Source organism: Acomys minous, assembly GCF_964271855.1.
Source record: "Acomys minous genome assembly, chromosome: 2".
Taxonomy (NCBI): Eukaryota; Metazoa; Chordata; class Mammalia; order Rodentia; family Muridae; genus Acomys; species Acomys minous.
In genome coordinates this window covers 133,334,694-133,587,869 of record NC_140484.1, presented here as the reverse complement: position 1 = coordinate 133,587,869, position 253,176 = coordinate 133,334,694, and the positions used below count along the sequence as shown (strand labels likewise).

The following is a 253,176-nucleotide window of genomic DNA, read 5'->3' as shown; positions in this document are numbered from 1 at the left end:
CAAAGAAAAGCAAATCCAACAGAAAGCTGGTCATGGTGGCACACGCCTTTAACCAAGCACTTGGGGAAGCAGAGGCAGGTGGATCTCTGTGAGTTCTGAGGCCAGCCTGGTCTACAAAGTGAGTCTAGGACAGCCAAGGCTATACAGAGAAATCCTATCTTGAAAAACAAAAAACAAAACAAAAGAAAGGAAAGAGGGAAGCAAGGAAGAAAGAAAAGGAAGGAAGGAAGGAAGGAAGGAAGAAAAAGTTAAACAGGAATCCGAATCTACAACAGTTGCCTCAACTTAAGGCCCCCTGGATATGGGAAGTCAGGCAAAGGTCACACCAAGAGTCTCACTGTGTCCCTCTCAGAGGCCCCTCTGGTTCTACAGTGGTGATGAGTTTCCTTCTCAGAGTCCATCCAGCTTTGAGATGAAAGAAAAAAACCAACAGGCAGGAGAGAAGTTGTATGAGCTGTGAGAAGGGGGCTACTGTCACAGGAACCCCAAGAGTTAGTGCCTACCCTGACAGAAGAAATCCTAGACAGCCTTCTACTGGATACTCCCCGACCACCCAGCATGAGCACAGAGCCCGGGGGGTGGGGGTGGGGGGAGGACATCTTGGAGTCAGTGGCTGGATCCAGTGCCTCAAACAGGAAACTTGAGGGCTTCTGGAAGGCTACATCGATCCAACTATCAATCAAACTGAGTTCCTGCAAGCGTCAGGACCTTGTCAGCAGGGTCCCAGCACACCGGGGTGTGGTGGTCATCCAGCCTCTGGGATCCTTCTTGAGGTGGGAGCATTGGTTGTGTTAGGGTCATCCTGGCTGCACTTCTTACTGGCTGTTCTCTTAGCTCAAGGCAGTTCCCAAAGGCGGCTGAGGCAGGAGAGCCACTGTGATGTCCTTCCTTGACTGGATAGGCTTCTCTGTCCTCAGACCCTGGGGATGCCTTGGGCAGCAGAAGCCTACAAAGCCCACAATGGCAGACCCCACCCCCCACCCCCAGAAGTCAGGACACAGAAACTAGAGGGTGGTCTGGGAATGACGGGCTAGGAGGCCTGCTAGGAGTGAAGGTCCCAGTCCAGGAAAGTGGCTTGGGCAAGGGAGCCAGGCTGTCTGGGTCAGGACCTCCATATTCTGTGCTAGGCTCTAAAACGGTTTACTTGGCCTCAGTCTGTCCAGACTGCTTTGCCTCTAAGATTGTAGACTGATGAGATTTGCATTATTACAACCGAGTGAGTTGCTGAGCAGGGAGTACTGAGCTCGGACCACAGTGAGTTCTCAAGTGCACATTGGAAGATGACACATTATTCCCCCTCCCTTCATCCTCAGTTCCAAGAAGAACTGCCAATGGCCCAGTTGTGCAGCCTTTGGAAGGCTTCCTTTGGTGGCGTTACCTCCTTATGCTCACCCAGGGCCTGCCAGCAGGGCACGGGGAGACTGGCCCTACCTACTCCTTGGGGCACAGAGGTACTGAGCAGAGACGCTGTATCTCAGGCTGAAGGACAGTGTGGGTAGGCTTCGGCTGTGAAAATGAGGTTCTAGGTCAAGGCCATAAATCTAGTCCCTGAGCTGGGTGTGGTGATACACGCCTTTAATCCCAGCACTTGGGAGGCAGAGGCAGGCGGATCTCTATGAGTTTGAGGCCAGCCTGGTCTACAAAGCGAGTCCAGGACAGCCAAGACTAACACAGAGAAACCCTGTCTAAAAAGGAAAAAAAAATCTAGTCCCTGGAACAGCCCTACAGTAGAATAGGCTCAGCTGTTGTGGGACGTTGTTGCCTGGGGGGACTCTTCCTGCCCCAAGTCTGTGGAGTCCTGGGTCAGTGGGCATCGCCATGTCTTCCCTGGAGGAGGCTGCCTCCTTCAGCACCTTCTAAATTTAGGGCTGGGTTCTGTGACTCATTCCTGAATCTGCTTGGCTCCCTCCTCCAGGAGTGTGCTCCTATGGTATTTTTATCCTCCACTGTCTCAGAATGAAGAATACAGGCCCCAGATCCCGCAGGCTTAGCCCCAGGCTAAGAAGGGTTCCCTGCTCCCACTTGCCCAAGCTGCTCTGGACACCTCCCTGACTAGAACCTATGCTCCTGCCTCGCTTCTGTCTTCCCAGGTTCCTCTTCCCCAACCGCAGTCGCTGATCTGGCTGTGTGGCCATCTTGGAGGCTCGCTCCCAGGAAAGATGGGATGGAACCAAGTCCAGCCGCATCCCATCTGGCTTCTACACAGAGCCCACACCTGAAGGAAGCAGACCTGCTTCTTCACCAGACGCCCTCCCGCTGGCCTTCCTGCACTTTTCTTCCCTGCCTCTCAATAGGGAGTTTGAACCACATCATTACTTATAAAGCCTTGGACCAAAGTTAAAATTACCACTGGGCCAGGCCTCCACCCACCTTCAAGCAGGGTGGGCCAAGGATGTAGTTTCTAATGTCTAGTGGGTCTTGTCTGTCATTTAGGACCTCCTCTGGCCCTAGTACCTCCTCCATTTAAGGAAAACACGAACCAAGAATCTAGACTTTGGTCCTGTAGGGAGAAAGAGCCCTGCATGGTCCCCACACTTAGAAGGAGCGAGAAGGAGGCCAGGGTCTGGTTCCAGTATGGTCTAAGCTATAATGTGCAACCTGGGATAAGAATCCCCTTAACTCGGGCTGGAGAGATGGCTCAGTGGTTAAGAGCACTGCCTGTTGTTCCAAAGGTCCTGAGTTCAATTCCCAGCACCCACATGGCAGCTCACAACCGTCTGTAATTCCAAGATTTGACACCCTCACACCAATGCACATAAATTAAAACTTAAAAAAAAAAAAAGAGTCCCCTTAACTCTAGGCCTCAAGATGTGTGGAGAGCATGTGCATGCACTGGGGCCAACATCTCTTTTCCTGGGAGCAGAAGAGGGCATGAGAGCCCAACTCCCCATTTTAGAAATGTTGGCATCCCAGAAAGTTTGGAGGAGATAGACAAGCACGGGGCCGCTGGCCGCTGGCTGGCTGGCTGGAGGAGAAAACCGTCTGTAGCTTGCCGCAACCTGCCTTCCTCAGAAGCAGGGGTAATCAGCGTTTTTTACTCACCGCACGCCAGGTTCCAACTCATTTAATGTATAGGTAACTGCCCAGGCATCCCTGGATAATGCTCGCCACCTCCACCTCAGAGGCAGCTGGAAACATTAAGCGAGGGGCAGTGACTGACTAAGCCAGGGTCACAGCACGGACACAGTGAGACCTGCTGGAAACCCAGGACTGACTGACTGCAACCCTGGCTTCCATTGGTTCTAAGAAAGCTCCTCTGAGAGCACGCAGCATACCCTCCAAAATTGTTTGATGGCGATGTTTGGTCACTGCCTCGTAACAGAAAGGACCGGGTCCTCGTCCAACTCTGTCCCAACTCACTTGTGGCCTTAAGTGAGTCTCTTTCGAAGGCTGATGTGGTGGCGGCACAGGCCTACACAGCACTCTGGAGGCTGAGGGAGGGAGAATTACTTCAGGTCTGAAGCCAGTCTGGGCTACATAATACACTGTCTCAAAAAAAAAAAAAAAAAGAGACCCGGGGGCAGTGGGGGCACACACTGGGGAGGCAGAGGCAGGTGAATCTCTGCATTTGAGGCCAGCCTGGTCTACAGGGTGAGTTCCTGGACAGCCAGGGCTGCACAGAGAAACCCTGCCTCAAAAAACAAAAAACAACAACAACAACAAAAAAAAAAAAAAAGGAAAGAAAGAAATCCAAACAAATGGGAAACACACACACACAAACACACGTGCGTGTGCCTGTGCGCAGAGGGGGTTGGGGGTATAATCTCCAGCCCCTTCGGCTCACCTATCATATCCCAGATATGTGATATCTGGAATACCAAGGGCTCAAACTTGCTGTGTAGCTGAGGACTTGTAGACCTGGGACTTCCGACGGGGAGTATTGGGATTACAAAACGCGTGCCACCATATTCAGCTTATGCAGTGCTGGGGGTTGAAGCCAGGGCTTTGTATACGTTGGGAAGTGTTCTACCAACTGAGCTGCGTCCCCAGCCTTCCATTTCCTTCTTTAGCTTTAGTTTCTTGCTGAGAAACAGAAACAGTAAGTGGAGGCCGAGGGTTAGACACTTAGAAATGGTACACATCCTAGATTGCTATTTTTGTATCTACCTTCCCTGATCTGCCCAGGGAGCCTCATAAGCAACTAGACCTCAGCGACTCCCAGCCTTTCGCCTCATCTGTCTACCCTCAGAGCCTTAGCGCTCCAGAAACAGATGCGCAGAGCCTCCGGCTACAAGGCACAGAGACTTAGAAACGCGCACCGCCCTAGTGGACAGCTGCTTGATCCCGTGTGTGGCATGGTTCAGTGTGCATCCTTCCCTTATCATCATGCAGGCCAGCTCCACTACCACTTCCGGTTGCTGCTGGCCCCAACCAAAGAGGTTAGAGCACCAGGACACCCTGCCGCGGACCGTCCCAGTCAGGTATAGGTCCTTAGGAAGGAGAGTTCTCGAAGCGTCGGTGGGCAAAGATAGGCAAGTGACACTCAGATTCCAACACTACCTCTGTTTGTCACTCACCTATCTTTGCCCACCGACGCTTCGAGAATTCTCTTTCCCAAGGACCTATACCCGACTGAGACGGTCTGAAGCAACACCCCAGGCTCAGGAGTCAGGGCCTTTCCATTCCTTTCCATTCAGAGTCTGTTTCCTTTAGTGGTGCCCTTCATCGGCCACAGCTGGGGTGCTGTCTTGAGAAGCAGGGTTTGTACGGCTCCAGAGGGACCAGTGGTCCTCAACCTTCCTAATGCCGCAACCCCGTTAATACAGTTCCTCATATTCTGTCTCGTATTAGAGTGGTGACTCCCACCAAACACTTATTTCAGTGCTACTTCGTAACTGTCATTTGGAAGTTACATATCATAAAGTAAATATCTGATGTTCGACCCACCTCCCTATTCCCCCCCCAGGGTCGCGACCCACATGTTGAGAACCAAATGATCTGCCCTCCTCATGTCTTCTAGGATGCTCGGCTCCTCTGCTTCCTGAGATTATTGCTCAACTCAGCAGAGCAGGGGCCTTCCTCATCAGGCCTAGCTGGGTTAGGAGCAGAACAGTAACCCCCTACAGCCACCCTCAGGCCTTTCTGGAACAGGTGGACTTGCTAAACCTACACCCAACAAAGGCACTAGTCTTTGGGGTGTGAAAAAGGTCCCAGGCCTAAAAGGCAGAAAGGCTAGACTCTAGCCCTTGCTCACATAGTGACCTGGGCTAGCCCCGGGCCTGTTAGGTGTCCTCAGGTTTGCAATTTGCAGAAAGAGGAAATGGGTCTTTCCGTCTGCAATCACCTGACTAATAATCTTCTGCCTTTACAGACTACTTGGGAGTTTCATTTTCATCCTTGGATTTCATGTGATCCTCCCAAAAGCCTGATTCCATTTATAAAGGAGAAAGCTTAGGTTCCCTAGGAAGCAATTTACCCGTTAAAAAGCATGTCAAAAGTGGAGGCTGGGCTATAGTTCTGGAATCTGCCTCTGGTCCTTTATGTTTTTTGTAAAGTTTGTATGAGGATCTAGGCAATGAGAGGGTTGTGCTTTGCAAACAATAAAAGAGCCCCAGAAGGGTGAGTGAAGAGTTCCGTTATCTTTGCTCAGGCACCTCCGCGCGTCCAACGTGAGGCCCTCCCATCGCGCAGGCGCCTTCCGATGTTTACCGAAGCCCGCAGCTACGCGTGCGCTTTTGGTCCAGCCCGCTATAGACTACCAGTGGGCCTGCAGCCCCCTAGTGGTTACGGCAGCTCTGCTACCGCGGTTCCTTGGGGTTTCCCGCGAGTCTAGGCGTCTTCATAACCGAGGAGAACGGAGAGATGGCTTCACTGCCCTGTGAAGCCTCCGGCGCCGATTCTACCATTTACCGGGAGCGGCAGGGCTGTGCTTCGCCCTAGTTAAAACTACATTTCCCGAAAGCCGGAGAGTGGGGTCGCAGAAGGGCATGTTGGGAGTTGGAGTTGGAGACAGTGGCGGTCTTGTACTGGAGGGGCAAGGCTGTGATGCAGTGGAGCCTGAGTTCTAACCAGGACTAATTACACAGTAGCTAGCTTGTATCTTAGAAAGAATGCTAAATTGTCCGCACCTGCCACTGCGCTGGTCCGCACTCAGATCACCATTGCCTTGGACTCTTATCCTACTGCTGTCAAACCCAAAGTGTGTGTGTCCCAAAGTGTGTGTGTGTGTCCCATGTACCGTGATTACAGATCTAGGCCAGCATGTCCAGCTTAAGAAGAGCTATGTGGGCCTGGTGAGATGGCTTAGACGTTAAGAGCACTGGCTACTACTCTAGAAGTCCTGAGTTCAATTCGCACAACCACATGGTGGCTCATAACCATCTACAATGCAATCTTCTGCCCTCTTCTGGCTTGCAGGTGTACATGCAGGCAGAGCACTATATACATGGTAATAAATTAATTTAAAAAAAAGAGGAAGGCCAGGCTTGGTGGCGCACGCCTTTAATCCCAGCACTCGGGAGGCAGAGGCAGATGGATCCCTGTGAATTTGGGGCCAGCCTGGTCTACAAAGTGAGTCCAGGATAGCCAAGGCTACACAGAGAAACCCTGTCTCGGAAGAAAGAAGAGGAAGAAGAGGAGGAGGAGTTCGAACTCACAGCGATCCACTCGCCTCCCGAGTGCTGGGATCAAAGGCTTGCGCCACCGCGCCCGGCCACCATGCCCGGCCACCATGCCTGGCCACCACGCCCCGTAGAAGAAGAGCTTTGTACAATGTTGAAAATGTTCTTTGCCTGCAGAGTCTAATACCGTTGCCACTAATGAGTGGCTACTTGACACATGGCTAAATGCCATGAAAGAATTAAAAATTGTAGGCGCCCTTGGTGTCTTAAACCTGTAACCCCAGCTCCTGGGTGTTGGAGATGAGAAGGGCATGAGTCTGAGGGCTCCATGGTGCAACCTCGGTGGCAAAATGTTTGCCTAGCAGACATAAGGCCCTGGATTTGATATCTAGCATGTCCTGAATAAATGCCTCTTTTTTTTTTTTTTGGTTTTTGAGACAGGGTCTCTCTGTGTAGCCTTGACTGTCCTGGAACTCACTCTGTAGAACAGGCTGGCCCCAAACTTAGAGATCCACCTGCCTCTGCCTCCCAGTGCAGGGACTGATTACAGGAGTGAGCTGCCACTACCAACAGGCATGAATGTCATTTTTAATGTCATTAGTTTTAACTAATGCAAATGGATACTTTGTAGCTAGGGCTACTTTATTGGACAGTTCTATACATTAAACCTATTGCAGTGTTCAGTGGTCTCACCTTGCCTTGTGAGGCTCACGCTTCCGTTTCTTTCTGTCTACTCACTTCCTTCTTCCTCCACTGTTTGTCCCTTGCAACCTAAAAATTAGTTTGGATTGTAAAAATCTTCCCCACTGTTTATTAGGCCTGAATAACAGGCACAGAGAAAGCCAGCTGTAAAATTAACAGGAAATAATGTTTTCCCAAAGACATACTGCAGCTATAAAAATGTTATAAATGACCTCCTGCTTTGAGTAACAATTTATTTCTCACCAACCCAGCAGGCTTGTTTTTGAAATGGCAGGCTCTCGGGAACTTTGCCATTGGAAATGAGATGAATAAAGCTGAGAGTCTTGAGCCGGGCATGGTGGTGCATGTCTTTAATCCCAGCACTCAGGAGGCAGAGACAGATGGATCGCTGTGAGTTTGAAGTTTGAGGCCAGCCTGGTCTACAAGTGAGCCCAGGACAGCCAGAGCTACACAGAGAAACCCTGTCTCAAAAAACCATAAAACCAAACCAAAACAAAAAAACAGACAAAAAACCCAGAGAGTCTTGCTCTGGGGCATCTGACCTGCTGAGTGGACTCAGGTTCAGAGACCCAGGCAAAGGACTTCTGGGCGCATTACATCTGTGCGTCTCAACATTCCTTTAATATAATTCTTGATGTTGTGGTGACCCCTAGACTCAAAATTAGTTTCATTGCTACTTCATAACTATAATTTTGTTACTGTTATGAAATTTAATGTAAATATCTCTGTTTTCTGATGGTCTTAGGTGTCCCCTGTGAAAATCTTGAAACTCCTAAAAGGGTCATGACCCACAGGTTGAGAATCTTAATCTTTTTCTTTTCTTTTTTTGGTTTTTCAAAACAGGGTTTCTCTGTGTAGCCTTGGCTGTCCTGGAACTCTTTTTGTAGCCTTGAACTCACAGAGATCCACCTGCCTCTGCCTGAGTCCTGGGATTACAGGCGTTTGCCACCACACCTGTCTATCTTAATCTTATTGTTTCCAAGGAAGCAAGTTTCCGGCAGTGGAGCTTGATGAGCCTTTCAAACTCTGTTGTTTAAATCTCACCTGACCACCAGACTCAGTTGGCTGGGTCCAGGAGAGGTGACAGCTTAATGGGCTATTCAGTCAAAAGCATGGGATGTGCTGTCCACTGGGCTTTGAACCAAATTTCCAGAAAGGGGGAAAAAAAGCCACAACTATGTTAAACATTTTAACAAGATGGCTGACTGATAAAAACTTAAATTATCATGGATAGCTGGAATGCTGCAGGTCTGGAGCTAAATTACACTATCTTTAACCCTCTAAATAGTCATTTATTGCCCACTTTTGCATTTGACCTGACGTCCTTGTGGCTATCAGGTATCTTTGGAATATGTAAACATGGGTCTAGCCTTCACCAACTCATAGGCTAAGATTTGTCATCAGATAGCCTGAGGCCTATAGCAAGTATTTCCCTGCTTTGCTGTAACCTGCCCACCTGATGTTGCTACTAATATATATGAAGTGTCTTGGTTTGCCACTTTGTTCTGTCACTATAAAAATTTCATACCATGCCGGGCGTGGTGGCCACACCTTTAATCCCAGCACTCGGGAGGCAGAGGCAGGCGGATTGCTATGAGTTTGAGGCCACCCTGGTCTACAAAGTGAGTCCAGGACAGACAACGCTACACAGAGAAACTCTGTCTCGAAAAAAAATTGTTTTCATGCCGTTACTACTTTGGAGCGTGGCATTTGGGGCAGTCTTATCTGTGCTTTCTGGGTCACTTCACTGATACTTGGCTCCAAAATAAAGTGTTGGCACTGTGCTGATGGTGGGCATCATGCTGATGTGCACCACAGTAGGCATGTGCAGTGTGCTGCAGACACCCACCAGCCACTTTCTGGTGTTTCTGGCAGAGCCACTGCCGCAGCCCACTCCGTTATGCAACTGCTCCCTGGGTCCTGAGCTCTTAAAGGGGCCCATTGCTGTCATCTGGGTCTGTGATTTCAGCTTCAGATTATCTTATCCCTGGGGCAGAGAAGTGAAGAAAAGAGAACTAGCAAAGCCTGTGATGAAAACTCCGTGTCTCGACATGTCTCTTCTCAAGTGTGGTCCCCATGAGCTAGAGCTATATGATGTACTTTGGTTTCTTTGGGTATGTCCCACCTACAGTATTGATGCTAACATCAGGACCTTTCTAATGGCCCCATAGGCAGCTTCAGCACATTGAACTAATGAGAGTGCAAGGGCCACCTTCCAGGTGAAGACCCACAGGGCCAAGTCATTGGGGGTGACTGTGGGGGTTGGTGAAGGCTAGACCCACTTTTATACATTCCAAAGAGGACTTTACCTGATAGTCACAAGGACGTCAAGTCAAATGCAAAGGTGGGCAATAGATGACTATTTAGAGGGTTGAAGATAGTTCAAAATAATTTAGTTCTAGACCTGCAACATTCCAGCCATCCATGATAATTAAGTGTTTGATTAGTCAGTCAGAGCTGGGCCTGGTGGCACATGCCTGTAATCCCAGCACTCGGAAGGCAGAGGCAGGTGGATCGCTGTGAGTTCAAGGCTAGCCTAGTCTACAAAATGAGCCCAGGACAGCCAAGGCTACACAGAGAAATCCTGACTCAAAAAACAAAAAACCAAACAAACAAACAAAAAAAATCAGCTTGTCAGAATGGTTAGCATAGTTCTGTGCTAGTTACTAGTGAATGCTATCAGCTTTATCCAGCTGCCCTTCGTCCCCTCTCAGCCAGTACAGGCAAAGGACAAATGATGTAGGTAGGCAACGAACATGGCCATTCTCTGGTCACATGCCAGCTCAACTGTCAATCCCACTGTTTATGCCTGCTTGGATGGAGACTGCCACTGTACCTTTTACAAAATCACCTATAGGCATATCCCAGACGGGTGTCAGCAATAGGAATGGCCAGCTGGGCAAGATGAGACACAGCCTTCTCTCAGCTGTGGGCCCCTCCAGGAGACGGCACAAGACCACAGTAAACAAAAAGACATGGGATGCATGGCTGGTACCCGCCATGGTTCCATCAGCTACTTTTCCTGTTGCTGAGATTAAACACCCCCAAACAGCAGCAAAGAGGAGAAAGTGTTTATTTTGACTCACGCTGTGAGGATGTAGTCCAGGACCGCAGGGAAGTTATGCAGGGAGGATGTGAGGCTGGGGTGATGGGGCCACAGCCAAGAAAGTAGAGACTGATGAGCGCCTGTGCCCAGTTTACCTTCTTTGTACTCAGTCTGTGACCCCAGCCCATGGAAAAGTACTGCTCACGTTAGGGGGGGCTCTTCCCACATCACTTAACCTAATCTAAAATATTTGTTTATTTATTAAGTATATGATGTACATCAGATCACATTATAGATGGTTGTGAGCCACTACGTGGTTGCTGGGAATTGAACTCAGGACCTCTGGAAGCGCAGTTGGTGCTCTTAACCGCTGAGCCATCTCTCCAGCCCCCACTTAACCTAATCTAGATCATCTCTCACAAACACACCCAGAGACTTGTTCTCATGGTGGTTTAAAATCCCATCAAAGTTAGCAGTCAGGATGAATGTCCTAGACAGCCTACGTCATGGAGCTTGTGGCTCTGTTTGCACGTCCCTGGAGATGCACGTAGCAAGCTGATAGGTATGTGTGATTAGAAGGCTCCAAGGGCTGCACAGTATTTTAATGGTTCGGCGTAGCTTTTCTCACTGTAGGAAGGATGACAGACTGAATGGATTTTGAAAGACTGTTTTTGTTGTTTTTTTAAGAGTTTGCGCCCGGTGGTGGTGGCACATGCCTTTAATCCCAGCACTAGGGAGGCAGAGGCAGAGGCAGGTAGATCACTGTGAGTTCCGGGGCCAGCCTGGTGTACAAAGTGAGTCCAGGACAGCCAAGGCTACACAGAGAAACCCTGTCTTGAAAAACCAAAAGGGGGGAGGAGTTTTCATTTGTTACAGTAGAAAATGAAAGTATTTTACTGTGGAACACTATAAGTTGTTGTTGTTGTTGTTGTTGTTATTATTATTATTATTATTATTAGTTGTTGTTGTTGTTGTTGCTGCTGCTGTTGTTTTGAGACAAGGTTTCTCTGTATATCCTTGACTGTCTTGGGCTCGCTTTGTAGACCAGGCTGGCCTCAAACTCACACTGATCCACTTACCTCTGCCTTCCGAGTGCTGGGATTAAAGGCTAGCGGGGAACCTTGAATCTAGGCCCTCATTCAGGCTTAGCAAGAACCCTACCCCTAGCTACTGCCATCTCTGGCCTGCAGTGGTGATTTTTTATGTCATCAAACCCGATCACTTGCTTTTTCCAGGGCTTAAAGGTTCTCCCCCTCCCACCCCCCGTGGTTAATGTTCTTGGTTGATCTCTCATAAACCCCACTCAACTGTCACCATCAAGTGACAGTGGGGCTCCTTTATCCTTCAGGCATCTCTTCGGTTAGACTGCTTGTGCCTGGTGCCTGTCGTTGTACAGCCCAGGGGTGGTGGCAGGGTCTCCGCTTCCAGCAACTCAAGTGCATCCTGCTTTCTATAGCAAGAAGCATCCTCGGCATCTGACACTAGTCCAGGCGCGGCAAGGTTAAGGAACGCGACCCTGAGGCCCCGCCCCGGACGCGCCCACAGGCGTCAGGGAGGCTGCGATCCCTGCTCCTTACCGGGAGGGGGAAACGCGCTCCTTTGAAATAGAAGTTTTTGGCCCCGACTTGAGGCGTCCAGCTATACCCCACAAACGGTTTGGTACCGCCCGGGGATTCCCCGCCGCTGCCGCCCTGACGTCACGGAGTCCCCGGGAGGCCCCGCCCTGCCTGCTCGGGCCACCGGGTCTCGGCGGCCATGGCGGGACCCGGCGCCCCCTGTGGTTCCTGCCCGCCCGCCGCCGTCTGGAAGCGCCACATCGTGCGGCAGCTGCGGCATCGGGACCGCACGCAAAAGGCGCTCTTCCTGGAGCTAGTGCCGGCTTGTGAGTGCGCCCCCGGGGGGCCTAGGGATGACAGCCTTTGAGGCTATCCGGCTGACCACTCCGGGAGAGGGCGGCCGCCCGGTCTCGATCCCGCGGCCTTGCACCTGGAACCTGTTACGCCCCTCTCCAGACAAGCAGGGTCCTGCGCAGCCCAGGCGCTGCTTAGCCCTCAGGGCTCAGCTCTGCCTCCCTTGAGCATCCTAGATACAAGCTTTGTCTCTTAGTGCCGGTTTTGCCCACGACTCCTTTCAGGCGGTCCCCAGGGTAGGGCCTGGTCAGCCAGTTTGGTCCACAGCGTCCAATTAAGGAGGGCAGGCATGGCCAGAGCAGCCATGGTGGCCGAAAGGATGGAGTGAAACCCTGGTAGGTTCTGCTACGGATAGGTTATACTGGCCTTGGTTCGTGGAGCACCTCCGTGCTTAGAGGATCATACATCGAAGGTGCCCCGGGCTTCCTCGGGGTGCTTGTAGCGCCAGCGGAAGTTAAGCTGTCACACTTTTTTTTTTCTGGGTAGTTTGATCTGGAGGGGGTGTGGCAGTTCAAGTGGAGATACACCAGCGTGCATCTGTATTTTCTGCCTTTTGGTCAACCATGACTATATTTGGGGCCGAAAGTCTAACCACAGTCCCTACTGTTTCCTCATCTGGTACTAATTTTGATGCATCCACAAAATCAAACTTGTTTTTCCTTGCAACTTTCTAGGGGATGGCCCTCTCTTGGGGTTGTAAACCTCCAGGCAGCCTTAATTCTCCAACTGCTCTGATGGGCAGTGGGACGGATCAGTTGAGGGAGGGGCCGCCCCCAAGAGCTCTAGGGGAGCTGCAGGTCTGCGGACTTAGAGCTGTGGTCTAAGACCACCCAGGTCTGTGGTCTTGAGTAATTCAAGTCTTTAACTTCAGATTTCTCACTGGAAAAATGAGGCATATTGTGACCTTGTATGCCGGGGGTTGGATGGAGTGAGGGGAGTGGTGGTGGCCTTGCAATGTCTTGGGATCTGGGGTAGAGTTTGGAGAGTTAGGCAGGGGCCCAGGAACCTCAGTTATGGTAGACAGTGAGGGTTAGGGTTACGATGAGGATCTAGGCCTGAGATTATCAGATCCAGTCTGCTGATACTGTTAAAAAAAAAAAAAGCGGAAATGACTAGAAAGGGGTGTGCATGAGGTGGGGGTCTAAGGTCAAACCACCTAACTTGGGAAAATTTGTTAGATAATTGCTCAAGGACTTTCAATATTGACCTGGGGGAAGCTGCTAGGTGGAAGTGAGAATTACTTCATTGTAAACTTGGAGGCCTTGAAGGGGAAGTGACTTGCTGGAGGCCACAGGCAGGTGGCTTTGTTTGTTTCACCATTATTCTTAGATCCAGACTTTGCCTCCTTCAAAGGTGACTTGATCCTAGGCTCCTTGCTTTCTTTCTGTCCCCTTTCAAGTGTTACCCAGCCATGTCTGTCCCCAGCAGTGGTGCTCTTTCTGTTGGTGTGTCCTGCGTGGGTCTGTGGGCCAATGCTGTGGAGAGGCTTGTCAGACACAGATATCCCCTAGGAAGGGGCAGAGCCAGGGCCTCCTGGGCTCCTGCAGCCATCCCAGCCTGAGCTAACTTGTAGGTCAGGGCTCTGCTGGCTAGTGACTGCCTCTGCCACAGGCTTGCCCTCTTGCATCCCCCAGATAACCGTGTCCTAGAGAAGGCTGAACTGCTAGCCAAGTTCTCAGAAAAGTCGAAGTCAGAGCCAAAGGATGTCACCTGCACCCCGCATCAGGACTCCCGGTAAGTTTGGCTGGGAGGGATCATAGTGGGCTGCTCGCCTGCCTCTTGGCCGCTCATTAGCCTGTAGCTGTTGGTGATGTGAGAGGGGGCAGTAGGCAGCCCCTTGAGTCCTCACCAAGCTGGCTGTTTGGTGAGACACCTCCCCCCCCCCCCACTCCTTGCGCATTTGCTTCCTGTCCAGTCCCTGCTCCTGTTTCCCCTTCTGAGTCTCTTCTCTCTCCTTGTTCCTTACCTGGTTGGTAGCTATAGAAAGGGCCTTGTTATCTATTTCAAAGAGCAGGGAACAAGTTGACACAGAACCAGTAAGAGGATGAGCCTAGGTAGGCTGCAAATGACCTTGAGCTCCTGATTTTCCTGTCTCCACCTCTCAGGGATTACAGGTGTGTGCCGCCACACCACACCTGGCTCTCTCTTATGTGTTTATGTGCAACATTGTACGTGCATCTGTGGAGGCCAGAGGTTGACATCACGCGTCTTCCTTTATTATGTTTCACCTTATTTTTATTTATTTATTTATTTTTTGAGACGGGGTCCTGTACTGAACCTGTAGCTGGCTGACTGAACTTCCTCAGCTCTGGCAAAGCAGCGTGCCAGGTTCTTTACTGTCGGTGCTGGGGCCCCAAACTCTTGTGTGGCAAGCAGTGTACCGAGTGAGCCATCCTTCCAACCCTGAGCTATTTTGTTTTGTTTTTCCAGACAGGGTTTCTCTGTGTAACAGCTCTGGCTGTCCTGGAACTCTCTCTGCAGTCCAGGCTGGCCTTGAACTCACGGAGATCCGCCTGCCTCTGCCTCCCAAGTGCTGGGACTAAAGGCGTGTACCGCCACCACCACCCAGCTCCCCCCGAACTATTTTTAACAGGGTCTCATTATATAGCCCAGGCTGGCTTTGATCTCAGAACACTGTTGTAGCCTCCTGAGTTCTGGGAAAGCAAGCAGGTGCCGTTGTGGAGGCAGCTGCTTCTTGAGGAAGAGTGTCCCTGGCAGGGGTCCAAGGTCTGGAGCCTCCTAGAGCAGAGGGGTCATGGAAATGGCTCCTCAAGCTCTTTATGGGGGCACTCTTAGGGTGTACTTTGGGCACTGGGGTGAGAAGAGGGGCCATGAATTGTTCTTATTGGTTGTCAGGGAGGAGTTCTCAGGGCCTGCCCCTGAACAAGGGTCATCACCAGCCTCTCTGAGGGTGAAGTGGCAGGAGGAGGAGAAGGGGCTGCAGCTGGTCTGTGGTGAGGTAAGCAGGGTTGGGGTCTGAGAACGGTGGGGCAGAGAGAGATGCCAGGAGCCAGGCAGTGAATGGTCCCGTATTTGCCATGTTATGTCAGTCAGTCCTCCACAACTCCATAGTTACAGAGGCCTCTACTGGGAGATGTGGACCCTGGACTCCAGCCTTTACCCACACAAACCCGCTTTCTCTGATTATTCTTTCAATATCTATTTATTGGCAATCCAAGAAACAGGGAGTTTGGCTATAAACAAGACCTGGCCCTGTGGGTTTCCATGGTGACTGTGATGAGCCAGTAGTCACAGGTCATTATACCTTCTCACCTGCCCAGCACAAGGTGGGAGTGGGCTCTGAAGATGTTCAAGAGCCTCTCTCCAGAGTGCTGTGTGGTGTGATACTATCACGAGTAGATTTGTATAACCGTTGTGATACTGCAGTGTTTGTTTACACGCTTTCTTTCTTGCCACCCCTTTTTAGTCATACCCCAACACCTCTAATTCCTGGCAACCACTAACCTGTTTCTACTACCTCTGTCTATCATTTGAACTTTGAAAGCAGAGGACAGGTGAGGGGAGTGGGGATGGCAACTGGCTTTCTCAGTGTTGAGAATGACAAATGGGCTGGAGTGGCGGCGGCGGCACTTCTGATCCTAGCACTTGAGAGGCAGAGGCAGGTGGATGTCTGTGAGTTCAAAGCTAGTGTGGTTTACAGAGTGAGTTCCAGGATAGCCAAGGCTACAAGAAGGATCCCTGTCTTGAAAACATCAGGGGGGGTGGTGGAGGAGGAGATAAACAGCATGGTGACACACACCTGTAATCCCAACACTTAGGGAGGTGGGGCTGGGGATCTCTGTGAGGGCAGCCTAGTCTACAAAGCAAGTCCAGGACAAGCAAGGCTACACAGAGAAACCCTGTCTCGAAAAAACAAACAAAAACAAAGAAAAAAACAAAAAGAAAGAAAAATGATAAATGTTCTAATTAGGTTATGGAGGAATGGGCACTCCACCCTGCCTGTGGAGGGTCCCTTTCCAGGCCTCTCACACGGGGAATTGTGTCAAGGTAGATGAACAGCCCTAGCTTGCTTCTCAGACCCTGGGAAGAAAGAATTAGGAACAAGTTAATAAGAAGAGTCCCAGCTGCCATCATTTCCCGAGCCACAGGTGTTTATCCTGACCGTCTCACACTTGTGCGTTCAGCTTTGCCCTGGGATCTGTGCCCACTGATGGGGCTGCATCCCTGTAGCCGGCTCAGTTCTTAGCTCTCAGCTGAAGGAATCATGAGCTATTTTCACCCCACAGCTCCGGGACTGAGTTGGGGCCAGTGCTCTTGTTTGTTTTGTTTGTTGGTTTTTCAAGACAGGGTTTCTCTGTGTAGCCTTGGCTGTCCTGGACTTGCTTTGTAGACCAGGCTGACCTCGAACTCACAGCGATCCACCTGCCTCTGCCTCCCGAGTGCTGGGATTAAAGGTGTGCGCCACACAAGGCAAGGGCTCGTGTGTGCTTCTCCTCTGAGGGTTGCCTGGGTAAGGCCCGTGGTGGGGGATGGGCTAGGAAGCCAGATGTTGAGAGATGGGAAACAGAACTCACATCCCTTGCACCCCTAAGTACTTTACATGGAGCAAAGTGTAGTTAGGTGGCCTGGGTTCAAGTAATCAGCTCTGCCACTTAGCTGGGTAACTTTGGGTAAGTCACTTAACCGTTGTCGGAAACCTCATGTGTAAGATGAAAATGGTAGTGCTTCCTTTTGGTGTTACGGAGACTGAGTGTGTGTAGAGTTCTTTGGACAAATACAAGGCTGAGCTTATAGTCTGCCATTATTTTAAGTTCCTGATAATTATGGGTTACCTTGTGATTAGGAAAGCACTCGCCTGGCATTTTACAGATAAGGAAATGGAGCAGATTCCTCTTGCTGCAGGTTAAATATCTACCCGCAGGGTTATTGAGAAAACAAAGGACCCCGCTGGGACTGACATTTAGGGGTCAGACTCCAGAGCCCTGGAAGTTGCAGGGCATCCCAGGGCAGAGGGATGGGGGCTGGCTAGGTCCACCCTGCAAAGGCGCCCATGCCACCTGTCCTCCCCAGATGGCCTACCAGGTTGTGAAGAAGAGCGCAGCCCTAGACACCCTGCAGTCACAGCTGGAGGAGCGGCAGGGCCGGTGAGATGAGGGTTGGGAGTGGTCTCTGCCCTAGGCTAAGGGATCGGTAGGGCCCCTGGAGCTTCCCAAGGTCCCCAAGCGTTCCCTAGACCTGTGGTTGGGGGTTAGAGGACCCACGAAGCCACCTCCTGATGCCTCTGCTCTGTAGGCTGGAAGCCCTGCAGGCCTGCGTGGTGCAGCTACAGGAGGCGCGGGTGCAGCAGTCCCGGCAGCTGGAGGAACGGCAAGCAGAGAACGCGGCGCAAAGAGAAGCCTACGAGGCGCTGCTGGAGCAAGCTGTGCACCAGGAGGCGGCACTGCGCAGGCTCCAGGAGGAGGCACGCGACTTGCTGGAGCGGCTTGTTCAGCGTAAAGCGCGCGCCGCGGCAGAGCGCAATCTGCGTAATGAGAGCAGAGAGAGGTGAAGGCTCTGGGCCGCCCCCTTCGGCAGTAGGCCACGCCCCTTGAGGGAGGGGGAGGCAATCTGTACTCAGCTTGGTGACAGTGACAGGAGCGGAAGCATGGGGTGGGGGAGGAGAGTGGGGGAGGTCAAGGCCTCCTGCTGATCTGAAGGGTCCTGCTTAAGCTGGGATGCCCCAAAATACCTCCTTTAGCCTTTAGGATGATTTTCTCTCTGCCAGGGCCAACCAAGCTCGGGTGTCCCAGGAGCTGAAGAAAGCAGCTAAGCGGACTGTGAGCATCAGCGAGTAAGAATTGGGAGGGGACAGGGATGACTCTAGTATTGGGGAGCTGCCCTAGGATGTATTCACGACCCACAGTCTACTCGCACCCCACTCCTGCTGGTCTGCAAATGGCTACAGGAACCCCTGGGTGCCTATGTGCACAAGTCAGGCCACTGGATCCGTGTAGAGATATGCGTGATCAGGAAATCCATGCCGTGGCAAGGGAGGGGTGGCCTTCTTCTTTGGTCTTCCTGAGCTGCTTTTCTCTCTCAGGATCCCGAACACTCTAGAAGGTGGGACCAAGGAGGAGACTGTGACTCTAGCTCCTGCTACTAAGCCCGAGTTCCTGGAGAGCGAGGCTTGTGAAAAATGGAAGAGGTCATTCAGGTGAGCATTCGGGTACTTTGACCTGAGCTGGCTCGCCACCCAGGAGGCTGCCCAAGTTTTCTTCCAGGATCAGGGGCAGCTTTTGGAGAGGCCTGTGTACAGCCCAGTACTGGTATAACTGCCGGTGCCTGGAGACAGTGTTATCTCTTTCTCTACTTCGGAGAAGCAGGGCTCTTGAGGGTGAGCTATAAGGCTTAGAAAAGGGTGTCACTGAGAAGGAAATAGTCAAGACCCTGGAATGCTCGGGTGTCCTAGGCTTCTGTGTGTGTAAGCACAGGAGGGTACGTATGTGTCCATACAGGGACGCGAGCACACATGCAAGGTTAGTGAGCATACCCGAGTGTGAGCCCGTGCCAAGGTGTGTTAAGACTTGAGGTCAGATGGGAGCTTGAATCTTTCTTTGGGTGCCCCCATCTCAGTATGTGGTCAAGGGTGACCTTGAACTCCTGCTCCTTCTGCCTTTATCTCCCAATAGCTGGGATTATAGGCACGGGCCAGCATACCTGGCTTCCACTACATCTTGACTGTCCTGCCATAGGGCTGTCACTCTTTCCCCATTTGGGGGCCTGAAGGCTCATTTCCAGAAGTCTTTCCTTCAGGCACCTGTGCCCCTGGGACAATGAATGAACAGGAGCATCGTGAAACGCTGGTTTCCTAAATTCTTGGCAACTCTAATGAGTGTAGATATCCCAGCGTTAACACTTTCTTAGGTGTTTTGGGGGCTGCTTAGCAAGCTGGGTCACGCCTCCCCCCTTCGTCTCAGCCTTGTGCTATCTCTGCCTGGGAGCACCATTCTATTCCTTAGCCCTTTGTTGGTGAGCACTTCAGCAATGAGACTGTACTATCTCGGCGGAGTCTTGGGGAAGCGCTCATTTCCAAAGTTTTCCCTCCCTCTCCCCTCCTGGGTTAGCCTATGTCATACCCACCCCTAGTCTTCAAGGAGTCAAGATCTAGTTCCTGCTATGAGTGAGCCTGCGCCTCTTTAAAGGTCTGCAGCAAAACAGAGGGACCAGTGACCGCTTTGGCACAACCACAAGCCAGGCTCTCAGTAATGTCTCTCCATTCTGCCCCAGGTCTGCCTCGGCCACCTCTCTGAATCTGTCCCGCTGTGTGGATGTGGTGAAGGGGCTGCTGGAGTAAGTGTGTGTGTGTACATGTGTGAAGGGATTGGCACGCCCTGTAAGGCTTCCTGAGCCTAGCCTTGGTCTGCCCATCCGTTGGTGCCTGTCTGCATGTGCGTCTTGTTGAGCTCCACAGGCAGGATCTGGGTGGATAGCTCATGACCAATACCTGATAACTGTTTTTCAGATGCATAATGCACTGTCTCTATTTGGGGTCCTCATAGGGGACAAAGTGCCAGCCTGAAGTTGGTCAAGAACTCCCAGTTGGGAAACTGAGGCTCAGAAATGTCTAAGATATGTTCAGAGTTTCTTAGCCTAGTAGTGGTAAAGCCATGACTGAAATCCCAGCCAGCCCTAATGTTTCTCTGTACCCCCCACCCCGTCTTGAGTCTGCTTGTCTCAGTGTACTGGGTTATGGACCTTGTTCACTGTACATTGGGTAACGTCCAGCCACCTGCCATGTCTGCTTCTTGTTGCTGCCTCAGGAGAGCTTAAGGTACCTTTGTTCTCAGAGTTTGCTAAATGCTTTTCTGTCCTCGCCCCTGTAGCTTCAAGAAGAGGAGAGGCCACTCAGTTGGGGGTGCACCTGAGCAGCGGTACCAAAGCATCCCTATATGTGTGTGTGCCCAAATTCCTACCCAGGCTTGGGATGTCTTGGTAAGGAAGGAGCTGGGCCACGTGCCTGGGGTACTGATAGGAATGTTTAGGGGGTAGGCCAAGTGGGGCAGGAAAGCAAGGCTGGAGGAGTTTGCCTGCAGCCTGTGGTGGGAGCCACCCAACATTGTACAGTGGAACACAGACTAGAGAGAGAGACAGGAGGCAGACACCCAACTTGGAGCATGGGGCAGCAGGGGTCTGGGCATAGCTGAGAAGACCTGCGGGGGTTAAGATTGAAACTCAAGTTTGCAAAGACCCTCAAGGGGAACTGCCAAGTCAGGAACAGGTGTGAAAACATCTGTGAATGCACACACAGGGACATGCATGGGGAAGACGTGGGGTGCCAGCTGTCCCCTCCCTTTTTATTTTTTAACAGGATGCCCATCTCTCTGAGGTCAATGCTGTTAGTTTTGGCCCCAACAGCAGCCTCCTGGCCACTGGAGGGGCTGACCGCCTTATCCACCTCTGGAATGTCGTGGGAGGTAAGAGTACCGTTCTGAAAGCCAACCCAGCACGTTCTCAGCTTGATCCTGAGTTGGCTGTCCTCTTAGACCTGTCCTCCGGCCTCCCTCGCTCAATTGATGCTGTGAACAGTGGCTAGAGAACTCCTGGGGAAGATGGGTACTGAGCCTGTTGCTCTGAAGGAGATGCTCTTTGGGTTCAGACCTGCAGACCAGGGAGGGCCAAGCCCAGATGGCTGCTCTTGGAGGAGGTAGTGACACCTGACCAATCCTGAAGGCATATAGAGCCAGGTCTTGGGCAAGTCCCTGGGTCTACCAAGACACCTTTTAGTCTTTAGATAGGGTTTCACTATGTAGCCCTTGCTGGCCTGGAACTCACTATATAGACCAGGCTGGCTTTAAACAGGAATCTGTGCCTTTGCCTCCCCAGTGCTGGTATTAACTGGGCTAATGCGCCTGGCACATCTCCATCCTATTGTAGCATCACTTGCACTACCAGAAATCAGTGAGGTGACCAACACCAACTATGCACCTGGTTTTAGGCCCTGTGCTCTCTGGAGAGGGGGACTCAACACCAACTCTTGAAGGCTTCCCAGAAATGGCTCTCCAGCTTGCCTGACTCGGCCTGCAGTATGGGCTAGGGCCAGTCCCTCCTCTCTGGTCTTCTCTAGCGTTGTGAACTACTTAGTTGCCCCTAGGGCTATTCTAGCAGTTAGAGGAGGTGCAGCCTACGTTCCAGACTCCAGGCCAGATCGGCCATTTTGTCTTCTACTTCCTGCTCTGTCTCACTTCCTGTTTTTGTTTTTGTGTTCTGAGATTTATTTACTTATTATGTATTATTCCTGCATGTGTATCTGCCCACCAGAAGAGGGCATCAGATCTCATTATAGATGGTTGCGAGCCATTATGTGGTTGCTGAGAATTGAACTCAGGACTTCTGGAAGAGCAGCCAGTGCTATTAACCTCTGAGCCATCTCTCCAACCCATTTCCTCTGTTTTGTAAGGCTAATAATCTCACTTCACTGTCTGTTCCCGTGTTCTGTCAGGTCGCCTGGAGGCTAACCAGACCCTTGAAGGAGCAGGTGGCAGCATCACCAGTGTGGATTTTGACCCCTCGGTAAGGAGACTTTGTCCCATGGCATCTATGTCACCTCAATCTCCTCATTGTGTGTGTCTTAGAAGCTGCCCCAGAGGAGCTGCACTCATTTCCCTGAGCCATGGTTCCCCTACTTGCCTCAGTGACTTGGAAGCTTGGAGGCAGCCTCTACCCTTGCTCTGGCCTGAGGGCCAAAGCTTCTGCCAAGCCCAGTGTGGCCCAGGACCTCTCCTCCTCCTCTCTCTCCTCTCTCCAGGGATCCCAGGTTTTGGCAGCTACTTACAACCAGGCTGCCCAGCTCTGGAAGTTGGGAGAGACGCAGTCCAAGGTGAGGCCTGGCTGGGGATGCTACCTTAGGGTTAAGGGTCATTCCTCAGGATTTGCAGAGTGGCTGCTTGTGGGGGGGGGGTATTGGGGGGGATGGGGGAGGCTTGGCTTAATCTGTGCTTTCTGTTTGGATAGGAGACATTGTCTGGACACAAGGACAAAGTAACAGCTGCCAAATTCAAGCTAACAAGGCACCAGGCAGTGACAGGGAGCCGAGACCGGACAGTGAAGGAGTGGGACCTGGGCCGCGCCTACTGTGAGGCCCAGTCCCACTTGCCCCAGGGACCTTACCTTGCTCTGTGGTGGTGGCTCTGGGATTCTTATCTATTTGGGCTCAAACCTCTAATGATTTCCCTCCTTTGTCACTCACTGCTGCTCGCTTCTGCTTTCTTGGTGACCCTGGTCTTTGGTAGGTGAATTAGAGGTATGGTGAACCCTGGGCTGAAGGCCTGTGCTCCAGTCTCGGAGGGAGACCGCCTTACTTAACCTTAAGAGTCTCCACATTTAGTGGCCCCTGATGACTCTCTGTGACTCCAGGATCTTCTCATTGGTCTGCAGGTTCCAGGACCATCAATGTACTTTCCTACTGTAATGACGTGGTGTGCGGGGACCACATCATCATCAGTGGCCACAATGACCAGAAGATCCGGTTCTGGGACAGCAGGTGATAGGCATGGGCTATGTATGGGTGGTGGAGGCCCCTGAGTTTTGTTCCTTTCTCTGGTTGTGGCACCTTGGGGAGGTGTGGCTGTGGCTTCTGCTGGGCATGGTCCTTAAGGGGTTCAGTGTGTCTGGGAAGCCACCTTCTTAGTGGCTCTCAGTCGGCACTGAACTCTTTCCCAGGTTTTATAAGCAACACAGACAAGTACCTTTTTCATATTACCACCATGTTTTAGTCAACAGCAGCAAAGGAATAGTTGCTTGTTACAGTAATAAGCCCAGCATTAGGCATGAGTGGTAGATAAAAGCAGGGCTAGAGCTTTGTAGGTCTCTGTAGCCTTTTGGAGATTGCTCCTTTGCTTAGGGTTGAACCTGGGGCTTTACGTCTGCTAGGAGAATGCGCCCAGCCCTTTTATATTCTTATTTAGAGACAGGATCTCAATGAAGCTTTCCAGGCTGGCCTTGAACTTACGATTCTCCGGCCTCGGCTGTGGTTACTGGCCCATGTCATGATAACTATCTCCATTACTCCCCAGTGACCCAGGTCTTCTAAAGGCTCCAATTCTCAAATCAGTCTCTCAATGGATAGAACTGGCTGTAGTGGGAAGGGACAGTAGTTTTGTCAGCCCCAGCCCCCGGGTACCTCTGGAATGTTAGCTGGGAAACTAGCCACATAGAGCCTTGTCAAAAGTGCCCTGAGAGGCCTCTTCCTCATCCCTGTCTATCCCTACCCCCTCAGGGGACCCCACTGCATCCAGGTCATCCCTGTACAGGGCCGGGTTACCTCCCTGAACCTCAGCCATGACCAGCTGCATCTGCTTAGCTGTTCCCGAGACAATACACTCAAGGTTATCGACCTGCGCATCAGCAATATCAGACAGGTGTTCAGGTACTGGCCTGGGTGGCACTCCCTGATAGTTCCTCTAGACTAGGACCCACTGAAGTGCTGGTCCCTTTTCACATCTGGAGGAGGACTGGCACACCAATAGGAGCTTGAGTTCTGACTCCATCCCTGTTCTGTCTTCAGGGCGGATGGCTTCAAGTGCAGTTCTGACTGGACCAAAGCTGTATTCAGGTGCGCCTGGGAGGGTATATCTGTGTAGTGTGTGTGTGTGTGTGTGTGTGTGTGTGTGTGTGTGTGTGTGTGTGTGTGTGTGTACTTCTGAACTTCTTTTCTTGTTCCACTGTGACCCGTACAGCCCTGACAGAAGCTATGCACTGGCAGGCTCCTCAAATGGAGCCCTGTACATCTGGGATGTGAACACTGGGAAACTGGAGAGCAGCCTAGAGGGACCCCACTGGTGAGCAGACTGCCATATGCATACCTTCCACATTCTGACATGTCCCCAGACACTCCACAGGCTTCTGGGTCCACAATCGCCATAGTCCTGGGAGCACATTTTATAGATGAGGAAATGGTCTTGGGCTTTTAGAGCTGCTTCTCAAACTGCCTGGGTTGGTTGGATATCCAGGGCTAGAGTCAGGCTGTCTGCCTGCTGCTGCTGCCGCCCTCCTGAGCTTTGTCTTCCCTTCCTTCAGCACTGCAGTGAATGCCGTGGCTTGGTGCTTCTCTGGGAACCATGTTGTGAGTGTGGACCAAGGCAGGAAGGTAGTGCTGTGGCACTAGGGGCACAATGGCTCTGTATGGGTTGGACTCTGTTCTGAAGCCAGAAGCCAGAAACAGCTTCTGTCTGCTCAGGACTCCAGAGCCAGGGTTGGGGTCTACTGTATATTCCATGTAAGGGCCAGGCAGGACCTGGCCCATTTGTTTAAAATCAAAGTGTGAGTTAGAAACTACAATTTAAAAAAATATATATATATATGTTCACTCTCCTCAGAGTGTTAAAAACTATATCTAAGCCGTGTCTTGCCTCTTTGAATTATTTGGGGGTACAGAAAGACTTGTCTTTTGTTTTTTATTTTGTTTTGTTTTTTGTTTTTTTCACATAGAGGTAGGGCCTTTTAGTGCAGCTTCTGCCTGGAGATGGGCTGTTCCAGTCTAACCATGGAACAGCATGAAGAAAGGTCCAAGCAGGGGCAGTAAAGAGCAGCTTTGGGCTTAGGGAGCAGTCCTGATGGAAAAGGTGAATAAATTACAGTGACATCAGAATACTTGGTAGTAGGCCTGCCTGGAGACCAGGACCACAGTCTGGCCCACAGCTCCATCTTCTGGGTGGTAGGTGGCCTCCTCCTCCACTAACTCCTTCCTTGTATATTACCTCCGCCCCTCGCAGCCACAGCACATCTCTGAGGCTGCTGTCTTTGGTGCTCCTCAAAAGGTGCCTTGTCTTGTTCTTGCAGAACCCTAGATTCCTTAGCTTTTTTTTTTTTTTTGGACAGGATCATGTTATGTAACTCTGGATAGTCAAGTGCACAAGTAATAGCTCAGAGTAGGCTCAGAACATGTGGAAATCTGGCTTCTGCTGCAGTGCTGGAATGGCAGGCATTTACTGCCTGCCCTCAGTACCCTAGGTGTCAGGTCAGCATGGTCACAAGTCCCCCTTCTGCCTTCGGAGAAGTTCAGCACTTTGGTGTCCTACATATGCTGTGCCTTCAATGTCCTTGCCTCTCCCAGTAGCAATACAGGTTGTCTTTTGGGAATCCTCTTATTGACAGCCTACCCTCACCTGCCAGGTTGGGTATGAGGCCTTGGTCCCCTACTTCCAGTTTGCCTCTCTTCTTAAAACTGAGGAGTAGGAACAGTACTCCCTGCGTCCAGGCCTGGCTCAGAAGCTACAGGAAATGCCTCCTGAGTGGTCATACTCTCTTGCTCAACAAGGTTCCAGGAACGGGACATTCCAGCAGTTCAAACTCTGCCCCTCAGCCTTGGCCCAGCCCCACGGCACAGCTCTCAGTGGCCACCAGGGGGCACTAGTTGCTTGGTCAGCAGAGGGGTTTGTTTTGTTTTTTCCTCCCTGGCCTTTCTTGTGGGAAAGACTAACAGGTCTCAGCCTTGCTCTGCTCTCTGCAGCCTTATTTGTTCCTCCCAAGCACTGTGAGAATTCATGTTCTACAAATAAAAGAAAGGAGATTTGAAGGTTGTCATTCAAGGTCACACAGCTACTACTAAGTGGTTCTGCATCATGCCCCAAAGCCTTTTATTTTGAAAGTGCCTCAAAGGGACTCATTTATGTAGCTGAGTATGACCTTGAAGATAGGATTCTCCTGCCTGTGTCCTTACCTCCCAAATGCTGCCGTTACAGATGTGTACCTCCACCCCACACAGTGCTGGGGACTGACTCCCAGGGCTATGTGTGGGTCTGGAAAGCAGTCTACCAACTACATCCTCAACCTACATCCTCTTTTTCTTACTACAAAATTATTTTATAAGCCGGGTGTGGTAGCGCACACCTTTAATTCCAGCACTTGGGAGGCAGAGGCAGGTGGATCTCTGTGAGTCTGAGGCCAGCCTGGTCTACAAAGAGTTCAAGGACAGCCAGGGCTACACAGAGAAACCTTGTCTAGAAATCCCAAAACGAAACAAAGCAAAAATAAAGTTATTTTACGTGTATGAGTATTTTGCCTGCATGTATGTTAAGGGCACTGTGTGTGTGCCTGGTGCCCACAGAGGACAGATCCTCTTATACTGAAGTTATAGATAGTTGTAAGCTAGCGTGTGGCTGCTAGGAACTGAACCCAAGTGCTCTTAACCTCTGAATCATACAACCACAACCTCAAGGGACAGAGGCTTCCAACTGGGCAGGGCTCCTCCACCAGGGGTACATGGAAGTGTGCCTAACTTACTGCATTTTGGACTCGGAGTTGAAGATTATCTCCGGAGGCACATGCGAAGACACCACAGTGAGTCCTGGGAGGCTGCTGCCAGCCACACCATGTGGGCCAACTCCCTCCAGAGGTTTTTGTCATACCTCAGGTAGTGGTAAATCCTATTTTAATGATCCAGAACAGTTACCCACTCCTGGGTACAGGGACCTGTCTGCCCTCTAGCTCTCCTAAGGGAGCTCATGTGATGAATCCGAGGAAGGAGAGATCCCTAGGGTCCCTAATAAAAATTGGAATGGCTTGAGCTTGCCTAGAGTCACAAAGCAACTATGAGAAAGGCACTTGGGCTTAGTTGGTAGGGTGCGTGCTTGGCATGCATGAAGCCAGGTTCAACCTCCTGTGCCACAAAAGACAGTATGCCTGGAATCTCAGCATGTAGATGGCAAGATTAAAAGCCCAACGTCATCATGAGTTGGAGGCCAGCCTGGGCTACACGAGACTGTTGGGGGAAAAAAAAGCCAAAACAAAAAATGTGTGAAGATTCTCTTTTGCAAAAAGTAGATTCAAGTTCAATGGAAGGCCTGGCCTGGTCTTGTGGAAACCAGTTTAGCAGCTGCTATTATTCCTATCTTACAAATCTTAGGGAAGTCACGGTGGCGGCTTCCAGGCTGTGTGTGTAGCGCTCCCCACCATGAGACTTCCCCTGGGGGATGATCTACAGATTCTGAGCTCCGCTGCCTGAACTGCCCAGGCTCAAGCCCTACTGGTCCTGACAACCGAGGGAGAAGAGATGAGTCCTGACGGAGGGATCCTACTTGCTCTTGAGTCTGTACCACAAAACGTGAGCTCTTCCAGTGCCCTGTAGGTGGCCTGCGGAGGAACCCTGGCATCAGGTGTAGGCCCACCTGTGAGATTCAGACATACCACGGGTACCATGTCTGCTGGAAGTACATCCACTAGTCACTATCTTTAGTTCCTATGGACATTATCTTATTTAGTCCTCCCGGATCTGGGGCAGTTTATATTAGCTTCTCACTCACAAGTTACAGATGAGGAAGTCAAGGGCTGAGACTCAGATCACGACAGGCAAATCCATGCATGGGTCTTCACCCAGTGTTTTCCCTGCCCCTGCTTGGCACGCATGCCTGTGGTCACTGCTCACAGGCTCCTATTATGCTTCAGGGTAACATTCCAAAAACACATTCCCTAAACAGCACTCTCAGGATTAGACATGAAGGATCCTATTTATTTTCTTGCCCACTGGTCCAAAGGAAAATAGTCCAGGAACAAGACACTCTTTGGTGTTCTCCTGGTTCTTGGCAGCTTGTGCTTTCAAAAAGCAAACCCAGTAAGAGTCTAGAGGAAACTAAACTGGTTAGGTCAAACTGCAGGATTTTAGGGAAAATGTCCAATCTCCTCCCTCCTGACCTAAATGTCTGTAATTTGGTTGTATTTCTGACACATATATATATACACCAATAAGCTAAATAAATGCAGAGATTCAGTGCAGCTACATACTGTCATAGGCCACTCAGAGAGAGCTGGGTAGTAATTAGAACCAAATCCTAAAGCTGTGGCTGGACTCCCTGAGCAGTGTGACTGGCACAGCCTGGGAGCAAGCGGCATCATAATACAGAGCATAATGGCTGCCTTGTCTCCGGGGATGAGTTCAGGGACCTGAATTCCCCCACCCCCACCCCTTTTGGTAATTCCAAGAAATCCATGAAATTCAAACACTGCAAGCTTTTATGTAATTTCCTCCTGTATCTAGAATAACTCAAGTGATCTGGGGGGGGGGGACTGGATAAGCCCATCAAAGTCACCTTCATTACACCCCACCCCCCACCCCCCGGCTGTCCTGGAACTTGCTCTGTAGTCCAGGTTGGCCTTGAACTCACAGAGATCCACCTGCCTCCACCTCCCAAGTGTAATGAATTAAAGGTCATTACATCATTTTTAAAGATGAGATAGATAGTGACAGCTGGGAGGGAAGGATGCCCCATTAGGTAGTGGCAGGGCTAAAGCCAGATAACAGCTTCCTGCACTGACTCTGACTTCTGGACCTGGGCTCGGAGAGGCAGGGGCAAGGTAGTGAATAGTGAGTCTATGGCTTGACAGCTTGGTCAGTTCCTGTGACAAACCAGTCAACATGGGATGACACTAGAGTGGGACACTAGCAGAAGGTAAAGGCCAGGCCTCCAAGTCTAGCGACAGACTTGAAAGTGAGCTGCTTTCACTGCAGAGAACCTGCCCTTACAGTCATTTCCAGGTTTACGGCACTTCAAACCCCATTCTTCCTGTGGCTACTGTGTGGCTAGGGGATGGGAAAGGCCTCTTGTCCTGAAGACCTTGAAGGCTGAGAGACGACAGTGCAGATGTATTTGTACGCTGCCCCGTGCTGCATTCTTTGTGTCCTTCCTGGATCTAGGCTTCTCCTCAGGCTGCAGGACACAGGATCAGTCTTCGTAGCTACCCCAAGGGGCTCAGCCAGGATTTAATGACCCATACCATGGTGTTGGTAGAAATGTAAACTGCTGCAATTCTTCTGGAGGCCAATTTGGCAAAAGTTTAACAAAAGTAAATATATACCCCTTCTGTTAAATTTTACATTTAGGAATTTGCCCAATATTTACATTGGAACAAATTTATAAGGAAATACAACGATGTTATCTTCAATTTCCTAGAAACAAGTGGCAGATACTACTTAAATGCCCTTCACTAAAGGAACGATTAAATTATTATATAGTCAAACAATTGAATATAATGCAGCCATCAAAGAAGAATGACAAGAAACAAACAAAAATGATAAAAATGTGGCTGGTGAGATGGCTCAGTGAGTAAAAGCTCTTACTGCACAAGCCTGGTCACCTGAGTTCAATCTCCAGAACCCACAGGCAAAAAAAAAAAAAAAAAAAAAAAATCCTGATCCCCAAATGTGTACGATGGCATACACATACATACTTGCACTTACATACATATCATATGCATACTTAAAAAGGTAATAACAAAAACAAAGATAGAAAATAAAAGGATGACATAAACCCCAGAGTATTAGATAGCATTGCCCTAAATAAGCAGAGCAAATACGTGCCCAGGATTAGCACTGCTCCAGGTACGTGCTGGGCTCTAGTTCTTGTTTGTGGTTGTTGAGAAGCCAGAGTCTCAGCCTGTAACCAGATCAGACAGGTCTCATTTTATAGTCCTGGCCTCAAATACACAACCTGTCTTTTCTTTCTTCTTGTTGGAATAGAATAGTATTAGGATCTGTGTTGCCTAGGTAGACTCACTTCCTGCTCTCTGAACATAAGTGTTTAAGCAGCCTTGCCCCACTCCACTCTCTCAAAGCCTGTTTAATCAACTTTTTTTTTTCTAAAGTCAGGACACTTGGAAAACTTAATTCCATTTTTTATTATTCAACATTTTATACATAATAAATACAAACTTTTTACAGCCACTGTAAAGAAAGCGCATCTGCACGGAGGCCCCTCTGAGCCCTGACCTGTGCACGTGCACGGTGACGCCGGGTTATTCGGCCTGGAGAGAAGGGTTATTTTTTTCTTTTTAAAAAGGAGGCATATTTTTACAACTTTGTTTCTTAAAATAAAATTAGCAGCTCTTCCGAAAAATATTTTAAAATATAACAAAAGAGTTCAAATAACTCTGAGGTTATGGGAAAACTCAAATCCAAGGACAATTTGGTTAGCTAAAGAGAGTACAAGACTGGGTGGCAGGAACTGCTCTATTATAAGCACTTTGAAGATCAGCAAATTTGAAAATCGTAAAAAACACCCATTTAATTTTTTTAAACTTAAGAATAAGTTTGATAAACATAAAAAGACCTCAAATAGATCAACAGATAAAGAAATGCAAAAAACCAAAAATCCAAATCCATGGAGAAGACTCATCAGAGTGTCACTGCTAAAGTGATCAAATGACTGAGAATCCCTTCAGTCTGACATCAGTCAAAAATCCCACGGGGACATGTGAACACTTAGAGAGTCTCAGGAGGGATGGAGATACCAAAACATCACACAACCTTCAATCTGTGGATTTCATTTCCTAACCAAGGTAAGGGAGAATTGGCAAACATCACTTTGTTCCCTGGGTCAAGAAGACCTACAAGTCCAGAGTGGGCAGCCCTTCTGGGCCCTGCTGCTGAAGCCAAAGGGAGCACCATGCAGCTCTTCCACGACCTGTAGGAGGTGCTGTTTGCTTGGTCTCACCCGTGCTGGTGTGCAGTCCTTCATCCTTTCCACAGAAAGAAGGTTTCCTCCGGGGCCCACAGGTTCTTCACCTCAGACAAATGTCAGGGCAGTGGGACCTGAAGCTGGTCTGCACCAGTCACAACCCAGATGTCAGGCTTGGGGATAAAATAATATAAGGGCCTTCCCAGTAGAGAAGCTGAGCAATATAGGCCTCTGTCCTCAATGTAGCCAGACACTTGGGTTCAAAGGATACTGGTCAGAGGGTATACGCTGTAAAAACCAAGAGGAAAAAATACCCAAAGACAAAAAGAACATTAAAGTGGCTCATTTCAGATGTGGAAGCTCCATTTTTGCTTCTTCCATAGCCTCTCTTCTATACTCTATGTGATGGGCAAGATGTGGCTTCAGCCCCTCCAGGTTAGCCCACTAATACTAAATGAATGGCATAAATATTAATACAAAGGACACTGTTATTTTAAATCTGTTAGTTGTGGAAGAGATGTGCATTAATGCATTGGCGCTAAGCTCAGGCAGTCCACTTTCTTCCCAGTAAGGTTGCATTTTCAGTATGGGAATGAACCTCGGGGAGGAGCCAGCCTCTCCTGGATCCCTCCTGCTTCCTTATACAGCTAACGTGATCTGATTAATTCTTAATCAGAAGAGCAAAATCCACTTGAAGAGAGATGAGATCTTTGCCACAGCCTCGTGGCCACAGTAATATACTGTACGAGTGCACATGATTGGTAATCTCGGTCTGTGCCCTGGATCTAGGCCTGGCCTTGAGTCTCATATAAAAATGGGCCTCCATAAGGCATGAGAGCTGCTCCCCTCTGCTTCTAGGACCCACTATGACTTGTGCTATGATAGGAGAGATGACATGGAAAATGACAACAAAAAAGGCACAATCAGGCCAACCAGTCACATAGAATCCTCCTCAGTTTTGCTCTGCTCAAGAGCCATCATCATGCAAAGGTGCCTAAAAACAAGACTGGCCAAACTCCAAGCCTGGCCGTGATTGTAGCAGTAACGGAAGGTAAACCCACTGTCACACCAGTGTGATCTCCACGTCCTCCATTTTCTCAGCTGGCCGGCGGTGGTTCTGTGTGGGTGGTGGGGGTGCTGCCCGAACCTGAGCAAGAGACAATTTCAGGATTGTCAGCTTCCTGATTCAGACTCTGTCACATGGAAAGCTCCAATGCTGCTCTTTATGGACACTGACACCTGAGGGCCCAGGAAATGCTCTCAGCATTCCGTGTGCTCCTTCCCCTGAACAGCAGGCCCCATTCTGCATGAAATGTCAGGTCAGATTGCTTGTTACCCTGGAAGTCCCAAGTTGCTGTAGTCCTAAAGCCCTTTTCCAAAGGAAAGGCCTGGGGGGGGGGGCAAAGATGACACAATACAGGGACTGGACCTGCTTCACCATGTCTCTGAGGAGAGCCACGGGGGCTGGAGAGGTGGGCTGGGGCAAGTAGAGAAAGGCCTTATTTGTTTTGTTTTGTTTTGTTTTTTTCTTCGAGACAGGGTCTCTCTGTGTTAGCCTGGGCTGTCCTGGACTCACTTTGTAGACCAGGCTGTCCTCGAACTCACAGCGATCCACCTGCCTCTGCCTCCTGAGTGCTGGGATTAAAGGCGTGCGCCATCACGCCTGGCGGGAAAGGCCTTATTAAGTTACCTTAGGAACCTTGGATAGGCAGGCACGGTGGGACATGCTTGTAATCCCAGCATGCAGGAAGCAGAGGTGGGAGGATTGGAGAAAGATGAGGCCAGCTTGGGCTATACTGTCAGATTTTTGTTTAAAAAACTAAACCAAACTCAAAAACATGGGGCTGGAAATGCAGCCCAGTGGTACAGTGCTTGCTTAGCAGGCTCAAGGCTCTGGGTTCAATCCCCAGCACTGAAAAAAGGGGTTAAATAAGAAAGAAAAGAAACAAGAAACTTCGGTTCCATTCTATAGGCAGAGGTTTTGGTTGGTTGTATGGAGTGTCCGATCTGGGTAGGAAAACATGACTCAACAGCTTGAGAAGAGACTGTAAGTGGGCAAAAGTACTTGGAAGAGGACTTAGGAGATGTTCTGGTCATTGAGATGAAGCAGATGCTAATCTGAATAGCGCAGAGGAGTGGGAGTTCTGAGAGTAAAACCAGCAAAACTGTCTTTGTGTTGAGGGGTAGGAGGCAGCAGGAATGATTCCAGGGCATAGGGGAGGGCGTGGCTTCCACTTACCTACACAGGCAAGATGGAGAGGGAACAAGTGCAGAAGGGAAGAGATTTAATTCCATTTTGCTGAGTTTGCAGGGTTTGGGAAATTTAAGCTGTGATCCCACAAATCTGAAGCTTACGAGAGAGATATAAACGTGGGAGTTGTTGGTATGGGAAGGGTTTTCACGGTGATGTGAGAAGATGAGATCGCCTGGGAAGACTAAGTTCGGCGGCTTCAACAGATGCAGCCGAGAGACAGAGGCATGAGGTGCATCTACAGATGGACAGGTGAGTCTGCTTTACTTCACTCCCCCTCACCTGCAGTCTTGCTACCACTATCTGCTCCAGCCTCCCGGTGGCTCCCCTCATGTGTTCTGCTTCCTTCCTCCCTCTCATCCCCCAGAAGAACTCTTTTGTTCTTCTGAGACAGGGTTTCTCTGTGTGACCTTGGCTGTCCTGGAACTCACTCTGTAGACCAGGCTAGCTGAGAACTCAAGAGATCTGTCTGCCTCTGCCTCCCAAGTGCTGGGATTAAAGGCGTGCAGCTTCCTTCCACACTCTTTTACTAAGCTGCTAGAGTAATTTTTTTTTTCTTTTGACACAAGGTCTTGTTATTATTATAGTCTAGGCTGGTTTTGAACTCATGGTTCTCCTACCTCAGCTTCTCAATTGTTAGAAATTACAGGCATGTGCACCTTGCTCGGCCAGTAGCAAGGTTTGCAAAATGTATAAGCAGCCAACATGCTGTCCTGTTCTTCACCTTACAAAGTCTTCCCATAACAATGAGAATTAAAATAGAGACCCATAACTCCAATACACATCTGCTGAATGTATGAAGTCAGTGGATCAAGGAATGAATTAAGGTATTAAATTTGGATAAAATAAAATTGCCTCATATCCTGTAGCTTACCAGTTTTCAGGCTAAGGCCTAGGAGTGGGTGGTAGGTAAGAGTGCAGTGAGAGCAGAGTGCAGGCTAACAAACTCACTGCACAGATAGCTACTTGTCAGAATATATCCTTCAAACATAAGTTCTCTGAGGTCATGAAGTATATCTTATTTCAAAGCCCTTCAAAAAAAAAAAAAACCAGAAAAACAGGTTCTTTTTAAAAAATGTACTGAAATGTGTATGAGTGTTTTGACTGCATGCATGTCTGTGTACCATGTGCCAGCAGCATCCCTGAAGGCCAAAACAGGGCCCTGGAGCCCTGGAGCTAGAGTTACAGATGGCTATGAGCAGTCATGGGGGTGCTGGGAATCGAACCCAGGTCCTCTGGAAGAGCAACCAGTGCTGAAAACAAAACTCAGGCCCTCTGCAATAGCAGCAAGTGCTCTTAATTGCTCAGCCATCCCTCCAACACCTTTTTTTTTTTTTTTAAGATAGGGTCTGGCCTAGATTATGCTAATACAGACCATACTAGCTCAGTACTCATAGAAACTCCTCTGCCTTTGCCTCCTGAGTGCTGGGGTTAAAGGCATGCACCACTACATCCAGCTCATTTTCTAGCCTTTCTTTCTTATAGTTCTTTTTACTTCCCCAAACCACTGCATGACATCAGTAATAAAAAAGGGATCACAGGGGAAAAAATGAATATCTCACTTTAAATTTGTAAGCACTATGTAATCTATAACCCTTCAAGATAGGAGACTTACAGGCCGTAGCTTGCCATATGAGGTGTCAGGGGTCTGCCTTGATGCCTGTGAGAATCCTGGTGATTCAGCATGAAGGCTGTTTTCTGAGGAAGAGAATCCAAGAGGTTGATGAATGAGCAGTTAAGATGTAGTGTAGATACGAGTTTGAGGGGCACATGCCCAGGACTCTTACCATTGGCTGAAGGAGACCGGGTGAAGAACTGGGAGCTCCTCTTATCTGGACTGGGATAAGGGCTGCTGGGAGGCTGGTCATACAGCGGCAGTGGAGGCAGGGATGTGTGCGGCTTGGGGGATGGAGAGATCTGCAGCACAGGAGGTAGGGTTACTAGGTGATCTCCTAGGAAGGAGAGCTTGGCTGCTTCACTGCTCAGCATGCCTTCCCTTTCTTAGGAGCTAAGTTATAGCTGATAACCGTCAGCCTCACAGAAGCAAATGGGCCTAAAATAAACCCCAAAGCTTCAGTGTTGTGTTGTATTTCATTATTCTACTGAGTCTATCTTAAACAGTTACCAAGTTAAGCCATTCACTGGGGTTTTCTATTAGGCAATTCAGTTGAAATTGTGAAGAATAAAATGGGGGACAAATCATTGGTTGAGTTCCTGACTTCCCTAGGTTTTTTACATGTCAGTGTAAGCAGTCACAATCACATGCTTTAACTGTCCCTCTGCCAGGCTTGCTGGAACAGAACTCCCAAGAGGACACATTAAACTGACACGTTCCTGTAAAACCACACTTGGCAGTGGTAGGGAAATTGAGCCCCCTAGAGCTCTGGTAGAGGCTGGAAGAGGCAGGGGTTCTCATGAGGTAGAAGGGCCAGGTTAGGCCATACTGCTGAAGTTAGACAGAGACTTACGCCCTCTCCCTAGCTTCTTTCTCTCCAGCAAAGCCACCTTTTAAATGATGAAATTTAGTATTTTAATGAATTCAGAGAAAACAGTGTGGAACGAGAATGAGGTGTAAGATGGTCATTTTCTAATAGGTCCTGACAAGCCTCTAGTTTTCCAAATGCAGTCATGCAGACACCTGGCTACTGAGTGAAACGAGGACGAGGCTTGTCTATTTTTCTCCTCTCATGTACCTGGATCTCTTTTGTCCACGGAGTGTCGCCATTCTCTGAGGCTGAGAGTTCTTCCACTAGCACCGATGGGAAAACGCCAATTCGCCCACCGAACTCCCCTTCCCAGAAGCCATCATCATCTTGGTTTTCTTTGTTCAAGATACGGATAATTGCTCCCTCAGGAAAGGACAACTCATCGTCTGTCTGGCCCTCATAATCGTAAAGTGCTTTCACAAAACAGACTGGAAGTGAGAGAAAGATAAGGTGGTAAGGAACAGTCAGATGTACTGCTTTTGTCCTAGATCTTGAGATAAGGTCTTCTCTGGAGCTGAGGCTGGTCTCAAACTTGCCAACAATCCTCCTGCTTCACACTCCCAGCTGTTAGGATAACAGGTGTGCACAACATGTCTAGCCAGATGGACTAATTTTACAACCACCCTTGTTCCATGACAACTAGCAAGCATCACACAAGAGAGGATAAGTTTTAAGTTTTTCCTCACTGAAAGTAATTATGCTTCTACTGAACAGGGCTAGTGCTGTCAAATATAGGAAGACAAAGGATGTAACGTGCTTTTAAACCTACTGAAGCCTCACTTCCAGGTTCTAGCTTAGGTTGAAACCATGACCAGATTGAGTATCTTATTTTAGTCTTTACCACTGGCATCTCCATTCAGGCTGCCTGAAACCAGCTCTGCTTCCGTGGAATTGCTGGACGTGTGTGACCGACTGTCCAAAGCAGCCAAAGACTGCAGCATGCTCAGTAGGCTGTTCGAGGTGGGAAACTGTAGGTACTTTTCTGGCACATAACCCACTTGGCCAACTTTATTTCGAGCCTGTGTAAAAGACAGGGTTGGGGACGACAGGTTTGTACATTCAACTTGGACAGAGCATACCAAGAACCAAAACAAATGCCTAAAACATCACAAGAAGGGGTGATATGAGCAAAGGAATATACCTTTACCCAGTCTTCCATATCTCCATCTTCAATCACTTCTAACACCTCATGTTCCTCAATGGTCAACTCATCTGGTTGAGAAGCCTGCAATGTAGGATGGCCATGGACAAAATCAAAAAGGTTAGATAAAGAGCAGATGTGAGCTGGTCATAACAAAAGCCAGGGATCAAAATATTGAAATGACTTTGAGAAACAAAATTTCAGTATTGTAAAACTATCATGATGAGGTGAAGTTTTACTTCAGAAAACTAAACAAAATAAAACTGCAACAGAAATTGGATCCTCAAGAGGTAATCAGGTTCAGTGAGCAGAGTGCCATGCTGGAGCAGAGGGCCTGGATGTTGGCTCCAGCTCGCTTATCTGCCACAAGTTTCTCAGCACAATGCCTCCATTTACTTCAAATGTCACTCCTGCCATTCTCTGAAGAATGGTGGTCAATGTGGCAAGTATAAGCACAGAACCAAGATGACCTGGGAGGCATAAGTAACAGAGAAGGCACTTGAATGGAAGTGCTACCAGAGGCTGTCATGGAAGTGCATGCAGTGGAAACGCGGACACTATGTACATGGATCGTGTGCGGCTTGAGCAGTGCTCAGGGCTCCTCTGCGACCACTGTAAAGTTGTGGCCGAAAGAAGAAAGTTATGAGCAAGCAAATGACTGAGGCTGGGTTTTGCTCCACCTTGAGTGTGGAGACTGGGCTGATCCACATGGATGCTTCTCCATTAGGTGTCGCAGCTTTACCGTCTCAGATGGCATCCGCCATCATGTCTGCTTTTGAGACACAGAGCCTGGAGGAAACTCAGATGCTCCATAAGGAACTCCACAGAGAGAGCGAGAGAGAGCAAGAGCGAGCGAGAGCGAGAGAGAGAGCGAGAGAGGGGGGGGGAGGGAGTAGAGGGGGGGAGGCAAGAGCGAGCCTGCCTCTACCAAGGCTGACAACATGTGACCCTCATCTTCTGGTTCTCTAGTAAAAAGCCTTCAAAGCTTTCCCCAAGTCCCACTATCACACAAAGCTTTCAAATATAAAATATCTCCAAATTATACAAATAAACAAAAAGAAGGTAATAAAGCAAGTCACTTTTTTTTGGATACAGGATCTCATGTAGCCCAAGCTGACCTCAAGTTTGCTATGTAGCAGAGGACCTTGAAGACCTTGAATTTCTGATCCTCTTGCATCCGCTTACTGAGTGCTAAATCAACTGGTACGCTGCACCACAACTGGTGGTGAAAGCTAGTCACTTCCTGAACCTATTTCCCATTGCATTAAAACTCAGATATGGATGATGTCATAGCTTTCTGACACAGAAACAGGACTGAAGATGAATGATGACTAAGAACACTCCAATGGGCTGGGCAGTGGTGGCGCACGCCTCTAATCCCAGCACTTGGGAGGCAGAGGCAGGAGGATCACTGTGAGTTTGAGGCCAGCCTGGTCTACAGAGTGAGTCCAGGACAGAGCCTACACAGAGAAACCCTGTCTCAAAAAACCAAAACCAGCCGGGCGGTGGTGGCGCACGCCTTTAATCTCAGCACTTGGGAGGCAGAGGCAGGCGGATCGCTGTGAGTTCGAGGCCAGCTGGGTCTACAAAGGCTACACAGAGAGACCCTGTCTCGAAAAACAAAACAAAACAAAAAAACCAAAACCAAACCAAACCAACCCCCCCCCCCAAAAAAAAAAGAAAGAAAGAACACTCCAATGATAGGTTATGAAGAAAACGTCTATTTATTTACACTTTATATTTTTTAAGTGGAATTTTTGTTTTGTTTTGTTACTCTGTTACTTCATTATTGTGTGTCAGGCAAGGTGACACAAGACTCAATTCCGGCTGAGACAAGAAGAAGAGTTCTAGGCTAGCCTGGGTTACAAAGCGACATCCTGTTTAAAAGGTACAAAAAACCAAAAACAATCCAACAAAGTCACTAGTAAATACACTAGCAAAAGGTGCCTTTGAGCAGCCGGGAACGCCTGTAATCCCAGCACTCTGGAGGCAGAGGCAGGAGGATCTCTGTGAGTTTGAGGCCAGCCGTTCTACAAAGTAAGTCCAGGAAAGCCAAGGCTGTACAGAGAAACCATGTCTTGAAAAACCAAAAAAAAAAAAAGTACTTTTGAAATGAAGTCATTTTTCTAAGTACATGCAAGACTTAGTATCAATACAGCTAGACTTGAGTGTGTGTGAAGCAAGGCAGGAGGGGACAAAACACCTTTATTATTTTTAATCTTTTGATGATTTTGAAACAGTTTCCCTCCTTCTAACTTTCTAGGGTTCTAGCTTTGGCTGTCCTGAAACTTACTCTGTACACCTGGCTGGCCTTGAACTCATACAGATCCACCTGCCTCTGCCTCCTGAGTGCTGGGTAAAAAGTGTGTGCTATCACCACAGGGCTCAGAACACCTTTAAACATGGACCTATATCTAGCTTTGCAGCAGTAGGCTGACAAAAGCAAGCACCAGAGAGATGGTGTGTAAGATCTGCAGGGAGAGGCCCTGTGGGCCTCTCAACACCTTGAGCCATAATAATTTTTCCTGTTCTCTGAACACACTGTGTTCTTCGTTCCTGTTTCTTCCCTTTGATCTCTGTCTGCTAGCCCTCCTCTGTCTTTCTAATGGGTAGGTTAAATTGCTCTAAATGTTAAGTCCAGCTTCAGTCTATTTCTTTCTTTCTTTTTTTTTTTTTTAGATTTATTTATTTATTATACAATGCTCTGCCTGCATGTGTGCCTGCCTGCCAGAAGAAGGCACCAGATCTCATTATAGATGGTTGTGGAGCCACTGTGTGGTTGCTGGGAACTGAACTCAGGACCTCTGGAAGAACGGACAGTGCTCTTAACCTCTAAGCCATCTCTCCAGCCCTTCGGTCTATTTCTATGGGCAAAAGCACGTAAGATGCCGTTGAAGAGCTGGAGAGATGACTTAGCTGTTAGAGCACTCGCTACACCCGCAGAGAGCCTGGGTTTAATTTCCAGCACTCCCAGGGCAGCTCACAACTGTTTGTAACTCCAGTTCCTGTGGACCTGACACCCTTTTCTGGCCTCTGTGGGCACCAGGCACAAACGTGGTACATAGACACACATGCAGGCAAAATATACATAAAAATATTTTTAAAAAGATGTCTTTGATGTTTAGGGTCCTTCCCACACTATCCCCAACTAGAATATAAGGTACATTAAGGGTAGAAGTTTTCTTTCTTTTTTTAAAAATCAATGTCACATTCCTACCTATCTCTAATCAATCTATCTATCTATCTATCTATCTATCTATCTATCTATCAAAACACTGCTGGTAGATAGAGTTCACCTATTTGTTAAGTGAATGGGACATTTGACAAGCTTTTCCTTATAGAGTTACTGAAGAGATTGTCATTTGTGGCACAGCTCATGTGTCCCCAGAACAGAAGCTACTTGCTTCTTTCCTTTTACTTCTGAGAGACCGCTGCACGTCTTGGACACTGACTTCCACGCATGGCACTGGTTAGTCGCTCATCCCTGTGGGTTTCCTTTTAGAATGACTTGAAGCAGGACTATGTTTCTTTATTCTCTTATTCCAACTATGGAGAGCAAGTAGTTAATAAATGGCTATTAAATTATTCAGCGAGTCAGAAATCCATTCCCACTTATCTCTAAATTTCTGTATTTTGTCTGCTTTAAGCCAGGCTTATTTACTATAGAAAGCTGAAGAGTGTGCACACAGGTTGTGGAGATACACATACAATTTGGTACTCTTCCTTTGTATTTGACATCAATAACAAGTTCTGTTTTTCTCCCTTCGATCTAGGGTCTCATTTTGTAGATCTGGTTGGCCTGGAACTCACAAATATCTGCTTGTCTGTGTCCACAGTGCTAGCATTAAAGGCATGTACCACACAGTTCTTTTTTTAAAAAAAGAAAAAATCTTAGGTTTTTGTTTGTTTGTTTTGAGACAGGGTTTCTCTGTGTAGCCTTGGCTGCGCTGGACCTGCTTTGTAGCCAAGGCTGGCCTCGGACAGAGATCTGCCAGCCTCTGCTGAAATTATAGGGATCAAGCACTGGCCCCTGTGCTGGGGATTTGAATCCAGAGCCTAGCTTGTTAGTGAAGTACTCTACTAACGAGCTTAACGGTTTCTGTTCATTCCCCCAAGACAGGGTTTCTCTGTGTAGCCTTGGCTATCCTAGACTTGCTTTGTAGACCAGGCTGGGCTGAACTCACAGAAATCCACCTGTATCTGCTTCCCTCAGTGTTGGGATTAAAGGAGCTCACCACCATGCCCAGCTTATAGTTTCTTTCTTCCTTCCTTCCTTCCCTGTCTTTTCTTTTCCTTCCTTGTTGTTGTTTTCAAGTTTAGCCTGAGCTAAACTTCTGATCCACAGACACATTTTTCTAGTGTGGTTTACCATAGGGAAATGCCTGGATCTATCAGCAGAAGGGAAGGGGAAGAGTGTGAGATGTCTGAAATCAGATGGGCACTCAGGACTCTCCTTTTAAGTATCACAAATCTTTTTTCTGGAACTCCCAAGTAAGTATAAAAATAAGAAGTAACAGCATCAGGAAATAATTTGGACTTTATACTTTGGAAGACCTTTCCAAGTATCTCAGAAGTTGATTCCACATTTTTACAAGATTATTAAAAGCAAGCTACATTGGTAAAAGCACTAACCCTTCTAGGAAAATGTTTACATTTAACAAACGGATGCCAAACTGAAAAAAGCCCACAACGACTGGTATTGAGTAGTAGATGTAAGCCAACTGTCAGCACACAGTGGTGGTGAGGTGTCCATGCACAGTAGCTGAAGACGCTCTCTACACTCTCCCCTTTGGTACTCTTCTACTGTGTCTTACTACATGGGGGTCAGATTTATTTGTTCATACCTTCCTTGTATCATTCATTTTCTCATTCTACAATCATTTACTGTGCCCAGGCACTGTCACATGTGCTGAACACACACACAGACAAAGCACACAGAGTTTCTGTTCTTGTGGATCTTCATCCAGACAAAGACATATGAAAATAGGTAAGATTCATTTTAGCTGGTTGTAAATGACCAACTGTGTGCTCTGTGATGTTATGGAGTGTACAACATATGCAGTGGTACTGTTAGATTACAATGGTAGTATTTGTCTGTAATCCCAGTCCTTGGGAGGTTGAGGCAAGAAGACTTCCACAAGGTATCACAGGCTACAGAGTGAGACTTATTTCAAAAAATAGAATTAGAATGGAGATGAAAATTTGTCACTGAATAATGTTGTAGCCATCTTGATACCATAGTGTAACACTCAATGCTCACATGCTTGTGGCAGTGACTGTATAAATAAACCCATGTGGCCAGTCATATAGAACTATAGCATATATTGTTATGCAGACTAAACAGCATAATAGGACATGGCAAAGGCTTACGAATCTACTGTACTATTTCTTTCTTTACTTATACTATTTGTTCATTTTTTGACACAGATTGGCCTGGAATTTTTGGTGTAGCCCAGGCTAGCATTATCTTCTGCTCTTCCTGATTCAAGCTCCTGAGTGTTGGGATTCTAGGCATATGTTGCTACATTCTGCTTAGTGATGTATTAGAATATAGACCTCCTACTCAAAATAAAATCTTTACGGGCTGAAGAGATGGCTCAGTGGTTAAGAGCAACATCTGCTCTTCTAGAGGTCCCGAGTTCAATTCCCAGCAACCACATGGTGGCTCACAACCATCTATGAGATCTGGTGCCCTCTTCTGGTGTGCAGGCAGAACACTATACAAAATACATAAATAAATCTTAAAAAAAAAAATCTTTACCATAGAGCTGACCCAGAAGGTACATACATGCAATTCCAACACTTGGGAGGTAGAGGCAGTAGGATTGGGAATTTAAGATGATCCACAGCTACAAGTGGGTTTGAGGCTAACCTGGGCTACATAAGACTCCACCACATACACATATACTATAAAGCAGCAGCCCTGCACTTCTCAAGCTTATTCTATCATTGATTGCATCACTGTCTCTTGTGCTGGGTTTAGTCTCATTTGCTTTGTTCATTATGGCCTGATGAGCAGTAGTAAACCATATAGAGCACACAATTCAATGAGCAGTGGGTTCTACTATCAGGCTATGGACACTCTGCTTGCATGCCACTGAAATAATTTAATGCTGCATTCTTGTTTTGTTTTGTTTTGATTTTTTCTAGACAGGGTTTCTCTGTGTAGCCTTGGCTATCCTGGACTGGCACTGTAGACCAGGCTGGCTTCAAACTCACAGGGATCTGCCTGCCTCTGCCTCCCGAGTGCAGTGTTGGGATTAAAGGTGTGTGTGCCACCACCACCCTGTGATTAATGCTGCATTCTTTTTTTTTTTTTGGTTTTTCGAGACAGAGTTTCTCTGTGTAGCCTTGGCTGTCCTGGACATGCTTTGTAGACCAGGCTGGCCTCGAACTCACAGCGACCTATCTACCTCTGCCTCCCGAGTGGAGTGTTGGGATTAAAGGTGTGCGCCACCACCGCCCAGCCTAATGCTGCATTCTTAAGAATGGATTACAACTGTTAAACAGTGACTGTCATAATAAATGAAAGAGGACAATGGGTCAGAGTAGGCTGACCTTAGGCGGTACATTTTTTCTTTTCTGAAGGAAGTTTAAATAATACTTATTTTATTTTATTTATGTGTATGGGTATAAGTGTAGTTGCCCTCAGAGGCCAGAGGTCTGGAGTTGGACCTCTGGTTGTGGCTGTCTTGCGCCCTATGCGGATGCTGGGAACTGAACTTGTGCCCTCTGAAAGGGAAAGAATAGCTTCTAACTTGCGCCCTATGTGGATGCTGGGAACTGAACTTGTGCCCTCTGTAAGGGAAAGAATAGCTTCTAACTGCTGAGTCATCTCTCCTGCAGGGAGAGAGGCAGGCAGCTGAGATTGAGGAGACAGAGCTCTAGGCAGAAGGAAGGACCAGTGCAAAGATGTTTAGGGTTAGGCACTGGATGCTCCTGGAGTTTGAACTGCAGCCACTCCCTACCATAGTGGATTTTTTTCTACAACTGCTCTATAAGACATTTCCCTCTAGTTTTAATTTTGAGGGGCATCCTAAAGGAGGGTCTTTGCCAAGCTGGGGTGTGAGCTCTAGCCACTGAGAATTTATTGGATGCCAGGTACTATGCTTAGTGCTTTGTTATGGAGTGTTACTTAGTGTTCCTAGTGAATACTGCTCCTATGATACAGGAAAACAAACAAATCAAGAATCCCTTAAAATCAACAAAACTCCTTAAAAAATACAAAACAGGCTCACAGAGACCAAGTGTACAGTTGAGTAGCTCAGAGCATCAGAGACAGGGGTTTAAGCAGAAAAGTCTGATGGCAGGGACCCAACATGTCACCACCACATCCTGATGCTATCAACAAAGGGCAGCTTTATGCTATTCAGCATAGTGTAAGCAGATGCAGTTTCATTTATTCTTAGAGCTGTCACAATTTACTATACAGATATATGGGGAGATACAAACCTTATAGGAATAAACAACTTTGCAGGTGAGTGGGTAATTTCTTAAGGTGCCAGAAGGGCTGGAGCTGCTGTCATCAAAAACATCCATATTATCTTCAAACTCTTCTCCTTCTTCTCTTTCGGCATCTGCATTAAGCTAGGAAAAATTAGAAGCCATTGGCTACTTTGCTTATTTCATGAAAATGGTAGAAAATAGAAAAAAAAAAAGGAAATCTGCTTCAAAATATTAATTTATCTATTCAACCACCTATTCAGATGACTATCCTCAATCCCATTTTACATATTATAAAAGACCAGAGTGAAATGCTGGGTCAGGTGTAGTGTACACGTCTTTAATCCCAGCACCCAGGAGGCAGAGGCAGGCAAATCTTTATGAATTTGAGGTCAGCCTGGTCTACACAGTTTCAGACCACTTGGGGCTACTTCGAGAGACTGTGTCTTTAAAAACAAGTAAACCATCAGGCTGGAAGGCTGGTGGTTCTGTAAAAGTACTTGGCATACAAACCTTGATGCTCTGAGTTCCAGCAGCAGATCCCATGGTGGAAGGAAAGAACTACCTCTCAAGGATTGTCCTCTGACCTCCACATGCACACCATGGTACCTTTGTGTGCACAACTGAGACACACAGGCACATTTGTGTGTGCACACACATATATACACACATGTATGAACAATAATAAAGTAATTCAAGCATTTGGGAAGAAGAGGCTAGAATTCACAGCTGTCTTTAGCTAGGTAGTGGGTTTTGAGCTAAATGAGACTCTGTCACAAACCTTTTCAAGTATATTTCAAGAAGTACTTTATCAGTATCCTTTCACTTTTTGCTGTTAAATTCTGGCTAACAAAGGCCTCTTAGCATTTTAAAATGCTAACATGAGGAAACATCAAAGATGCCACATGTTACCAATGATGTGGAGAAACAGCTATGGTAAGTGGAACGCAAATTCACACACTACTTTGAGAAAATACAGTGCCCAACACAGAGCTCAAACCATAACCAATAGCAGAGTTAAATATGATAAAGTGCTCTGTTACTGAAAGACATTACCAGAATCACAGTGAAGGGGCAGGCTGGAGATGGGCACAGTTTTTAAGAGTACTCTTGCAGAGTATGCAATCAGACTCGGGTTCCACTCTCCACACCCCCAAACCCATGGGTGGTGGTGGATATGCCTGAAATTTTAGCACTCAGGAGGCAGAAGCAAGAGAATCAGAAATTCAAGGTCATCTTTGGCCACATAGCAAGTCTGAAGCCTGCAGGAGCTACAAGAGACTCTGTTTCAAAACAAACAAGCAAACAAACAAACAAACAAACAAATCCCCCCACCCCACAATGAAGCCAGGCACAATGGATCATGTCTGTAATATCCACACTCAGGAGGCTGAGTCAGAACTGCTTTGAGTGTGATTCTAGTCGAGGCTACAAGGTAACACTTGGGAACACATGCCTGTAATCTCAGCACTTGGGTAGCAAAGGCAGGAAGATTATCTTTGACTATAGAGTGAGTTCAGGCCAGCCTGGGCTACCTGAACCCCTGTAACAACCAACCAACCAACCCCTCAATCACTCAAAACACAACCCATAAAACAATAAAAACCAGCCAACTAAAACCCACCACGATGAAATATCACTCCACATTCATTAATGTCTTTATCATCAAGAAAAGAAAAAAGACCGGGTGTTGCTGAGGATGTAGCAAAGCTGGAACCTTATATACTGGCAGTTGGACTGTAAACGGTACAGCTGCTGTGGAAAATAAGATGTTTCTTTAAGTTAAACACAGAAGTACAGAAAATTTCCCTGGGTATACACCTAAAAGTACCAGAAGCATAGACTAGAACAAATGTTTACAAACTAATGTTCACCGTAGCAGTATTACAATAGCCACAGTTCCACTAGTAGAGGAATAGGTAAATGAAACAATACACACAGATAATGGAATATTACTTAGTCTTAAAAAGGAAGGAATGTTGGCCTACACTTGCTACTATATGGATATATTTTGAAGACATTATGCTAAGTAAAGTAAGCCATTGCAAAAAGATAAATACCGCCTGGCGTAGTGGTGTACGCCTTTAATCCCAGCACTCTGGAGGCAGAGGCACACAGATTGCTGTGAGTCCGAGGCCAGCCTGGTCTACAAAGTGAGTCTCGGACAGTCAAGGCTACACAGAGAAACCCTGTCTTGAAAAACAAACAAAACAAAACCCCCAAAACAAAAGAACAAAAAGTAAATACCAACTCCATTTCTTTCTTTTTCTTCTTTTTTTGAATGTGCATTGATGTTTTGCCTAAATGTATGTGTGAGGGTGTCTATTCCTCTGGACAGTTGTGAACTGCCATGTGGATGCTAGGAATTGAACCTGGGTCCTCTGGAAGAACAGTCAGTGCTCTTAACCTCTAAGTCACTCTAAATCACCATCTGTTTCTAGGAAGTATAAAGAATAGCCAAAGTCACAGATATAAAGTTGCACAGCATTAGTTGGGACTGAAGGTGGCTCATGGGAGTTATTGTTTACTAGCTACAGAGTTTTAGAGGTTTCATTTGGTTGTTTATTTGAGACAGAGTCTCCTATGTATCCCAGACTGGTCTGAAATGTATGTATCTCAGGCTGGACTCAACTTGGAATTCTTCAGTTTTTCCTTTTTGAGTACTCAGATTACAGGTAAGGCCACCATATTAGAGTCTTCTCTCTCTCTCTCTCACAGTCAGTCTCCCTCTCTCTCTCTCTCTCTCTCTCTCTCTCTCTCTCTCTCTCTCTCCTCTGTCTTTCTTTTTTTTTCTGGTTTTTCAAAGAGACAGGGTTTCTTTGTATAGCCTTGGTTGTCCTGGACTCGCTCTGTAGACCAGGCTGGCCTCAAAGTGATCCATCTGCTTCTGCCTCCCTCAATGCTGGTATTATAGGCGTGTGGCATGCGTCTGGCTGCTGTTGCTGCTGCTACTGTTTCTTCCTTCCTTCCTCCTCCTCTTCTTCTTCCTGCTCATTCTTCTTTCTCCTTCTCCTTCACAATTTAAAGTATGTGTGTGTGTGTATGTGTGTACTTAAGTACTGGCCAGAGGCATCAGATTCCCTGAAGCTTGAGTTACAGGTAGATGCTAGCCACCTGTTGTGCTGCTGGGAACTGGGTCCTCTGCAGGAGCAGGACAAACATTCTTAACCACCAAGCCATCTTTCTAGCCTCTTAAACATATTTCATATATTCAGAAGACTTTTCTTTCATACTCTAGGGAAAGTTACAGGCATTTTACTGTATTACACAAAATACTCAAACATTTATAAAAACAGGGTAGAACAAGTTTCCAAAAATACATATGGAATGTTAACATGTACTGTGCTTTGGTACTGGGAATCAGTCCAGAGCACTTTCTCTTGCCAGCATGGGCTGATATAAACATTCCTTTGCCTTTTCTGTTTTTAGTTCATGTTTGATTCTCATGGAAAGAACTAGAAGGCTTTAGTGACAACAGGAGCCACTGTCAGATGCTTTGTGTGGCTCTAGTAGTTTTCTAAAGCATAGTATCTCTTTCTTTTCCCTCTTCACTGTTTTCATTTCTCTTGACCCAACATTTCTAAAATCCCACTCTTCTTTACTTTTTTATCTTAAGGACTACACTCTTAACCCTTCCTTCTTTAATCAAGACAGTTCTTCTTAGCCATACTTACATTTTTTTCTTCCTTAAATGTTGTAAATGCTTACCCCTCTGGCAAGGGCAGTAAGAACCGTGTGGGAGTTCTTTTAGTGGCTGTCTTCTGCTACTTGGCACCCTCAGCTTTGGGGTGCTCTCACAGATAGGAAGCAGTGACTGGCAGGCTGGATATAAATACTGAATATATCATGTACTTGCTGTATGTGACCGTGGGCAAGTCATATGGTTTCTAAACTTCAGTGACTTCACCTTTCTAATGAGGACAACTACTTTTTTTCCCAGAGCTATCATAAAGATTAAAGGAGGCAATGCATTTTAAACCCCTAACACTCACTTGGCAAATGGGGGGTACCTAGTATGTCATTACTTTTTGCTGGTTTTATGAGGCACAGAGAATCAGCTGAAGAATTTGTTGACACCCAACAGAGAGAAAATCAGGTACTTGTAGAAAACTGACTAGCAGACCCTCTGAACTCTACTCAGACAGAGAAGTAACTGTAGAGCAGAGGCCCTAGCTCCAAACACTGTCTAAGTAGATAATATATAAACAGTGTTTCAAAGCAGATGGAATACTAGGGATCAGATTTGAATCTCATGTCAGAAACAAATTAAAAAGCTGGTCGTCAAAAAACAAAACCAAAGAACAAAAACTGGTCATCGTGCTGGGTGGTGGTGGTGCATACCTTTAATCCCAGCACTTGGGAGGCAGAGGCAGGTGGATCACTGTGAGTTCAAGGCCAGCCTGGTCTACAAAGTAAGTCCAGGATAGTCAAGGATGTACAGAGAAACCCTGTCTTGAAAAACTAAACAAACAAACAAAACAAAAACAAACAAACAAAAAAAGGTCATGCGCCTGTAAGATGGCTCCATGGGTAAAGGTGCTTGCCACCAAGCTTGATGAACTCAGCTCCATCCCTGGGACCCTCATGGTAGGAGTGAACTGAGAACTCCAAAAGTTGTCCTTTGACCTCTATTTGATTAATATGGCATGCCCTACCCCCAATAAATAAATGTAATAACATAAAAAATATGATAAAACATATGAAAGTTTTCAAGACACAAGCAGCCAAGCAATGAAAGACAGCGGTGTCTGGGGAATGGAAAACAATTTATTCAACTTACTGTCAGAACAAGTTTCCGGGCAGAGGACAGTGTACCCCTCTTTGACTTGAGTGAAACAGGGAGTTCAGAAGGCCAAGGTGGCTAGAGTTCAGACTGCAGTAACAAGGAGAGCAGAAACAGATCCTGGGACATATGCAGAGGCCTCAAGTCCTCAGCTGAGTGGTGCTTAGTATATGTATATGAATAAAGTAGTGGAAGCTAGAAATAGAACCACCTAGAAGAGACAATTATCTCTAGAGCTCACACAGGGTTGGGAAATGACTTGCTTTCCCTAAGGCATAACACATCAGGTGGGGCTCATAAGAGTAGTGAGAATACGGAAGACACAAGCAGTGCCATCTACCAAATAGCTGCAACTGCATTAGCAGAACACAGCACTCAACAGCAGCAGAATACATACTCTTGTATATCGCATACTGGGTCGCAAAAGAAGTCTCAGTAATTTCAAAGAACAGAAGTATGTTACTCATCTACAGTGTCACTAAACTAGAAATCAAGAGCAGAAATGTATCTGGAAAGCCTCCCCAAAACTTGGAAACTCAACAACATACTTGTAACTAAGTAACCAGTCAGTGAAGACACTGAGAAGCAGCTAAAAAGTATCTTTAATTGAATAACACACTAGCCGAACCATGCAAAGAACCTAAAGGAATATGTAGCAGGAATATTAATCAAATGCCTCCACAAGAAAGGGGAAATGTCTAAAATCAATATCCCCAGCTTCTACCTGAAAAAAAAAAATCATAAAAGAGCAAATTAAAGCAGGGCATGGTGGCACAAGCCTTTAATCCCAGCACTGGGAAGGCAGAGGCAGGCATGGTTTACAAGTGAGTCCAGGACAGCCAAGGCTACACAGAGAAACTTTGTCTTGAAAAACTGAGCAGGGTATGGTGGCGCACACCTCTAATTCCAGTACCCGGGAGGTAAAGGCAGGTGGATCTTTGTGAGTTCCAGGTCAGCCTGGTCTACAAAGTGTGTCCAGGACAGCCAAAGCTACACAGAGAAACCCTATCTTGAAAAACCAAGAGAAAAGAAAGAAAGGAAGAAAGAAAGAAAGAAAGAAAGAAAGAAAGAAAGAAAGACCAAAAACTCAGGTAATTGATTTTATTCCCTGGGCTAGAGAGATGGTTCAGCAGTTAAGAGCATTGTCTGCTCTTCCAGAGGTCTTGAGTTTAATTCCCAGCAACCACATGGTGGCTCACAACCATTTGTAGTAAGATCTGGTGCCCTCTTCTGGCTTGCTGGCACACATGCAGGCAGAACACTGTATACATAATAAATAAATACATCTTCAAAAAATTTTTATTCTTTCTCAAGTCTCTGATGGGGCTGAAGACTAGATAGTTTAGTTTTACAATTAAGCTTAGTTGTTTAGGGGTTAAGATGTTTGTAGGTCTAGATAGATGTTTTAAGTTGATAATGATGAGATATGATAGATATTGATTTACATTCAGAATTTTAGACACACCAAGATGTTTTCTTCAAGGCTGCCAAATACAAATAGCCAAAACACTATGAATGTAACATTTATATAATTCCTAGTTCTTCCATGCTGCTTCTTGCTGTAGGTAGTTTACTGTACATATGTGTAATAATATAAGTGTATATGTAAAAAACTATTTAATAACAAAACATTTAAAAAGAGCAATCTAAATTCAAATTAAACAGGAGAAAGAAAATATGGAAATAATTAAAATATAAGCAAAATGAATAAAACAGGAAAATATGAAAAAAATTAAAAAAAACCAAAAGTATGTTCTTTGTGGACAGCCTCCGTTAGAACAAAATGATCAGGGGGAAAAAGAGGAGCAAAACCATACAGGAATAAGAGTGGTGACTGACATCCCTACAGATGCTCCAGATACTCAAAGAATAATCAAGAATATTATAAACAACTTTGTGCCAGTAACTTTGGTAGTTTGGATAGAATAGACAAAAATTTTTACAAGAACAATGAAAAACCTCAAACCTAATTATTAGTCTTTCAAGGCAAGAGTATCTATAAACCCAGCAGAGGGAGGAAGAACATTCAAGGTCACCATGTTTACATAGTGAGTTCTAGGCTTATCAGGGCTATAAATGGAGATCCTGTCTCAGAAAGTCAGCCTTTCCCCAGCACTTTTTAAACTTTAATTTTGAGACAGGGTTTCAGTAAGTTGCTCAACTTGGCCTTGAGCTCACTCACTAGCCCAGATCTTGCACTTGTGATCTACCTGCCTCCAACCCTGCAAGTAGCCGAATTACAGTCACCAGGATTGGTTTCTTAAAACACTAACTATGTAGCCTAGTCAAAGCACATGTTGGTAGTATTTATCTTACCCAAATCCAAGACTTAGAAAATTACAGTAATCATCCAGAACAACCCAAACATCCATCAGTGGGTAGAACAATAGCAAACAGCTACAGCTATATAATACAATTTTTCTCAGCAACAGAAATAAACTGTCAACATGCAGAAACAACATGTGTGAGCCTCAAAATCATCACATTGAGTTTTCAAAGTTCCACACAAAAGAGTAGATATGATTATCTTTATCTAAGTTCCAGAAAATAAACACTAACCCAAAGTGTCAGAAAGCAGATCAGTTGTTACCCAACGAACAGAAAATAAATATAATTACAAAGAGAATAAATGTGATTACAAAAGAGAATGAGGAAAGTTTGGGAGATGCTTCCACTGGTGTACACATATGCCAAGACATATCAGAATGTGTATGTTAAACACATGCAGTTGAAATGTATGTTTTCAACTTCAATAAAGCTGCTGAATTATCAATAAAGCTTGGGAATCTGAATGTCAATTGGTCACACGGTACATGAAGATTTAACACAACTACTAATGGCGCTGGAAATAAAACATGGGGGTGGTGGTGCACACCTTTAATCCCAGCACTTGGGAAGCAGAGGCAGGTGGATCTCTGTGAGTTTGAGGCCAGCCTGGTCTACAAAGAGCCAAAGTCACACAGAAAAACCCTGTCTTGGAAAAAAAAAAGCACCTAATGATGATTTTTTAAAAAATTACACAGTAATTAAAATGACAAAGATTAGAAGAAGATAGAAAAATCCCACAGAGTAAGGGCATGTGGTCTCAGGGCTGCAGAGGCAGACACCTGCAGATTCAAATGTCATTTCTCCTCACTCACAAGTTGTAAGGAGATAACAAAAAACCATTACATTTTTACAAATTCTCACTATACACAAAATAAAGTTGATAACAATGCAATATTATTTCATCTGTGGTGAGGTGGCATAGCATCCACTTTCCTTACTATTTTTTCAAGACTATGATAACAAACATTATCATTATCTCTCCCAGTATTGAGAAAAATAGAGTAAGCACATCACCACTTGTAACTATAGTGATTTTTGTTTTCTTTTTGAGACAGAGTTCTCTGTGTAGCCTTGGCTATCCTGGACTCACTTGTACACCAGGCTGGCTTTGAACTCACATCAATCCACATGTCTCTGCTTCCTAAGTGCTGGGATAAAAGGTATGCGCCACCATGCTCAGCAACTATAGTGATCTTTAAAACGACTTAAAAATATATATATTTATTATTATGCATACAGTGCTCTGTCTGCATGCACACGTGTAGGCCAGAAGAGGGCACCAGATCACAGTATAGATGGTTGTGAGTCACCATGTGGTTGCTGGGAATTGAATTCTCAACCTCTGGAAGAGCAGTCAGTACTCTTAATCTCTGAGCCATCTACCTCTCCAGCCGTAAAAGGACTTATTTTTATTATGTGTATGTGTGAGTGTGTGGGTATGGGGAGGAATATGCACATGAATACAAGTGCCCAGAGGTCAGAGGTGTCAGGTTCCCCCATAGCTGGGGTTACAGGCTATTCTAAGTCTGCTGATGTGGGTGCTGAGACTTGAACTCAGGTTCTCAGAAAGAGCAGTATGTGCTTTTAACTACTAAGCCATCTCCCCAGCCCCCTTCTTTAGTGATTTTGTGGCAAAACAGAACTCTTTTAAGTTTCAGTCTTTTGATCTTATTATAATTATGTATTTTTTGACCAATGCTCATGACCCTTGATTCCTAACCATCCCAACCTCAGGGAAACATTAACCGTCTACCTCTATGAGATCAGTATGTTTTGTGCACGGGCTCATGTGCGCGCTCTTAGTGTTCAGAGGACAACTTCAGGACTCAGTTTTCTCCTATCAAATGGATCCCAGGTATCAAAGCGCGGTGACCAAGCTTGGTGGCAGGCACCTTCCTCTGCATATATGCCTGTTGGTGGGATTAATAGTATACTATGGTTATGATGACGTCAAAGAACTGTAAGAATATGGCTTCTCTCAGTAATAGTAATACTGCTCTCAGTGGTGAAAATTTTTAGTCCCACCCTCTTTCTGGTCTTGGCTATTGGCAAGTGAGAGAAGATCTCTCAGTCTGTAGACATGAACTTAGATACAGTCAGCACCCAGCAGAGGGTCCCATGAGAAGGCTTCACTGAAGGCATGCTTTATGCAGTGAATTAACCTGATCTTACTAGAATATGAAACACTAACCTCACCAGACGTGTGGCTTTTAGAGCATGAGGCTTACTTCAATGAGAAAGACTGCTGCCTGTTTGAAAGTACTACAAATATGAAAGCAACTGAAGATATTTTCCTTTGCAAGGATATTCTTTAACAGTTTCTATTTGTTTCATTATAGAAATCCGTTCTTTTTTTTTTAATTTTTAAATTGGGATTAGCTCAAGCCCACAAACAGATTTTCATAACTCAAGAACAAATTCCATCAGACTGTAAGGACTGCAAGGCAGATTGAGGGTAAAGGTTAAGCAATTCATCTCCTTCCCTTTCAACCATATTATTCAGCAAAGTCTTCAAGATGAGTGGATCAGGATTCATTTCTATGCAATTCTGCAAATGTCAGATCCCTAGGGAGGCTGTACAACAAAGCAGACTGTCAGGCTGTCTTAGTGTAATTGTTGAGGAAAGTGGCTGAAAATAGGGAAGTCATACAGATAGTGTCTGTTATAATCAGAAAATCTAAAAAAAAAAAAAAGTAGACTAGAAAGAATAAACATAAACTCAATCTCAAGCAAGGGACTACAAATTCTGTTTCATCTCACTCTGGGAATCTGTATTACAGAAAACAGTTCTAAAATTGAAAAAAGAAATTCAATTGTTTCTCAGTATCCAAGGAGGATTAAATCCAGGGTCCCTTGTGGATACCAAATTCCATAGGTGCTCAGGTCCTTTATATAAAATGGTATAGTATTTAAATATAACCTGTGCATATCTAATAGACTTAAAATGCTATAGAAATAACTGCTGTGTTGTATACATGCTTAAGAGAAAAGCCTCTATTTTCAGTACAGATGCAATTTTTAAAAACCCAAAACTTTCAGACTTGTGATTGGTTGAATCCATGCACATAAAAAGCCAGGAATATGAATGACCAATTACATATGTGCTAATATGACATAAAATGACTATAGAGACTCTGAAAGGATGATTATGAAGACCATCTGGTGACAAGTAACATTAGACTAAAAATTATGCAAAATTAACCTTCTTTATTATGTTTAAATAATTTTAAAGGTTAGGTTATAAGCTGGGTATGAGTTTAAGTGAGAGAAGCCTGGAAAGTAAGAGAAGGGAGGGATGAGTGATTTAGTGGGCCATGCGGTCAGGCGGCAATCCATTCTCAGGTAGCTACATGCAGGCTCCAGTTACCCACCAACTAAGTATCTCCCCGTCCTCTTATTCCCAAACTGGGTCTGGTTATGTAGTCCTGGATGGCCTGTAACTCTCTATCTAGTGCAGGCTGAAAGCCAGCCTTGAACTCAGGAGTTCCACCTGCATCTGCCACCTGAGTGCTGGAATCAAAGGACGTGAACCATGCCCTGCAACTCTCTTTTTAAATGTGTCACCACATTCTGGGACTCTTTTCTTTGTTCCTCCCAATCCTATATTCTATATGACAGCACGAGACTTGAGGAAGAATAATCATGTAAATATGGTTCTTAAGACAAACAGAATGTGTAGTTTAATAACATTTATCTTCCATGAGACACTCTTCAGCTATATTAATGTTTATGCTAGTCATCATGTTCCCGAGATGACTAATGCTTTTGTTGGCATCTGGAAGATGGAATGAAATGGAAGAAAAATATTTGGTTGCCAGAATGTGTATTTCTGCTTCATGTTCCTTAGCCAGCTACCTGTCAGTTTGAAGGAATACAAAATTCTCTGAATTATTTCAATGTTACTTAAGAAAAAGGCTAAATAAATACTGGAGCCTAATTAAGCTGTTCTGTGACTTAAGGTTTCCTTTAGTAGCATAACTGGTTGATCGCCCATAAAATATAACCTCTAAGCTGAGAGAGGGAATACACAGGCCCTGTAAGGCTGGCTAAAGGCAGGAAAGGTGGGACACACAGGCCCTGTAAGGCTGGCTAAAGGCAGGAAAGGTGGGACAAGGTCCCATAGTACTGCTTCCCAGAGGCCAGCACTTCCCAATGAGCGGAGGTCTGAAAGTCTCTATGCACATCTCATTTACTTTCAGTAGATTGTTTTTCCTTATAATGTTTATCCTCACAGTCTTTTTAAATGTATAAATGTATTCCCATTAGAAAATCAAGAGTGCAGGGGCTGGAGAGATGGCTCAGAGGTTAAGAGCACTGTACGCTCTTCCAGAAGTCCTGAGTTCAACTCCCAGCAACTACATGGTGGCTCACGACCATCTATAATGAGATCTGATGCTATCTTATGACATGTAGGTATATACGCAGATAGAGCACTCATGTACATAAAATAAATAAATAAAAATTAAAAAAAAAAAGGAAAAAAAAAAAGAAAAAAAAAAAGAAGGAAAACCACAGTGCTATGTGAAAAATGTGACAAAACTTCCAGGAATGTTTCTAAAACTTTGGGTAATTTATGTAACAAGGATCCCTAACATCTGCAGGGCACAAACATTAAGAGGCACCATGAACAAAGTTAGCTTTCCATTCAGCCACTCAGTTCTTCCTTCTGTGAGTTTCTACTGTGTCCCGGGGTACTTTGCTGTGTGGAGCAGAGTCAGAAGACATGACCATTATATTCCAGAGAGGAAGACAGACAATAAACAAAACAAAGGCGAGAAACAAACACTAGTAAATTCCATTAAGAAACTAGCAGGTTGAGCTCTGACTTGAATGAAGAAAACAAGCTGTTATTATCTGTCAAACACTCTCTGCCCTGGATTCTTGTTCTGCCCCTGTTAAATGAATTCACATTTAGACTAAACCTGTGTGTGTGCTCAGGTGTGTGTGGAGGCCAGAGGTCAGCCTTGGATGCTATTCCTTAGGCACAATCCACCTTGTGGATGACGGGGTCTCTTTTGGCCAGGAACTTGCCAATTTGGCTGGTTACGCTGGCTGGCTAGTGGGCCCAGGGATCTTCTAGTCGCTATCTTCCCAGCACAGAAGGGCTGATGAGCACGTGTCACCAAGTCTGGCTATATTACACAGGTTGTGAAGCTTGGACTCAGTCCTCACGCTTGCATGGTAAACCCTTTACTGACATATTTTTCCAGCTCAGACCTACATTTCACAAGATAATTTTGCAACTTTCTAACTGTTCATTTCACTAGAGAAGACCTCTGAGAATTTCAGAAACACTAGGTTTTCTCTTTTACTTTCAGCTAAAATGTATATTTACCTTATAAATGGAATAATGAATTTGGGGGACAGACCCCAATAGTCCAATTATTGGAAAGGAATTCTTTACTGTATTAAAAAAACAAAAACACTAACACACTCGTTTCCCCCCCCCCCTCTTCTCTTTCCTGTATTAAGTTTAAATGAAGTGATTAGACTGAAGGAAACAGCCTCCCACTATTTTTATCTTAAATTTTTACCAAGCCCATGAAATCCCAGAAAAGAAACTGTACCGAGTGTAGAGTGCCATTACTGGTCACGGCTGGAGGGCAGGCCCACCGTTCATTTTCTAGTTCCTCCATCACTTGGTTCATGGCACTCTTCAGCCACGTATCTACAGAAACCCCGATCTGCTTCAGGAGGTCTAGCCGGGCCTCAGCTTTCAACTTAATTATCTAAGAAAACGGGAAAACAAATAAGGTTAGAAATCAAAGCAATTTTTCTTCACACTGATTAAATAATTTCTAGCTTATTGACTATCTTGATATTTATCAGCAATTGTTAAATATTAAGTTTTCATCTACAGAAAACAAAGAGAATATAATGTTTGGGTTGTTCTGGATGATTACTGTAATTTTGTAAGTCTTGGATTTGATTTGGGTAAGATAAATACTACCAACATGTGCTTTGACTAGGCTACATAGTTAATGTTTTAAGAAACCAATCCTGGTGACTGTAATTCGGCTACTTGCAGGGTTCAAGGCAGGTAGATCACAAGTGCAAGATCTGGGTAGTGAGTGAGCTCAAGGCCAAGTTCTGTTTTGTTTTATGTGCCATCAGTACTGTGGTCTCGTTGGAATACACGGTACAGCAGGTGTGGCTGGGTGTTTCAATGCAAGAGTATCTGTAAACCCAGCAGAGGGAGGAAGAACATTCAAGGTCACCATGTTTACATAGTGAGTTCTAGGCTTATCAGGGCTATAAATGGAGATCCTGTCTCAGAAAGTCAGCCTTTCCCCAGCACTTTTTAAACTTTAATTTTGAGACAGGGTTTCAGCAACCATGAAGAGATGAGAATACCACAAAGTCTTCCTTTAGCTGTTAAGAAGGATGGCCGAGAACATCTTCAAGTCCAGGGTCTTCAGTAGCCTTCTAAGCTAACCCTGGGGTTTCTCTTTTCCTTCCTAATCCATCTTTTATGGTCTGTGAACAACATAATCATATTAGCCTCTTGCTATGCTTAAAATGCTAGACTCTGGACTAGGACTACACTTAAAACAAAATACATTTATTTATTTATTTAGTATGTATGTGTGCCTGAGTACATGCATGTGGACCACACGAGTGGAGCATGAAGAAGTAAGAAGCATTCAATCACCTGGAACTAGGTACAGATGGTTGTGAGACAACGTGTGGCTTCTCTGCAAGAGAAGCAAGCACTCTTAGCCACTGAGCCATCTCCCCAGCTCCAACTCTGGACTTCTGAGTAATAGTCTGGGGTAATACAGCATTACACTTGGAAACAGTCTTTTCTGTTTTCCCATGGCCTCTACGCTTCCACGTCACATTCTCCATGCTTGGTTGGTGCCAGCCATTTACATGCAAGGCTTCATGCTTGATGATGCCTGCTTCTCTTTTTTTTTCTTAATATTTATTTTTATTTTATGTACATTGGTGTTTTGCCTGCCTGTATAAGAGAGTTAGATCTTCTGGAAAAGGAGTTACAGTTGTTAAGTTGCCATGTGGGTGCTGGGAACTGAACCTGGGTCCTCTGGAAGAGCAGTCAGTGCTCTTAACAGCTGAGTCATCTCTCCAGCCCCAATGTCTGCTTATGTTTTAAGGGTCAGTTTATCCTTCCTATGATTTTTCTAATGATTCTCCTTTCATGGGTAGTTAACCACACCCGTCTCTCTGTTCCTAAAACACTCTGTACAGATCCAGTCATAATTAAACACCTAGCTGTTCAGCTGTTCACTTATCTGACACAACTGCGCCTCCTTTAGCATTGGAACAGACATTCAAAGTTATTCTCCTAATATGTGTTTAGTAACCTCCTTCTTTGAATGAATTCCTACATAAAAGCACTTCTACTGTTCTTCCAAGAAGATATTTTTACATTGAACTTTAGTTGAAATTAATCTTGAAAGGCTTCCATTCAAAAGGATTAAGATTATAGACACATTTGGCTGTGGTAAAATGTATACAGCATAAAAAATTTCTATGGTAACTATTTTTCTTATGTTTTTAAAATTACAATATAATTACAACACCCTCCCTGCCTTCCTCCCTCCAATTCCTCCCATAGGTTCTTCCTTGCTCTTTTTGATAGCCATGGTGCCTTTTTTCATTAATTGTTATCACATGCATATACATATACACATATACTATTTTAAATGCACCATTTAATGGGTATTAAACATATTATCATTGCTGGGCAACAATTGTACCATCTACCTCCAGACCTATTTCATCACATACAACTAAAACTAGGGGCTAGAGAGCACTGGCTACTCTTCCAGAAGTCTGAGTTCAATTCTCAGCATGCACATGGCAGCTTACAACTTTCTATAATGGGAATTGATGCCCTCTTCTAGTGTGCAGATGTACATGTAGATAAAACATATCCATATACACAAGTGAATCTGTAAAAAAAAAATAAATTTAAAAATCCTAAAATTCTAAGCACTAAATATGTTTCTCATTCTCCCTGCCAGTCCTCACAACTACTATTTGACTTTCTGTCTCTTTGATTTAATTATTCTAGGTACAACTAAACAGTATTTGTCTGTGACTGTCATCTTCTGGTTACTGTTTGCATGGAATGTCTTCTTCTATTTATTTTTAATCTCTGTGTCTTTGGATTTAAAGTGTGTTTCCATAGACAGCATATGGTTGAGTCCTATATTTAAAAGATTTTATTTATTTTTAGTTTATATGTATGAATGTTTTGTCTGCACATGTTTGTGTACTATGTGTGCCTACTGCTCATGGACGTCAGAAGAGGGCACTGGATACCCTGGATCTGCAGTTACAGAGTTGGAAGCTACATGTTTGGGTTGCTGTGAACCCAATCCAGGTCCCTTGCAAGAGCAGCAAGTGCCCTTAACTCTAGGCCTTGTATCATTTTAAAAAAAGATATTCTGCTGGCTTGTCTTTTGGTTAGACATTTTTAATACACTTACATTTAAAGTCATTAGTTATACAGAAGGGTTACTTCTGTCATCTTGCTATTTGTTTTGTATATAGTGATAGCTTTTTACTTTTCCTGTCATGAAGAGCTGTTTTCGTTGTTTAGTTTTTTTTTTAAAGGCTCGTTTATTATGATTATGTGTGTGTGTCTTTGTGAGTTTATGTGCACCACATGCATGCAGGAGTCCCAAGAGGCCAAAGAGAACATCAGATTCCCTAGATCCAGAGTTTCAGGTGATTGTGAGCTCCCATGTGGGTGAGGTGGGAACCAGATCCAGTGCCCTGCAAGAGCAGTAAGCACTCGTAACTGCTGAGCCATTTCTCTATAGCAGTATGAGCTAGAAAATAGGAAAAACAGAGAAGCAGCTATTGTCAGTGTCTCTTAAGAGTTCAGTGATTTAGTCTACCCAAAAATTTCAATATGACAATCCTGTAACTGCTGCCCTAATAAAATATGCCCTCACATCTGTCAACTAATTTTAGCATGGCTATTTTTGATTATCCAATAAGTGGAAACTAAGTGAGAGCTCATTAGAAGACAATCTTACAGATATTTAAAACTAAGATAATGGATATGATATCATGGCTCTTTATTTTTAGAAAGAAAATTATCTTTGAGAATAAAGACATTGCTTGTGTCAGGAGAGGTAAGATATTCTGTTGTGGAAATCTCACTTCATATTTTAGTTTTAGACTAATAAATAGTGAGTTTGGCATACTAACATGAATACTAGGTCATGGAGACTATGTAACCTATTACTGCTACACTAAGGGTGAGGTGGGACAGTTTGGTGGAGTTAAGGTTCTAGACAGTGACACCATGGTGGAGTCTGGAAAGGGAAAATATGCAGACATACCTTCAAAAAAGTTTGAGACTTGTCTCAAAATAGTCGTTCCTGTTTCATTAATATTTCATCCACGGTGGATAAGCAACAAGAACAACCCTTTCACCATAAGCCAGTGTTTACTGCTCAGCAACGGCCCGCTAACAGCATCTGGCCAGCACCTCAGTGCTAAGGTTCTAGACCCTGGGTCTAAAGAAGAGTGAGCGTTTACCATACACTTTGCTCTCCTCTCTACGGAAGCTTGAGGGTCAGATTGTGCCAGGAATACGTGGAGGTGGGTACAGGGACAAATGGCAAGTCTACTCTGACTCAGATCACTTCCATGGGACCATGCTAAAAACATGCTTACACTCCCTGTGCTTGCCTACACTGCTTCTCCATACCTTAACTACTGAAGCATTTTCCTAAGACTTTTTTTTTTTTTTTTTTTTTTTGGTTTTTTGAGACAGAGTTTCTCTGTGTAGCCTTGGCTGTCCTGGACTTGCATTGTAGACCAGGCTGGCCTCGAACTCAAAGGGATCCACCTGCCTCTGCCTCCCGAGTGCTGAGATTAAAGGCGTGCGCCACCACCGCCCAGCCTTTCCTAAGACTTTTAAAGAGGTATTTGAAAGTCAGTAGTTTAGATGAACCTTCAACTAGTAGAATAATCCCTGATTTGGAAGCTCTGATAGATAGATGTTGGCCCAGAATCTATGTGTAACATTATGCATGTATATGTGCATGTGTTATATGGGTGTACACATGGAGGCCAGATGTCAGTGTTGGGTATATTCCTTGATTTATCTCTACATTACTGTATTATTACTGTTACTGTTGTTATTATTTATTTTTATTTTTATTTTTAAGGTAAGTTCTCACTCTGTTGCCCTGGCTACTCTGGTTCTCTGTACGGAGAGCAAGCTGGCCTTGAACTCAAAGAGATCTGCCTCCCGAGTGCTGGGTTTAAGGGTAAGTACTACCATGCACATAACACATTGTTACTACTGTTAGTTTTTGAGAAAAGGCCTCTCAGTGGCCCGAGAGCTCACTCATCTGGCTAGAATGACCAGGCAGTGGGCTCCAGGGAGCTACTTGTCTTCACCTCCCCAGTACTGGCACTACATGGGAACTAAGGATTGAGCTCAGGTCCTTTTGTTTCATGGCCAACATTTGACTGATCGGGCCACTCTTTTTCTAGTCCTCCCTGGAATTTTTACTTACAATGCTATATATTATGTTCTCTGAGGAATATATGTGGCCATCAAAAAGATATCATTTCCTAATCTCAAACTCAAGTCTCCTTCTTTCCTATCTTCATCTTTTGGCTCAAATCCTACCTGCTGGGTCTGCATGACATGCATCTGTGCTGCTTCCTTCACTGTGACTCACATACACTACTTGCTGGCTAAGTCACACCTCTGCCCTGACAGGCCCGCCTTCAGAGTTGCTCTGGTTCTGTGTGGCCTGTTTCTGGACAGTTGTACTTTACAGTATTCCACATCCTCGGCTTTATGCCTTCCTAACAAGAATATATCTGTCTGTCTGTCTGACTTTCTTATTCTTCTTCCTCTTCCTCTTCTTCTTCGTCTTTCTTCATTCCTCTTCAACATATGTGCAGGTCCTGTCTGACTTCCTCCTCCTCCTCCTCCTTTCTTCATTCCTCTTCAACATATGTGCAGGTCCTCAGTGAACTGGCTCTAATCACAATTAGTTTATCTCCTTTTCATACCAAATTTTCTGATATCTTGACACTATCATATCCAACTGCTAAAGCCCTATGTAAAACTACCACTTTACTGCTTCTCATGTCAACGTCCCTCTTGTAGGGAAGAGAGTGTTCATCATGACGTCTCTTTTGTGAGAGAGGTTTCATAGCTATACAAGCCTAAGAAGTTTCTACAACTCCAAAAAAGATTAAAATCCACAATTACATGTGTTTTTTGCTCCTTTTCTTCTTAGCCAAATCTTTGCTTATTCCCCTAGATCCAGGGTACCTTACCATATAAAGCTACTCTTAGCATCTGAACATACATTTGTCATTTCTCTACCATTAATTTGATTGACTTATTTAACACTCTGTGAAAACTTTAAAATTCACAGCTGCGTTGTGACATCCTTTTGCTATTTACTGTTTCATGACTGTGAGCTCTTCACAGTAAGTTCAGAGTTTTTGTTAAGTGCTACAGGTCACAAAATTACTATGTGGACACAAAGAGGGCTATTTGTCTTCAACTTAATACCTATGTAGAAACTTAATTTCAAAAGTGCATGTCACAACCGTGACACCATGCCTGGAACTGAGTGACACAAGCAATTGGCAGCTGTCCTACTGTCTTACCTCTGCTTTACGGATATTTTCTCTAGCTTCATCTATTTTCTGTTCCAGCTCTGCTCGGCTTTGTTCTGATACAGCAACTCCATGGCATTCTAGATCATTTAGAACCTACCAAAAGGAAAAAAAAAGATGACTGTTTTTGTTCTCATGTTCATTCTTTGAGCATCTGTATAATTCAGAGGCTTCAGTGGCTAAAGTCATGACTCATTTTTAAGCTTTTTATTTAATTAGTTTTAAAAATTGAAAGTTGCAAAACAAGAATAGCCCTTGTCTTAGCTTCCCCTAATGGCAACAACTTATAAAACCATGCAGTAACAACCATGTCATCCCTCCCCCCCAGTATTTCAAGATCTCTTAAACCACAGCAGCATGGAACCTTAGATTTACTACAGTTTTCTATGTGTACTGCAATATTGTGCATAGCACCAGAGTTGACCTGCTTTTCATAAGCTGGCGCCTTCTCATACTGGTGTTGCACAGTAAGGCTACAATTAAGTGAACTCTGGGGAACGTTAGCACGGTGCTACTGTGAGAGCTCATCTGATAAGAGATGGCTATGAAATGACTCATAGGTGAGTAGAGTTGACAGTGTGGATATGCTAGATAAAGTAGTTTACAACCCCACGTGGGACAGAACTGGACTTCATTATGCTACAGAATAGTGGGCATTTAAACACTCATTGTTTGCTTATCCATTTCCTTTTAATATTTCTCGACCTGGACCCAAGGCAACTGGAGCATGATGGAGAGTGACAGAGTAAGTAAGGGCACCTGCTGTATGGCATAAAACCAGGAAATTGATAGATGCAATCTATGTGCTTGATTTTCATTGCATAATTACACTGCACTTATAGCTTTTTAAAAAATTTATGGGTGTAGAGTTTTTGGATTTTTAAAAACAGGGTCTTATGAAGCTTAGGCTATTCTCAAGTTTACCAGGTGGGTGGCCTTGAATTCTGGTCTTCCATCTTCTAACTCTCTAGTTCTAGGATTACAGATTTGTATCACCACACCTACCTCACTGTGGAGTACTCCTGCAAAACAATTTTTACAAAGTGACAAAAGTTCTCACTGCTGCACAATGAATCCACCACATACTCTTTACACCAAGAGAGTACTAGAGAGTACTACCCTGTCAATTTGTACTTCTCCAAACTCATAAAAAGTTTTGTGGGCTGGGTGGTAGTGGTGCACACCTTTAACCCCAGCACTCGGGAAGCAGAGACAGGTAGACTATGTGAGTGTGAGGCTAGCCTGGTCTACAAAGGGAGTCCAGGACAGTCAAGGTTACACAGAGAAACCCTGTCTCAAAAAACAAACAAAAGAGCCAGGCGTGGTGGCATACACCTTTAATCCCAGCACTCTGGAGACAGAGGCAGGCAGACTGCTGTGAGTTCGAGGCCAGTCTGGTCTACAAAGTGAGTCTAGGACAGCCAGGGCAACACAGAGACCTGTTTTGAAAAACAAAGCAACAAAGCAACAACAACAACAACAACAACAACAACAGAAGTTTTGCTTGTGGAGAGGAAAAAAAGTGATATATCATTCCCCCAATGTTTCTACCAAACCTTGTCATGTGTGCAGAGACTGACCCCATTCTTTTAGGGACAGGCTCACAGTTTAACAGCACAGCACTTAGAGTACTGCTGCTGGGTCTGTCAAACTTCTCAACACTGCAAATAGCACTACATCAAGACCCTTGCGATATTTATTTGAGATGAAACATAAAAGTGAAAGATGCACATGTTGTTTGTTTGCTCACTGTTTTGCATTATTGGTGACCAAGCCTTGCTCACAGTAAGCAGGTGTTCTATTAGTGAGCTTTACCCTGCACTTCTGTATTTTAATATTAGTAGACATTGCCTAATTTATATATTCTATATATTTTAATACCAATCTTATATTTTAATTATATATCTGTATCAATTATATATCTATATTATTAACATATGATACATATATGCTATATTTAGTTCTTTAATAATTCTATATTTTAGTATTAGACATACTAAAAGACATACCCAAAAGGTTGTACCATATCTACCCTGTCCTATATCGTGATAACAGGGACACTGCCAAACTTTAACTTTATGCTGACACAGAATTTTGAAAAATTGATTTCATTTTTATGACTTTACAGTGTTTTCATTTGCTGATGTCCACATGTATTTCTATTTCACCACATATGTATATGTGTATAAACATGCATGCATGAGTGCACTTGCCCATGCAGTGGCTGTGTGGAGGCTAGAAGCTGACGCTGGTTGGAGACCAGCCTGGTCTCCATGTCTCAAAAAAAAAGCTTATGAGATTTTCAAAGTAGGTAACAGTTAAGAGCATAATTCTGACTATTGAGAAAGTACAGGTAAAGAATACATTAAGATTTTTCACATTAATAAAATTCAAGTCGTTGGAGCTGGAGAGATGCCTCAGTGATCAGGAGCATGGGCTGCTCTTCCAGAGAAGCCAGATTCAATTTCCAGCACCCACAACTGTCTAGTTCTAGTGGATCCATTACCCAATGCCTTCTGACTTACGTGTCAGGCACACACGTGGTACACAGGCCGAAAATAAATAAAAAATAAATAAAATTCAATTCCTTAACTCTACCTGAAATCTCATAGAAGGCTTCTGTGACAACCTCTCTCCCCTACTTCCCCTCCCCCAAAGAAACAGTCTAGACAGGAAGCCATCTCTCTAGGTTTTTCAAGACAGGGTTTCTCTGTAACAACTCTGGCTGTCCTGGACCCCCTTTGTAGACCAGAATGGCCTTGAATTCACAGCAATCCACCTGCCTCTACCTCCCGAGTGTGGGATTAAAGGCTTGCACCACCACACCTGGCTATTTTTTTTTTAAAGGGGCTAGTGTTCTGCCATTTTCCATTTTGGACACTGTGGGTTTTTTTTTCCCCTTCTTTTTTTTCTTTGGGGGACGTCTCAAGGGAGGGGAGCTAGACCTGGGAAGACTGAGAAATGAAATGTGATTAGGGAGCATTGGAAAATAAAGTCTATCTGAAATCTGACTTCAGTTGCGCACAGCCAACGTACTCTACCATACTTACTCGCTGCTGGTGAATGATATTTTTGTGCTCACGTGCCACACGTGTGGCCCATTTCCGAGCCTCCTTATTTAGACTGTGCTCCTCTGTGGTACCAGTTTCTGATTCTAGTTGTCGACTCTACAACACAAAAGAGAACAGAAAGAGAAGTACTGTTATCTCCACCATAACGTCTACCAATCTGTAGTTGGACCAGAGGGTCTTTTCCTTAATCAGCACTTGACAGTGCAAGGCATGCCCTACTACTGTGGGAAGCAAGGTCTCACATCACAGAAAGTCAGTGGTAGGTAGCCACACAGGGAGCCGTAGCCTTGGAGGCCACTAAAGATGAACCCCTCCCTATGATCTGATTTGGGCCCCACCTGCTTTTTCTCTGGTAACACTGGAAAGGTATCAGTTTTACCACTCCTTATCAGTGGTTCTCAACTTTCCCAATGCTGTGACACTTTAGTACAGCTTCCCCATGTTGTGGTGACCCCTAACCATAAAATTATTTTCATTGCTACTTCATAACTGATTTTGCTACCGTTATGAATCGTGATGAAAATACCTGTGTTTTCTGATGGTCTTAGGCAACCCCTGTGAAAAGGTCATTCAACCCCCACGGGGTGGAAACCCACAAGCTGAGAACCACTGTAGAGCTTCTTGATCAAAAGAATGGAGTATCTTGGGCCTGGGGCGGAGACAGGCATTCTGACCTACACCAAGGATCAGAACATCACACACATAATGTTTTCTCCCAATCACTTGGCCAGCAGTCCATGATCAAGAAAAGCTGATTCACCTGAAGAGGTGCTAAGACAGTGGAGGAATAATCCCCTTAATGAGGTAATATATTTATCTTTTCCAGAAACCCCACTCAGAGCAGCAGATTGGAAAACTTGCATCACATAATACTAGAAGCTCGCATGCACACACTGTAGTAAACATATAAAGACCAGGAGAAATTTGGAGGAACTGGTTCTCTCCTTCCATTATGTGGGCCCCAGGGATTGATCTCAGGTGGTCAGGCTTAATGACAAGTGCCTCTACCCATTAAGCCATCTCACTGCCCCATTTTGGGCTTTCTCAATCGTTCTCTGAACCCCTCACCCCCTATCCTGGACTTCCACCATGCAGCACCCTGTCTATCATGTGGCTGTGTGCTGACGTCCATTGTTGAACCTGCCTGCTTTCTTACCTTAACTTGAAAGGCATAGCCTTTTCACTTTCTATTTTGTTTTACTCCACTCTACAGCTGATATGGCTGCTTGCCTGCCTTGGTAGTTTTTTGTTTTGTTTTGTTTTGTTTTAATTTTACCAAACACTAATAAAATTGACCTTGAGATTCCTGAGTGTCTGTTTCTAAATTCTCCTTATATAGTCCTGGAGCTCACTATATAGGCCAGGCTGTTTCTAAATTTTTACACTGAGATTAATAACTCAAAAGAGAAAGCCACACATTTTCTAGTAACAAGAGCACAAGACTAGGAAGGCATCGCAGAACAACAGGTGATCACATGTCTGCCTTACACTGCCTGGGCAACATAGCAAGACCCAGACTCCCAAACAAACAAACACATGGAACAAGTGAAATACAATGACACAAACAAAATTGTGATCTTTTAAGAAAAAAAAATCTGGATCTTTATAGTTATAACATTCCAAGAATTTGTAGGTAGCATATGGTAGGCTTTCTATGAAAGACAAGTAAGTCCCTTTGAACGGTTAAAGAGAAGGGGACACCCCTTTAAACATTTGACAAACAACACTTAAGTTTCCAGAAAAATGACACCTGTCCTCTGAAAGTCAGCCTTTCCTTGTGATACTGTGCCTTCATGTACATAAGATAACATCTATTTACTTAACAAAAGGACTTGCCACAAATTCTCTTCTCACTATCTTCTTCATTTATGAGAACTGCTAAACGCAACAAAATTTCCACAAAGGAAAAATCCATCCCTCATGTTAAGAATTCTAAGCCAGGCAGTAGTGGCACACACCTTTAATCTCAGCATTCAGGAGGCAGAGGCAGGCAGATCTGAGCTGGCAGCCAGCCTAGTCTACACAGTGAGTTCCAGGGCAGCCAGGAATACACAAAGAAATCCTGTCTTTAAAAACAAAACAAAACAAAGCAAAGCAAAACAAAACAAAACAAAACAAGGGGCAGGAGAGATGGCTCAGTGGTTAAGAGCACTGTCTGCTCTTCCAAAGGAGCTGCGTTCAATTCCCAGCACCTACATGGCAGCTCACACCTGTTTGTAACTCCAGTACCAAGGGATCTGACACATTCATACTAATACACATAAAACAACAGCAAAACCAAAACAAACAAAAAGTAATTCTCAGGGCTGGAGAAATAGTTAGTACTTAAAGAATACAAACTGCTCTTGAAGAGGACTGTAGTTTGGTTTCCTGCACACACAGTGGGTGTCTCACAACTGCCTGTAACTCCACCTCCACAATATTCAACACTCTCTCCTGCCTCTCCAGAACATATACTCATATGCACATCACCACATGTAGAGACACAAAAATAGCAGGTAAATTTCCCCAACAATAGATTTGCCTTTTATATACATTAGGGCAATTTAAAAAAACAACCAAAGCTCTCATTTTATTTTTATTTTTTAATTTTTTTTTTAGTGACAGAGTTTCTCTGTGCAGCTTTGACTGTCCTGGACTCACTTTGTAGATGAGGCTGGCCTTGAATTCAAGAGCAATCCACTTACCTCTGCCTCCCTGAGTACTGGAATTAAAGGCATGTGTCACTACACATGGCTTATTTTTAAATTTTATATTATATGAATGTTTTGCCTTGAATGACTGTCTGCCATGTGAACTTTATTGGTGTGTGTGTGTAGTGCACATTTCATATCTTCCTAAGTAATTCTGCATTAAAAACTAATCTCAGTCTTTGTTGTACTTTATTCATCTTAGGATTCTTTTTTTTTTTTTTTTCATTCTGTCAAAACAGAATCTCACTATGTATAACTGGCTAACCTGAAACCTGAAACTGGATCAGGCTGGTTTTTAACTTAAGGTAATTCTCCTGCCTCTGCCTTCTGTGGTTTGGGATTATAGGTGTGGGTCAAGCTCCCTGACTTTAAAAAATGTTTGACTTGAAGGTATTGTCTAATAAATTGTAACATGAGGATATAAAGAATACTTTAGAAATCAAAAACTGTGTATGTATGGAAATATAGACAAGAGAGTCTCCTTTCAGAGTTGACACCAAGTCAGTTATTGAGCTACTAGACCAAAACCACCTTGCCATTGGCTGGTGTCATTTGTAACACATGATTGTTAGCACTACAATTCCCCAATTGATGGTAGTAATGAACAAAAAGAAATATGGCTTTAAAAGTTCATTTTAGCGTCTAGGGAGATAGCTCAATGGGTAAAGTGCTTGTCTTGCAAGCATTAGGACCTGAGGTCAAACACTAGAATTAGTCACAGGCACAATTGTAAATACATGCACAGGTGTACTAGAACACACACACACACACACACACACACACACACACACACACACACGCGCACATACACACACAGAGTCATAGCCACAAACACATGAATAAAACTCAGTTTGGTAAGTTCCTTTTGGTGTAGTATTCTAAACTTAACTCAACATAATATATTAAGATAACTTGAAAGAAATTCTATCAGTATGAAATAAGATAATTCAAACAACAAGGTTCAGTGCTGGAGAGATGGCTTAATCGATAAAAACATTGCTGCTCTTCTAAAAGACTATATTTTGATTCCCAGAACCCACATGGGGAAGCTGACAACGGAACCTTCAACTCCTGGCCCAGAGAATCCAACATTCTTTTTTGGGGTCACATATTCTCACAGGCCTCGAACTCAGAGATCCGCCTGCATCTGCCTCCTGAGTACTGGGATTAAAGGTGTGTGCCACCACACCTGGCTTCCATGGTGCAATTTGAAACAAATTATTATATGTGAAAAGATTCTCTTTTTAAAAAATCTTCAGCTGGAGAGGTGGCTCAGAGGTTAAGAGCACTGACTGCTCTTCCAGAGGTCCTGAGTTCAATTGCCAGCAACCACATGGTGGCTTACAACCATCTATAATGTGATCTGATGTCCTCTTCTGGCCTGCAGATGTATATACAGGCAGACAGAGCACTGTATACATAATACAAAATAGATTTTTTTTTAAAAATCTTATTTTCTGTGTATGGATGTTTTGCCTGTGCACCACGTGTGTGCCTGATGCCCACAGAGGCCAGAAGAGAACTGGATCCTCTGGAGCTGGAGTCACAGACTGTTAGCTATGTGGGTCCTGGGAATGTGAGTTCTCTGCAAGAGCAGCAAGTGTTCTTAATTGTTGTGCTATCTTTCCAAGACTTCAAAAAATTCTCTTTGTTTTTCATTTTCAGATAGTTTCTCTAGGTAGCTAAGGCTGGATTCAAACTCAATCCTATCTCAACCTCCCAAGTGCTGAGATTATACACATATGCCATCTTAGCAGAAAGAAAGTGTTTTGTTTTTGTTTTTAAATTTTACAATAGTATATGGAATTATTCAGAAGAGTTCCATTTTATCATAGCAGTAAAGTTGGAAATCCAAATAATGCTAAATGTATCTCACCTAAACCTAGATTAAATGTTAGTAGCTCCAAATTCCTAACTCAAATTATAAAATTAACAATAAATACTATCCTGTTTCTGCAATGGATTTTATATTTCTGTCTTATCTGAATAAATTCTCTAGTTCTCCATCTATTATTATATATAAAATACCCAACAAAAACCCTGGTTACAAAGTGGCTTTTTTCAATGTCTGTCTCATCATCACAGGCTACTTGTCATTTTAGGACTAGATCATTCACTTTTAAACTTTGTCAGCTCTAGCACTTGCTAATTGAGTGACTTTGAACAAACTTCCTCAACTTTAAAGCAAGTATTCAATATTGCATCTAAAATAGAGTTGTCATAAAGATTAAATGAATTAAAAATAGGTTATACAATTAGAAAAATGTCTAGCATGAAGACATCAAAGAGTGCCATCCATTAATTTTTAGTATTTTTCATTTTCAGTTATGTTGTTTCTTGGTGTCTGCAGAATAAATTTTAGTTCATCGTCAAGATTTAATCCATAACAAGAGCCTGTGAGAGATGGCTCAGTGGGTAAGGGCACTTGCCACGAAGCCTGATAACCTAAGTTTGATCTCTGAGACACATACAGAAGAGCAGAGAATTAACTCTTATAACTTGACCTTTGATTTTTATATTAATAAATAAACAGTTCAGCAGCATAGTGCTGCCTGGCATACACAGAGCCTTTGGTTTACCTCCAGCTCTGTGAAATAAACAACAAAAGTAGACAGACAACAACAAATATTTGTTATGATATAGAGAAACAAGAACCCTCATACAAAGCTAGTGGAAACAAAAGAATGGTGTACAGTTTAGCAGTTTCCCAAAAATGATTTAGATATAAATATTTCATGACCCACTAACCCTAGAGAAATGAAGACATTAATATAAAGAAATGATTATGGCCACATTATCTGCCCCATTACTCCCCCATGTGTGTGTGTCTACCTTTTTTTATGAGCTATAGTCTCTCACTAGCCTGGAGCTCACGAGGCAGGCTAGGCTGACTGGCTATAGAGATTCACCTGTCTCCACCAGCCACAGTACTGGTATTTTCCCCCTAAATTATAATTACAACATTTCTCCCTTCCTTCCTTCAGACCTTCTCATATACCATCTCTGTTCCCAGTCAAGTTAATGCTCTCTTCTTTCGTTAATTATTACTGCAAACATATGTATATACATATTTCTAAACATTTACCCGCTCAGTCTGTACGTTACTTACATGTATGTTTTAAAAAACCATACCACATCAAAGTTTATTGGTTATATCAGTTACTGGACACCGGGAGAACGCCACCATGTGCAGCTAAAGCCTATTTATTATTCTTCTCTACGAGCTCATCTAGTCCATGGTCTGTAGTTCAGCATAGAGTGGAGCGACCTGCACATACAGCAGGGATTCACAGTGTTTACTGAACAATATATGCTTCAAAACAGGATGTGAACAAGAATATTTTTAGAATATAGACTGAGGACAGAGGTAATTAGTCCTTTGAAGTTCACCTCACAGGATGAGTGAGTTAGTAGCTCTGACTTGGGACTCTAAGGAATAGGTAAATAGTGGCTTCATCTTCATTAAGAATATTAGACTTTATGCAGAGGAAAAAAACTCAGGGGTAGGGGTTATTTTTTCTGAGTAGAAAAGAAACACACACAAGGGCTGAAGAAATAGATCAGTGGTTAGGAGCACTGGCTGCTCTTACAGAGGACCTGAGTTCAGTTCCTAGCACTCACATAGCAGCTCACAGCCATCTTAAACTCTAGACTCAGGGGTTTCAGCACCCTTTCCTGGCTTTTGCAGGCACTAGGCACACACAAAGAGCACAGACAGGCATGGAAGTAAAAACACATACACACAAAATATTTCATAGTTAACAATATGGAGTGAATTTTTGTAAAATCATATTTATCTTCTTCTATTATAAAAACTTGTTCCACAAGCATTGAGCACTCCTTTTCAGAAGATAAAATGTGTAGTAGAAAGAATATTAATCCTGCTAGGACTCTGGTCAAGTTTTACTTCCGAGGCTCCAGTTTTCTTCTAATAAAGGCAGTATTAGCTTAATGACCCTGTACTGAGGAAAGTTAAGGTGCACCAGATAAGATGAAGAATGAGCACCTCACTTTCTTGGTTATGTACAATAAAGAAAACTGAAAGCCACGGCTGATTTATTAAAGGGCCCCTTAGATATAGGTATGACTTTTATTCCAATGTCAGGTCCCACCCCTCAGTGGCATGCAAGCCCACACATCCCACCCCTCCACCCTTGCCCACGCCCCCATATACCTCAGCTATCGTCATTCTCAGAGCACTGACAGGGGAGAGCTCAATATCCACCAGTTGGGCGGCTTTTAAACTCTGCCCAGTAAAGATTGCGCAAGGACAGAAAACAGCAGAGAGTTAGAATTTTAAGGCAAACAGGGACATAACAGCTAAGAACATTAGCACAGTGCCTAGAAACAGAGAGGTCTCAGGGATATGGATGAGCTTTGGAAAAGTGAGGTAAAAGTCACTATTATTCTAATTTTTTGGTGACAAATGGGCAAAGACAAAATACCTAAAATTGGTCAGAATTTTAAGTTTGTGAAACTTGATAAACTTGTTCATATTCTGTATATTTTTCTTTTAAAATCAGCATCTCATTTGGTAGCACATGCTAACCTTAAACTCAAGGCAATTCTCCTGCCTCAGCCTTTTGTCTGCTGGAATTACAGTAATGAGTCAACACACAGAATCATATCCTGTATCTTCTAATATTCTGCTTATTCATCTTCAAAAAAGTCAAACTCTAAGAAAACTGGAGAAGTAGCTCAGCAACAAAGCATCTGCCTAGCATGCACAAGGTCTTAGGTTTTATTCCCAACACTAACAATAAATAAATAAATTTAAAAGGAGAGGCATTATTATAAATAAAAAGATTATTATGTAAAAATTTCCCCCTCCATTTCTTCCATATAGCCTCCAACACAAGGCTATTTAGAATGTAAAGCAGGAACTCTGGGTATGGTGGGTCACACTGTAATCCCAGCACTTAAAAGGCAGAGGCAATTTCTGTGAACATGAAAACAGTCAACGCTACAAAGCCTAGACCTTATTTTGGAGGAAAAAGAAACAAAGAAGAGTCAAACATACATCCATTAAACTTTTGAATCATATTATAAGCTCCTCTGGTACTGACTCTTAATTTATTTAAAGACTTAAATGTAAGTCTTCGCCTTCTATCGTAGCTTGTCTGCTTTAAGAGAAGATGTCAGATATGTTCACACATGTCTTATCATTTTGTACTAGTAAGTGTTGTATTTTTGTTGTCAGACTGATATTTTGTTTCTCTTCAAAATTCAAATAATTGTAAACATTTCTCATAAACTCAAAAAATTATGACTAATGTCTGCTATTTTAAAGTTGCCCATAGGAACTTAACATTGATACTTTTAACAATTTCAGATATGGAAGGAATTGTCAACGACCTATAATTTATATAAAGACAACCAAAATATTCCACACACATATTTACCATTCCTTTTATTAATTCTATTCTGGTTAAAATTTAGCCCTGGTTGGTTGGAAGGATATAGTTTGAAGAATTTCATGGCCAGAGAATACAATTTATACTTAAAAAAAAAAATCCACTGAATAAGTTTTCTTTTCTGGTTGTTTTCAGACTTTTTTAAACTTCTTTAACTCAACTTACATAGTGGAGAGTTATTAACACAAAGACACTGGGCATGCTAGCCACACTAAGAAAGAACTGGTGTGGTTTCTCTGTGCCTTCACAGTTGTTATAAAATTTATGAGACACACTCAGCTTCCGCTGTTTATTCGAGCACAAACAAGTGAAATGAAGATGTAGAACTCCCTTACAGTATCACTGTCGCAAGGCTGGAACTGGAAGGGCTGAGGCTTGTGAAATACAGCATTCTCTTGTAGAAACAGCTGAAGGTTATAGTCTCGTACCACCTAAAGGCAAAACAGGAAGCTGTAAGTAAGGTTAAAATGTCCAGTAATTATAAAGTTTAAATTTTAGAGGCTGGCCAGATGGCCTGCATCCAATCACAGACATTTTTAAAGACTTAAAGTATAAGATTTTATTCAGCTATTTTCTTATTTACTTATTTTTGATATAGAGCTTTACTATGGAGCTCTGGCTGGCCTGGAAGGTAGAACAAGCTGACCTTGAACTCACAGAGATTTACCTACCTTTGTCTTCCAAATGCTGGAATTAAAGCCATTTTATCACCGTGTCTGGTTTATTTTCTTTAAAAGAACAATTTATTTTATTTTTAATTATGTGTATATGTACATGTTTACGTATGGGTTTATGTACCTGTGAATTCAGCTATCCGTGGAGGCTAGAAGTAGTTGTAAGACACCTTAGAACTGGAGTTACAGGCAGCCTAAGGTCGGTGCTGGGAACCCAAGTCAGGTCCTCAACAAGATCACTATTTGATTCTAACCACTGAGTCATCTCTCTAGGCCCTCTGTTATTTTCTAAACAAATAAGAAATCTTCCAGTACTATGTGATCAAAAAAGAAACAAAAGTGTTACACAACTTACTTTTTGTTTAGTTGCGTTATTACTTATGTGTCTGATTTTCTCAAGAATCTAAATTTGGCAAGTATTAGTTTAGACACTTCCAGCTTAGGAGACCAGATAAATAACATGATGATGGCTACTATATACAATCTTATGGGGCGGTTTAGTGGAGACGGGAGAGAAAAGAGAAGCTGAGCTGGAAACAGTCCTTGGTTTCTCTTAGTTTATTTTCTTGTTTTTAAAAAAGTTTTTTGTTTTGTTTTGCTTTTCTGGCTAGGCGTAATGGCACACAGCTGTAATCCCAGCACCTGGGAGGCAGAGGCAGGTGGTTCTCTGTGAGTTCGAGGCCAGCCTAGTCTACAAAGAGAGCTCAGAACAGCCAGGGCTGTTACACAGAGAAACAAAAACCAAAACCAAACCAAAACACAAACACACACATACCCCTTACTTCCATTATGTGTATATGGTTCACAGGCTTCTTTTTTGTTTTGTTTTGTTTTGTTTTTTGAGACAGGGTTTCTCTGTTTAGCCTGGTCTGTCCTAGACTCACTGTGTAGACCAGGCCAACCTTGAACTCACAACGATCCTCCTGCCTCTGCCTCCCAAGTGCTGGGATTACAGGCGTGTGCCACCACGCCTGGCCAGTTCACAGGCTTAAGTCTGAAAAACAACTTACTGAATCATAAACTTTGAAGAAGGCTAGGAGTGAGTAGTGTTTAACTGAACACAATCTGAGTCTACTTAGCAACATTGCTTGCCCTTTATTAATCTTTTATTTGCTTCTATTTTATTTATTTGAGATCATTAAAAACTGGGCAGATGGGCTAGAGAGATGGCTCAGAGGTTAAGAGCACTGGCTGCTCTTCTGAAGGTCCCAAGTTCAATTCCCAGCAACCACATGGTGGCTCACAACTAACCTGTAATGAGATCTGGTGCCTTCTTGTGGTGGGCAGGCACATGTGTGGGCAGAATACTGTATAAATAAATCTTTTTAAAAACTGGGCAGATATGCAACTCCACTCTTTGGCATATGGTTATACATTTGTCTTGGTGCCTTTTCTGAAGATCACACCTTTTCCACTGAAAGTTAGAGTACCTCTGTTGAAATCAATTGCCCATGTAAATAACAGGTTTATTTAAAAACCTAAACTTTATTTTACTGGTCACTTTTATCTCTCTTAATGTCCATGACATACTGTCTTGATTTTTATGACTTTATAGTAAGCTTCATAGGCTGGATCTGTGATTTCTCCAATTTTGGTTTTCCTTTTCAGCATTATTTCAGCATTTAGGGTTTCTTAGGGTTCCATATAAACTTGGGCTCGTCCTTTTCACATCTATAAACAGAAATGGCTATTGGAGTTTTGATAGGGATTGTATTAAATCTATAGATCATTTTATGTAATACTATAAAGTCAGCAATATGAAACCTCTATTCTATGAATATTTATTATTTCTACTTATTTACAGTCTCTTTTGAAATAATTTATAATTTTCAGTATGTAATTCTTCAGCCGAATATATTCATGGGTATTTTATTCTTTGGATATTATTTTTGTTGGAATTTATTTAAAAGACCCTGAGTGCAGCAGTACAGTGCAGTCATGAGAGTAGTTCTTGATCTTGTGAACATGTAGCATTTCACTGCTGGGCAAGGTATTAGCTATTGGCTTTTCACCAACGCTAGCATGTCCTGCAAATTCCTTTTTATTTCTAGTTTGCTGGGTTTTGTTTTGACCCCCCACACACAAACTGAAAGTTGTTAAATGCCGTTTTCATATCTTTTGTTTTCTGTTTGTTTGTTTTGAGGCGGGGGTCTTCCTGTTATGTAGCTCTGGCCATATACGCTATATAAACTAGGCTAGGCTGGACTTAATCTCATAGAGACCCATCTGCCTCTGTATCTTGAGTGCTGGGATAAGAGGTGTGTGCCACCAGCGCTGGCTTTCATACATCCTCTGCAATGATCATAATTTTGTTCTTTATTTTATTAAATTCACTTTATGAACAAACTCCAAAGAAATGCAGGATAAAATTGTCAAGATACGAACTGCTTGTTCGAAGAGCTGCGTTACTAACTGGTAGGAGAGGCATCTCTGCAGTCAGAAAGCAAACACATAGAAACACGCTCTAAGCCGGGCGTGGTGGCGCACGCCTTTAATCCCAGCACTCGGGAGACAGAAGCAGGCGAATTGCTCTGAGTTCAAGGCCAGCCTGGTCTACAAAATGAGTCCAAGACAGTCAAGGCTACACAGAGAAACTCTGCCTCAAAAAACAAAACCCCAAAAAACAAACAAACAAACAAACAAACAAAAACCAAAAAAAAAAAAAAAAAAAAAGAAACACTCTACGGGACAGTAGAGCTGCTTTTGGAGCTACTATCATAGATAAACTATCCATGGCAACATCTGCTTCAGTTACATATACAAAGCATTTCATAAAATATTAAGGAGAAGATCAAGCTTCATAAATAATTAAAGTTTAATAGAATCTCCTAGGGCCAGCTGTTTCCATTTAGGGGATGAAAGCTATAGACAGCACTTTAAAATTTATAGTATGTAATGTCTCCATGAGTTACCCTTACAACATCTTTGGTAACATGTTAGATTGTAAGCAAGCAGGAAAACCAGATTTTTACCCAATCAAAGTAAAAACAGTGTAGAATAAAAAAGTCTAGATTTTCAAACTTTCCATTCGGTTAGTAATCTCTGGGTTGCTTTCTGAACCATAACCAGAGAATAAGAATGAGCTCTTTGTAACAGAAAAGCACATGGTATGAAATTCGTAGGTGTGAGCTTTTCTCACAACAGGGCACATCTCCAAGCTATGTCACTCATGCTGAACTTTTATTTCCACCACCTTCAGTCTTGACATAAGAGCATCCCATTTACACTTCAGCCCCAGGGAAAGAGAGACTCATGAGTGAAGGCAGAAAAAAAAAAAAAAAAAAAAAAAAAAGAAAGCTTATCTCTTTGTATCCAAAGTAGTTCATAAATTCTTAATTCATTTTCAATAAAAATAATATAGGATAAAGAGATAAAATATCACAATAGAGTAACACTACAGTAATGGAAGCACTGTGCGTGTGAGAGAGCGACAGGGGGAAGGAGAACAAGCTACACTCTCAGGCTCAGTCTATCTTCCTTTATATAAAACAAACATCGGATTCACAATGCAAGAAATACCAAAAGTGCCTAGAAAATCAAATACCTGTACAATATTAGTCAGTTTTCATGCCTACATGTTTTATAAGCTAAAAGTAGTATATCTAATAGCATTTTCTTGGAAAAAGGAATTTCAAAGAATTCTGTCAAAGGATAACCTGACAAAATTAGAATAAAAATAGATTACAGTCTCTAGAAAACTTGCAAGTGAAAAACATCATCCTGCCACCTTCCAACTAAATACAAAATTCACTTCAAAATAAGTCATAGACTAATGGGGGGAGGATGTAGAAATAAGAATAAAAACCCTTCATATCACAGACTGTAGTAGTAGGAGAGAGAGAGAGAGAAGGAGAGAAAAAGACAGACAGAGAGAGAGAGAGAGAGAGAGAGAGAGAGAGAGAGAGAGAGAATGTGTGTTTAGTTAATTAAAAACAAAAAAAATAAGCTTTTCAAGAAATAGCAAGAAGACAAAATAAAGAATATAGGAAGAACTGGGCAGTGGTGGAGCATGCCTTTAATCCCAGCACTTGGGAGGCAGAGGCAGGCAGATCGCTGTGAGTTCGAGGCCAGCCTGGTCTACAAAACTAATCCAGGACAGCCAAGGCTACACAGAGAAACCCCGTCTTGAAAAACAGAACAAAACAAACAAAACAAAACAAACAAACAAAAAAAGAATATAGGAAGAAATATTTAGATAAGGTAATACTTGAGGAAATAGAACACATTTGTGGCAAAATTAATAAAGCTGACTGGTAAGTGTCACCAAAACAAGGTAGAAACAGAAATAACAAGGAAGATGGCTGCAGAGACAGATAGGATCTGAAAGATTTACGCCACCACATCTGATAGGTGAATAGCTACATAGAAAATGAAAGCTGCCAAAACGCAATAAAAATTCATCAAAAATGAGAAAAAAATTCAGAAAACCTGAACTGACCACTAAACATACTTGTTTTTCAGTAGTCAAAAACCATGACTATGCAGAACAAACAAATCAACAAGCTTTTACAGACATTTTCCTCCAATGCTCTCTTATGACTTTAAACACATACATTAAAATAAAGAGAATTTGGCTGGGTGTAGTAGAGTACACCCTAATACCAGCACTTTGGGGTAGAAGCAGGTGGATCTCTGTGAATTCAAAGGCCAGCCTGGTCTACACAGTGAGTCCCAGGCCAGTAAGAGCTACATTCTGAGACTCTGTCTCAAAAATAAATGATTGAATGGATAAATCAACAGACTAAAAAGATTTTCAAAATGAACACCTATACACTTATTACTACAACTCCACAATTATCATTTTACCTTTTTCTTTCAAAAACATATCCATCCATTCATCCATTCTTCTTTCTACACATCAATGTTTTTACATCTTTTATTGAGTTCTGGCTAGGTATAGACGAGGATAAGATGTTACAAATATCACACTAGTAATATTTATATTTGATATCAACTTAGTATCTTACATGTTTTTCTTTTAAATTTTCAAAGATTGATTTATTTGATTTTATGAATGAGTGTTTGCATGCATGTATGTATGTATGTATGTATGTATGTATGCATGTATGTATGTACTGTGTGCAGCCTGTGCATGCCTGGTGCCCATGGAGGTTAGGACAGGGTGTCAGGTCCCTTGGACCTGGAGTTACAGCTGGATGTGAGTGAGCCACCACATGGGTGCTGTCTGTGAACCTGGACCCTTCGCACGAGCAACAAGTGCTCTTGACTGCTGAGCCTTCTCCCCAGCCTCCTCTTAATGCTTTTCTACACACAGAATTGGGAGTTCAGGTGTACTGAAACAATAATATTTGCATTAGGAGGTGTTCAGGATAAAGAATCTGTGTGCCTATCTCATTCCTGTCTTGTAAAGATGGATTAGCCTCATTCCAAAACAGTCTCTAAAGACATTAGCAGTTTCCATTCTCCTTGACAAAACAAAACAACAACAAAAATTAAAAAGAATCGAGCTAGATCTTTAAAAAGTAGTACATCTAGATAGGATGTATACATTTTAAAATTTATATGGTCTGAAAATATTCATAATGCATTTCCAGAAATAAAGTAACAAGAAATTACAGGAATAATTTATCTTCTAAAGGAAAGACTCACTACTGTTAAAAAGAAATATAATTTATCTGATTCTGGGGAAAAACAATCATATTTGTTTTCTTTGTATATTCAGTGTGGCACATTGGCTAAGTTAATGAGATCAATGCTTTCAATAAAAATATCATTACCAAAGAATGGCAGCAAAGAAAGTGAGTTTAAGCCAGGCATAGTGGCACACTGCCTTTAATCCCAGCACTCAGGAGGCAAGGCTGGCGGATCACTGTGAGTTTGAGGCCAGCTTGGTTTACAAAGTGAATCCAGGACAGTCAAGGCCACACAGAGAAACCCAGTCTCAAAAAAAAAAAAAAAAAAAAAAAGAAAGAGTTTAATTTGTTAAACACAATCCAAGATATTACAGAATTTACTTTTAAATCAATTATCATCTTTTTTACTCTCCTCATCGATACATGACCTCGTTCTTCCAAATGACTGAGTTGAATGGATTCGAAGTTCATGTCAGCAGATCATTCTTCACTGATTTTTCCCCAAGGTAATGTGTATGGCAACAGCTTGACGTCTGAGGTAGCCTGCTCCACAACCTCACCCCTGCCCCCATTCACCTCATCCAGAAGGCGATCAGAGCACTGTTCCACTTTGTTAAGGAGACTTTTTTTCCCCCCAGAAGGATGTCCTTTAAAACCTGTTTCTACTATTGCTGGTATTTTCTTTTTCTTTCTTTCCTCTTTTTTGTTTTTTTGTTTTAGTTTTTTCAAGACAGGGTTTCTCTGTGTAGCCTTCGCTGTCCTGGACTCACTTTGTAGACCAGGCTGGCCTCTGACTCACAGCAATCTGCCTGCCTCTGTCTTCCGAGTGCTGGGATTAAAAGTGTGCACCACCACATCCGGCCTGGTATTTCATTCTGAATGTGTGAAAGAATTGTAGATGCTAAAATGACACTCCTACACATTGCATTAAGGACACATTACCTTGCTGGAGGTTTCTAGTAAAAACTGGAATGTATTCTGTATAGCTTGGCAAGTTTCTAGCTCAGTCCGGCTGAAGGCTATTAAATAATCCTTGAGGTGGTCATACACATTTCCATCAAGCGCCTAAAAGAGAGGATGCATAGAAGTCAAAAATTATGATACAGCTTTGGCACATAATTCCTTTGTCTTTAAGAAAGTAGGAATGTTTAATTTAAAAATCTATTAATAAACTGACAAAAGACACAGACTATTACATAAGACTATGTGAATAGTGAGCAGTTACTAGGGAAAGTGCTGAATTTTTAATGAATAGCAACCAACAAAGGGAAAACCTAATATTGCTAAAGCTTAGGGAAAAAATAGAGTATTTTGGAGACAAAAACATCTGGGTTTGCTTATTTGCTTCTGTGGACACTTCCTGACCCTTAGGTGTAGGGATTTTTACATGGACTATTAGAAAGAAATAACACAGGTACCGCCTGTAACAGACACAATGAACAGGAATCCCTTCCATCATTGGTAGAATTGATTTAGTATATTTGTTACAAAGCAAACAGAGAGAAAACATAAAACGTCATGATTATTTATGCACTTTTGTTTGATTATCTACATGGAAAACATTCCTGTCACGCACATCTAAGACAGAGAGGTCAAACGGAAAAACACTCAGATCTCAATAACTGTTCCAAGAACTTTCCTGCCATTCCAACCTATCAAAACAGCAGCCTGCTCTTTAAAATCGGTATTTTTTCTTCTCTTCAGCCAACAGAAGCGGCACAGAGCTAGCACTGCATAGTGACTGCTGGTGCTCTCCAATCAGAGCTCGCCAGCTCTCTCAAACACACTAAGTGCCAATGAGCTTGCTTTCATAATGGCTTGGGTAGATTCCTTTGTCTCAACAAATATGCCAACTTTTCATTTGTTTCATAGATATTCTAGCGGTCATTTTAGCACAGATGTGTGTATTCTAGAATGCAATGTTAATTTTTTATTACTTCCAAATACAAATGTTTTGTTTGGAGTCTCACTTCTACCTTTGATTTTAGCTTTGGCACCTGCTTCTAGTTCTCTGGGGATATACACAGGAGTGGAACTGCCTTTGGCCATATGGCAACTTTGTTTTCCATAGTGCTGTACCTTATCAACCAGCAATACATGAAGATGTTTCTATATTCTTGCCATGCTTTGTGTTGTTTTATTGGTGTTGTTGAGATTTATTTATTTATTTAATTTATTTTTTGTTTTTTTTTGAGACAGGGTTTCTCTGTGAGTTTTGGCTGTCCTGGACTCACTTTGTAGACCAGGCTGGCCTCGAACTCACAGGCTGCCTCTGCCTCCCGAGTGCTGGGATTAAAGCCACGCACCACTGTGCCCGGCTTGAGATTTATTTATTTTACATGTATGAAAGCTTGCCTGAATGCATGTCTGTATACCACGTGTGTACAGTGTTTATGGTGGTCAGAAGAGAATGTTACATGTCAGACTGGAGTTACAGATGTTTGCAAGCCATCATGTAGGTGCTGGAAACTGAACCCAGGCCTTCTGGAAGAACAGCCAGTGCTCTTAACCTCTGAGCTATCTCTCCAGCCCCCTTGCTCTGTGTTTTAAATCATGAAAGCTATTCTAGTGATAAGATGGTATCTCACTATGACTTTAAGTTTCATTTCTCTAGTTACCAATAATGCTGAGCATCCTTACATGTTTTGCTAAATATTGATATTTTTTGGAGTACTATTTACTAAAAGCTTTTACTTTATTTTATTTACTTATTTTTTTGAGACAGGGTCCTGTAGTACCACTTGAACTTGTTATGCAACTAAGGGTGACCTTAAACTTTCAAAGAAAATTTATTTATTTATTTATTGATAGAAGACACGCGTGTCACGGTGCATGTGTGATACTCTGAGTACAATTCTTATTTTTTTCTGCTAGGTTATGAGATCTGGGTGTCAGACTCAGGTTGTCAAGGCCTACACACAAGTGGCCCTACCCATTTAGACATCTCACTGGCTCACCCTCAGCTTTTGATCCTTCTGCTTCTACTTGGTATTAGAGGCATGTGCCACCATACCTGGTTTATGCTGTAATGGGAATTGAACCCAGAGCCTTTTGAATGCGGGCCAGACTGAGCTACATCTCTAGCTTCTGATTCATATTTTTTAGTTGGGGTGTCTTTCTGATTTCATGTTGCAAGAATTCTTCACATACTTTACATACTAGAGTTTTGCAAGACATGTAATTTGATTTGATATATAAATTGACTTGAAACAAAAGAAAACAAAACAAACCTGTCCCCAAAGCATAGTGATGTGGAATCGTCTCTTTCCCCACTAGATGGCACGATTGAGTACTATACACCCAAGGCAATGCAAATGCCTTAGATATAATCTTCACATAGTTATGAACATTAGCAGACATTGTGCTGTGTTGAGTTGGAATATACATTTTTCTACCTTAAATCATGATTTTCATGAACCTGTTTTAAAAAGAGGCATATTTCTTCTGATATGAAGTTGACTTAGAAATGTTCTCAGTAGCTCATCACAATAATCTTGTTTGCAAGAAACCACTTAAACATTTTACCAATATATAATACATGATAATATAGATATCATGGATAAGTCATGTATTTTAAGGAGAACTAAATTCCCATGTAGTCTGAATGATCTTGCTTCTGAATGTCAACTGTACTGAGACATTATGCTAGCTATATGAGTGCTAGGAAGTAGGAAAGTAAGGAAAGACACCAAAGCCTTTAAAAGTTTAACTTCAGCAGTGCTAGGGACAAAGCCTTTGCACTTCATACATGCAAAGCACACGCTCTAACACAGAGCTACATTGCTAGCCTTCAAAGTGCTTTGGTTCTTTCTTTCTTTTTTCTTTTTTGGTTATTTCTTATCTTGCTTTTCTCCAGCAATTTCCTAAATCTAGTTGTTTCTTTTAATCCATTTCCTTCTTTCCTTTCTTTTGACAAAAATCTTCTTGTCTGGCCTGAATCTCACTACAAACACCAACTCGCCTGTCTTTTCTTTGGTTCTTGTGTCCCATGAATAGGAGGGGCCATGTCAGCCTAGTTAGCATTGAATCTTGAGTGTCAAGTATGAAGTCTGACATACTGACAATGATTAGCAAATAACTGATAAATAACTTACTGGACCAGCATCTACAGGTTTAAAATATGGGTAAATCCACATTAACTCCCATGACCGAAAAGCCTGATGGTATTAACATCAGTAAAAGAGAAACAGTAGAGTCCACAAACTGTATAAAGCAGTAGTTGCCAAACTTAAAACTTTGATTTGCACAGATAATTGATTATAAATAATTAAGTACTTTGCCTTCTTATATTTTCGTTCCTCTTCAACTAAACAGATCAAAAGCCTTATAGTAGACTGCTGAGACCCTCCTGTCTTGGGTCCTGGAACCCTGACTAGGGACAGTGAGGAAATGAAAAAAAGACACACAAAACACACACAGTAAAACTGGGGTCAGGTGAGGTACTACTGTTTGCTGCTGTGAGCAACTCAGAACCTTTGGTGTGTTTATTAGGGTCAGGTTGGGAGAGGAGTTATCTAGTCTTGGTAGGAGGTCTCTGTAGGCAGCAGTCACTCTCAGCTGTAAACATCTGGGAAGAGGAAGGAGTTGCTGGTTTTTGTACATACTGGTCACTTACTTGCACTCAAGACGCTGGAGGAAAGCTTTGCCATCCCTCTTGAGCCTGGCCCATACGGTGACAGCTTTGCCAATTTGCCAAGGCCTGGGACCAAGGACTTGGGAGTCCTTGGCATGGCTGGGCCCATGTCAACAATACCCATACACTCAGGACTACATACACTTAGTGCTTCCTCTGCTTCCTACAGTAGATATTTTTTATTTTTTGAAATAAATATTTCAATTATTGAAATAATTTTTATTTTAAACTCAATCAAGCAAATCCAAATGATATCTGTTTCTTATAAATTTAAAGTAAAAACTGTTTTTAAGATTTATTTTTAATTATTTTTATCTGTGGGAACTCATGGAGACTAGAGGTGTTAGATCACCCACTCGAAGTAGGCAATTGTGAGCAGCCTGGTGTGGGTGCTGGGAATTGAACTTGGGTCCTCTGCATAAGCAGTATACCCTCTTACTCACTGTGCCGTCACCCCATCCCTTTAAAGTAAGAATTATTTAAGTGATAAATGATAGGAGAATCACAACTAGACAGGTTGTGTATATACCATGAAGTGGGCATATGTGGTGATACGGCATATGAATAGTAATCCATATGCTCTGGATGAGTTCCTTGATTGTTTTTAATACTTAAAACTTTAGTAGGAAGTCATCCAAATATATGTTTCAAAACCTTTGACTATTTAATAAAAAAAACAAAACCTTAAAGACTTTAAAATTTATTTTATGTGTATGAGTGTTGGCAGCATGTATGTACGTGCACCATGTATATGCTTGGTGCCCATGGAGATCAGAAGAGGGTGATAGAAAATTGGGACTGAAATTGCAGACGGTTGTGAGCCACCGTGTAGGTGCTGGGAATTGATCCTAGATGCTCTACAAGATAAACAAGTACTTCTAACTTCTGAATCAACCCTTCAAACGCCTTAATACAAATATTTAAGGAAAAAAATCTGTAATATCTACATTGAGAAGTCATAGGCCTTTAATCAGTACGTATGAGTGGTCCAACAACATTGCTTTTTTGTCTTTTTAAAAGAATTTGAATGCCTTTAAGCAGCCATATTTCTTTGCAACTAGCTACAGACTAAAAGGAAATGTTTTTCTACATATTCTTTCTGGCTTCTTTACTCATTCTATCTGCACAATTCCCAAAATCTATTGAGTATGGTATCCAATTTCGTAAGGGCAAGTATTCAAAATAGGGAGAAAAAAAATGGGTGGAACCCTAAAGGCAAACTCAGAAACTTGGAATTCTAGGCTCCTCTACTCAACATCTACTTTACAGGAACAGTATAAATTTCCTGGAACTTGCTCCGAGGGGAAAATCATGATGAGCTAGGAATTAGGAGGAAAAAAAACATGTCATTTTTCTAAGCATTTGATGCAATTTCCCCTCAAGAGGGAACTTTAAACAGTGGCCTCCTTATTTAGATTCAGGAAGGTCAGATTCTGTACTCAGCATTATGCTGAGATCTTTCTTCATGCAGCCTAGAAAAACAAGCAATAGGCATTTCTAAAATAGTGCAGGGCAAAAGTCAAGGAAATAAATATCAAGATGATAAATGTGAGCTAGCTTAAAATTAAATCATGAAATCCTTCAGTCTTCTGCTGATACTGGGAGATTCCCAACTTGCTTTTATCTTGTGTAAATATCTTAAGCCATGATTCAATCTACCAATCGATATGAAGTTTGAAACACCTTATCTAGTTTTATACTTGGTTGTTTTACTTAAAAGCTCTGAGTTACTTAGGTTCTGTGAAGAGAAAGCAAATAAGATGCTTTTCGTCTGAATTACAAAGCAAAGCAAGGGAAAAGGCTAATTCTGCACTTCTAAAGTTTGCGCCTCCACTCCAGTGCCTACTGGCAGAAAGAGAAGTCAGGCTGAGAGACGCTTGCCAAACTACTATGGCCATCTGCTCTGAGTGCGCTATGATCCCGGAAGTTGTAGCTGCAGGGCCACTGCAGCATGTGCCAAGAGCAAGTCTCCAACCACATATATCCCAGTTTAACCACTTCCTAGCATATTATTCTAGAAAACACTCAAACTTCTTTAACTTTCCTGATTGGATGAAGTCGAAAGGATATGTTACTTATAAAACAGATGGTTACTAAAATAATAAAACTGAACTATTTCTACCAGAAAACCTCAATGACTTCCCTTTTACCATAGTAAAAGATTTTAGTGATGGACTTGGTTTCTTTTTTTTTTAATTAATTAATTAATTTATTCATTCATATTACACCTCAGCAGACTTGGTTTCTGAGTCTGATTCTGTCATGAGCTTGTGTAATGTAATCTTCCAGTCCATTTCTGTACCTATAAAATGAAATAGTAGCTTCTCATGAAATCCATTAAGATGTATTTTTATATGCTATTTTAATTACCTTATTTCTTTCACCATGTTTTTAGGAATGATGTCTGTAGCATGTGTCTACAGGTTACAAGTAGCATTTTATTTCAAAACAATCTGGTTTGGATTAATACAGTGTAATATTAACAGCATACAGTAAATTTGTTCCTACTGCCCCATTTCTTCCCTCTCTGGCTATTACTACTGTGCGAAACATATGTCTACATTATGATCCATCACAGTGTTTTATACTTATTGTTTCATGCAGAGAATTTTTTTGTTTTGTTTTTTGTTTTTTGGGTTCTCTGTGTAGCCTTGACTGTCCTGGACTAGCTTTGTAGACCAGGCTGGCCTCGAACTCACAGCGATCTGCCTGCCTCTGCCTCCCAAGGGCTGGGATTAAAGGCGTGCGCCACCACTGCCTGGCGAAGAGATCTTTTTTTTCTTGTTTGTTTTTTTGAAACAAGTTTCTTATAGTCAAGGCTGGTCTTGAATTTGCTATGCAACTAAGGCTGGAGATAAATTTCTTTCCTCTCCCCCCAAACCCCAGTCAAGGTCTCTCTATATAGTCCTGGATTTCTTGAAACTTGCTATGTAGACCAGGCTAGCCTCGAACACATGGAGATCCGCCTTCCTCTGCCTCCTGAGTGCTGGGATTAAAGGTGTGTGCCACCAGGCCAGGCTGTGGATTTGAATTCTTAATTCTCCTACCTCTACCTCTCAAGTGCTAGGGTAAGAGGTATATACTACCAAACCAAACCTTGTACATTGTCTTTCAAAACATATCAGTATTGGGCTGGAGAGATGGCTCAGAGGTTAAGAGCACTGACTGCTTCTCCAAAGGTCCTGAGTTCATCTCCTAGCAACCACACGGTGATTCACAGCCATCTATAATGTGATCTGACTCCCTCTTCTGGCGTGCATGTGTACATGCAGGTAGAACACTGTATACATAATAATAAAACACACCAGTATTAATCACTCATTCTTGGACTGTATAATTGCCAAAACTTTTACCTTCAAGTTCAAAGACTCTTCTACTAGCTTAACTTTGTTGCCTAATCTTCTAAGTATTTATTTATTTGGGCAGTGCTGAGAGATCCAACCTAAGGCCCTAACATATCAGACAAATGTTTTACCACTATACTATACTCTAGTACTGTTATTTATCCTTCCTTCCTCTCCCTCCCCTTCTCTTTTTTTCCAAGATAGGATTTCACTGTGTAGTTTTGGCTGTCCCGGAACTCACTCTGTAGGCCAGGCTGGCCTTGAACTCAGAATAATTCGCCTGCCTCTGCCTTTAAAAAAAAAAAAAAAGATTTATTTATTTATAGTCTTCTACTCACATGTACCTCTGCACACCAGAAGAGGGCATCAGATCACATTTATAGATGGTTGTGAGCCACCATGTGGTTGCTGGGAATTGAACTAAGGACCTCAGGAAGAGCAGTCAGTGCTTTTAACCTCTGAGCCATCTCTCCAGCCCAGTTATTTCACTTTTTAACTTTCAATTTTCCTTAATAATTTCTATCTACATATATATATATATATTTAATTTGGTGAGCCTCAAGTTTATATTTTCCTCAAGTATATATTTAACCATGCTATTTAGACATGGTTCATTTTTGTTCTTTGAACACATTAAAATAATCAATTTAAAATGTGTCTAGTAGGTTTTAGGAATCAAGTTCCCCAGAGACATTTTTATACTTAAAAACATCCTCATATCTATCTATAATTTATCTATTTATCTATCCATCTATCTATCAATCCATCCACCTACCCACCCACCCTCAAAAGTCTAAGAAACCTGACTTCCTCTGAAGAAGTGAGGAAGTGGGAAGACCCAAACACAATACCATGTACTTTATACTCTCTGCTACAAGTGTCAAAGTATGGCCTCAGTTAGCAAAACAAGTTGCAGACTAGCAAGGCAGTCTCTGCTGGAGTGGAAGAGGGGCAAAAAGGTCACAGTACCCTATTATCTGGAGCAGTTTAGGTATATTCCAGCAGTAGAAGGGAGACCGTATAGGTTTATCACCAGAGGGTCAACTTTCACCCACATTCTATCAAAAGAGAAAGGGAAGGAGCTGTGTCTTCAGAGTCACTCAAGATCACACTAAACATCATTTTTGTTTACAAAATTACTCAGTTTAAAAAAAAAAAGATTTATTTATTATTACCTATAAAGTGCTCTGCCTGCTTGTACACCTTCAGGCCAGAAGAGGGCACCAGATCTCATTATAGATGGCTGTGAGCCACCATGTGGCTGCTGGGAATTGAACTCAGGACCTCTGAAAGAACAGTGCTCTTAACCTCTGAGCCATCTCTGTAGCCCACAAAATGACTCAGTTCTTAAAGACTAAAAAGGATTCAGTTCTTAATAAATAAAGTCAGTAGTTATTAAAATTAGCATTAAGACTGATTTTCTTATTGTTTTGATTTTTTCCCTAGTAAGTCAATTTAGGTTTTTAAATAGCCTTTGAATTATCCTCTAAAGTAATTTATTTTATTTTATTTTTTTGTTTTTCTAGACAGGGTTTCTCTGTGTAGCCTTGGCTGCCCTGGACTCACTTTGTAAACCAGGCTGGCCTCAAACTCACAGCGATCCACCTTCCTCTGCCTCCCAAGTGCTGGGATTAAAGGCCTGTGCCACCACCATCAGACCTCTACAGTAGTTTTAAAAAATTGAGACAAAGTCTTATGTTGTAGCCAAGGCTAGGCCAGGACTGACTATGCAGCACAAGCTAGTCTTATTAAACTTAGCAACAATCCTTTTCTGCCTCCTTAGTGCTTTGATTGCAGAGGTGAATCATACCTAGGAACATTACTTCTTTAAACTCTTTCTTTAAAATTATAAGCTTAAAAAAAAATCACAAAACTATAAGCTTAAAGGCACAAACGTTTCTGGTCTTTATACTTACTGACTCTAAGCTACTGAACAGGTAATGCAGGGAGGGTAATACTGTGGCCAAATTATATTTTCTGGACAGTTATTAAGAATATCGAATTTTTCAAAAAGAGAGAGTCTGTTTAAAAAAAAAATGACTTTCCTTACTATGCACATAAGTCTACACTGAAGTAAATTCTAACAAAACTTCTGTTGAGCCAAGCAGTATTTAAGCTTAAAAAAAAAAAAATAGCTAACAGCTAAAGACATTTAAGAAGAAAGGTCAAGAAACTAAAATCTATTCCCTACTAGCCTAATCTGTCCCCCATTATTAGATCATGTTTCAACAGCTTTCTAAGAAATGGAAATTATTAAGCTTGACTTCCTTAAAGTTTAAGGTATCTACCATTAATTATTACTTCATTTTTCTGAGGGGCTTAGAGACTTACTCAGATATTAAAAGTTGACTACCTAACTAATAAAAAGCACTTCAGTATCTCTGTTAAATTTCAATTTTTTGGAAGAAATTCTCTAGTCTTTAGGAAACCCATGAAGTGGCCTGGTGGCTCTCCTAGGAACTACTTTGAGAAAATCTTACATTGCCCCAAAAGCCTCTGGTATCCGGCCAGACACAAGTGACCACAGTATAGAACTCCATTCATAGGAAATGTCCAGAGAAGGTGAATTTATAGACAGAAAGCAGTCTGGAGGAGAGGGCAGGAGCAGGGACTAACTGTGCAAAGCCGCAAAAAATAAAACAAATGACAACAACCCCCCCAAAACCCAATAATAATAACAACAACAAACATTGGAGGTGGTAGAAATGTAATCTGAGTTATGAAGGTTATATAAATATTTATTTTCTAAGAAAAATCACTGAAATTTGTACTCATAAAGGGTGAATTCCATAATATCAGGATTGAGAAAGCAGGGGCTGGAGAGATGGCTCAGCAGTTATGAGCGCTTGTTCTTGCAGGGGACCCGGGTTCTGTTCCCAGCACCCACATAAAGTGAAAATAAATAAATCTTTAAAAAGAAAGATTACTAAAGCTGCTTTAAAAACACTAATATTGTATCAGTAGTTTTTAATAAGCAATATTAACAAGTAAGATATAATGGAGGATAAACTTTCAAAACCAACAAAAACAACAAGAGGGGAAAAAGTAATTTCCCAGCCCAGGGATGAAAATCTAAATGCTAATGGAAGGATGTTAACTATAAACCTGCCCAGGCTGAGTCGTCCCAGTTTCACAGGAGGCTGAGGCAAAAGAACTTTGCCTGAGGCAAAAGCTTTATAAGCCACAAATAATCTGTAAACATGGGGACATATCATCAATAGAGTTAAACAAAACAAAACAAAAACCAGGACTCTTGGGCAGCAGAGATCGTCAGGAAGGGTCAACCCTTGGACAGGCAATTCTGTAGGAAACTATCATGGTTCATGTGATTATGACTTTGGAGTCTTCAGAAAAACTCTTGCTTCCTGACTCCCCATGAATTCACCAAGCATTAAGGAGTTTGCCTTTGATTATGGGAAGACAATAGAGGTGAAATTCACATCACCCTAGGTTAGTGATTAACAGTTTTAGTGAAGAAATGGAGAGAGTGACAGAGGAAGGGCTGGGTGAGAAGGAAGTAAGGGATTACTGATGAAAGTGAGAATAGAATGTCCTGAGTTAGTGCATTTGACTTTTGAACATTTTTGTTAGTTTGTTTTAAACATTTTCTATATTAAAAGTATCTAAAAGAACAGAAAACAAAACCCCAAACTGACCTCATTTTTTAGACACGAATCTCACTTGGGACACTGGGGGAAGTGGGCTGCAAGGGGAGAGGGCAGCTCTCAGTAGCTGCATGAGCTCTTGCAGAGACAGCTCAGAGAGAACAAAGAGGAACTCAGGTGCTGCCTTGCTGCAGGCATCACTTTTGTTCTGTATGTTTTTAGTAGACCAATGCGAAGTAGGAACAGCAGTAGCTTAGTCGTCTTGTGTGTGTGAATGTTTAGTTGAGCCTAAGTAATTGACCTCAGTGTTATGCTTCAGATTAAGGTAGGTAAATATTACCTACTTACAGGGCTTTGTGAAGACCAAGACCAGAGATAGGATACAAGGCTCCTGTCAAAGGGTTCTTACTATATATATTTCATTACCCTTCCCAAATGCACCAACATATACAGCTTCAGATACATAATCTTTTTGGATCCCCGCCCCAACCCCATTTTGTAGTTGTCTTTTCATTTTCTTCATAGCTTTCAACTTAGTGCATGTAGGTGTGTGTGTGTGTGCGCGCGCGCGCGCACACACACACACACACACACACACACACACACCAGTTTATTATGCTTTTGGTGATACATAAGAAAGCACTGCCTAAGGTCACATAGACTTACACTTTACTCCCTAAGAGTTTTACAGTTTGAACATTTAAGCCTCTAGTTCATTTTAAATTAATTCTTATACATGGCAATTGTAGATTTAATCATTTTTTGTGCATGTGGACATTCAGCTGTGACCAGTACCACTTGCTCAAAGACATTCTTTCTCCCTTTGAATAGTTTTGGTATTCTGTCAAAACACAGCTAGTCATCAACAAGTCTTCTGCACTTCTCTTTTTATTATTTATTTATTTATTTATTTTTTGTTTTTCAAAACAGAGTTTCTCTGAGTAATAGCCCTGGTTATCCTGGACTCACTTTGTAGAACAGGCTGGCCTTGAACTCATGAAGACTCGCCTGCCTCTGCCTCTTGAGTGCAGGGGTTAAAGGCGTGTGTCACCACCACGCCCGACTGCATTTCTCTTTTTAAAACTGAATCTGTATTATTTCCTGTTAGGTGCTTTTATTTTTCATAGTAACTTCTATGTTATCATGTGACTAGGGACTTATGAGGTATTTAGAACTAGTAGTTTGTGGCAGAAACTGTTCTTCCTTTCCTCCTGAGCATATGATGGACTGCACTTCCTAGACTCCTCTACTATTGCTAGACACGGCCAGGTCACTAAGCTTTCACTGTTACAGCGTCAGCAGAGTAATCAACACAGGCCACTTCTCAGACTAGATCTCAGGAAATAGGTGTGTCTTCCCCATGACCTCCTTCTCTTACCTGCCGGCTAGAATCCAAAAAAGTCAGTACCTTACTGCTGGTCAGCCAATGATGAGAGTTAGGTAGTGGAGCCAGGCTGGTACCTGGATCCTTGAATCCACTTATTGACCCTTAACTACTGTATGAGAAGTACCATCTTGTAGGAACCATCATAATTTGGGCTCTCTGTAGTTTAGTTAGTTAGTTTTCATCCTAATTAATATAGGCTTAGTATCTTTCAGTGAAATGCTGCTGTAACAGAAGACTAACAGAGGTGGTAGTAGAGGAAGCCATGAGGAAACAGGCTACAAGACGGGAAAGCAGGCCAGGAGTATAGATCTTGTGCTCTTGGGCAGCATTTTTTTTTAAAACATCATTTTTTTTTTCAAGAAAGGGTTTCCTTGTGCCTTGGCTGTCCTGGCTAGCCTCCAACTCACAGAGATCAGCCTGCCTCTGCCTCCCAGAATGCTGGGATTACAGGCTTGCGTCACTATGCTCGGTTTAGGGCAGCATCACCTAGATGTAAAGCATAAGGGCTTGAAAACTTAACAGAGTAAGTGTCACCTCTTGTTATTGTCATGCATTTTAAAAACTGGGATTGTTGGGGCTAAGAAACGGCTCATAGGTTGGGTGCTGCTGCTTTTGCAGAGAACCAGAGTTGGGTTCCCAGCATCTACATCAGGCAGTTTACAATCTCTTGCAACTCTAGTCCCCAGAGGATCTGATGCCTTCTAGCCTTCACAGACACCTACATGTACGTGGCACACAAACATTCATGAAGGCATTTGTGTGTGTGCACACACAAACACATACACGTACACACACACACACATACGCTCAAGGGACAGTATTTAACTTTGGAATTGTCAGTTGGGCACGGTGGCACACGCCTTTAATCCCAACATAGAATCCCAGGCAGAATCAGGCGGATCTCTGTGAGTTTGAGGCTAGCCTGGTCTACAAAGTGAGTACAGGGCAGCCAGGGCTACACAAAGAAACCCTGTCACGAAAAACAAAACAAAACAAAACAAAACAAAAGTACTATTTTCCCATGTAGTACTTGCTCTGCTGGAATACTTTAAAATCACAACCTAACCCTAAGACTAAAAACATATTCACTCATACTTTTGTCTTTTTATCTTCCACAAACATTATAAACTTTAGATTGTTATGCTGTAAAAAACAATTTTTTTTTTTTTTTTGGTTTTTCGAGACAGGGTTTCTCTGTGTAGCCTTGGCTGTCCTGGACTCTCTTTGTAGACCAGGCTGGCCTCGAACTCACAGCGATCCGCCTGCCTCTGCCTCCCAAGTGCTGGGATTAAAGGTGTGCGCCACCACGCCCGGCTTTAAAAAACAATTTTTAAGAGCCTAAACATCCTCTTTCATAATCTGTTACTTCCCCCAGTGACTTGAGGTCTATTTTTTCACAGTCTTGTAACTTCTAAATATCTAGCTGCCATCAATCATGCTTTAAGAGGAAATGAGGCAAAAGTCAGTACAATAGATACAATTCCCATTTCCATGTGGCCAAGGGAAGAAATCCTAGCTGATCAAAATCACAAACAATCATATGTTTCCTTCACTTAAAAGACAATTTTCTGAATTCACACTCTCAACAGGTACACTTTAGAATACTTCTATTTGGGGCAAGAACAACAACAAAAAACTCCCCAGTTTCCTGGTACATCTGCATGTTTTATCAAATGAAGACAGAGGCTAGGAGGAAGAAGAGCACCAAAAGTATCTGCTGGAAACTCCCCACCAACTGTAACTGTGTTGGTCCTGCTTGGCCACTCAGATGAAGCAACCACTCTCTATTTTAATGCCAGAAAGATAAGGGGAAAACTATTATTAGTCTTTATTGGTTTACAGCAGAAACAGTTGTAAACTTATTATTTTAGTCTTAAGACTTATTTATGCTCATATATGTATATAAGCATGTTGCTCACATGTATGTCTATGTACTACATATATGCTGGTGTCCAAGGAGGTTGGAAGAGGGTGTCAAATCCTCTGGAACTAGAGTTAGTATAGCTGTGAGGTATCATGAGAGTGCTGAGAATTGAACTCTGGGCCCCTACAAGAGCAAAGTTCTTAACTGTTGAGCCATTTCTCTAGCTCTTTCTTGTTCCTTACTTATACTCATATTTACTTTGAAGTGAAAAATTAATTAATACATGTAAAAGCTTACTTATGAGATATTAAGTTACATTAATAAGATGATGAAAGGTAGAAAGAAAAATGAACAATTGAAGAGTCCCTTGTGTTGCAACTACAGACAGGGTGCTACTAGCCCCAGCTGTGTAGATGAACAAACACAATCTCAGTTGACAAACAGTAAAGCAATCAGTCTCTGGAGGAGGGCTTTGTGGCTGAACAATGCATGCATACATTTTTTCCTTCTTTCAATTTTGATTTCTGAAACAAGATCTCACACTGTATTCCAGGCTGGCCTTGAATACATAGTGACTCTTGCTGCAGTCATCCCCGGCCCCAAACTCCACATGCTCAGCTTGCAAGGTTGAGCTGCCACACCTGGCATGACCTACTTCTTCCTATGGTCAAGAGTCTACCTTCTTTAAAGCCTCAGATGCCCTGATGCAAACACAACTACTCTTCTACTTGCTCTATGTACTTGAGATGTCAAAAGTTGGATTGCTAGAAGTGGAAAGGACAAAAGAAACTTAGAAGTTATGGTGTCCCAATAGAAGATGAAACAAAGGAAGCACCACATATTCAGGAATTAATGTGCTAAAAAACACAAAATTGTTCTGGGTCAAAAGAATATTAAGAAGGAAATTCTTTGACACACGGTGGAGAGAAGACTATCACGTACCAGAAACCAAGGCAGCAAGACAAATCCCTGGTCTTAGTGGTCCAGATACTTCTCAATTCCATTAATAGCTTGTGTTTCAAGATCTCTAATTCCAAATTCAATTTCGTTTTAAGACAGAATCTTTTTACTTAACATCTGGCTGCCATTGAACTCACTATGTTGACCAGCCTGTCCTTGAACTCACAAAAATCAGACTGCCTCTGCCTCTCAGAGTGCTGGAATTAAAGGTGTGCAACACCATCCTGGCTCAAATTCAATTTTTAAAACATTTAAAAACTCGGAAAGTTAACTCCTCTCATAACATCAGTTTTGAGCTTATGTGACACTAAATCTTCTCGCCAATGAGTAAAACACCTCATTTGTAGCATGATATTGACACAAAACAATGGAACATAATAAAAGACTCAGAAATAAACCTGCACATTTATAAGTACCTCCTCTTTGATCAAGCATCATAAATATTCACTGGAAAAAGACAGCCTTTAACAAACGGTTCTTCAAAAATTAGGTGTCCGCATATAAGAACAAAACTAGATCCATATCTTGACCAAGAATAAATTAAAAATGAAGCCAAGATATGAAACCAGGCTAAAAAGCTGAATGGATTAAAAAAAAGAACTATAAAAATAAATACTTACATGAAAAATAGGATTTTATTAAGCTGTAAAGAAGAACGAAATGATGGCTTTTGAAGGAGAATAGATAAAACCAGAGATCATAGTGTTAAGTAATATAAATCAGACTCAAAATAACAAACACTGCATTTTTCATCTGTAGACTCTGTTAAATTTACATGGCCACACACGGACCCCACCCCCAGCCCCACATACATGACATAAAAGTAGAAAGAGGATTATAAGAAGAGAGGAAAGGTTCTAAACTGAAAGAGGTCAGTGAAGGACAAGTAACTTAGGTATAAGAGTGAGTATGAGTTTTAGTGTGTGTGTGTGTGTGTGTGTGTGAGAACACATCACTGTGAAATCTATCATGCTGTATGCTAGTAAGAATAAGATAATGATAACCTATCATCAAATAATTTCATCCAAATTAACTTATTAAACTTGAACAAAAATATTTTTCATTTTAACAAATACACAAAAGTTATAAATATTAATGGAGTACTACTTAACGTTTTGATGCATGCCTAGGGATTTGGCATAACAGGTTCCAGAACGCTCCACACTCTAACCAGCTGATACTCATTTATTAGACATGGCCCTTAAATGAAACCTAGTTGGCATTTCTCATCTTTTAAAGTTACAACTCTCAGCACAACACATCCATTTCGTAAGCCACCCAAAAGTTCTCTCCACCCTGATGAAGTTGGCGGTAGATATGGAGGATGGACAGAACATGCACTAATAAAGAAGCTCCAGGGGTTGAAGTATACGCAAAGATGAAGGTGAGACGGCTTTGATAAGATTTCTGAAGCTACAGAAGGTTAACCAGAAATCTGAGAATGAATGCATGGACAGCAAATTGTGCTCATGGAGGGCGGGGCATACATTCCTGTTACTCACCACCAGTCTTTCCCACCTTTGATCTAAAGTACTTCTGAGCTGGTTCCACTATGGAGTAAACAGACACATGGTGGCCTGGGAATGGGAAGGCACCATGCTTCTGAATCTGCTTAAGCTCTGCTCACACCTAACGCTCTCCTTCACCAACACTACAATGTTACAAGCTGGACTTTCATGCGCATTTTAAAAATATGGCTTTTGCCCTTCCACTTTTTAGTTGCTCTACAAGTATAGAAAACCCAGGTGTCTCCCGGTAATTCTGTGGTCTTGACTGGGTGCTATTTTAAATATCGGAAGTATGAGAAATAGACACTTTTGAGAACTGAATCTTAAGTGACTTGAAGGTAACAATAATTCCAGGTCTCTATTTACTCAAACCTTTCCAAACAAGTTGTTAAATCCAATACACTAAGTAAAACTCTCCAAATCACATCATTTTTTGTTTGTTTGTTTAAAGTTAATTACATGGCAAGAAAGAGAAGCATAAGCAGCCAAGCATACCGTACAGAGGCATGCAACTTAGGTTATAAGCTGTAAGGCTAGTTCAGTGGTAATCAAATCAGTTTATTGCTTGAAATTAATAACATGTCACTTGTCCTTGTCTATTCTCTATTTCAACTCCATTTTTAAGTGCCCTTTTCTCCTAACAGATTAGGCCCTGTGGGAAGAAGCTGTATCTCTGATAAACTGTACTACTAATATTCCTAAAACTCTAGAACTCTACTCATAAAAACAATAAAGTCTTCAATTTTACTCTTGGAATTCTTCTGACTACGGCAGCAATAAGGTTATTTAGTAGATGGCAGAAGTTTTCAAGGTGGGAGCAAAGGAACACGGGAAAGATCTTGAAAACCCTTGAAGGAGTCCTTGAAGTCACAGTGATTTTCCTAGGAGCACTGAGGCATTACCAGCCTTTCCCACTCTCATTCCCTCCAGAAGCATGGAACAGAGTTTTCAGAGGATGGGTACTAAGGATGACCTAATGGCTCTGGTAGTCAGAGAAATTTGTTCTTGGACATTCTGTTTTCTTATAAATTCTCAGTTTGAATTTCTAATACAGTAATTACAACCCACACCAGCAAAAGATTCTTAGGTTCCAATAATTTTTAAGAGCAAAATGTGGTTCTGAAGCAAAAAAAAAAAAAAAAAAAAAAAAAAAAAAAAGTTTGAGAACCACTGGTGTAAGCTATGGAGAGTCAATATACAAAGAATAGAAAAACGTTTATATATAGTTTATGTAAGTCAAGTGATGAAAAGATCACTTAAGATGTTTTTCTTTGAGCTAGATAGAGTGGCGCATGCCTTTAATCCACCCCAGCAATCTGGAGGCAGACGTGGGGGATTTATGAGCTCAGGGCTAGCCTGGTCTACAGAGTGAGTTCTATGACAGGCAGAATTACACTGAAAAACCCTGCCTCAAAAAACAATAAATTTGCTCCTTAAGGTCAGATTTGTGTGTGAGTGATTTGCATGTGTGAGTATGGGTGTGAGTGAGTGAGCACATGCATGTATGGAGGCTAGAGGTTGATGCTGGCTTTGTTCCTCTGTCAATCTTTACCATATTTTTGAGATAGGGTCTCTAACTGAGCTTGGGGCTCACCATTTTTGGTTAGTGTAGCTAATTAACAAGTTCCCAGAGTCTGCCTGTTTTCCCTGCTCAGCATTAGGTAATCAGGAGTGGGCTGCCAGACATGAATTTTTAAGTGGGTGCTGGGAATCCAAACTGAGATCATCATGCTTCCATACCAAGCACATCCCACAAGGGATCATCTCCTCAGCCCCTTCACTTAACTTAAAACTACTGTTAACACTGTTAGCAAGTACACTGTTGGAAAACTTTCACTCCCTTACTCATCAGACTCCAGCTCTGTGAGATCTCATCCTTGTCCACCATCTGAAGTCTGCCAACTCCTCTATGAAGACAAATTCTCCATAAAGAAAGGCCACTACAACCAGTACAACCTCATTCATCCTACACCAACTTTGGATGCTAGGTACACATTAAATAGAACAAAATAACTGTCTACTGTCTCACAGGAAACTTACCCTATCCTCTTTCTGGGGGAGAGAGAGGAGGGGAGAAAGGCAAACATAAAATAATAGGTGTTAGAAAAGATGCAAAAGACCTGTTTACTTTCCAGGCGGTGGTGGCGCACGCCTTTAATCCCAGCACTTGGAAGACAGAGGCAGGTGGATCACTGTGAGTTTGAGGCCAGCCTGATCTACAAAGCATAGTCAAGGATAACACAGAGAAACCCTGTCTTGAAAAAACAAAACAAAACAACCCAAAAAATAAGCAAAAAAAAAACAAAAAACAAAAAAAAAACCACCCAAATTGTTTACTTTTTGATAGAAATGTAAAATGGTACTGCCCTAGTATACAAACAGAGTGGTAGTTTCTCAAATAATTAAATATAATGGCCAAAAGGTTAAAACAAACAAGCTTATGTGTCACCTATCAGAGAGTGAAAAGATGAGACAGAATGTGGTGTGTGAACACAACAGAAAAGTGTTTAGCTTTAAAAAAGAGAGAAAAAGAAAAACTGTGAGACAAGCTACAGCATGAAGGAAGCTCTGTCTTTCCCTTTTTAGGCAATGAGAGGATTAAAACAGCCTCAAGCATGCTAGCAAATACTGGACTACTGAGCAATGGCCCCTAGGCCTAATGGATAAACCTTGAAGATACCATATTAAGTGAAATAACATGGACACACACACACACACACACACACACACACACACAAGTATCATATAACTTCACTTACATGAGATTCCTGGAATAGTCAAATTTATCTAGACAAAATAATAATAGACAAAAGCTGGGGAAAGGAGTTACTGTCCAATGGCTAGAGTTTAGGTTAGGAAAGATGAAAAAGTCCCGAGTTAGGTGGTTCTAATAGCTTCATAACAATGAACTGTATGTTATATATATTTTACTACAATTATTTAAAAGTTAGTTTTCTTGATTTCATAAAGCATCTAATATTATCATATACACTCAGAACTTGTATTTAGCATTATACCAAGCATCCTAATCAGTGCAACAACACAAGAAAAAATGTAATTAAGAAAAGTCTTTAATATAAATTTATTTTATGTTATATATTTGATATTATTATATTATGTAGATAATACAATCAATATATTATACTATATTTATGTTTATATTAAAAAGCTACTAGCCTTTGAGCCACACTAGCTGATATGGGGTGGTACAGAGATAAATTCTCCTTGTTGGACTCTAACCACTATGCAGATATGAAAGTAAATAAATGGTGGTGCTATTTCAGCCACTAAACTCTACAGTGATTTGTTAGATCCACAGAGCAGCACAGTAACTAGGACAGATCAATAACTAAAAAACATTAATTTTATTTCCAGATGCTAGCAAAAAATGTTGAAATAAAAGATTAAAACAACAGCTAATATAACAGTAAACAATATTACTTAGGAATAAGTTTAAGAAAGTATGTGCAACAACGCCAGTGTCGGCAGAATCATGCAAGACTGTACAGTTGGCTCGCCTGTGAGCATAGATGAGGCTGATGGATGTGATGTTACAGCAGAGAAGCCAGAGTATTTTCTTCAGCTAGTAGCAAAACAGGAAGTCAGAGATACACAACAGGAACTCGTAACTGGGATCTATCATGCTACTACTGGTTTATTAATAGAGGTGGTATACATAAAGGCTATAACAGCAAACTCTAGCAGCTGAAAATGATCCCAGCCTATAGCCATCAAGAAAATAGGAAATCAAATCAACCACGGGAAAGTGGACTCTGTCAATGTGAAGGACCCTGGAAACAGATTATGTCCTAGAATATCCAGATAACACCGCTCAGATAACACCTTCATTCTTTTGAAGCTCTAGGATAAAACTCAGCTAAGTCCACGTGGACTTCTGACTTATGGCACTATGTAATGATGATGACGGAGTATAAAAATGTACTACATTATGCTAGAAACCAAATACAACAAGGGCAGACACATTCTAAGCATTAGTAGTGATTATGACAGTGATTGTATAGCAATGCACGCCGACTAAAACAGGGCCCACTGTGCACTGCAGATAGACTCATTTTGTAGGTTACCTCTATATTTAAAAAACTGATCTTAAAGAGAAGTGATTTCTCTATGTTTACTGCTAATGTTCTTCCTTTCTGCCTTGGATTGGGGAGCTGGGGATCAAATCCAGGGCCTTGTACCCTCTAGGCAAGCACTGTCCCAACACTCCTGCCACTCTAAATAATATTCTCATAGTTTTATGCATTCTCTGCTCTGTGCCCCTCACTCCCACTCCTACAGGATATCAACAGATTACATGTTCTGATTTGCATTTTAAGGTACTACTTTAAAAAAAATCTGGGGTAAAGTAACACACCGCTTTAACCCCAGCGTTCAGAACATTTTTGTAGACAAATTTTGTGAGTTACAGGCCAAAAGTCTACATAGAAAGTTCTAGGCCATCCAGGACTATATAGTGAGATCCTATTTCAAAGACCATACTCTGCTGTCAGAATAGCCATTACACAGGAGACAAGAAGGAGATGTTCTGGGAGGAATCACACAGAACTCCATTTTACTAGCAGTACTTCATTTTGGAAGACATTAAGATGTGTATTTCTTATTCTTTGAGATCATTCCTATAAGTAGAATATTACATATTTTTAAGGTTCTATACCAAAGCTCACAAACTAAGGCCTGTGCACTAAATGCAATCCAACATCTATTTCTGGTAATAAAATTTTTCTGTACCACTATTACAGTCATCTGTTTGTGATTTGTTAATGGCTATACTCAAGAAAGAAGCTATTTTATTATAAGGTACAACTAAAAAATCTAGAGCACAAATGAAGGTATAACTAACTCACAAGTACCTGAATATAATCTTGGATGTGGGGGTAGAAAATGGCTAGCAAGGTTGAGGACTGTCCTAGCTAGCTTCAGCTGTCAACTGGACATAGCCTAGAGTCATCTGAGGGACCTCTCCTGAGGGACTGTTCACATTAGGTCAGTTTGTGCAGAGGTCAGAGACCAAGCCAGTAAGCATTCCTCCGATGGGTTCTACTTTGAGTTTCTGCCCTGATTTCCCTCACTGATGACCTGGAAGTATAAGCCAAATAAACACGTCCTGCCCCAGTTTATTTTGGTTTTAACACGGCAAAGGAATGGAACTATCAGTTATAGGGCTGGGGAGTTGCTTCTACTTTGGAAAGTTTTGGCCACCAAAGGTAAAGAGGATCAGGACAAGGACAAGGCTGCAGATTTGAGAATCATAAGACATTAATAGAAACTGGGCCAAATGATTCATCTTTTCAAGAAAGAAGATGTATGGTAAGAGAAGCAAAGAGACATTTGACATCTGGAGGGTTTTATGCTAAGTCATTAGTTAACAAACATGATTTTCATGCTAATTCATGAAGCAAACTAACATTAGTAGGTGAATCAGAGGTGTAACGGTTAGCTAAAGGTACAGACATAAAACAGATGAGATATACTATCCATGTGTGAGTGATAGACTTCTGGGTTGATGGTGGGCAAGGAAAGGGAGTGCACATCAATGTTTTTCCTCTTCATTTACAAACAACAGCAAAGTCAGCAGCAGGATGTGATGGTGCAGACCTGTAATCCCAGGTCTTGGGAGGAGAAAGCAGGAGGATCAGGAGCTCAATGCCAGACTTAGTTATACAGTGAGTCTAAGGCCAGTCTGTAGCACATGAGACCTTGCCTCAAAAAAAAAAAAAAAAAAAAAGAACACATCGCTTATCTTTTATTGTTTTGCCCAATTACCAGCCAGGATGCATCTGTTTAATTTTTACTGGGGACAAACGTAGTTTAAAAATAAAACTTCAAGATTATTAAGCATTTAAAGCTTTTATTAGATCAATATTTGTTGTATTTTCTACTCTGATCCACTTGCTTTTTCTTCTCCCAAACCACAAAGAAAATACCTAACAAGCTTTCTAAAAAAAAAAAAAAAGTTTGTATATTGCATAATAACACTCTATAAAAAGAAACATGGAAGGGGGCAAGCTGCCTCAGTCTCAGCCAGCTGAGATGCTTTCTATAGAAAAGATGAGATCAGTGATCTAATTTCCAGAGTCTATCAATAGTAGGGTTTTTTTTTTTGTTTACTTTAGTTGAAGTTACAAACAAACAAATACCCTTCCTGTTGTTATGCAGATCCAGAGTGAGCTACTCAGTAGCTGTTCTAATCAGTACTAGAATAAGGAATAAAATTTATTCTTCCAGGAACACATATAAATATTTACATATCAACATGTTTTTATCTACAGAGTAATTTAGATGGGAGAATTTGCAATGTTTGATAATTTTAGCTTACAATTTGCTCAGAGACCAGGACACTCACAGTATGCTGTTTATTATAGTAATACTATTTGTTATAGTAATTTTCACTATTAAGGAGATTCTAAAGTAGTGGGAAAACCACAGAAGTTTACTATACAGTAATGCATGCTATGATGTCAGAGACTTTGATTTACCTCCTTGCTGTTATACCAACTAGACCTCACTGAATTTCTTCTATTTGGTCAATTAAACAAGCATACTGATATTTATTAGGGAAAAAAACTATAGAAATTGAAGCCTTAAAAAGAACTTTTTATTCTTACTTTGTGCATTTCACATCATCATCCCAATGCCATCCATTTCCCTATCCCTTCATATCTGCCCTCTACCCTTGCAACCTCCCCCCACAAAAGAAAACAAAATTTAGAAATAAATAAATAAACCCATCTTGCCATAGAGGCTGTGGTATGTCACATAGTATACCCTTTTGACCAAACTCCTTTACTTGCAAATGTTCATTGCAGTGGTCATTGGTATGGTTTGAGGCCTCTGGCTTCTGCTGCATTATCAATACTGAATCCTCATCAGGAGTCCTCTCTGTGTCATGGAGGTCCTGCAGCTTTGGATCTGAGGACTAAGCCCTTTATGTACTCCAGCAGTTCATAGTTGTAGTGGATATTGGGGTAGCCCAACTCAGAGCCCTGATCTGGGCCTGGGTGGACCTGAGTTGGTCAGCCCACTCATTCTCCTGAGCACCATGCCCCCAAGGGCCAGCTCTCCTGTACTCACACTCTCAAAGGGCTCATCCATGTCTCAGCACCAGTGCCAGTTCTACTGTGCTGCCCAGGAGAGGTGTGGGGCATGTTCTCCTTAGTGCTGCAGCTAGTGAGGGGTGGGGCCAGCTCTCTTGCACCAACTCCATTAGAACCAGGTCTCCCATGCTGTCCAAATGAGGGGCAGGGCCAGGTCTCCAGAGTACGGTGGCCTGTGAGGGTCAGGACTAGCTCAGCACAGTGCTGCCAACAGCCCAGACCAAAGACATCCCCATGGCCTTTGGTGGTAACATGGGCCTGGAACATCAACACAGACACTAGCTGCAATAGGACCAGGGACCTGGATATGGCCCTCAGCAGCAGCATGGGCCAGGATGTCTCCAGTGCCTCAGTTGGCAGCATAAGCCACTCAGAATCAGTTTGTGTGCCCCTTCCCCCAGTGTCAGTACAAGCCTTGGACATGAACACAAGACCACTGAGATCCGGATGGCCTTGGTGGCAGCCTGGGCCACAGACATCAGTACTGCTTCCAGTTGAGTTAGGGCATAGACTCAGACATGGTAGCAACTGGGCCTGGACCTTTCCATGGTCCCCACTCCTCATATCCACCTGTTCCTCCCACCCTTGAGTCTCCAGTTCCACCTCTCTCCACAGGGCACAAACCGTTTGGCTTTGCTTTCTCTCCCATCTCTCCACCACATACTCTGTCTTTCTCACATCTCTATCACAAATTCACGTATCCTAGTGGCACCCTGGGCATGTGCTTGGGTGTCTCCAATTACAACTTTTTAAAAGTACCTAGCATACCTGATACTGTGAGGTCTTCTATACTAATACTAGAGAATCAGATAGCTGCTCAAGTCTCATTCCCAGATACTGGGATTCTTTACTCATCCTTCTTAAACACACACACACACACACACACACACACACACACACACACACACACACACAGCCAAAAATGAAAAAAAAAAGCAAGACTTGAAATTTCAGTAAGAACAACAAAAATAGATAAACCCTACTCATTTGCTCCTCACAGGAGCCAAAAGGGAAAGATAATTCAGAATTACCTCCCATTTAATAAATGAATAAACCAAAACAACAAGTTTTATGCTTACAACCTTTTACTTTTTCCACATGCTAGGAATCAAAACCAGAACATTGTGTGTAATGACACCAACCTCTTCTGCTAGAGAAGTGTCAAAGCACTGAATCCAAGCCTTGGTATAATTTCCTCACTTATAAAATGGGAATGATTTCTTTTGAGGATTAAAATAAGAATGTGTGAGCTGGAGAGATAGCTCAGAGGTTAAGGGCACTGACTGCTCCTCCAGAGGTCCTGAGTTCAATTCCCAGCAACCACACGGTGGCTCACAACCATCTATAATGTGATCTGATGCCTTGTGGCCTTCAGATGTACATGCAGGCAGAGCATTGTATACATAATAATAAATAAATCTTTAAAAAAATAAAATAAGAATGTGTGTTCATTTTTTTGTGTAGTAAGTATTAATTTACAAATATTTAACAAGGATTAGGACTCATATACTACTTTAGCAAAGTCTCACAGACATAATCTTTACTTGGGGAATATATAGAAGAGAAGGAGGGAAAGAGGATGCTTATCATAACAGCACACATGAAATCAAGGTTCTAAGTACAAGCAAGATAAGGCAAATCATTTCATGGGAGGTAGGGTATCAACAGGTTAGGGAGGTCAAGGAATTCTTTCTCAGAGAGCAAGCCAAGGGAAGGCTTCTGAAAATAAGACAAAAGGAGTACAAGATGGATTTTTATCACTCTCAAAAGCAAGATAAGACTAGCAAATGATATTGGGTCTTATAAATGACCCATGGGAAAACTCCATAGTGAAGCTCTAAATGTACTGTTACTATGGCTACCTTGAGCTAAACAAACAAAAATACTCCACTCCCCCCCCACCTCAAATACCCTGCCACTCCAACGGCCATTCCAACTATCTTTAAACCAGCACCAGGTGCTCTTAACTCCATAGTGGCCCTGAGGAAATGACATGACAATAGCAGCTGCTCACTCTGCCTCCTGAAGGCACAGCCCCAGCCTGGAGTTTGCACTGGACATTTTTCTAACACAAGTTTCAGTGAACTCAGGATTATCCTGTGATTGTTTCTACCTAAGCCACAGGTGGAGTCCTCCCTCTGACTGACTAGCAGGGGTACCAATGCTAGTGACTGGTGTAGAAAAGACAGTGCTCTGCTTGGTATAAACAAAAGCTTCCGTTTGTCTGAGACATGCGAATAACTCTCTTCTGCTGTGCAAGCAGTCTTTAGCTCAGTGGGGGACACCTTCCTGTGCTGTCTTTCTGGATCTTGCCAACACTGGGCTCAATAAAAGGGTTTGATGAAACCATCTTTTCTGGACTGTTTCAGCAATGTTAGTTAATAGCTGGTAACATGAGGAAAGCAGCAGCAGAAGCCATGGTGTGTTGACAGAAGGGGCAGAACAGCAGTGGCATAGTGTAGCGAGTAAAATGAACAGCAGAAACGATGGAATAACTGGCTCCTTTATAGCTGAAGACTGACAGCTGAGCTGTTGGCAGGCTGAAGTGCAACAATGGCAAAATAGGGGCCACAGAGGTTTTAGGAAATAAAAGTGCTTCCTGTACATATCTGGCACAAACCTACTGGCCTGAGTTTGATCTTGGAGGTCCACACTTTAAAAGTTGGATGTACTTGCAGGTATGGCTGTTGTGTCATGGGTGTACCAGCAGGCGGCAGAGAGGATAAAGGCTACGTCTACGCTCAGTGCTCTGACCTATGAACATCTGAATGATTAGTAGCCTAACATTCCCTGAAAAACATGAGCCTGAGATGACCACCAGTTGGTACAAGGCAGGCCTGGATGGGCTCCCAGGACAGGAAGCAAGCCAGAGACTAGAAAACCCCTGCCTGGGACCATGAGCCCCGGGGCAGGATTGAGTCCAAAACAGACAATCCTTGCAAGGGGCCCTACGGGCTGGCCAGGTGAGGAGTGAGCCCAAGGCAACTACTAGACTGGCACTATGGAGCCTAGACAGGGAGCTAGCCTGAGAAGAAACCAGTCTGGTATCACACAGGCCTGGGGGTGGGGGGTGACGTATGCTGGGCAGACCATGTTCAATATAACCCCCTGCTCAGTGCCATAATCTGTGAGTAGGGCACAGCACTCCTGAGACAACTGCAGACACTCACAAATCCCTGATGCCACTAAGAGGAGCAAGTAAGTGGTGGAAAGATGGAAAGTAAAAGGAACAGAAGAATGTGGTCACAATGAAGAGAGGCACAACTGGAGAACTGAGGGTAGTAGCCTCGAGTGTGAGTAGCCAGTCCATGGTGGGATCCCGGCCTACACTGCCACCGGGGGCCACATATGGGCCTGCCTCTCTGTAGCAGCAGTGGTGTGCTATCACCAAAGGCCAGGTGGATGTCCTTGGTCTGGGCTGCAACCTGGGGCCTGTTGATGTTTGAAAGCTGTGCAGACACCTTCTTCCTCTCCCATCTATGGCAGACTGGAGAGCTGGCCCTGCGGTCATGAGAATGGGAGAACTGGCCATGTCCCTCACCAGCCGCAACACTCGGGAAAGCAGACCCTGCACCTCACCTGGGCAGCAGGACAGAACTAGCTCTGGTTGCAGGGGTTCTTCTGAGTGAGCCAGCCCTGAGGATGTGAGAAGGGGAGAGCTTGGAGGGCGAGCCATCTCATACACCTCTCAGGCCCAGATGCAGGGCTTTGAATTGGCCCATCCCAGCATCTGCCCCATTAATGAACTGCTAAAGTGCATGAAGGATCCAAAACTCCAGGATGACACAGGGCAACAACAGGATATTCGAGAGGAGTCCTAGTGAGGTTCCAGGATTGATAGAAGCCAGAGGCCTCCTTACTGACCAACAAGTCATTGCAGTGAACATTCGCAAACAAAGAAGTGTGGACAAAAGGGTATACTGTGGGGCGCACTGTGACACACTGAGGTTTCCACAATGAGATGTTTTTTCTTTGCTGTGTGGCAGGCTGCAAGGGTGAAGGGTGGGTCTGAGGGGGAAGGGGAGATAAGTGGGATTGGAGTACATGGTGTGAAATTCATAAAGAACCAATACAAAGTTAAAATAAACGTTATAAAAAATTTAAAGAACAGCTGGATATGGCAGTGCACATCTGTAATTTTACCACTCTATGAGAGGCTGAGACATAATACTCAAGTAGAAGCTGTGAAGCAACTTCTAAAAGTCATCCTCTGTCCTCTGCACGTTTACATGTGTGCTATGGCATGCATCTACAGGCACAAACACATATTTTTCTTTCTCCCTCTACAAATACACACACAAAAAAAAAAACCTAAAAAATACAAAAAACAAAAAAACAAAACAAAACAAAAAAACCAACCGGGTGAAACTGTGAGACTGGTAGCTGGCGGCAGCAGAGACATCAGTGAAAAAGCAGCAGTACAGCCCTTCACTAACGGTGGCAACCGCGACAGCAGAAATAGAGGGGATGGAGCACTGAGGATGAGGAAGGATAGAATAACCAAAGAGAAACTGCAGGCCCCAGCTGTAGAGTTTTAGAGAGCTCTCAAGCCTGTAGGACTAGGAGTCTCACACACCCAGCCTGGCAGCTTTACCACTGGTTCCTAAGGCTTTAGAATCCCAACAACCAGGCCCTCCCCTACACTACAACACCTGCTGTTACTGAGGGCTAAAGACGACAGGAAAGAGAAGTGGCTGAGAAGCTGATCCATGGGTAAGAACACTTGCTGCACAAGCAGGAGGACCTGAGTTCAAATCCCCGGAACATGAGGAAGGAGGGAACACAGGAAGATCCCTGGGGTTTAACTGGTTGCCAGCCTAGCTTCTGGTTTAATGAGAGATCCTGTCTCAAGTGAATACAGCAGAAGATACCCAACATTCGCCTCCACTTTCCATGTGAGCACACAGGTGCACACACCACACTCACATAGAAGAAATGTAACTCCCTGCCCTTGTTATTACACCTTGCATTCTGATCACCAGCGGTCACAACAGGATAGTTGGGGATGAAAAGGAAATTCTGAGCAGTAAACAAACAAGAAAAAATATTTTACAATATGGTTATTTTTAGTTCAGTGACTTCCTCCAACATTTCTTTTTCCCTGAAGGTCCCAGTAAATGCATGGCCTTTACTTTCAAGAAATGAACTTGTAGTTTCTGGACAGAGTTGATCTCTTTCCCACAGCTGGAGGGAAAGAACGTCTGTGCCAGCTGCAGCCTTGTTTTTGTTTTTGTTTTTTTAAAGATTTTATTTATTTTATGTATATGAGTGCTCTATCTGCATGCACAAGAGGGCATTAGAGAGTATAGATGGTTGTGAGCCACCAAGTGGTTGCTGGGAACTGAACCCAGGACCTCTAGAAAAGCAGACAATGCTCTTAAGTGAGGAGTCATCTCTCCAGCCCTGCAGCCCCACTCTTAACTGCTGATCCCTTAGCAAACAATTCAACACAGCGGTGTTTGCTGCACAGTCACAAGAATCATACAATTGAGGGCAGGCAGTGGGGGTGCGCCCCTTTAATCTCAGCACTCAGGAGGCAGAGGCAGGCGGATCTCTGAGTACGAGGCCAGCCTGGTCTACAGAGTAAGTTCCAGGGCAGCCAGGACTACACAGAGAAACCCTGTCTCAAAAACAAACAAAAGAATTATACATCTGAAAAGGGTATGTTGAAAATGTAAAAGAAAAATAATTTAATGTTTGGGTTCTTGGTGAAAGAAAAGAAAATAAATGTAACTCAAAGTGAGCAGTAGATTAAAATGCTTTTCTCCTCTTTTACTCCCTTTTCTTTATAGCAAAAATGAAAAATATAGGCAACATAGCTAGAGAACAACCAAAATGGAGTTTGGGGTCACAACCGTAGTCCAGTCTAGCTACACCTCATAATAATACACATCTTCATATAACCACTAGCTATCTTTTCTGTTTGTCCAATAGACACCTCACACCATCACATATTAACATACAATTTTAAGATAAAACTATGAAAAATTTAAATCTAAATTTAAAAAATAGGAAGCATAGTTGATAGTTAAAATTATAATTAATAAAGAATTCTGTTTGCTGAGCATGATGATGCACACCTTTAACCCCAACACTTGGGAGGCAGAAGCAAGTGGATCTATCAGTTCAAGGTCAACCTAGTCTACACAGTGAGTTCCAGGACAGCCCAAGATATGTAGCAAGATCCTGTCTCCAAAAACAAACAAACAAACAAACAAACAAATCCAGTTTACGTAACAGATAGACTATAAAAAATATCTTCTCATAAAATTTTTTTTATAAAACTTACTTTCATAAAAATATTTTTCAGAAAGTAAGAATATGAACAAACAAAAGTCTATCCTGAGCTATCAGCTCTTCTCTGGTGGTGGAGAATATACTCAGCAGTTCAACACAGTCTCAATATTTTGATTCCACTGACTTCAGTCTCAGGAAACCATTCAGAAGCAGTTCCCCAACCCAAGAGTCATTATCTCATCTCTTTTATACCCATCTTCTATCTAGTGCATAAATAATTACTAAAAAAATAATACAATTCTTTACTGTGATTTGGGCTTAAACATTTTCTTTCTTTCCTTTGTGTGTGTGTGTTGTGGATCAAACGTAGGGCCTCGCACCATGCTAAGCTTTAATGTCAGCATTAAACATTTTCTTACACTAAAAGTCAGTTCAAAATTACTAAATCAAACAATAGCAAGTACATTCCAATAAAATACAAAATAACTACAATACTATAACTCAATCCTTCACACCTAATACCTAGTTCACAAGCTGTTTTTGTTCTTAATGAAGCAAAATCATCACAAGTATTAACTGCATTACCTTCATAATGTTAACTAAGTCTGTTTGATAGTAGCGGTCCTGATGTGCATTCGCTGCTGCTAGCGTAAGAAGGTAATCATTCCTTGCATGGGTAGCTTTGGAATTACATTCAGATCGCCGGGCTTTTAACTACAACACAGTACATAAAAACAAAATATTAATGCAGCTGACATTACAGTGAAACACACATATGATTATTACCCTTAGGAGCAATGGTGGGACACGTTTATAAACTCAGCAGTTGGCAGCCTGAGCCAGGAAGATCTTGAATTTGAGACTAGACTGGACCACATAAATAAGACCCTGACAAGAACGAATGGGGTGGCTACTGGTAATTAGTACCAGTAATTAACAAATGATGTCTCACTAAAAATAAAGAACCAAGTAGAAAAAAAAGCTTAGGTATATAAAAAGTACTCATTACTAAGAAATGAAACATGAAAGAATATTTTCAAATTTTAAAAAATTTTATATATGAGCATGGCATATATCATTCCTATGTGCCCCACTCCATGTCCTCTCCAAAAATTCATGATCTCTTAATTACATGTATATACATATGTACATGTATGCATATACATATGTGTGCATGTTATATACATAAACATATACACACACGTATATATCTAACCAAATGAATTAGCTTTGCTTGTAAGCACCTGGGTCCAGGGCTGACCACTTGGGATTGGACAACCTATGTGGAAGCTTGTTCCTGGAAAAATGGATTCTCCCTCTCTTAGCAGCACTGAGGACCTGTAGCTCTTTATCTGAGGGTGAGACCATGTGAGGTTTCCCTTGTTTGTATTGACATGTCAACTGATGTTGTCATTAAGTGCTGGTCTTGTTCAGGCAACCATACAGCTGAAAGCTCATGGGTAGATATTACCAGTCAAATCTAGGGAACATTATGTAACAATCTTAGTTTTTATTTAACATACTTCTGAAACTTTGTAGAAAAACTCAAAATATTTTGTTCATTTTATTTAAGTATAAAATAAAGACTTTGAAATTAAATATATTACCTTCCAAAACATTGGTAAATTTAGTAAAGAGTTAGAATATAGTTTTCAAGCTTATTCAAATCAAAATATTTTGTAAGATTTATTTATTGGAGAGGTGTACACACATGCTACACATGCTTGTTAGAGGACAACACAGAGGATATAAGTTCTTTCCTTCCATTATTAGCATCTAGGAATTGAACTCAGGTCATCAGGCTTTGCTGAAGGTACCTTTTCTTGCTGAGCCAACTCACTGTCCAAAAACTAAACATTGCTACTGTGCCCCTCCCAAACCTGCCTTCTGCTGGGGATGCTCACAAGAAAGTCAACTCGCCAGCCTGCCTAACAGCTGTTCTACAATTCAAAGACCCATATAAAAACTTACTTGCATTGGGCACAGAAGGCCTGCTACAGGTATATGTCTGAGAAGAAAAGATTTTGAGCACTTCCTAAAAATCCCTACACTGTATCTCTGAACTGTGAGATAAGGATATATAAGCAGTTGAGGATAGAAACCTACCCTTAAAGTAGTCTTGAAAAGCAAGGTGTGCCCAAAGTATTAACAGCTTTGTGAAAAATCCACATACTGAGAGAGAAAGCTCCTGCTTGGGCCACTGATCTTAAAGTGGCTTTCCAAGGCAGGAATAACCCCCTTCACCCTTGACAGAGTTAATCGTTAACTTTATAAGCCAAGAGGCTTCTCGTTCGTGATATACACTGTTCAAAACTCACCTTCACACTTGCTTTCTGTAAACTGATTCTTGATTGAAAAAGACTAAGTTTAGACCTATAATAAAAATAGAAAGGCATATTTTAAAATATTATAGACTATGTAGTAAAATTATCTTATATTACAAGTACTTAATTTTAAACGACCCTTTCAAGACACTTTTCTAAATCTAAATTAAAAGTAGAAAACCAAGAGTAACGCATATTTGCTTTTGTCTGTATTTAACAAGCTGGAATGCTAACAGAATGCTCTGAGGACCCTGCACCCACAATAAGTTACTCATGTTTGCTTGCCCTCCACTTCTAAAGGTGTTCTGACGTTACTAAGAAGGCCATTGGCCTTGGTCCTGTGTGATTCTGATTGTTCTATTTAGTCATCTTCCACTCAGTATTGGTACCTTTAATTTGTGAAAGGAACCATAATGTATCATTAGTAGTAAAAGTATGTTGGAATATTATATATTTAGGAATATATAAATATATGTATATATTTAAAATGCGATAACTTCACAAAGAAAAATCAACAGACAAATGCTGAATGAACAAACAAGACTCTTGTGGCCAGTGGTTTTTCTGAAGCTGCAAAGTTTGTCTTGACTGCAGTGCCATGGTGATTGCCATGGGAGAAGTCAACACATGTGCTGGCAGCTATGCCTTAATATCAAGAACAGTCTCAGAGCACTTGGGATTGGAAACAAAGCAGTTGGTCTCTAAAGAGTAGTGAAGGCGGACTCTTGTTTCTAATAAGAGAGAAGACATCCAGGAACAAATGCACACTCTCCCTAACTCTTCATTGTGATTTAAGCTTGTGGCTAGAGCTCTTGCCTAGACTGCAAAGCTCTTGGTTCAATCAAGAGCATCAAAACAAAGTCTAAGATATTCCGGACTCCAGTTATTTCTTACCTTGTCATATTCATATTTATACTTCATGGGGTTTTTTTTTTTTTTTTTTTTTACTAATCAGACTTCTAATTTTGATTCAGAAAACAAAGGCCAAAGGAGTTAAGACTAGAAAGTGACTATTTAGGGTAAGGAAAGACTGTGTTTAAAGTATTCTCAGTTCTCCTCTTTCTGTAGTCATCATCCAAACAGGCTGCATTGCACCTACATCTTCTAATGCAAGGTTTTAATTTATAACATTTGCTAATCTGCACATATTCCTTGAATAGTATTAAAGTAATATTAGTGGCAAAATTAAGACAGCACATGGTAGGATGCTATTCAGATGGCTCAGTAGCTAAAAGTGCTTGCTGCCAAGTCTGATATTCAATTCCTAGGCTCAATACAGTGAAAGGAGAGAAGAGACTCCTGTGAGTTGGACTCTGACCTCCACATGCACAGTATGGCATGCCTGTGTCCATACACATGTGCACACATACATAAATGTACTTTTTAAAGGTACTGTCTGGGGCTAGGGAAATGGCATAGTTGGTTAAATGCTTGCCATACAAGCATGAGGACTTGAGTTCAAATGCCAGTTCTGGTGAGGCTGAGGCAGGAGGATGGGTCCCTGGGATTTGCTGATCAGCAAACTAAGATCAGTGAGCTTTAGGTTCAGCGAGAGGCTCTGTCTGAATAAGGATGGAGAGAACTGAGGAAGATACCTGACACCTACTTCTGGCCTGTGAGCCCCCCCCATATGCACTTAATACATGTGTACAAATACATATAAAGACAGTACCTATCCTTAAAGATGGGTATTACAAAAAGCAGACAGAATTTTTACAAATTATACACTATACTATGAATTATGCTGTTTAATATTCCTTGCCATCTGCTTTCAAATGTTCATGTTCTTTAGGTTTCCCAACTCAACTTCACATCTACCATATAACATATAATCGCATCCTTATAACTGTCATCTGATGCGCAAATGATCCTCAAAGGAAGATCATCAATCCCAAATTGTCATACCAGAGCAAACATTTGACTACCTAGCAAAGATATCCATGCCACTGTGTCTAACTGGCTCTTCAGAATCTACACCTCTAAAATGGAATTAGCTCATTGTCTCCTTCAACTGTACCCCTCTCCTTTCTGTGGCCTTTCCTATACCATGTATCAAATTATCTATCAATATTGTTATCCAATCTTTATGCCCCTTTCCTGATATTCCTTCCTCATCTTAGAAAAATTAAACTAAGCTTTAAGGCTCTGTTCAAACACCATGCTTCTATAAAGGCTTCCCTTATCATTATGAAAAATTAACCTTTATCTTTTATCCATGAATTTTTTTGTATTTCTATAAATACTTACTAAATGAGTGATTTTAGGCACTTTATTTCTTTTGAGTTTACTATGAGTACGCAAACCATCTATAAAGTTATATTTAAATAAATGATCTTATTCTAGGCTCCAAATTTGAGGGCACAAAGCTTACTTTCTTGTACTCATCTCTATACTCAAAATACCCAAAGGAAAGTACTAATTCAATGAGCATGGAGTGAATGAATGAAGAAACTGTGAATTAATTAATGAGTTAAATTAATTTCTAAAAAAGTTGTATACTGACCTAAAATGTCTTGCTTTGCATTTGAGCCATATAAAAAGGCAGCTCTAGGTGTCAGCTGTCTCCTAAACTCTACCAAGAAGTCAACTAGACCTCTTAGGAAGTCAGTCAATATTTCATTTTCACCCTTTAGATCATGGTTACCTGAGGTATTTACATAAGCTCTACCAATCTAATAATTCTCAGGTCTAGAACCTATGAGAGGTTAAAAAGTAAGTTCATAAAGTCCACTATGACTGAGTAAGTTTTCCCAATTTAAACTTTCAGGTCAGGACTATAGATGGCTTAGCAGTTATGAGCCCTTGTCCTTGGAGAGAACCTGGATTCAGTTCAGTGCACCACATGAAGCTGATAACTATTTGTAATTATGTGTCTCTCTTATACCCAAACCTACACACAAAGTAAAAAATAGTTATAAATTAAATGAAAAACCTTTCAGGACTTAGTGAGAAGATGGACTCAGTTAAGTACATGAAATAATCATATACTTAAAATAAAATAATAAAACCAAAAAATGTAATTAAGGAAATGTTAAATGTTTCCCTATAACATTAAAAATGAAATGACCATTCATTTATCATCATTTTGAGCTCAATTAAATATTAGGAGCACCCCCCCCCCAATTTTTATGAAATATTTATGAAGTTGTCAAAATATTTTGCAGTTAGAGTATGGAGTGAAACAATTGTCTTCTGGACACGATAGGGCAACTACACTCATGAACTCAGAGAAGCTGTGGTAGCCCGCATAAGACCCGCACAAGATCAAGCCAAAATTCTAGTGTGGAAGGAGAAGACGCTCAAGAGCCCCAGCATCTAGCTCATGAGCTTCTGGGGCAGGCAAGTCAGTTTTCTTTACAAGTATGGCCACTGGTAGGTTGGCAGTATGGATAGCCCAATACCCATAAATATATTGGCAGTACACTGGACTCAGTGAGTTATTAACAAGAGCAGAAAAGACATGAAGCTGTGAAGGGATAGGAGGTTGGCATGGATGTGGGAAGAGTTAGGAGGAAAGAAGGGAATGAATATAATCAAAATACATTGTACACATGTATAAAATCCTAGAAAAATTAATAAAAAATATTACATTAAAAATTTCTTGGATAAAAAATGCTAGATACCACTCCTGTGCCAGGATGTACAGGCAGGGTGCAAGGCTGTGTGATTTCATGCCAAGGAAGTCAGATTTCTAGACCATGCACAAGCCAGCACAGTGAACACGAGTCAGTTCCCCTGCTCTCAGACATCTTCAGAACTCAACCCAGCAACACAGGTGCTAGTGGTACTGGTGGTACTGGTGGTACTGGTGGTACTGGTGGCCTTTTCTCACCAATGTAAGAAATATCAAATGCGAGGTTTTTCTGACAAATACTCTAAAACTTGTGTTTAAGACAAAGAATTAAAATCTTTTTATCTGTCCCACCTTGTAAAGCTTTATGCAAAAGTCTTTAATTCTCCCCACCCAGTAACATTTGTTTACACAAAGGCCCACAGCTCTATCCTAGGAATCCGAAGGCCTAGTAGCTTTTTCTCTTTGGAGCAGTGACCCCTTTTCCACTTCCTTCATTTCCTGTGCCACAATTCTTTTCAGACTAACTACCTGAACAAGACCACAAGGCTGGACCCCAGCTAACGGGGAAAAAACACAGCTACCACCTGCGTTAGACTAAAAGCCAAATGCACTTCCTGTCTTGATGTGTTTGCTCTTCCAAGCACAGATATTGTCAAGTTGTCATTGAAAAAAAAATCTCTATTTTGTGTGATTTATATCTTCCATAACTAACTGTTTGTCAAAGAACTATAACACATATACCTCTAAGTGAAATTAACTGACTGCTAAAGCACAGATATAAATGAGTATGTATTAAATTTCATGTAAAAAAACAAAAAAACAAAGCTTCAGAAAAGCTTTCACTTGATGTACCCATGATCCTTTAATGACAGGCGAGGGTCATGGGTTTTCAACAATTAGAGCCAACATGATCAAAATGGGGCATTGAGCCCTGATTTTTCATACAGCATAGCAACTTTAAATTGTCAGTAAGCTCTCAGGCCTGTAAATACAATCTTGATTATCTTTCCTTTTCAAAACTTGATTTAATTATCAAATATCCCTATTTTTCCACATTAAAATAGATAAAGCCAGCCAACAGGAGAAAAGACTGTGATCGACAGTACAAAATACCTGGAGGCTGAATGAATCCAGCACAAGTCTAGACCTTCTATTAACAGAGAACAAAGCACTGACAAAGACAATTTATTTACATAGTTATTTTCTTAGAAATGATAAAATGCCTACTTTGCTTCGATGTCAGCTTTCTCTCTTACTGCATGAGCCATCTGTTCAGTCTCAAAGTACTTCTTTTTGCCTTTCGCTAAATCTTTCACAGTTTCTTGTAATTCTGTTTGGATCTTTGTCAACTGGTCCACACACTGTAAAAATACAGAAACGCAATTATTACAATTTTAGTTTTTAGGTTTACAGAAAACGAGTTTCAGCTTAGGACTGTACAATAAACAATCAGGATGGAAGCTCAGGAAAAACCCCAGCAATTTATTGTCCTTCACTTGCAAATTAAAATCTGGTGAACAGCTGGTACTTCCATCTCAAGTACTGTACCAAATATTGTCACAGCTTGCTTACCCATCATTCTTTGGAAATAACTCTAATGCTGCCCCTGAATCATCTCTGGCAAAGATAAGCCACAGATATTTTTTTTTTCCCTTTAAGGTTTTTTGAGATAGAGTTTCTCTATGTAGACTTGACTGTTCTGGATTCACTCTGTAGATCAGGCTAGCCTCAAATTCAGAGACTGCCTGCTTCTGCCTCCCAGAATACTGAGATTACAGGTGTCCAGCTGCCACAGACATTCTTATACAAATGTTTTTAATCCAAACAATATTAAATGAATGTTCTAGATAGATTAAATTAAATATATATATTTAATATTTGCTTTGGGCTACTGAAATCATTTTTGGCACATAGAATATGAGGGCTTTTTTTTTTTAATTTCTAAAGATCCAAATAAAATAAAAACCAAACACTTTATGATTCCTGAAATGCTATCTACTTAAGTAATTACTTAATTCTTTTTTGAAATATTGGTAATTTCTAATAAATAACTTTATCAGGTATCACGGTAACTTAATTTACCAAAAAAAGACACACTTTAAACATCTAATTTTTCCCTCTAAGACTTAATGCATTTTTATTTCAGGCTAAAGAGAAATTAAACTAGCCAGAATGAGAAAATATAAAAGGTCTTGATATCACAGGGAAAACAGACCTAAGTTCGTACGTACATCAAGAATTTGGGCTTTGTGGGAAGGCAACCTGGGTAGTACATCTCAGTACTGCCAGATGTTAGTTACATGACTTCAGGGCTTTTAATCCTATTAATCTTAGTTTCTCATTAATAACATAGAGATTAGAATAATTTAACTACCTCAACGGGCAACATTTACAAACCAAGCTAAGAGCAACCAAGTGCAGCTCTGACACATAGCAGTTATATATTAAACACTCTCCTTTAGTAGCAAGCTTTTCATAAAAATGACATTCAACAATGACATTTCCTTGTTAATTTTTAATTGAATCAAAGAAACAAGTCCTTTGAAAATATATACTCATGTGTGTATATAAATTCTTCCCCCCCTCCCCAGAGACAAAGCAGTTTTCATAATTGATAGGTCAATCTTGAACTGACTTTTGTAGCCCAGGCACTCCTCAAATTTACAATGTTCCTGACTTGGTCTCCTGAATAGTAGGTGTGTACTACCACATCTGGCTATTGTTAAATTAGCCACTAGCCTTTTGGGGGCAGGGAGTGAGAAAGAATCTCAATATTTAGCACTGACTGGCCTGTAACTCATTATATATACTAGGCTGGTCTCAAGCTCGTAAAGAACCATGCACTTGTGTCTTCCAAGTGCTAGGATTAAATACATGCACCACTCCCAGCTATACGAGGCTTTTAAAAACTAAAGTTACTAGTATATTTAGCAAAATGTGTCAATTCCTTTCTTTTAAGTTTCCCAAAATGGCCCAACTTGAAATTAAGACTGATTAATGCAAACTCTTTCAAGACTTAATGGGATTAAGAATGAAGTACTTTAATACACATGGAACCAATATTGTAAAACTGTATTACTGGAGCTATAGGCCTGGCTGGTCTGGAACTTGCTATGTACACCAGGTTGGCCTGAGTCCACAGAGCTCTGTTTTGACTCTTTCTCTCAAGTGCTGGAATTAAAAGTATGTACCACCAACACCAGCGTAAGTGGTGCCTGACATAAGTGATATTCCTAAGAAGTATTTATTGCGCTTTCCCAATTTCTACAATTTTAGATTATACTCAACTTTATCAGCTAACAAAACATTTAAGTTAAAGAGCACACAATGCTGTGCAGTGATAAGAGCACATCTTTAGTTCCAGCACTAGGGAGGCAGAGGCAAGTTGATCCCTGTGAGTCTGAGGCCAACCTGGTCTACAGAGCGAGTTCCAGGACAGTCAAGGTTACACAGAAAAACCCTGTCTCAAAAAACAAACCAAAGCAAACAAATGAAGGTGTGAACTGAAAAATCCTGGTAAAACACTACCTAGGAACATTTATGAAAACATTTTTATTTTATTTTTTTAGTCTTTTTTAGTTTTTTCTAGTTTTCCAAGACAGGGTTTCTCTGCGTATTGGCTGTCCTGAACTCACTTTGTATACCAGACTGGCCTCAAACTCACAGCGACCCCCCTGCCTCTGCTTCCCAAGTGCTGGGATTAAAGGCATGTGCCACCACGCCCGGGCTGTGAACACGTTTTTTAAGGCTCTAACTTTTAAATGCAATTTAGCATAACCTTACTGATCATAAATATTAAAATACATGTAACAGAAGAAAGAAAACAGAAACAATACCCGTTTTAGTTGCTGTTCTTTTAAGATTCTTACTGTCCTTGCAGGTTCAGAAATGAAGTTTTTATAGTTTTCACATATATTGATCCGAGACTGGGCTACCTGCATGGTTCCCTCGAGGAAAGATTTCCAAACAGGATACATACTCCTAAATTCAGAGGGACAGAAACGTATTAGGCAGGCAAAGTTAAATATATATACTTGGCTAGGTTTTTGGTCACTCTCTAACAGTGACAGAATAGCTATCTTATTCATTAGTGTAAATCCATCTTATGCTGTCACATGTATTATTTTAGCACACACACACACACACACACAGAATACTCTAATTCCATATAGCTCAAGAGTAGGGGATTTTGGCTAATCTATTGTTAATAATGGAGCAGAGGGATAATAAACATTACAATTTGAGACAAAATGAAACTATGAAATGAATGAGTAATATGGACTTTCAGTGTTATGAAAGCTATACTACTGCATTATGGGTAATTTCCTATTTTACAGATAAGGTGAATAAGGTTCAGACTTAAGAGAATAACTAGGCCACTCAAGAATGTGACAGCACTGAAATAAAGATGAAGGCTAAATACTTCTAAAGCACATTCTCTTTCAACTGCACTGTCTTATGTAAACCTATTCAGCTGGAAAGCTATATCAGGAACAAATCACTATGTACGTGAGACACCTATTTTGTCTCAAAAAGAAAGCAGTGGTGTCTCCATACCTGATCTCAAGCTGTACTATAGAGCAACAGTAATTAAAACACCATGGTACTGGCACAGCAACAGGTTGGTTGATCAATGGAATTGAATTGAAGACCCAGAAATGAATCCATACACATATGGTCACTTGGATTTTTGACAAAGAAGCCAAATCTATCTAATGGAAAAATAATAGCATCTTCAAAAAAAATGGTGCTGGTATAACTGGATGTCTACATGTAGAAAAATGCAATTAGATCCATATTTATCACCATGCACAAAACTCAAGTCCAAGTCGATTAAAGACCTCGACATAAAATCAGAGACACTAAATCAGTTAGAAGAAAAAGTGGGGAAGAGCCTGGAACACATTGGCACAGGAGACAACTTCCTGAACAGAACACTAACAGCCCAGGCCTTAACATAAACAATCAATAAATGGGACCTTATGAGGCCGAGGAGCTTCTGTAAGGCAGAAGACACTGTCAAAAGAACAAAGTGACAGCCAACAGACTGGGAAAAGATCTTCACCAACCCTACATCTGACAAAGGTCTAATATCCAAAATATATAAAGAACTTAAATTAAACACCACCAAACCCAATAACCTAATTAAGAAATGAGGCGCAGAACTAAACAGAGAATTCTCAACAGAGGATTATCAAATGGCTGAGAAACACATAAAGAAATGCTCAATGTCTTTAGTCATCAGAGAAATGCAAATCAAAATGACTCTGAGATTCCATCTTACACCCATCAGAATGGCTAAGATCAAAAACTCCAGTGACAGCACATGCTGGTGAGAATGTGGAGAAAAGGGAACACTCCTTCATTGCTGGTGGGAGTGCAAACTGGTACAACCACTTTGGAAATCTATCTGGTGCTAACTCAGAAAACTAAGAATAGGGCTTCCTCATGCTCAACCATGTTCATAGCGGCCTTATTCATAATAGCCAGAACCTGGAAACAACCTAAATGTCCCTCAGTCGAAGAATGGATGAAGAAACTGTGGTACATTTATACTATGGAATACTACTCAGCTATAAAATTCTGAAATTTGTGGTCAAATGAATGGAACTAGAAATGATCATATTGAGTGAGTTAATCCAGAAGCAGAAAGACTCACATGGTATATACTCACTTATAATTGGACACTAGCCCAAGAGGCATGTCACATGATAATCTTAACTTACCAGGAGATTGGGATAGTTGTGAGGACATTCTATTGGGACTCTAGGTGAGAGAAGTATGGGAGAATGGGGAAACAGAAGAAGAACATCATGATGGACGGATCTGGGCCCAGGGGTTCTGCTCAAACTACTGCACCAAGCAAGGACAATATTTGCAGTAAACACTGAACCCCTTCTCAGATCTAGCCAATGGACAAGACATTCTCCACAGTTGAGTGGAGAGCGAGGACTGACTCAGATGCGAACTGTGGTACCCCATATTTGAACCCTTCTCTGTGGTGGGGAGGCCTCGTGGTACTGAGAAAGAATAAGCAGGCTACTAAGACAAGACTTGATAGCTTATGACCATTTAGTGGGGGAGGAGGTCCCCCTCGGTCACAGACCTAGGACAGAGGATTAAGGGGAAAGAGGAGGGAGGGAGGAATGGGAGGATGTAAGAAATTGGATAACAATTTAGATGTAATCTGAATAAATTAATTAAAAAATATATATATATATAAAATAGAAAGCAGTGGTGGTGGAGCTCTACATCTGTCTCTGCTGTACCATGTCTGGTTAGCATCACACTGCGCTCTGGAGTTGTACCAAGCAAATCCCACATGTTGCCTGATACTGTGCAGAGAACTTCTTTGTGAAGTCAAAGAATTATTCATCTTTTACCTTTTCTAGCCAACTTCCTTTTCAAACCATTTTTTTCTAACTTATTAAAAGCTTCAGTCAGTTCTAGATTTTCTTCTTCCATTATAAGTGTCATCAGGAGCAGGAGAGCCATCCCTGCCCTGAGGACAAAGGAGCAGGAGAGCTGCCCCTGATCCAGGGCTCTGAGCAGACCTCACCCCAACATCTACACCCTAGACAATGAGGTCCCTCTTATGAAAGGCATAGAATTCACATACCAGTCAAACACTTGGGCTTAAGTTCTAGATCTGTTTGCTTGATGTTTTGAGACAGTCTCATTCTATAGCCTTGGTTCACTATGAAGCTCAGCCCAGTCTTGCACTTGCCACACGTAGTACTCTGGCCTCAGCCTTTCAGTGTGTTGGGAATTACAAGAATGCACCACCATGCCTGGCTCAAGTAACATAATCATGTAGCACACTACACACTTTTTTATTGCTCCAACTTACTAATGAGAAGGTAAAACTACCAGGCTTCCATGGCATTGCTCTCCGGTCACTCTGCCTCACTAGTTACTCTTCACTGTCTTTTGCTGGTTCCTTTTTCTCTTCCAACCCAATAAACATGGACTCTGGAGTGTCCCAGAGTCCATCCATAGTTTCTCTTCATATTCATTCATCCAGGCTCATGCTTTAAATACTATCACTAAGCTGACAATTCCTAAACTTTTAAGTCCTTTCCAGACAGCTTCCCTAACTCTCAACTACTTATTGAACATATACTAGATATTTATAGGCACTGGATACCTAACACGTCCAAGAATAAATTCTTAATTTTCCTACACTCTGTTCTGGCAATCTATTTAGTAATCTCCTAGATGGCTACTAAAACATCTATTTTTGTTTGCTTGTTTATTTGGGTCTCCCCCCCTATTATTCCCCCTTCCCCCATGACAGGGTTTCTCTGTGAAGCTTTGGCTGTCCTGGACTCACTTTGTAGACCCAGCTGGCCTCAAACTCACAGTGAGTTCTCTGCTTCCCAAGTGCTGGGATTAAAGGCATGCGCCACCACCTCCCGGCTTCTTCTTCTTCTTCTTTTTTTTTAATCTCACATCCTATAAGCATTTCATCAAAGACTCTTGTTTGCTTGAACTTACAAAACAGAACAGAATCTGATTACTAATGATCTTCTGCATGGCCCCCGTTTGTTTTAAACAATTATCATCTTGTGCCTGGATTAAGGTAAGTCTCCTGACTGACCTCTGCCCTGTCCTGTCCTGTAATCCATAGTGATACTTCAATTCAAGCATCATAAAACTGAGCACAACTAAGTACAGTCAGGTAGCGTCAGTGTCGGCTTCCTTGTTATGATATTATACAATAGATACATAAGATGTTGCCACTAAGGGACCTGAAAAAAGAATGTAAGAGTGTTCTTTATATTATTGGGGGGGGGAGTTAAATTACATTTACACAATGGAGTATTGGTCAGCTGTTAAAAAATTACATCATGAAATGTGCAAATGGATGGAACTAGAAAAAGATCCAGAAAGATAAATATGGTATGTATTCATTTATAAGAGGATATTAACTGTCAAGTAAATGATAACCAAGATACAATATGTAGGCCCAGAGAGGTTAGGTGAAGAGAAAGGGCCTAGGAGGTAGGACACAGGGATCTCCCTGGAAAAGAGAAATAGAATAGATTTTATGGGTGAACTGGGGATAGGTGAGAAAGGAAGGGAGGACTGAGAAGGGAAGAAATAAGAGTAGAGGGAGAGTACGGGGAGAAACAGCTGAAAGTAGGGGGCACTGGGAGAGGTGTGGAAACTTCCTGGAATCTGTGAAAGTGATCCTAATAAGGATTCCTAGTAATAGGGGAAATCAAGCTGGTATCTACATGGAGCCTTCATCCCTACATTCTAGTCTCTTTGGTGTGGGAAGGTACTTTGTGGGCTACAGAAAGACAAACATACACACCAACCCAGGCACAAAACCTTTGACCTACACCTGTCTTGTCTGCAAAATATGCACAGAACTTGTGGGAGTAGACAACAAATTTTTGATCTGACTTATGGTCCACTCCATAAGAAGGAACCCATACATAACACTGCTTGGGTAACCAAGAACCAGAGTCTAGATTAGACAGCCCATAGACCTAGGGGTGAAAACCAAACACTATTGGTATAATAATCATTTTCTTCTTCTCATTCTTCTCCTTCCTCTTCCTCCTCCTCTTCCTCCTCCTTCTATATACATAGATCAGTGCCTTATCCAGTCATCATCAGCGAGGCTTCTATTGGCCACAGTTAGGAACAGATGCAGAGACCCACAGACAGACATTATGTAAAGAGACATAAATTGGAGTCTAAATTGGAGGTCTCTATCAAATCCCTACCTTCTGAGTTCAGCGAATCATTCAGAAGAGGAGGCAAAAAGATTCTAAGAGCTAGAGGGATGGAAGACACCAGGAGAACAACTTTGAATCAACTAAGCAAGGTATATATGAGCTCACAGAGACCTACACGGGTCTGCACTAGGTCCTATGCATAAATATTAAAGCTATTAGTCTAGTGTTTTTCTGGGACTCCTAACTGTGAGAAGAAATGGGTCTCTGACTCTTGTGTCTGCTCTTGGGACTCTTTTCCTGCTGCTGGGTTGCTGTGTTCAGCTTCAATATGATAGTTTATGGTTCATCTTATGATATTATATTTGTCATGTTGGTTGCTATCTCTTAGAAGCTTGTTCTTTTCCAATAAAAGACAGAAAGAGAATGGATCCAGAGGGGAGGGGCGGTGGGAGGGACCTGAGAGGAGTAGATGGAGGGAAAACTATAATCAGAATACATTGTATAAGAAAAGAATCTACTTCTTTCAACAAGAGAAAAATAATTAACTAGTTAATAAAAATTGATAAACAAGCCGGTGGTTGGGGTGCACGCCTGTAATCCTAGCACTCAGGAGGCAGAGGCAGGTGAATCTCTGTGAGTTTGAGGCCAGCCTGGTCTACAAAGTAAGTCCAGAACAGCCAAGGATACACAGAAAAATCCTGTCTTGAAAAAAATAAAAACAAGGAAAACAGAACCATTGATCTTCCTTATGCCTAGAAATATAATCTCCTAGTACACAGTAAATTTACAAAATTAACTTACACTAAGGGATAATAAGGAGTAGGGAGTGTTCTGACATGTAAATCTTCATGACTACTGTTGGCTGGAGGAAAGGATGCTATTGCAAGTCAAGGGAGAAGACCAACTTGCAGCCTGGTGATAAAAACTGCAGCAAAACTGCAGTGGAGGAACTCCAGGGTTAGAGAACCAAAGACAAAAGGGAAAGCTGTCCCAGTTAAGATAACACAGGTAATTTGCAGGAAGCCTCTTCAAGATAGCTTTGAATATCATAAATAGAAATTTAATTCTTTCTGTTGGCAAGGATAAAAACAAAAGATTTTCAAGTAGCTAGTTAGTGGAAGGCCTATTTTACAAAGACATGAAGACAGTCATGATGAAAGGTAAAGGTTGTCTGCTGCACTGTAGTAAAAGGGATTGTGAAAAGGAGCAATCATGGGCAAAGAGGAGCAGCGACTGAACATTCCAGAAAAGAGAAAATAAAACCGAGAGAAGTATAAGGCAGCTGAGTTTTTGTTTTCTAAGCGAAAACATATTTTCTAATAAAAATGTTAGTGCCAGTTTACAAACAATGTATATTTTGTTTTGTCTGCATATTTGTCTGCACATCAGAAAGAAGCAATTAGATCTCATGGGACTTCAGTTATAGACATATATAGACATATATGTGAGCTGACATGTAAGTGCTGGGAATTGAACCCAGGACTTCCAGAAGAGCAGCCAGTGCTCTAACCACTGAACTCTCTCTCCAGCCTCTAAAGACAATATTTAAAGCCAGGGCTGCTTAGGGAAATCTATAGAAAGCTGAAGAGAGAATTCTGAAGAGCACTCACAGTGAAAGCACCAAAAACTTACCTGCAAAGATTATAGAAAGTACTCCCAGAGAAAATATTACAAAAGTCTAGTTTTCAGGGCAATGAGGTAGTTTCATGGCATCAATGATAAATGCTTCATCAGACTGACAAATGATATAAAGGACCACCAATACACACTAATGATACTGACTGACTTGATTAATAGAGAAGAGTAATTTTAAATAATAGTTGAGGAAATATAAAGTATAGTGATACAGAATTTATAGAAGACAATTTCTAGTATCACCATTTTAAATGAATTAAACCTTTACCCAGAATTTCTTTCTCTGAGAATTTATCCCACAGACACAGCCATACTTTCACAGTGTATAAAGATGTATTTATGAGCACAGAAGATTTATTTACAATAGCATAATTTATAATAGTAATTAACTACCAACAGGAAAACCAATGACACAGTTTATCTTTACTCTGATATTAAAACAGCCACTAAAAAATGAACACTGCTCTGAAAGGCTGTCTAAAGTAGATTTTGTGCATGTGTGCAGGCATGTGTGCACTTGCTGGCAGAGAGACGTCTATAGGAACATATGCATACAACAACTGTAGTCTTGTTAAAGAGAATAAAGTTGTATGAATAAATTGCACAGGAAAAATGTAACTGAAAAGACCCCCCTGCCTCTTACAGCAATTATTCCAGATAGAATGTGAGAGGACGTTATCTGGGAAAGAGGCTAGGCTTTGTACTGTTTACACTCTTGTATACTACTTAAACAGTGATAATCATACATTACTTTAAGAAGTTTCTTTTTCTTTTTCTTTTGTTGTTGTTGTTGTTTAGTTTTTTCAAGACAGGGTTTTCTCTGTGTAGCCTTGGCTGTCCTGGGCTCACTTTATAGAGCAGGCTGGCCTCGAACTCACAGAGATCCTCCTGCCTGTGCTTTCCAAAGTGCTAGAATTACAGGCATATGACACTGTGCCTGGCTTTTGATAAGACTTTTTAAACTAAACTCAATTATCAGTAAACCAAATTAAACAGGAAACTTAAATTGTACCTAAGCCTCAGAAGAGGCAGGCAGATGATTTTAAAGAATAGAGGACCATGAAGTTTTCTGTGAGGCTACACCGTAAAGTCTCACCAATGTGACCTTCTAAACATGAGCTGAACAAGAACAAGAACAGACAAGTGATAGCAGGAAAGTGCACAACATCTCAACCCTGTAGAGAATTTTGAGCAAGTAAGGCATGCTGAGAGCAGGAAAAACAGCCTTCCCTAGGGAAGAACACACCACTAGTTATCCAATACCAAATGATGTGTGTGTATGTGTGTGTATGCGTGTGTGTGTGTGTGTGTGTAACAATAATGAATGAAAAAGAGGCCATGAATTTGAAAAAAAGATAACGGAGGGGTATGTATTAAGGTTTGGAGAGATGAAAAGGAAAGGGTAAATGATGTAATTATAATTTCAAAAAATAAAAAAATTAAATTCCTTAAATTAGCAATTGCCATTCTTACCCTCAATTCTGATCTCTCTATTGTCTTTTCCAGAGTACCTTCACCATCCTGTCAATGTGCCTAAATTAAAACTCGAGGGGTAGACCTTTTATTAACACCAGAACAGTTGGGAGCTCAAGAGCAAGCTTAGAAGATGCTGCCGAAGGGAAAAAGTGGTTCTGGAAAAGGAAGGAGGAGGTACAGCCTCTAGGAAGTGATAGTGCTAACAAAAAGGCTCAGAGCCCCAAAGGTGGTACCAATGCAGTAAGGTCAGACAAAGGCAAAATCACAGAAGCCATGGAAAATGTAGTCTGGAAAGAGATCCAGCGAAGTAGCCACGCAATATGGTGGAAATAAACTCAGGCAAGGGAGTGACTTGAGCTGGAAGACCAGAGGATTTGTAGAGGGACTGTTTCAAGAGGCAGCATCAGCCTTGCCTGTAAGTTAGATGAATAAGTCTCTGTTTACAGACCTACTGCTTATGACCAAAAAAAGAAAAAGAAAAAAGCTATCATATTTACTATGTTAAAGGAAGAAATAAAAATAATATGAAAGGCTGTAGAGAGAAAGTTCTGGGACTCATTGTATAATCATCCCTTCCCTCCAACTTTTTTTAGTTGGTCAGTAAATATTTATCAAGTGTCTTCTGAGCGAAAAAAAAATTATTATTTTGGATACAAAGGGAAGCTGTCTATACTTTGCCTCAGAGTGAACCTGGAAAACCCTAAAACCAAACCGACTGTAAGTCCTCTGGCTTCACTCTATTATACACCTCTGAACTGGGCCCCTCAACCTCACTTTTGCTATAATTTGCATGGTTCAAATGAAGATAAATTAGGAACATTGGAGTTCTATACTTTCAGCATTGTTATGGTACTATACCTTATATTATGATTGTGGAATTAATCATAACTTTCTCTACTCACATTCTTCAATGCCTCTGTTACCTTCTGAATAAAACTATAACGTCCTAGGCAGAATATTCAAAGCCCTTTATGATGCTTCCTTATGCATTCTCCATGCCCACTGCAGGTTTACCCTCCAGCCTACAGACTTCATACTGGCCATCCTGAGCCTTTTCTGTTACCCAATACTGTACTTTCCTGTGCTCCACACCCTCAACATGTTACTTCTACTCAGATTCCTATCACCAAGCTGTCTGCCTGGCAATGTCTTGAACAGTCCTTAAGACTAAGTGCTATAAGCAAGGTTTTTCTGTCATATGTACTCCTGCTGTGTCCCAATTCTACAACTGTTTATAGTGGCTACTGTCTGTAAGCTCCTGAAAGACACGTTCTGCATCTAATCCTAAAGTCCACTTTAACAGCTGACTTAAATAAAATAAGGATAGTTATATTTTCCTCATGAGTTTGTTTTAAATCATGAATGTGAATTAAGTTCCTGCAAGGTGTCTGGCATTTAATAAATATTCAGTAACTGTTGACTTAAAACACCTCTTACAATTAGGTTTTATAAGCTTGCCTGGGAGCACAGCCATTACTCTGCTTTCTTTAGAAATCTGAATCTTGAACTTCAAACAAACTAGAATACACCTCACCCATCAGTTGCAATACTGTATCAGCAACACAGTCTCTCCTGGAGGGCTAATTCACACCAGCAATACAGAACCTATTTACTAACCACAGGACTTTATTTACCTATCAGTACAGAAGCTATTTACTAACCACAGAATTTTATTTACCTATCTTTTTTACTTAGAACTTGATCCTCCTATCTCGGTCTTTACATTTCAGTAGCATGCTTTCTGACTCAGGCTTTAAACTGGGCAGTTCATACTGAGGTCTTAACCACTATATATCTATATCTATATCTATATAGATATATAGATATATTTTATAACTGTTGCACTCAGGAATTGGTTTTAATTCCAAAAAGTGGTAAATTCTGTGTTATCTGATTTCTCTATTTCCCAGACTAAGGATATCCCTGAATACAAAAGCCAATAAACATTTCCAAATTTTGATGCCTTAAAATCAAAGTCTAAATGAATCACAAGATAATGGTAGGTCACTGAGTACAAAAATTGCATTCTGTTGTCACTGGCTTTCTTTAAAAGTTGCATGTGGAACATGAACTAGTGAGCGTCTGGGCATGCTGCTCTACACATACATTTCTAATGTGATAGGAAGTCCTTCTCATTTGTTATTTGAAAACTCATAAAAATTTCAACTTTCAAAATTTCACACTTACTTTAGACGAATCAATGAGCATGACGGCAGTGTAATCTTGTTTCACTTTTATCGTAACAATGCTCTACGATCAAAGGTCCATGAGATAACAACCTGTGCTTCTCTGATCTTTTGATTCCATATATGGGTATTGGTCAATATATAAATTAACTTAAGATATGTTAAAATAATCTAATTCACATAGATTATTTGTATATGTTAGAGAATGTAATTTTTAAAATAATTATGTCTTAAAAACATAGGCAAAAAAAGATGTAATTCTTTTTAAAACTAGAGTGTTATATAGGCCTTTAAATAAAACCATTAAAAGAAACTGGGGTCATGACTTAGTATGAGGTACATGTCATGCAAGCATAAGGACTGAGTTCAATTTCCAGAACCTACATAAAAAATTGGGTGTAGTAGCATGTGCTTGTAATCCCAACACTGGAAAGGTGGAGAAAAGAGGTTCCCCATGGCTTGCTGGTCAACCACCCTGGCCTAATTGGCAAACACCAGGGCCCAGTAAGAGACATTGTCTTAAAATACAAGTTGATGGTACCACAGCAATGATATTTGAAGTTTACCTCTGACACACTGACAAACACACACACGCATGCACGCACGCACACACGCACGCACGCACGCACACACACAAAACCATTTAATAAATTACCTGTAATCATTTCGTTCATCGGTTTTTATTCCAGGCCAATCTCTCTTCAGGTATTGACTAGCCAACTTCTGGATACCCTGTTAAAATATATATAAGGATAAGAAAAGTGAAACTTAAATATACTCATTTCATGTCACCACACTATTGGACTGACCACACAGTTGACATCTCAGGCTCCCATTATTACTTGGTTGAGGCATGGGACACATTTCTAAATTCCCGCAACCAAACCAAATATACCAGGAAAGGAACAAGAGTATTCACCTTGTATAGACAAATATACACTGACTTCTTGAACTATTGAGCAAACTTTGGTGCTGTTCCATATAAGAGAAATTATTATTATTATTATTATTATTATTATTATTATTATTATTATTATTAATTGGTTTTTTTGAGACAGGGTTTCTCTGTAGCCTTGGCTATTCTGGGCTCATTTTATAGACCTGTCTGGTCTCGAACTCACAGAGATCCACTTGCATCTGCCTCTGCTGGTATTACAGGCATGTGCCACTGTACCCAGCTATGTAAGAAAAAAAATTTAAGACATTTATTTTAAGTGTCTTTTTATTTTAAAATATACAACAGAAGTCACTTAAAATAGAAAAAAATTTACTAAAAATATATTAACTATAATCCATACAGTATGAATCTGAACAAAAAAAGAGTATTTATCTGTGTATATATTGAGGATTGAGAATTAGAACAGAGAGGAACCTTTTGTTGAGAAGTAAGGTAAACTATCCACCCCAACTATGACATATTCCTTTTAGATAAACACAAATGTGGCCCAGTAAGAGGATAACAGACTCTGTGTAACAGATCTTTATTTCTATATTGATAGCTGTGGAAAATGCCATGCTAAAATGAATAATAAAGTAATGAGAAAACTACCAACTTAAAGAAAGGGTGGCTCAGGTAAAAAAAACCAATGCTTCACTTTATACATAATAATGTTCTAAAAAGATCGCCTGCTGAATCAATCTATTTTTACTCATCAAATGCCTATGTTGAAACAACATTCTTTCCATTCGATGCATAACAAGAACTAAAGCTCCTTGAATCTTAAGTTCTTCCTGAACCTGGCAACAGTTGGGTTTCACTATTACCAGGTACGACATATTCTGAGAACTCATCTTAACTATAATCTTCAGTACTTCCACTTAATATCCCTTATACTCTGGAAAACATGATTAGTAAGTCTTCCTTAGCTACATAACTGTATTTTCTCTCTTTTGTACCTTGTTCATGTTGTTTCTATCACATAATATCTTCTGAAAACCTCTCAATCATACCTGCCAAATTCTTACCTCCCTTTCTTTCAAAGACTCATATTTTTCTAACCAAAACACTCAAGTGAAAAAACACAGTTTCATTGTACAGGTATTTCACTTCATTCTACTAAAATAATTTATTATTCTTTATTTATTGGTTAGAATTCTATATGAATAAACTATCTTCATGATCTATTTGGTTCCCCTGAGATATAGTTCTTAATGGAAAAACAGGATAAATATTTGGTTGCTCAGTTATGGCCCATTATAAACTCCTATTTTGAATACTGGATGTTCTCTAATGAACTGCAATCACAAATAATCTGTAGGAGGCTTTCCAAACTGGCTTCATTATCATGACCCCAACAGACTTTGCCTTATTTGTTGTTTTCTTTTCCAGTTCCTAACTCAGACCCACAATAGGTTAGTTTTTCATGGACTCCCGAGAAACTATTCAGAGTGCTTAAGCTAAGTTATGTTCTTTTCTTTTTCTCTCTCTCTTTAACCACTATCTATACCTCCATTCAGTTACTCTGTCACCCAATCCTATTAATAATCGTCATACCCTGTTACTATCTTAATTTTTTTCTATTTATTAACTCTTAAGTTCCATTAGGTAGAATCATGTTTATTTATTTATTTTTACCAATAAAGTACTATATTGCCAGGATACAACAGAGTAACTAACATTTGGTTATTGGTAACATCCACTGACTGACTGACTAAGTTTCATTTATACTACTTTGTTCCTAATGTATAATATCAATCTTTTGTGGTTTTGTCATTGTAGGTTTTTTGTTAAAATTTTTTCTAAAGATTTATTTATTTATTATGAACATACTGCTCTGTCTGCTTGTAACCCTGCAGGTCAGAAGAGGGCATCAGATCACATTATAGATGATTGTGAGCCACCATGTGGTTGCTGGGAATTGAACTCAGGACCTTCAGAAGAGCAGTCAGTGCTCTCAACCACTGAGCCATCTCTTCAGCCCGTCATTGTAGGTTTGAAATGTCTGTATCAAAATTTCTATGGTCCTTAATTTTTACATAAAAATATTATGATCATTAGTTTTAATTACAAATAAACTCAGTAAATATCATAGTCAAATTTGGCTAGCTTCATGATTGAAAGAGGTTATGCGTGTATTCCAACACAATGAAAATATGCCCAGGAGTTTATTTCATGCTGCACATTAATTTCTGAAAAGGTTAACTAAGTCAAGATCCTTGAATTAAAAGAACTCATTATCTGTAGAGAAAAATAAGAGGCATACAACATAAAATATATAGCAACATGTAGCTTACAAAAAAATAATATAAATACCCAAATAAGGAACAGATGATGTGATTTTTAAAAAAACAAATCACATCTATATGATATGATAATGACTTCCAGCTTAATTAACTCTAATATATTTGCAAAACATTTCACACAGAACGTGGTCTAAGAAATGAACCTCTTAACAGAACGGAGAGGAGCTGGACAGTGGGAGCGCACGCCTTTAATCCAAGTGCTCAGGAGGCAGAGGCAAGCAAATCTTTGTGCGTTTGAAGCCAGCCTGGTCTACAGAGTGAGTTCCAGGACAGCCAAGGCTACACAGAGAAAGCCTGTCTTGAAAAGCCAAAGAGAGGAGGCAAGGAGAGAAGAGAAAGGACAGGATGACAGACTCTTTAAGTTTATATAGAACAAACTGTTTAGCGAGCACCTTCATACTTTTTCTTAACTCTGTAAGACCTAACTGTTGAAACCACAAAGAAATAGGACACTTTATAATATTCAGGTATTACTTAAGATGATATAGTTCATAGACAGTTAATTTTGATGCAGGCCTGTAATCCCAGTACTTGGGAATAGAGGTGAGAAAGAAGGATTGTCACAGATTGAAAGCAGCCTGGTCTACACACCAAATTCTAGGCCTGTATCAAAAAGTTAAGCTTGAGCTAGAATCACAATTTCTCAAACATTTTTTTTTAATAAAAAGACATTATTTAAAGTAGATTTTATCTAATTCTAAAAATTATCACATTAATTTGTTAACTTTTTATGTATTCTAAACCACAAAAGCAGTATCTAGAGCTCTAACCCACAAAGCTGGACTGTATTAAACTGAATGAACCTTTCAGAGATGAGCTGAGGGATTCATAAACTGGACAAACAGTGAGATCTCTAGATGAAAGACTGTATTCAAGTTAGTTCACAGAGACAGGAATCATGACTTCTGTGTACTCTCCGCAGCTGTTCAGGATCTAATCTGCATAGATGCTCAGAAATACTCCATCACCACTATCAGTAAGGTCCTAGAAAACATTTCATGCCTCTGAGGGCATTTTATATACTTTAAATTAACTGGTTCACCTTCTAAATTATGCTTAAAGCTACATTATACAGATGAGTGGTCTGTTACAAAGAAAATTATCCATACTAATTAATTTGCTAAGGAAAGTAACATCATGGCTGGTGATATTTAAAAGATTTTTTTCAGTCACCCCTGACCCATGGGAAGTAGTATTACTCTCTAAAGTTGGTCCAGTGGGTATATACTTATTTACATTGACTTAAACACAAATACAGAAAGTTCCTTTGACTAGCAATATAATTCCACCAAAGCAGTGATTTCCATAAAAATGTAGTACTATCAGACAGCCTTTGGAACAGCCAATGACATTCTATTCCAAGTTTTTAAAAAGCTGTCAGTGTCTGATATAAGACTTGCTTTGTTTTACCATTCAATAACACTTGCTGCATTTCCCTAACAAGTGAAGAAATACAAAGAAAGCCACTGTTAAGTAGACACTGGGAAATGAACTAATGGTTTAACCTTTGGTCCGTCATGACAGCAAGATGAGCAGGAGTGTGCTCTTGGCTTTCTCAGAGCCATTCTGTATGTAGCCATTCTTTTCACAGCACAAAATGAAGTTAAAACTTAAATTTCACTAGGACATTGGCATCAGATTACTTTTTAAATATTAGGAAACAATATTCTTTATATGCTATGTCTTTTTATCACAAAATTCCAATGTTACATAAATGATCTTTTAAAAGTAAGTATACTGCATGAGCTGGATGATTGTCAGCCTTTACCATGCTCTCACATCACCTTAATAGTAACAAGAACTTTATAATCTCTCTCTCTTAAATTTACTAATTCTTGTGGATGCTGGGAACTGAACCCAGATCCTCTGTAAAAGCAGCAGATGCTGTCTCTCCAGCCCTCAATTCTTTTTAAAAATTTTGCTCTTAAAAACAGGGTCTCACCTTAGCAATGGTGGTGCACACTTTTAATCCCAGCCCTCAGGAGGCAGGGGCAGGTGCATCTCTGAGTTTGAGGCTAGCCTGGTCTACAGAGTGAGTTCCAGGACAGCCAAGGCTATACAGAGAAATCTGTCTAGAAAACCAAAAACTAACCAACCAACCAACCAACAACAAAACAAAACCAGGGTTTCACTATGTAGCCCTGGATAGCCTAGAACTCTCTGTAGACGAGGCTGACATCAAACATACAGAGATCTGCCTCCCTCAGCCTCCTGAGTTCTGGGATTAAAAAAGGCACCATGGTATCCTTAATTCCAACCCATCTTAAGGAAAAGTTTGAAATACTTGTTTGTTTGTTTTTTTAAAGACATTACAGATTAAATTTACTAAAAAAGGTATAACTTCACCTATAAGTAAAAAATCTGTAACTCTTTAAGACATTATTTTTACAAACCAATCTGAATGATATTAAAGATAATATTCTAGCTAGAAATTATGCAACAACAACAACAACAAAGGAAGCCGGGTGTGGTTGTGCATGCCTTCAATCCCAGAACTTGGGAGGTAGAGACACATGGATCCCTGAGTTCAAGGCTATCCTGGTCTACAGAGTGAGGTCCAGGACAGCCAGGGCTATACAAAGAAACCCTGTCTCTGTAAACAAAACAAAACAAAACAAAACAAAACAAAACAAAACAAAACACACACACACACAAAAACAGCAAGCCTATAGCCAACATCAAAATAAATGGAGAGAAACTTAAAGCAATTCCACTGAAATCAGGGACAAGGCAGCCCATTCTCTCTGTATCTCTTCAATATAACTAGAGCAATAAAACAACTAAAGGAGATCAAGGGGAGTACAAATAGGAAAAGAAGAAGTCAAGGCATCACTACTCATGGGTGATGTGACAGCATCCTTAAGTGACCCCAAGAACTCTACCAAGTAACCTCTACAGCTGATAAACACGTTCAGCAAAGTAGCTGGATACAAAATTAACTAAAAACAGTAGCCATATTTTATACAAAATACAAACAGACTAAGAAAGAAAGTAGGGAAACAACACCCTTCACAATAGCCACAAAAAACATAACACACCTTTAATCCCAGTACTCAGGTGGCAGAGGCAGGTGCCCTGTGAGGGCAGCCTGGTCTACATAGGAAAATCCACAAAAAGCCAGACTTATATAACAGAGACTCTGTCTCGATGATGATGATGATTACGATGATAATAATAATAGGAGGAGGAGACAAATCCCCCACACAAGAAGTTCAAGTAATTTGAACAGCTACAAACTCTGAAAAAGATGGAGCTTAAGCCTAACCCCAGCAAATCAAACATATTCACCCTTGAAACCCCTTCCTCTCCCCAAGGGTTATACTGTCCCTGATTCATGAAATAAATGCTTGCTTCCTCACATCATTCCTCCACCCCCGCCGCCCCCCAAAAAAGATGGAGCTTAAGTTCTGATCACTTCAAGGTGGGCTACACTAAGAGAGTGATCTGTTTCCACAAAGTAGAGAAACCTTTACAAAGAGAAGAAGCCAACAAATACTACTATGGCCAGTGATCAAGGTTAACATCACCAGTAACACATTATGTTAACAGCTGTACATTTGATATGTGTCAGGATGTGCTTCACCTCTATATTCCTTCCTCAAACCTGTAAAGCTCAGTCTGTCACTAGGAAAACATAAGACAAGTGAAAATTGAGCAACATTGTACAAAACAGCCAGTTTGTCCAAAGCTATCAAGATAAAATACAAAGATAGAATGAAACATTGTCACAGACCAATAAAGATACCAAGAACTAAATGTAATGTTGATCAAAGAAAAGGATATAGGGAAAAACTGGTGTACTCCAGGTATGTAAAGAGTCTTTACTTGTAGTAGTTCAAATAATCAACTAATGTTGATCACGAGAAATGTGTAGAACAGCGCTACCATACAATACAGAAAGCTGGAGAAGAGCCCTGTATTATCTTTACATTTTTGCTGTAAATTCAAAACTACTCTAACAGAAACAACTCTTGGACATTATTCTAGGATTGCTAAATTTTCCATATCAGGGAATTGTTCCTTTGGTTATTTTTATGTTTTTTTTAATACACACACACTTGATATATCATTCTTAACTAAAAAGTATACAGGTGAATATATTTCAAAATGGGTGGTAATACACACCTGTAATTACAGCATTTAGGAGGGTGAGGCAAGAGGATTAAAGCCTTGAGGCCAGTCAGCTACACTGCAAATCTGAGGCCAGCACATAGGCTATCTACATAGCTCTCACAAATCAAACCCAAAACAGCAGCAAAACCCCTCTCCTATCAATTTTATTTAATTCAGAGCAAAAGCAACATTATTATTACAATGCTTAAAATAGAATAAGATAGAATATCCTAGATACCCGGTTTATAGAATGCCACTGACAACATGAGTATATAACTTAGAAGCTATTTAAATAAAAGGAATCCTCTTTTTAAATAGGCACATAACTAAATTTACCCAATGGTGAATATTAAGTACCAGTTATTTAAATTTTCTTCAATCTTGTCCCTTGGTTTTTTCTTGTATTAAAAAAAAAATCTACAATAGAAATATTTTTCAAACTTTAATCAAGAGAAAATTCTATAGATCAGAATGCACTGATTTCGCTTTCTTCTAAAATTCTAATAGCTTCCTGGTATGGTAGTGCATGCCTTTAATCCTAGAACATGCACACAGAAGCAAGAGGTCTCATGAGTTCTAGGTTAGCCTCATCTACAAAATGAGTTCCAAGCAAGTCAGGGCTACATAGTGAGACCATGACTCAAATAAATAAATAAATAAATAAAATTTCAATAGCTTTTGCTCTATCTTCCATTTTCAGTAGACTCCTTACCTAAGAATGATAGCTATATAGTCATGGGTCTCTGGTTTTTTGTTTTGTTTGTTTGTTTGTTATTTTCCCTCTCCCTGTATTCTGTAAATTTTTTTCAATGTGCTGGAGCTGTTGAGGAAGTGATCTGCAGTATTTTCACAGTTGCAGTCCCTCTTCCAATAATGATTTAAGTTGGTAAAGGTTAAAATTTAAATTTGGCCCAATTTACTAAAGCATTACCAAGACCGGAATAGTACTTGCCTAGAATGCTTGAGGTCCCAGGTTCTGTCCTTGGTATCAGGGAAAAATATCAATTGGAAAAACACAAATTATATACCGTCTAGACTTTTAGAATATAACGTCCAAGTTTTTAGCTTTTTCAGAATATTAATAAGCCAGCAAACATCCTTAATATACTATTAAAGTTTCTTCTAAATGTAACGTCCTATTTTCAGCGTAAAGAGCAGCTAGTACCTATTTGAAAACCCACACCCCAAAAAGGTTCTTAGTGGGGAGAAAGGATTTGGTTTCTGTTGTTTTCAAGCAATAAAAAGTGTTATACTAGTCAGCATGACTGAGCTACCCACTGATGTCAAAGACAGCTGTAAAAGCAGTTCCTTCCTTCTCGAAAGCAGAAGATGGAATGTATTTAATCAGCACGCAAATGGCATCTCATGTGCTTGACCACAGCCATCTGGGAGCAGAGGTGGAAATTAAGGAGAAGTAGCTCAATTGTGTCTGAACATTCAAAACAAAGGAGAGCCATTCTCCTTTCATTTTCCTTAACAGATGGACACGTACACAACGGATCACTAGAGCTAATATCTGAGAATTTAGTGTATACAAGATATTCACACTTTTTTGTGAACTTTTATAACCATCATCTTATGCAGTAGATTAAGTTAAGTAATTTGCATAAGATCACCCAGTTAGTTAAGCATAGGCTCAGATAGGTCATTTTTCAAAGTTTAAAATACTTCCAGACTACTCAATTCATTCAGATAAAATCACACATGCTAGATGAAATCACTATGCATTTTGATTAACAGCTGTAAATAAGTTCTTTAAAGAACAGACTGTAAAATAAAAAACTTGGTACAGTAAACAAACTTTGCTCAGTAAATAATTTTTGAACTAAACCATTTTTCCGCTTTGGTGAACAATTATACACATACACTGAAAAATTAATAGCCTTTATTTTTCAGAGCAAAGAAATTGAACAAGAAGTATAGGGTTCCTACTTAGTTTCTGCACCAGTTATTATTAAAATACTTCTAAGTATAATGCAGTTATTACAATTAGTGAAATATTAGCACATTAACTAAAGCTCATGGCTCACTTTACTGTTTATCATTTATTATTCTGACAAATAAACATCATGTATTCACTACTCCTTTGTTACAGTTTAACTACCCTAAAACCTTCAGGTGCATCCCTGCCTGTCTCCTCCCCATGTCTTCCAATCATTGATCCTTGCTATCTACATAGTTTTTACCTTACCGGTATGTATGTGTAATCACGTAACATTAAAGGTTTTTTTCTACTAGGACCTTTCACTTGATAACATGACTTCCATGTCTTTCAGAGTCTTAACTGCTCGGTGTCTGATTTACACAGTTCCTTATCCATTCACCTTTAGAAGGATATCTATGTTGTTTATGACTTTTGGAAATGATAAAATAGCTACAAAAACTCACACACAAGTTTTGTGTGAATATGTTTTCAACACATTCGGCTTAAATGAAAAGGCTCATAACTGCCTGATCATATAACAGAGCTTTTGCTTCAAAAAGTGGCAGTGTCATCTTGTACTTCTACTGGCAACAAAGCACTCCTGTCTCTTTACATCCTAGGCAGCGTTTGTCATTCTCACTATTTGGGAATGCAGCTCACTCATTAGTAAATTCCTATGATACAATATTGAGCATCTTAGCTTACTCATCTTGCAACTTTAATTTTTTTTCAGGGATGTTTGTTCCAGTCTTTTGTCCACTTTTAAGATGGGATGTGCCTTAGTTAGGATTACCATTGCTGTGATTAAATACTATGGCCAAAAGCAACTTGGGGAAAAAGGTTTACTTCACTCGCAGTTCCATGAAACAGTTCCTTATTTTTAAAAGGTGAGGGCAGGAATTCAAGCAGGAAAGGAACCTGGAGGCAGGATCTGACGCAGAAGCAGTGGAGGAGTGCTACTTACTGGCTTGCTACTGACGGCTTGCTCGGCCTGCTTCCTCACAGAACTGCTTTCTTACTACCACCCACAACAAGCTGGGCTCTCCTCCATCAATCACTAATTAAGAAAATGCTCTACAGGCTTGCTTACAACGCAAGCTTATGGAAGTGTTTACTCAAGTGTTACTCTCTCCTGTCAGATGACTATAACTTATGTCAAGTTGACATTAAACTAGTCAACATAGGATATTTAATTATTATTATTCACTTTTAAGAGTTCTTCTTATATTGCTGACATAAATAATTTTTTGCAAATATTTTCCCCAAGATCTGTGGTTTTTCTTTTAACAGTGTCACTTGCAAAGCAGCTGTCACTAATTGTCTTTTTTTGTTGTTTTTGGTTTGTTTTTTTTTGTTTGTTTGTTTTGTTTTGTTTTTTGAGACAGGGTTTCTCTGTGTAGCCTTGACTATCCTGGACTTGCCTTGTAGACCAGGCTAGCCTCGAACTCACAGCAACCCGCCTGCCTCTGCCTCCCAAGTGCTGGGATTAAAGGCGTGTGCCACCACCACCACCTGGCACTAATTATCTATTTTAACACTGAGTTCTTATTAACTAGTGAAGGGATCTTTAGGAGTCAGATTCCTGAAACACATATGCACAAATGTGAACACCCCAAAATCAGATTAACCTAAGATAATAAAAATGGTTATGACACAGAAACTCTTTAGTGTTACTTGTTTTAAAGAAAAATCATTTATCACGTAACTACTGAAAACACAAATGGGAATTTCACAGACAATTTTATTAGTAAATAAAAAAATTTAAAACCCTTTTTAAAAGTTCGTTTTTTCATGCAAAAATTTAAACTGCATTTACATAAAGGTTAAAGCTGAATTTTTAAAAGTTTTTTAAGAAAAACTACTTTAGTTAGGTATGGTGGCACATTTCTTTAAGTCCCAAAACTTGGGAGGCAGAGGTAGGTGGGCCTCTGTGAATTCAAGGCCAGCCTAGTTCACATAGTGAATTCCATGACAGCCACGGCTATGTAGAGACTCTGTCTCAAACAAACAAAATAAAACAAAACAAACAAAACAAACAACTAACTACTTTAAATCCCAGCACTCAATAAACAGAGGCAGGTGAATCTCTGAAGCCAGCCTAGTCTAAATATTGTGTTCCAGACCCTGCCTGGAGGAAAAAAGACAAGCACTAAAACTGTCAAGTAGACTATCTAATTGGACTTTGTTGGTAAAGATGTAAACATTAGTCATCCTTAAGGAAGCACTTTCTAGCTGTTTAGGCTTACATCATACAACATAAATAATTAAAAAGATATCACTAATGGTAAAAGCAGGTGTCAAAGCCTGTGCTTATGCTAACAAGAATTAAGTTCCTACTTTCACAAAAACATCAAATTAAAAAATAATTGCATCAATAATGTAATGTATTTATAAAAATAAACAATCACATCAATAAAGCATAACATCTTAAAACCCAGAGTAAAGTCATCAAAGTGTCAACTCTTTTCAAACTGTACATCCTATAGCACTCAAGCTCATTACTTTTCAACTCCTATAAAACATTATGCATTTTATCTATTGAAGATCAGGTAAATTCTGACATAAACTATGTAGTAGTGAATAATGAATGAAAACCACTTTTTTAAAAAGTTGCAGTTGCTCCATCACTAGCCTTTTCTTTTAGCTTTAAAAAGCTTATTATCTATTTGGTGTGAGAGTATATGTGTATGTGTGTGCACACCACAGTGCAGAAATGAAGGTAAAATGACAACTTTCAGAATTGGTTCTCTTTCCATTGTGTGGTCCCAAGGATCAAACTCAGGTTGTCAGGCTTAGTGGCAAATGCACTTACCCTCTGGGCCAGCTCACCTGACCAGCCCTTGGATTTTAGACACAGGAAGGCCTCAAATTTAAGAACCTCCTGCTGTTACAATCTCAGTGCTGGAACTGGGGGCACTATGGTACCCATCTACAAATGAAAATATTCTGAGTGCAAAGTACCACGAGAAATTTTAAAGCAAAATTGACAAGGTCCCTCCATAAGTACCTGAAGTACTACAGAATAAATGTTACAAGTTGATTGGACTGTAGCAGTAGGGATAAGATGCTGGCAATTTAATGATGTTCACAAGTGATTTCCCTGAGTAGCTATTACTGAGAATCTCTGGTTAAGAGCATAGACACACATACATGAGTTGAACTTAATTTCATCTACTTGTCTTGATCTTGCATTTCATTACCTCAAAAGTAAAGGCAGTAATAGATCAGCCTCAATGGTGCTAAGGCAATTAAATGAGGCTTTGTGAGGAGGGAAGGCACAGGCAAGCATGGCAGGCATGTATGTGCTCAAGACTTTCATTCAAGTACTGTCTGAACATTTTCAACTATACGCTAATGTTTCTCCAAGTACTGTACACTGTGAAATGTTCCCTACTAAAAAAAAGGGGGGGGGGGCGTCATTGTTAAAAGAAAATATTCAAATATTTAAACTAATACTCACTTTTAGGTAAAGAGACTAAAAACTAACAGTGACAGTGAACCAGCTTAGATGGAAGGAAAGGCAGTCAGTGCCAGAACTGAGCTCATATGATCTCCAAAACTTCCTGAGAGAGTTAATACTCAGGCAGGCTTCAAAGGGAAAAATTAACACAACTAAAAACATACAAGTATTAGAACTAAGATAGTAATTTTGAACTGTTTTAAAGGCAAGAAACAACAAAAACAATGAAAAATCTCTCAAAGAGTATCTATCCCAGTAAGTCTTAGCTATTACAGCTATTATTGCTGAAATAAAACACCATGATCAAAAGCAAATTGGGGAGGAAAGGGCTTATTTTATCCTACAGACTGTAGTGAATTATCTAGAAGTCAGGGCAGAAACCAAGAGGAGGGGAGCTGATGCAGAAGCCATGGAGGGGTGCTACTTACTGGCTTGCTCCCAGTGGCTGGCTCAGCCTGCTTCCTTCTACAACCCAGGACCACCAGCTCAGGAATGGCACCACCCACAGTGTGCTGGGTCCTCCCACATGCATCAGTAATTCTGAAAGTCCCCTAGAGTCTTGTCTATAGGCCAATCTTTTTGTTGTTGTCGTTTTGTTTTGTTTTTTTCAGACAGGGTTTCTCTGTGTAGCCTTGGCTGTCCTGAACTCACTTTGTAGACCAGGCTGGCCTCTGCCTCCTCAGTGCTGGGATTAAAGGTGTGTTCCACTACGCCTGGCTATAGGCCAATCTTACGGAGGCATATTTTCAACTGTGGTTCCTTCTTCTCAGGTAACTGTAACTTGTGTCAAGCTGACAATAAACAGTACTTTATAACATTGTTCATGGTCTTTTAAAAACATTATTAGTGGTTACAAGAATGTGTGTATACACACACACACACGCTGAAACACATATGTGTGTATACACACATACACACACACAATGGATTATAGGAATCAAATTCAGGGTGCCAGGTTTGCCAGCCTAGGCACTCATAACATAAAGTTAAACAAATGTGGGGGTCACATTTAAGCTCTACTAATTATAAATGACAAGATGATGTAATTAACAACTCTGAGCCTCAGTTTTCTCAACTGCAAAATATGTACAATAAAAGTGCCTAAATCCAATAATCAGAACAATCCCTAGCATACAGCAAATTCCCTAGCAAATGGTGATTATGATGAATATGACTGAAAACTCATTATTATTATTACTGGTTTTTAGAGACAAGGTTTCTCTGTGTATCCCTGGCTATCATGGAACTTACTCTATAGGCCAGTTTGGCCTCAAATCTCCAGCTGCCTCTGCCTCCCCGAGTGCTGGGATTAAAGGTGTGCACTACCACCACCCAAAGAAAACTCAATATAATTATTAAATGCAAAAAAAGAAAGAAAGAAGAGCCATGAATTTAAGAGAGAACAAGGTATGGAAGTAAATGGAAGGGTTGGAAGGAAGAAAGGGAAGAAGGAAAATAATATTTTAATTTCAAAAGAATAAAATACTTTTAAAAGATGAAAAGCATACCAAAACAGGAATAGACAGCACCATACTTTTAAAATGCTGCATTAGTCACTGTTCTATTGCTGCAAAGCAACACCATGACCAATGCAATTCTTATAAAAGAAAGCATTTAATTGGGACTGGCTTATAGCTTCAGAGGCTTACTCTATTATCATCATGGTGAGAAGCATGGCAGCGCTTGGCAAACAGTGCTGGAGAAGTGGCTGAGAGTTCTGTATCCTGATCCATGGGCGGAGGGGGGAAGGCAAGGGAGGGAGGGAAGGAGAGAAGAAGGGAGGGAGGCAAGGCATGACTGAGAGAGACTGCTGACTGACTCTGAGAGACTCTGGGGTCTTGAATGGGCTTTTGAAACCTCAAAGCCCACACTAGTAACACATTTCCTCCAACAAGGAGGCCACACCTTCCTAATCATTGTAACTTTTTCAAACCATTTCACTCTCAGGTGACGAAGCATTCAAATATATAAGCTTATGGGAGCCATTCTTACTCAAACTACCACAATGGCAAAATTCAAAATACAGCACCTACCACCATGCCTATCTTTTTAATGTGAGTTCTGGGTATCAAACTTGTGTCTTTACAATTTCATGACAAACAAATTCCAGCCCATGAGTTTCACATGTAATCACATATATCTGATTTAGTTGTAGTTGCACTGTGTATTTTATACCTTTTCATGCATAGCTGTCTTATTTTGCCAGTTAGATTTTGCATTCCATAAATGAGTTCTCATTTCCTTCTACAAAAGCTAACAAATCAAACAATGGATGACAGTTCTCTGGAGTATCACAGTATAACATCTGTATCCAATTCTTCACCAAATTTTACAGAGAGTAGGAAACATAATTTATTATATTTTAATGCAAAATAGCCATTCCCAAAGTAGACATTAGTCTAACAAAGATTCACCAAATCAAGTTTTTTCACACAAATCTGCTAAATTAAAAAAAAAAAATGCTTTCCAGCTGATATTTATACAATAGCACTTACATTAACAAAGTCTAAGAGACTTCAGAATTTAACTAGAACTCCCTTAGACCAAGAACACAAACACTTAAACATGCTCTTTCATTAAATAATATAATGTTCATGTACATTATGCCACAAGTCTTACTTTAGTGTTCCTTTTCCAGTATGTACATGTGTGTATATATATCAAGCCAAATATATACATATACACACAACTACTGACTAGCCTAACATACATAATTTCTATCAAGTAAATATTAATTGAGCTGAGGCATGGTGGTGGTGGTGGTGGTGGTGGTGGTAGTGGAGGAGGAGGAAGAGGAGGAGGAGGAGGAAGAGCATGCCTTTAAACCCAGCACTCAGGGAGGCAGAGGCAAGCGGATCACTGTGAGTTCGAGGCCAATCTGGTCTACAAAGAGAGTCCAAGACAGCCAAGGCTACACAGAGAGACCCTGTCTCAAAAAAACAAAAAAGAAAAAGAAAAAAAAAAGAGTAATGTTAATTTACCAAATCCTCAAAGCATTTCCTTACTTTTTTCCAGCATTACCTAAGTCTCCATCAAATTCAAAACCATGCTCAGCATGTTTTGTAAACACCTGCAATCCCAGCATTTGGAGGCTGAAGCAGAAGAATCTCAAATTCAAGGTCAGCACGGATTACAGAGCTATTTGGAGGGCAGCCTAAGCTACAAAGTTGTCAGGAAACACTGATGCTAAGGTTGCAGTCCGCCATAACTGGAAAGCCCTTAGCTTTGTGCAAAATGGAGACTCCCTTTGTTGGAGAGGCTTACTCTTCTCTGCTTCAGGGAGCCAGGATCCCCACATCCTCTATGCCACATAGACCTTAGGGAAATTACAGGTCCAACTCCTTTTCTTCCAACAAAAACCTATTCACAAGTTCTTGGGATTCCTGGAATGCCTCTCCATGCAAATGAGGCATCTCAGTACCTTAGCCCTTCGGCCAATGATCTTTTCCCACCTTGGCTATCCCTACCCACTCCCACACCCAAAGTTCTATATAACCCCTCGTTCGTCCCAATAAAATTGATCTGCCCTCCCTGAAGCTGATCCTGAAAGGTCATTTCCATAGGCCACTGAATCCCCAGCTTGTCCCTTCTGTGTCCGTCCCCCCACCCCCCTGCTCCTGAGGACCGGTGGCCAATAGCCCCAGGAACGATAGAGAGCCACACAAAGTGAGACCCTGTATCAAAAACTAAGGGCTAAGAATATGACTCAGTGGTGAAGGATTTGACTCTTATGTGCAATATAACAATTTCAAGTCTAATGTAGACTACATAGTGAGTTCCAGAAAGGGAAAGAGGGGAGAGGAGATGGAGAAAAGGAAGGAAAACATTATAATTAAGGCAATGAGCAACTTTTACAAAAATGAGTTGTTATATGTGTTTGCTTGAGCATGCATTATAATTAAGGCAATGAGCAACTTTTACAAAAATGAATTATTATATGTGTTTGCTTGAGCATGCATTATTAAAATTACTTTTAATATGATTTTTTATGTTCCCAGTTAATTTTAAATTGTTTCATCTGCAGGAAAACTTTTATCATCTGTAAATCTACTTTACTTGGTCACAAGAAAACAGTTGTAAATTGCAACATACAAAAGCAATTCACAGCATAGGTGCCCACTAAAACATTATATATATATATTATAATCTTGTACATATTCAACAATTATAAGCATCCTACATTAGAGACCACTGATTGAGATTATAGGCTTTACTCTCAAAGTTGGTATACATACTAAATGTGAACTTGGCCATTTACTTGATCCCAGCTTTAATTTCATTATCCATAAAATAAGGATAATACTTTCTGTTGGCAAATAGGATTAACTATGGTACATTCAGAGAATAAAATGTGGCATGATTAAGAAATGAGGTAGCATGCCTTTAAATGACATGGAAGATCATTAAATGAAAAACGAATAAGCAAATAAAACCTGAAATGGCTACATATTGTATGATTCCAAATCATTCTGGAAAATGAAAAACTACAATGATAATAAAAGAATTGATAGTTGAAGGGATAGGGAAATAGAAAATGACAAACAGTACAGAGTATTTTAAAGGCAGTAAAAGTACTGTTACAATTATGTACATTATCTATCATTATAATGCAAGATATATGGCATTATACACTTATCAAATCCACAGAATGTAAAATACCAAGAGTAAACCTTGGTGTATCATAGACTGAGAGTTATGATGTGACAGGTTAAACAGGTAGCAAATGTACCACTCAGGTACAGGATGCTAACAGGAGAGAAAGCTATTTGAGACAAGGGATATATGAGAACTCTTCTATACATCTTGTTTAATTTCACTATGATCCTAAAACGATCCTACAACTTAAGTCTACTAAAAAAATAAAATGGGGCTGGAGAGGCAGGTCACTGGCTAGAAATAAAGGACTGGAGTTGATCTGGTGGCTCACAATGGACTCACAGAGCTGTGACTCAGCTCTGGGAGACGTGACACCCTCTCCTGGCTTCCTTGGGTATTCACACACACATAATGACAATCATACACATAAGTAAAAATGAAAATAAACTGATATAACTTTATAAGGTTTTATAATTCTCAAGTGAAAGTGAATAAAAAGTACCTAAGTACATGCTGCTAAAGGTCTTAAAGTATTCAATAAATATTTAATGAACACTGGGAGAAATGATTACTATCATGACCAGGCAAAATTTTTGGTAAGTGGTTTTTAAGAGGAGTTTATTAGTCATTGTTTACTTACTTCAAAATGAGACTTGTCATACTTGATTATTGAGCCTATCAATTACAAGTTGACTTTAACAACAAATTCAATTCAGTGGTCATTATGTACAAACACAATATGAGTTTGTCACATATATTGGTAAAATGAATGGGAGGACTTGTACCCATGCAGATCCCCAGCACCCATATAAAAGCAGAACATGGTGGTACACAGCTATTACCCTGGCACTGGGAAAAGGAAGAGGTTGAACAGGCAGATCCTTGGAACTTATGGCAGGTCTAGCCAATCAGTGAGTTCCAGGGTCAGTGAGGAACTCTGCATCAAACAGAGTAAAACAGAAAACATTAGAGAAGACACCCAAAGTCAACATCTGATCTTCATATACATGCATTTATACTGTATACATAGGTGCACACACACAAAAGTAAAACAAACTAAACTCTGTGCATGTATATATTTATCACAAGCTAAATGTAGACGAGTAACAGAATTTTCTTTTTTTTTTTTTTCTGTTTTGTTTTTTGTTTTTTTCCAAGACAGGGTTTCCCTGTGTAGCTTTGGTTGTCCAGGACTTGCTTTGTAGACCAGGCTGGCCTCCAACTCATCGAGATCCACCTACCTTAGCCTCCTAAGTACTGGGATTAAAGGTGTGTGCCACTGTGCCCAGCCAGGAACTTAATAAATGCTCTGGTAAGTAAAAAACTTCCAAAACTCTTGTATAAATTTTACTAAGGAAAATGAATTTGTTACTATTGCAGGACCTTTTTGTTTCTTCTTTCCTTCCTTCTTTAGGTGTTTAAGTTTCTCACATAAGTGCAGTAGACTGTTAGAAAACATTGGCCAACACTTACAATTTATAGAAGGATGAACATGAATCATTTTCAAAGTTTCTTTTAAAATCATCACATCCCTAGTTAATATTCATGAGGATAATTTCACAAAAGCAGTTACAAAACTAAGGCAGAGAAACATGGCTATATATAGTTATGCCAGTGAAAGAAAAAGAAAATTTCTTTTTCCTTAAAATGGAGAAAATAGGTTCAATGGAAATGTTTCTGAAGTAACAATTTCATAATATTTTAATCAAATTATTCATTACTCAGAAGTAACACTTTGGAGAAGCAGATAATGGTACACAGAGGCTGAGTTTATTTGATTCAGACAGGTGGCTAGTCTAGAGCTCTGTGTTAGCATCCCCAACCCATCCACAATAGCCCTAAAGATGATTATGCAAATGCCAGCCACTGAGTATTTTCCCAGGAACAGGAGAAGGGTTCCTAGTAGAAGCTGCAATTGTTCAGCAGTCATGTGGAAAAACAAGCAGAGTTGTGTTAGAGATTTTTTTTTCTCCTCCTTAATTGCTGGAGGCAGAGTGTTTTCATTAAGGGCACTACTTCAGTATATATGAGATATATAAACACTTAAACACACACACGTGTGTATTTATTTGATATATATTTCTCAAAAACCATGAGCAGTTTGTCCTATTCCCATCCCAAGGTCCCTTGGCTGAACATTCTCCTTTCTTATCAGTGCCACCTCTCATCTGTCAGATCTCTGTTCCCTTGTCAGTAAAACAAACAGAAATTTAAAAACCCTTGAACACTTTGCACTTTTGTTTTACTTTGCCCTACTGGTGGCGCACACCTTTAAACCCAGCATTCTGGAGGCAGAGGCAGGCGGATCACTGTGAGTTTGAGACCAGCCTGATCTACAAAGTGAGTCCAGGACAGCCAAGATAACATAGAGAAACACTGTCTCAACAAAACAAAACAAAACAAAACAAAACAGAAAACAAAACACCAAACCAAACCAAAAACATTGGGGGAGGGGGTTGAGAAAGGTTTCTCTGTGTAGCCTTGGCTGTCCTAGACTCACTTTGTAGACCAGGCTGGCCTCCAACTCACAGAGATCTGCCTGCCTCTGCCTCCCAAGTGCTGGGATTAAAGCCGTGCGCCACCATGCCTAGCCGCCCCCCAAAAACAATTGTCTTTCTCATCAGGGAAGGATACAACATAACAGGTGAAAGTCTAAGAAATACAACACTGACAAGCCAAGACAGTCTTAAGCCAATTGCTTATGAGCATGCTATTAATGTCTTAGGGGTTCTTTTTTGATGTAAAGTCATCAGAGCCTTCAGTTCTAAATTGGGTAGTTTTCAAGCAGCCTGCTTCTAAAATCTGGTTTTATGATTCTCTTTAGAATTAAATGGGCTGGACTTGGTAGCAGATGCCCTTAATTCCAGGGGTGGGAAGGCAGAGATATGTAGATCTCTGAGAGTTGAAAGCCAGCCTAGTCTACAAAGAGAGCTCTAAGCCAGCCAGCCAAACAAAAAACAAAACTAATTTCCTTCACATTTTCTTACAGTGTGATTTCTGATTATACAACATTCCAAAACAATGTATGTGCATTTATTACACACACACACACACACACACACACACACACACACACACACATACACACACACACAGAGTCTAACTCAACCCTCATCTAACTATGCTAATGGGTGGCTATGCTAATGAAGAGTCAGAATCAGATCTTCAATGTTCTTAATCTATTGTATTAGTACAGTAGAATACATCTATCTGCACCTTGTTTAGTAACTACAGATTCACAGGGCTTTCTCATCTCAGACCATATATGAAGCACATACCAGACTCCAAATTTGTCATCAATCTCTTTTGACCTAAGGTTCATGATGGTCTGGTACTGTCTTGATTTGTTAACTTGGGCCATAAGCATTTCAGAGATATGTCTCCAAAAACAAAATGTTTTTTTTTTTAAATAAATGGGGCAGATGCTGCTGAATTAATGCTAGGTAACAACTCCAAAATCCATGTGAGCTATAGCCATCAGTGCTAATCTACTGCTCATGAGCCAGCGTAGCTATAGAACTTCTGCTTCAAGTTCAGGTCTGTCTTACACATCTTTCATCCTAGGACCCACTCTGAAGGGACGAAGCAGTTACCTGGGAGCAATTCCTTCTCACAGAAACAGTAGTTCAAGAGTACTGAAAGAAGTTCGCCATACCTCTTAATGCCTTGTTTCAGAAATGGTATTCTGTTACCTCCATCTCTGTTGCCCACCAAGTGCAAAGTCAGCCCAACAGGGATTTTTATCTCAAGAAAAAGGCAGGGGAGTATTTGCATAGCAATAATGCTATGTACAGGAAGTTCTGTGAGAAATTTCCAGAAAAGTTCATTTGTGTTCACTATAACCACACAAACAGAGTGAGGTGTTGATGAAGTAATTCACTGCTATCAAATTCTCACATGACAAAAAGCAAACAGGAACAGTAAATATGCCAATGACAGAACCAGGATGCAAAACGTCCCAAAGTACTGGCATAATGGACTAAACTTAATACAACAGATCTCACAGGAGTAAAAGTCCTGCTATAGGCTCAGCATAAAACAATATATGTGACTTATAGCAAGCTAGGTGAGAGGCACAAGATTTTCAATTTAATCTCACTAAGGGCCACTAATGCAAAAAAAAAAAAATGCCTCATAGTGTAAGACCACGTGTATTAACAATAGTAACATTTATTCTACATGAAAGAAATGGTAAAATTTGAAAGAAAAAAATAATGAAGAATTTGGGCCAATCACACCTTCAAGAATACACTGGCTCTGACCTCTGTGTCAATGTTTAGGGAACAATGGAAACAAAATATGCAACAGTCTTAAACTAGGTTTCATAGGAAAGTGATTTGAATAAATTACTGATTCTAGGGACTGGGAAGACTAGGAACAGGGTGTAGATCAGTAAAAAGAAGAAACAAACATAAAAGTCTCCAAATTCCCTACACTGCTTTGAGAGTTGCTGAAATATTAGATGAACTGTATTAGATATTACCAATATTTCTGCTTGGCGGTTGGTAACTTTTCTGAAAAGGGCTAGACAGTTAAGAGTTTTGGCTTTACAGATCAGAGGGTCTCTGAGGCAACTACTCCCTATATAAAAATAAATAAATAAATAACCATAGATAACATGTAGGTAAATGGGAGTGGGTGATATACATAAATTTTTACTCACAAAAGCAGGTGTCATACCAGATGGCAATAACCTGTCAAAATCTTTTATGTTGAAAAAACCAGAATGGATGCAAACAGCGTTGTATCATATCACCTTTGTACCATTTCTAGCTCTAAAGATCCATAAAAGTAAGTAAAGCAATTCAGAAGTACACAAACAAGATGTGAAAATGACAGAGTAAGGTGGATGGGTTGGAGATACCATATACAGATATATACAAAAATTTTTAAACAATACAAAAATTAAATTTCTGTAAACATATGGAACTGGTCACTCTCGTTGAAGTAGATTTGAGATTACTACTAATACAGAAGGCTGTTAAACAGGTCCCTTTCAGGGGAGTACAGCTGAATGATTTAAAAACAGAAATAGGAGCCAGGCCTTGGCGGTACACGCTTCAATCCCAACACTGCAGAGGCAGACTTATCTCTGATAATTAAAATACAAATCAATTTAAAAGGTGTAATCATTTATTTTCATATTTGTCATGTTATAATCATTTAAATTTTAATCAAACCTGTAATTTATAACTTGATTGTTGAATTAAGGAAGCAATTTTGTATTTTAATCTCTTACTTATACAAAGCAAAAATGTGTCTGGTCATTCTTGGTAAGGAATGATACATATCTCTGACTGAGGCCGCAAAAAAGAAGCAAACAGTAGCAATGGAACTGCTCTGAAGACATGAAAGTCAAAAGACTTACTACTGTACATATAATGTATGATTGGCAGAGGACTTACTACCACATTGTGCAGAGATGACCTGACCATGAAACTAAAAGTAGCATTTATATAAAGCATACTTAGACGTTCAAAACCAAAAAATTAAGTTAAAAATTACTAAGTTACCAAACCAATAGAAGCAGATATTTGGTGCATCACATATAAATATTAGTTTTCATACTTTTTATACAGGAGCTCTTTGGGCTACTACTATTTTTAAATCACACACACACACACACACACACACACACACACACACACACACACACACTTCATTTGCACTAGAGAGAAAATCCACCAACATTGGATATATGAGCATGTTGAGTGAATATGCAACAAAAAATGAATTTTCAACATTATCAGTTTAAAGCACTACCAGAAACCAATCAACAGAACTAACAAATAGAGTAAACTTTTTTGTTGAAATTCAAATACAACAATAACATGACAATTCCTTTAGTACATGTGTGATTTGAACATGATGTAAAATTTTTTTGGGTTTACTACCACTAAACGTAACTCCAAACTACATAAGACTGTGAAGGATTAGATAGTCAATAACTGTGGTTTGGAGTTTAGGTTCTGTACTGCAGCGCCCTCTGACAGTATAGCTGTAAGAACACAAACTAGAGAGACATGAGCCTGAGGACAATGTGACCCTAGAAACAGAGGTCAGGGGAAAATTCTAGGTATCTGCTTAAAGATTATTTCTAGCCTTACCTTACAAATTAGGCAGAACATTTTCAATAACTTTCTAACCAAAAGAATAGCCATATATAAGAAATTTATAAATATGTGATCTATTTTTTAACTGAGATATAACTTATGCCCATGTTGAATAAACTGTTAGAGCTGGTTACTGAAACAGCCTAAGTGTCCCTCAGTAGAAGAATGGATAAAGAATCTGTGGTACATTTACACTATGGAATACTACTCAGCTATTAAAAACAACGAATTCCCAAAATTTGTGGACAAATGGATTGAACTAGAAATGATCATGATGAGTGAGTTAACCCAGAAGCAGAAAGAGTCAAATGGTATATACTCACTTATATCTGGACACTAGCCCTAGGGACATGTCCCATGAAAGTCTTCACTTACCAGGAAAGTGGGACAGAGGGGAGGACATCCTATTGGGACTCCAGGTGAGAGAAGCATGGGAGAATGGGGAAATAGAAGGATCCAGAGGGTCCTAGAAACTTACAAGAAGAACATTATGACGGATGGATCTGGGCCCCGGGGGTCCTGCTCAAAGTATGGCACCAGCCAAGGACAATATGTGCAGTAAACTTCGAAACCCTACTCAGATCTAGCTAATGGACAGGACATTCTCCACAGTTGAGTGGAGAGTGGGGACTGACTTTCACATGAACTCTGGATGCGGAGGCCTGGTGGCACTCAGAGGATGGATAGCAGGCTACCAAGAAGAGACCTGATACCCTTATGAGCATATATAGCAGGAGGAGGTCCCCCTCAGTCACAGTCATAGGGGAGAGGAGTAGGGGGAAAGCAGGAGGGAGGGAGGAATGGGAGGATACAAGGGATGGGATAACGATTTAGATGTAATATGAATAAATTAATAAAAAATATTTTTAAAAAGGTTAACAGTAACCCTGAAAACCATCAACTGCTTCATCTGGAGGAATAAAAAGTTTAGTGAATAATATCTTGAGCTTGCTTTATTTCACACTCTCCCCCAGTGCTGGGAATTGTGGCCAATGTCTTATACACTAAGCAAGCATTTATTCTACTACTGAGTTAAATTCATAGTCCTTCTAACATGATTTTTAGAGCAACACACTAACAAAGACCCCCACTACCACGATTACTCAGTCAAGTTTCCTTCATGTGGCAAAATAGCAGAGGTGTCAGCACACCTTGAGTGCAATGGATAAATGAGTTGGTTATCTCTCCTGCCAAGTAAGTCCTTAAAAGTATCTTTTAAATCTGTTCTTCAATTCTCAAAACATACTTGAGTCTGATACATTAATGTTGTTAAAATAAAATAAAATATAGTAACTGCCCACATTATAGATACTTATCACTTCTTGACAGTAACACAATTGTTCTAACCTAGATTAAATCAAGAACCAATTTTATGTCATGTTAAAAATTTAAAATACCAGCCGGGTGTGGTGGTGCACGCTTTTAATCCTAGCACTTAGGAGGCAGAGGCAAGCTATGAATTCAAAGCCAGCTTGGTCTACAAAGGGAGTCCAGGATAGCCAAGGCTACATAGAGAAATCCTGTCTCAAGAAATAAAACAACAAAAAACAAAACAAAAAATTTAAAATACTGATGTATACAGTTTCACTTTAATGTGGTGTGGTATAGAAGCATTTCTAAATACAAAGCTCCAATTTCAAGCTGGGCACAGTGGTGCATGCCTGTAATCCCAGCACTTGGGAGGTGGAGGCAGAGGCAGACTAATCTCTGTAGTTCAAGGCCAGCCTGGTCTACAAAGCAAGTCCAGAACAGCCAAGGCTACACAGAGAAACCCTGTCTCAAAAAACAAAACAAAACAAAAGCTGCAGTTTCATTCAGTTTTTTGTTTAATACTACAGAACAGCAACTGTAGCATTACTGCGACTTCTCAGAGTAACAGGTGTGCTGGTTAGTCCTGACTATTAACATGATGGAATGGACAGTCTTCTGGGTCTGTGTATGAGGGTGTTTCTAGAGAAGTTTGACTGAGGCAGGAAAACCAGCCCTGAATGTGGGCAGCATTCCTATCCAGTGGGATCCTGGACTCAGTAATAAGACAGACAAGCATCAGTGTCCATCTCTCTGTTGCCAACTGCAGACACATGTGACAAGATGCCTCAAATTCCCAAATTACAGCCTTTCTTCCTCCGATGCTTTTGTCAGGGATTTTGTTGCATCAACAAGAAAAGTAATATCACAGGCAAGAAGACAATTTCAGCAACAACATGAACATTCTGTCCAGTTCTTTTTTTCTTACATCGATGTATTGAGAACATTTGTCTATAAAGTTTCAAAAGTTTAAGCTCATAGTTAGATCTTTCTATGCAACTTACCCAATAATTTATCTTACTAGGTTTTTTAAAGTATCCATTCACAACTCAGTGGGGGTGGGGGTGGGTGGAGGATCCTTCAAAACAAACAGCTGTAGTGCACACAGGGTAGCAGATTACAGCCTCTATTTTACTAAATCAAGTTTGGAGCACAGTTACATCCACTTGTTTCCCAACTGCCCATGGCTGTTTTCACTCTCCATTAGCAGAGACCATATGGCTTTCAAAGTATGAAATATTTACTGTTCGGTCATTTTGGGGGCAGGAGAGGGAATTGACCAAGCTCTGCTCTGGATGGCTAAACATATCTCATTAAGATGACTTCTCATTTTTTCTTCCTCCAATTATTCATAACAAACAGTTAAGAGAGAGGTAATTAAACACTCTGACCTCACACTGAAGATGAGAAAAAGTCATACTTGGCTGCCTCAGAAGCCTCGTAGCTTTTTTCTACCTTGTCTTGAGAACCTTTCCTCAGATTTTCATTTCTCAGATCTTTTTGTTTGAGACAGGAACTCACTATGTAGCCTTGGCTAGTCTGGAACGTGCTATGTAGATCAGGCTGGTCTCAAACCCTCAGAGGATTCTGCAATTAAAGGCATGTACCACTAAGGCAGGATATTTCTGAAGTCCTAATTAAGATATAAAAATAGGGCTGGAGAGATGGCTCAGAGGTTAAGAGCACTGGCTGCTCTTCCAAAGTTCCTGAATTCCCAACCACATGGTGGCTCACAACCATCTATAATAAGATCTGGTGCCCTTTTCTGGCAGGTAGACGTATATGCAGACAGAACACAAAGAAAAATGGGAATAGGGCTTCCTCAAGACCCAGCTATTCCACTCCTTGGAATATACCCAGAGGATGCACTACCACACAACAGGGACATATGCTCAACCTTGTTCATAGCTGCCTTATTCATAATAGCCAGAACTTGGAAACAACCTACGTGCCCCTCAATAGAAGAATGGATAAAGAAACTGTGGTACATTTACACTATGGAATACTACTCAGCTATTAAAAACAAGGAATTTCCAAAATTTGTGGACAAATGGATTGAACTAGAAATTGTCATAATGAGTGAGTTCACACAGAAGCAAAAAGAGCTAAATGGTATATACTCACTTATATCGAGACACTAGTCCAAGGGGTACGTCCCCATGAAAAACTGTACCTACCAGGATAGTGGGTAAGAGGGGAGGACATCCTATTGAGACTTTAGGTTTGAGAAGCTTGGGAGAAAGAGGAAATAGAAGGATCCAGCGGGTCCTGGAAAACTACAGGCGAGTCTGGGCCCTGGGGTCCTCCGCAAACTATGGCAACAGCCAAGGAAAAAATAGGCAGTAAACCTTGAACCCCTACCCAGACTAGCCGATGGACGGGACATTCTCCACTGTTGAGTGGAGAAGGAGATCTAACTTTCACACAAACTCTGATGCCCCATATTTGAACATGTCCCTTGGACGGAGATGCCTGGTGGCACTCAGAGGAAAGATAATAGGTCACCAAGGAGAGACTTGATATCCTATGAGCATATACAGGGGGAGGAGGTCCCCCTCAGACACAGACATAGGGGAGGGGAGGGGAGTAGGGGGGAAGTGGGAGGAAGGGAGGAATGGGAGGATACATAGGATGGGCTAACAACTGAGATGTAATATGAATAAATTAATTTAAAAAAAGAAAGTTATAACCACCAATAAAAAAAAAAGAAAAAAAGAAAAAGAAAATAGTCTGGGTGGTGGTATGGTGGTGCAGGCCTTTAATACTAGCACTTGGGAGGTAGAAGCAGACAAATCTCTGAGTCTGCAGCCAGGCTGGTCTACAGAACAAGTTCCAGGACAGCCAAGGCCACAGAGAGAAACCCTGCCCCCCAAAAACAAACAAAAAGATATGAAAACATTCAGAGCTCTATACATGAAAAACCTTGGAGTCCTCAAGTGGCTGTGCATTTGGTTAAAAAGTTCAGCAACTGTACTGGCATCTTTTTCAGCCCCATGTCTGCAGAGCTTTGCTGCAGACAGTGAAAGCCCTGAAAATACATGCTAAGAGCAGAAAGTGGCAGAACTGCAATGTAGAAAACCGCCACCCCTGTCTCTCAACAACTGTGACTCCCAAAGCAACCATATCTGGAAGCAAACTCAGCTGCTACTCTGAGGTCTGGGCCGCACACCCTGGCTACAGAGGTTGAGGTCCCTGTTCTCCAATGTCATTTACTTCTACTTCTTCAACAAAAACACAGTTGTCATAAACATATAAACTGTGTGTTCTTCATTATTTTCAGCATGTGTAAGGCCCTAGGTTCAAAACTCGGCATCATAAAATAAAGCCTAGTGGTGCATGCCTGTAAACCCAGCACCTAGGAGTAAGAGACAGAGAATCAGTAATTCAAGGTACAGATAGTTTATTTGAGGCCAGCATTGGCTATATGAGACGCTCCCTGTCTTAAAAAAGGCAAACAAACAACAATGAAAAGAACTGCACATGCTCTCTATTGCCTGGTATCTTAAAACTTCTATTTTTCTATTTCTGATTGTAAAAGAATCAAAATAAGGTTTGATACAGACAAGGGAATAAACACTAAACCAGGAAGAATCAAAAGAAATCACACACAAAAAAAGCATGGCTTAGTGGTTAGGAACACCTGTTGCTTTTGTAGAGGATCTAGGTTTGGTTCCCAGCACCCATAAGGCAGCTCACAACCATCTGAAACTCCAGAAGATGTGACGCCCTCTCCTAACCTCCACAGGTACCAAGCATGCACAAGGTAAACATACATACATGCAGATAAAACAGTCACCTACTTAAATGAACCCAAAAAGAATACACAAAAGGTGTTCTAACTATAGAAGTATGTGTGCGCATAACAGAAAAATAAAAAACAAACCCTTGATATGATTTTTGTCTAACGTTCTTTCATCACTTGTTTTCGTCTATTTCTTTGAAACAGGATCTCAAACTTGTAGCCCAGATTGACCTCAAATGTGTGGTACTCCTCCTGCCTCAGCCTGCTGAGGGCTGGGATTACATGTATGAACCACCACACCATCTTTACTCAACAGTTTTTTAGATGATACAGTTATATTAGGAAGTGATAATCAGCTGTGTGTAGTGGCACGCATCTGCAACTGTAGCACTCTGGAAGCTAATGACTATAGTGCTTAGGAGGCCAGCTTGGGCTACAGAGTAAGTTTAATGCCAACCTGAGCCCTACAAGACTCTGTCTTACAAAATCGTAAATAAAATAACCCATAGGAAAAAAAAAGAGAAGAGTAATGAAGAAGTCAGGAATGAAGACATCAGGCCATATCAACCTCTTCAGACCCTTCCCAACCTCAAGCCCTGACTAAAACTGTTTGACTACCCCACAATGGAAAGAAAAGCATCAACAGTCAAAGGGTACAGAAGATACTGTTGTATTGATATACTTTGATTTTACTTGCTACTTGTAACCTAATATTAACATATTAATATATTAAACTCATCAATGGCTACCTAATTCAATTATTTTAAAATAATATCCTTTTGTGAAAAAGTATGCCAGAGTAGGTCATTATAGTTCTTTATGAATTACAAATGCAAAGCCTAGAAAATGGAAGGATATCCTGCTATTCTGGGAGTGGCCCCTCACTGCTAAATACCTCTTAAATGATTTCCTATGATTTTTTAAAAATTCCTTTGCGATATACATAATAAATACAAGTTCCTAAATATTGTTAACAAGCATAAGCTGTGATTTGTTTTTAAATTTTCAACTTTAGAACAATAATGTTAAAATATTTTGAGAACTTATATCAAAGAGCCAGTGTATCAACAAGTACTTGGGTCCTGTCCTTCAGAAACTGTGGCCTATAAGGCGTGAAACATGACCCCTCCCTACGGCGAGTTTCTATGCTAGCTGAAGTCTTCCAAGTACTTTCAAAGCAAGCCATGCTTCTGTCGTCTAATGGTACAGAAGTGTTTGCCAGCAAAAACAAAACTTTAGAAATCATATCCTTAAGTACTAAAAGCCATAAGTCCAAAGTGCTACCCTTAAGCCACAAAATATTCAAGAAAGTTATTAAAATGATTGTGAAACATGTTTTTCATTTTATTTTTTACTTATTTAGGTGAGATGGACCCCAGGGTAAGTACTCTGCCACTGAGCTATATCCTTAGCCAAGTACCTTTAATTGTTGTTTTTTAATAAATAGCTTTTATTCTTTTAGTATATATGATTATTTTGCCTGCAGGTATGTGCCTGGTGCCTGTGGAGGCCATAAGGAGATGTCAGATCTTCTGGAACTTGAGTTGTTGATAGTTTTTAGCCACCATGTGGATGCTGGGAATTGAACCAGGGTCCTCTGGAAGAACAAGTGCTTTTAACCACTGAGCCATCTCTCTAGCCCTAATCACTTTTTTATGTATACATGCACGTGTAACATGAAGCAAATGTGGAGGTCAGAATTCTCTAGCACAACTGAAGTTTTTATGTATACATCCACAGGCAAAGGCAATGTCCTGGTTCATCTTAGGCTCTCCAGCCGTTTTAATCTGTTACAAAGTGTCTATTCATGAAAAAGCATACTTAACAAGAAACATAATTCCACATAGCATTCTTACCTTTATCCTATCTTATAGACTGGTAAACTAAAGCACAGGTCGGAAGCTACAAAGCCAGTAACACAACTGATATTCAGGTCATATTCTCCATCAGGCTATATTTTCAATTTAGAAAGCTGCTATTCTCCACAGTTTTACTTCTTCCCCCCCCCCCACCCCCCCATTTAGGTTTTTTGAGACAAGGTTTCTCTGTGTAACACTGACTATCCTGGAACTCACACTGTAGACAAAACTGGCCTCAAACTCTGAGATCCACTTGCCTCTGCCTCTGAGTGCTGGGATTTAAGGTGTGTGCCACCACTGCTCAGCCAGAATTCTACTATTAACAGTTAAAAATTTTAATGCATAAAATCTAAAAATATCTAAGATAGGTCTCAGGTAAGAAATGTAGCCAAATAGACCAGAGAGCCTCACAATGTACATGAATAGGTGTGCCATGGTCCACAGTAATTAACCCTGAGTATCATAGCCACAGGGTCTTTCTGTTCTAATCATTACTAGTGCAAATTGTTCCTCATGACTTGTCATGTAGCATAAATTTCTGGCCAAGAAATGACATTTTGTCTCATACTATAGTCATTTAGATATGTATTTATACTACTTGATCATAAACTTTTGAAGATAATTTTATCTATGCTCAAATATTAACTTAAGAAATCATGTGTTCATATTTAATAACTCACTGAATTGTAATGTCTAAGCCAGTAAAAAGAATTATTTGCGTGAATTAATAATATTTTGTTTAATACTTCATTAATACTACATAAAGACAGAGGCTCCTGCTGGATATGGTGGCAAACGTCTTTAATACCAGTATTTGGGAAGCAGAGGCAAGGCAAGCAGGTCTCTGTGAGTCTACCTAATGAGATCCTGGATAGACACACGGGATCGGGGAGAAGTGGGGAGAGATTTTTTAAATTGAGTGTCTGTCTGTCTGTCTCCCCCCACCCCAACCCCACCCCCGCATGTGTGTGAGCGTGCTTAAACACACACACACACACACACACACACACACACACACACACACACACACACCATGGGAGATTGTAACCTACTAGAAAACTTACTTAGCATGAAACCTAGTTCAATCCTCAGCACCACAAAAAGAGGAAGAGAGATAGAGACAGACACGGCAGTATACATCTATAGTTCCAGCACTGAGAAGGTCAGTGAGGCAAGAGGGTTATGAGAGGAAGTCCAAACTGGATTACAGAATCAGTCAGGCCAGGCAGAGCAACGTAGAGAACCTCAGTAGGCCAACTATGGTGGCACATACCTCTAATCACAGCCCTTGGGAGGCAGAGCCAGGGAGACCTTCATAAATTCAAGGCCATCTTGGTCTATATAGGGAGACCTTGTCTCAAAAAGGGGGAGGAGAACCTAAATAAGTAAGTAAACAGAATCTATTTAATGAAAATAAATCATAAATAGAATTTTAGGAGTGATTTTTTTACTCCCAGAAGATAAACAGAGAGAACACTACCTATATCCCTAAATGTAATCTTTACAAAAATTATTTTTTGTCTCTCAAGATTCTCAAGTTCCTCTATAATCATTAGTGAAAGGGGGGAAAACTGACTATGGCAAATTTGTTTGAGTGAATCAATTTAGCACTTCAGAGACAAGAATGCTAATTATAACATGATAGAACTATTTAGTTTTAACCTACTTTATTGCCATTATTAGAAACTATAATTTTTCAAAACCTGAAACTATTTTTCATTCATTTAATAAACATTCACCAAAAATTAAACAGCATGACAGAACAGTAAGTGATACACAAGAAGCCATGACTGGGACATATTAGAGAATTCTCAAATCCAGAGCAGCAGATGACATCCTAAGGCAGGATGACACTTGGTCTGCATCTTGAATGGCACAATGAAACTATTGAGGTAACTCCAAAAGTATTTTTGCAAACACACACACACACACACACACACACACACACACACACACTAAATAAATAAATAAATAAATAAATAAATAAATAAATAGCCAGCATGTAATTTTTAAAAAATTTGAGACAAGGTCTCACTATATAGCCCTGACCACACATCAAGTCAACACATATAGACCAGGCTGTCTTAAAACTCAGAGATCCTCCTATGCCTCCCAAGCACAAGGATTAAAGGTGCATACCACCATACCTGGCCATAAATCTTCTTTTTAAAAAAGAAAAAGAAAACACATAAAACTAAAAATATGTGACCATAACTAATACAACACCTAACAGAAAGGTTTGCCAGCAGAAATGTTGCGGGATAGCTTCAGCAGCCTTCAAGATTTATATTTGGGGAGCTAGGCAAATGGCTCTTGTTGCTTTTCAGGGAGGACTTGGTTTGGCTCCCCACACCCACACGGCAGCCTACAACCATCTCTAACTCCAGTCCCAGGGGATCTGATACCCCTCTATGGCCTCCACAGGCACCAGGCACATGTATGGTGCACAGGCAAAACATTCATACACACAGAATATTTATAAATAAATATTTTAAACTGTGTTTTAAACAATATTTATTAGTTACAAAATTCTTTCATGTAACAGCTGTTCTCTGGGCTTGTCTAATTTTTGTAGTAGAATTAATACTCACTTATATCTTACTCTTTAGATTACCTACCAGCCAGAGTGTAATTTCTTATCAGTTTTCATAGTCCTTAGAACAATCATCACTAAGGCTCCACAAAACATGATGAAGTAGTTAGGCACGATGATTCATATGTATTATCCCACTTGTGGGGAAACTGTGGCAGGGAGATTGCTGGGAATATGAGGCCAGGCTGAGCTCATTCTGAATTAAGACTCTGTCTCAAAAATAAACCGTTCCCTGGTTGTGCTTTTTGTTGTTGTTGTTGTTAACTGTTGTTGTTGTTTTCTGAGACAGGGTTTCTCTGTGTAACCTTGGCTGTCCTGGACTCACTTTGTAAACCAGGCTGGCCTCAAAGTCACAGCGATCCACCTGCCTCTGCCTCCTGAGTGCTGGGATTAAAGGCGTGTGCAGCCACCACCCGGCTGCTGTTAACTCTCCAAAAATTCTGGCAATCTGAAACCAATGACTCTGTCCACAAAGATGAAAACGTATGGGTACAGAACAGACAGATTTACCTCTCTCTCAAATAATCCTGACTAAGAAGAACTCTTAATATATTAACCAGATATTATGTTAAATCTTGCTTACACCTTCAGAAACCCTATCCTAAAGTCAGTTCTACCTTACTTCCACTAAGAGTTTCTTTTATAGTCAAGTGGTACAAATGCCCCAAAGAGGTGATCTAATACCTCTAGATGTCAAATTCCTATTCTGTTTTCGTGCAAGAGTTAGTCACCCAATAGACTTGTTAAATGACTATAAAGTTACCGCTGGTTCAAAGGTAAGCCTCACTAAAAATAACATCACTCAAGGAAGATGTTTAAATAGTGTTTAATTATACCAGGTTAGAGCATTTGGGAAACTGACACATTATTCATAGTCATTTCTGCTTCTTTCTCACTATTGCAATATCTTCTTGTGACTTGTCTGTCAGCAATAAATTCAAACCTGATTTCCTAAGAACTTGCAACTTAGCTAAGACATCCTTTGTCATTTATACCAATTTAAAACCATTTAAAAGGAGTGTTAAAAAAACATATCAGAAGCCAGACAGTGGTGGCCCACGCCTTTAATCCCAGCACTTGGGAGGCAGAGGCAGGTGGATCCCTGTGAGTTTGAGGCCAGCCTGGTCTACAATGCGAGTCCAGGACAGCCAAGGCTACACAGAAAAACCCTGTCTCGAAAAACCAAAAATGACCAAAAAAAAAAAAAAAAAAAAAAAAAAGAAAGAAAAACAAAACAAAAAACCACCACCAACAACAAAATATCAGGGAAAAAAAGCTGGTTTTGTAGACCTAGGGATGTAGTTCAGTTAATACAGTGCTTGCCTAATATGCACAAAGCCCTGGCTTCAATCCTCAGCACAGCATAAGCTAGGTGTGGTGGTGCATGCCCATAATCCCAGTACTAAGGTAGAGGGAGGAGGAACACAAGTTCAAGCCCACTCCTGGCTATACAGTGAATTGAAATCTAGCTTGGGCTACATGAGACTATCTCAAAAAAGTTCTGCTTCCCTTAAGCTTCTTCTCTTACATACACTGATACAAAGGTAAAGAGAAACTAGCAAGGCAAAAATGAGCATAAAGACAGGTAAATATCTTCCTGCAACAGAAAAGCAAAGTTGTGAGGAAAACTGAAGTCAGGGGACTGGCAAGATGGCTGAGCAGGTAAAGGTGCCTGCCAGCAAGCCTGGCAAACTGATACAAATGATGGAAGGAGAACTAACCCTTGAAAGTTGCCCACTGACCGTCACACATGTGAACTACACACACACACACACACACACACACACACACACACACACACACATTTTAAAAATAATAGTTAAAAATAAGAATTAAAAACAGAAAATACTAGACTCCAGGATGAAAAGGGGACAGTGTGGCTCTAGCAACATACAAGAAACTAAGAACACTTCAAGTAGTGTCAAGACTAGGTCAACAGCTTAAATAAAAAGGAAGGATTCTTGTGCTCCTGCATGGAGTTTGGAAAAAAAATCACATCAATAGCTGCTAGAGAAACACACAGAACTGTTGACAGAAAAAATAGATGTCTGTTTGGTTTTTTAATTTAAGATTTATTTATTTATTATTTATACAGTATTTTGCCTGCATGTGTGCCTGTAGGCCAGAAGAAGGCACCCCTATCTCATTATAGATGGTTGTGAGCCACCATGTGGTTGCTGGGGAATGAACTCAGGACCTTTGGGAGAACAGCCAGTGCTCTTAACCTCTGAGCCATCTCTCCAGCACACAGATGTATCTTTGAATTACCTCAAAACCAGAACTGGAATCAACCAGCCACACTTTTCCCCTGAGACACATAAAACACTACATTCAGACTCTTGCATCTACAACAGTCATGAAATTACTATGTTGAAAATGTTAAATTTTAAGAGTGAAAGTAGTCAGAGCTGGTTGCAGTGGTGCATGTTTTTAATCCCAGCACACATGAGGCAGTGTCAGGAGGATATCTGTGAATTCAAGGCCAACCTGCTCTACAAAAAGAGACTGTCTCAAAAGAGAGAGAGAGCGCACAGAAGCCTGAATTAAGTTAAGGGGTTATGGGTGACTCTTTGAGATCTAAGAATACGTCAGGGAAAGCTGAAAAGGAAAATAACGTGATCTAAAATTAAGATCAGTTGAGAGGTAAAACCTGAAACAATTAAAGCAGAGGTGCAAACTAGCACTTTCCTAGTGCGTAGAACCTTCATATATTTTATTTATCCTACAATATTATCAGCAGTAAGGATCATTTAAATTTTTAAGAAAATAAGAGAAATAGGAGAATCAGTTCAGTGAGTAAAATGCTTGCTATCTAGAAGCATAGGAACTGAGCTCATGTCCCTAGTACTCGGGTTAAAAGTTGAACATGGTAGCATACATTAGTTTGTCTCAGTTCCAGGAAGACAGAGACAGGCCGATCCCTGGAGCCCACTGGCCAGCTGGTCTAGCATAATAGATGAGCTCCATATTCTGTGAGATATCCTGTCCACAAAAGTAAGGGCAGCAAAATAGAAAGACACCCAATGTCAACCTCTGGTCTCTTCATGTATACACATGAGTGCACTCACCTGCACACACATGACTATATCATCTGACTGTACCATACCCAAAGAGGGGCGGGAAAACAACTTGTATTAATATCTACCACAATATCACAAGATGGCCTGCCTATTATCTTTCTTGATTTCTGGACCATAGTCTTTTCCTCTCTAAAGCTGCCATCTATAGTCTTCTTAGAGATGCAATTCAGTCTGCTACTGTCTCCTAAAATTTCTGTTTCTGCACTGGAGTGAGCACAGCAGTAAGAACACATATTCCTGTTCCAGAGGATTGAGTTGGTTCCCAATATCCATATCAGACACCTCATAACCATCTTTAACTCTAGCTCCACAGGATCAAACACCTTCTTCTGATCCCCCAAACATATGACAGAGACACTCACATGCATATGAATAAAAATACATCTTTAAAATTTTATTTGATCCTTTTTTTGCTGTGTGTGTCTGTGTCTGTGTGTGTGTGTGTTGGTTTGTTTTGGGTTTTGTTTTTGTTTTTGTTTGTTTGGCTATCCTGGACTTGCTTTTTGTAGACCAGGCTGGCCTCAAACTCTGAGCAATCCACCTGCCTCTGCCTCCGGAGTGCTGGGATTGAAGGCGTGTGCTGCCACATCCTGCTTGTCTTTCCCCTTTAAAATGTGAGGCTAGATGGCTCGTTAAGTAAAGGAACTAGCCACGTAAACCTGATGACACACATTTGATCCCAGAACCCACACAAAAGCCAGATATGGTGGCTTCCACATCTGTAATGCCAGCACTCCCACAGTCAAATGAGACAGACACAGAGAATCAGATTTGAAGCTAGAGGCCCTGCTAGCCTGGAGTACATAGAACAGCAACAGAAACCCTGCCTCAACAAGGTGGAACTCAGAACTGACTCTTAGGCCTGGTGGTGGAGGTGGTGGTGGTGGAGGAGGAGGAGGAGGAGGAGGAAGAGGAGGTAGTGGTGGTGGTGGTGGTGGTGGTGGAGGTGGTGGAGGTGGTGGTGGAGGTGATGGAGGTGAAGGTGATGATGGAGGTGGTGGTAGAGGTGATGGTGGTGGTGGTGGTGGTGGTAGAGGAGGTAGAGGTGGAGGAGGTAGAGGTGGAGGAGGTGGTGGAGGAGGAGGTGGTGGAGGAGGAGGTGGTGGTGGTGGTGGAGGTGGTGGAGGTGGTGGAGGAGGAGGTGGTGGAGGAGGAGGAGGTGGAGGTGGTGGTGGTGGTGATGGTGGTGGTGGAGGAGGAGGTGGTGTTGCTGCTGCTACACCTTTAATCTCAGCACTTGGGAGGCAGACAAATCTCTGTGAGATTGAGGCCAGCCTGGTCTACAAAGTCAGCTCCAGGACAGCCAAGGCTACACAGAGAAACACTGTTTCGAAAAACAAAACAAACAAAAATAAAAACCCAACTCTGAGTCCTGAAAGTCATTCTCTGACTTCATATGCATGACCCTGGCCCCATTCACGCTATCAAGCTAGCAAGCGATCCATTTATTAATGTGCTCAAGGACTAGATTATATGAACGGAGTAAAGAAAGCAACTTTACTTACTGACCTTGTGTCTGAACTGTAAAAAAGTCAGCAGTAACTACTTCCAAATGGTTATTGAGAAATACTAATGTGTACAAAGGGCTTATGACAGTGCCTGACGCATAAAGCCTTAATTTGTCTTAACTTTATTAGAAAACTACAAGATTGAAACCTATATACAGAGGTGAGATAGGAGAATTAAAACAAAGAAACAAGCAGTTTTGATCAATTAGAGAGAAGGAACTCAAGATCAATTCATAAAATCAAATAACAAATTAGTGAAAACATATGCAGACTAATATACCTAATAAAAAAGGAGTAAAAGAGCCACCAGTAGCACACTGTCTCTCCCTCATGGAGCTCTAGCTCAAGAAGGGGATTGAGTAACAAGGGGCCCATACCCTGGCTTGTACAAGTGGACTGTCAGCAAATCCACTGGTGGTAAAACACACAGGAAACAACTGGCTTTAAAAAATAAAATAAAAAAGCACTCACAGGAGTACCCCTCTATTATAGGGGTGAAGAAGCCTCGTCACTATAGGCCTGGTACTGTGCGGTTCTCCCTGAAGTCAGACACTATCAAAGTCTACCAAACTTCTGACTCACAAGCTTCCCTTCCAACATCTGGTGTGAGAAGTTTCTCAGGACTTGAAAACAGATCTGTGTCTCCAGAGTGTAGCTTTTAATGCCTTGTAAGGAGGCAAGTGAGGCTTATCTGGTGGCCTTTTTGAAGATACTAACCCACTATGCCAAAAGATACCCAGCAGGCTGCATACACAGAGAACTTACATAGATAGGCTCATTGGTGTTTTGCTTGCATGTATGTATGCGTGAGGGTGCCAATCTCCTGGAACTAGGGTCACAGTCAGTCACAGCTGCCATGTGGTTGCTGGGAAATGAACCCGGGTTCTCTGGAAGAGTAGTCAGTGCTCTTAACCTCTAAGCCATCTCTCCAGCCCCAATAAAGTCATTTTCAAAAGCATCGACATAAATATAAAAGTAACCCCTCAATTTTGTTCTGATGGGCTTTCTGCCATAGTAGTTACCTTGTCTCCTTATTTACAGGATAAGCATGGAAGAAAAAAGCAGCTTCAGGTATATAATATATGTGTGTTTCTTTAATAGCACAGATAAGCTAACTGCATAAAGCTGAACTTGCTATGCTTTTAAAGCTGAACTGGCTACACTTTAAGCCTTTATACAGATAGAATTTGCCAAAGAGAATTCCTACCACATATATGCACATAATAAATTCTCAGGTGCCGTGCACAACTATTTGTAAATTTATTTCTTAAAAAATAAAAATAGTAAAAAAAGTTTTAGCTGTCATAGGGTAATATTACAGGGTAATTGCCAGCATGAATATGTTTATTTTGTGTTCGTCCTTCAGTAAGGAGCCGCCCTTAAAAGTCCACAATCTTTTCCTGTTCTTTCTCTCCAACCACAGTAACCTTTTGTATCCTTCCTTCACTAGCAACACTCTGCCAAAGACTACAGGAAGTACATTAATACACAGAACTTGCCTGCAGCAATTTCGGCTTGAATACTGAAAATAAATTTACAAATATGTTAGTGGCTAGCTATCTTCAAGCTAGACCAGATTTTACCCTAAGATTTAGTGCTACTTGGTCATCTTTTGAGGCTATTTGATTTTTCAGAGATCCATTTATCATGTTTGTATAAACACACATTTGAGTCATCTGTGGAGAATTACAAAGTTAACTTCACACACCATGCTTTAAAATTAAACATTAATACTCATCCTATAGGAAACTGAAGCTGCCACACAACCTGTGCGGGCTCACCACTCAAATTCCATCAGTTTCTCTGATCTTTCTTTTTTCTCCTAATATTCCTCTAAAGATATATTACAACTGTTACATGTGCTTGAGGGATCATTTTTTCACTGCTGTCAAATGATCTACCTCAAGTTCAAATGAGTCACACAAACACACACACAGACTGATGCTGGAAAGATTCTTACTCTATAGCACAAGCTCTCCTGACAACTCATCCCAAGGCTTCAAAGTACTGAAACTACAAGTAGGAGCCATACCTGGCTACTTCTTCTTCTTTTCTTAATAGACAATTTCATTGCATTTGAAAATTTAAAGCAAAGATATAATAAGTTTAACAAAAGAGAGCTGGGCGTGGTGGCGCACGCCTTTAATCCCAGCACTCGGGAGGCAGAGGCAGGTGGATTGCTGTGAGTTTGAGGCCAGCCTGGTCTACAAAGCAAGTCCAGGACAGCCAAGGCTAACACAGAGAGACCCTGTCTCGAAAGCCAAAGAATTGAATAAATAAATAAACCACAAAAACAAAAGATTAGTCAAGCAGCAGTGAAGCCCAAAGACCCTGCCTATTCTCTACCACAGGAAAGAATTTCGCTTTTTAAAATTATTTTTTTGTGGAGCCAGGCAATGGTGGCCCACACCTTTAATCCCAGCACTTGAGAAGCAGAGGCACAACTTCCTGAACCAAAAACCAACAGCCTAGGCCTTAAGGTCAACAATTAACAAATGGGACCTCAAGAGGCTGAGAAGCTTCTGTAAGGCAGGAGACACTGTCAAAAGAACAAAGCGACAGCCGACAGACTGGGAAAAGATCTTCAGCAACGCTATATCTGACAAAGGTCTAATTTCCAAAATATATAAAGAACTCAAGAAATAACCTAATTAAGAAATGGGGCTCATGACTAAACAGAGAATTCTCAACAGAGGAATATCGAATGGCTGAGAAACAGTTAAAGAAATGCTCAACATTGTTAGTCATCAGAGAAATGCAAATCAAAACGACTCTGAGAGTCTATCTTACACCTACCAGAATGGCTAAGATCAAAAATTCAAGTGACAGCACATGCTGGCAAGGATGTGGAGAAAGAGGAACACTCCTTCATTGCTGGTGGGAATGCAAACTGGTACAGCCACTTTGGAAATCTACCTGGCACTTTCTCAGAAAAATGGGAATAGGGCTTCCTCAAGCCCCAGCTATTCCACTCCTTGGAATATACCCAGGAGATGCTCCACCACACAACAGGGACATGTGCTCAAACATGTTCATAGCAGCCTTATTCATAATAGCCAGAATCTGGAAACAGGCTACATGTGCCTCAGTTGAAGAATGGATAAAGAAATTGTGGTACACTATGGCACTGCTCAGCTATAAAAAACAAGGAAATCCAGAAATTTGTGGACAAATGGAGGAAATTAGAAACGATCATACTGAGTGAGTTAACCCAGAAACAAAGACTCACACAGTATATACTCACTTATAATTGGACACTAGCCCCAAAGGCATGTCCCATGAATGACTTCACTTACCAGGAGATTGGGACAGATGTGAGGACATCCTACTGGGACTCTAGGTAAGAGAAACATAGGAGATGGGGAAATAGAAGGATCCAGAGGATCTTAGAAAACTACAAGAAGAACATCGTAATGGGCGGATCAGGGTCCAGGGGTGTCTGCTCAAACTACTGCACTAATGAAGGACAAGTAGTAAATACTGAACCCCTACTCTGATCTAGCCAATGGACAGGATATCCTCCACAGTTATGTGGAGAACAGGGAATAACTCTGCCATGAGCTCTGGTGCCCCATATTTGACGACCTCCTCTTGGAGGGGAGCCCTGGTGGCACTCAAAGAAAGACTAGGCAGACGACCAAGATAAGACTTGTTAGCCTGCAACCACAAAGTGAGGGAGGAGATTCCCCTCGGACATGGACCTAAGGGAGGGTAAAAGGGTGGGGGTGGGAGAGTAGGAGGAACGGAAGGATACGAGTGATGGGAGAAAAATTGAGCTGTAATCTGAATAAATTAATGAAGAAAAAAAAAAAGAAGCAGAGGCATCTCTGAGTATAAGACTAGCTTGGTCTACAGAGTGAGTTCTAGGGGTACACAGAGAAACCTTCTCTCAAGAAACAAAACAAAACAAAAAAGCTATATATATTTTTGCGTTAGAAGGGCTCTTCTTTATGTTCTCTGAATCTCATAATTGCTCAATCTTTCTGTTATTCAATATTTTGTATAGCGGACACTAGTATTACTAGTAATAATTCCCTTAAAGTCACTGAAGACTGACTGTGTCAGTGGCTTGGAATACAATGGATTTAGTATAGTTGACCAGAAGAACACATACATCCATGAAGAGAAGGAAGCGTAAGGGCTACACCCACCCCACTTCCTCTGTGAGCTCTGCTATATCCACAGTACCTAGAGGAGTATTCAGTATTTTCTCAATATATGAAAAGATTTTTAAATAAACATGTAATTTTAAAATAGTACATCACCAGGCTGAGAATGTAGCCAGGTGATAGAGATCTTACTTAGCATGTATTAGGCCCTGGGTTCAACCCCAGCACCACAACATAAATAAAATGAAACAGAATAATAACACCAAAAAACAATGAAACAGGCCAAGCGTGATAGCACATGCCTTTAATTCCAGCACTCAGGAGGCAGAGGCAGGAGAATCTCTAGATTAGAAGCCAGTTTATTCTATATGTTGAGGTCCAAGCCCAAAAATCACTAGGAGACCTTGTCTCAAGAATAAGAAAAAATGGGGGCTGGAGGGGTGGCTCAGTGATTAAAAGCACTGGCTGCTCTTCGAAAGGACCTGGGTTCAATACCCAGCATCCACATGGCAGCTCACAACTGTCTATAATTAGATAAAATAAACATAATAAATCATTTTTAAAAGGAATTAGAACTGATAAATTGGGGAAGGTGGTCCAATGACAAATATGTATATGAACATGAAACCCTTTACTTTGTATATGAACTAAAAAGTTTAAGTAATTTTTTTTCTTGGTTTTTCAAAACAGGGTTTCTCTGTGTAGCCTTGGCTGTCCTGGACTCACTTTATAGACCAGGCTGGCCTCGAACTCACAGCGATCCACCTGCCTCTGCCTCTGCCTCCCGAGTGCTGGGATTAAAGGCGTGCGCCACCACGCCCACCGCAAGTTTAAATAAATTTAAAAGAACAGGTAACATAATAAAAAAATAAAAATTCAAAGCATATAAATTAGAATTCCGCTTTTTTCCTTTCACTTTTTCTTCTTCCTTCACTGCTGGGCATCAAAGTCAAAGCCTTGCACATGCTAGACAAGAACTCTGAGCTACACCATCAGACATTATTTCTTTTTTGGATGTAAAACAATTTTGCTTGCTTATTTCTTTACTTACTTACCTTTTGTGCATAAGGAGGTAGGTGTGTATGAGTGTGAGTGCCTGTGGCGGTCAGAGAAAAATCTGACCATACTCAAATTCCACCCTGTTCAAGACATGGCCGTTTCTTATTTGTGGCCATGCATGGCAGGATAGCTGCTAGTGTGTGCGGGAATCCCCTAACGCACCTCCCATCCCACTGTTGGAGGATGCGGACTCTAGATGCTTGCTCCCACATGTGGCTTGTATGTGGGTTCTGAGGATCCAAATTCAGGCCATCACTTTTATACAACAGGCAATTTACTCCTGCACCATCTTTTCAACTCAATCTTCCTATTTAGAGGATAGATCAACAATAAATAAGATCTGAAAACTGTACAGCTCTCAAAAAAAGACCATTAGATAGAGCAATGACAGAAAGAGGTAATATCACAGAAAGTCCCACAATAATGGCAGATGCTGAAATTTCAACTGATTTTTAAGTATTTATATATAAGCACTAAAGAGACAGCTCAGTGGCTAAAAAGCACCCAGGTTCAATTCCCAGCACCCACAAATGGAGGTTCATAACTGCCTATAACTCCAGTCCTAGGGAGTTATGTGCTCTCGGCTTCCATGGGCACCAGGCATCCATTGTACATAGTCATACAGGAAGCAAAACATTGGTATACACAAAATAAAATAAAAATAATATTAAAAGTTTATGTGTTTATATAATAGATAAACATGTGGCTTTCAAAATGTGTAATAGCTTAAAGCCAAAAATAAATGCTAAAATTAAGACAAATTCTATTTTTCTCTAAGTTTTGCCAAATATTTCAATGTAATAAAATTTCATATTTTCAGAACAGTAGCAAAACATGGCATAACAAAAGAAAGTAAAGGAAATGACTTTGGAAAATTTAAGTCTATTATAATTACTGGAGATTTAACAATAGAAATTGAATCACATCTATGATATTTTCTACCCTAGCACAGCCACCAACACAAATCATAAAATCTTATTAGGCTCAACGTCACCTAGATAGCAATATGGCTATATAATCCTAAGTAAGTACTAGAGTTCAGATCTCTGGAACCCACATAAATAATCCTAGCATTCTGAGGTGTAGACAAAGGATCCCTGAGCAAACTAGCTATACTAGCTCTCACAGCCCTGGGTTCAAGTGAGAAACCTCTCCTAAGATCTTCTTTATTATAAGGAGCAATCAAGATTTACTTTAAGGTTTAACTGGATCAAAAAACAGGAATTGGCCAGAACTATACAATGAAACCTTGTCTCAAAAATAAAATAAAACAAAATAAAATGAATTTTGGCAGAGCCTAGTGGCACATGGTTTTAATCCTAGCACTCAAGAGGCAGAGGCTAGCAGATCTCTGTAAATCTGAAGCCGTTCTGTTCTACACATACAGTTTAGAGCCAGCCAGGATGACCCAGTTAGAGCTTCCCCCCACCCCACGCCCAGGTCAGCCAGGGCACAGAAGGGGGAATGGGATGTGGGGTTGGGAGAGAGAGAGAGGGAGAGGGAAGGAAAGAAAGAAAGCAAAAGAAAGATAGTCAGAAGTGGGTAGGCAGCAGAAGAGGATCCCAAGGTTCTCCTTGACAGCAAATCTGATCTTAAGCCAAGAAGAGGCACACCTAAGACAAGGTCTGCAACCCCACACTCACCTGTGCATACTCTCTTTCAATAGCAGCCTTCTTCTGACTGAAAGTCCTAGAAATACAAACAAAAATTAATCATTAAAAGCAGAACTGTAAAACCTCATGTAAATTTATCATCACAGCTTTAAGTACTGCCTAATTAGATATGGGAGGGGAGGGAATCTTTATTCCCTTTTATGAGCTCAGGAACACAGGAAACCACACCAGAATGGTCTGCAGTTTTTCACAGGAGTCACAGTAACAAGTACAAGGCCAATGGTAACAAGTTCAGGGCTAATGGAAGCTATGATTTAAGAATATACTTTCCACACATGCATTATTTCAGATTCTATGGCTTATATGCTCATATTTTAACACTTATGGCTTGGCACAATGGTATATGCCTACTGTCCCAACTACTCAGGAGGTGCAGACAGAATTGCCTGTGAGTTTAGGATTAGCTTAAGTAATATAACAAGATTCCTGACAAGTAAATTTAAAAATAAAAATGAAAAGCAAAGAAGTGTCTAAAAAATAACTCAACTAAATGGTCAATAATGATGAAAACAAAAATCTATGTAATAAATAGCCCCAAGGCTGGGGAGATGGCTCAATGGGTAAAGTACTTAACAGCTTGTCTAGTGATCTGAGTTCAGATCCCTGAGCCCCCATACAACCTGGATGCAACAGCACATGAGCATTTATAATCATAGCACACCCACACTAGGAAACAAGAGGCAGAAACAAGAGAATCATCAAAAGTGTTCAGGCCAGCTAGCCTAACATACACAACAGTGAACAAAGCAAAGACTGTCAAGAAAGGTAGAAAATGCGAACCCACACCTGAAGCTATCCTTTGACTTTCACAGAAGCACCGTGGCACATAAGCATTCAGCCTGAGACAGACACAAAGACACATAATTCAATGGATGGATGGACTGATGGGCGGATGGATGGATGACACAGACAGACACACAAACATACAGAGAGAGAGAGAGAAAGAGAGAGACAGATACACACAGAGAGAGAGAGAGAGAAAGAGAGAGAGAGAGAGAGAGAGAGAGAGAGAAACAGAGACAGAGAGACAGACAGACAGAGACAGACAGAGAGAGAGTATAATCTGTGAATCCAAAAGTTAAACAAGTGGAGAGGGTTCTAGAAGATGGTATATGATAACAACCAGGAATCTGTCACCAATCTAAACAACAATGACACTGGCAGTCTGTCTCATGCAACCATTTTGATATAGAGTCAACTGAAGGCATGTTACTTACATGTAGTAGGGAAGAGTGACTCCCCACCAATGCAAAGAGAGAAAGAAGATAGTCAAATTACTAAAACCAGAAAGTATTCAATAACTAAGGACAATTCTATAGAGATGAAAAGACTGTAAGAATGGACCAGCAAAATGGTTCAATGGATAAAGGCAATTGCCTGATGACCTGAGTTTGGTCCCTGGAGTCCACACGGTAGGAGAGAACCAGCTCCTGAAGACTGTCTTCTCACACGCACACGCGCGCACATACATACACACACACACACACACACACACACACACACACACACACACACAATTTTTAAAAGAAATTATATGCCAACAAATTAGGTAACATTAATGAATAAATTCCTAAAAACAAAACCTACCAAGCCTAAACCAAAATGGTTCAGAGACATGGTTCTGTGGGTTAAAACAACAACAACAACAACAATTCTTCCTTATAAACATAAATGACAAATATTCTCAACACAAAATTAGTAAGCCAAATTCAGCACCACATAACAAAAAAATACAGGGGCTAGAGAGATGGCTCAGCAGTTCAAAACACCTCTTGCAGAGGACTAAGAGCCCATTCTCATCACCCATGCGGTGGCTCACAACCACCTGTAGCTCCAATCCCAGGGGATCTAACCCCCTCTCCTGACCTTGAGCACAAGGCACATATGTGATGCACATACATACATGCAAAACACTCGTCCATATAAATAAATGTAAAATAAAAATACAATTCAAGATCAAATGAGAATTATTTTCAGAACACCAATTGATTCATCATACAAAAGTAATCAACGTAAATAACAGAAATTAAGAAGGAAAACCAGTGGAGTATACCTAGCAAGCACCTACACGCACGCACACACACACACATACACACACACAAATACTGAAAACATATTTGACAATTTAACAAAATTCAATATACTTTCACGATTAACAGTGTTGGATGGAAATCCTCAGAAGGGAAAAAAAAAACCTTTTTAGATTTATTGTTAATTTATTTGTGTGAGTGGTTGTTTGTTTGTTTGTTTCTGACAGGGTTTCTTTGTGTATACTTGGTGTCTTGGACTTGCTTTATAGACCAGGCTGGCCTTGAACTCACAGTGATCTGCCTGCCTCTACCTCCCTGAGTGCTGGATTACACTTGGCCTTGTATGAGTATTTTACGTGCCTGTATGTATGTATGTACACCACATTTATGCTTGGTTCCTGTGGAGGTCACAAGAGGGCATTCGAACAACCGAAACTTAAGTGACAAATGGCTGTGAGCTTCCATGTGAGTGCTGGGCATCAAATTTGGGTCCTTTACAAGAACAAAAGCACTGTTAATCACTGAGCTAATTTTCCAGCCCTGGTGGTATAATCGCATATAGAGAAAGCCTGAACAATTATACAAAATATCTACTAAAACTAGTACATGAATTCAGTAAAACATCAAGATATAAAGTCAACAAACAAATTCGGTTACATTTCTACATGAATGATGCTAACCGTAATCTAAAATCTTACAACGATCTACCATGATCAATGCTCAAATGAAATTAACACTAAGTCTACTACAAAAAGTTACCAAAAAGAATGAAATATTTAACCAACAGAGGGGAAAGGAAGCTAGAAGAGGAACTAATTACCCACCTAGTCTGACATGGCCCCTGATTCAACTTCTCCCACCAGGAAAAAAGTAAAGGGGGTTATGTAAGGCAAGATTTTTACTCTCATGGATACTGTACATTACTATATAGCATATGAGGTATATATACCCTTACCTTTATACAATACCTTAAATATAATTATGAATAATTTACATAATATAAATATACTAAAATAGTAATGGACGCTTTCTTGAGTCATTACAGGCTTTCATTTTCTTTTCCTTATTCATTCTATAATTTCTTATATTCAGACGGAGTTCTGATGAAATTCTAGAAAGTCATTGCAAAAATAAATATACATTCATAAACATGGAAAGACACCTGTTTTGCACCATGTTGTTCTAAAACTGGACTTACAAATTACTGTTGCCAGTGCTACCAAACATGTTGTCTCCTTTGACCAAGCAAAGGAAGCTAACTACAGTGAGCTCTCTTACCATCTCACCACTAAAAGCAATCTGAAAAACCTGCCGATAAAGTTTGTAAGAAGTTGTATTTTCCCGAAGGACCGTTGGCTCCTTGGGTCATCCTTCAAACTGCTTCACTTCCTTCTGTAATTCTATCTTTTACACTACAAAAAGTGGATTTTTTTTTCATATTTTCAAAAGAGAAAGAAAATGTTTACATAATTTATTACCCTTTTAGACTTAAATGTTACTCATCTTGAAATAAGGATATCTAGACCAGTAATATGGCTCGGCATTCACAAGTACTTGCTGCCAAGCCTGACAAACTGAGTTCAATACCCTAAAGCCACATATATGCCATGCCACACATGTCCAGAAACATATATACAAAATGAACTTATATAAATATTTTTAAAGGAAGAAAAATGTTAGTGTGAAGCCTATGCATAAAGGAACTGAGCCTATACACATCAACTAATTTAAATATTTTCAAACTTCATCATCATTCTGTGCTGTGTACCTATTCTTTTCTCTCTTGTTCCCTGGTAATCACTAATTTAATTTTCTGTCTATACAAATTTGCCTATTCTGTGCATTTCATATGAAAGACATGTGACAACAAGTGACTTTTTGTACCTGGCTTCTTTCAGTTAGCTTATTTTTTTAAATGTGCATTTGTGTGCCCATGTGTGTACCCATGCGTGTGTGTGTGTGTGTATGCATGCACGCGTGTGCACGCGTGTGTGCACCTGTGCACAAGCATGGTACACATGAAGGCTATGGACAACCTCAGGTGTCAGCCATCTACCTATTTTGAGACAGGGTCTCTCATTCACCTGAAGTCACCCATTTAACTATGACAGCTAGCCAGCAAGCCCCAGGAATCATCTCGTCTCTACTTTCCCATTGCTGGATTCACATGCACCACTACACCTGGCAGAGTTTTCTAGAGATGGAAATCAGGTCCTCATGCTTGCAAGTGCTTTACTGAGCCATCCTCCCAAAAACATATAGCTTATGTGTAAGGTTGATTCAGGGAATTGCTATCAGTACTTCATTTCTTTTTACTGCTGAGCAATAGCCCACTGTGTTTATCCCTTGATCTGTGATAGACATGTGTCATTTTCACATTAGCTGTTAAAATAATGCTGCCATAGCTTCCTCAAGACCCAGCTATTCCACTCCTTGTAATATATCCAGAAGATGCTCCACCACACAACAGGGACATATGCTCAACCATGTTCAGAGCAGCCTTATTCATAATAGCCAGAACATGGAAACAGCCTAAGTGTCCCTCAGTAGAAGAATGGATAAAGAAACTGTGGTACATTTACACTATGGGATACTACTCAGCTATTAAAAACAAGGAATTCCCAAAATTTGTGGACAAATGGATTGAACTAGAAATGATCATGATGAGTGAGTTAACCTAGAAGCAGAAAGAATCAAATGGTATATACTCACTTATATCTGGACACTAGCCCAAGGGGGCATGACCCATGAAAGTCTTCATTTACCAGGAAAGTAGGACAGAGGGGAGGACATCCTATTGGGACTTTAGGTGAGAGAAGCATGGGAGAATGGGGAAATAGAAGGATCCAGAGGGTCCTAGAAACCTACAAGAAGAACATTATGACATACGGATCTGGGCCCAGGAGTCCTGCTCAAAGTATGGCACCAGCCAAGGACAATATGTGCAGTAAACTTCGAAACCCTACCCAGATCTAGCCAATGGACAGGACATTCTCCACAGTTGAGTGGAGAGTGGGGACTGACTCTCACATGAACTCTGGTGCCCCATATTTGACCACATCCCCTGGATGCGGAGGCCTGGTGGCACTCAGAGGATGGATAGCAGGCTACCAAGAAGAGACCTGAAACCCTTATGAGCATATACAGCGGGAGGAGGTCCCCCTCAGGCACAGTCATATGAGAGGGGAGTAAGGGGGAAGTAGGAGGGAGGGAGGAATGGGAGGATGCAAGGGATGGGATAACAATTTAGATGTAATATGAATAAATTAATAAAATATTTCTAAAAAATAATGCTGCCATAAACACCCATACACATATATACACAATAGTGTATGTGTATAATGTGTATGTGTCTGTACACATGCTATATAATACTGAAGGTCAGTGGAAAAATTGGTTACGTTGGTTCCCTCCTTTCGCCTTTACACGGATCCTGATGACGGGATCAGTTCATCAGGATTTACCTGCTGAGTCATCTCGATGCCTGAGGTACGTATTTTAGGTTATCTAGTGCATGTATAAGTAGAACAACCAGATCATATGATAACTTCACTTTAACTTTTGAGGAACTTCTGGAATGATCTCAACAACAAGTATACTATTTTGTATCCATGGTATATTTTTAATTTAATAGTTAAATACAAAAAACTAATTTTTCAAAATAAGCCAGGAATGGTGATACATACTTATAATCCTAGCTACCTAGGCGGGAAAGGAAAGAAGATCACAAACTTAAGGCCAGCATGGTGAGCTTAGCAAGACCTTGTCTCAAAGTAAAATGACATGGGCTAGGGATGCAGTACAGTAACAGAGTGCTTGCCTGGAATCAATAGGCCCCGAGAGTTGGCCTCCCCCAAATCATGAATGTTCTTTGGGTTTTTTGTTTTGAATGGTGGCTCCTTCCCATGCTGGTCTCAAACTCCCCATCTTACTACCTCAACAACATCGCAACCATGTGCCACCACACCCAGCTACAAATGTTCTTTTTATTTACCTGGTGTGTGTGTGTGACCAGAAGCAAGAGGTACTGCATCCACATGGAGAGCCTCTAAAACAGTGGTTCTCAACCTTCTCCAATGCTGCAACCCTTTAATACAGTTAGTTTCTCATGTTGTGGTGACCCCCCAACCATAAAACTGCTTCTGTTGTTACTCTGTAACTGTGATTTTGCTACTGTGATGAATCATTGTGTAAATATCTGTGCTTTCTAATGGTCTTAGGCAATTCCTATGACCCACCCTCCAAAGGGATCATGACCCACAGGTTGAGAATCACTGCTCTAAAATACCACTCTGTGCCCTCTCTGATCTCATATAAATGTTCTCAATGACATCTAGAATAGAGAATTTTATGGGCTATGCATGCAGTTCAGAGGTAGAAACTTTGCTTAGCACATGAGAAGATATGATCAAGGTAGTGTTTGCTGATTGGACGTTTCTTTAAAAAAATATTTGTCACATCAATGTTATTTCTAATCATTAGAAAACCCACAGAATCAACTAACCTAGGATCATAGGGCTCACAGACACTGAACTGAAAGTCAGGGAGCCTACCTGGGTCTGGCCTAGGCCCTCTGCATATGTGCTGTGGTTGTGTGGCTTGGCCTTCTTGTGGGACTCCTAAGAGTGGGAGCAGAGGCTGCCTCTTACTCTTGTCCACTTTGGAGACCGCTTTCTTCCCACTGGGTTGCCTTATCCATCTTTTATGTGAGGGGAGGCGCAGAGTGTTATTGTAACTTGATATGGCATGTTTGGTTGATATTCCTGGGAGGCCTGCCCTTTTCTGAACGGAAACAGAAGAAGACTGGATGAGGAGGGAGGACAAAGAGGAGAGGAGTTAGGGAATCTGTGGTCAGGAAATAGTATGAGAGAAAAACACATTTTAAGATGGGAAAAAATTAAGGCCTAGGATTATGAATCCTTCACAGAAGGTTGTCATTTTATTTTGTTCAAATCTGTCAGAGGAATAAATATAGCAGATATGGTCTTATAAAATATTTCTTAAATCAGAGGCCCTGAAAATAAAAATTACTCCCTAATACATAAGTTGCAGAGTTATATGAAAAAAGTGTAATCTTGTTTCTACTCCTCAGAGGTCTTGGATGACCAGAAATACTGTGAACAAGCAGAGCAAGCCCAGTTGCCTACTTCATCCATCCATCCATATACATATGCATTTGGATAGAGACACTAGAGATACAGGTTTTTATTTGTTTGTTTGTTTTTTAGATAAGATCTTGTCAAGTAGCCCAGACCGGCTTCAAAGCCCCCCTCCTCCTGCCTCTACCTGCCAAGCACTGTAAATACAGATATACACATGACACCTAGGTCTGACAGTAATATTTTCAAAGAAATCCCTTTTTCTGAGCAATAAATCCCAGCAGTGCGCTTGAAATACTCAATGAATCATGTTTTTTGTTGCTCTATTTAGAGCTCTCCACAAAAGGCAGAACAGATATAATGTAATTCATAGAGACCCTAGGACTTTTAGGATGGTAAGTGATTACTCACTTCTACTTAAAATCACCATCTGCAATAGCCCAAAACAACAGTCACCCTGACCTCTGAAGCTTTCAAGGCAGACACTGACCGCTCCAGCTATGGAGGATTTAGGCTGCCTCCAATACAAGGCGTTTTGCTCACCTCAAAAACCTGTCACTCAGTGTGGCTACCTTCTTCAACCGTCTTAGCTCTACCTTCTGAATGACACACTGTAACGTCTCCATGAGGATTCGCTGCTTCCTTTGATGCTTTTTCTTTTACTGGCATAAAGATGGCTTAAATGTCATGAGCCACCTACCTGGCTTCAAAATTTCCTTGTAGCTTTTTCACCTTTTAGTACTCACAGACTTGAAGAAAGTATGGTGTGATCAGGATAAGATTTTGGATAAAGGCAATGCAGTGGCTGGTGTGATCTATACAACCATGGAAACTTTCTCCAGAGCAGCAAAAAGGCTTTTATGGCTTCCCCTTCTCCTTTCATTTGTGTCCCCTGCAGTAGTAATTTTAAATTTCCTTTTCAAATTTTTTCTTTATAGTCACAACCTGGTTAACTGTTTGGCACAAAAGGCCTATCTTTCAAGATGCCTTCCTCACTAACCTTAATCATTTCTAGCTTTTGCCCTCAAATAAAACACATGCAACTCTCCCTTTCAACTAGCTGGTTTCAGTACAGTTGGGAAGTAGATTTAAGGCCCAGAGAATGAAGAAGTATGGCATCAGTTGATCAATAGGGCAGTCAGAATACATACAATAGTTGTTAAATTCTCCATTTGGTGTAGGTACAGTTCATGGTATCTCAAAACAAGCATAACAGTAACATGAAGGGTCACTGACTGCAAAGCTATAAAAATTATAATGGAGCCAGGCACAGTAGCACATGCCTGTAATCCCAGCACTGGGGAAGCAGAGGCAGGTGGATCTCTGTGAGTTCAAGGCCAGCCTGGTCTACAAATTGAGTCCAGGACAGCCAAGGCTACACAGAGAAACCCTGTCTCAAGAAGAAACAAAGAAAGAAAGAAAGAAAGAAAGAAAGAAAGAAAAGAAAGAAAGAGAAAGCAAGCAAGCAAGCAAGCAAGCAGAATAGAAAGTTATCAATATTTCAAGAATTATCAAATTCTGACCTTGAGATACAAAGTAACAAGCCTCTGGAAAGATGGTACCAATTGATTTATTTAAAGCAGGCTATCACAAACCTTTCACTAGATTTAGTTTACTATTTTATTTTATTTTACTTTATTGTATCTTATTTTATTTCGGGGGATGAATTCTTACTATATTGCCAAGGCTGGTCTTAAACCCATAGGCTCAGACTTTCCCAAAGTGGATGGAACTGTAGACATGTACTACCACATCCAGACTCAAAGTTTCAATTTGTAAAAAAACAAAACAAAAAACAAAAGAATAAAAGCCTGAAGAACTCTGAAGCACAAAAAATAAGGTATGCCAGCAAAAAGAATGAGGTATGAACCCTGTTTTGAAAGGACTCACCAACAGAAGGCCCGTAAGTGCTACAGTCACAGAATGACCAGGAGGAACTACTATATAAGAATTACATCCCCTTCATTTCCCTGACTACACTTCAGTTCCTTATCAACAAGAGGATAAGGCCCTGTGGCGGCTCCCATCTACAATCCCAGCACTGGGGAAGCTACAGAAGTATCGTAAGTTTAAAGCTAACCTAGGCTGCATAGTGATTTCCAGGTCAGTCTAGCTTCTATAAAGAGACTGGGTGTGGGAGGGAGAGCTCAAGTGTGCCCTAGAGGGAAAAGAGAGCTTACCTCATAGGATTATAAAAATTAAATTGGTATGTTTTTAAACTACTTGGAACAAACAGCACACAGTAATACTCTACATTTATTTATTAAATAAGTAAAAATATTGTATTCCACATTTACATTGTGAGTTTAATCTAGTTTCAACATTTTGACTAATCGACTATGAAAATACTAACAAAATGTATATATTTAAAAGATTTATTAATTACACATATAGTGCTCTGCCCACATGTACACCTGCACACCAGAAGAGGGCACCAGATCTCATTATACACGGTTATGAGCCGCCATGTGGTTGCTGGGAATTGAACTCAGGACCTCTGGAAGAACAGCCTGTGCTTTAACTACTGAGCCATCTCTCCAGCCCTGCAAAATGTATATTCTAAGTATTACAGAATTTTTTAGTTTTGTTTTGTTTTGTTTTTTGTTTGTTTTGTTTTGTTTTTTCAAGACAGAGCTTCTCTGTGTAGCCTTGGCTGTCCTGGACTCACTTTGTAGTCTAGGCTGGCCTCGAACTCAGAGATGCACCTGCCTCTGCCTTCCAAGTGCTGGGATAAGTATTAAATTCTTAAATGACAGGGGAAAAAAAGCCAGAATCCTCGCCTTTTCAGAAACCACCCAAAAGCAGTAGAAAGTTTAGAAAGCAAGCAGAGCCAGATATGTGGTTTCATACTTATCCTAGCTGAGATTCTGTCTTTAAACAAGATGTTAACAGGATTTCCAACAAAACCAGAAGATATACAGCATATCAGTAGAAAATGTGTCAAAAGGAAAGACACCTGGATAACAAAGGAAACGGTAAGACATAATAAGGTTTCGAGTCTCAAAGGAAGGAGGGACTACATTTCTTTACAGCAGTTCCTGAGGCATAAAACTTAAAGTCAGCATTTGCAACAAAACCAGGACTATGGTCTGGCAGAGGGATGTCCTTCATATTTTGAAGAAGCAGAGACTGAACTGAATTCCAAGCTGGCAGCAAGTGGACTGCTGGTGCAGCAATGCAAATCTGCACTGCAAGCAACCTTGTCTCTGACTGAAGAGAAAGCAGGGGGGAGGGGTGGAGGGAAGGAAGGGAAGGAGTGTGTGTGTGTGTGTGTGTGTGTGTGTGTGTGTGTGTGTTTGTGTGTTTGTGTGTGTGTGTGTGTGTGTGTCCTGGAACTTTTCCTGTTGTCCACGTGGGGCCTGAAATCACATTCTTCCTAACTAGCCTCCCAAGAACTAGGATTACAGATATGCATGCATGCCCACTGAGAGAAAAAATAATTTCAAACTCATACATGCATTCCTGCTCATCAAAAGAATTTCTATAAAATTGGACAACAGCAGCCACTGTGGACTACCAATATCTGATATCCTAAGAAGTGCCATGGAAGGAAAACCATCATATTCAAAAAACAACAAAAAAGGAGGAAAGAACATAAATACAACATTTTAAATAAAAGGGAAGGACCAGAAGAAAAATATGCTCCCTGCTTTGGCATATGGTGCACACCTGTAATCCAACACTGATTACAAGCTTGCTCCTCCCAATCCGCTGAGCCTGCTTTCCTGTATCACCCACGACCACGGGCTTAGAAGTAGCACTCTCTACAGTGAACCAGACCCTCCCACACAAATCACTAAGCAAGAAAATGCTCGACAGATTTTTCCCACAGGCAATCTGATGGAGGTATTTTCTCAACTGAGAAACCAAGCAGCACATCAAAAGACCTGTGGATATAAGCCCAGTGGTAGGACAGTTGATTTGCTAGGACCAACTCTCAGCACCAGAAAATTTATCAATTAATTAATTAGTTAGTGAAAACGCATGCCTTTATTCCCAGCACTTGGGAAGAAGAGGCAGATAGATCTTTTGAGAGTGCAAGGCCAACATGGTCTTGAACATATCAAGTTCAAGGCTAGCTAGAGATACACAGTGAGTTGTCATCTCAAAAATAAAAGGGTAGGGAAAAATTTTAAAAATAAAAATAAATAAAGAGGGTAGGAAGATGAATTTTATTGTAGGTGAACAAAATCCTTAATATCACAAAAAATGAAACATAAAAAAGCAGTAATAACTATTGTTCTTAAGCCCCTACTACTTGAAAACCCCAAAACACTTTTTTTTAATGTGTTGGGAGTAGAGAAATGGTTCCACTTGCTATACAAACATGAGGAACTGAACACAGATTCCCAGTACTCATGTAAAACTCCAAGTGCTGGGGAGATAGAGACAGGAGGATCACCAGGTCTTGCTAACCAGCTAGTCTAGCTGAATCAGTAAGCTCCAAATTAAATGAGAGGCACTGAAAAGCACTGAGGAAGACATCTCACACACACACACACACACACACACACACACACACACACAAGCTAGACTTAATCATTTCTGAAAACTTGACCAGCTTCCATTTTTATGAGATCTCATCAATTTTAATTTAGGTATCATCTCATAGAAATCACTAACAGAAACCAGATTCTAGACTAAATATCATTTTCCATACTCCTAAAACATCAATTCATTTTACTACATTACATTGAAGATACTTGCATCTCTGCGTCCCCACTCCCTTTCTTCCTCCCTTCTTTCCCTAGATGTCAAAGACATCAAACTTACAGAGATCTGTGTGCCTCTGCTTCCTGTATGCTAGGATTAAATGTATGTACCACTATGCCTGGCACCCCTTGCCCCCTGCCCTGCACCCCTCCCCCCTTCTCTCTCTCTGTCTCTCTCTCTCTCATTTGTTTTTCCAAGACAGGGTCTCTCTGTGTAGCCTTGGCTGTCCTGGACTCACTTTGTAGACCAGGCTGGCCTCGAACTCGCAGAAATCTGCCTGCCTCTGCCTTCCAAGTGCTGGGATTAAAGACGTGCGCCACCACCACTGGCATCACCTATCTCTCTTACACAACATTATATCCACGAGGTGTTATACTGACATGAAATTGTTCAATTAAATTAAAATTAATGTTCATAAAAGTTATAATTTTCCTTCCAAGAAAAATACACTTCATTTTTTAAAAAGGTGTCAAAAAATTAAGAAGAAAAATGGATACCAGCATCCTTCATATTGTTGACTCGTTTTTACGTATGTGTACATATGAGTACCTGTGTGTGTGCCATAAGGGCAAGCACCCAGAAAAAGGCCAGAAAAGGACATCACAACCCCTGTATCTGTAAGTGCCCAACACGGATACTGGGAATATAATTCAGATCCACTAGAAGAGCAGCAAAGCACTCTTAACTGCTGAGCTATCTTTCCAACCCCTTTTTATGTCATTTTATATTTGTACAAATATTTTAGATATTAAATCTGAATTGAATTATAAAAATCCACATTCATTTGACATGCTCTTTTTCTAACTGTCCCCCAAACTAAGCACATCCTTCTCCAGAAAAGGTTTGTGATAGTTTGTTTGTTTGTTTGTTTGTTTGTTTGGAGTGTTGTTTTTTGAGACAGTGTCTATGTCTTTCTGGCTGTCCTGGAGCTCACTATGAAGACCAGAGTATCCTTGAACTCCTGCCTCTGTAGGAACAAAAGTGTATACCACTAGGACTGACTAGCCTTGTAATTTTTTAAAAGCACCCATGTAACCTTCCTTTTTACAATGCCTAAAACAAAAGTTCTAGTAAATACTACAACTGCAAATTAATAAAAACCTTCCAGCAGCTCCCAAGGACCTGACAGTTACATTTTCCATCAATTCACAGAACTCACCTTAAATGCAGGCTGAAATATAGAAGCTAGTGACTAGCCGTGTAATTCCAGCCCAGCTCACTTGGCTCAGTGCTTGGCATTAGTGAGAAAGACCATGTACACTTTACACCTGGTGCAATTAAATAGCACACAAGGCAATATCACTTTACTCTGCTTCTACTGAACAGAAGAAAAAGATGGGGGTGTGCAAAAACAGTATAGTCAAGCATAGTGGTGTATGCCTATAATCCCAGCACTGCAGGGGCATGAAGAGCAGGAGTGTAAGGCCTGTCCTGGCTTCAAAGGAAATTCAGCACCAGCCTCCACCTTGTCTCAAAAACAAATCATTAATTTAAAGCACAAGTGCTTGAATACTCGGTAGTGAAATTCAAAACGGAAAAATATTACAGTTTCATATATTAAGCAGAATAAAGCCAGACACTATGGTGTATGCCTATACTCTCAGCACTTGGGAGGCTGAGGCAGGAGGACTGCTGCAAGATCAAGGTCAACCTGAGGAGTACAGAAAGCACTAGGACAGCCAGGGACACAGCAAACCCATGTCTGAGGAAAGCAAAAATGCATAAAGAAGCTAATAAACAAAATGCATTTATTTGAAGCAGCCTAGCAACAGACTGAGCCACAAAGCCTATCCTGTAATGATCTCCTGTCAGAACAGCACTTCAACTTTTTATTTGATAAGGTAATTCTACATATCACCTGATACTTCAGAATTGTATTAACTATTCTCACATTTCACTCTTTTAAGTTTCACAAATTTGATGAGGGAGAAAAGTCTTTTTGAAATCTGTATTAGATCCCGCTACACAGACTGGAGAACTGACGCTTACATAGGTCTTTCATCTATGGATTGGTATGTATTTCCACCTTAGTTCAAGTCTCCTTTTACAACTTCAGGAAGTTATTTTTTTAAATTCTTTCCATAAAGTTTTGGCACGGCACTTAAGATTTAATCTTGAGTGTCCTTTATGACTCAGCGTATTTACTACTGCTCTTATGAGCAGAATCATCTTCCTGCTACTTTCATAAGTGGCAGTTTCTAGTCTATATAAGCAATGTTCATTTTATTGTAACTAGCAACCTTGCTCAACTCTTAATAGTTCTCACATTTTGTTTCTATTCTCAGGTGAATCCACCTAGACAGCACTCACTGGGCTGTGCTTAGCATGTTTGCTTTGAGACAGGGCCTGACTACGTAACCAGACTGGCTTGGAACACCAGAATTACAGTCACGCACCTCCAGGCTTGGGTCCTTACTCTTTTTAAGTGACGAGAAATTCGACATCTCTTTTCCTAACTCTGTATTCTTAGTCACTGTTTCCTGTCTTCTGATATGGAGGAATGAATCAATCAGTATTCTTCAGGAGAAATAAAATGATCAAGATAAAAAGAAGATACATAGGTAAGTGGCAGATATAGATATACAGGGATTTGAGAATGTGGTCAATATAACTGGGGGTGCTGACAAGTCTGAAATTTGTTGAGCAGGCTGGCAGACCAGAAACTCAGATGGTAATTAATGTTGCAGCCTTGAAGAATTACTTCTAGAGGCTTTCAGCTCTGCTCTTAGTAAGGCCTTTCAAATGACTGAATAAGGCATACTACCTTCACTAAAGGTAATCTCTGCTATAAGTAAACTGACTATAAATATCAACCACACCCACAAAATTCCTTAATAACAACACAGAGGTCGGTGTTTGATTAAATAACTGAGTACTTAGTACAGCCTTGCCAAGCCTAGTAACATAACCACCACAGGGGGTTATATTTGTCTTGTCATGATCTTCATGAGAGACCTTCTAAAACATCATCAGTATAGAAACCTGCCAACAGACTTTTGATAGTCTTCAATACTATGCAGTACCCCCACTAACTTACGATAACTATTCATTTCCTATTACTTTTTTTGATAAGCTGAGGTTTTGGTTTTCTGAAATACTCTCCCTACATATCACGGTTGGCCTAGAAATCTCAACCTTCCTGTCTAGCCTCCTACATGATGACACTGAAGGCATGTGCAACCATACCATCTCTCCCAACTTTTTAAAACACATATTCTGTTGTGTGTGTACATGTGTTGGGTTTTTTTTTTTCTATTTGTTGAGCTGAGCACTAAATCCCATTATTATTAGTGTTTTTCTCTTTTCTGACAAATTCATTAAGCCAGGTATAGTGTGGTATAAACTTGTAATCCCAGCACTCAAGAAGCAGCAACAGTAGGGAGATCCTGAGTTTGGGGCCAGCACACGTTACAGTAAATTCAAGGCTGTCTAGGATATAAAGCAAGAAACCCAACCAAGCATGGTGGTGCACACCTTTAATCCCAGCACTCAGGAGGCAGAGGCAGGCAGATCTCTGTGAGTTTGAAGCTATCTTGGTCTGCAAATGAGTTCTAGGGCAGCCAGAACTGCTACATAGAGAAACTCTGTTTCAAAAAACCAAAACAAACCAAACAAACAACAATTTTTTTAAAATGCAAGAGATCCTGTTTCAAACAGTAAGAACTACACCATACATGGATATGGGGGAGTAGAAGAGAGGGGTGTGCACACGTTAGGATGTAATCATCTCGTATGTATTAGACCCATGCTATGTAAATATCCTGCACCTAGCCTTACTCCCCTTGTTACATACATCATTCATTGTTGTTATTATATACTTAGTAATTTTAAGTACTAGTTTACTTTAATGTTTTACAGGTGGTTTTGATTCAATTTAGTTCCCAAACACAAGCAAGAAGGTTAGAGGAAAGTAGGTAGGTAGACAGACAAATGTGAGAGCTTGGAAGATGGATGGACGGTTCAGCAATTAAAGTCCTTGCTGAGCAAGTGTAAGGACCAGAGTTCAGATCTCCAGAAAGCCACGTTGCTGGAAGACAGCATGGCAGGCACCTGAAGTCTAGATGACGCAGAAGGTAGAGACAAGGGATCCCTAGAGCATACCTCCTTACAGGACAAGCGACATCAACCAGCTCTGGGATTGACTGAGACTCTTGCTCAAGGAAGAAAGCAGAGCAACAACCAAGGATGACTCCCACCATACTCAAATACACATGATTCATATACATGCAAAAAGAACATGCATACATACACATGCACACCACACAAAAAATAAATGGGTAAACAGAATTTAAATTTTTAATAAATTAAGTAAATAATAACTATTAGCCCAGCATGGTGGCACACATCTGAAATCCCCACACTTGGAAGGCAGGCTCAGGATTGCCACAAGTTCAGAGCCAGTTGAACCTAGGAAGGAAGGAAGGAACGAACGAACGAACGAACAAACGCATGGAAGGAAGAAAGGAAGTTACTTACTAGAAAGAAATAAAATAACTTCACTAATACTAAGTAGAGGCCAAAAGTTAAATTTAGCAATAACTGCTACAAACATTTAAGACACATTATGTTTAATAGACATGCAGTAAAACATTTACCAATATTACTAGGTCTCTCAACTTTAATTTGGAAAGTAGGTAATATATTCACACAGTTCAAAATTCAAAACATGCAGAAAAGGCTATACAATAGAGTCTCGGCTGGCTGCCCTCATCTTCTAACCACCAAAGAGGAAAATCAAATACCACTAAAATATAATCCAGAGGACATACATACTCCAATTGTTTCTTTAGGACCACAGACATAGTCTTACTTTTTCATAATACCAAAAATAATATATTCTTTTGAATTGCAATTAATTTATTTCAAAACTCACAAAACAAAAAACATCTGGGTAACGAGACTCATACATGATTGGCAAAAAAGAGATCAAATGGAACACTAAAATAAAGCATGACGAAGCAATATACTAAAGCAAAATAAAATACCAGCTATCAGTCCACAAGCCAGTCCTGCCTTAACTGTGACCAAAATATCTGCAGCAGTAGAACAAAGGACAGAAATACAAGGTTATGCATCAAGTCATCCTCAAGATTGACACCAACAGCACAGAATGACAACTGCTGGATTCAAATGGGTATTTCAAGGATTTACAAAGGAAAACACCAACTTGCTATTACAGGCCTCTTCAGGTAAAACACTCCTTCACGCTTTATCCTTCAAGATTGAACTGACAATCCTCTGTTAATGAAGGGGAAATGATCCAGACAGGGACAACTCTAGTTCTTACTTGTCTCTCCTGACTTACTGTCCAGCCACTTCACTAACCTCTCACCTAAGAAGTAAAAGGAAGTAAATAAACTTGCCTATAGGGCTTTTATATAGACACTTCTGTAAACTATCGAAAGTCTAAAAGTGGCAAAATTTTTGACCACTCCTATATTCTAAAAGGAGATTCCTAAGAGCCGCACTGGCTTACTGGACACTACCTGAGGGAAATATAAAACCCTCCTTAACTTAAGATACTGAATTCAAAAGGTGTTGGGAAAAGATACAAATAGTTTAAATGGAATCCATAGTTCACAACCTGCTTGAGACAACCAGAATTCCAGCAATGTCCCCAGTAGTGTAACACCAACACAGTAATACTTTTATAGGGATCAATAACAGTAAATTGGAAATGGATCCCTGTGACCCGTTTTTGCCGAGCAGCAAATTGGGCAAAACAGCTATGTAATGAAAATCCTGTTGCTGGCATGGTTACCTTATTTCTTGGTGAAGACCCAACCTAGGATGGTCACATTATCAGTCACCCATGCAGCAGAACAAGAATGGACAAGTGAAACCAATACAGCCAATGAGATGCCATGCAAAGTCTACTGGGATTAGAGCCAGCTGTGACTTCGAGACTCATGGATTGAACAACTACTGGATTCTTGGACCTTCTGCTGGCAGACAGCCATTGTTGAAGTAGCTAGACACAGCCTGTAAGCCACTCTAGTAAATACTCTTTCTCTTTCTCTCTGTATATACAGATTCATCCTATAAGTTTTGTTCCTAGAGGATCCTGACTATTACATATAGTTAACTATGTGAATTTTTAAATCTTTTATATTTTCCTGTCTTCTACTTGATCTTCTCCTCAAAGACCACAGATTAAAAAAAGAAGAGAAAAATTTCCTCTCCAGATTTATGTTGTTTTTTCATTTTATTCTGAAAGAAATTTTAATGAGAAGCAATAATGATTGGTGAATGAACAAAGCTTCTAATTCCAGAAGCTGATACTCTACTAGTAATTTGTGAGATATCTACAGAACAGTGATTACATACATGTTATTTTATTTCCCAAAAGAAAAAAATGTTGCTGGTTAAATTAATGTAACACTTGATCATCTTGATTACTTGAAGTTTGTATTTATACTTATTATGAGAGCTCTTTTAAACTTATATAGTCATATTTATAAGATGTAATCAATTATCTTGTGCATAAAAGAAACAAATTGGTAAAATGCTTACATTCTACGTTGAACTCTTCTGAATCACTTTTTTTATTAAGTTTATTATTTGACACTCTCATATATATATATATATTATTTTCTGATTGGGTCACTTTTTAATTGAATATATGTACATGTTAATGTGGGAACAAGTGTTGCATGTACATGAGCACACATGCATGTGAAGGCTAGAGGACAGCCTCGGGGTCATTCTTCTGCAGCTACCCACTTTATCTTTTGAGACACTGTCTCTCACTGGCCTGGAGGCTTGCCAACTTAGCTAAGCTGGCTGGCCAGGGAGCCCCAGGGACTTACATATGTGTGACTGCCCAGTGCTGATCACAAGTGCACACCACCTCACCTAGCTTTTTGGATTCTGGAGACTCAATTCACAGAGATCCTCTTATCTCAGCCTCCTGAGTGCTAGGATTAAGGACCTGAACCATCACACCTAGCTCTGAATCACGGACAAAGCCCACTAGCTACAATATTTCCGGTCCAATCATTATCTGGGATTTTCATTCAAACCAATAGATACCTATTCTGCCATTATGTACACTAACAATGACAACTACAGCACAGCCAACTGTATCACAACAAAGATCATCTTAAGAAAATGTAACAAAAATGTGTTTCTTATTATTGATGAAATACAACTTCCTTTGTCATCTTAAGACTTTCTTCTCAGACTTCAATTTCACCTGTTAAGAGGAACTACTGGAACTGAACAACTGCTTGGTGTTTCACATCTCATTTAAGTTACAGTAAAAAGGTAAACACTGAGCTTTCCTTATATGTGTAAGGTTGGGGAAAGCTATGTAACTTGTTCAAGATTTTCCAGTGAGTTAAGAGACTAAGGTTGGGGAAAGCCGAGTAACTTGTTCAAGATTTTCCAGTGAGTTAAGAGGCAAAGCTAAGCTGCAATCTCTATTCTACCTTCAAAATGCTTATTCTTTGCATTACTTCAGCTATTCACAAAATGTAATACACACAGAATCATCTCACTGGGGTTTATAGCCCTAGAGTAGTGCACTTGCCTAGCATAGTCACTCTCCAGGTGGGAAAGCAGCTCAGTGGATGGAAAAAAAAAAAATAAGAAATGGGTTAATAATGCACAACTGACAAAAAAAAAAAAAAAACTTCAACAGACAGGACACATGATGAGTTTCTTGAATTAAAGCTCAAGAGACATAAATAAAAAAGACAATGCAGGGCCGGGGAGGGGACTCAGCAATTAAGAGCACTTGTTACTTTCAGAGGACCCAGGTTCAATCCCAGCACCCACATAATGGCTAGCAACCGTGTCTAACTCTAGTTCCAGATGAGCTAAAACCTTCTTCTGATCTTTGCAAAGACCATGTGGCTGCACAAATGTGGTGAGGAGACATGTGTCTGCAAAATATTCATACATATAATAATGGAAAATAAATAAATTTTAAAAAATAAACATTTTTTTAAAAGTAAAATAAATGTAAACAGTGGTGCAGAGGTAGTACACGCCTTTTGTCACAGCATTTGAGATTGAAGGCCAGCCTGATCTACAGAGTAAGTTCTAGGACAGCCAGAGCTACAGAGAAACCCTGTCTAGAAAAAAAAAGAAAGAAAGAGAGAAAGATTGATTAATTAATAATAAAAAACAAGTATAGCTGGGTGTGGTGCCACAAGCCTTTAATTCCATCACAGAGACAGAGGCAGAGGCAGACGGATCTCTGTGAGTTCAAAGGCAGCCTGGTCGACAGAGCCAGTTCCCGGACAGCCAGGAAAAAACCTTGTCTCAAACAAACAAACAAATAACCCCCCTCCAAAAAAAATAAAATAAAAAACAAGTATGATTCCAAAATTCTTCCTTCTATCATATGATGGCCTCCTAAGAATATTTGCTTTAAAAGTAGTTTTTAGTTTGGGTCTCTTTATACACTCATGTATCATCATGTGGATAAACCATTCTATAAAGCAAAGAACATAGGACCTAGTATTTAGAAACTTATTTGGTCTGAGGCCTTGGATGGCAGACTTTCAAAAAGTAAAACAGGCACCTTTAATCCCAGCACTTGGTAGACTGAGGTAGGCAAATCTCTATGAGTTCTGAGTTTAAGGCCAGCCTGGTCTACAAAGCACATTCCAGGACAGCCAGGGGGCTACACAAAAAAACCCTGTCTCAAAAACACAAAAACAAAACAAGCAAACACACACACACACACACACACACACACACACACACACACGGAAAAGTAAACAAATAATAAGGCTATGAATGGTGGCAAATGTCTGTAATCCTAGCATTCAAGAGGTAAAAGGGGAAGAATGACTGCAACTCTGGCATAAGATACACACCAAGTACCAGGCCAGCCAGGACTGTGTGGGGAGACTCTGTCTGAAAACAACAACAACAACAACAAAAAGTACAGTATGCTTGTTCACTGCTGACAGTAAATTTCAACAGGAAACGCATCAGCATGACATCTCCCCCAAAGAATGGAATGTCCCTGATTAACAACAAATGAGTTCTCTTTCCTTCTCATACTTCACTCCCAACACATGAGTTTCCAAATCCACCCCTGAAAGAAATGAGCAGAAGAAAGGGAGGACAGCAGCGGAAGACTGTTTCATAATCGGCCTCCTCCCCTCAAATTCCAGAAGGTAAGAAGGGGGTCAGGTGGGAACCTGCCACATCTACCACAAAATTCTCCTGCTTACATCTCATTCACTATATTTTAGGTTTGCCCTTTAGCATCTTTTAGAATCATAAAACCTTCACCTGTATAAATGGGGCGTGGTGCGCAGGCCTATAATGCCAGTACTAGGGAGGAGAGACCAGGAGGAGTGGGTAAAGGTCATCTTCAGCTACACAGAGGTCCCCAGGCCAACCTGGATTTGGGAGAGTTGGTCTCTCCTTCCCACACTGTCACCTATGGAACTCGAGTCACTAGGCTTAGCAAGAAGCATCTTTACCCACTGAGCTATTACAAAGGCTCATAAGAATCTTTCAAAAAACAAAAACAAAGAAAAACATTCTTACTACTCATTTATTTCTTTATATTATAAAGAAAAAAGGCTAGACATGACAATACATACCTAGAATCCCAGCAACTGGGAGGAAAATCAGGAGGATTCCATGAGTTCAAGACCAGCCTGGGCTACAGTATAAGATGCTATTTCAAAAACAATTTAATTTTTTTTTCAGTTGGGAGTTTTATAATATCTGAATAAACGGAAATTCTCTGAAATCCAAAAACTGTTAGGCAGACAATTTCTAAGTGTATTGGAAGGAGAGAGGGAGAAAAAGAACCAGAAGCCTAAATTGGTGTGTTAGCAGAAAATACTACTCAAGAGTAAAGAAACTGCTTTGAGATCCAACTTTCAATGTACTAAAAATCACCTGCTGCTAATACAAAGCTACTTCTGTACTAGCTTAGGTAGAAAGACACTGTGAAAAATAAGGTTGTCATCTATAATGAGATCTGGTGTCTTCTTCTGACCTGGTAGCTCACGTGCAGGCAGAATACTGTATACATAATAAATAAATAAGTAAATCTTTTTTTTAAAGGAAGAAAGAAAAATAAGGTTGTCACATCTGTAAGTTGGGATTAAAAGAAAATCAAATGAAATTAAAGTTTTTACGCTACTCATCTCCAAATAAATTAGTAGATATTCAACACTTGAAAATGCCTAACAATGGAGATGCAGGTGCTAATAATGTATTTACTACAACACAATACGTTTAACATGGCATATTAAAAAGCCATACAGTGCTGGGTGGGAGAGGTGCACACATTTAATCCTAGTAGAGGAAGGTGGATCTCTGTAAATTCAAGGGCAGCATGGTCTACAAAGTGAGTTCCAAGATAGCCAGAGCTAAAACAGAGAAACCTTGTCTTGAAAAAAAGAGTTTAAAAGCCACACATAATCTTACACTTTCTAAAGGTTTAAAGCAAAAAGGCCCATGCTTTTAATAGGTTCCCATAAGTTTGAATTAATAGAAGTTTCGATTTCATATGTATTGTTGTTTGTAAAAAAAACGATGCTTTGTAAATTGATAACTTTCAGTCTTTCTGTTTAACTATCCATTGCTTGGTCAACCATGCAACTTTCTGCCAACAAATCAAAAATAAGGATTTAATAATACAGATCTTAACTCCTTATCATGTATCGCTCTTTTATACTTCACAGTTTAAAAAACAAAAAACAAAAAACAACAAAAAAAAACCATGTATATGTATGCCTCAAAGGTGAAAAGGCAAACAGGCAGAAAAAAGGCTGGCATTTCACTGTCTCCAAATGCTTTGAATGGAATACTGACAGAAAGCCTTTGCTATTGTCACAATAGACAGTTAGACTCAAAATATCACTTTACAAAGCATCTTTTTTACAAACAATAATACGTATAAAATCCAAGCTTATATAAATATATGACATATAATATATATATATATACATACATACATACATACATACATACATACACACACACACACATTGAGCACGCCTCAAATTCATAGAGATCTGCCTGCCTCAGACTCCTGAGAGCTGGGAATAAAGATATGCCCAGCTCACAAGACAGACCTTGACTTCTATCGTTTCTAAACCCATAAATAGCTACTTGCTTATGCTAAGTAAACTTTGAAGCCAATCTATCACCCTAGTCTCGACTGCATGTGCCACAGCAGGCATGCGGAAGTCAGGGGACAACTTGCAGGAGTCAGTTCTTTCTACTACACAAAGTAGTAGTCCCAGGGATCAAACTCAGGCTGTTAGGCTTAGCAGCAAGTGACTCTACAGGCTGAGCCAACTGACAAACCTATGGTGAAGTGGGTTTTATTTTTTTTAATATTTATTTATTGTATGTGTATCCACCTTTTACCTGCATGTGTATGTTTACCACATGCATGCAATGCCCATGAGGTCAGAAGAGTTCACTGGATTCCCTGGGCCTCAAGATTCAGATTGTTGTAAGCCACCATGTGGTGCAGGAAACCAAAGTCAGGTCCTCTGCAAGAGTAACAAGTACTCTTTTTTTTTTTTTTCTCCCTTAGTTTTTCGAGACAGGATTTCTCTGTGTTATCTTGGCTGCCCTGGACTCTTTTTGTGGACCAGGCTGGCCTTGAACTCACAATGATCCACCTGCCTCTGCCTCCCAAGTGCTGGGATTACAGGCATGCGCCACCATGCCCAGCTCCTGACAAGTACTCTTAACAGCTGAGCCAACTCTCCAACCCTTGATTTGTTTTTCTTTTTCTTTTTTAGTTTTTTTTTTTTCTTTTTCTTTTTTTCTTTTCTGAGACAGTGTTTCTCTGTGTAGCCTTGACTGTCCTGGACTCACTTTGTAGCCCAGACTAGCCTCAAACTCACAGCAATCTGCCTGCCTCTGCCTCCTGAGTGCTGGGATTAAAGGTGTGTGCCACCACCGCCCGGCAAAACATTTCTGTAAAATACATTATTTGATTTTATTTTTAAGGAATTATTTATTTTGTGATATGTATGTATTATTGTGTGGTAGTTTGCCTGAATGTATGGACATTACATGCATAAAGTGTCCACCAAGGCCAGAAAGGGTGTCGGATCAGACAGAACTGAGGCTTCCAAAGGTTATAATCCTGGTGCTGAGAATGGAACACAGGCCGGTCCTCTACAACAATAACAAGTGCTTTTAACCACTAAGCCATCTCTCCAGCCTCTGGTTTTGCTTTTTTGAAAGATTTTAACAGTGTAGCTCAGGCAGTTTCCAAGTGGATTTGTTTGTTTGTGATTTTTAAAGCTTTTGGGGTTTTTTGGTTTTTTTTTTTGAACTACTCACTAAGTAGCCCGGGATGACTTTAAACCTCTGAAATCCTGCCTCAATCTCCCAAATGCTTAGATTAGAGATATGTGCTACCATGCCTAGCTCTTAAAAATGTTTATTTTGTTTCCTGAGTTTTTTGGGTTTGGTTTTATTTGAGATAGTGTCTCGCTATGTAGCTCTAGCTGACCTGGGACTACTCTGTAGAACAAGCTGGCCTCAAATTCAGAGAGATCCTCCTGCCTCTGCCTCCCAAGTACTAGGCTTAGAGGCATGATACATTACACCGTGCCTGGCTTAAAATATATAAAATGTATTCTTGTTTGTTTGTTTTTTGAGACAAGAGTCTCAGCTACATAACCCTGGCAATTCTGTAACTCACTATGTACACCAGGCTGTCCTCAAGCTCACGGAGATATGCCTACTTTCTGCCTCTCGGTGTCGGGATTAAAGGAATGTATCACCATGCCCAGCTTAAGACGTATGCTTAAGGACATTCATGGACACAGCTATCGTACTCCTGATATAGTATTTCCACAAAGGGAATACAGAGCTTTTCCTATTACATGAAACCATAGGAAATTTTTAGCTCTTTTATGTATTCTGTAAGTAGAAGGAAGTTCAAATATGTAGCAATATCTGGTGACACACGGCATAAGCACCTCATTTCACAAAATGTGTCAAACCAAAAGCATCTTTGAACCAGGGCAGACAAAAATTAAATCTCTTACCTCAGATATAGAGACAGAGAGGCCTAAAAGCATGTTTTAGCAGGTCACAGTATAGGCTACTTACAATTATATTGGAGTAAATAAGACTGCACTGATTCCTTTGAAACATTATGCTAACACCTAATGCACTACCAAACTCTGCATTTATATTTTTATTTATTGGGTTGGTTGGTTTTGGTTTTGGTTTTTGAGACAGGGTCTCATTCAGTAGCCTAATCTGGTCTGAAATTCACTATGTAGCCCAGGGTAGACTCACACTCATGGCAACTCTCCTGCCTCAGCCTCCCAAGTGATGGGATTATAAGCATAAACTACCATGCCCAGATACATCGTATATAATGAAGATATACTTTGCATCAAATAGTACAGTAATGGGGCTGTGCAAGGTGAAGATCAGAGTTCAGATGTCCAGCACACATGTAAAAGCAGGATGTGGTAAGGCTTGCCTAGAAAGTGACAGACAAGAAGATCCCTGACATCTGTTAGTCAGCCTGTCTACCTAAACCAATGGGCCCCAGTTCAGTGAGAGACCCTGAATCAAACAAGATGGAGAGGGGCCAAGGAGACGGTTCCATGGATAACGTGATTGCCAGGCATAAGGACTAGAGTTCAGGTTCCCCAGCACCCACATAAAGAAACCAAACAGACATGGCAATGTGTTTGTAGTCCCAGAGACAGAAGATCCCTGTGGCAAGCAGATTAGTTAGACTAGCCTAATAGGCGATCTTGGAGCTCAGCAGGAGAACCCACCTCTCAGAAAATAAAATGGGAATGATTGAGAAAAACACCTGACAACAACCTCTGCCCTTTATAGACAGACAGGCAGGCAGGCAGGCAGGCAAACACACACACATGCACACGCACACACAATTAGTTGAAAAACAACTGATGAAAATACCCATCAACTTCTCTCTCCTGCACAGTCACAACACACATGCGTGTGCGCACACACGCGCACATTGTGGTGGTTTGAATAAGAATGGCCCTCCATGGGTTCACATATCTGAATGCTTATACATCAGGGAATAGCACTACTTGGGAGAGATTAGAAGGTCTGGCCTTGTTGAAGGAAGTCTGTCACTTGTGGGGGGGGGTTGGGCTTTGAGGTTTCAAAAGACCAAGCCAGGCCCAGTGTCACTCTTTTCCTGCTGCCTGTGGATTCAGATGTAGAACTCACAGTCACTTCTCCAGAACCATGTCTGCTTGCATGCCATCATGCTCCTGACCATGATGACAATGGACTAAATCTCTGAAACTAAGCAAGCCCCAGGTAAGTGCTTTCCTTTATAAGAGTTGCCATGGCTATGGTGTCTCTTCACAGCAATAGAACACTGACACACATACATGTATACATGTATACATAACGCATAAGCAGGATATAATGGTACCTGTCTGAAATCCCAGTACTCATTAGCAGAAATGGGAGAATAACTGGTCTACATAGCAAGTTCCAGGCTGGTTAGGACTATATTGTCTCAAAAACATAATATAAGTAAGTAATAAAAATTGTGCACATACAAATAAAGACTTAGCCTCTGACTTTAAAGAATTCACATGCGTGAAGTATCCAAAACCATGCAAAATCAAAATCTTCTGTGATCTCAAAATAATTAACTTTCAACAGTAATGGTAACCAGAACTGTCAGGTTAAAAAAAAAAAAAGCAAAGGAGATGGGTGGGGTGGCTGGTACACACCTAATCCCAGGCCTCAGGAAGCAGACAGGTAGGTGGACTGGTCATAAATATAAGGCCAATCTGGTCTACAGAGTAAGTTCCAGGCCAGCCCAGGTTCCATACCAAAAACCTAAATGAAAATGCCAAAAAAGAAAAAGAGGGAGACCACAACCGTAGAGAATACAGATAATCAGATTCCCAAGTGGCCAAAAGAGAAATGATGCAGAAAATGGTAATAATTAAGTCAAGAAAAGAAGCCTGCAGCCATTGTACTATGACAAGGTATTGGGTCTTTACCTACAAGGTCACAGAAAGAGGAACTGATTACGATGTGGAAGATGGACTAATAAAGAAGGTAAAGAAAGGAAAATGTGAAGATATTGTTATGATGGTTAGGATTATAATAATAATAATAATATCGTTATAATAATGCAAAGCAGAATGGACAAATGAGAAAGAATTCAAACAGTAGCAAGACAACTTAGCTTAATATATGTTGCATCTGTATGTACTGTCCTTTGATCATCATAACCTTTAAACATGAAAGTCACTATTGCCAATTTATAAATGAGAAAACTGAAGTTTGGAAAGATTAAGTTAGTTTTCAAAAGTCAGCATGACTAAGAGGTAAAAGAGTTTGGACAGAAATCCAAGACTGAGTAACTCTCATGTCCAGACTTCTGACAGTAAGCGCTTGTACTATAGTGCAAACAATATGAGAAAAGAGTACAATTAAAAAATCCTTAGCCAGGCATGGTGACACACTCCTGAAATCCCAGCACTGTGGGAGGCAGAGGCAGGCAGATCTCTGTGAGTTCAAGGCCAGCCTGGTCTCAAAGTGAGTCCAGGACAGCCAGGGCTACACAGAGAAACCCTGTGTAGAAAAAACAAAAGATAAATAGATAGATAGATAGATAGATAGATAGATAGAAGAAATCCTTTGAAGACACCATAAATGGCACTTCATGACCACTAACTTTTCTTTCCCGAAATCCTTCTGAAAAGTATTATTTCTTTCCTCTAGAAATGTCTACTGAATTACTTGGGTGGGCTTAACAGATGTCTAAACCTGAACTTTTAACCACATCAAGTTCTAGTATCTTACAAAGGAATTTTTTTTAATCCAAAACTTATTTGTGGGAGCTGCGAATGTATCTCAGTGGCATAGCACATGCTTAGTGTGCACAAGGCCTTGGGGTTCAATGCCCAGTACCACTTAAAACAAATACCCATGCTCTCACCACGAGGCCATAGGAAGAAAACAAAACAGCAAGGTATAGAAAGAGAAACAAGAAGCTACAAAGATGGGTTGGTGGCTAAGTGCACTTCCTGATCTTCTAGAAGAGCTGAGCTCAGTTCCTAGCTCCCACATCAGGAGGCTTATAACGGCCCGGCAGCTCTAGCTCCAGAGATTCAACACCCCCATCTGGTCTCCATATGTATCTATATTCACATGGCACATGCACACGCGCGCGCACACACACAAAATCTAAAGAATTATTTTAAAAGAGAAACAAATTTAGAATTAAACAACAGTTTCTAGTCAGAAGAACAATCCTGGTATATTCAAAATGAATGAAATGTATTTATATACCTTAGAAATCCTAGAAAGACATGCTCATAAGAAGTGTCTAAAGTAAGCATGGCAGTAGGGGAGGAGGGGAAGAACACTTTTTAAAATCTTTTGGAGGCCTGGTGTGGTGGCGCACGCCTTTAATCCCAGCACTCGGGAGGCAGAGGCAGGAGGATCTCTGTGAGTTCAAGGCCAGCCTGGTCTACGAAGGGAGTCCAGGACAGCCAAGGCTACACACAGAGAAACTCTGTCTCAAAAAACCAAAAATAAATAAATAAAATAAAATCTTTTGGACATGAACAGCTTAGTTATACAAAACATACATAATTTTATCCTAAAACAATATGACAATGTTTTCAATGAAACATGACGTTAGGATGCTATGGGGAAAATAGCCAACTGATGGTTTACAGATTTAATTCCAATTTGATAACTATTATAAAAGAAATGGAGCTACTCTATTTGAATATGAAAATTATCTTTTATCCTTTACAAAAACATTTGTTGAGCTGTCAGTTTGTACTACAGGATTGTTAAATAAGTGGCAGGCTAGGCATAGTGATGCACGCCTTTAATCCCAGCACTGAGAGACAGAGGGAGGAGAACCTCGGTGAGATCCAGACCAGCCTGGTCCACACAGTGAGTTCGAGAACAGCCAGTACTACAGAAAAAAAAAAAGGAGAAGGAGTGAAGAAGGGAGAAGGAGGAAGAGAGGGAGGGAGGGAGGGAGGGAGGGACAGGGAGAAGGGGCACAACTTTAATCCCAGCAGGAGGCAGAGGCAAGTAGATTTCTGAGTTGAAAGCCAACTTGGTCTACAATGAAAATTCCAGGACAGCTAAGGCTACACAAAGAAACCCTGTCTCAAAAAAACAAATATAGATAGAAGTAATTCCTACTTTCTGAATATATATATATATATATATATATATATATATACATATATATATACACATACATATATATATATACACATACACACACATACACACACATACACACACACACAGGGTTTCCTTACATAACCTAGGCTGGTCTAGAACTTGTGCTCCTCCTCCTCCTCAGCTTCCAGTGTGCTAGGATTACTAAAATTTCATATACATGGCAACATGTCCATCTTACTATTCTCAGTTATAACATTCATTTTCACAATGTTAGTACAATGTCTTATCTATTAAATTCAGAGTTCCCCTGATTATGAATATAGGTAGCTTTCCTAAAACATGACAAATAGTTTTCACTAAATTTCACATTCAAAGACAAAGTTACACTTGCCGTGTTTTAACAAATAGTGCTGGTATAGTGTCATCTGGGGTGACTGGCTCATCCCCGATATTAGCCATTACCCACAAGGGTTAGCTTAAAAGTCTGTGTAGAATTATTGAAGCCAATAAGTAACAACTCTGTGGGAAGGTGTAAGAAGTCCCAGTTGAGTGCTACAAACTGACTGACAGACTCTCAAGGCCTTTACTTTTCAATAGTATATGTACATTGAGCAAAAGTTTGCATGGTGTTAGTTCCAGTTCTAATTTCCAGCTGAGTCAAAACTCTACAGCCTGAAAGCAGGAAATCCCAAAGGAAATTCCATCATCAGATCCCGGGGCTTGGCAACTCAAAGGTCTGGGCAGCAGATACAGAAGTTCTCCAACTCTTCACTGTAATCTTACCTCATATCTTCAAGTAAATCACATTCTGCTTGATGTTTGGCTTGAAGTTTTGTCATCTGCTCACCTTGAATGTTTTTCAGTTCTTGTGTAACTTTCACCTAAAACATATTTATGAAGGCTTTTTACTACAATTTGAACAAAAAATTACTTAAGGACAGTTAGACGACAGTGTTTGTATACTTCTAGTGTTCCTCTCCCTGAAGAACAAAAAGTTCGTATTTGCCACATAATTTTATTACTTACCTATGTTTAATGAAGAAAAAATAGGCAAAGAATAAAAAACAGAGGCCCAATAAAAACTCACAAGCATAAAAATTTCATTTTAAAGGAGTGTAAACTATCATTCTTCTCTTTCTTTCCAAAGATACAGACATTAACCACCAGGAGCAGTACCTATTACCTAGCGACTGAAATTTACACAATCATGAAATAATATGCATAACTACATAAAATATTCCATAATGGCTGCAAAAAAAAATACACGCCTCAAAATGATGCCCTCTACTCTGACAACGCATCAAATCACAATCTCGTTCTCACAAAGGAGAACGCAAAAGTGACCTTCCAGCATATGCAGGGCTTTTAAACTAACCCAGCGAGCCGGGCCAGGTGGCAGCCCACTTCAGATAGCAAGACCCGCCAAAGCCAGCTGGCCGGAGCCACCCCGACCAGGCCAGACCCAGGGGGCTCCAATTGGTTTGTGATTATGGTGGAATCCCGACCACCAGCGCAAAGCTACATGGAGAGGTGGGGTACACGTGCAGGAGGAAGCGGATTGAGAGTATGGGTTAACTGGAGAAAATTCAAATTAAGAAAAGAAAAAAAGGAAACAGATTAGCTACTCATTGGGCAAAATGTTTGCCCACAAGCGGAGGATAGGATATAACTGCCTCTACCCAATGCTCAGAGTAGATACCTAGTATCCATCTAAAAGATTTTTAAAAGACAAGGACACAGCCTTAGCTGCCAGGAAAGGTGGCGAAGGGCGCAGCGGGGAAGCTGCTGGCAAGCCCCAGAGCACCCGTCACTGCCACCCAGGCCATCCAAACCCCAACCATAGTGTTCAAGCCACGCGTCGCCAGGTCCTGGAAGCTCCACCGTTTCCCTGGACCCCTAGCCCGAGGCGGGGCAAAAGCCCGGGGTGGGGGTGGGGGGCGGGTTAGGCAGGACCCGTCAATCCTTAATTTGCTTTCCTTTGGGGTGGGAGGGCGGAGACCGTTCCAACTTCTTTTCGGCAGCCCCGTGGGAAAAACAGGCCAAATCTTGGGGCTAGACTTGAAACAAGTCCCCCACCCGCAAATGTGCCAGTGGGTGGGGTGTCGACAAGCGACTGGGACGCTCGAACCCGGAGCAGACTAAACAATCCCACACGCACAAGGCTCTGAAAATCTGCAGGGGCTCCCCCCCCCCCGCCTCTTCTCCGTGCAGCCCCGAGAACGCACTTTGCACTGGACAGCACTGCCATGCAGACAGACACACACATGCATGCCCGAAAAACTCTAACGAACGTCTGGGGGGGAGGGAGGTGTCCTCCCTAGTACAGGGCATAAGCACTGGCCGCCCCTCCGTCGGTAAGACACCCCAAGCACGCGACCCCCTGCCTGGAGCGGGCGGCAACTCAGTGACAAGCCAAGAGGCGAGAGCGGTCACGGCCCCTTGCGGGAAGGGGGAGGGGGCGCAGCGGTCGCCCCAGCCGCGTTCTTTGTACGCACCACCACCACCCCCAAATCTCCAAAGCGCCCTTACCTTCCTCGGCGGCGGCTGCATGATGCTGAAGGGACATCAATCCTCCGCCCACCCCCCGACGGCGGCGTTTAAAGGACTGTGAGGGTGAAGAGGGCTGGAGGGAAGGGGGCCGCCCAGCGAGCCAGGGCGCGCGCTTGTGTGTGAAAGGAGAGCCGGAGGAGGACGAGGAATCGCCCCGGAGGCTGCGAGGCAGGCAGGCAGGCAGGCGGCAGGAGCACTCGGGTCGCAGCGAGTGTGGAGAGAAGGAGGAGGAGCGCCGGGAAGGCCTGGGGCCCGGGCGGCCCGGGGGGTGTGTGAGGGAAGGAGGCGGGGACGGCCAGGGGGCGGGGGCCGGGAGCGGGGGGCGCTGGGGGGCTCGCGGCTTGCGGGGCGGCTGAGGAGGAGCGGCCGCCTGGTCCGCGCTCGCCGCCTGCCGCGGCTCGGCTGCAGCTGGCTGACGCGGCGACCCCCCACCCACTCGGGCAGCCCGGCCCTCGCGGTGCCCAACGCCCCCGCCCGGCCCGAGAAGGAGGAAGGCGGCGTCCTAGCGCTCCCCGCTAGGGCTCCGCCAACCATTCAGGCCGCGGGAATTTCCGGCCCCGGCGCGCGCCACAGCGCCCCGCTCCGGCGGTAGAGGGAAGCGCTGCTGGCCACCGCCTGCTTCGGCGGGGAGCGAGGCCGCGCCACGGGGCTCCGGATCTCCGGTGTGAGAAGGGCGGAGGGGTGGGGGAGAAACTTAATGGATTGGTCGGAGGAGGGGAAGGGTGGAAACGGGAGCGAGGACTTGAAAAAATACCCCGGTTCCCTCTGGTGGTGGAACGTTCCGGACGCTTCCCCTCCTCCCTCCCCCAACACCAAAGAAGCAGCTGGGGGCTTCCCGCGCGCCTTCCCGCCAGCCCGTAGGGGCGCGCGACTCCTACCGGGAGCGCGCACGTGGGCGGGAGAGGACTCTGCGCCGACGCACGCGCACAGGCCGCCCCCGCCTCCTGCTTGCGTCGGTGGCTGCACCATTTGTGTGGGAATTTGGCATGAGTAGAGGGGACTATGCTCACAGTAGGATTGTTTGCAGTGAAAAGGGGGTAGCGAGGAGAATTCCGGATTGTGGCTTCCCCTCAGTCCCTCAGGGTACCCACCCTCCTAGTCAGCTAGAGGGTCGCTGAAAAACTGAGAATTTATAAGTCCTTTTACAACTGGCCGCAGGTGCCAAACCTATGCCTTTGGAGGAGAACAGGTGGAAATAACATAAAATTGCCAGGCAAAGGAACGAATGGCTCTCTATCACAGAGCACTTAGCCAGAGATCGTGGGGTCGACTGGAAAAATCTCTTGAGGCAGGCGCTCCCATATCACAAATATGGTGTCCACAGAGGAGTGGCGCTGGTCTCAAGGTCACGTGGCCTGGCTAGACTCCGGGAGTGAGGAAGGGTTCTATGGGTTATAAAGAAGCAAGGGCTGTTAGAGCCCATGCCTAGCAGCCTGAGAGGCCCTGGCTTCATCACCAGCATGGCAGAGGAAAAGAATAGTTGGAGAATAAGAGCCGTAGGGAGACGGGAAGGGCCCAGGAGGAACCCTCTGAAGGAACTAGGAAGCCTTCTCGGTCAGCCCACTTTGCCTGTCCTGAGCTGGTTGGATGAACTCCACCTCATCTGCCGGTGACAGTGCTCATTCTCAGCATGGTCCCCATGGAGCATCTTCCGGCTCTGTCCAGACCACCTGAGGAGGGTGGTCAGGCTCCCTTGGGTTGCTTGGAGTAGTAGAAAACCATCTTCCTCGTTCCTCACACTTGCTTTGAGCCACAGATCCACACATAGCCCCAGTGTGAGCTGGATCTCACACACACACACACACCCCGAATACAGAACTCAATACAGAATAACTGTTCTCAGAAACACAGTTCAGGCCAAAAAGGAAGTTCAGTGAGGCCTGAGTAGACCAGGGTGACTTGCCAGATAACCTATTGGCTCTGTGGCCAGAAGATGGAGAAGCTTGGACCCAGGTGCTTGAACATGGAGTTTACCCACACTCTTGTGTGGGGAAATAACATCGGTGTCAGAACTCTAGAGCTGTGTATAAATGAGAAAACCTGCTCTGCTGTTTCCTGGAAGCCATTCGCCACCTGTGTCCTCAGTCAGAGCAGGGAAGGCCTGAGGCAAGGGCACAGTGGATAGGTACCCAGAGTCCTGACCACCACCGGAGGGCAGCTACTGGAGGTCAGGAGATGAGCCTGTTCTCAGCCTCACACTGGGCCTCGCTTGACTCCTCCAGCTTCTGTTTCCTTCCTTAACAAAATGGAGGTATAGCAGGGCGTGGTGGTGCACCCCTTTAAATCCCAGCACTTAGGAGGCAGAGGCAGGTGGATCCCTGTGAGTTCGAGGTCAGCCTGGTCTACAATGCTAGTCCAGGACAGCCAAGGCTACACAAAGAGACCCTGTCTCAAAACAACAACAAAACAAAACCAAAATGGGGGTATAAACTGTTCTTGCAGGCATGCGGTACTACTTAGAATTTCTCCTGGCACGTGGCCAGTACTCAAAAGTCCAGTCATTCCCTCATTCATTGATAAAATATTTGCTGCCCCCCTACTTTATGTGTCGCTTACACCAAGCACTAGGATGTGGAAGTGAGCACGGCAGAACCACCCACGTGGAGTTCCAAACTACAGCGCCTGCCCAGATGTCCTGGCGGCAGCAGGTGCCTGACCAAGGTTTGCCAAATGCTAGTCCTGAGGGCAGCTGCTGTGGCTCAGGGGTTACCCTCCTCCACCTCCTTGAAAGTGAATACTGAGGACATAAAGTTTCTGGGTGTTAGAAGATTTGGTATCTAGTCTAGACTACTGATCTGCTGGGCACTGAATGGATATCGGGGCCCATTATAGCATACGGTAAATGATCCTATACGTGGTGTGAAACATCTATTAGTGTAATCTCAGCACTTGGCAGGGTGAAGCAGAAGGATCTCAAGGCAGCCCAGTTTATCTACAGGGATCCTGTCTCAAATAAATACATAAATGTAACAGAAAGAAAAGGGGGCTGGGGAGTAGGCTCATCAGTTAAGAGCATTTGTTGCTCTTGCAGAGGACCAGGGTTCAATTCCCAGCACCCACAAAGCCTCTCACTAGTGACTGTAACTCCAGTCCCAGGGGAATCCAGTGCCATTTTCTGGTTTCTGCCAGCCTCAGGCACACACCTGGACCACACACATATAGGTAGGCAAAACACTTGTACGCCTAAAATAATAAATCTTTTTTTAAATTTAATTTGCAAATGTGCCTTTTTTCAAATCCTAAACTTCCTTAAGGTTTATGTAACCTTATGTAACCTTATGTAAACAAGCTAATGTTTACAATAACCCCATGACATACTATTATGGTCTTCATTTCTACAGATAAGGACCCAAAGACCCACAGGCGACAAGTGACTTGCCCTGAAGTGATGGGTTTGGATCCAGAACCCAAATCCTTCTATTATGCATTGTCCTCCATGAAGAATATTTAAAGGAATCAGGATATTTCTCTCCCCGTATGATGAGTCAGTCTTTATTATCACCTTGACTGGATTTGGAATCTTCTGGGAAACACACCTCCAGGCATGTCTCTTAAGGTTGTTTCTAGAGAGACTTAGCTAAAGAGGAAAGGTCCACCCTGAGTGTGAACCACACTAACCCGTAGACTGGGGCCCAGGGTGAATGCAGAGCAGGGGGAGGAGGAAGCAGGCTGAGGGGCAGCCTTAATCGTTTACTGACTCCTGCTCACTCCCACTGACTTCCATGGTGACCTGCATCCCCTTACAGCATAAGCCAAGATAAACCCTTCTTTGCTTAAGTCGCTGCTATCGGGTGTCACGTCACAGATCCAAAAAGGTAACTAATGCCTCCAGGAATAAAGCAGACTTGGGAGCATAAAGTAGGGGATGGTGCAAGGGGTTCCTATGATCTGTGGATGCCTAACTTGAATGTACCTCTTCCGACAAGTATGGGGACTTGAAGAGTTTTGCTTGTTATATAAGTAAGAACAAAGCTACCAGGAAAATCCCTTAGGTTATTGAAGGGAGATCTACAGAGCAGCATGCTCTGTGCCCTCAGAGACAGAATTAGTACAGATCTCTTTGGATCTCATGAAGGTTTTTCAGGCAGACCAAACCCCTGGGGGCTATACAACAGGTACTGGCTCCTTTCCACCCGAGAGACCACGTGTGGAATCCTTACTGTGGAAAGAAACTATCACCTAGTGCTTGTTCCTCCGCGCTCCAGACGTTGAAATGGGCATGCTCTTTGCATTGCTTTCTGCTCTTACGATGTCTCCTCATAGTACATATGACCCCATTTCCACAGACTGAGGCTCACACATGAAATGAACTACCCAGGGTCTCAGAGCCAGCCCTGGTCTCTGGATCCCTCTGACTCCAGAGCTGTAGTAAGCACATGGACGAGGGTGACTGAAAGTCAGAACCAGGATTAAAAGCTGGCCTGGTGGAGGTCAGATCCCCTGATATTCTGGATAGTTCCTGGAAGCAAAGTATACAAAAGTCCTTTTGTAGCCGGGCGTGGTGGCACACGCCTTTGATCCCAGCATGCAGGAGTGGATCGTTGTGAGTTTGAGACCAGCCTGGTCTACAAAGCGAGTCTAGGACAGCCAAGGCTACACAGAGAAACCCTCTCTTAAAAAAAAAAAAAAAGTCCTTTTGTGGCTACACCTAAATAGGTGCTCTCCTGTCCACCTTCCCATGCTGCACCAAGACACAACAGGCACACAAAAGCACATGATACACAAGCATGTACACACACACACTCCCACAGCCCTTTCCACTTCCTTTCTTCTCTGTCATTATCCTCCAACCTTGGCGTGAGCACCTCAGGAATTTTTGACAGAGCATCCAGATGCTGGTCATTCCTGCCTGGGCTTCACCAAGCCCAACTGAGGGCACTGCTGAAGATGCTTGGGCTTGAGGACCACTTTCATTCACCTCATCCTACCTCGGCCACCTTTCCTTCCCCCACTGTCCTCCTTCACTCTTCTCTGTGTAGATTCCCTCACCACAGCCCTCCAGTCATACCTGTCTTATCTAGGCAGCTCTCAGGACAGACTCCTAATCCAGCCACCAGAAAAGGGAGGGGTTTCCCCTGCAGCACACAGTGAATTGGTAGCAGAACCAAGCCCTGGATCCCATGCACTGTTCCTCAGCAAGTTCCTTATTCTGGGCTTAATCACAAGTAGGTCTCTGAGGGTGAGACCAGGCCTCTGTCCCAAAGAGCTCCTCATCCCAGTGCATAACCAGAGGTCACAACAGTGATTGGGAAATGTGAGGCCAGGAATGTCTGCGGCCTGGTCCTATCAGATGGTAGAGGAGATTTAAGCCCAAAGGCATGTCCTTTAGCAGCAATCAATGGAAGAAGGCATGACCTAGTCATTTGGGGCTCTTGCCTATGACAAGCCAGAGCATAAGGACAGGAGTGTCAACCCCAGGGCTATCTTTGGAGTTGACAGACACATGATTTTGAAATTAGGAGACATGAAACTAAAGTTCTCACCTTATCTTTGTTAGGTGCTTGTTTCCAGGCATGTCACTTCAGCCTTGGTTTCCATTTCTGTGAAATGATAACAGATTTTTTTTTTCTCCCGTCTCCCTCTTACGGGGACTGCTGTGCAGGCTAAATGAATTGTCAGGTATATGTAATATATAAAGGGCTGAGTAGGCATGTAAGCCGGTGGCTGCCAGTCTGGATGCAACAGAGAAGGCTGAGTGACTGTCTATGCCGGGTACCAAACAGAGCTTCCACCAGTAGTTGCACTGTGATTACAGCTCTGAAAACCAGGTATCAAGGCATAGAGCAGCCGGGTGGGCGGAAGCATGATAATTCAGTGATCATGATCAAGGAAAACATTTCAGTTAGGTGGCATGTTCCCTCTCCTGCCTCTCTCTGGGTCCTTGACACTCTGAAAGCTGTTTTCTTTAATGGCTTCCCTTGTTCTGTGAAAGGGGAGAGCGGATGGTAGCAGAGTCGTGGCGAGAATGAAACGGGACTGTTTATACAAGTGCTTCCAATTGTGCTGGCCCAGGTTGTTCTAGTTCTGTTGTGGGGGAGCAGGAGGAGGAGGAAGAGGAGGAGGAGGGGGCTAGGCTGGCAAGATAGCTTGGTGGGTAAAGGAGCCTGCTGCCAAGCCTGACGACCTGAGTTCGATCCCCAGGCCCCACATGGTAGAAGGAGAGAACCCAACTATGACAGGTTGTCCTCTGACCTGCACATGCATGCTGTGCTTATAAAACATGTTTTGTTTTGTTTTTTTAAACTAAGGCCAGTGTAGTGGTGCATGCCTAATCCCAGCACTAGGAAGTTAAAGGCCATCCTTGCTAGTACATTTCTGTAAAATCCCTGCAGTTGGGAGGTAGAGGCGGGCAGATCTCTGTAAGTTCAAGGCCATTCTGGTCTACATAAGGAGCTTCAGGCCAGCCAGGACTACAAAGTGAGGCCATGACTGAAAGTGAATAAATAAATAAATCATAAAAAAAGAATCCCCCTGCCTGGAGAGGTGGCTTGTGGTTAAGAGCACTGGCTGCTCTTGCAGAGGACACAGGTTCAGTTCCCAGCATCCACATGGTGGCTCACAGCCATCTATAACTCTAATTTCAGGTTATCCAAGCACAAAAGTGGTCTCAGCCATACATGCAGACAAAACACCTACACACATAGATTTTAAACATATAAATAAGCCAGACATAATGGAGCACCCCTTTAATCCCAGCACTCAGAAGGCAGAGGCTGATGAATCTCTGTGAGTTCGAGGCCAGCCTGTTTCACAAGTGAGTTCCAGGACAGCCAGGGCTACAGAGAGACAGTGTCTCAAAATAAAAATAATAATAATAATAAATATTTTAAAGGTTTTTTTTTTTTTAATTTCCATGGGGGAAGATTAGGCCCTACTAGAGTGCTAGACTCGCCTGTCTCTTGCTGTGGGCACCTGAGAAGTCGGCTTCTCCCTCAGGTAGGTTTCTTGTCTGTGATACCAGGGTTCTACTAAGAAGCTATTCCAAGGCCCTGCCTGGGAAGCATAGGCCCTTCCATGGAGAGGGTACCTCTCAAGCTGAACTGGAAGAGAAGACTCAGGCAAGGACCAAGGACCAAAGGAGAAATATGGACCTGTGGGATAGGGACAGAAGATGGGGGAAGTGGCAGCATTGTCAACTCTATAAGCTGCCTTGTGAAGGAAATGGGCCCTTTCCAGCTTAGGAAGCCTGCCTGCCTGCCTGCCTATTTTCCCACAGTCTGCCCAGTTAACGCCTAAACAAAACAAGCTTTCCTGCTCCCTGCTGCCTGCTGGAGGGCGGGGAGCCAAAATGAGCGTCCTGGAGGCTGGCAGACACCCTGGCATCCTGCCTGTTCTCCCTGGGCACCCGCCCTTCCCCTGTCTGCAGCACCACCCTCGGCCTGAGCAGCCCCTTCATGTCCATGCTTTCGTCCACTTCCAGCCTTTCTAAGTAGATGCCCCCAATGTCTAAGCCTGCCTGACTTCCTAGCCCAGCTTGGGCCACGAAGTAAACGTTTCATTCTCACTCTGCTGTTGTGGGCAGAGCATCTGGCATCAGAATGCCTGGAGTGGCTGTCGGTCGCCATGGGAGGGAATTCCCTGGCTCAAGAAAGCTCTTCCACAGGGAAAGAGCAGGTGGCAGTCTCCCCATGAGACAGATGCCGCCCACAATGTAAGCAGAACCAATCCTGGGTTGAGGAACAGCAAATCTGACAACACACACACACACACACACACACACACACACACACACACACACACACACACACCTTCTGTCTGATGCATGTGTCTACCCTGGGCATATTAATACTAACCCATGCCTTATAATAGCTACGATGTGGCAGGCACCGTTCCAAACCATTCCAAACATTTCACCCAGATACCTAATTAAATTCTCACAACATCTCTGAAGTAGGCACTGTCATTAGTCCCATTTTACAGATGAGGCATTGGTAAGTAATTTTCCTAAGGGCCCAGTGCCTAAGTGGCACACTGGGATGTGTCCTCAGTTAATAAGACCAGTTTGTGCTATACTGATCTGCCACTGGATCATAGGATCTCCTGAAAATATCACATCTGTACTTGGAACCTGGCAAAGTGCATCTCGTATCTTATAATCCAAACACTTTGCCCGATTTGCTGAGAATGCAAGCATGGGGGAGCTATGGTTTAACCCTCTCTTAGGATGGAGTAATGTTTGTTCCTTTTGAAACAAAGTCTCTTGTATTCCAGGCTAGCCCCAAGCTCGATATTCAACCAAAGATAGCCTTGAACTTCTGGCACTTCTACCTCTACTTCCCAAGTGTTCAAATCGCAAGCCATGCACTGCCACTCACAATGTAGTCCATGCTGGGACTGAGCCCAGGACTTCCTGCATGCCAGGAAGTCCCTGCTGTACTGAGTTATACCCCAGCCCGGTGCAGTAAATTAGGATGTAAGAGGAGGTTACATACAGTTGCCCACACTCCTCCATATAAAAATGTGGCTGTATGTTGAGCCAGTAAGTGTGCGTGTATCAGCATCAGTTTGCTGGGGTGTAAGGGGCCGTTTATAAGCACACCCAGCTGGCTCCTAACAATAGCTGTCATAATAATAGCTAATGTTTTCTGGATATTTAGGGGGCACCAGACAGAGCTCTGAAGGCTTTGATGTGCTCACCCACTGATTCTCTCAACTTCCATTATCTTGGTTTTAAGGATGGAGTTAAGTAACTTGCCTGAGATCATAGAATTAGTAAGAAGCAGGGCTGCCAGATGGCCCTGCTCCTGTGTCCTGAGGTTAAACTGCTCTGTCTGAGTTGCTGGGTTCACACAGGCCCCTCCTCATGGCAACTAGGCACCAAGTTTATTTAACTGAGTGAATGGGGACTGTACCTGTAGTGTTCAGGAGCTCCCAGTGTAGACAGACAGGCAAGGTCTGAGTCTGAGAAATTCCAAAGCACAGTGCTATGTGAGTTTGCAGTGAGTAAAGACAGACGGTGTGAAGGAACTCAGGAGGATGCATTGAAAGTGGGCCTTGATGCTGCATGTGGTGGCGCACGCCTTTAATCCCAGCACTCGGGAGGCAGAGGCAGGCAGATCACTGTGAGTTCGAGGCCAGCCTGGGTCTACAAAGTGAGTCCAGGACAGCCAAGGCTACACAGAGAAACCCTGTCTTGAGAAAAAAAAAAGAAAGAAAGAAAAAGAAAGTAGGCCTTGATGCCTGGGAACTTGGTACTCCCAACTGAGGAGCAGAGAAAGCAAAATTCCAGGCTGGATGGGCCTGAGGCAGCGGGATAGTCCTATCTAGTGAGCTCCTAACAAGCCCCCTTCTTGGTTGTTCAGCCTAAAACTTAAAAAGCAATGTCTTTTGAATCCAAGCGTGGAATTCTAGGACTTAGGAGGTAGGTTAAGAAAAGGATCGGGAATTCAAAGTCATCCTCAGCTACATAGTGAATTTGAAGCCAGCCTGGGTTACTTAAGATTCTGTCAGGGGTTGGGGAATGCGGTAGCATATGCCTGTAATTCCAGCAGTCAAGAGGCAGCCGCAGGAGGATCACCATAAGTTCAAAGCCAGCCTGACCTACATAGTGAGTTCCGGATCCTGAATTCAAAGCACTCAAACAAAACAGAACAGAACAATGACTCTGTTGTTTATTTCACTAAGTTATAGGCACATGCACTGGCTGCCTCTCCCGTGCTGTCAGTGCTTCCGCACTCCCCAAGGCCAGAGGCCTCTCTATAAGATCTAGTTTGTCTCTACCCCTACAACCAAGGGCAGAATACCTAGCAGGCGTGGTAGATGGGTAGATTTCACAGCCTGAAAGCTTGGAGGTTGACCAGGCGTGGAATAGGTAGAATACTAAACATGGGCACCCAGGTCATAGAAACAGAGCCCTAGCCCAACAGGCTAAAAGGAGGATATGCCTGGGGCCCCGCCTACATAGGCAGGCCCTTTACGCCTATGTGACCACCTGTCCTAGTCTGCTGCACAGGGCCTGTGCCCTTCAGTAACTCCACTCAGAAATGGCTTGTGAGGAGGTAGCCTATAAGGAGAGGACAGGAGGACAGGATGGGTCAGAAGGGTAAGATGGTGGGGCTGGAGAATTGGCTCAGTGATTAAGAGCATTGGCTCTTCTTCCAGAGGACCTGGGTTCAATTCCCAGAGCCCATATAATGGTTCACAACAATCTTTTTTTTTTTTTTGAGACAGGGTTTCTCTGTGTAGCCTTAGCTGTCCTAGACTCACTTTGTAGACCAGGCTGGCCTCGAACTCGCAGTGATCCGCCTGCCTCTGCCTCTTGAGTGCTGGGATTAAAAGCATGTGCCACCATGCCCGGCAGTTCACAACAATCTATAACGCTAGTTCCTCTTCTGGCCACCTCACTCAACCTGCCCTCAAGTAGTACGAAGGCAAAACACCCATACACATAAAATAATTTTGAACTGCTCAAGTCTACACAGGTCTAAGCCAAATAGGGTCCTAGCACTGAGAAGGGAAATAAACACAGTTTCCATCCCTAACCCAGAAACTCTCTCCAGTTGATAACTGTGCTCACTAAGGAAAAAATAGCGTTCTCCAATGGAATCTCCCTGAGTATACAAACCACACTTAGGGGCAGGCCCCATGCCCAGCAGTAGAGGGCCAACACAAAACAAACTCAACGGTATTTTTGAAAGATTTTACCTCGTAATACTTTGGGTGTGTTTTTTTTGTTTGTTTGTTTGTTTCTTTGTTTGTTTGTCTGTTGTTTTTGGTTTTTTTTTTTACCTTACAGGTCTTTTGTTTATATACCATGGTTTCCAATTTCATGACTTTATGGGATTTCTGTGTATTCAAATGTGTGCATCCCTATGCCTACTGTGTTCATTTGTTGTTTGTTTGGTGGAATTTATTTGTTTGGTTTTGGCTTTTTCTTTTGTCCTATTCTGGCTTATTTGTCTTTATCTTATTTTATTATTGTTGTTGTTGTTGGTTTTGGTTTTGGCTTCTGGTTTTTCAAGACAGAGTTTCTCTGTGAAGCCTTGGCTGTCCTAGAACTCACTCTGTAGACCAGGCTGGCCTCAAACTCATAGAAATCGGCCTGCAGAAAGATGGAACTAAAAATGTACCTGGCTGTTATTATTTTTTAGATGTCTGTTTGTCTTCTAATGAGAGAAAGACGAAAGGGTGTGGGTTTGGGTGAATGGGAAGGTTATGAAAGGGGTTGGAGGAGGGTAAGCCTTGATTAGAATATATGGTATATTAAAAAAAAAATCTACTTTCGTCAGGTACATGCCTTTAATCCCAGCACTCAGGAGGCGGAGGCAGGTGGATCTCTTTGAGTCTGAGGCCAATTTAAAAAATAAAACTGTATTTTTGTTTTAAAAGAAGAAGAAGACGACACCTAGAGCTGGGTCACGCTAACACTCATGCCCTTCCTCCTAGCATTCTGGGCATTTGTTTGGAGTCCTAGCTACAGATTAAGTCAACTGATTTTTCTGATTGGCTAGTCTGACTTTCGGCCCCTGCTGCTTTAGCTTTGTGGCCTTTATTATATACACAAGATACTGGAACATCTCAAACCCCATCACAGCCCTCCTTCCAATGTGTTCACTATGCCCCACTATTGGCCCTTGGGGCAGGTTTGGCCATCAGGGCTCAGTCTCTGTAGATGTTAGTATAATTACCCAGGAGAACCATGTGGCTATTGCCAGACATTAGTTTGTTTTGTTTTGTTTTGTTTTGCTTGTTTTCATTTGGTTTTTTCATTGCTGGGGATCAAACCCAGAGCCTTGTGCATGTCAGGCAAGTGCTTTCTCACTGAGCCATAGTCTCAAATTCTTTAAGATCAGGAGCACAGTGCTTTCTAAATGCCTTTCTTCTCTACAGAAGCAGAAAAATCTCTAAGCCAGTGCTGATCCCAGGAAAGTGACTGCATCAAGGCCACAGGGCATCTCACCTGAGTGACAATCTTTGGGGTACACATGATCAACACTCCCCATCCATCGATACCGTGTGTCTCAGGAGGCTGGTTCCTCTAGGCTGTGCCTCCAGGCCTCCTTGCCAGCTTCCACCTGAGGAGGCTTCAGGATGAGAGCAGAGTGGGGTTGACACTTTCCCTCTGCTCCCTCTTGGATCACCGTCCCGCTAGGCAGAACTGCCTCTTCCTAGGTTCCAGGAACAGGATCACTGAGCCCTTCCAGACCTGAGGTACGGGTTTCCACAGTTGCCAGCCTCTAGGTGATGCCTTACTACCCTCTTTGATTGTCCCTTTGGGCTGTGCACAGCTCAGTACAGTCATTTCTTCACTGAATTCTCTTGCAGGCAGACACAAGACGCCCGGGGTCTGCCATTTCGATCAGTCAGGTCGACTTTCCTCAGAATGCAGAGCCAAGTGAGCAGCCCCTCCACTATTCCTGCTTCAGGACAACCTTACAAAGGGAACCACAGGGTCTGATTCTCACTTATCTGTCACTTGAAAAACCTCTAGTGGGCAGAGTCAAAGCACTGGAGCCCTGTGGCGAGGGAACATTGCTGATGTGACACAAGGCACAGAACAAAACGTGCCTCCAGGCAGACCTTGCTCACTCTCCTGCTCAAGCAACTGAGCAGGAAGCAGGAGGAAGCCAAGGAACAGGAGCTTCGTACCAGCTCTCTGGGGGCGCTGGCAGGGCCTGACAGAGACCCTAGGGTGCTGGAAGGGGACACTCATATCAGAAGAAAGAGCTTGGCAGCAGGAAACAGCAAGGAGATGATGCTTCCCCGTTGCCCCTTGGCTTTCCTCAAATAAAGCCCCTCACCCTGCCCAACCCTGGAATGGAACTCCTGGCCGGAGACAGGCCTCCAACACCCTCACAAGCTCTCCTTCTCATTCAAAGCTGGGCTGCCAGCCACTCAGCCCCTTTCACTTCCCTTGCTAACCACACCTGCCCAGACCAAAGCCACAGGAACGCCTACATCTCAGTTTTCATTTCCTTGCCACCTTTGTAGGTTTCATGTTCTCCACAGGGGAGGGGCCTGATACCCTCAGCTGTCTTGTCACGGCCCCTTTACCGTTACTTCTGCCTGACCTCAACCATATACTCTTGTCCTCTGCCTTCCTAGTATCTACATCAAGTGGTTTGCCCTTGGGTTCCTCTGTTTAAGTACACCCCATTGTATTCCAAAGTGAGCCCAAACTTTGAGAGATTTTGGTGGTTTGTTGGTTTGTTTGTTTGTTTTTGCTGTTATCCACAAATTTTATTCAAGAACTCATTCCGTGGACTGGAGAGATGGCTCAGAGGTTAAGAGCAATGACTGCTCCTCTAGAGGTCCTGAGTTCAATTCCCAGCAACCACATGGTGGCTCACAACCATCTATTATGAGATCTGGTGCCCTCTTCTGGCCTGCAGGTGTACATGCAGTCAGGGCACTGTATGCATAATAAATAAATCTTAAAAAAAAAAAAAAAAAAAAAAAAAAAAAAAGAACTCGTTCCACCCAGGAGCCAGGATTTCTTCATTCATTTTGATGCTCTCTTTAAGGACTTGCTCGAAATTGGTAGACGATTCCTTCATCTACAGGAAGGGATGCTGTCAAGGTTAAACTTTAGAGTCTTCCTTCCTGCCCCTCCACTACCCACCCTTCACTGTAAGCTTTTTCATGGGTGTCAGAGTGGCAGAAAGTGCACGTTTATTGCTTGGCACCCACCAGCCTAGCCACCTTACCCCTCGCATAAGCCAATCGCACCATATGCGTACACTGCCCAACAATTGTCAGGCCATCTTAGCAACTTCACACTTTGGGATAAACTTCTGAATATGCCCTTCCCCCTATCTTCCCCCTTTTCCCTGCAGGCCAAGCTCCCATTTTCCCTTTAAATGCCAGTTAAAAACCATTCTTATCCATTAACAATTTGTTCATAGTTGCGTGCTGTTACCCACCTTTGAGTCCCAGCACTCATAAGGCAGAAGCAGGTAGATCTCTGAACTTAAGGCCAGCTGGGGATAGATAGTAAAACTGTCTCAAAAACCAAAATAAGAATTGTTTGTTTAGGTGGTGTTGGTGTTGTTTTGAGACAAGGTCTCATCCTGTAGGTCACACTAGCCTGGAGCCCAGGCTGGCTTCACACTCACAACCCACCCTCTATCTGAACCTTCTAAGTTCTGGATTATAGTTGTGAACCACTTGTCAAAGCCGCTGCATCTGTGAGGGTGTCCTCCTTTCCCTAACTCAGAATTAGTCCTCCCAGGTGTAACCTTTTTCAGATCTTGGTGGCAGCACCAAGCATATGCTTCTCTTTGGCTAATCCTCTTCTGCATTCCCCTTTCTTTCCAAACTCTGGCCCCAGCTGAGCTACTGATTAGCTCTGTGACCTTAGGCAAGTCAGTGCACCTTCCCCTGAGAAGACCCCTTCCCTGGTTCACTCACTGAAAATGATGATTATCCCATATCCCTTTAACTGTCCTCCACAATGCTGAGTCCCCTGCCAGCAGGGTTAGAGGCCAGACTCCTTGTAAACAAATTGCTTCTTGTATCCCCATTGCCCCCCCACCCCATCCCAGAAGTCCTTATTGCAAGGGTGAATTTAGCCAAACCCCATTTCTTAAAATAGAATCACTGAACTCAGAAGCATTGAGGTTTGCCCAAGGCCGTGAACCTGTTTCATAGCTTTTTCCTTTGCCCTCCTCCTGAATCAGTCTACTTTCCAAAGATAACCCCTGGCGGGGACTCAGACCAGATAGCAAGCCTGAACCAGGCCTTCTCACCTGTTGCTGCCCCATGAACTTTCAGGGCCAAAGCTGCAGATGCCCAACAGTTTTACTTCCCTCCTGGCTGCGGAGACTGAGAGAGCAACCGTCAGACCTCAGGCACTTCCGTTTCGCTCTGAACCAGGCTTCCTTTCCACCTCTTCTCTAGACAGCAAGCAGGCTGTGGGCCTCTGGGTGTGCCAGCTCCAAGATGGTCTTGTTCCTCCGGGAGGCTCAGGCCAGTCAGCATCTGTTCTGGACTCCCTAAGGACAAGATAAAACCTTGTGTGCTTGCGGCAGGGAGCCTATTTGTCTCACTCTCTGGAGAGTAAGGTCTTGACCTTGATGAAACTCTGTTTCACCTGTGTAGTTGGGCACAGAAGAAACACCCAGAAAATCATGCACTCTCTAGGCCTGATGGAACATGTTCATTTTCAAGATGGAGAGACCCTGGCTTAGAAAGGGATTGGCTCAGATGGAAAGGCAGTGATGTACCCTGGGCACTTATAAGAGAAGCCTGAGCTTAAACACATGATCTCAAACAACGATTCTCTAAAGAGCTTTTGCCTACATTAGGAGAGACACATGGAGGCAAAGAGTATGTTTGTTCTTGTTGTCTTCAGAGTTCTAGAATTGAACCTGGGGTCTTGCAAATGTCAGGCAATGTTGAAGTAGCTCTCTACCACCAAGATACACAAGCCTACATTTTTTTCTTATTGATTTTCTTTGGCTTCGGACGTGGTTTCACTACATTTTGCAAACTGGTCTCAAAAACTTATGGTTTCATGCCATGTGACCCCATGGGCACATGCACAGCATAGTTGTTTGATTTTTTTTTTTCTACTGGTGAGGCAGGAGCCTCTTCTCTGCAGCCCTGATGAGTGCCTGCATCCCTCCCTGCAGCAGCTCCACAACCCTGGCTGCCAGCTAAGCCAGTTAGCCTTTAAAGTGTTCTGAAACTAACCACCAAGGCTTAACCGCAGAAGGTGAACGTGTAAAGCCCCATGATGGGTTCCCACCTAGGCTGAGGAACATTTTTGGGATTTCCAGAAGCCTCCGAGCTGCGGGTCTGGGGTTCTTCCGCCCTTCTCTGCAGAGAGGAGTCCAGGCACACGGCTGCTTTTCACTAGTTGTTCTCACCAGCCCTAGAAGATGCTGGCTGGCCTCTTCGTTTCTCGAGCTCATTTTTTTTTTTTTTTCCTTTCTAACTTGTTATCCCCAAGGCTGGGGAAGGCATTAAAGATCAGGCCGTCTCAGCAGGGCATGTGGCTCAGTTGATGCGTGCCTAACATGCACAAAGCCCTGGGCTCGATCCCCAACATTGCAGAAACCACGAAAGGAGGTGCACTCTGTGATCTCGTTGGGGGTGGGGATCAGAATTTCAAGGTCAATATCCTACATATCCAATTGGATGCTAGCCTGGACCAGCTAGAGATCCTGTCAAAACAACAACAACAACAACAACACACACTCACTCACTCACCCACAACACACAGCTCCCCCAATAGATCCTTTATTGGACTAATGCTAAATGAATGCAGTATTTAGTCTCAGAGACCCAACAGGGTCTTGCCTTTGGGAAATTCATAATCTAAGAAGAGAGATTCACAGAGAGCCTTACTGTGAGGGATGTGGCAGCTCATGCTTTTAATCCTAGTACTCTTGAGGTTGAGGCTGAAAGATTTCCATGAGCTCAAAGCCAGCCTGAGCTACATAATGAGTTCTCAACTAGCTTTGACTACAGAGTAAGACCCTGTCAAAGGAATTAAGTGGGGTCTCCCAGCATTTAGGAGACAGTGGCAGGCTTATCTATGTTTGAGGCCAACTTGGTCTACATAGTTTCAAGGCAGCCAGGACTACATTTAAAAAATAAAAATAAAAATAAACAACCTACAGAAGAGTGTAATATGGGAGCAGAAAATGAGATTTCTCAGGAAAGCAGATGAGACCCATGCCTGGGATCTCAGAACATTAAGTCACCAAGTGGAGAAGTGGGGGAAGGGCAAGGAGTGACACAACCCCCTCTGAGTCTGGCTGCCTGAGTTCTACATAAGTCTTTGCCTTTTCCCCCAGCTTTTATTGGCTAACGTTGTTAGTCAACAAACTCTCCCAGGTATTTTATCTATGAAGAGCCTGTACTTGGTCCTGGTAGAGGATAGATGCATAGAAAGGCAGTAACTACAGAGTGTGGAGTGCCGCACACATGTGGAGCTCAGAGAACAACTTTGTGGAGTCGGGTCTGTTCTTACACCTTCTGTTTTGAGAGAGAATCTCACTGTTTAGTTCTGGTGGGCCTGGAAATTACAATATAAACCAGTCTGGCCCCAAACTTACAGAAATCTGCCTGCTTCTTTCTCCTTAGGGTGGAATTAAAAGGCATGAGCCAACACACCCAGCTTTTTTGTTGTTGTTTTTTCCAAACAGGGTCTCGCTTTATAGCACTGGCTGACCTGGTACTTAACATGTAGTCCAGGGTAAGCTCAAAACTCACCACACTCCTCCTTCCTCAAACTCCCCAGCACTGGGATTAGAGATGTGTACTACCACGCCTGGCTCATTTCTCCAATTTAGAGGTAATGACACTGCAACCCCCAAAAGGCCAGTACCTTCCTTATTCAAGGTCACACAGTGAATTAGGAGAGAAGGGTTGTTTACCCTGGCATCCGGAACCAGAGACAAAAGTGGCATCATTTGTAGAACTGGGCTGGGGCAGGGGTGTTGCTGGAGAGGGATGTTCAGAGTCACAATGGAGAACGACACTAAGAGCCCAGAGTGGGATGCAACCAGGAGTGTGTGTCCTTCTCACACACCATGGAGCAGAAGAGGACAGCAACTCCCAGCAGAGTGAGTGCTGGCTCATTGTTTCAGGATGGCAGGAACTGATAAAGGCACAGTTGTCATGGCAGCTGACCTGGACTAGAATGCAAAGGTTCCATCTGCCTGTGGGGCCCTGCCCACCAATCAGTGATCTCCGCCCACTGATGTGACCTCTGCATTGGACACTTTTCAAGCATCATGGAGACCGAGGGTTCCTCTGGTCTCTGCTGTTAGGAGCTTCCAATGGATAAGCTAGGCAATCAGACTGGACTCAAAGCCCAGGTCTCCAGGCACCGTACAGAAGAGAGGGACCAGCGGGTGTGGCCTGGGTGCTGGGAGAGTGGGTAGGGAGGGCCTGAGTGTCACCAGTGCCTTGGGCAGGTCTTTGATCATTAGTTCTCTCATCTTTTCCAAGGAAAGGCTAGAGTCAGCAGTGTATGGGGTCTAGCCTCCTTTGCTTTGCAAGGGTAGGGAGGTGGGGCTGAGCTCCTAGTGGGCTGGTGGGTGGGAGGCAGAGGAAGTGGCTTGAGCCACCCCAGGCTGCCCATGTCTGTCTGGACTGTCCCATTACAGGCAGGGAAATCACAGACTCAGCGCTGAGACATCTGGGAGGTTCTGGGCAGCCTGGGTATTTTTAGAAGGCCAGACATGCCCAGAATCCTGGGCGTTGCTAAGCCAGAAAAGCAAGGAGGACAGCAGAAAGCAAACCAAAAGAAGCAGCCTGAGCCCTGCCACTCCCTCTGCATGGAGGCCAATTGTCCCGGCCTTTCCCAAGGCCCCTACTCAGGCCCGCTGTATGCAAGCTCACCCTTTTGATTTGCACTGGCTCCTGCTTCCTTTTGTAGATTCGGGTGCATACCTATGGCACAGCATGGAGTTCATTCTGTCCAGCGTGCTTGCTTTCCACCGGTTTTCTCGGGCGGCTATATGGTACTTTCTCTGGCCCATATGAACTACTGGGCCCCAGGGATATAGAAAAGAAAGGAGTTATTTTCCAATCATCTGTGGGTAATAGTGGGATGAAAATGCCAGTATCCCGAGATAACCGGGAGAGAAGGAAGTTGGGTCAGGGAGACTACTCAGGGCTCCCACAAGGATCAAGTGGTAATCTAGAGATGAAAATGCCAACTGTCAGCTGAGGGGTGACTCCTCGGCTATCGGTGAGGAGTGATGACCAGGTCCTTTCCAGACCCAAGCCCTTTTCTCTTACGTTGTTTCTGAAACGTGACGTCTCACAGGTGGAGTAGCCAAGTGTGGTACTTGCCTGTAAGCCAAGCACCTGGGAGGCTGAAGCAGGAACATCAAGTTTGAGGCTAACCTGAGCTACATTGTTGAAGGCAAAGCTAAACAACACAGTGAGACCCTGTGCTCCAACAGGCATGAAGAAGGGGGAAGAGGGATGGGAGACTAGTGGAATAAAGTACAAGATGGCCCCTTTCAGCGCTTACCTACCAGAAAGCGTGCCTCGTTTGCAGAGGCGACCGTAAAGGATGGCTGCTCCTGTGCCCTTTCCCTGGTTCTATCCCCACACACTCCTCCAGGCGAGTCCACTCCATCACATTACAGACAAGAACCCAGGTCCAGAAGCAGCTTCTCTAGCCCAGGAGGAGGTCCCCATATGATTGAAAGTACAGGAAGGTAGCCCAGCGGCGCATGCCTTTAATCCCAGCAATCGGGGGAGGCAGAGGCAGGTGGGTCGCTGTGAGTTCGAGATCAGCCTGGTCTACAAAGCAAGTCCAAGACAGCCAAGACTACACAGAGAAACCCTGTCTCAAAAAAACCCACAAAAGACAAAAAGCAGAAAAAAGAAAGAAAGAAAGAAAGAAAAGAAAAAGAAAGAAAGAAAGGACAGGAAGGATACTCCAAGGGCAAAGGGCAGGAATGTATCCCCCACCCCACCCCAGTTCCCCAGCACAGCTGCATCTGCAGTTTAGACCTGGCCTATCCTCAGGCCTCTTCTCTGTCTGTCCTTCTCACGCAAGGTTTCTCAAACTGGTCTCCCTAGCTAAAGTTCCCTGCGGCTTTTTCTACCTAAGTGTTTACATTTGTTCCTTATACCATAATGATAAAGTGAATAGGTCATTCTGCCTAAATGCAGGGTTGCTTACTAGAAGGTGGGTTTTTGTTTTGGTTTGTTTTGGTTTGGGGTTTTTTGTTTGTTTGTTTGTTTTTTGTTTTTTGTTTTTGTTTTGTCAGCACCATGTCCATCTTTATCAGCAAGCTGGGGCCATCTCCTAAGGTGACTGCAGGGCAGGGTCTCACATTGAGACCTATCAGGCTTGGACTTCCTGCTCTAGCCAAAGTGTGTGCTTCTTCCCTAAAGGCCCTACCATCTGGTCAGTTCCCAACTCACTGAAAAGCCTTCGAGTCTCTTCTTCTAGGTCTGAGTTTCCTCACCATAAAACAGAAAGTTGTCTTAGACCAACCCAACAGCCCCTCTGGTTTCAACATACCAGAAGGATTTCAGATTGTAACTGAGTCATTTTCCATCTGCTCCTTAGGTCCCTCGGCTGCCCTGGTTGCTGTAGTGGAGACTGAAGGCAGAAAAGAAGGCTCTCCAGGAGGGCATGGGTCTGACAAGTGTAAAGGAAACAGCTCTCAGAGGCTTAGGAGCAACAGAAAGAAAGCCACCAAGCTGGACACCAAGAGTAGAGACCCAGCCCCGGCTGCCCAGGATTAGTTCCTGGGTGATGCAATTTAGCATCCTGAGCTCCTGACAGATCAGGACTCAGCATCGCCCTCTGAAGTATATTGATGGGACATCCAACACCAACTCATCCCTTGCAAGGACTCAAAGTCACTCTCCCTGTCCCCATCCTGGTTAACACTGAGTGCTCAAAGCTTAGGAGACTTCACCAGGGCCGGAATTACCATCCTTGGGCCTGCCTAACTCCCAAAGGTAGCCTAGATTTCAAATTAAGAGTCCCTTTGTTGTGAAGCCCTTTAGGATCACCCATTCTAGGCAGGGTAAGGCCCTTTAGTCAACTGACAGCCTTTAATGACCTTGGCCCATCCCTCCACTCCACTAAGCCATTGTCCCTATTTCATGATCTCTTGATTTCTCTCTGGACTCCTTAATGCCCTTGCTAGCTCAGAGTATGCGGAGAGGATATTCTTGGGATGTTAATGAAACAGAACTTCCTTGAAATCAGCCCTATTCTGGGCACAGCTTTGTGTCAATTTCGCTAGGTTAACTCTGGCCCTCCAGCCTTTGTCGTCTGAACTGCTGAGAGGAAACTTGCTGTTTGCCTTCCAGGTTGGATGTGGAATTCTCTTCTCTTCTCTTCTCTTCTCTTCTCTTCTCTTCTCTTCTCTTCTCTTCTCTTCTCTTCTCTTCTCTTCTCTCTCTCTCTCTCTCTCTCTCTCTCTCTCTCTCTCTCTCTCCTGGGTGAAAGTTTGAAGCTCTGTTGCTTGGCCAGGGGATTTCAGGGCCGGAAGAGCACCAGAGATAGCAGTAGAAAGTTTCTATCTTTCCAGGGCCTCCAGACTTCGGATCCCTTGGACCTTGATGTTCAGCAAAGCCTACAGAAAGCCTTGCCTCCCTGGGACAGTTTGCTGGCCAGATAAACTAATCTGGGAACCTTATGTTCTAGCCCATCAGTTATCGTGTTATTCTGTCCCCTAAAAGGTCTCCTGGGGACACAGGCTGGAGCAATGACCACAGGGTAGGAGGACAGGCCAGGTTGGGAGATGAAGTGCAGGAAAACGCTTGGGGCTAGGTGACTCGTGAGGTGGCCTCATCTTCATCTGTGTGTGGAACCATCCCAGCTTTCAGTGAGCTGTCTCTACCTCAATCCAGTTGAAGATGCTTCAAAGCACAGAATTCATTGGTTATTTCCACTGCCCAGTCTAACATGGACTGCCCTCAGGGCAGAGTCAACCTCAGTTTCTCCATCTGTACCCTGTAAGAGTGAAGACTCCAATCCCTGGGACAGTCTCAGGCAGGATGACGTAGAAGAGGCTGTCCCTGTGTGCGTGGGGACTGAGTACTCTGTAGTTCCCACACCATCTTATCACAACAACCGTAGATCAAAAGGAAACCCTTTGACCACGGAAGCAGATGGAACTGAAAACAGGCTCCTTCCCCGCCCCCAATCCAAGGACAAAAGAGAAGTAGCCTCAGGATCTTGTAAACGCGTGGTAAAATACATAAATCATAAAACTGAACATTTCAAATACAGAATGTATTGCTGTTGAATTTATTGACAGTGTTATGTAACTGCCACAAGATCTGTTTCCGGACTCTCTCATCATCGCAAACTGAGACTTTGTAATCATGAATTAGGAGCTGACTGGTCTTTCCTGGACCCTGGTATCCTTTTATTGCATTTTTTATCTTTGTAAGTACCTCACTGTCAAAGGAGGAAATCGCCATTTAATTTAGAGATCCTAAGTAAGACGCACCTATAATCCCAGTACTTAAAAAGCTGAGGCAAGAAGGTTGCTGTGAGTTCAAGGCCAGTCTAAACCACATAGTAAAATTCCAGGCTGGCCTGGCTATAGTAGAAGACTTTGTCTAAATAAATAAGTAAATAAAGTGACCGGCGGTGGTGCACGCCTTTAATCCTAGCACTCGAGAGGCAGAGGCAGGTGGATCTCTGTGAGTTCAAGGCCAGCCTGGTCTACAAAGTGAATCCAGGACAGCCAAGGCTACACAGAGAAACTCTGTCTCAAAAAACAAACAACAACAACAAAAAAAACCAAAGCAACAACAAAAAATAAATAAATGCCTTGTAGAGCAGGCCTGCAATGTCGCTACTGAGGAAACGGAAAAAAGAGGACCACAAGTCTACCATCTGCATGGGCTATGGAGTTAGTTCAAAACCAACTTTGGGCAACTTAGTGAGACTCTTCTCAAAGTAAAAAGTAACAATAAGACTAAGATGTAGCGGGGTGGTAGAACACTTCCCTAGAAAATACAGAGACGCCCAATAAGGCAACAACATAAACCACACAGAGAAACATGGTGACTCACACCAAGAAGCCCAGCACTCGGGAAGTGGAAGCTAGTGGATCAGAAACTCGAGCCCAGCCTGGGATACATTAATTAACTAATTTGTTGAAAGTAAAAATACTTACTAGTTGATTCTTATTGAAATGTCCCAATGACCCAAGCAAAAGAGGCTGACTTCATAATATCAGGTGGAGAGGCTAGGATGGGAGCTGCAGTGTGGAGTGTGGAGGCAGAAGCCAAAACCAAACAGAGCCTGTTAACTTTCCTTGCAGAGACTGGTTAACATGAAGTAACAAGTTTCTTCAGGTTTCTTGTTCATTGTATAATCAGAAAGTCACATAACCAGCTTAGTTTCAGCTTTGATGACTGGACCTTTAACATGAGTACCTCCATTCCACATACGGGGCCTACCACAGAAACTTAACTTAAAACCGTGGTGCCCAGTAATTTTTTTTTCCCCAGTAATTTTTATTTGGCATCATGGCATGTTTGCCTTTTGTGCCTAGTTTATTTCACTTACTGCAATGTTTTCAAGGGTCATTTGTGCTGTAGCACTGATCAGAAATTAATCCTTTTACATTTAGTGTATGTGCACGCACATGAACAACTTGCACAAGTTGATTTTCTCCTTGAGTTCTAAGGATTGACCTCAGGGTGTCAGGCTTGTTGCCTGCTGAGCCATCTTGTCAGCCTGCTCACTCAGAAAGTTCTCTGCTCTTGGGCTGCATGTTGCTTGGTTTATCCACTCATCCACTGGTAGCTGGTGGAACTATTTACAGCATCTAGCTACTGAACGATAGTGCTACAGATGGTGTACAAGTGTCCTTTTGAGTCCCCAGTTCCTTTGGTTTTACCATAGAAATGAAATTGCCAGACGGCATGGACTGTGCTTGGCTTTCCAAGGAGCCACTGAACTGCTCTGCACAGGGGCTGCACTGGTTCCCATTTCCCTCCAACAGTGTCTAATTTCTTAACATTCTTGGCATTACTTGTTATTTTACTCTAAAAGAAAAAAAAACAAAAACAAACAAACAAACAACAACAACAACAAAAACCTCAAGTCATCCTGGGGTGGAGGGAGCAGTTTCTCATTATGTTTAGCCTCAATATCTTTCAAGCAGTTGTTGTTGTTGTTTATTTATTGGGGGAAGGATGCAGCAGTGCGAGTGTCATGGCATTGAGTATAGAAGTCAGAAGACAACCCAAGGGAGCTGGTTCTCTCCTTCCACCATGTCAGCTGTAGAATCTGAACTCAGGTTGTCAAGCTTGGCAGCAGCACCTTTACTCACAGAACCATTTTTTGTTTGTTTTGTTTTGTTTTTTCAAGACAGGTTTTCTCTATGTAGCCTCCACTGTCCTGGGTTCGCTTTGTAGACCAAACTGGCTTCAAAGTCACAGAGATCCGCCTGCCTCTGCCTCCCTGGGTGCTGGGTTTACAGGTTTGCGCCACCGTTCCCGGCCACGGTCTCATTCTTCTGTAGTCCAAGCTAGCCTGGAGATTAATGTGTGGCTCAGGCTGACCTCGAACTTGTTATAATCCTCTTGCCTTAACCTACCCAGCCCTGAAGTTACAGATGTTCTGATGTGTTTGGGGGTTTGTTTTGATTTGCTTTTAGACATATTTTACTAGCGCGCACACACACACCTTTTTTTTTTTAATCAGAGACAATGTTACCCAAAGTCTCCTGCTGCATGCAGGCAAAGGGACTTAATAAGGTCTCAGGTGGCTGAGTTATACATGTGGGGGTACTCATATCTAGCCGTATGCTCTAGGCCTCTCTCTCCCTATCTTATACAGAAGTCCCTGAGACCCTTCTGAGGCAAGTTGGCACAAGGTAAAAACCCCATAAATGGTTTCTGAAGCCCCTTCTTTTCTGGAGAACTAACCTGGGGGAGGACAAGTTTAACAGAGGCAGAAAGTTTCTTGTCTTTTGTCCTTGGGGACACAAGTCACCTTGGAGGAGGCCATCTCAGCTTTGGCAGTCGCTTGAGATTATCAAGTGTAAACAGGCCTTGAGAGAGCAAAACAGAGTACTATAAGCCTGACCAAGGCTGCCTCTCTACCATTCAATGGAATGCTGAAACCAGGAGAAAGGCAATGCTGTGCTTGCAGGGGCTCCCTGCACTCCCCCACTCGTGAGGAAGGCCTAGCCTTATCCCTGTGAACCTCCAACTTATTAGATTCCATCAGAAGATGGCCTCTTCCTAAACGGTCACCAAGAAAGAGTCCCTGGGGCTTGGAGAGGTGCCTCGGCCTCTAACAGCACCTGCTGTTCTTGCAAGGACCTGGGTTTGGTTCCCAGCACTCACACTGTGGTCCAAAACCATCCCTAACTCCAATTCCAGGGTCTCCAGTGAGCTCTTCTGTCTTCCATGGGTTCCAGGCATACACATGATACAGTTATGTACATGCAGACGAAACACTCACAACATGAAATAGAATAAATAAATCTAAAAGAAGATGGGTAAAAGAGAAAAATTGTCCTGGGAAGCTAAGGAAAACTTACTGTTAGGAATGCATTTTAGACTGGTGACCAGACTCAACAAGACGATGAAGACTCAGGGCCAGCAGGGATGAGGTGGCACCCGCCTTTAGTCCCAGCACTCAGGAGGCAGAAACAGGCAGCTCTCCATGAGTTCGAGGACGGCCAGGGCTACACAGCGAAGCCCTGTCTTGAAAAACAAAACAAAACAAGATAAAATTGTTAGAGCTCAAGAGAGCGAGTGAGCAGGCTGTGGCGGCACTCGCCTGCTGGTTCTTTCACTTGAGAGGGCTAGGCAAAAGGAGTCCCACAAATTCAAGGCCTGCTTAGTCTGCGTATTTAGTTTCATGCCAGCCAGGCTACATGGTGAGACCATCTCAAAAGAAAAAAAAAAAAAAAGATTGTGAACTTGGAACCACAGTGCTCTGAGCACTGAAGTGAAAGACCTGTGCTCCTGAGTGAAGGGAGTCTGTCCTCTAAGGGTTGAACACTTCTCTGGGGTAAAAGAAAAAGCCTTCTTGGGGCCAGATTGCCCCGCTGATAAGATCTCTGGGACCTCAGGCAGTTAATGGAAGGGTAGAGAATGTGACCATAATTTGTACCTTAAGCTAGCGAAGTGACCATACTTGTGACTTACAGTTCTCAAATTCTTTGTTTCGGTAGCTTCCAGAAGTGAGGCAGAGCAAGAGAGACCAGACAAATATGTCACCTTCTCTGTCTTCAGGCAGGCAGCATGAGGAATGAGGGAGGGGGTCCAGTGCCCCATGAATCCTCAGCCATTTTTCAAGTGGCCCTGCTGCTTGTCATCTGCAGAATCCCACCATAATCTCTTGCCTAGGGCCACAGTACAAGATAGCACTCAAGAATTCAGTCCATTGGGGGCCAGCCAGATGGCTCAGTGGGTAAAACTCTCCCTGCACAAGCTTGATGACCTGAGTTCATCTCTGGGAATCTGGTGGTTTGAATATGAATGGCCTTCATAAGCTCATGTATTTATAGTTTTAAAAAAACGTTTATTTGTTTATGCATTTTCTGTATATGGTGCTTTGTCAGCAAATATGTCTGCACAGCAGGAGAGGGCATTGGATCCCATTATATATGGCTATAAGCTGCCATGCAGGTGCTGGAATCAAACCCGGTTCTTCCACAAGAACAAGGGCACTTAACCGCTGATCCATCTCTCCAGCCCCATATGGTCCCCAGTTGATGGTACCGTTTGGGACAGATAGGAGGTGTGAGGGTAGACTTTGAGGTTTCCAAAGCCCAGACCATTCCCAGTTAGCCAGTTAGCTCTCCAGCACCCCACCCCACCCCTTGCTTTGTGGTTGCTGTCTCAAGGTATAAGTTCTCAGTTACTATTCCAGCACTGTGCCACTGACAGCTGCCACTTTCCCCACCATGATGGCATGGACTCTAATCTTCTGCAACCATAAGCCCAATTACATGTTTTTTTTTTTAATAAGTTGCCTTGGTCATTGTGTGTTGTCACAGAAATTGAAGAGTAATTAAGACAGGCTGTTAAAGGAGAGAATCAACTACACAAAGTAGCTCTCTGACTTCTATACAACCGCCACAGCATTTGCATATCCACATCTGTCTGTCTCTCTCTCTCTCTTACACACACACACACACACACACACACACACACACACACACACTTTTAAAAAGATCTCAATCCAGGTCTAGTGTACTTGGGAGATGAAGTCTGTAGAATCAGGAGTTCAAAGCAATCCTTGGTTATACAGAAAATTCAAGGCCAGACTGAGCTGCATGAGACCTGGATTCAAAAACAGAACAAAACAAAACCCTTTTTATTTCCTGTTCAGTTCTTCTGTCATAGCTTACACAGCCAGTGCCCAGCCAGGTCCCTTTAGTACAAGCTCAGTTGATATATAAGATTGATATAATGAGCTTTCAAATGATAAAATGGAAAGATGACTCAGTGCACAAGGACACGTGCCACCAAGACTGACAACCTGAGTTGACAAGAATGTGGAAAGAGAAAACTGACTACCACAGTTGTCCTCTGACCGCTTCACTTGTGTCATACACAGACACACTTGCACACCCAATGCCTAGTTAATGTAAAAAGAACTCTTAATAACAACCACTTATCTTACACATATTAATTGGCTTTATTTTTTACTCTAGAATCATGCCATACAATATAGTATGTATCTCAATGATCCAAATAAAAGAGGCTAGCATTCTTGTCTGGCTTCTTAGTAGTGCTAAACCAAGTGCCAGGCAAGCATACCACTGAGCTACAGCCCAACCGGAGCCTAGTTTTATAGAGAGGAGAAGCATGGAAGAAAACACACAAAGAAAACTGGTCATTTCAAAGTTACTTTCTTCCTGAAGTGGATACAGGAAACAAGATAGAAAAATAACTGGTTAGTTAACATCCGGGTTATTTTCAGTTACTTCTTTTGTTTAGAGTTAAAATAGAGCAAGCATCAGTTGCTACTGGCTGTTGTCTTCCATCTAGGATCAGATTACAAGTTAGTTTTGTTTCACTTTTGGTACCACCTCATTTTTGTAACCGTTTCGTATTATTTTGTTTTCACTCACCCTAGCCTCTTGCCTCTGAAAGAGTGCCGGCATTACAGGGGCAAAACCACTACACTCTGCTTAGGGTTGTTTTGGTTTGGTTTTGAGACAGGATTTTATTATGTAGTCCTGGCTGTCCTGGAACTTCCTATGTAGAACAGGTTGGCCTCAGACTCACAGAGATCTGCCTGTCTCTGCCTCTCAAGCACTGGGTGTAAAGGTATGTAACTGGAAGGTTTTGCTTTTATCAACCTACTCCAGAACTAAGAAAACAAGTGTTTGGTGGTGTAGCTCAGTGGTAGAGCACATGCCTAGCATTTTCACACCCAGCCCTGAATATGAGCCCAATTACTATATACATACATATATATATATATACATATACATATATATATATATATATATATATATACATATATATACACATATATTTACTCATTCAAGACTAATTAGGAACGCAATTCAGGAAAATAGATTGGAACAGCCTGAGCTTTAGCGCGGTTCAAGAGCCAAAAATCTAAATCTAAATAATTCTTACGTCAGGGAGAGGCTAGAGAGATAGACGGCTCAGCTGGTAAGAACTCATGTTGCTTTTCCGGAGGACCAGAGTCTGAGCCCCAGCATTCTTGTCGAGCAACTCACAATCGCCCCTAACTCCTGCTCCAGGACTTACAACAGCCTATACTTCTGCTTCTGCGGGGTCCAGTGCCCTCACTCACGTGTACACACACACACACACACACACACACACACACACACACACACACACACACACACGACACACACACAGCGGATTACTGACTTCCGTTGCATTCTTCCAGAGATGCGAGGCAATCTGCACAGGAGGCTAGAATTCCCCAGCTCAACAGTTTTCAGCTGTGTGTGAAAAGCGGGATTCTATTGGTGGAACTTAGGCAATTTAGATAGATGCTTGAGAAGATAAAGGCTCTGGGGAGAAGGGGGAGGTTGCCTTACCAAATACCTCTGCTTACTTACAAGGAAGACAGCATTTTCTGTCCACCCAGGATGGAGCTCAGATGAAGTGGAGGCTCTGGGCTGGACAAACTGAGCGGCCTTCAGTGCTACATCTAGGCCAAGGTGCTAAATTCAGGTATCCCATCTGTCCTGGTTTGCCCAGTCACAGTGAACACATGCCTGGCGCTCAGGTAGCCTAAAATAAAATCTCAGTTATGTAAGAGGAGTCCTTAACCTGTGGTCTTTTCCATGGCCGGCACATGAAGAATCATTAAGCTGGGATATAGGGGTGTAGCCTTAGCTGCTCAGGAGGTTGAGGCAGGATGGCTGCCTGAGTCAGGAGTCCCAGGCCAGCCTAGGCAGTGTGAGAAGCCTTGTGTTGAAAAGCAAAACCTTGACTACATGCAGGAAAAGGAAGAAAGAAGAAAAGATCAGGGAAAGAGACAGGCAGAAACAAGGGTCTGAATTTTAACCACCAAACCTTCAGTCAGCCAGCGCGTTCACTTCCATGTACTCATAATCCCTTTTTGCACCCAGTCTCCAAGAAAGGAGTCCTTGTGTTTACTACGGCAACTGATTTTTCCCCTTTGTTCAATCATTTGCTTTTTAAAAAATTGGTATCCAAAGCTGGGCAGTGGTGGCGCACACCTTTAATCCCAGCACTCAGGAGGCAGAGGCATGAGGATCTCAGAGTTTTTGGCCAACCGAGTCTACAGAGTTTCAGAACATCCAGATCTACACAGAGAAACCAAACCAAAACAAAACAAAACAAAACAAAAGATTTTAAAAATAAATAAATAAATAAAATAAAAAGATCCACAGGAAATTGGGCATAATGAGGAAAAAGTGGTACCTAGGGGCAGAAGGGCCTTGAACTCATTCTGTAGGCAAGGCTGCCTTTGAACTTCAGATTTTCCAGCCTCTACTTCTCAAGTGCTGGGATTATAGGCATGTGGCACCACGGCTAGCTGTTTGCTTTCTCTCCCTCATACACGCCACATCACTTATGTGCCCGTCAGATGACAACTTTGTGGTGTTGGTTATCTTTTTCACTTTAGGTGGGTTCTGAGGCTCAAACCCAGGCCTCCATACATGCATGGCAAAGACTTTACAAACTGAGCTGTGTCCGGGCCTTGTTTAAAGCTAAATGCAGGCATTCAGTTACTTGGAACACTTATATATTAGTGGACATAGTGGCACATGCCTGTAATTCTAACACTTGGGAGGCAAAGGCAGAATAATTCCAAGTTTGAGGTTAGCCTGGTCCATATATTGAGTCTGAGGCCAACCAAGGTTATACAGTCAAGACTCTATCTCAAAACAACAAACAAAATTCAAAAAAGAGAGAGTGGAGGGGAGACTGAGTTATTAGAGTTGGTAGAGGCCATATGAAAGTAGAGTCTGGGCTGGGACAAGGACTAGGGTGACTCACTGCATCAATAAGGTTGAGGGAATAAGTTACTTAACAGAATAAACTGACCAACATAAACAGAAAAAATCATTTATTAAGAGGACTCAAGTAAGGCATGGTGACTCAGGCTTGTAAGCCCAGCACTGAGAAGGCTGAGGAAGATTGCTACATGTTCAAGGCCAGCCTGACCTACATACATAGAATGTTTCAGGCCAGCCTGGACTGCAGAGTGAGCCTCTGTCTGAAAAAAAAAGTGGGGGTTTCGTGGCTGCAGGGTTAGAGAGGTGGCTCAACAGTTAAAGGATTTGATGCTTTCTTTTGCAGAGGACCTGGGTTTGGTTTCCAGCCACCACGCAGCAGCTCCCAACCAACTGTAACACCAGTTTCAGGGGACCTGATACCCTCTTCTGGTCTCCAAGGATGCTAGACCCACATGTGGTGCACATACACACAGCCAAAACACACGTACACATTAAATAAATGAAGGAATAAATAAATGTAAGTCTTGGCGAGAAAGAAAGAAAGGATGCCGGGTGTGGTGGTGGACACCTTTAATATCAGCACTTGGGAGGCAGAGGCAGGCGGTTTGCTGTGAGTTCGAGGCCAGCCTGGTCTACAAAGTGAGTCTAGGACAGCCAAGGCTACACAGAGAAACCGTGTCTCGAAAAAGTCCCCCCCCCCAAAAAAAAAAGAAAGAAAGAAAGAAAAAAGGAAGAAAGGAAGAAAAAGAAGTTGAAAACTGGCAGTCTCCAGCTAAGGAGATGCTCTGCCAATTGGCTGAGTCTCCAGAAATACAATGCAGAGCAAGAATTTTTGTTTGTTTCAAAGAATCTAAGCAATTGTAGGTAGTGGATAATTAGCTTGACTATAGTAAACACATATGTATACAAAAAAAAAAATCATGTTGTGTGATGTGCTGGTTGGTTTTGTTTTGGTTTAGTCAATTTGACACAAGCTAAGATCATCTAGAAAGGAGGAACCTCAATTGAGAAAACACCTTTATCAAATTGGCCTGTAGATGAGTTTAGGGAGCATTTTCTTGATTAATGATTGATGTGGGAGGGCCCAGTCCACTGTGGACAGTGCCACCTTTGGGTAGTAATCTTGGGTTATATAAAAAAAGAAACTAAGAAAAGTTAGGTAGTGGTGGCACACGCCTTTAATCCCAGCACTCGGGAGGCAGAGGCAGGTAGATCTCTGTGAGCTTGAGGCCAGCCTGGTCTACAGAATGGGTTCCAAGACAGCAAGGGCTACACAGAGAAACCCTGCCTGAAAAAAACCCAAACAACAACAACAACAACAACAAAAATTTTTTAAAGAAGCTGAGAGAGCTGTGGGGAGCAAGTTAGTAAGCAGCATTCCATGGTGTCTGCTTTAGTTCCTGTCTCTGGTTCCTGCCTTGAGTTCCTGCTCTGACTTCCCTTCATGATGGATTATAGACTGTAAGCTGATATGAACTCTTCCTCCACAAGTTGGTTTTGGTCAGTGTCTTATCACAGCAATAGAAAACAAACTAGAACACTAGCCTTGACTATATATTATTTCTATTTCTCAATTATAGATTTGAGTTGACAGTTTTTTTCCTTTGTGGTGTATTAACAATTTTTCGTAGTATAATTTTACGTCCTAGTCGTGCTCAGCGCTTTAAAAAAATCAAGTCAATATGATCGTATATAACAACTTCTATCAAGCCTTTTAAGGAAGCTCAAGGGATTTTTGTTTGTGGAAAACAGTCTCCCACACACCCAGCGTCAGAGATAGAATCCGGGTCCTTTCACTTGGGGATCTTGCCCAGTAATTTTTTTTTTAGATTTATTTATTTATTATGTATAATAGTGTTCTGCCAGCATGTATGCCATGCCAGAAGAGGGCACCAGGTCTCACTATAGATTGTTGTGAGCCACCATGTGGTTGCTGGGAATTGAACTCAGGACCCCTGGAAGAGTAGCCAGTTCTCCTAACCTCTGAGCCATCTCTCCAGCCCTTGCCCAGTAATTTTGATGAGAAGCCTGATCCTCCTGCCTCCACTTTCCAAGTGCTGGGATCACAGGTTTATGTCACCGTGTCCACCTAGGAAGTTCAGTTCTCAGTTGAGTCTGCCATCCAATCATCATCCTAAATATAGAACCAAATATGTACCTTCCTCTTCTCCCCCGTGAAGAGCCCTTCAAATACAGATGCCCTTGCAACATTATCTTAAAGCTAGAGGAAGGTTCAACTGTGAGGTCCACCTTCTGGTCTAATCAAGGAGGGATTTTGCAGAGGGTGTAATCATTGGATTCTGTTATTGTTGCTTTTACAAGGGTTTCATGTAGCCCAGGCTGGCCTCCTACTCGCTCTGCAGCTGGTTTTATGCAGTGCCGAGGATTGAGCCCGTGAAGTCTAGCTAGGCAAGCACTCTACCAACCCAGCTTCGTCCCAGCTCCTAACTAGGATTCCTTTGACTGGAAATCCTGGAAATTCATCTTGAATGGCTTAAGCTCATCAAACAAGCAAAACCCAGAGGCTTTAAAGGGGGGAGGGTTGTTCACTTACATCATTGTGAGACCCAGGAGGAGGCTGGCTTAGAGGCTAGCTAGACCCGTGTGCACACAGCCAGTCACCAAGAGCCTGCTCCCACCTCACCACTCTGCCTTTTCTGAGGCGGTTCCTCTCTCAGTTGCCACTCTTCTCAGTGTGCTAACAAGATGTCCCCCCAAGAGTTCTGTCCTGATGTCATCAGCCTTCCTGGAAAGAGAGTGCCTTCCCAATGGTTCTAAGGAAAACTCCCATACTGAGTCTCCTGGCTGGGTTATTCCCCCCAATGCTGGAGTTTACAGCGTGGTGTCAGCTATACAGGAACTCCTTGAGCTGAGGGTTGGGGGCAGGGCAGTTTCCCAAAGGAAACCATGGTGCTGATAGCAGAAATGGGAATTGCTAAAAAACCAGTCAGTGAAAAACAGACACAGGGAATGGGTGTCAGGAAACCCCCAAACTTCCTTCTGTGTCCCCCAGCTGGAAACTGCCATTTAACCTAGTTTGAAAACCATGTGATTTATAAAGCAACTGGAGTCTTTTCAGGAAGAGGTGAAGTAGAAGGGGCAGTTACTCTGGACTGATTTGGGTCCCTGCTTCCTCCTCTCTTGGCCTCAGCTTCAGAGACAGGATTTCCTGGAGTTGGCAACTATTGCTGGAGGACTGGCTTCCACACACGTTCCGAGGCTCTGCTCAAGACCATGTGCTGCTCTGTGGGAGCTCAGCCCAGTGGGCTAAGAGGAGAAGGCACCAAATTGTGCCTAGAGCTTTACACTGAGACAGAACATGTCTTGGGTGCTGGTGGTAGGAGTCAAATGTGGATTCCAAAGACACAAGTCGGTATCTCCATCCCTGACTGCATCCCTGACTGCATCCCTGACTGCATCCCTGACTGCATCCCTGACTGCAAAGACTAGTGCTGGGGCTGGGGCTGGGGCTGGGAATATGGCTCAGTCGACAAGGCAACTGCTATGCAAGTGTGAGCACCTGAATTTGAATTCCCAGAACCCACAAAACGCTGGATGCTCTAGCAAAATTCTGTAATCCCTGTCAGTGTCTTAGTTAGGGTTTCTATTTCTGTGACAAAACACCATGGCTAAAAAGCAAGTTGGGAGGAAAGGGTTTATTCAGCTTACACTTCCACATTGCTGTTCATCACTGAAGAAAGTCAAACAGGGCAGGAACCTGGAGGCAAGAGCTGATGCAGAGGCCATGGAGGAGTGCTGCTTACTGGCTTGCTTCCCATGGCTTGCTCAGCCTCCTTTCTTGTAAAACCAAGGACCACCAGCCCAGGGATGGCACCAGCTACTGTAGACTGGGCCCTCCCCCATTGATCACTAATTGAGAAAATGCCTTACAGCTGGACCTCATGGAGGAATTTTCTCAGTTGAGGATCCTTCTTCTCTGTTGACTCTAGCATTTGTCAAGTTGACACACAAAACCAGCCAGTACACTCAGTACTCCCACAGGAGAGACGGGAGGCAGAGACAGACAGACTCCTGGAAGCTTCTGCCAATCAGCCCATATGCAGCAGAGCACAAGGGAGAGAGAGCAAGCAAGACCCTTCAAACAAGGTGGAAGCCAGCGACTGACCCCAAGGTTGTTTTCTGACTTCTACACTCGTGTAATAGCACATGTCACACCATCACACAGACACACAAGCACACAAGAATGACCAGTGCCAGGAGAGGCTAAGATTCACATAACTTAGAGATATCAAAAAGGAGAAACCTATCATCCTCATCGCCCCATACACACACACACACACACACACACACACACACACACACACACACACACAGAAAGAGTATAAGATTAAAGAGACTTGAGCGCTGAGCCCTCAGCCTGGGAACATTATGTATTCAGCTCCACCAAGAACAATTTGACCGAATTAGAGCAAGACCCATGGATACAATCGATAGGGAAGACATCCTGAGGAAAACTCCGACTTCCATGGACACTGGATTCCTCATACAAGGATGTCTTCCATCCACTACCCTCCCGCCTGGCTCTGTGTTCGGGAAAGCTGACTTCTATAGATTCCTGCTTCAGATTGGGGTCTGGCTAACGGAAATGTTCTTAAATCAGGACTGTTTTGCAGGATGACAATAACCGAACGAGTGAGTTTTGCAAAACAAAAAGAGGCAGCCTGAAGAAGCCAAGCTTAATGGCATGTGTCTGTCATCCCAGCATTGGAAAGAAGGAGGGAGGGGGATTAAAAGCTCAAGGCCAGCCTAGGCTACATGAGACCCTGTCTCAAATTAAATAAGCAACGAACCAAAAGGAGAAAGAAGGAAAGGAGGGAGGAAGGGAGGGAAGGAAGGGAGAGAGAGAGAGAGAGAGAGAGAGAGAGAGAGAGAGAGATACAGTTAAAGCACTCTACAGGATGAAGCAAGAAAATTGTGAGTTTGAGCCAGCCAGGGCTACACAGTGAGACTATCTCAAGTAAAAGAAAACAATGGAGGTTTGAGAGACAGCTGAGTAGTTAAGGGGCATGCTGTTCTTCCAGGGGACCAGAGTTTGTTTTCCAGCATCTACATCAGGAGACTCACCTGTAACTACAGCTCCAGAGAGTTCTGATCCTCCTTGTAACACACACACACACACACACACACACACACACACACACACACACACACACACACACACTTTAAAAATAATTTAAAATACCTATTTAAAACAACAACAAAGCCGAAGTGGTTCTTCAAGCCTCAAACCTGCCTTTCTTAGGCTAGAGTTTTGAAGAATTAGAGGGTAAAGAACCAGGGTGGTCTGAGGTGTGGGAAAAGATGGCTGTGGGGGGGGGGGAGTGCAACAAAGTGAAGTAATCAGTGGTGTGCCTGTGTGTAATCAACCTTCAGGGCTCTTCAGAAAATGGCAGTGTTGGCATGTTTGGAGGGTGGAGTTTTGGGCCCTCTGAAGTCAAAACCATCAGACACAGAGGCTCAAGTGAAGCATGGGTAGGTTCCACCAGTTTGAGGTTATCTCTACATTTTTGAAAAACAACTTGGGCAAACATTACGACCATGAGCCATATGTAAGAGGTGTTATCTAGAACCAAGCTAGCTAAGAATGTGCCACTCGCTAATCGATGTGACCTCTGAGATAGGTGACAAAAACACGTCAGTAAAAGTAAGTAAAGCCAGAGGGTTGACTCGGAATCTCCCTTAGCTCCTGAAAGGCAGAGCTGGTGGAGAGGGAGGAGAGTGACATGAGGGTATTTATTCCCTGACCCTCTCCTTGGGGCGCTGCCTTGGTCTTGCTTTGTTCCTCAAGGGTAGGGATAAAGATAGAGCAGAGATTGAGGGAATGGCCAACCAATGACTGAACCAACTTGAGCCTCATCCTACGGGAGGGGGCCAACCCCTGTCACTATTAATGAGACTCTGTTATGCTTGCACCTAGCATAGCTGCCTTCTGAGAGGCTTCATCCAGCAACTGATGGAAACAGATGCAGAGACCCACAGCCAAACAATAGGCTGAACTCAGGGAGTTTTGTGGAAGAGTGAGAGGAAGGATTGAGGGAGACAGAGGGGTCAAAGACGCCACAAAGAAGACGTACAGAATCAACTAATTTGGGCCCACAGGGGCTCACAGAGACTGAACCACCAACCAAAAAGCCTGTCTAGACTGGACCTAGGCTCCCTGCACATATGTAGCAGATGTGCAGCTTGGTCTTCATATGGGTCCCCCAACAATTGGAGTCGGGCTCCTTTATGACTCTGTTGCCTGCCTTTGGATCCCTTGCTCCTAGCTGGAATGCCTTGTCCGGCCTCAGTGGGGGGCGGATGAGCTGTGATTTGATGTGCCAAGATGGGTTGGTACTCATGACCCCACCCCCCCTACCCCCCCCACCCCCTCACTCCCTCCTTCTCTGAGAAAAAAGGGAAGGGATGGGGAAGGGGTGAGTGAGAGTGGAACTGGGAGGAGAGGAAGGAGGGGGGATTTGGTCAGATTGTAAAGTGATTAAATAAATAAATTGTAAAAAAATATTTGAGGGGAGAAAAAGTCATCAATCCTCAAAACACTTCTCAGAGATCTTTCTCGTTCTTGATATTTGTTCTCTCTGGTAACTGTTCACTCTCCTTGGCTGTTCAGGTCTACAGGTAGCAACAACGTTGGCACCATGAGCTTCAGGTTCTACCCTTAAGAGTTCTCTATGAGGCAAGTCCAGGACAGCCAAGGCTACACAGAGAAACCCTGTCTCAAAAAACCAAAAAAATTAAAAATAAAAAAAATTTTAAGCTCCTTCACATATAAAATTTCTGTATATTTTCCTGTGTTTCTTGTTGGGATAGTGGATGATTCTGTCCCCCAAATTCTCTGTGTTGGCTAAAATAACTTAAAAGAGACGGGGAGGGGGGAGTCAAAGAATAAAAAGAGTCACAAGCCAGAGGGGGTACAGCCAGGGGGCCATGCAGGTAGGCGGCTAGCAGTGTCCAGTAGCACTGGCTAGATTATTCACAGCGAACCCAAAGCCCTAGGTTTGTGCCCTTCCCTGGGTAGAGTTCAGCAGTCAAGAAGATTGGCACTTGCTAGAGTGCCCCTGTCCCCCAGGCTGCTCTGATGAAGGACAAACCAGGGCCAGCAAGATGACTGGCAGGTAAAGCATTCATCTCACGAGGCTGGTCACCTAAGCTTGATTTTTGGGCTCCACGGTGAAAGAGAGAGCTGATGTCGCTAGCCTACATACACAACCTCTCATATACAGTGATAATAAGTAAAATTGTTTTTCACTGAAGGACAAACTAAAGAAACGACTCATCTTGTAGATTTCTAGGACCCTCTGGGTCCTTCTATTTATTTCCCCATCTCCTTTATTTCTTTTACCTAGAGTCTCAGTAGGATGTCCTCACATCTATCCCAATTTCCTGGTAAGTGAAGACTTGTGGGACATGCCTTTTGGGCTAGTGTCCAATTATAAGTGAGTATATACCATGTGAGTCTTTCTGCTTTTGAGTCAACTCACTCATTGGGTGGATCAGGGCCCAAGGGGGTTTGTTCAAACTATTGCACTAACCAAGGACAATACAAGTACTAAACATTGAACCTCTACTCTGATCTACCCAATGGACAGAACATTTTCCACAGTTAAGTGGAGAGCGGGGACTGACTCTGACATGAACTCTGTTGCTCCATATTTGACCGCCTCCCCTTGGTGGGGAGGCCTGGTGGCACTCAAAGAAAAAATAAACAGGCTACTAAAATGAGACTTGATAGCCTATGACCATATAGTGGGGGAGGAGGTCCCCCTTGGTTAAACCTAGAGGACGGGAATAGGGTGAAAGCTGGAGGGAGAGAGGAACGGGAGGATACAAGTGATGGGATAAAAACTGAGTTGTAATCTGAATAAGTTAATAAAATAAAAAAATGAATGAAAAGTTAAAAAAATAATAATAATTTGACCTGTTGGAACATCATGCATCGGCCCTCCTGGGAGGTGGCTTCAGGAATGCAGCGTTCTTTTTTTCCTAGGAGAGGAGGCAGACAAAGATGTGGGCCTGAGTCTTGCCTCAGAGAGCAGAGGAAGTAAGAGAAAGATCCAGGCCCAAATTTTCCACAGGAACATCCCACCAGCTCACTGGCCTTTTAATGCAGTGCATCTACATTTTGACCGAGGAGGATTGCAAATGGTCCAGCATTCCTGTTTCTCATTGGCACCAAGGTGAGGCAGTTAGGGAAAAGGAGCTTCCAAGAGGCCCCTTCAGAAAGAGGCTAGAGTGGGGAGCTGTCTACAGGAAGCAGGGAGGGCTTCTCCCAGGAGTCACTTACAGAACCACACTGCTGCAGCTGCCTGCTCTGCTCCTCTGGAACAACGGAAGCAGACCTGTGTACAAAGGGCCCCTCAAGGGTGTTTAGGGGCCAGAAAGTTCTGAAAATAGGTGGACTCTAGAGGTGACTATGTGAACAAACTTGTCACTTTGTCAGGTCCAGGGTATGATGGGAGGAAATAAGGAACACACCCTCACATTTTCTATACTCCCCAATAGCTTCATATAAAAGCTTTGGGGCTTACAAAAAGGTTAGAAACCAGGGAGCCAGCTCACAGCCACTGAGCCAAGCAGCATGGCCCAAACTTAGAGGAGACACTAGGGAACAAGAGGACAGACTGCTATTACCTGGAGGGACACTTGGCAAGGTGTGGGAGGTCAAGGTAGAAGCAAAGAGCCCCCAAACAATCATACACATCCCCTCTATGGAGAGACCCCCAGATCAAGACCCAGGGGAGACTAACAGTTCTCCTGTCTTGGCCTCACAGCTGCTAGGGTTACAGGCACGAGCCGACATGAAGGTGAAGTTATAAACTGGGGCGCGGATCAGGAAGTTACATAACTTTTACTTCTAAAAAACTGGGGGAGAGCCAGGCAGTGGTGGCACAGGCCTTTTAATCTCAGCACTCGGGAGGCAAAGGCAGGCAGCTTTCTGTGAGTCTGAGGCCAGCCTGGTTTACAGAGCGAGTTTCAAGGCAGCTGAGGCTACACAGAGAAACTGTCTCAAAAAACAAAGAACCAAGCCGGGAAGGGTGGCACACACCTGTAATCCCAGCACTCAGGAGGCAGAGGCAGGCGGATCACTATGAGTTCGAGGCCAGCCTGATCTACAATGTGAGTCCAGGACAGCCAAGGCTACACAGAGAAACCCTGTCTCGAAAAAGCAACAAAACAAAACAAAAAAATGGGGGCGGGGGGAGAGAATAACAGACTGACTTGGAAGAAACAACACACATAGCACACACACACACAGATACACACACCATGGCATGAGCACCACAATTGCATCATAGAGCAAACACAGACACATACTAATAAATAAAGTAACCTGAGTGGGCTGAGTACACCTAAGACAACCCCAGGTACCCAAGCCTGAGGCACCACTAAGATGAACAAATAAGTTGTAGAGAGATGGAAGAGAAAGAGAAGCAGACCTGTGCATGCATAATGAAAAGAGGCAGAACTGGAGACTCAGGGTAATGAGGGACAGCCTGATGTGACCAGCTGGTGATGCTACCCAAGGCCGTGGTGAGGTCCTGGCCTGTGCTGCCACTGACAGCCACGTCTAGGTCTGTGACCCTGCAGCAATGGGGGTGGCTGGGGGTGGGGGTGGTCTGTTACCACCAAGGGCAGTGCTGCCTAGAGTCATGTTGATGTCTGAGGGCTCTGCAGAGCTGGCCCACTCCTCACTGGCTGCAGCACTGGAGAGAGCTGGCCTCACTCCTCATCTGGAAAGTGCAGTAGAGCTAGGCCTAGTTTTGGGGGTTTCAGGTGAGTGTGCCCTGAGGCTGTGAGAGCAGGAAAGCTGGCCATGATGACTTGAGCATGCGAAATCTGTCAGGCTAACCAGTCAGCTACCACTTAGGCCCAGAGCCAGGGCTTTGAGTTGGCCCACCTTAACATCTATCCCGTCTATGAGCTGCTAGAACACATGAAGAGGCTGATCCTTCAGGACCAAAGCGGCAAGATCTCCACAGGGCAATAACAGCAGATCCCAGGGGAGTCCCAGTGAGGAGCCAGTACTGGCGGTGTAGCAGAAGCCAGAGAGGCCTCATTGCAATGATCATCTGCAAGAAAAGCTATTGGGGCAAAAGGATATACTGTGTGACACACTGTGACACATCACAGCTTCCACGGTGAGATTGTTTGTTTGTTTGTTTGTTTGTCTGTTTGTTTTCTTTTGGGGAGAGGTTGCAAGAGCAGATATGGAGGGATGGGGAGATGAGTGTGACTGGGGGGGCATTTATAAAGAATCAATAAAAAGTTAAAAAAATAATAATAAGGTAAAAAGTAAAGTCACTGGGCATGGTGCTGCAGTGTCTTTTATCCCAGCCCTCTGGAGACAGAGGCAGGCAGGTCTCTGAGTTTGATCTGCATAGCAAAATTCCAGGCCAACAGGGCTGCATAGCGAGACCCTGTCTCAATCAAGAAATCAAAGTCATAATGGTGGTTCAGAGTAGCAGAGCAGAGTCAAATACACTACTGTAAGAAAAAGAAGCCAAGAAGGAAGGAGGAATAGCCCTTCCAACAGAGCTAGGGGCCTGAAGCCTGGGCGAGGATCAAAAATAGAGAGAAAACGGGTCTTGGCACTTTTAGAGGAAAAGACTTGTCTGGTGGGGATTTCCTGGAGAGAAATTGTAAAAGTGGAGGAAGACACACACACACACACACACACACACCTTCCTTAAGCACAAAAACGAGATGACACTTGTAAGGATTGCAAATAAACTGGTCATATCCTCTTGAGTAACTAATGTTTGTTGGGCCTGGACCTCGTTACATAAGCCAGGCTGGCCTCAAAAACTCATGATAATTTGCTCATGGTTATACACTGGCCTCCCACGTGCTGGTATTGAAGGTATGAGCCACCTTGCCTGGCACGAATTGCTACTAGTTAGAAGGAAATTAAAAGAGAAATACAAGATGCTGCACTTGGGTTGAGTTTTAAAAGGCTTGAGATCTGAGAGGACAGGTACATGATGAGGTGCACAGATGTGGATTCTGTGTCAGGCTGCATAGCAGAGGCATATGGCCTAGAATGCAGCGGGTGACTCATGCTGGCTGTTCTTTGGCACTTTGGTCCCATTTCTTAGGAATGTCAGGGCTGCAGGCTCAGCCCAGGTAAGCAGGCCCCAAGCAGGTCAGATAGTCAGTCATTATCCCTCCAGCATAAATAAGGCTGTGGCTTATTAAGTCTAGGGCTGTGGGGACAGCAACTTTGGGTCCCCATGGAAACAATGGGGATGTCTCCAGTGTGAGCAAAAATGTCAGGCACACAGAGGACTGCTCCTAGAGCTAAGCAGCAAGGATGTGACAGCAAAGGCAAAGGATGAAGCCAGCAGGCAAGAATTTGGACATAATTTTAATCTGTAGTTGGGTAGACCAAAAGTCCAAGAAACTGTCTATGTTGGGAGAGGAAGAGTCTCTCTCTCTTTCTCTCTCTCTCTCTCTCTCTCTCTCTCTCTCTCTCTCTCTCTCTCTCACTGTCACTGTCTCTATAATTCTTTTATTGAGCTTATTTGTGTAGGAGGGGTGCACATTTGCCACTGTGCCTATGTAGAAGTCAAAAGGACCATTTTCAGGAGCTGGTTCTCTCCTTCCATCATGTGGGTCCTAGGTCAAACTCAGATCATCCGGCTCGATGACACGACCTTTATCTTCCGAGCCACCGTGCCAGTCCCAAGTCCAATATCTTAAGTCAGTCTTCGAAGCTGAAGTTTCAGCCGAGAGTGCCTAACCTGAAACTACTGGATGTCAGCAAGCCGGGAGGCCGGCTACAAGCTGTTTGTTCTTCGTGGCTTTATTGCCAGGTGAGGATCAATGTACATTGGGGGAGGGGGGGGGAGGGAGTGACTGTCAGTGGGAGGTACGGGCCTGCTGTTCCAAGGTCACTTCTGTTGATCTTTGTTGTTGGCCTAAGTTGACAGCTGGAGCCTGGAGCTGGAGTTTGCCCTCGCTTCCTCTCTCTGCAGATCTTTACATTCCCAACTCTGGGGCTCAAACCCAATACAGTTTGAGAAAAGAGAAGGGCACAGGTTTGAGAAGTGGACGGACACGGGCTTTGAGTCTCTATTCTGCTGTGTGGCCAAGAGCAAGATGCTTTGCCTCTCTGAGCCTCTTTTCTCTGATTTGTTAATGTGGTCAAAACCCTTTGCCTTTGAGGCTGTTATTTAGATAAGAAAGAGTGTGTCAACCGTCTGTTGCATAACAGGGAGTCAGTAAATGGAACTGCCCTTTCCTTTCCTCAGGAAACAGCGACACCAGGAGCTGCTCTGGGCCGAAGGGCCTAGACACTTAGGTCTGGTGGATGGTTTTGTGGCTCTATGACTGAGTCCTCTGGCAAGTTCAGCACCTTTCTGCTGTGCATTTCGTTATTTGAAATTTGAGGCAAAGGAACCAAATGGTCTTGGTTAGGTTTTTGTTGCTGTTGGTTTTTTGTTGTTTTTGTTGTTTTGTCAACACGACACAAGCTAGATACAGTTATCTGTACACTCTGGGCAATCTGTAGGGCATTTTTCTAGATTAATGATTGATGTGGCAAGACCTACTCTCCTGCAGGCAGTGAGTGGCGCTCCTGAATAGGTGGGCGTGGGCAGTATATGAAAGCAGACGGACACCTGCCTTGGTGGCAGATGCTTTTAATCCCCAGTACTCAGGAGGCCAGGCACAAGGCTATCCATAGTGAGTTCCAGCACAGCCAGAGGCAAGGTAGAGAGCCCCTGCCTCAAACAAGACGAAACAACAAGTACAAAAGTAAAGCAGGCAGGACAAGCGGTGTGGAGCAAACACTACACAACGGTCCTCCACGGCCTGTGATTCAGTTCCTGCCTCCCGGTTCCTTGCACTGAGTTCCGGCCCTGATTTGCCTTCATGGCAGACTAGAGACTATAAGCTGGAGTAAGCCTTTCCTCTTCAACTTGGTTTGGTCATTGTGTTCATCACAGCGATAGAAAGCAAAACCTCCCCTCACCCCCACCCCCACCCCCAAAAGAGCCATCCCCCAGCTGCAGAGAGGATGCTGCCTGGCTGGGTTTATCTTGCCTGAGCATGGCAGAGAAATGGTCTATCTTGAAAGACAGGCCCCCAGCTTGAAGCTGGACCCTGCTATTGATGCACTGAATGACCTAAGACATGCCCCTCTCCCTTCGAGACTTCAATCTTCCCATCCACGACACTGCAGTAGCCTTTGAAGTCCCTTCGGCTCTGATGATGTAGGCTCCAGGGTTCTGATAGCATCCCATATTCCCAGGTAGTTCTCCTGAGTCTGGCCTCCTGTCTACTTGCTCTCACCCTCACTCTGTCAGAGCATCTAACCTCCACCCTCACAGTCCCTCCTTCCTGTCTTATCTAAGACCAAAGAGCCCACGACACTGCTCCCCAGTTGCTCTCTTCCTGGCACTAAGTATCTTAGAGTCTCTCTAGAAGCTTCTCCTTGGAAATCTTAGGGTTTCTTCCACAAGGGAACCATCTTGACGCCTTCTCACTCACTTCACAATAAAACACTGAGCACTTGGGGACAGCACTTGGGAGAGGTCCAGCGTGGGTCATACATGAGTTCCAGGCCAGCCAGACTACGTGGTGAGATCCTGTTTCACCCTGCCCCCTAAAAAAATAATACTTGTCAGAGGAGTTCCCTGAGCAATGGTGAGTACTGTGGGCCTATGCACTCATCCTCCTGCCTCTGAGACAGCCCCTTTTCTAGAAGCTCTGCAGAAACACACAGCACAGGTTGAATTTTTAACATGTCGCTTGTCCTTGGAGAAGCAGCCAGAGCATGAGACAGTCTGTGCTCTGGTATCTGAGGTGAGAAGAGGGTCCTGCTGGGTTAGTCTGGGCTTGCCCACTTGGCAGGTTCCCAATGCCACTCCCTTATGTATACGACAGAGGTCATCAGGCAGGGCAGGGAATGACAGACTAGCAAACCAGGCCCTTAAAAGCATCACCCCAAGGTTGTGCCCAGCCACAGCCTTCCACCAGAGAGAGGGCTACTCAAGTGAGAAACCTGGGTTAGCCTGCTTGACTTCTGTTAGGGCCAGCCTCACCTAGGCTTTAGTCTCCTCCAAGAGACGCAGCCAGTCACAGAACTCAAAGCTTCCCTGGCCATCAGGAAATAAGGAAAAAGGCTAGGAAGGTGTGGCTGGGGGTGTGGGGAAGGTTCTTTTAGTCACTCTCAAGCTGAGCCCATGGTCCATAGAAGTCTATACACTCATCAGCACACAAGTGTCCCTAGAGGGAGGGGGTGAGTCAGATTGAGCCCCAGGGCCTGTTTTAGGACTTGGCACAATACAGACAGGTTAAAACGTTCCTTCAATCTCTGCCCTGTTTTGAGTCTTCCCAGCTCCGACCCATAAGGGCTGTAGCAGGGACCTCCTTCCAGAAGAAACAAAGAGGCCTCAGGGTGAGCAGTCCTTGGCTCCAGGGGTGAAATGCTAATGTTAGTCCAGAGCAGAATCTGAGGGGAGCAGGGCCACAGATTTGTGGATAAAGCCTTGACAGTCCCTGGTTCTTTTGTTTCTGCCCAAAGCCAATCTATATGGGACTCCTGGGCCCAAGCATATAGGCAGATAGATGCCTGTGGATGGCGGGATATCTAGGTGTTCAGCTTCAGGGCCAGGCCTGTCTGCTTCCCCGTCCTGAGGTACTTTCCTTGCCTCTGAAGGGCACTGGTCATGGAACACCAAAGTGACCTTTACTCAACGAGCTCCAGCCATGGAAAGGGTAAAGGCCACTGTCCTCTACCGGGTGACTGACACATGCTGAACACCCTGTGAAGCGCATCACAGACATTGCCACATCCACACAGGATTCTGGAGGAGTTAAGAGTGGAGACCCACCAACTGTGGCGGCGCACGCCTTTAGTCCCAGCACTCAGGGAGGCAGAGGCAGGCAAATCACTGTGAGCTTGAGGCCAGCCTGGTCTACAAAGTGAGTCCAAGACAGCCAAGGCTACATAGAGAAACCCTGTCTCAAAACAAACAAATAACAACAACAAAAAAGACTTCTGTTCACTGCCTTTGCACTATACTAGTGTCACCAAAACACCTGGGGACAAATGACCACTTTTTTTTATAGATGCAAATCCAAATGTATGCTTTTCCACACAGGAAAAGCGGGTCTGTTGCGGGGACTGAGGAGACGTAGATGTTTAGAAGCAGCAGTAAAGCCTAGAAAAGCAGCAAAGATGGATCTTCATATTCCTCGCCCGGCATCCTTCATTGTTAAGCCCTTTAGTTACGGTTGTCTGTACTCCCCACTGAGACGCTTGCACTGATTACTAACGACTGTTAACTAAACTCCACACTTCACAGTCATGTATTCTTCCTGACCCAGGGTCCAGGCCAGGTCATGTCACACAGCCATGACATCTCCCACATCTCCCACTCTGCTCTGTGACAGGAGGAACTGACTTCTTTGGAGTCAAGCTACATAGCCCAGCGTAGTCTGCAACTATTATGTAGACCAGGCTAGCCTCAAGCTTGCAGCAATCCTCCTTGCATCTGCCCTCCCAGTGCCGAGATTACAAGTATGACCTAACATACTCCAATCCAAATGCTATTATTTTTTTCAAGCAAGGGTCTCCTGTAGCCCAGAATGGCCTTGAACTCACTATTTAGTCAGGGCTCGGGCTGGGTCCTCCTGTCTCTACCTTCCCAGCGCTGAGATCTTTTTTTTAAAATGTATTTATTTATTATGTATACAATGCTCTATCTGCATGTACAGAGGGCACCAGATCTCATTACAGATGGTTGTGAGCCACCATGTGGTTGCTGGGAATTGAACTCAGGACCTTTGGAAGAACAGTCAGTGCTCTTAACCTCTGAGCCATCTCTCCAGCCCCCCAGCGCTAAGATCTTAAGCATGGATTCCCACACCGAGTTTCTTTAGTGCTAGAAGTTTCTGCATCCTGGGCAAGTGTGACACCAACTGAGCTACCCTATCCCAAAGCTGATTGATTGATTGATTGATTGATTGATTTAAAACCTCAGGCTTTCACTAGGAAGCTTCAGCTGGCCTAGAACTGGCTGGCTTTGAACTCACAGAGATCTGTCTGCTTCTGCTCCCCACCTGCGCGTGCACAGGTGTTGTTGTTGAGGGCAGTGGTGGTGGTGGTGGGTTTTTTTTGTTTGTTTGTTTTGTTTTTTGAGCCCTGTGTAGCCCTGGCTGTCCTGGACTCACTTTGTAGACCAGGCTGGCCTCAAACTCACAGCGATCTGCCTGCCTCTGCCTCCCAAGTGCTGCGATTAAAAGTATTTTCTTTTTGAGATCACCATATTCTATTTTAATGGTGTTGGTTAAAGAGCTTTAAGAGTGCTAGACAGTCACTCTGTCAATGAGCTTCAACCCCAGACCTCCTCCATGCTTAAGACAGTGATGGCTGATGTGAGAGGTCCTTTGGGGAGCCTGGCAATGGCAGGGTCCCCAACAACAACTGTTCAGATGACCATGAATAATTCAAGGTTCAGAGACGGGAACGTTGGGTGCAGTCCACATGCTACTCTGGAGGGCTTCCTGTCTGCTGCTTGAGAGGCAGTTCAGAGCCCAGGGCCCTCGCTGCGCCAGCCCAGGAGGATGCTACAAACTGTCTGGCCCGGTTTGGATCGATGTTTTCTGAGGCAGAGGGTATGCCAGACACTTAAAACACCCTCTCAGCATCTTTGTTCCTCAAATGAAAATTACCAACTCTCTTGGCAGAGGGGGAAACTGAGGCTCACTCAGAAGCCAAGCCTCTCAGAGATGGGCTTCAGGGATCTTTAGC

The 253,176-nt window shown here is 42.4% G+C and overlaps 2 protein-coding genes across 5 annotated transcripts; one reads left to right on the top strand and one right to left on the bottom strand.

Annotated features, from left to right (window-relative positions):
- The first annotated feature begins 11,832 nt into the window (after positions 1-11,832).
- Positions 11,833-24,548, top strand: ATG16L2 (autophagy related 16 like 2). Of its 3 annotated transcripts, XM_084772006.1 has the most exons (18): positions 11,833-12,190; positions 13,853-13,952; positions 15,075-15,177; positions 17,250-17,323; positions 17,472-17,723; positions 17,944-18,009; positions 18,259-18,372; positions 19,446-19,508; positions 20,042-20,150; positions 20,527-20,632; positions 21,658-21,728; positions 21,964-22,035; positions 22,170-22,290; positions 22,593-22,698; positions 23,434-23,583; positions 23,722-23,769; positions 23,894-23,995; positions 24,234-24,548. In XM_084772006.1, exons 1-18 carry the CDS (start codon positions 12,064-12,066, stop codon positions 24,319-24,321), a joined length of 1,872 nt encoding a protein of 623 aa, XP_084628132.1. In that variant the 5' UTR covers positions 11,833-12,063; the 3' UTR covers positions 24,322-24,548. The 3 variants fall into 3 exon arrangements, with proteins under 3 accessions (XP_084628132.1, XP_084628133.1, XP_084628134.1); XM_084772007.1 differs by lacking the exon at positions 19,446-19,508; XM_084772008.1 differs by lacking the exon at positions 15,075-15,177 and having other exon boundaries at positions 12,173-12,190.
- Positions 24,549-29,810: 5,262 nt separating this feature from the next.
- Positions 29,811-207,426, bottom strand: FCHSD2 (FCH and double SH3 domains 2). Of its 2 annotated transcripts, XM_084772004.1 has the most exons (21): positions 206,536-207,426; positions 204,790-204,887; positions 175,005-175,050; positions 131,310-131,386; positions 120,504-120,648; positions 117,895-118,028; positions 113,088-113,142; positions 111,355-111,483; positions 81,059-81,181; positions 74,184-74,279; positions 72,609-72,680; positions 65,721-65,837; positions 62,662-62,766; positions 56,604-56,765; positions 43,935-44,069; positions 36,483-36,566; positions 36,183-36,360; positions 35,549-35,769; positions 34,643-34,772; positions 34,471-34,553; positions 29,811-31,751 (listed from the first exon to the last, which is right to left on the bottom strand). In XM_084772004.1, the coding sequence occupies exons 1-21, from the start codon at positions 206,554-206,556 to the stop codon at positions 31,668-31,670; spliced, it is 2,295 nt and encodes a 764-aa protein (XP_084628130.1). In that variant the 5' UTR covers positions 206,557-207,426; the 3' UTR covers positions 29,811-31,667. The 2 variants fall into 2 exon arrangements, with proteins under 2 accessions (XP_084628130.1, XP_084628131.1); XM_084772005.1 differs by lacking the exon at positions 72,609-72,680 and having other exon boundaries at positions 206,536-207,423.
- Positions 207,427-253,176: the final 45,750 nt, after the last annotated feature.

What these genes read in the sequence shown, in the direction of transcription:
- ATG16L2 (XM_084772006.1), top strand. Translation starts at nt 12,064, where the DNA reads ATGGCGGGACCCGGCGCCCCCTGTGGTTCCTGCCCGCCCGCCGCCGTC. An exon ending in AAATGGAAGAGGTCATTCAG is followed by an intron (nt 18,373 to 19,445) that starts GTGAGCATTCGG and finishes ATTCTGCCCCAG; the next exon opens with GTCTGCCTCGGCCACCTCTC. An exon ending in TGGACCAAAGCTGTATTCAG is followed by an intron (nt 23,770 to 23,893) that starts GTGCGCCTGGGA and finishes TGACCCGTACAG; the next exon opens with CCCTGACAGAAGCTATGCAC.
- FCHSD2 (XM_084772004.1), bottom strand. Translation starts at nt 206,556, where the DNA reads ATGCAGCCGCCGCCGAGGAAG. An exon ending in AAGAACAGCAACTAAAACGG is followed by an intron (nt 118,029 to 120,503) that starts GTATTGTTTCTG and finishes GTATTTTTACAG; the next exon opens with TGTGTGGACCAGTTGACAAA. An exon ending in TGAGAATGACGATAGCTGAG is followed by an intron (nt 65,838 to 72,608) that starts GTATATGGGGGC and finishes TTTGTGTTGTAG; the next exon opens with AGTCGACAACTAGAATCAGA.